Source organism: Gopherus flavomarginatus, chromosome 3 (genome assembly GCF_025201925.1).
Source record: "Gopherus flavomarginatus isolate rGopFla2 chromosome 3, rGopFla2.mat.asm, whole genome shotgun sequence".
Lineage (NCBI taxonomy): Eukaryota > Metazoa > Chordata > Testudines > Testudinidae > Gopherus > Gopherus flavomarginatus.
In genome coordinates this window covers 197992630-198280987 of record NC_066619.1, presented here as the reverse complement: position 1 = coordinate 198280987, position 288358 = coordinate 197992630, and the positions used below count along the sequence as shown (strand labels likewise).

The 288358-nt window shown below is 40.6% G+C and overlaps 2 protein-coding genes across 11 annotated transcripts; one reads left to right on the top strand and one right to left on the bottom strand.

The window, feature by feature from the left end:
- The first annotated feature begins 46874 nt into the window (after nucleotides 1-46874).
- On the top strand, nucleotides 46875-251975 carry SLC10A7 (solute carrier family 10 member 7). Of its 8 annotated transcripts, XM_050946543.1 has the most exons (13): nucleotides 46995-47183; nucleotides 51778-51860; nucleotides 59197-59333; nucleotides 65493-65568; nucleotides 113505-113543; nucleotides 186542-186577; nucleotides 195964-196047; nucleotides 212631-212796; nucleotides 216705-216756; nucleotides 217873-217946; nucleotides 244055-244200; nucleotides 248243-248281; nucleotides 251711-251975. In XM_050946543.1, exons 1-13 carry the CDS (start codon nucleotides 47084-47086, stop codon nucleotides 251837-251839), a joined length of 1161 nt encoding a protein of 386 aa, XP_050802500.1. In that variant the 5' UTR covers nucleotides 46995-47083; the 3' UTR covers nucleotides 251840-251975. The 8 variants fall into 8 exon arrangements, with proteins under 8 accessions (XP_050802508.1, XP_050802501.1, XP_050802502.1 ...); XM_050946548.1 differs by lacking the exon at nucleotides 244055-244200 and having other exon boundaries at nucleotides 46888-47183; nucleotides 251711-251810; XM_050946544.1 differs by lacking the exons at nucleotides 244055-244200; nucleotides 251711-251975 and having other exon boundaries at nucleotides 46885-47183; nucleotides 248243-251165.
- Nucleotides 251976-267764: 15789 nt separating this feature from the next.
- REELD1 (reeler domain containing 1) lies at nucleotides 267765-283226 on the bottom strand. 3 transcript variants are annotated; one of them, XM_050946481.1, is made up of 7 exons: nucleotides 280089-283226; nucleotides 279487-279694; nucleotides 278157-278379; nucleotides 276797-276969; nucleotides 275144-275483; nucleotides 274248-274311; nucleotides 267765-268797 (listed from the first exon to the last, which is right to left on the bottom strand). In XM_050946481.1, the coding sequence occupies exons 1-7, from the start codon at nucleotides 280128-280130 to the stop codon at nucleotides 268162-268164; spliced, it is 1686 nt and encodes a 561-aa protein (XP_050802438.1). In that variant the 5' UTR covers nucleotides 280131-283226; the 3' UTR covers nucleotides 267765-268161. The 3 variants fall into 3 exon arrangements, with proteins under 3 accessions (XP_050802438.1, XP_050802440.1, XP_050802439.1); XM_050946483.1 differs by having other exon boundaries at nucleotides 267765-268749; XM_050946482.1 differs by having other exon boundaries at nucleotides 281221-283226.
- Between the last annotated feature and the right edge of the window lie 5132 nt (nucleotides 283227-288358).

Here is a 288358-nt window from a genome sequence, read left to right as displayed (position 1 = left end):
TTTAAAATAGATGTTTGTATGCGTGCACCAGTAAAGTGTTTTCCCCCTCACCAATATATGGTGATAGACACCTGCATATTTTGAAATTTAAAGCTAATCATAAAAATACTCATATTTTCTTTGTTGAAAAACCAGTGAGAGATACATTCTACCTTTTGGATACAAAAGCCAAATCAAAGCAAATCACTGCATGCAATGAGTGTGTGCAGATCTCCTCATACGTTCTACTCATTCTTTTTATGAATGAAATATTATTAAGGTTTGAAGAATGGTAAAGTAATGAAATCAAAGCAGGAAATAACTGTCATGCAAACATTCCATAACAGAAAAAGCTGAAGGTTATTGTTAGTATACAGACCTCTTGTTAGCCTGAGACAGAATGTTGGGGTTGGGTTTGACTTTTGATACTCTTACATCCTTACTAATATGTGTGAAGAAAGACGCAATGCATTGCGTTTCCCACAACCAAATGGGGCTTTTATACAATAAGAAAAGATAAGGAATAGAGCTTAAGTCTTGCTGGGTATAGTGGGAGTATAATATATGAGTGTACACTTGAAGACTGCCTGACTCTATATCAAGGCAAGGTCAAACCACCAGTCGGGAGGGGGGAAAGTGATGAAGGGGGAGGTATAAGAAATAATAAAAACCAAAGAAAAGCCTGGCCTTGGCCAGTACATTACCCATCCCATGGGATACAAAAGATGTGGTACCAAGCCCACAAACTCAAGACCCTTCAAAATAGAACATCACCATAAATTGTAAGGGTTAGGAGCAGGGGTGTGCACTGCAGATATATTTGGGCCTGCTAAAAAGGAGGTGGTGGGAACAGGGAACTGAGAAAAAAGCTCTGTGCCATCAGAGCTATGGATATGCTTGCTTGAAACTAACTCCAATAAACATCTCATTGCCTGCACTTCGGACTTCTGGCCTTCTGCTTTCTATCTATGTGATGAGACCCAGGAGAGGGGTGAAGGGAAAGCCCTTAACAGTCATTATACCTTATTACAATTATATTATGTGTTTATAACATTGTTTTGGAAAGCAAACGCCTGATGAAGAAAAATCTGTATCTTGAAGTCAGTCATGTAGAAGAGTGAATGGGAGTTTTACCTATAGGCTCAGGTATGATGAAATGATTCAGTGATTAAAACAGAAAACAAAAAAATCCATTCCAGATAACAAATCAGAAAACCAGAAACGCAAAAGAAATAATAAAAGGGAGACCAAAGATGAACTGATGGTTCTGTTTGTTAGCCAGCTGACACACATAGCAAACTCATTCTGAAAAAAAAGATTTGCCTGGAGGCCCTGATTCAGAAAAGCACTTAAGCACATTTAACAGATGCTGTGTTGAATAAAGATGGATGCAAGCATATGCTTGTTGAATCAGGACCAAAGAGATTTGTCACTGAAGGTATGTCTAGACTATGTTATGCTTTTAATTTGAGTTAGTTTGAGATATCTCATTTCAAACATCACTTAGCTCCAAAATCTTTTTTAAAGGTTAACACTTTAAATTCATGTTATCTGGTAGGGGTTGATCCTATAGACTGCCTTGATATAGCTAACTTGAATAAATAAAATCCTTTTCCCCCTAGTCTAGGCTAGGAAGAGCTACCAAATGTGCAATCTGGTGATAGTGAGGTAAAATTTTCAAATGTACCTAACTGCCATTGACTTTCAAAAGGACTTAGTTTCTAAGATGCCTAAGTGACTTAGAAAACTATTACCTATGTGTCTATATGGCCTTCTCCAGGACAAGATGCTTTAAAAATTGTTAGCTAACAGCTTTGAATTCAGGATCTGACCTTGACCAGCTAACATGTTTTAAAGACATTAAAACTTGTCTATATTAAGTGCTAACATTTTTAACAGGTCTTAATTAAAACATTGGCTAACACATTTTTAAAAAAAACACAATGTTTTTCCTAGTCTAGACAAGCTCCATCTGGGTTAATCCCACTCATGGTACTAGAAACTGCTAGTTGCCTTAGCAGTGTTGTGAGGGGAAGTGAGATTTTGCCTCTTCCTGGAAATAGCAGGAGGTTTGGTCAATGGAACTTATACATCCCCAAAGATCTACCTGGATCCCATAGATTTCCCTGCTAATAGCTGCTCATGCAATCTTCTTTCAGGTAGTTTTCAGAGTGAGGAAGGAGAATATGCCTAAATTAATGTCGACCCAGCACTGTTAATTTGGGCAGGAATCCTGTTTCTAACACAGATACATATTATTAAGGGATTGGACTATAATCAAGACTGAAAGCATGACAAATTATATTTTCTAGAAGAAGTACATTTTTGAATTATAGGTGTGACAAAACATTTGAAACCACTGGTGAGTATGCTCTGTATCTGGGTCTTGGAGGACACTGAGCCTAGGGCCAGCTGCAAATGGTCATACTGAAAAACCTTCCTTTCACTCACACTTGTTTCCAAGACTCAAAGACCAGGCACATAAGGGTTAAACATCTGGGAGGTCAAGGCAGCTGGAGCTCATCAGCCAACCAGGCCCAGCTGCTTTATGTACTAAAGGGCAAGAGAAAATACAAGGGGGAGGGGAAGGAAGGTTATTCTGTGCACAAGTGAAGCAGGCTGTGGTCTAATATTATAAGGTTTCTGTTTATTTCAGGATTGTGTTAGTATATTGAAAAGAGAGAATTTTATTTTGTATAATACTGGAGAGGAAAGGGAAGGAGGTATGGATGCCCTGTATCTTTGGATCTGTAACAAAATAGGGATAAGATATTTTTTCTATAGAACTTGGTGCTTAGTATTCATGTGGTCAATTTCTAGCAGAGATGGGCTATCTACACATGGTTTTCCTATTTGCTGCGTTGAAAGTAAGGCTGTGTTAGCACATCCATTATAAACCCATCTTTTCAAAGGTTTATGACATAACCATAAAAATTCACTCTGGGCTGATGTGTGCCATACAGAGTCTTAGTTAGGGATCACATTTTCAAAAGCAGCTTTGATTTTTAAAACTGAGCCACATGACAAGGAATTAATCCATAATGTGGCCTAATAAAAATGGATGATATTTTGAAGATTGCAGATTAACTCACACATCTATACAATATCTTTTTAGTTAACACTAGATAGAGATTTTTACTGTGCCTGGGCAATGTGAATGACATGATAGATGGTAATAGTATTTCAGGAAACACTAGGGTCTATTATGTCAACATTAATCTAATCAAAATTACTTCATATGTATAAAAAAAATCTGAGCTAGGTAAAGGGTGTGGAGATGTTAATACAAACAAACATGCGTGGCCACTTTCTGCTTTTAAGCCATATTAAAGCTAGAGCAACTCATTTAAAGTGCACTGGCTCAATAGTAGAATCTGCCCCAGACATTTAAATGTTCCAGTTAAACTAAAAAGACAATGGGGACTGGGTTGGTGTCCTTCTTCCCTTTGAAAATGTAGATACATGGTTTTCTAACCCTAGGGTGGTATCCATTAAAAGGATTTTTGAATATTATATCTGATTTGAAAACGCAGCACAAAAACGCATCCAATATTTGATATTGGCAGGGCAATATCACAGGTTCTCAATCAAGTTTAATTCAGTGTATCAGTAACATTCTCTTTTGAACAATTTGAAGTCACTCCAGGGGGGAAATAACCTTCCAAATATATAAGAACAATTTAATTTTTATTTAAAAAATGAGGAAAATCCACAGACCCAAAACTACACGTAATATTAAGTGTATGTCAAAAATGAAGCAGAAGTTAGTAAATTGAAAACTGAGGGCCTGACACAGAACTGTAAGAACAGTCACACACTCAGGCAAAACTCTCATTAACGAAGGCAGAGCTGGTTTTGAAGGGTGGCAGTCAGGGGTGTAAATTAATAATAATAATTGTGTTTTGTAGCATAGATCATAACAAAAAGTAAACCCCACATTATGAAAAAATAGAGAGATATATATACACACACAAGTATGCACTTTAAAAAAGTCATCCTGCCTTCTTTTCTCCCTTGTACAGGACTATACATTCACATACATCAGTTCTTCTGTAATATGTTAACTCACATACATATGTATCAATACTTGAATAATATGTTAGCATGTGTTCAGGTATCAATATTCAATAGTCAAAAATAAAACCATATAGCCAATGTGGAGTTCAACATTAGTTCAAACCCAAGTACACCTTATAGTAAAAATTTAATAAAAGGGAGCTACAAATGAATGGAAAATTTGATTTTAAATATTGTGTTCTCATTACCAGCTCTTCTGAAATCAAGCAGAATTTGTCCTTGCTGGACCCGATCAGCAGATGAGTCTTGTAAGGAAAGGCAAGCAAGGGGGACAATATTTTATTTTGGATAAAACTCCACAAAACTTCTAAATCTTTCATTTTTTCTCTTTCTTTTATTCAGTCTTTGCCAACATTTGGATCTTTCTGTGTTTATACCTTCAAAGACACACTAACACAAGTTATAAAGTTAGATGAGCTAGCTCAGTCAGTAGAGCATCAGACCCTTAATCTCAGGGCTGTGAGACCCATGCTGGGCAAGTTGCATGTCATTTTTGCTGCAGCTGATTGACTGCCTCCCGTACCCCACGTGGAGGGGAAGGTTCTCAGCTAGGGTAATACTTTGTCTCAGGAGGCAAGACAGAGTAGCAGGCATCAGAGCTGTGCAGCAGCTATGTATACAGTATAAGGAGAAGAGGGACATTTATGTGACAGCACATGAGCACTCGGAAGAGGGCTGCTCAACTACCTCAGGTCTGCCACCTTCTTATTGGCTGGAGGTGGGGGAATGGACTAGCCATGTTCTCATGGCCGCAGCCTTACAGCATATTTAAACTGCCCCCAGGAATTTCAAAAACCTCTTGCACCTGCTAGCTACCTCATATTCCCTCCCCATAGTAGTAGGGTTGGTATTGTGTATGGGGAGGGAGGGCGGTGGGATTGGATTCTATGGAGCTGAACAATTGTCTCTTTCAGGATCAGGAAGGAATATTTCCTGTTGGACCAAACTGACAAGAAATCTGGTGGGCTTTTTCACCTTCCTTGCAGCATCGTGGCAGGCACAGTTTGATTATAAGCAGTAAGACTTTAAAAATGTAATATTAGGAAAGATCTGACTATTCAGCTTGTGGTCAATGTCCAGTGTGGATAAGGCTGAAAGCCAGGAACCAGCTCCCAGGTAGGGTTGCCAGGTGTCTGTTGTTTGACTGGAATATCTGGTTGAAAAGGTCAGTACCTCTGACCAGGCCATTCAAAGTCTGGTTGGCATGGGGTTGTCAGGCTTCCTATCCAGCTCTGCACAGCTCTCCGGACCAGTGACATGTACATCTGGCTCCTAGGTGTAGGGGTGGCCACAGGGGCTTTGCATGCTGCCACCCCACCCTGAGCGCTGGCTCTGCAGCTCCCATTGGCCAGGAACCTTTTGCCTATGATAAAAAAGAGGATGGATCACTTGATGATTACCTGTTCTGTTCATTCCCTCTGAAGCACCTGGCATTGGCCACTGTCGGAAGACAGGATACTGGGCTAGATAGACCATTGGTTTGACCCAGTATGGCCGTTCTTATGTTCTTCACAGACTGAGGTCCCTCTTTGGGAACCTCTTTTACACACACAAACTCTGCCTCACCCTCCACTCCCAATTTTTTTTTAAATAAAGTCACTTTCATTCCATAATAGAATACATAGGGGAGTTATGCTAGCATAGCTATAGCAGACAAATTATTCCTCTTAGCTCTGCTGGTTAATTTCCCTGGGTAGACCAGGCCTCACTGTTACACCTCGTCTCAGTTTAGGCCTTGATCCTGCACACACTTATGCATGTGGGTAACAATATAGGACTACTCATGTGTATATAGTTAAAGGGTTTGCAGCTGGTTTGGTGCAGTGGACTTTTGTGCCTGTGTTGAGCCCTACAACTTCAGTGAAGCTGTATGTGAGAAAAGGTGGTTTCACAAATTACCGAAATAGGTGCCTTTAGGGGAGGAGCTGTCTCTTCCTATGTGTTTGTACATTGCTGAGCACAACTGGGTCCTGATTCAGACTAGGGCCTCAAGGTACAGCTGTAATACAAATAACACTTGAGTACAATTTTTTTTTTAAAAAGGAAACTTTCTCTTTTAAGAATCTTATTTTACACACACCTGATTAGTCAATGCTACTAGTCACTGCAGGTTAGTTTAGTGTACAAACCTGCCATTTTCAGGGGTCTATAGTTCAGTGACTGTAAAACTGCTTTAGGGAGTGGGGAGGTAAGAGTGGTAAGACATACAAGTAGAAGTGCTGAGCCTTGGAAGAGAAGTATACATAATTAGCAACATGTTTCGTATGGTTTCTTTCATCAAACTATCCCAGCAGGCTTGGAAGTTTGTCAAAACATGAAAATGCACCAAGAGTTCTAGTTTTATGTTTACTCTAACTCTGTCTAATGTAACTATGTTTAAACCTAAAAATGTGCAGTACAGGAACTCCTCATTTAACGTTGTAGTTATGTTCCTGAAAAATGCGACTTTAGCAAAATGATGTTAAGCGACTTCAGTTTCCCCATAAGAATTAATGTAAATGAGGGGGTTAGGTTCCAGGGAAATTTTTTTCACCAGACAAAAGACTATATAACACACACTCAGTATAAGTTTTAAACAAACAATTTAATATTAGTACACATTGTTGATGATAGTGAAGCTTGGTTGAGGTGGAGGAGTGAGAAGGTGAGATATTCCCAGGGAATGCCTTGCTGCTAAATGAACTAGCAATTGGCTGAGCCCTCAAGGGTTAACTCTCACAACACTCTACAAGGCAGCAGGAAAGGAGGGAGGGCAGACAGAGACACACACCCTGTGTGTGAGAGAAAAATGCGCATTTTCCCTTTAAATAGCTGACCCCAGGCTTGAGTACACTGCCTTGTTAATTAAATCAGCTTGCTGAGACCTGAGATGACACCTACTGCCTAGAAGCTCCCTCTCTCCATCGAGTGTCCCCTCTGCTCTATGGAAGATAGGTTAAGCGGGGTGCAGGGGGAGGGGAAGACACCCTGATATTATCCCCATTCTTCCCCCCTCCCCCCATACAGCAAGCAAGAGTCTCCAGGAACAGCTCCAAGGCAGAGGGCAGGAGCAGCACATGGCAGTGAGGGGAGGGACAGCTGCTGCACAGGGAACGTAAGGGAGCAGGGAGCTCATAGGGGGGCTGCCGGTCCACCCTGGTTCCAAGCCCCCACCAGCTAGCTGCAACGAGCTGCTCTTCCTGCAAGCAGCGAACAAAACAGGTGACTGCCAAGATGTTAGAAGGGAGCATTTCACAACTTTAAACGAGCATGTTCCCTAATTGATCAGCGACTTAACATCAAAACAATGTTAACTGGGACGACTTTAAGTGAGGACTGCCTGTATTTTAGAAGCTATTTTAGATAAAGTTATACACTACCAAGCTCTCTTTGCTTCTGGCATGGTTTCTTTAGAACCTAACATTTCTTCAAGATTCTTTAGACCCTTGTAGTATTAGAACCTTGTGTATTTTGCAAGCCTGCAAGATGACTCTAACCCAGATGAAAACATGAAACAGCTCTTACTAAAATAAGTCACAGTTTGCAGTGAGTGAATTCTAGGCTATTTAACTTTAGAAGAAAGAGAGAAATTAGCTGAGAAAATAAGAAACATGTTGAATGTTAGACCTTCTGAAATGTGAGTGCTATGCACACAAATAGAAAAGTACTTTCATGCCACTGTAAATGGAGATGGGTCTTTCTGCAATATCTCTAGCCGAGAGGCCCACATAAAGCATTTCTTCTGTAACTGCAGATGTACATGAGAGAGAGTTCATTTTTATCTGTAAATGAACTGCTCTAGTCCTCAAAGGAAATGTAATATACCTTAATGTGATCAAAACAACTTCAGCATCTTCTATACCAAGCAGAGAGTTGATGAAATGCATATATTTAGCCCAAGCCACTTTCCTATTAATAATCCATATGATTTTGTAGGGTAAACATGTTAATATGTTCAAATTTACATATTGCAACTTACAGACTTTACCATATGTCTCCAGTTTTTTGTGTTACTTATATAAAAATGTGGTGTAAAAATGGTGGTTTGTTTCTGACATAAAGTGATGTTCTCCCACCTCTAAATATTCACAGTCATCTCTGGGGTAATGTCTAACTTTAATTCTTACTCTGCACTCCTTTATTCATTCCTTATTAGGGTAAAATTTCTGTGGATGTCAATGAGAGTTTTTCCTGAGTAAGAATCTGTTCCTGGTCCCACTTAAAACAGTGGCAGTCAGTTGACTTGGGGCAGAATTGGGTCCCAAGCAGTGAGTACAGAATGCTGAATAAAGCATACTGAATGAAGGGCATATCCAGTGACTATGGTCAGAGCCACATAATCTCACTTGGTCTCTTCTTCCTTGTCTGTAAATTTGTTAATAATGATGCTGATTCTCCTTTGTATGGTGCTTTGAGATCTTCTGATGAGAAGTGCTAGGTATTACAGATTTTTACAAAGTGGCATGGCTGCTGAACTCAGGCAAACTTTTCAAGATCTCACCTTTAAAAACAAAGCTAAACAAACAACGCATATGCAGGCCATGATTGTATCAGCTCACTGCATTTTCAAACCAAACAGTACAGCCAGTCAAATTGTAACCATGTTCAATAATATGAAATACAAGTTCAAAGTTTTAGAATTGCTTAAAGTGCAAACTTAATAACGAAGAGAGAGGTTCTTTTATTGCAATTTATAAAAACATATAAAATGCAGCATCAGTTATTTTTCCTCCCCTGTATTTTTTGTTTGTTCTTCTCTTATTACTTATAGATGTACAATTTTTCATGTTAGCTTTTGTTACCCTCTAAGGATATGTCTACACTGCAAAAAAAAAAAGGATGTGTTCTTAATAGGGCTGTCAAGCAATTAAAAAAAATTAAAACATGATCAATCATGCAATTAATCGCTCTCTTAAACAATAAGAGAATACCATTTATTTAAATAATTTTGGATGTTTTCTACATTTTCAAATATATTGCTTTCAATTACAACACAGAATACAAAGTGTACAGTGCTCACTTTATATTTTTAATTGCAAATACTTGCACTGTAAAAAACAAAATAAATACTATTTTTCAATTCACCTTATACAAGTACTGTAATGCAATTGATTTATCATGAAAGTTGAATTTACAAATGTAGAATCATATACAAAAAAACTGCATTCAAAAATAAAACAATGTAAAACTTTAGAGCCTACAAGTCCACTTAGTCCTACTTCTTGTTCAGCCAATCGCTTAGACAAACAAGTTTGGTTACAATTTGCTGGAGATAATGCTGCCCACTTCTTGTTGACGAATGTCACCTGAAAGTGAAAACAGGCATTCACATGGCACTATTTTAGCCAGTGTCACAAGATATTTATGTGCCAGATGTGCTAAAGATTCATATGTCCCTTCATGCTTCAATCGCTGCTCAAGAGGACATGCATCCATGCTGATGATGGGTTCTGCTCGATAACGATCCAAAGCAGAGTGGACCGATGTGTGTTCATTTTCATCATCTGAGTCAGATGCCACCAGCAGAAGGTTGATTTTCTTTCTTGGTGGTTTGGGTTCTGTAGTTTCCACACTGAGGTGTTGCTCTTTTAAGACTTCTGAAATCATGTTCCACACCTCGTCCCTCTCAGATTTTGGATGGTATGATGTTATCTGATTAAACTATGACTATGTAGATCACTGTTATATAATTGCAACAAATATTGAATAAAGGTTGTCAAGTAACGTGTCCATGGAAAGGTTATGATTTGCTGAATATGATTGTACTATTTGTATGCATGTATCATTTTTGTACTTGAAGTTATGGCTCTATACCTCTATTTCAAATATGGTTGCTCCTGTGGTAACCCACAAGGTATTCAGTCTGCACATCTTGAAGGGACTATTCAAGTTAAGTGGCCCATCAAAAGAACTCTTAGCTCACAATGGAAGACACTCATTTACAATGAATGGACTTTCCTGTGAACCTTCTGTCAGGGGATAGGGAATTGTTTCTGAGTAAGCAAAATCATGCATGGACATGTGACTTGCCCATCTGATTCCAAACACCATCTTGTTACTTCAGTTTTCCACAGTGAGAACAATGGACTTCTCCCATTTGGAGGGAAGCTATAAAAGGTGCTGGAAACATCTCCATTTTGCCTGTTTCCTGCTCAAGCCTCTGGACTATGAATTTATACTAATGGGAACATTCAGATCAAAGGACTGAGGACCTTCCAATGATTTAGAAGCAACCAGAAACTTGACTTAAGCCAGCAGTTTATTCCACCACTGCTGCAAGCCTGAACCAAGAACTTTGCAATTATTGTATGTATTTGATTCCTTTAACCAATTTTAACTTTTGCCTTTCTTTCTTTTTATAATTAAACTTTTAGATTTTAGATGCTAAAGGATTGGCAACAGCATGATTATTGGGCAAGATTTGAGTTATATATTCACCTGAGTGTGTGGCTGATCATTTGGGATCAGAAGAACCTTTCATTTCATGAAATTGGTTGTAAAGAATCACTCATCTTAAAGTCTAGTGTTTTTGGTGGTGATACAAGGACTGGAATGCCTAAGGAAACTACTGTTCTGACTTCTTGTTAGCCAGTGTGGTGAAATAGAAGTTTACTATTGTTGTTGGGTTGGTATATCTTAAGGGAGAAACACCCCAAAACTGGTAGTTAATCTGCCTTATTTGTCAGAAGTTTGTACTGAATTTGGTATTCTCAGTTGTGACCCACAGAGGCACAGTGACAGATAGCACTTCAGGCTCTTAAACCTTGAGTTGAGTGCTGTAGCTATTTTTAGAAATCTCACATTGGTATTTTCTTTGTGTTTTGTCAAATCTGCAGTGAAAGTATTCTTAAAATGAACAACATGTGCTGGGTCATCATCCGAGACTGCCGTAACATGAAATATACGGTAGAATGCCGGTAAAACAGAACAGGAGACGTACAATTCTCCGCCAAGGAGTTCAGTCACATATTTAATTAATGAATTATTTTTTTAATAAGCATCATCAGGATGGAAGTGTGTCCTCTGGAGTGGTGGTGGAAGCATGAAGGGGTATATGAATGTTTAGCACATCTGGCACGAAAATACCTTGCAATGCTGGCTACAAAAGTGCCATGCAAAAGTCTATTCTCACTTCCAGGTGACATTGTAAATAAGAAGCAGGCAGCAGTATCTCCCGTAAATGTTTTATTTCCTCCCCTTTCCCCCTATATCTAAAAGGATAGGGGCAGATTCTTTTCTTACACGGGTGTAAATCAGGAGAAGATCCATAGAAATCAATGGAGTTACACCAGGGTATGTGAGAACAAAATCCGGCCCAGACTGTATTTTCTTACTGCACTGCTCTTACAGTATCTGTTTAGAATGAATGACAAACTGGCTGTGTGATGTTCCAACGTTTTAGGCCCTCTTGCTTGACATCCATCCAATTGTCTTATTTTTCCTTTGGTGTATAGCTGGTAATGCATGTTTTCCATCTGACAACTTAACAGCAAGGGAAAAAGTGTGGCACTATGCTATTACTGTATCTATTTTTTAATAATCCAGGATGTGAAGTGCGTTTTTTAAGTGCCTGACTTGTGGGTGGTCATCATTATTCTGTCAAGATATTTCCTTATTGCTATTTTTTCATAAACATATTTAATACAGCAACCTCAACTCATGTTGTTTTCCTAAGCAGTACATCTTGTCTCTTGGAAACAGACCTCTTGAAAACAAGCTGTTTTTGCAATGTTTAAACATGAGCAGTTTCTTCAGCAGGAACTTTCTGTAACAAGCGTGAACAACAAAAAATTAGCTCCCTCGCCTATATATAAACAAAGATTCCGTCTAAAAAAAGAGCACATTAGACTCCATTTGAGATAGGCACACAACAGCACACCAAGGGGACATTATATTTTTCAAGATACCGGGAAAACAGAAATATATTATTGAAGATAATGAAAACAAATTTACTGCTCTGCTCTGTGTGTGAATTAAAAGTTCCTATTGCACATAATGTATCGTTGCAACAAAATATAACAAAAAATAATAACAGATCATTAACATAGTTCTAGATATAGCTAGTCCTTTCAAACCAAACAAATCTTGCTGTATGCTTTACCGCAACAATGATCTGCCCAATCTAATTGGTTCACATTTCATTCTCTCATATTAAGATTGAAATAGAAATCCCCCAAAACTCACTGGTATTTCAAAACTGATTTGAAGTTTTTATGTTTCTCCTTAAAGAAAAACTAGTGTCCATCAACAGACTTGGGCCTCCAAATTATAAGCTGATTTGGGAAACTTAAAATAATTTACTGCCATGAATGAAAAAGTAAATGGCTGTCTTAAGCCACCAATGCAATTCAAAATCCTTAAATATATATATATACACACACTAATTTGGTGTTTTAATTGCTTTGTAATAAGGCTTAACCGTTTTGTCATGTATACAGTTCTTAAGAATCTTGGGTACCTTCATAGGAAATGGGTATTTTGTTTAAACTTTCTTAGGTAGTGGAAACTTTATATTAAAATACATATTTTAAGTGTGGGTTGTACTTTCCTGAACAATATCAGCTGAACTACAACATTCAGGGTGAAATCCTGGCCCTAGTGCAGGCAATGGCCAGGATTTTACCCTTGCTCTGATGAACATTATGAAAATATTTTCAAAATAGGTAGATTTGAGATTCCATTTTAATATGCATGTGGCCATCAGCTCTGAATTTTCTTCCTGTTGTGTATTTTTCATATTTAGCCCTCTTACTGGGACTAAAGATATTGAAGATAGTTCCTGCAAACTTCTATTTACATGAGTAACTCTTTAAGGTCCAAGTCCTGCAAATACTCATTCATGTGCCTAGTTCCATTGCCCTCAGGTGATTTCAATGTAAGTACTCATGTGAATAAGGACTACTGATTGCATGAAAAGAAATGTACAGAGTTGAGCCATAAATTAATAGGACTGTATGCAGGGCTAAGGAATTGGATTATGCTATAAAGAGCCTGACTCGGCAGACCTTTTTGTGAAGTATTTATTACTCAACTGAATATGCTCATGTGTCTTTAATAGCAGCAAGGGCTACTCACTTGAATAAGGTCTACAGGCTCAGGGTCAACATGTATGATCTCTGGGTGCATTAAAAGAATACTTTATCTCTGCAATATTAAATTGCTATGTATGATTTTACTCAAATTGTTGCTTTTGACAAACTGATATGTTAAGAAAAATACAATACGTTGTATGTTTATTTTTTTTAAAGTTGTCTATAGGCAATGAATGATATTCTTTCTACCAAAATAAATTATATCAGCCTATTTATATGTTAATAACAAATCAGTCTGCAATTTTTCCATCAAAAGATTTGGGGGTGAAAGAGAGGGGGATTTTTTTTTTAAATCTCTTTTTCAAAAGTAGAAAAAATGATTTAAAAATACTTTTTTGAAATTTTCCACAAAATATTTTTCCCATTTTTACTGAAATATTATAGTTTTTTCATTTACCAAAAAAAAATGTGTTTTGGGGAAACACAAGAATTTAAATAGCTGTTAACATTTCCATACAAGTTTTTTATTTATTTTGGTAAAATGAATTGGTTCCTGCTACTATAAGGAAAAAGAGAAATGTAAATTACAAACATCACATTTAATTTGACAGCATGTTCTCAGTTTGTCCTCTTAATCTTGGGTGAAGGCCTCCTGGGGCACCCTTGTCCTCAAGAGGGGCAGAGTCCACTTACTCCTTTGTCCTAAATTACTCAGTATCCCATTTTAGGACCAATAGGCTTGGATTCATTCAGTAACTTGTGATTACTGGTTTTCTTAATTTCTCCACCTATTCGTTGTATGAATAGACAAACAGCCTCTAGGACATTAACATTTTGTAAGGACCAACTAATTGTAAGAGGAAATAAATACTCTATTCTGGGAAAGGATAGGGTTGAATTTGAAAAAGGAGTAAGGGCAGGAGTCAGAGACAAAAGGAAAAGTTAGGGGAAACAAAAATAACAATAAAACAAAACCTAACAAACCCCACAGCAATAATTAAATATTCCTTTCTTCAAATAATGATGAAAAGCTCACAAACTGAGTACAAAAGTAGAATGGTCACCCTTCAGGATGGAGTAAGGATGTCTCAAACTCTGGCCATCCCCTGGCTTCTGACATAGCGGAAGTGAGTAGTGAGTCCTCTTTCATGTTGTGGGTCTGGGATCTCCTTTCCTCTAAGAGTAACTGAGGGGCCTCATTTTATTGCGTTGCTGGAAATGGACGCCTTGCCTCAAACAAATGCACCTGTCTGGGCACTCCCAGATGTGGGCAGACTATTATGACTGCATATTTGATTGTCCAGAAATGTCAATCAGTCTACTGGTGCAGGCCAATGCCTACTTTTATTTGGCTTGGCCCCCCACAGGTTGCGTAGGCCTTAGGCATCTGGGTTAGGCAAATCCTTCCCCATATCCTTTCTGATAGGCTTCAACTGAGATTGCCAGGCAAATATTTTAATTTTTAATTTCCCAACCACCACCAGCTATTACTGCTTCTGGGCTGATGCTCATTGGAACTTCTTCTCATAAGCCCCCAAATTGCAGGGGGTTACATGTGCATATGTTGATTTCAATTATAAATTTAAAAAGAAAAAAATGATGAGGTTACCCATCTTTTCACACCTCCTTTAACTTGACATTTGTCTGGCATAATAGTTCTTATTTATGTGACTTCTTTCCTGCTTGGAAACATCAGTGAGCTGTTGTCTATTAATATTTCATTGATATCCTGCATACAGTGCTATGAACAGTGCTTCTGTGGGCATAACAGGGATGTTGGCTGATTTTTATTTGCACCTGTGAATTTATTGAGAGACATAGAAATAATTGTCTGCCTGAATGAGAAGGCCTGATTCTCCTCTCACTTATATACTAGCTTTATATCATTGTAGCTTCATTGATTTCAGTGGATTTACAACAGTATAAGTGAGAGGAGAATCAGGCTCAGGAAGTCTATAACTTGTGATAAGGACATTAATAATTGTTCTTGAGCTTCTTTGTGAATGTTGGCTCCTCTTATATTTCTTACAGAAATTCCTATTTTCTTTCAAAGAGAGTTTGAGAGAAATAAAAATTGCATTAACATCAGAGGAGATTATTGCATTATATGTTTTATTTACAGTCATAGATCCAGATTCTGGTCAGTTATATCAGTGTAAAACAGAACTAACTTGACTGAAATCAGTGAAGTTAGTCCTGATTTACACCAATTAAAATTAGATTAGAATCTGCTCCATTGCAAAGTAGCAGATGTGATTTATAGGGGTCAGAGGGTTATAATTCCACCATTAGGGGACTTTGGGGGTATCAGAAAAGGAGATAAGCCTGAATAGATTGTGTAAATATCCAAACTATGAAAAACTCTACAGCCTTATAATTCAAAATCTACTTTGCATATAATACAAAGATCCAGTAATAAAAATCTGTTAGAGGAAAATAAACCAAAAGAGAGAAAAGTGACTGAAATCAAGTGCTGTTGCTATTAAAAAAATATTGTAATTCATATCTGTGATGTTGCTCTGAAAATATAACAATTGTTTTTCCCAACTATGTTGGTTTGAAATCTGATTAAGACAAGTATCCATGTGTTCCTTTCAATGGAATTGCAAACCATTTATTTGTTGCAGCAGCTATTTAACAAGTTACCATCACAATCAATTAAATTAATCCCATGAAATAAAACTTGAAATAAAGATGATATCTGAAATCATTTTTATTCATGGTTAGAGACCATGCAGATTCTTTTGACAAGCCTAAAAATCTTATGGGTGATGTTGAAAACTTCAATGTACAAGTGCTAATTCAATTTGAGGGGAAAAAAATTGACTTGATAGAATGGTTTCTGTAGAGATATTACTAGAATAGCAAACCCCCAAGTAATACAAAGGCAACCAGAGTATTGTATGCTCATTACCTGAATTTTCAAATTCTTAACAACTGTGAGCAGTATGAATATGCAAAGCTTGCAGACTCTCTGACCAACATCTCTCAGTCTCTCCTACTTCTGGAATGCAAAAGGCAGTGGCCCAAATTTTGCCTTCCAGGTTGTGCAGGCGACTCTCACTGCGTTAATGGAAGTTAAGTGCATGTGTAAGGGCAAAGGCCCCAATTCAGCAAAGCACTTAAAGATTTAATAAGTCCTCCAATGTCTTCAATGGAACATAAAGTTGAACATGTGCTTAAGTGTGTTGTTGAATTAGGTCCAGAATTTGGCTGACTGTGTATGCAGCTCAATTCAAAGGTGCCCCTGAAGGGAAGACAAGATGAGGGGAACAAATTGCATAGATAGTATGATCTTCAGAAATGAGTTTTATAGACTACAAAAATGTTTCCCTTTTAGTTAACAGGGACAGAGGTAGAATAACCCCCACTATAGAAAAACTAAGGGAGGGACCATGGGGTGAAAAATCTTTAGAGATTCTTCTCATGCTATGATCTAAAGAAGAGGAATGCTCACTCCACATCCAGAAGTTCGCTTGACAGCCACACAAATTTCAGTGATGCACTTCAGCATCAGATCCTAAGGCTACAATTTTAATGTTAACTTGACTGCTTTGTAAGTCCTGGGCCACATCCTTCAAACTCTTGCTTGCATAAATACTCCTAGTATACCTGAATGTTTTGTGTATTACATTTTATGATGAACAGTAATATACTAAGCTATATACATACAAGATACTATATATGTGTACCATGACTGAATTAGCATTGCTGCAGGAATCTTAACTTTTTGCATTTCCAGACCTGAGACTCCAACTGAGCCAAAAATTTGTGATAAAAGATATTTGTGAAAGATTTAAACCCCCTGTCCTTTGATGTGAGGGCTCAAAGTTTTGAGTCCACTTCTCTAATCTTGATGGAGGAAATAACAGAAATTACAAGATTTTCTGTTCTAATATATCTAAAACAAAAACATGTCATGGCTAACTTACTATTATTTGTTTGTATTAGGGAATTTTTTTAATGAAAACTTGAAATGTGGTTGGTATTTTAGAATGCAGCCTAAATGGTGGAGACACCCTAACTTTTTTATTATTTATGATTTTCTTCTGCCCTAGACTTATTTTGGGAGATTTTCCTGAGGGATGTTTCGTCTTTCTCTTGCAAATTGTCCCAGCTGGAGATGGAGAGCAGCAGCCGCCGTATGTGCTTGAGTCCCCTGACAGAGTGTGTAGTAATGTGACAAACTTAGCAGGGCTTCTAGCAGACATCCAGTGAGCACTGAGTTATAATAGAAACATTTTTGTAATCTTAGGGTGTGGTTGTATTTGGAAAAGAGACTGTAAAAATAGGGTTCCCTATTTGATTGTCAGTTACTCCAGATCAAATTTTTTCCATTTACAAGTTACTTAACCCAAGATGTGAACATCTATCTGAGTTCTTCTTATGCATCATCGCCAGTAAACTTGCCCAAACTAAGGTGTATAGTTCAGTTGTACCTATATATCACTGCATCTTAGGTCAGGGTATTGGCTGTGATAAAAGACCAAAATCTCTTTCAAATTCCAGAGTGAGCTTGTAGACTGAGCAAATCTGATGTGGAATCACTGAGAGGCTAAACATATGTATCCCAAAATGCCATTTATTTTATGTTTGCAGTTTTGTTGTTGCCATGTTGGTCCTAGGATATGAGTGAGATGTCGTGGATGACGTAATATCTTTTATTGGACCAAGCTCTGTTGGTGGTAGGGAAAAGCTTTTGAGCTTCAGAGAGCTCTACTTCAGATCTGCGGAAAGTAAGACACTCTGGTTACCTTCCCCAGCCCTGACAAAGTTCTGTGAAACTCAAAAGCCAGTCACTTCCACCAACAGAACTTGGTCCAATAAAAGATATCACCTCACCTACTTGTCTCTCTCATTTTTACAATCACTTTTCAGGGTACAACTACACTTTAATTATAATGTAAGGTAGAGTGTATATGTTATGTAGCTTCCTGTCTGAGAATGGACAAGTAACTTTATTCTGGCTAGCATTCATTCAATTTCAGCACTCTGCTGCTTTCTTGAATTATACTTTTCCAATAATCAATCAGAAATGATTCTTTGCTGTCATTGTTAAAGATGATCAGAAATTAAAGGATTTCTAAATATAAATTAAACATATAGCATGGCCTAGAGCAATGAGATGCAACTTGTACAAAACGATATTACTGTTGACTCAACAAACAAGTAGCTTTCATTTTTGCATAAAAAGGCAAAAATGAATGGAATACTGAACAGAAAATAAAAAATGCAGGCTAGTGTTCAGGAACATTTTACTTACTGTTTTAATAAACTTTTGTTTATGCCTGGAGGTGCCATTAAATTACCAGCCAGACATTAATATACGGTACACAAGGGATCTTGTATATAAGCAGTGATTATTGCAGTGTGACTCACATGAAGCTTATTATATACAGATAGTTGCTGGACAGAAGAAAAGTAAATTTGTGTTCATGGTGTGTTATCTGTCTGTGGATAGTTGTGATACATGTGCAATAACACACCATTTGTGGACTGTTTTCCCCCTAAAAAAACAGAGAGAGGGAGGGACGAGGCCAGAGTGGAAACATGAACTAAGGGGTCCTGATCAATCAAATGTTAAGGTCTTCTCTAGTTTCTTTCCTACTCGCTTTCCAGTATTCAGTGAATCTCCTTAAAGGACTGTGAATATTTGGGTGACCAGACAGCAAGTGTGAAAAATCGGGGGTGGGGGGTAATAGGAGCTATATAAGAAAAAGACCCAAAAATCGTGACTGTCCCTATAAAATCAGGACATCTGGTCACCCTAGTGAATATGGAAATACTATACGTTTCCCAATAAAAGTCATTATCCTGGATTCTTTTAAACAAAGCTTTTTTTTACAGCACCATGACACCAGTTGCACCTGCTAACTCTCAGCCAGAGGACTTTTAGTCCAAGGAACCCTAGAGAAGATTATCTTCAAACAGGATATTCTCTGTTTATAGAGTGCTTATATGGTCATCCACGGGGGAGTGATTCAAGCCCACTTTCTTTTGAAATAATTTGTGCCAATAAATTCTGAATCAGGATTTTCCTTTCTCTCTCTTCTACTAGAGGAAAAAAGTCTATTGTATTTCTATGAGAAAAGCTCATAAACAGTGCAAGGGAGGAAGTACCATCTTACCAGAGGAAAGCAGAATTCTCCTTTCTACATTTCATATAAATAATATTTCAAGGGACCAAAGTACTATTTTTTTTTTGGTTCTCAATCGCACCATGCAGATTGAGAGAAGGTACTTTGTGAACAAAGCAATGGCAGCCTCTGCTTTCTACCAAGCAGAGGTCATCACTGTTGATGGGAATCATGTATATTCTAGGATCAGATATCAATAGTTAAATTACTTGCCACCACCCAAGAAACAACTCAAAGCAAGGATTAGGACACAGCAGAATCTAATGAGCACTGAGAGAGGAGTCATTGAGTATGATAGTAACCTTTGCTCATATGTTCCCATTTTTCCTCTTTTAGCTGAGCAAGACCTTGGTCTATGTATTTGATAGCAAAACATTCTTTCACAGAATGTATCCCTGTTCATACTACTGGTGTGAGTGTCTCTAAAAGTTTTATACTGCATCAGTTAAAAGCTAATTGGTGTTGTGAGACTCTAAATATATCATTCCTTTAATTATTTGTTAGATATTTTCTCTCCCCCAAAAGTAGTGAATGCTGACATAATTATTTCAGGTGAGAATTGCAAAAGCACTTATGGGAGTTGGGCTCTTTAATCCAGTAGGCATTTCTGAAAAGCCTGCCTCCTATTCCTTACAAAGGTTTTTGAATTACTAAAAGTGCTGATTAATTTGAATGTTAGAGGGCATATTTTACTATAGAAATTATTCTTTCCTTCTTAGGCTATATTGGCCTTATTTGACCTGCTTATGAAAAGGTAATGGATAAAAACTGTGAATAATGCTAATAACCATGGTCTTTAATGTTGAATATGCATCCAAAAATGCAATAGTTTACTCTATGCACAAGAACTGATGGAGGTTTCTTCATATTACCTTAAATGAGAAGTGGATTTTCAACAAAATCTATGTTTTGAATAAACCTCAAATAGGAATCTATTTAATCTATTTGGACAGTTGGTAGTAGTTGAACTAGGTTGGAAGAAAAAAATGAGCCATAGAAGATCTTAAACAGAAGAATCTTGTTTCCTGGGTATCTGGATAACTACCTCATGGAGGGCTACTCAAACATATTGTTCTCTCTAGCAGTATGTGAAAAGATAAGCAGCAGAGTTTAGATAAATTTTAACTGGCCAATCCTGCAAACTTCTACAAGAACAGTATCACTGACTTCAGTGATACTACTCAAATGAATAAGGGCTACTTCCAAGAGAGAGGATTCAGAGCATCAGGCCCAAGATGCTAATAGGATATGTATGGCATCTATAGAAGAGCAATATTTCTTTTTCTTATTATGTTTTTAAATGTTGACATGGTTCAACTGGAATGAGGATTAAAATGTTTCTTTCATATTGCAATAATGCCTAGGGGACAAGACTCGTTGTAGGTTCTGTACAAATTCATAATAAAAAGATGGTCTTTGCCATGAATAGCTTCCTATCTAAGTATGAGATGAGAGATAACAGCTGTTATAACAGATACAACAAACAGATGTAGAAAATATACTGAGGAGACAACTATGAATGGTGTGATAAGCAGCAGTCCCAGCACACCAACTTGTCTAACCATTATCAAGTTTTTGAAGGCCTCATGACAGAGGTGGGTTTTAAGTAATGATTTGAAGGAGGACAATGTGGTGGCTTAGTGGATTTTTGAAGGATACTCCTTCCATGTTGTTAAGCAAAAAGATTCTTTCCCCCAAGTATCAGGCAAGCAGAGACAATACTGAAGGGTACCAGGAAGACTGATAAACAGCTTCAAAAATATGGTGCCATTGTGGCCAGTTATATACATTCTCTTATTAATTCATTTGCATTTATCTGTACATACAGAGACAGACATTACAAGTCAAGAGAGAACCCTGAACAAAGATAAAAACAGGAACAGTACGTATGTGTAGAGGTCATCCTAATTGCATCAAGCATCTATGGCTACCTTGTGGGGGGGGGGAGAAGAGGCGGGGGGAGGGGAGGAATGAGTGCTTACAGATATCCAGTGGGCTGTGAAGGGAGAGTCTGTTCTGTTCTAAGATGTGAGTTACTGCGCGGGCGTTTGACCACATAAGTCTATCAATTGTTTACACTTGTCAGTGTCCTTGAGCTACTGAAGCATTCCTGCTTGATCTGCAGTTTCTGTCTTAGCTGTTAGCTAAATTTTAACTCTTGCCTGACAATGCATAAGAGGTGGTATGGGAGAGGCACAAAGGTACTTGTAAAATTTAGCAAATGGACTATCAAGGCTGACATTGGTGGAGTGAAGGCAAGCGTTGATAGCATATAAGGAATGATTGGTAGGGTGCGGATAGATTATAAAAGGCCTTAAAAGTTAACTTGAGTAGTTTGTGTTTGATGCACTGGAAAAGTCGAATCGAGGGATGCAAAGAAGGGTTGACATGCTTGAAGCATAAACCAGGAAAATTATCTTTGCAGCAGTGCTTTGGGATGGAGGAGGTTGAGCAGTCAGTATGTGAGATGATGAAGGATTTAGTTATGTGACTGGAGAGGAATGGCCAGGTATTAGAGATATGTAAGAAGAAGTGACAAGATTTAGACCTGAGCTGGGTATGTGGGTCTAGAGAGAGGGCCGAGTCAAAGATGATGCCCAGGTTATGGATCTGACTGGCAGAGAGGAGATCTTATTCACAGTGACAGACACAGATTGTTAACTTTAAGGAGGAGGGAATAAGAATTCTCTTGCTGGCCTGTTCAAGTAGACTAACTGGCTGGGGTATCACATTATAGGCAGGGAACTAACATAAAAATGGCCATACTAGGTCAGACCAGTGGTCCATTTAGCTTAGTATCCTGTCTCTGACAGTGGTCAGTGTCAGGTGCTTCAGAGGGAATGAACAGAACAGATAGTCATCAAGTGATCCATCCCCATCATCCAGTCTTAGCTTCTGGCAGTTGGAGGTTTAGTGGCACAGAGAGAGTGTGGTTATATCTCTAACATCTTGGCTTATAGTCATTGATGGACCTATCCTCCATGAACTTAGCCAATTCTCTTTTGAACCCAGTTATACTTTTGGCCTTCAAACATCCCATGGCAATGAGTTCCACAGGTTGAATATGCATTGTATGAAGTATTTCCTTATGGTCGTTTTAAGCCTGCTGTTTATTAATTTCAACAAGTGACCACTAGTTCTTGTATTATGTAAAGCAGGGGTGGGCAAACTTTTTGGTCTGAGGGCCACATCGGGTTTCGTAAATTTGTATGGAGGGCTGCTTAGGGGAGGGGGTTGTGGCCTGGCCCCCACCTCCTATCTGTCCCCCTCCCCCGGAATCCTGCCCCATCCAACCACCCCTTCTCCCTGTCTCCTGACTTCCCCCGGGCCCCTGCCCACACTCAACCCTCTGTTCCCCCCTGACCCCTATCCACACATCATGACCACCACTCCCCTGCCCTCTATCCATCCCCTGCTCCCTGCCCCCTTACCGTGCTGCCTGGAGTACCAGTGGCTGGAGGCACTACAGACACTCCACCCGACTGGAGCTGGGCCACCACCACCACACAGCACAGAGCACCAGGTCAGGCCGGGCTCTGCAGCTGCGCTGCCCCAGGAGCTCACAGCCCCACCACCCAGAGCATTGCGCCGGCGGTGGAGTGAGCGAGCTGAGGCTGCGGGGGAGGGAGGACAGCAGGGGAGGGGCTGTGGGCTAGCCTCCCAGGCCAAGAGCTCAGGGGCCGGGCAGGACAGTCCCGCGGGCCATAGTTTACCCACCTCTGATGTAAAGGGATAATTAATATTTCTCTAGCTACTTTCTCCACACTGTTATGATTTAATTGACCTCTATCAGATCCCCCTCTTAGTCATCACTTTTCTAATCTCCCCTCATATGGAAGCTGTTCCATACCCCAATCATTTTTGTTGCCCTTCTCTGCACAATTGCAATATATCTTTTTAGAGATGGGATGACCAGAACTGCATACAGTATTCAAGGTGTGGATGAACCACTGATTTATATTATGTCATTCTGATATTTTCTGTTTTATTATTTATCCCTTTCCTAATGGTTCCTAACATTCTTTTAGTTTCTTTGACTGCTACTGCACATTGAGCAGATGTTTTCAGAGAACTATCCATGATGACTCTTTCTTGAGTGATAACAGCTAATATAGATCCCATCATATTGTGTGTATAGTTGGGATTATTTTTTCCAATGTGCTTTACTTTGCACTTATCAACACTGAATATCACCTTGCATTTTGTCACCTAGTCACTAAGTTTTGTGAGATCCCATTGTACCTCTTCACAGTCTGCTGTGGACTTAATTATCTTGAGCAATTTTGTAACTGTGAGTCTGGAAAAACTCTAGTCAGGAGGTAGAGAAACACAGGTGTCTGCCAGAAAGAGTGACACTGGGGAGCCAGCAGCCTAAAAGTGGGTGCTGTCGCTGGAACACAGATGGGATATACAGGTGCAGTTGCCCTGAACTGTGACAGCATCTTCAGTCAACGGAGATTGTACCGTGGCAGCAAGTTCTTCGGAATACTTTCCTCTGTGCACCAGAATCACCCCTGTCTTGCTTGGGTTCAGCTTCAGCCAGCTGTTCATCATCCATGAGCTGATCTCATTCAAACACTGGGCTATCTTTGTGGTACTGGTGTGGTAGTACTTGATGAAGGATAGGTAGAGCTGGGTATCATATTGCTGGCACTTGAGTCCATGTCACTTGACCAGTTCACCTAATGTCCACATGCAGATGTTGAAAAGGACAGGAGCTTGTGGAACTCCACAGGAGAAGGTTGAGTGTTAGAGGTGGAGTTTCCTATCACTATTCATTTGAATGTGTCTCTCCAGGAAGACTCAAACTATTTTAGCACATTACTCTGGACTCCTGCCACCTCTCTCAAGCTAGATAGCAGTGTCTCATGGTCAACAGTGTCAAATACCGCAGGAAGGTCCAGGAGGATTGAGAGTGGATGTCTGCTCTTTATCTATTGACAGGAGACCATCCATCAGTGCCACTAAAGTGGTTTTAGTTTAGGATTGTGCCAAGTCTAGAATGTTAGCTTCAGTTAGATGAGCTTATAGCTGGCCTTTGGCTAGCTTTTCTATGAGCTTGCTCCAGAAGGGAAGATTTGACACTGGGCAGTAGTTGACTAGAAAAATATATCCATAGTAGGTCTCTTCAGTATTAGTCAAACTATTGTGTGTTTTGAAGGAAGAAAGGAAAATTCCTTGTCTGAATAATTCACTATTCTCTTTCTCTTTGAAGGATGAGGGAAGTGGGAGAAGGGTGGCACTGTACAACAGAGTAGCTGCAAAACAGGGTATTCTAAGTCTCTGAGAGTCAGGAAATGGAGAGAAAAGATGAACATTTTGTGGAGGGCAATGTCTTTCTTAGAGAGAGAACAGGCCTTCCTGAAGGAGCAGGGAAATAGAGGGTAGAGTAGTAGAGCAGGGACAGGACTAGTGGGGCAGAAAGAATGACAGAGGAGGACATGGGGTGGAGAGAAATTGTGGGATAACAGGAAGTCCATGATTACATCCAAATCTTTCATCAGATAGTGTCAACTGCCTTGTTTTGGATTTGATTAATATAACAAGAAGTTGCCATTATTTATTTCTTTTTTATGATTTATACAGACAGCCTTTTGAGTTGTATTTTTGTTTTTGTTTTGTTTTGTTTTGAACTCACATCATCATTCATTAGCAGTACACAATCAGGTCCTTTGTTTCAGTTCAGTTTTATTCCTATGTCTTCATGTGATATTGCTAGGCACAAAGAGTACTGACATTTTTTTTTATTTTTCTTTATTCTTCATCATTTATTAATGCCACAGATTGTGTGATGAGGAGTTGTCAACATCATCATTTACAGATATAACTGTACAGATGTATACAACATCTGTATTTACAGGCACTGACGTTGATTTGTCATTTAATAGCCTTTTAAATTATCTCTCCCTTTCTGGCTGCATTTCTCCTCATTATTTACTATGCTTCCCAATAGCTTATCATCCATTCCTAACTACTCTTTTCTTGGTCTTTAATTTTCTGAGACTGCTTTCCTCTTAATAGTGATACTCTAGGGGGAAAAGATTCCACAAACATTCAGTCAGGGGACAGGGAGAGGGGGTGTATGTGGATGGGGCAGGGGTCCGAGAGGGACTGTCAGGAAATGGGGGGGTTGGATGGGGTAGAAGTCCATGGGGGGGGGCAGATAGGAGGTGGGGACTGGTCCCCCTCCTTTAATCGGCCGTCCATACAATTTATGAAACCCAATGCAGCCAAAAAGTTTGCCTGCCCCTGGCATACTGTATGTGAGTAGACCAGGTTTTCTTATGTTCATAACTGTTAAAATATTAGTGTGTGTGTGACTTTAATACACTGTATATATTAAAAAAAAATCTCTGTAAGCTGGAGAGGGAGAGTATATATATAAGTAGCATTATATTTCCTCTGAAAAGTTGTTTAGCAGTTTGAACCCAGCTTGTGGTTTATTGTGGAAATCATCCAACAAGCTATTTTACATGTTCACATTTCTTTGCTTGATAAAAAGTCATTTATTTGTTCTCTTTAGTATTCAAACAGCAGTTAAGGAAGCCTGTAACTTATTTAAATCATAAATAATTCTGCTGATTGCTTTTACTTGTTTTTTTAAAAATCCAAACTTCAGAATACATTGATAGTTCTGGAGTCTGAGGTCCTAGAAATGTAAACAACAATTACAGCACAGGCACTGGTAATGTAACCTTCCCTATATTGTTCCTTTAGTGTGCATCTTGGAGGGGGCAACTGGTTGGGGCCAAAGAGTCTTATGCTAATGGGTCAAAACTGCATTTTATTCACAGTACGAAAGAATGAACCCTGCTAACTGGATCAGCAAAACAACATTGTGTTTTGTTGCTTTTAAATTCTCTCTCTAAAACACTAGATTACTGCATGAGAGTTTTCATTGGCTAAACGTTTTGAGGTCAAAGTCAGTAATATCATCCCCAGCTGTGACCTTTTCATTAGCTAAATAGGAGTTGTTCAGGGGTCAGAGAACTACTAAGGAAAACTCAGGTCTATAAGAAATGGTGACAGCTATAAAGTGGTACTTTTCTCACTAAATCAGTACTGAATACCTTCCGTAGGATCTACTGTGTTGCTGGATAGAGTTTCCGAAGGCAGGCAAACCAGGAGTCCTGACCACTTTTACTCTTTAAGGGACAGCTTGTCCCTGGCTCTAACACAGGTGTGGAAAGGGCACACAAGGAGCCTTTCCTTGCTTGTATTCTCCAAGCAAAGGAAAGGTGCCTCAGCTGTTTTTTACTCTGTTGTTTTTGCATCCCTAGAGAGCAAAATACCTCAAAGAGGAAAGCTTGGCATGGGGTTATGGCCCTGCCACTCCATACAAGCCTGTAGAGTGGCTAGTTGCACATAAAGAAACATGCTGTGCTATCCAGAGGGCATAAGATACCCGCGTGATGAATGGCACATAAATACCTAGAAAGAATGGGTGTTTATTCTCTATGCTCCAGGGAGCTAGAGAACTATTTGCTTCCTGAGGCACCATCCCTCTGGAACACTCGCTAGGGCATGGTGGCTCCATACATTGTCACAATCTGGCTGTGAAGATCAGCTGACCCGTTTTGCAGAAGCAGAGCTATTAGCCCCAACATTCAGCTCGAATACCAGTTTGAGCAATCACATTTTGTCTGATTAAATTCTATCTGTAGGTTCAATTGCTCTGCTATTCTTAATCTCCTGGTCAAAATTGTAGTAATGTTGCTGTTTGCTGTTAAATGGCTGCTGCACTTCAGAGTTGGCTACATTTCCACCCAGTGAGTGAAGTGGTTTCTGTGTATATACAATTGTGTGTATTTGTGGATCATAATTTCTAAAGCATTTTAGGGTAAAAAAGACTGAGGAATTCTCAATAACATCTGCATGGCAAAAAGGGTAGCATAAATGACTGGGTGCTGAATGCTGTCCTGAGTTTGTAATCTTCCCATTCACCAAGCAGGGTGTGTTAATCGTTTTATCTCTATCCAGATATGGTTATTTATTAACTTTAACCAGGAAATTTTGCCATTAATAAATCATAGCTTTTATTTATGGGAATTATATAGATGTATTGGGGTGCCCTCATCTATTGTAAGCACCCCTTTCTGGTCAGGTGTGGGCCTGCTGTTTCTTAGTTATTGGAGCAGGCTTCCATCTCTCGCAAGCCCCCTACTCTCTTGGCTGATGGTTTCTTCAGCGGATCTTGAGTCAGTCAGCCCTCCAGTTGAGTCTCACACGTTGCCTGCACGTGGAACAGAACAAACCCCTTCTGGGGTATACTGACTTTACTTTCTGCCCAGACTTCCTCCCTGAAGACACTGCCAACAGGGCCCATTATGGTACTCTCCATTGGTGTATTCTTTCTGGCAGTCGCCCCCCCTCCCCCCGGTTCAGTCTTTAATCAGACCTACAGGGCCCATCACGGTACCCTTGCTTGGTCTTGCTAGGTTCTGGGCTCATTCCTTGCTTGGTCCCTTCAGTCAGCTACGAGCTCTTTCTTAGGGCTTGTCTACACTGGCACGTTTTGTTGATTAAACTAATGTCAACATGAAAAAATCAACAAAAGCAGTGTCCCCAAAGTGAGTCTCATTTGCTCCCTCTGCCGCCAGATCATGTCCACGTTTGGGGCACCATTGTTGACAGTGTGAGCAATGCACCGTGTGTGTGTATCCCACAGTGCCTGGCAACACCAGCTGTCGCTAGGTGTTGTGGGAAGGCAGAAATGGAGAGCGGCACATCCTGTGACGTGCAAAATGTCCCGTCATGCACCGCTTTGTGTCCCAGCCCTTCAATGGTTTCTGGCTTCCTTTCACGCCGTTCTTGCTTTCCTTTTGCGCCATTTTTCCAACAGTCAGTCTGCACTGCATCTGCAGTGAGAAAGGATGGATCCTGCACTTCTCTCCTATGCGCTGTTAACTGTCATGAGGACTCATAGACTCATAGGTCAGAAGGGACCAATCTGATCATCTAGTCTGACCTCCTGCACAAGGCAGGCCACAGAACCCCACCCATCCAATTTTATACACCCCTATCCCAGGACCGAGTTATTGAAGTCCTCAAAAATGGTTTGAAGACCTCAAGCTGCAGAGACACCACCAGCAAGCGACCCGTGCCCCACGCTGCAGGGGAAGGCGAAAAACCTCCAGGGCACCTGCCAATCCACCCTGGAGGAAAATTCCTTCCCGACCCCAAATATGGCGATCAGCTAAACCCTGAGCATGTGGGCAAGAGTCACCAGCCAGCACCCAAGAAGGAGTTCTCCGCAGCAACTCAGTACCCATCGCATGCAACATCTCCCCGCAGACCATTGAGCAGACCTGTCTGGTGGTAATTCAAGATCAATTGCCCAAATTAATGATCCTATCATAACATCCCCTCCATATACTTATCAAGCTTTGTCTTAAAGCCAGGAAAGTCTTTTGCCCCTACTACTTCCCTCGGAAGGCTATTCCAGAACTTCACTCCCCTAATGGTCAGAAACCTTGGTCTAATTTCAAGTCTAAACTTCCTAATATCCAGTTTATACCCATTCGTCCTCGTGGCTACATTAGTACTAAACTTAAATAATTCCTCTCCCTCCCTAACGTTAACCCCCTTGATATATTTATATAGGGCGAGCATATCCCCCCTCAGCCTTCTTTTGGCCAGGCTAAACAAGCCAAGCTCTTTGAGTCTCCTTTCATAAGGCAGTTTTTCCATTCCTCGGATCATCCTCGTAGCCCGTCTCTGAACCTGTTCCAGTTTGAATTCATCCTTCTTGAACATGGGACACCAGAACTGCACACAGTATTCCAGATGAGGTCTCACCAACGCCGTATACAACGGTACTAACACCTCCTTATCCTTGCAGGAAATACCCCGCCTGATGCATCCCAAAATCGCATTTGCTTTTTTAACAGCCGTATCACATTGGCGACTCATAGTCATCCTGCTATCAACCAGTACCCCAAGGTCCTTCTCTTCCTCCGTCGCTTCCAACTGATGCGCCCCCAACGTATATCCAAAATTCTTATTATTAATTCCTAAATGCATGACCTTGCACTTTTCACTATTGTATTTCATCCTATTTCTATTACTCCAGTTTACAAGGTGGTTCAGATCTTCTTGAATAGTATCCCTGTCCTTCTCCGTGTTAGCAATACCCCCCAGCTTCGTGTCATCCGCGAACTTTATTAGCACATTCCCGCTCTTTGTGCCAAGGTCAGTAATAAAAAGGTTAAATAAGATCGGTCCCAAAACCGATCCTTGAGGGACTCCACTGGTGACCTCCTTCCAGTCCGACAGTTCACCTTTCAATACGACCCTCTGGAGTCTCCCCTTTAACCAGTTCCTTATCCACCTTACAACTTTCATATTCACTCCCAGCTTTTCCAATTTAACTAACAGCTCCCCGTGCGGGACCGTGTCGAACGCCTTACTGAAATCCAGGTAAATTATATCTACCGCATTTCCTTTATCTAAGTAATCCGTCACCTTCTCAAAGAAGGAGATCAGATTGGTTTGGCACGATCTACCTTTAGTAAATCCGTGTTGCAATTCGTCCCAATTACCATTGACCTCTATGTCCTTAACTACTTTCTCTCTTAAAATTTTTTCCAAGACCTTACATACTACAGGTATTGGGGATTGGTCCTGCTTGGAGCAGGGGGTTGGACTAGATGACCTCCTGAGGTCCCTTCCAACCCTAATAGTCTATGATTCTATGATTCTACAGACGTCAAGCTAACAGGCCTATAATTACCCGGATCACTCTTTTTCCCTTTCTTAAAAATAGGAACTACATTAGCAATCCTCCAGTCATACGGCACAACACCCGAGATTATCGATTGCTTAAAAATTCTCGCTAACGGGCTCGCAATTTCACGCGCCAGTTCCTTTAATATCCTCGGGTGAAGATTGTCCGGGCCCTCCGACTTCGACCCATCGAGCTGTTCAAGTACGGCCTCTACCTCAGTTGCAGTAATATCCACTTCCATATCCACATTCCCGTTTATCATCCCTCCATCAAACATCATGCATGGCAGCAGAGTTACTCGCAAAGTTACTGACAGAGGATGAATTCCAGGCCTCAAGTGTGATATGGACAGCAGCAACTTATCAGTGCTTTTGGCAGTCACAGAGCAGCTGCATATGGTAGATGGTCACGTTGAGCTAGGGAAACAAGCACTGATTGGTGGAATTGCATTGTCATGCAGGTGTGGGATGATGACCAGAACTTTAGGATGCGTAAAGTAACCTTCATGGAGCTATGTGCTGAGCTGGTCCCCAACCTGTAGTGCAAAGACACCAGAATGAGAGGTGCCCTTTTGGTAGAGAAGCGTGTTGCAATCCCTGTGTGGAAGCTGGCGAATCCAGACTGCTACCAGTCAGATGCAAATCAATTTGGAGTGAGGAAGTCCACTGTTGGGGCTGTATTACTCCAAGTGTGCTGGGCAATAAATCGCACCCTGTTGCAGAGGACCATGACTCTGGGAAATGTGTATGATATAGTGGATAGCTTTACAGAGATGGGTTTGCCTAACAGTGGTGGAGTGATTGATGGCACACACATTCCAAGTTTAGCGCTAGACCACCTTGCCTCAGAATACATCAGTAGGAAAGGATACTTCTCCATAGTGTTGCAGGCACTTGTGGATCACCGGGGGCATTCCACAGACATCAATGCAGGCTGGTCTGGAAACGTGCATGACGCACACATCTTCAGGATCAGTAGCCTGTAGAGAAAGCTGCAGCTGGGGACTTTCTTTCCAGACCAGAAGATCACAGTGGGGGATGTGGAAATGCCCATAGTAATCCTGGGAGACCCGGCTTAGCCCTTGCAGCCCTGGCTCATGAAACCTTACACAGGGCACCTGGACAGCAGCAAGAAGAGTTTTAACAACAGGCTGAGCAGGTGCCACATGGTAGTCAATTGTGCCTTAGGCCGTTTGAAAGCTTGCTGGAGGTGTCTCAGTGGCAGGTCAGACCTTACCAAGGATAATATTCCCGTGGTCATAGCCACATGCTGCACTTTGCATAATCGGTGTGAATCTAAGGGTGAAATGTTTGCTCGGGTGTAGAGCACTGAGGCAGAGTGCTTGGCTGCACAGTTTGAACAGCCAGATGCTAGGGCTGTCAGAGGAGCCCAGAGAGCTGCTATTAACATCAGAGAGGCTTTGAGGAACCACTTTGACAATGAGGGGCACTAACACGTCTGCTTTGGAGTTGCTTCTCTGGTGCATCCATGTACAATTTTGGGGCCCAAGATCCATGCAACAAAATCCTTTAGAAGCCTGTTCCTGAGAGTGAATTGATTGATATACACTTTTGTAGAACACGGAATAAAAATGCTTGACCATTAAATACCTTAGCCTTTATTTATTGTTAAAAAGGGTAAAACCTCACAACTGTGTGTAGCTCCAGTTATCATTGTTTGAGATGTGAGAGAGGATGGAGTGATGGGACAACTCAGGAGTGCTGAGAACTGAAAATGAATGTGTGGGCATAGAGGGGAGTGGGATTGGCAAAGAATTGTACACGTGCATGTGCTGCAGTGGAGGTCGACCACAGATCTTCTCATTCTGCAGCTGTCTCAAAAGACTTGAGCATCTTTGTCTGATCCTCCAAAACTTTTATCATCTGCTCTGTTGCTTGCCTAGCAAATGCTGCATTGGCTTCCCAGCACTCTTTGCATTCCCTGGTCTGTCTCTCATCGTGCTGCAGAATATGCCTTCTTTGCTGCGTCTTGGCTTCTTCCTTATCTGCCGAAGCCGGTCAGCAAGGGTGAGTGGTGTGTTCCCAGGGCCGTCCTTACTCATACACAAACTACGCAGCTGGGTAGGGCACCAGGAAATTTGGGGCACTAAATTGCCCCAAATTTCCTGGTGCCCTACCCAGCTGCGTGCTGCTCCAGCTGCCAGCCTGATCCCCCACCTGGCGGAGGCAGCCAGGAAAGCTGCCACCACCCCCACTCCACCCCTTCCTCTGAGCTACATCCTGAGGGACTGCAGCAGGGGTTAGGCGTGCTCCGCACTCGGGGAGTGGTGGGAAGTGGAGTGACCCGGCCTCAGTCCGCTCCGCCAGCTCCCAGCTGCACTGCCAGTGAGTGCTAGGGGGTGGTTCCTCTTTGCCCCCCAAGTCCCAAAGCCGGGAGCCAGGGGAGCAGAGTGGAGCGGGCTGGGGCTGGGTCATTGCCCTTCCCACCACCCCATGAGTGCAGGGTCGGACCCACCCTGCAATCACCGGGTGACAGGAAGTGGAGCGACCAGGCCCCAGCCCGCTCTGCTTCACCAGCTCATGCTGGGGGACACTTTTCCCCCTGCCCCCCTAAGACTGCTCCTACCCCCCGCAGAGACCTGGGGCACAAAAATGCACCTGGTGTGTAGGGCACCAAAATGTCTAGGGATGGCCCTGTGTGTTCCTCAAAGTTTCATCTGCTATGGACAATGCACAGAAGAGGGATTGTTACATTCCAGCAAACGATTGAAACATTCCAGTAACAAGGGCTTTTTGCAAGTAGTAGCAATCACTTTCTCACTGACTCTAGACAGGCATACAGTTCCGCGAGCACCCCAATCATGGTGAGTGTCAGGAGTGGGGGGACGGCAGTTGTGCATATGGACAAAACGGTCACAGCTTTCTGGGAAGCTTTGCAGGGAACCCATTCTAAAATTGTCTTACACTTTTTCACAGGTAGCCAACCTGCTTGCTGACATCTCATTGCTGCGAGTGAGCAGGGAAACCAGGGCACAATACTGCATGCTTGCGGCATTCACCCCGGTCTATATGCAGCTCAGCTATGTGCAGCTTTGGTCCCAGCTCCAGTGATTGCTAAAAGGCATGGTACAGTTTTCTACAATGGGGGAACTATCAAGGCTACAATCCCTTGGAATCTGCAACAGAGGATTAACAAGTACCTCTTGGAAACTTTCCAGAGCCTCTCTCTGGAGGATTCTCCAGGGCTGCCCAGAGGATTCCGGGGGCCTGGGGCCGTCGGCGGCACGCGGCTCCGGTGGACCTCCCGCAGGCGTGCCTGCAGAGGGTCCGCTGGTCCTGCAGCTCTGGTGGAGCATCCGCAGGCATGCCTGCGGGAAGTCCACTGGAGCTGCAGGACCAGCAAGCGGCAGGGTGCCCCCCGCGCGGTGAAATGTCTAGAACCGGCCCTGTTGGGCGGCGGGGGGCCCTTCCATTCCGGGACCCACCGCCGAAGTGCCCCGAAGACCTGTGGTGGGGGCCCTCCGCCGGCGAATTACCGCCGAAGCAGGACCCACCGCCGAAGTGCATCCCGCTCTTCGGCAGTAATTCGGTGGCGGGGAACCCCTGCCACGGGACTTCGGGGCACTTCGGCGGCGGGTCCCGGAACAGAAGGGCTCCCCACCGCTGAATTACCGCCGAAGACCGGGTTGCACTTCGGCAGCAGATCCCGCTTCGGCAGTAATTCGCTGGCAGGGGATCCTTCCCCCCGGAGCTGAAGGTCCCCCCTGCCGGCAAAGACCGGGAGCGGAAGAAGCTCTGGGGCCTGGCTCCGCAAGAGTTTTCCGGGCCCCCTGGAGCAAGTGAAGGACCCCGCTCCAGGGCCCCCGAAAAACTCTCGTGGGGGCCCCTGCGGAGCCCGGGGCAAATTGCCCTTCTTGCCCCCCCCCCCGGGCGGCCCTGGGATTCTCTACAGGACTCGATGTCCATTGAGACCCAGGTTGGCCATGCAGATTAGCTATACAGGGCAATGTCCAGCTCACATAAAACACTACCTGCCTCCCACTTTTTGTTTCCCTACACAAGCCACAGCAACTTATCCCGCGTCTCATCTGCTTCCTGCTCCCCACAGAGCACATCTGGAGTGGAGAAAAGTTCCTGACTGCCTGCTTCACTGGGCGACCCTGCTGGGAGCATCCTCTTCCAGCTCTGCTTCATCATCCAGAATTTCAGCACTCTGGGTTACCCCCTCTTTCCAGGGCTGCCCAGATGATTCAGGGGGCACTAGGGCAAAGCAATTTCAGGGGCCCCTTCCATTAAAAAAAGTTGCAATACTATATTCTCATGGGGGCCCCTGCGCGGCCTGGCGCCTGGGGCAAATTGCCCCAATTGCACCCCCCCCCGGGTGGCCCTGCCTCTTTCTGCTGCCTCCGAAGTATCCACGAGGCTATCAGCAATGGAGGTGGGGTCACCAACAAGGATAGCATTCAGCTCCTTCTAGAAGCAGCAGGTCTTAGGTGCACCACTGGAGCAATAGTTTGCCTCCCACGCCCTATGGTATGCCAGCTCTTTTATCTTCGCTGTGCACCACTGTGTGTCCCGATCATAGCCTTTTTTGCACAAGCCTCGAGAAATTTACCCATATGTGGCCCGATCCCTACGGTCAATCGCAGCTGCTACAGAACAGACTCCCCTCCCCATATACTGACCAGATCCAACAGCTCAGCCATGGTCCAAGTGGGAGTGCGTTTGGTGCGATAGCCAGCCTTGCTTACCTGGGAAGCCACTTGGGAAGCTCACATGGGAAGCCAGCAAGCAGGAAATGAGATTAAAATTCCAGGAGCTTGCAAGGGGGAGAGGCGGGTTGGCTGCCGGGCAGCGGTGTTGAAACTGCTGACCAGAGTGGCAGCATGGGAATTGTGGGACACTTTCTAGAGGCCAATAAAATAGAAAAAAAACGAGTGGTGTCTACACTGGCTGTTTGTCAATAATAAAGGGAGGGGAAAAGACAAAAGTCTCTCACAGGGGTAGAAGTTTTTTGTCGCCAAAACTGGGCATTTTTTTCAACAGAAGTCCCATTTCAGTAGGTACGCTATCGCTGTTTTGTCGCCAAAAGACAGTTTTTGCCGACAAAGCTTGCCGGTGTCGACATGGCCTTAGCTTCCCCCAGTCTTCAGCAGCCCTCCCTGGTCTCAGTCTTCTCATACTGAACTATCCATGGTCCTGCTGCTCTTCCAGCCTGCGATGAATCCAGTCCTCTCTCTTCCAACTCCAGGCAGCAACTGACTGTTCTGTCTCTGTTGCTTCTTTTTATAGGGCCCTCCTTGCCCTTGACTGGCCACTCCAGCATCCCCTCTGATTGTCTGCTTCCCCTGCAGCCACTCTAGGCTGCCTGGAGGACTTCTCCTCTGCTCTTTCCTGGGGCTGAGTGAGGCAGGGCTGCGGGGCCTCCAGCAAGGGACTTCCAGGCCTAGTCCATCCCATCACAATGGATCTACAGGATAATAAGATATTGGTTTTTATTCTTCATTCAAGCATTGCTCTTTGTGTTGGCTTTCAAATACCCAATTTCTTTACATGTGCCAGGATCGATCCTATTACAAACTAAATGGAAATATCTGACTATTATTCATCTCGTACTATAGAGTCCCAGTACAATCTGATATAGTTAAATATTTATATATTTAAGGATCATACTTCAGAAATATTGCCTGTGGAGTCAATCAGATTGGATGAGTGGCATACAGTATGTGGATGGGTTTTAATGAATACTGTTGGGTTTAGTTATGACTTAGCTAAGTAACTATTTATGAATATGAACTAAATATGAATACGTTAAAATTTTTCCAGTTACTTCTTAAAAGTAGCCCCATTTCAGTATCTTCATAGGTAGGCCCTAACCCTACAGAGGGATCCATGTGAGTAGTTCCTTACACCCATATGATGAGGACCTTAATTTGTGAATGAGGCTCGTGTCTCAATAAGAACTAGTGTTCTTCTGATATATCACAGCAAGAAATCCTGTTAGATTCTGCAGTTTGCAATCCAGGGAAGGAAGTTTAGTTTGAATGAAAAAGATGGGAAACTTTCAAAATTATAATGTAAGTTATATGGAAAATAAGTTTTTCAGTTGGTTTAACCACAGAAATTAACCATAATTTGTCATTGTACTTCCCTTTAATAGTCAGCCATGTGTAAAAAATACAGCTCTAAAAATGAACTGACTCACCAGACAGCATTTACTTCTGGGAAAAGGCCAACCTACAAATATTTAATCACATTACAGACTATTTTTACATTCTGTAGTGTAAGATGTATCTTGCTTATTTGTTGAATGTCTAATTGTAGGTAGTACAATAGTCATTGCTATTACAGATTTTAAAAACTGGTTGTATACTTGTGAAGAAAATACCAGTACAGAAACAAACATCATAAAATACAAAACCATGAAATCTAGTATCCTCTCTATAGTCCTGATTCAGGAGAACATCCCCTGTTCAGGACAGCACTTGAGCATGTGCTGACATCCTATTGACATCAAGGGGACTTAAGTACACACTTAAGTGCTGTTCTAATTTGGAGCCATTGTGCATAATTCCTACTACCACTGGAGTAATGAACTAGTAACTCTTGCAACTGACCTAAGGACATTTTATAATAACCAATAGTAACCAGCAGGAGATCTCTTACAAATATATAAAGCAGTGAACTCCATTTCCTTAAGTAAAACCAGTTAACTAATGTTAACACTATAGCAATCTCTTTCAGCTGCTGAGAAAATCTGAGATTACGCCATTAAGTGACTGTGAGAAATATAAATGTGTTGTAAACTGTCTCCCATATATTTCCACTTTCTCTCCTCAACTTCTCTGTAATTAACACCTCTCTTTATCTTGTCCTTCTTGACTATCTTTGTTCTTTTCAAGTTAAATAATTTAATACCTTCTCTTCCTCTCGTTTAAGCTCTCTTTATCTTGTGATCCGCTTTCCTTTATACTGAAATCTCTGCTGTCTAAATGCATAATCAGATGACATCCATTACTGTAGAATTTAAAAATCCCAGCACATTCACTAAAAACATCTAACTGTGTAGTTATTAGACATCAGGGTATGTCATGCACGTGACAGGATGAATACACAAAAGAAAGAGAAATTAGGAGGCTGAACGTGCTGCAGAGGGAGCCAACTTCTAGACATGATTTACGAATTACCTGTATTGGATGTTCACATTAAGGGCTTGTCTACACTAGCTAGCTTACAGCGGCACAGCTGTACTGATGCAGCTGTGCCACTGTAAGATCACTTGTGTAGCCACTCTATTCCAAGAGGAGAGAGCTCTTCCATCGATGTAACAAAATCACCTCCATAAGCGGTGGTAGCTATTTCAGCGGGAGAAGCTCTCCCGCCAACATAGCGCTGGTCACACTGGCGCTTCTGTTGGTGTAACTTATGTCACTCGGCGTTTCACACCCCTGAGCGACATAAGTTTTATACCAACAAAAGTGGTAGTGTAGACAAGCCCTAAATTTAGAGTGGTGCATTCTATTACTCTCTGTCTTTTAAAATATGAAAAATGGTTACTGTTGACAAAATCCTGTTCACCGTACACAAGTAGTCCTGCTGTCTTCAGTAGAACTATGTGCATGAGTCAAGCAGGCAGGATTTGGTTCCCCATAACTATACATCACATGATGCTATTGGATCATGCAGAAGGAGGTGCAAGGGACATAAAGAGGCAGAAAAAGCATCTGGAAGTCTCTGAAGTGTATCACACATTCTCTTTTGGAAAAAAACAGAACAAGTTTGAAGGTTAGTAATGTGAAAACTGAGAAACACTATACAGTTTTCAACTTGTGTGCTGTGTCTAAGCCATAACCAGATTTATCCTATAATATTTCCATAGTATAATGGACAATACACAGCAGATGTACCAGTTGATGCTGAGATCTGATCAGATCCCATTAGCTGATTAGGATACTCAAGAGAGCTGCATGGGAAACTCCTGAGGAAAGCCTAGTTATTGCAGGAAGTGGGTGAGGGTGATTCAGTATCTGCCACTCTTCCCTGAGTTAACACTGAACAATTTCCCCAATATGGTGCTATAGGACATGATAATGTTAGAGTGCTGCCTTGCAGAACAGAGAAAATCACAGTCCTATTAGTTGAATGATACCTTCTTAGAGTTTTCCTCCTCCCTAGCCCCATTCTGCGGGTAAAGTTGATCTGTCTGTATAATATCAAAGGTCAGTGACTAAAATGTGCTTTATTTTACTTAGAAGACCCACATACCAAGAAACATAGTAATAACTGGGATACAGATTTGAGATTAGAAAACAAACACTGAAAAATAATTAGGGATAAGTTATGGACTCAATCTATGAAAACATCTCTGCATAAGCCCTCTGAACATGCAGTGTAAAATACTGCATAGATCCTAAGATCCAAAGTCTATATAAAATGAACAGCAGATACAGGTCTATGTCAGCAATGTAATTCAGCAATTGACACGTTCTAACACACGATTAGCGTATCCCAAAAGTTCAGATCTTCTAGAAACAAGTTGTTAAACAAAGCAACGTGCTAGTCTCTTGTAAAAATGAATGTCTATTGTTTTATTTGGCAGACGAAAAGTTGGCCCTTTTGGAGACTGGTACTAGACTTGTTATTGCACCCCACAGACTAGCCTCTTTCTTTCCAATCTCAGCAACTGATACCATAAAGAATGATATTCTGGATGTGGAAACATTTACTTGTATGGAATATGGTAAAAATGATGGCTACCTGGCTATTTATCATCCTTCTCTTAACCATTCTGAATCTGATACCCACTCGGCTGTCGCAGCTAGCTTATTCTTCCCTTTACCTTATTGATCTTGCTGTGTATTTTACTCCTAGCAATTATTCCGTGGGTATTTTCTTATTGCCAATTCTCTGTCAGTGATTTGTTATCCTATTTCTGTTTTCTGCTGTGACTCTCAATTTTTTTTTAAAAAGTAACAAAGCCAGAAGACACGCATGAAACATTAATTTCCTTCATTTTAAAAAAGTCATAAAGTTGCCCATTCTACAATGGATAGGCCAGTCCCAATTTCAAACGGCCTATGCCTTGACCTTTGAGACTAATGTGCAGGGTATTAGTAAATTCAGGATTGAATTCAGGAACAGAAAACCCTTTGGCTATAGAGATTTGTTATTGTTCCATAGGATCAATCAAATACAGGGACATATCATGCAAACTCTCTTAAGAAACAGTTTCAAAATATATTCTACAGAAAGGCATGTGTTAGTATTGTATTCAGGGCCGGTGCAAGGATGTTTCACGCCCTAAGTGAAACTGCCAACTTGCCCCCCAGCCCCGCGCCCCCACTCTGAGGTGCCCCCCCGCAGCAGCTCCCTCCCTCCGCCCTGAGGCGCCCCCCTTGCGGCAGCTCCCCACCCCCCACCGTCCGCCCTGAGGCACACCCCCCAGCTCACTCCTGCTCTGCGCACGAGCACTCCGAGCACGCCGTGGCTGCTTCACTTCTTCTGCCTCCCAGGCTTGCGGCGCCTAAGCTGATTGGCGCCGCAAGCCTGGGAGGTGGGAGAAGTGAAGCAGCTCACCCCTGCCCCTCCTCCTCCCCAAGCACGCCGTCGCTGCTTCACTTCTCCCGCCTCCCAGGCTTGTGGCTAGGGTGACCATACAGCAAATATGAAAAATCGGGACAGAGAGTAGGGGGTAATAGGAGCCTATATAAGAAAATGACCCAAAAATCGAGACTGTCCCTATAAAATCAGGACATCTGGTCACCCTACTTGCGGCACCAATCAGCTTAGGCACCGCAAGCCTGGGAGGCGGGAGAAGTGAAGCAGCCACAGCATACTCAGGGAGGAAGCGGGGCAGGGGTGAGCTGGGGCGGGGAATTCCCTTGTGTGCCGCCCCCACCCATACTTGCTGCAGATGGCCCTCCCTGCACTCCCCTGCCCCAGCTCCTTCCACCTAAATGCAGGCGGCAACGGGGGCAGCTGAAGATCCGACCGCCGCGGTCACTGCCAAAGAAAATGGCACCCCCCAAATCCCAGCGCCCTAGGCGATCGCCTAAGTCGCCTAAATGGTTGCACCGGCCCTGGTTGTATTACTGTGTTCTTTTGGGCTGATGCTGCAAACAGTCCCACAGATTCTAATGGGGGTTTCATTACTGCATATTTGCAAGATCAGGCCCAATGTAACAAAGGTAAACTATAAACTGTAGAAGTCTGAGTAACTTATCATTTGTAGATAAACTGATGTATATTAATCCACACTTCTACACTTTCAATGCAGTCGTGGGGGATTTAGCCATGCAACTCAGAGTCAAAGGCGTTCAAAAAACTGAAACTCTTGCAAGACTTTGGAATTGTAAGGGACAGCATCTAGGCCACGTCTACACTACAGCATAAAATTGAAATTATTAAAACCGGTTTTATAAAACTGGTTTTATAAAATTGATTTTACGCGTCCACACTAGGGCACATTAATTCAGTGGTGTGCGTCCATGGTCCTAGGCTACGATCGATTTCCGAAGCAGTGCACTCTGGGTAGCTCAGTAAAAGAATGGGACCAATAACTTCGATTTCCATCCACACTAACCCTAAATCGATATAGTAATATCGATTTTAGGGTTACTCCTCTCATTGGGGAGGAGTACAGAAATCGATTTTAAGAGCCCTTAAAATCGATTTGAAGTTCCTTGTAGTGTGGATGGGTACAGCGTTAAATCGATTTAAACAGCGTTTAAATCGATTTAATGCTGTAGTGTGGACCAGGCCCTAGTTTCTGTACTTTTACAACAGTCTGCATAGCATGCACAGAAGAGATTTTGGCTAAGCCATAACGATGGGTAAACTGAGTTTTTAGCATACATAGACAAGAAAGTGTGTACAAGCGGCCTGCTTTCATCAATGATGTTAATGAAGCGTAAGACTGGAGTAACATAGTGGCAAATCAGGCCCTCTACGCATGTTATGAAAGTTATCAATGGAACTGAGTGCTAACATTGAATAACTGGCTCTCTTTTTTAGCATGTGCTAACAACCGTACATCTCAATCACAAATATTGTGGATGCATTGGCTGGTTTTTGCATGTGCCACTTACACCACCAAGACATACTTCACTGCACATACAGTTGTAAATGCACAAATGAAGGCTAGGTGGAGGCAGACTACAGACTGTTTTAAAACATTACAAGGAAGCTTAGTAGCTAGACATAAAATGACTAGGATCCTATCTATGTCATCTATTAGGGTTGGAGCTAAGTTGTGTCAGTAGTAATACCCTGTATTATTACCTGTATAGCATCTTATTAAGGTGCTTGGCACTTCTCATTACAAGACCCTGGTTCAGTAGCTTATAGTTCTGCCAAACTTTTAATATTTAGGCTGTAATTTTCCACAATGGGTGCCTCCCTCAGGTTTTTTTTTTTTTTTTTTTTTTTTAATTTCAGCCAAAATGGTGCAGCCATTTCTGAGATGCCCAGGGAGTGTGGAGGAGAAGCCTGCCTGATTCAGATTCAGAAAGGACAAGAGTCAAACGTGGACTGGAAGGAGTAGATTGGGGCAAGGAGTACATGTGGGAAAACAGGGCTGGAGACTGATGAAATGTGGGGAGAGGGAAACTGGGTCTAGGTTTGGAGGGGAGAGTGCGTCAAGGAGCCAGGGAACAAGACCATGAGCCTGGATGAGAAGTCCTTGGAGGGAGATTGGGACTGGATCCAGTGGGGATGGAGAACATAGGTGGGGGCATGCGGAGGTGACTGGATGCCAGAGTTGGGAAGAGAGAGAGAGAGGCTGAGAAATCAGGTTTAGGGGGTGGGACTTGAACTGGTTGAGCAAGAAGACTGGGGACAAGGAGTGGGAGTTTATGTGGGGAACTGGGTATGATTGGGAGGGAGACTGGGACTGGGATTCCAGAGCTGTGAGACTAGGACCTATTGGCTAAAGGGATTGAAAAGACAAGCCTCAGGAGTGGAGACTAGGACTAGTTAGGCTAGCAGGATGGGATGAAGAGAAGAAAAGACTAGGGCAATAGATGGTAAGAAGGGATGGGTACAAGTAGTGATGCCTGGGGGGGGAATGAACAGAAGAGGCTGTGCCCACCACAGAACACTCATCTCCAGAGCTTGGAATAAAAATATCACAGCCTCTCACTATTCCTTTGCTCCCAGGAAATATCAGTGAAACCCACTGCCAAAGTGTGTCTCTCATCCCCTATTAACCCTGGTCCACTAGAGGATGACAACCTACTATGAGGGTCGTTCAGAAAGTGTCTGGCCTGATGATGCCCCTTCATATGCCACAATAAAAAACTGGGCTACTGAAGTTAAGTGAGGGAGAATCAGCACTGAGAATGAACCAATGTCAGGACACACCAAGTGGGCCATCATATCAGAAAAAGTTGAAGCAGTTCACAAGATGGTGATGGATGACAGAAGATCAACAGTTAGGCACATAGCTGAAACAGTGGGCCTCAGCACTGAGTCTGTTCACACCATCCTCAGTTAAGACTTGGGGCATAAGAAAGTGCTGTGAAAAGTTGAGTCGAGGAGTGCTGCTTCTCCAGACCAGTGCATCACTCCACAGCACTGTGACCACAGCAACCAAATGCAGCTTTCAGCTGCTTCCCCAAATTTGGCACTCTCAAACTGCTATCTGTTCCCTAAGTTGAAGGAAGACCTTTGTGAGAAGAGTTCCAATGATGATAATGAAGTGATTCTAACGATCCTAATGAAGTGGACATGCAGGACAATGACTTTTACAAGATAGGCACAGCCAAGCTGCAGCTGTGCTGGACCACGTGCATTGATGTAAGGGGAGGACTATAAAAAATAAACAAACAATTGAATGAAAATTATGGTTTTTTCGTTGTCAGGCTAGAACCTTTCTGAAATACAGCAATCACTTACCTCATTAGCTCGAGTGACAGGTTGAAGCAGTGGATCTAAAGATTACAACCCTTCACATGAACTATGTTGATACCAATATGATACTACATAATGGAAGGTTTTTCAGTTTGCCTTTTTTAAAACCTAGGAAGTTATGCATAAAAAAAAGCTGTTAAAAGAACATTATTAAAGTTGCAAAGTCAAACACTCCAAAGTTAGAAAATGCCAGAATTAAGGTGGCCCAGGCAATCTTAATTTGGTTCCCTTGTGCATATGCATTCTGATAGTCATTAACTACACAATCACATAATTTTTCCAGAGGGCCCTTGTCTACTTCAGTACATAGTATGGATCTCATCTGGAGACGAATCACAGTTAGGTGGTGAAGGATGCTGTTGTCTGTCTAAGATTACTGCCTCATTTGTAGCAGATGTTAGAAGGTGTATAGTGATTGAGGCAAGGGATTGCAGGAAGAACAAGGATGGTCTCATGCCCTAGAGAACTGGATTCTACCTCTGCCACAGAATTCCTTTGTGGTTCTGGACAAATCCTTTTAGCCCAACTTTTCACAGCTAGTCACTAATTGTGTATTCTTTGTTTTGTGAGTGTCTGACTTGAGACTTGGGGTCTGATGTGCAGAAGGGCTGATCACTCACAGTTGAAGTCATTGGGAGCTGTGCTTTGAGCATATAAAGAGCAATAAGTGTGTCAAATAAGGCACCCAAAAGTCAGGGACATTTGACCTTAATCATTCTTTGCCTGAGTACCCCATCTGTAAAATGGGGATAATGCCCTTTGTGTGACAGGGGTGTTCTGAAAATAAATCCATTAATATGTGTGAATCACTCATATATTATAGTGATGAGTGCCCTATGAAAGCCCATCAGGAAATTAATAATCCTGTCTTCAGAGCAGATAGTATAGTATATAGAGAATAGGGCATTGTGTAACACATTGGACACTGAGAATAAAACAAAATATTGAATAGGTATGCATTAAGTGAGCACCATCTATTCTGTGAACGCAAAAATGTATCGATTCTGGAATTCCCTAACTTTTGACTGGTTGGCTTTGCAACCTTCATGATGTGTTTTAGTGTATTTTTGTCTTTGTATAACATTGAAGTAAATAATATAGACGTTTGTCCTTTGCTTAGTAACAATGGTAGCTCATTTGATGAGCCCTGATAAATTTGGACATGTCTTTCAGCCCTACTGGGGCAGAGTAATATCTCAATTACCCCATCTGTAGAATAGGGCTGGTAATGTTTGTAAAATGCTTTGGGATCCATGGATGAACTGTCCATATAAATACTGCTACCTGATGAATACTAGGTAAAAACCCATTCCAAATATATGTCAGTAGGTGCAGTCCCATAACTGTTGTAACTACCCATTGACATTGTGAAAACAGCTGCAGGACCAGTTCAACTATTGCTGGTAGCAGTTTCAAATATTAAGGCATCCACAAGAGAAGTTCTATATATAAAATACAGGGATATTGACCAGAGGATGGTTCTAGTCAAATACATACTGAAATAGGTTAGATCAGAACTGAGCTGTTAGCTATGAACAGTAAACATTTATTTACTGGAAAGCAAAAAAAAGCATATGGTCCAACTGTTCTTTGAAGCCTGAATACACCTGTGGAGAATGTGCAGCATAAACTTACCTAAACACTTAAAAATCAAATATCAGGAACTACTATGTGCTTAAAACACCACTGAACAAGGGCACTACGAAAGTATTGGTGTGAGCAGTTGCAATGATAAAACGTTTCATACTTTATTATTTCCTTGTTAATGTGATTTAGAGGAAGGGGGTCATGGCCAGTTTGAGACTGGACTAATGAATCCATCAGGGAAGCTGATACAAGAGAGGAATAGAAAATTGAAAGTGCAAGTCGAGCACCAGAATCAGATTTTTATGATACTCTGTTTTAATGGAGATTTATTTAGTATTGAAATAAGCCCACTGACTTTCAGCTAAAGACTAGAAGAGAATCATATATATTTTCCTAGGTCTGGAAGCAAGCTAATTTAGTAGGTATTCATACGATAAATCACAAAAGATTAAGTTGGCTTTAGTTTATTGAAAGTGATCCTTTTCCTGGAGGCAGGGCAGATGACTTAGAATCAGTTCAAGTGAGACAGGGAATCTGCTTTTTGTGGTGATGCAATGGTAGCGATAAGGGGATAAACTTGAAGGCAATGATGATGAATCTGCCATGCATCGTTTTATCACATCACTTAAATGATCAGTAGTAATTCTTTTTTCTCTCAGTAATTTGACTACATGCAAATACAGGATTATTAATGAAAGAGAATTAAATTTCACCTTGGAGAACTCCATCATTAAGGGAAAAACATGGTTATTTGGTAAGTATCTGTAGCACTTGGTGCTCTACAGGACACAAAGGAAAACACAGTCCCAAAGAGTTTACAATTGACAGCCTTGCTCCAACAAGAAATGTACAGATTCCTGTGCCTGCAATCCACTTTTTGTGAGCTGGAGTCCCACACCAGATTGCAGGATCAAGGCCAATATAAACAACTTTAAAGCCATTAAGCCTCCATCTATTTAGATCAATTAGAACACTTGAATTCTCAGGAAAGTACTTTGTAGGCTCTGGGGTAATCTGTATACAAAAAAACCTTTTTTATGCTGTGTGTAGGAGCATATCTCAACCCAGGCATACACAGCCTACTCCAAACTACACACTAGTAACACCCATTAATAATCTGAATAGAGAAACTAGTCTCCCTTATACAGTTTCTGACATTTTTCTTTTTATTGTGAACCCTCCTTCCAAACAGTGTATTCTACACGTCTTACACACCTCATGTTTCACAAACTGTCCTAGTGATGAATTAATCTAAACAATATTACAAAAGTCAGAACCATGATCATAGACTTAAAAACAAAATACAATATCTATATTTGTTTAGTAGTGATGTATTTTTCTATGCTGTTCCTATTCTCATATAAACAATAACTACAACTGTCAATGTTATAAATTGAATGGGGTTAGTTCAGTGGCATTCAGAAGCAAACTGGGGCATCCGTTCTACAAGCTAGCCCAGTAAGTAAGCTTATCAGTTGTTGGCCAGAAGAAGCAATCAGTTAAACAACTTCTGGAAGGCCACTAATTGTGGTCTCCTGGTTGAAGAAAAACTTCTTGTGATGGTAGAGCCTGGAGGTGACAAACACTAAACTTTTGCTTTAATTTTGAGTGGTGTAACCCTCTGGGCAACTAGTGGCTACAAACTAAGGGATCGATCCATGCTCTTCTTGCTTGGTAGTTAAAATGTAAGAACCCTGAAAGGCCAGTGGAGCGAGGTCTACTTTTGATGGTAATTCACGCTTACATTTTATCAATTTGCAGAACCTGAAACTTCCTTCTTTGCCAGAAATTGTTTCCTGCCAGACTGTGCAGCACACGCACCAGTTGCTGATTGCACCCTCGTCTCCTCTACTGCATACGGGAGTTTTCCACACCCCCTGCCACGAATAAAGAAGCGAGTCATCCCAGCAACCAGCCTCCCATTGCAAATGCGCGGATTGGTTTGCACAGGTCGCTCGGGAGGAGCGCGAACGTGGTGCGCGGACTGTCCCCACGCACCAGGCGCCCCGCCCGCGCTCACAGCTGCGATGGAGGAGGAGCCCGGCCAGCCCGGCCCCGAAGAAAGCCTCCAACCCCAGGAATGAAAACCCGAGTCACCCCGCCCCCTCGCTCGCACGTCAAACGCGGGGCGTCACGGACATATTGTAATGTATCAAAAAAGCGCGCAGCCCCTAATCGCTGCCTCCTGCACCGGCCCTTGCCCGGCCGCCGGGAGGGGCTCCCTGGGCGGGCAGGCTGCAGCCGAGTCTCGGCGGCGGGAGCGGCTGGTTGGCGCTGCTCTGCGGTCCCGCGCCCCGGCCGGGCTGCAGTCAGCGGTGCCCGCTTGAGCTAGCGGGACTGCCCCGCCGGGGGTAGCCGCGTAACTCCGCGCCTGGGAGGCAGTGGGCACCGCAGCCCGACCCCTCTGGTCTCGCATGGTGCCCGGGCCGCCGGCCGGCGTCGCCTTGCCGCGAGGGGCAGCGGGGGAGCTGGGGGCTGCGGCGGGAGCTGATGCGAGTCTATTAGCAGGCGCGTGGTAGTGATGGCGGCTCGCAGTGAGACTTTCCCTGTCACTGGATACTACTCCCGGCTCCTGCCGCCGCCGCGGCAGCCGCGTTCCGAGCCCGCCCTTTGCAGCAGCAGCGCCGTCGGGCAGCAGGGGCCAGGGGGCGGCAGCGCGGTGAGTGCCGGCCGGCGGCAGCCCGCGCGCCGCGCAGCATGGGGCTGCTGGAGCGGACGAGGAAAGAATGGTTCATTGTGGGGATCGTGCTGGTGATCGCCGTGGCTAAGCTGGAGCCCGCCGTTGGGGCGAAAGGGGGTAAGTCCGGTCCGTGCCGGGGCTCGCAAAGCCCCGAGAGAGGGGCGGGGCGGGGGGCACCGAGCAAGGGCTGGCGGTGCCCTGCGCGGCGCTCCCAGCCTAGCCCCTCTCGCGGCTTGTTCGCTTGCAGGCGAGAACGGGGCTGAGCACGAGGGGTGGGGGCCGCGTCCTTCGCTGCAGATCACCAGTCTCGGGGTGAACCAGACCAACCCCGAGCTGCACTCGGGGGTTACTATCAGGGCACAGCATCCTGCTGCCCCAGAAACGTAGCGTCGCTCGGCCAAGCCGTGCTCTGATCGTGGCCGTTGCTTCCAGTAACGCGGTAAAATTCCCACCCCACTGGGGCGTTTGGATGCGCAGGTTATGGGCCGCGGAGTTCACGCGGCTGCCCCCAGCACAGGGCTCCATTGAGGCTCCAGGGCGCTCACTGACACGTTGCACTGAGATCCGGCACGACTTCCGTGTGCTGGAATTGAACGGCGGTACAGGGCTAACTACCAGCACAACCCCGCTCAGTCGGGAAGGGTGGATTTTTCTGCAGCTGTCAAACTTGAAGAGAAGTTGTTTAAAAACAAAGAGTGAGGTTTGTCAGTGTCTCATTGAAATATACACCATAAAATCCCTGCTCACAATAGAGAGGAGACACTTTAAAATTACCTAAAATGAGTCCAGAATTAAGGAATCTCCTTCCAAACGAGTGACTCTAATAATTGGAGAAATAATGTTTAATCACTCAAGTTTTAAGTGATGGCAAATCATATTATAAGGGATATGTTTCAAATATGGGGAATTCGGTCTTGTTAGTCCTAATTTTTAAAAAAATGAGTTGAGTTTCTTCTTTATGGATTGTATCTTAAACTTCAGTCATAATCTGAAGCCTTAATATAGCCTCTAAGGTGTCAGCTTCAAATAAAAACTAACTTAATGTTGTAACTTTGGAATATGTAACATTTAAGCAATTGCATGCTATTCTTTACCTTCAGTGTGCAAACTTTAGTGCCAAGCTCAATGCTTAAATATCAAACAGGGATCACGCTCTGTCTTGTTCAAATCTCAAAATATAATAGATTTTTAAAAAGCATTTCTTTGAAAACACTGGGTTGAAATCCTTTTTAATGCTCACGTTTGTTTCTGTGGCACCAACACTCTGTGAAGCAATATTCTTGTTTTTCAGTGGCAGCAGAATACTTATTCTGAGAGCTTCCCCTAAATAACTTTAAAATTTGGGTTGGCAAGAAGCCCCTGAGAGGAAACTACTAGACTTATGGGAGCTATAGCACCCAGCCCCACAATTATACCTGCTATACTTTTAGAGTCTTGCTACATTTACTTTTTAATCAAAATTATACATTTCTAGACTATCCCACATAGAATCCCTTGCTGGGTCAGACATTCCCCTTCTCATCTTCCATTTACACTGTACAGAAATTAATAAAGAGTGTCTATATTTGTAAGGTGTTTGAGTATCTTTGCCTCGATTGATAATGGTGTAAATGGGATTAAAACTTATTTTGAATATTTTGACTTGGGGAAAATAACTTCCATTAAGAACTGGCTAAGAAGTAGACAAAATAACTGGAATTTAATATTTGATGTCTTCCATCTCTACCTCACTTGAGAGGGATGCTGAATGACAACTTGAAATTGAGTCAAAAGTAATCTTAGGTACTTCATCTGTCCCAGACTCCTCCTGTTTACAGACTACAATATCTTCCTATTTTTAAATAATCCTTGTCTGTCCCCCGTTTGTCTCCACGTGAACAACAGGGAAAACTGAGTGATTCCGTAAGGGTAACAGTGAAGCTGCCTGTACACCAGTGCTATCAAATGCCTGAAGTAAACTCTGGGGGGAAATCTTGTTAAAGAAATCTTATGCATTTCTTGTAACAATAAGAAGTAAACAACATTCTGTGTGGTGTTGTTTTTTTTTTAGTTGATAGCATCTCTTTAATTATACTAGGTGTTTGATAGCACCTACTGATAATTGGTTTTCATTAGAACTCCCAGCTTCAAATACTCAGAACATTTACTTTTTTGAGAAGATTTTCTGTATGCTTGGTCTCTGCCTGCTTAGAAAGTATTAGCAAAATTTCTTCAGTCATTCTTATGTTATGGGAGGAAAAAACACTTTGTCCATGATAATAAAAATAAATACATTCTAACCTTTTAACCTATGTTTTAATTTTTAACAGAGCTGGATTTTGAAGGCTGGCATGGACAGTTCTCACTGAGGGCCTAGTGCTATTGCTTGGCTTCAGGAGAAAAAATAAAGTTATAAGCGATTTAAAAATCCTTTCTGAGTATTTTCTGGGGTAACTAAGGCCCCAGTCATGCATGGAGCACAGTATGGGAAAACTCTTGCACTTGCTTAAGCCCCATTGAAGTCAATACTCTGTAAAGGTGAATGAGGCCACCCACATGTAGTTCCTTGTAGTATCAGGACCTGCTTTAAGGAGAGCCTAGTAGTGAGATAACTGCTTTATAACGTCATTGGACTTGTCCCTGACTGACTGGACCATGAGGTTCATGACTAGTCATGCCAGTGACTGTTCCTGGGACAACTTGCATAAAAGACATGAAAATAGCTATTGAAACACACTGAAAAAATCCTTACGCCTCCTCTACTTCACTTAAATAACCCTACTTTCACATCTGCTTTAAGATCGGAGAAAACAGAGGTTTTCAAACTTGGGGCTATTACATAGGGGGTGGCGAGCTGTCAGCCCCTGTCCCAAACCATGCTTCACCTCCGGCATTTATAATAGTGTTAAATATTTAAGTGTTTTTAATTCAGAAAGGGGGGGGGTCACACTCAGAGGCTTGCTGTGTGAAAGGGGTCACCAATACAAAAGTTTGAGAACCACTGGGAGAGAAACAGGAGAAAAATGTGTGGAGTTTGGGACACTCCAGCTGACAAAACCATAGTACGACTTATAGCGGCTGTGTCAAGGCTTTTTTGGCAGAATGTGCATGGCTGTGGTGTGGAACAGTGTTCTGTTTGCGACTAGGCTGAGCTCTAGTCTTACCATCTTCAGGGCATGATGCAAAAAACATATTTTTTGTTTGTTTTACTGGCAGATGAGTGGGCTCATTTGATTCCACTTTGAGTATGTTCCTTCTGATAAGAAGAGATAAGGGAGAGCTATGCTTCCATTTGATGTTCCATGAACTATACAAGTATTTGAGTGTGCCAATTCTAAAGTAACATGAGCTAATTCACATAGTAACATTCAGGTTTCCCAGTTCAAAGTCAGGCAAAATAAAAGTTGGATTCCAACAACATCAATATTGTAGCCATGTTGCACCTACTGTACATAGCATTTTTCAATTTCTTTGTTTCTGGCTACATGCTTAACTTACTATTGCCATAAATTATACAAAAAGCACAACACAGCCAAGTTACTGTTGCAGCTGAAACTTTAATGTTTGCATTTCCTGACTTTTTAAAAAGTTGTATGTAGTGCAAGGTGTTTTGTATTTAATACACACACAGTTTTTGTATGGCATGGAGTCAGGCCTATGTAAATGCAGGATTTATCTGTAAATAGCTTGTCTCCAGCAATGCAGAAGTTGGGTGGATTTAGTGTAGAATCAAGCTCTGTATGAACTTTGAGAGCATTGACTTGGATAGAGGATTCAGTTTCTTCGTGACTATCAATGTATCTTTCATACACGAGAGGAGACAGGATCTCCTCTTTTGGAATAGAGTAAAGTTGCTACTGCAGTTTTAGTCATGTCAGGTTAGTACTACTAAAAGTATGAAATAAAAAGGGAAGAGAGAATTTTAAAATAAGATCCACTTGCTGAGTTTAGGTATTAGCTTGGTCAGAACTCCATTGCTAATGTTTAAAAATGGAGGCTGGGTTTTGTTTTCAGCGTTCCCACATGAGGCATGGTTCCTGCCCAAAAGGATATTTGTCATTTTTATAAGAGTGCAAAATGTTAATTCCTCTGAAAGTGTACAAACATAGGCCTTTGATTCAGTGAGGCTCCTTGGAGGTGCAGGGGTCTGCTGATGCAGATCTAACTGCTGGATTGGGACCTTAGTGTTTTTAGAAATCATGTACAGTTTGAGTGGGCCATTATGAAGCAAGTCTGTGTTAAGGATTATGTGGAACTAACTATACTGCTCCAGGGAGCCCTTTGGGGGGGGTGCTCCTTGCTTTTCACTTGCAGCCAGCCAGGCCCGCTGGCTGGTACATGTTGCAATTCTGACTGGCCCATATGTGTGCAGCCCAAAGGTGGGAGAAGGCTCCTTATTTGCCACTCACCACTTAATATTTCCACATTAAGGCAAGGCAGAATCTTCCCCATGGTAACCAACAGGTAATGGTTACAAAGGCATACTCTTCATTGCATCATGCCTAATTGCTGTCTCCGTTAATTAGTCTTGTTTGTTTTTGTTTTAAAATAAGAATGACACTCACTTAAATAGTAAAACGTAGTCTTTTAAAACAGACTTTAAAGTTAATGATCAAAAGTGCTCCAAATATTTTTCTACATTCTGAAATATTTAATTACTTTGGTGTATTGTAACTTTTTCTAGTGTTATTTCCTTAAGTGGTTCACTTTGTTTTTGTGTTTGTTATTTTAGGACCACTGAAGCCAGAAATTACGATAACATACATTGCTGTTTCCGCTATATTCTTTAACAGTGGACTCTCATTAAAAACTGAGGTACTGTAAATAAGTTTTCTCATTTTATTTTAAAAGTTTGGGCTGATCTTAGGCCTGATTGTAGTTAGGAGCATCAAATTATTCACCTTTTTTTGTTGGTAGATGACTAATGGAACCATGTGAAAGTTACATGTGTACATAACTAGTTTGTGTGTTTTTAAAAAAAATTACACAGCGCAGGAAGGGGAGAGGAGTAGGACCTACTGAGTGAACTTCACTCACCTGTGGAGACACTTTGTTGCTTCAGAAATCCCACAGTAGATCCAGTAGATCTCTAGTGAGATTGAGAGGGTGTAAATGGAGCCTCCATACCTGTATGAATTACACAGAGGGCTTAGCATCATCCCCATATGTGGCTGACTGAGCAAGTAGCTACAGGATCCATACTTATGATGATCCAGTGGCTTCAAACTGCTGCAGAGGTGGGCACCCAAGGAGTAGCAGCTGCTGTGGCAGTTTATTGCCTCGAATAGTGGTCCCAGAAGAGTTTCTCTACGGCTCCATGGCCTGCCTATGGCTTGAAAACAGTTTCCTAGAAGATTCTCTTATATTCAGTTGTGGTTGGTGGAATGCTGAACTTCAAAGGCATATTGCTGCGTTTGTGCTTTGACTCTGCTACCACACTCAGCAGTGCTTCAGTGGTGCCTGAGCCTGTTTCAATTCTTATTTCCATTTTATTTAAAAAAAAAAAAAAAAAAAAAAAAGGGAGGTGGGGCGGGGAAGTCTCCTGTAGCTTAAGGAAAAGAAATGTTCCCTAGTTGCCTGCAAAACTTTGGTGACTGGGAGGAGGGATGCAGCAGTTTTCTGTCAAATTTCTCTGCCAGCGCATCTCAGGTGGCCTTACTTAAAAGAGAACCATTGTATTTCACTGTCAGTCCAGCCTCTCTGTTCCTTTTCACCTTGTTGACTGATTTGATCTGTTACTTAAGAGGATAACTTAAATAGCTCCTAATTCACCTGCATTAGTAAGTCATTTAGCTAGCTGCAAAGCAATGATGAAATCAATAATTTGGCTAATGCTTTGCACCAGGGTTTGACAAATCCCACTTTTAAGTGTGAAGTTTCTCTTGGCTATTGAGCCAAACTATATTATTGAATGCTGCAGAATTTAAGCTTTCATATTTTGTTTAAGTTTCTAAGCTTATGGTTGTGAAGATAATCCTCCAAATAGGAGCCAAGTCTGAATTAATGCCATCCTGAGTTTATAGTCATATTGCTCCAGTACCACTGTCGATTCTTACGGTTTTGCCTAGTTATGGCAGCAGTGAAATTAATAACTCTGGTTGGCTTCATTGCTGCTCTTTCAGAAGCCTATGGTTATTAGTGAAACTGTCAAGAATCATGTCAGTTTCATCCTACCGCATGGAAAACCAATTAATACGAACAGAAGCTAGCACTGGAGTTATTCACAGGGTAGAGGACCCAAAAACAGTGGCTGGGAAGTGGTAGTGTAGTCAAGTTCTCTTCTCTCAGCAGGCAGGAATTCCTGGAGTGCAGGGAAGAAATGGAAAGGTCCTTTTTCCTTTCAGTCATTTCAAGTCTTGATGCTTCAAATTAATAAAACAGCTGTTAACTAGAAGCGGATAAGAGAGATGGACCCCCACACCTTTTCCAGGGACAGTACTGTGGTAGGCATGCCAGCAAGTGAGGGTGGCAGAAGGGCTTGGTTTCTGTATCTGGCTGGTGAGGCACCCCCCACCCTCCCATAATTTTTTGTATTTACCTTTGTCTAGTAGGTTTAGTGCTTGGCAGGTGAAGTGCCTTAATACAATTTTTAAGTCCAGCTTTGGGCTTGCGTGGTATCTTTTCATCCAAGGACCTCAAAGCAATTTATACACATGAATAAGGGCATGTGTACTGTACAAAATTATGTTGACCTAAGTTGTTATGACATACAGCTGCCACAGTAATTAAATTTCTGTTGCGGGTCCACACTACACTCCTTGTATCGGCAGTGAGCGTCCTCACCAGGAGCGCTTGTACTGACTGTATAGTCAGCGTGGAGCATTGGGGGAGAGCTTCTGAAAGCTAGTGACAGGTGATGTAAACACTGACACTGTCAACCTAACTACGTCAACCTTAACTTGATGCCACTCGTGGAGGTGGTGTTATTAAGCTGGCATAGCAGGGCAGTTATGTCAGTGGGAGCGAAATTTTAGTGTAAACACTTACTTAAGTCTTAGTCAATTAGGTCAATGCAAGGCAACTTACATCAGTCTATGTTCTTATTTTTATATTACAGTATTTTGAGTTGCAGTGCAAGTTATTTTCTCTTCTGTTTTTATCAATTCTTGAGTGTGCGTGTGTGTGTGTATACGTGTATTGGGATCACTTTGTTTTTACATTTGTTAATTTTCATGGAACAAGCATTCAGTATATTCTGTAAAATCATAAGAAACTATACAGATTTTATGTCTCCAATAAACAAAACGTTCACGCTTCCAGTTTTTTATTTTAATTTATAAACTACAATATCCTGGGGTTTTTTTTTTTTTATAAGAGTATCCTTCATGGTTCAGTGTTATCAGGAAAACAGAGTTCATGCTCAACGATATTACTGTAGATGTGGATTTGGAAGTTCTTTACCTAAGCCTGGACAGCTTAATGATATAGCTCTGCTTATGCCCATACAAAAAGCATCTTGGTTGTATTTTCAGAAACATGAATTACCATAAACAGAGACAATTTTATATTTGTAGTCATAACTCTGTAGTCATAACACATGAGCAGAATATTTGCCCCTATGTCACGATCACGCCCACTTAACGTTCAGTTTATTGGCCGGTTTGGTCTTTGAAAGCACTCCGTTAGCTGAGTCCCCACAGACTTGGAACCTGAAATCATATTCCTGAATATCTGTTTAACAGTTGCAGTTGTACAGTGGGGAATCTGATGAATCATTGAAAGGTTTTACTGTGCTCATTGGCCTGATTGGAGGGAGGAGTGGAACTGCACTGCCCTGTGGGAACTTGAGAGGCACAGAAATGTCCTGATATGTTGAGGAGATGGTGTAGCCTTCTCTGTTGGCTTGTGCAGGGGGGGTCGGGGCTATAGTTTGACAGCTTATCTGTCCCCCTTTGAGGTGTCCTGAGAGATCTCTGCATTTTCGCAAGTGCACAGACTGAAATTCTGACAGGCCTTTTTGTGAGATGCGGAACAGAGTGAAGGTTCTTTATTCACTCCTTTCCTTTGCATCCATGATAGGAACTGTGACAATGTGATCCAAAATGTATTGGCTCCTCTTAAAGGTGACCAGCAAAGACATTGAAAATGCCAGTAATTTGGGGAATATATTTCTTGTAATGCAAATCTCTTCCCCCACCTCCAGCTTTTCAGGTCTGCAAAGGCCTATCACATTAGTGTAGTACTGCTGCATGCACTTCTACAGCAGTGTTGCACCTACCATAAATACTCACTGGAGATCACAGCCAGCCTATACTATAGATACGTTTTTGTTTTCTTTGTTTTTAATATTGCATAGTTTTCATTAAACCCATCTTATGTTCCTTATAGGGCATTTCCCAAAAGATATAAGATGATACACTAGAAAAGAAAACTACTGAAAACTGTAATGTACTAAAATCCAGCAATAGATGGCAATTTCATGCTCACCCAGACTGATTATGGGATGAGTGTGATATTACCCATGCACTGTACTAGGGATAGTGGACTGGTCTAGTGAATGATCTGTGGTGGGACAGAACTTTTCGGACCTGGCAAGAAATAAGACTGAATGTATAAATGTGCCAGATAATTCTCTTCTTCTAATTATTTGGGGTTTTAGCATATGTAATATTTTTTTTAAACTTTTAAAATAGCTATACTTTAGTTGCCTCTTGTATTCTTTCACTGCATCTGGTATTTAAAAAAAATTCTTTCCTTTGCACATGGTAAACCCTCTATTCATCTTTGTTCTCCTTCTTCCAGAAAAGATGACGTAGTACTGTGATGAGACCATTTGTAGTGCAATAGTTGATATGCAATGCTGGTTAAGAAGATGCTATTCTAATGCTTCTTCACAGATTGTACTGCATTTGAGATCAGTTTCACATGGATAAAGAGGACCTCTTTCTCTCATTGGTTGCCTTTAGTCTTATTGAAGATTTTCCATTTTTAAAAAATATCTTCACTTCTTAAAGGTTGTCTATATTTAAACAAAAAATTAATATATTGTTTCTTTTGTGATAATATCGTGTCAGCGCATATTATAAATCCCAGTTTTCAGGGCTTTGACTTCCTGAGGACACCTTGCAAATAGAATAAAGGGGAAGATTTTTAGATCAAATTTGCTAGAGTTTTTTTGTTGTTTTTTTAAGTTAAGTTTGAGGGAAACACTTTTTGTTAAGAGAAGGCAAAAGTACCTGACAAGAAACAATGCTGAATCACTTATATTTCCAAAACTTTTATTTTCTTCAGTGGTGGATAAAGATGCAGTATTTGACCTTAGAGTGGGTCTTAAAGCTTGCTTGTTTGTTTTTTTTATTTACAAATTGCCTCTTTTCTTAAAGTTGGCTAAATTTTAAAATTAAAAACGTCAATAGATGCTTACTCTTTAAACTGTTTGGAAAAGAGTCAGTTGCCAGCTGACATAAATTTACATTTTAAAAAGTGACCACTGTGTATGTGCCATGAACTAGACTTTCTGCATTTTTTAAAAAATGTATCTGACCTATCTAACTTAATTAAAGATAGCTGAAGAAACCTAACAAATTAGCTTTCTCATAAGAATTACATTTTACATCAGTTAAGTAAAGTGACTGGAAAGGACTCTAGTGTTTTTCTGCAGGAGACAGCTAAATAGGTTAGGTTGATCCATTTCCATTCAGATTTATTACGTTCAGAAAGAGTTGATCTGACAAGACTTTTTCTTTTGTTTGAAAGGAAATGTATATACAAAAACTACTAAGAGAATTGTTGTACAATGAGAATACAAATGCGAGGAGACACATGGTTAAGACTGAAATATGTAGTAATCTTTAATCACCCTTGTGAAGTGCTTTGAGGTCCTCTGATGAAAGGTGCTGTGTAACAACAAAGTCTTATTTATTTTTCCTGCATCCAGCTGACATTTGCTCCTCATTTCTCTGAATTTTCTTGCTTTTTGTTAGAACGCTGAGGCTATGACAAACTTTCTGTGTAGTTCTTCTAAACCTTAATATAACTTGGTATGAATTTGCTCTCTGATTCTGGTTTATAATGTCAGTTTTTAAGCTTTTCTGGGATGCTTAACAAATAAAAACTGACACTGAATTAATTTGCTATCTGAGTTTTAACTTTTCACTAAAGAAAGCATACCTGTGATTCTTTCTACAGTGTAAGGTCCTTTCCTATTGGCATGCAAGAGACGTACCCTCTTGTTGACTCTATAGACTAGAGAAACTTTTAAAACTGTTTCCGTATTGATTATACTGCTCTACAGCCAAAATGCTTCTGAAATAAATGTAGTCCAACTTTACTAATTCTGGGTCACTGAGAACAAAAATGATGCTTAAAATTGTTGATTGGCTCCAGTTTTCAAGATATGCTATTGGGTCAGTATATACGACCCTTGACTTGGGAATGGTGGAGGATAAGTGAGTTATAAAGAGAAGGGATCTCAATTTAAACCAGAAATGATTAAAATACATTTTTGACTGGATCTATGAATAAATCTATGACTGGGTTTGGACAGTACTTGCTTTTTAGGCAAAACAATGAATGATGCAATCTGAAGCTGGTATTGCGTCATGACTTCTAGGAATAACATGGATGATGCAGTCATAACGAAGCTTACATCACTCTGCTGAACAAATTGCCGTATGTCAGCTCTAGAAATCATACAGTGTCCTGCTCTCTTCTTTGTCAGTGTTTGATTTTGCAAAAGGACACATTTCTATTTAGCCAAAGTGAGCAGAGATGCCTCGTACTTGTGTGAACAGTGCAGATAACTTCTGCTATGTTTGTGGTGAAGTGACTTTTGCGTCACAAATGCGCAGTGTAACCACTATGGTTAAGAAAGCCTATCACCTTTATTTTGCCTGCAAAATTGGAGATCAGGACAAGAGGTGGACCCCACACATATGCTGCAACACTTGTGCAACAAATCTTCGCCAGTGGTTGAACAGGAAAAGGAAGTCTATGCCTTTTGCAGTGCCAATGATTTGGAGAGAGCCAAGAGATCATGCCAGCAATTGTTACTTCTGCATGGTGCCTCCAGTTGGGAAAGGTGCGTCAAAGAAGAAAAAGTGGACTGTGCATTATCCAAACATTCCATCAGCTATACGCTCAGTACCCCACTGAGAAGGACTGCCGGTTCCTGATGCACCAGAATCATTCTCACTTGAGTCAGACGAGGAAGAGGATGAAACTTCTGGTCCTGAACCATCAATGTCACAGGACCCACATTTTCTCCCATCCTCCTCCTCTGAACCGCACCTCATAACACAAGGTGAACTGAATGACCTTGTCAGGGATTTGGAACTACCCAAGAGTAAGGCAGAGCTGTTGGGCTCCAGACTACAGCAGTGGAATCTCCTGGCATGCTATCAGGGCAAATGGAGCCCATCAATGCTTGCAGACTATTGCTGGACAGTGACAAGAGATGCTCCATTTAATGAATACAAGAGACAAGCCAAGAAACACAGAGCAGACACTGAATAGGACTAAACTATGTACATAATAGTTTTTTGCCTTTTGTTTCATAATAAATTTTATTTATATAACCCTTTTGCTGATTTTTAAAGTGTTACATAAACAGGACAGGTGAAATATTATCATGTAAAGCAACCATAAACACATGAAAAGACAGGTTTACAATTTATGATTAAAACTCTACTATCTACACAATATACATAAACATAAAATGTAAAAACTTAAATATCTTAGAAACAGTAGCCAATCAGTTGTTTTAATTGTCATATTTGACTTCAGCACATCAAAATACATAATAAATATCACATTTTATCTCTGAAGCAGATGACTTTTCAAAAATTGTAGACCAGTGTTACATTAGTTCATCTCCCTTGTGGTATCAACAGTGGGAGCCTTAGTGTTGACAGGCTGTCAGTTGACACAGTTCTTGGAAGAATGACAGAGCCAGAGACCTTTCTGCACTAACCTACCATGATGGGCGCTGAACGGGTATTAGCAACAGTTGGACATTTTTGACAAAAGACCCTATAGTAGACAGGGCCTTAGCGTTCATGAGATTTACTTATTGAAGGGGAGAGCAGACTTCTAAAAGACTTAAAATGCATGCATTTTTGTCTTACTATAAAGGTGACCCTATTTTAAATAGCACAAAAGTGAACTTGCCTTCGCTGTTATGACTGGAGCTTCCTCTCTTCTTGTTTTGCAGGAGCTGACAAGTGCTTTGATGCATGTGAAACTACACCTTTTTGTCCAGATCTTTACACTTCTGTTCTTCCCAACAGCAATATGGCTTTTTCTTCAAGCATTATCAGTCACACCTATAAATGAATGGCTTTTAAAAGGGTATGTTTAAACGTATTAGAGTGAAATATATTTATGGCTACTTATTAAGGGCTGCTGTACCAGGAATATGTGTTTAACAGTTATATAGTGAAGAGATTTCACGTGTAGTTTCATGCTTTGACACTTGCTATTGAAGGAGCAGTACACATAAGATTATTCTTTCAGAATTATGATCTCATATTTAGAAAGACTTGTCAGCTAATTTCATATGTAGGGAGCTTGCAACAGATCAGCTTTCTCTTTGACAAGCAGTCTGTCGAAGCTGCTATGCTTGGTTTCAAGACGTATGGAAAAAAGTGATTGCTGAAGAGAGGCTTAAATCTATGAATACTTTTTTTTAAAAAAGCACAATTTATGGCATGTGTGTTACAAGTATTGTGTGTATTTAGCATCACACTGTACACATCCAAGTGATTTGTTCAATATTAGTTCTGCTAAGTTGTGGAAAAAAAAATAGTTTTTATGTTGGAACAAATCTCTTGTTCTTTGAAATGGTGAATTAAGTAGTGACTGTTTATCATGAGAATAAAAGGCATTGTCTTAAGTGAATTTTTCTAGTCTTCAAACAAATGTTTATAGATACAAAGTAACACCATAAGAGATATGATAATGAACAGTACAAAAAATCCTAAAATAGAGATGCATCAAAATCAAACTTAGATGGCAAGAACCACTATGCTTTGCTGTATAGTTAAAATATAAAAATAATCTATTGTATTAGAAATATCCCAGTTGTAAATAGAGAGCAGAGCTGTTCCATCCACTGGAAGAAACCCTATTGTTCCAATAGTGTGGTGTTGCTTCAGAACAATCCCCCATCTAAATATCTTAGCTGTAAAGCTGTTCATGTGTATGTGTGTTGGCAGGATAAGACATTAAAATAGAGCTGTTGCTGTTTTTTCCAAACGTATTTCTCCAGACAGTTTTTTATTTTTCCTGCACATATTACAAGTGACATTGAATTTGAGACAACAAAAACATCATTCAGGAAGTGTTAGTGCTGTTTCTCATAATGGTGTCAATAGAACAGTTGGAGTAGAAGCATGCCAGTGTATCAGAATTAATTTAGACTTGATGAAGCATAAAAACAGTTACAGTGAATATAATTGCAAAGGGTTTGCACCGGCATGACTAATGACAGGCTTCCCCATCGTCATAGCCTGTCAAAATTCAGTCCTAACACAGAACAGTCTCATTTGCTAGACTGCAAAGTGCAAGGAGTTTTGATTCCTCTCTTCCCACTCTCTGCATTGCCATCCCCATTTCCCTCTTTGTTTTGATGACATTTTTCATGCACTTTAGTCCTTAATATAAGAATGCATCCCTTAATACACAGGGGTATATACATGCAACTCCCTAATCACCTGGTTTGCTCTCAAATATGCATTTACGGTCATTTTTACACAGGAACCTAATGAGCAAATATGCTTCTTGTGACACTTATTAATGCTTCACTGTCATAACATTTCTTCCCAGATCTGGACCTTAGCGTCCAAAATATGGGTGTTAGCATGAAAACCTCCAAGCTTAGTTACCATCTTGAACCTGGTATCGCTGCCACCAGCTAGGAATTATACAGTGCCTAGCTCACTGTGGTCTCCCCAAAACCTTCCCTGGGGGACCCCCAGACTCAGATGCCTTGAGTCTTACAACAAAGGGAAATAACCCCCTCCCCTTGTTTCCTTGTTACTTCCTCCCAGGCTCCCCTCCCTGGATGACCCTAGGAGATTCCCTGCTTCCAGTCCTGGAAACACAAGTGCCGAGAGATCTAATTTCTCTTCCCCCTCACCCAGAGGGTATGCAAAGTCAGGCTTAGTAAATCTAACACAAAGAGATTTTCCCCCGACTTCTTCCTCCCACCAGTTCCCTGGTGAGCTGCAGACTCAATTCCCTGGAGTCCCCACTAAAGGAAAAACTCCAACAGGTCTTAAAAAGAAAGCTTTATATAAAAAGAAAGAAAAAGGACATAAAATATCTCTGTATTAAGGCGACAATATACAGGGTCAATTGCTTAAAGGAAAAAAATGAATAAACAGCCTTATCCAAAAAGAATACAGTTTAAAACATTCCAGCAACTACACACATGTAAATACAAAAGAAAAACAATATAAACCTATTGTCTTACTATCCTTGTACTTACAACTTGGAAACAGAAGATTAGAAAGCCAGGAGATAGAAAGATCACTCTGAGACGAGAAAAGAACAGACCAAGAACAAAGGACTCACACCCAAAACTTCCCTCCACCCAGATTTGAAAAAATCTTGTTTCCTGATTGGTCCTCTGGTCAGGTGTTTCAGGTTACTGTTGTTACCCCTTTACAGGTAAAAGAACATTAACCCTTAGCTGTCTATTTATGACATTCACCAACACCCATAAAATCATTCTGTCGTTTCTGGTTTCACAGTATTTCACCTTTTATTACAATTAGCCTGTCATATGGAGGTTTCACACACAGAATGCTCAGGTTAGTGAACTCATGGAAAATTATTTTAAGAGGGTGCTTTATGAATACAGCTATTCAGAATGCTGGTCAGGCAAGCAGCAGTTGAGGGGAAAGCTGTATGCTGCTGAAGGGGAAAACTCAATGGGAGCTGTAATCCCTTTGCAAAGCATACAGGACAGGGAGAGCAGTGGAAACCACAACCACTGAGTTCTTTTATTACTTAAGTTGTATCCAGTGTATTTGTTTAAGACCATTTTAAATTCTAGTTTAGCGCATTTTGGGCTGATTCTGCCTTGTGCTTATGTGGCCATTTGAGGATGGGTTAGGGGAGGATGCAAAGAGCCTTCCACCCCTTACACAGCCTGCTTAACGGCCAGACTGAATTGCTGCCCCTGTGTGTTGTGGAACACTTGGACGGCTCTCTCTCAACTCTCTAGTGGCACTAGGGTGCCCTGATCAAGATGGGGCAGGGTAGGAAGAGGTGGGGCCAAGACTTCTCTTTTTCACACATCAAATAGCAGCGCTAGGATCAGGGGCTGGCAAGAGCGTAACGGGATTTGCTGCCACTGTGCTCTCATGAACTCCCAGAGCAATTCTGCCTCCCATGGCAGAGTACCTCCTAGTGCTCTCTCTGGGACTGTGTGGCTCAGCACTGCTCTCAACACAAGGCTATGCCTAAAAAGTACAACAATCAAGGCCAAAGTTAGTTTCCTGCAGTGCTTCTGTAGTTAGTTAATGATTAAGTCTCCTGAATATTAGAAGTGCTGTGTTTGTCCAGAGTAGCTGTCTCTTTTTTTTGTTATAAATTAGGGGACAAATTCAAATCTTATCAGCACCTTCATTTTCATTAAGCTTTGTTCTCAAGCTTTTAAATTTTAATTTTCTATTGTTGCATTCCTTCTTTCTTTCCTTCCTTCCTTTTTACATAATGTGATATCTGAAAGTTGTTTGCTGTTAAATTATTTTTAGGATGTTTAGAACAAATAAACCTGAGGGTGGAGGCTGGGGATGAGAGAGGAGAATGAAATACAAGACAAACTGAGAGCACCCAAAATTTTTTAATTCGTTTTTGTCGACTGACTGGATTTCAAGTTGATAGTGTCCCTTTAAAGGTAACCTGAAGAAGCAGCTGAGTGCCCTGCCTATGTTAATCTTTTCCACCATTGGAAGGGATTCTATAAGCATGTCGCCATTTACAACACTAAGGTTTTGAGATGCAAGCTACAGAGATCTAATGTGATGGTGTTCATTGCCTATGTGAAGCAGGGGATTTCAGGGTTTCTTAATAATCAAATAGTTGTAACACACTGGAAAAGTATGTATGGGGTATCATCAGCATTTGAACCCAAGACCTTCATACCCACAGCACGGACTGCTACTGCCTGACCTAATGGAATATCTCCATTATTACTTCTACCAGCTAGGCTGTTGGCCAGGAGAGTGGGACATGGCATACACTCTTAGTGTGTTGCATAAAGCTCTTATTAAATAATATGATAGTTTTCAGGCTATTATTTTAATGTACATATTTTGAAACTCATTTGATATGCAGGCTGTTAGAAATATTTTCTATTTAGCATACAACATGCTTTTCTATAGATTAATATGTTCTTATAAAAGATATTCAGAAGTATGTCTGTAGAGTGATTTTTAAAAAAAGCTTGCAAATGTAATATCTGACTTTTGAAGTGGCTCACACAAATCTTGTTCACTGAAGCTTTCTCTTTCTATGGTGCAGAAATCCCTTTTCCGTCAACTGGAGATGGCCATACATTTCAAATCTCTACTGATAACTTCTATTTTAACCTACTCCTTTTTGCCCTTTATTATTTCAGGTGAGAAGTTCCATGAACTAACCATTTTAAGAGTTTTAAATAAATCAAGATACGATGCAGTGGATAGGGCAGCCATATCTCCATGTGCCTGCCCTTTTTTGTTAGAGAGGCACCATCAATTTGCCAGACTGTGTGTGTGTGTGTGTGTGTGTGTGTGTGTGTGTGTGTGTATGTGTATATATATAATATATATATATATATATATTGCCTCTTTAAAAAATACATACATTAAAGCTGATCCCGCAGAAACACTGAATGATTTTAACTCCAACTGGTATTATTAGGCATTGAAGACACTCACCACCTCAAAGGAGGTACTCCAAACCTAGCATGATTGGATCCATAGAACGCTGCTTTCCATTGTTTGCAGTTTCCTTCTCCAACAATGCTAACTGTGACTGATAAAGTGGCCATGTTGATCATCCTTTATCCATTCCTTCTCATTTAATTTTTTTCTCATGTTTCTAAGCATTCATTAACAGCAAATCTATTCTGTAATATAGTTTCTTGCTATGCTGGCTTATAAAGTTATATTAACACCAAAAGGGTATTGATACTACATCTCTGAGTGTGAGCTAACACTTTAAAATTCAAAGTAGTTAATGTCTAGAGATGGCCTTGAACTAGAAGAGTGGGTCAGAAACATAAACACTGGCAAGTTTAGGTCGGGCCCATTATCAGTTAAGATGCTTAGCTGGTTTTGTTGCCCTTAACAGCCTCAAGTCCTAATGGGCAGAGTCTGAACTCTTGTTGCATATCTTGTAAAACCAGAGGCACTACTTGTGTAAGCTTAGCGACTGTGATTAGAAGATGCCCTGCAAGATTAGGGCATTATGAGTTACTGATGTAATGGCTGCAACATTGGATATGTAATATAAAGCTTATTTAAGCCATAGTGGCTAACATTGTGGTACGTGAACTCAAGACCCCTTCGTTTCAAAGGACACACTGTCAAGTATTTAAGCCTAAAACTTAACCTTCTAAATTTATTGTAATCTGCTGTGGCGTGTTCTCATATTAAATATATATTTTAAAATAACCAATGATTAACTTTTGTACATTCTACTATTTTTGTGGGATGTACTTAAACAAAAGCTCACCTGCTCTTTTTCTCTTGTGCTCACTCTGCAGTAGCATTCGCCATACACGATACACATTACTAAAGCATCATTGATGCACAAACAAGGATGTGCACAACTCAGCTATTTTAGTATCTGCGTTTCTAAAAATTAGGGGGGAAAGCAGTTGATGTTTAACTAATATATGTGGGGAAAAAACAGTAAGGAAGAAAATTTTTTATCTTTGGTCTTCTGAGAGTTTTACAAGAGAGAATGAAAATACAAATAAAGATGAAACACTTGACAACTTCTCTTAACATACAATAAATAAAAATTTTAGTGGCGTTTTTAAAATGTTTTAATTAAAAGTAGAAAAGGACAATGTGAACCTAAAATAATGAACCTGCATCTTCTCCCTCCGCCCCCTTCTTAGTGGTCCACATTTTTAGAACATGGTATCTTCTGTGGAAGAATAAATGCATATGTTTTCTGTTGCATATTTTCCATAATAGATGTGGTGTTTCAAAGAACTTTACACACAAATAAATCAGGACTCACTTTTGTGAATTGTAAGTGTTATAATCTCCATGGTACAGATGGGGAAACAGAGTCACTAAGGTTAACTGATTTATTCAGGTTCACGGGGCAGCGATGATCACAGTGGCGTGGATGATAACAGAACACATAAGTCTTGCATCCTGGTGCTGTGCTCTAACCACTAGACAGTTGAGCTTGTGATGAATGCTCATTTCTGTTCAGCTTTGATGGTTGTTTAATGCTAGTGTCTTGCAGTGAATATTGCATTTCCATTTTTGTGTTTAGTTTGCAGACTGTAGGCTGTATGCCACCTCCTGTATCCTCTGCGGTGATTTTAACCAAAGCTGTTGGTGGAAATGAGGTGAGTTTGTATTTTATTCACAATTTGATTTTATTTGTTGTTTGATTTATATAAAGATCTTTTGTGTTACCAAAATCATGCGCTAAAACATGTAGCCTGGTGACATAGAGCTTTTCATATGATTACAGTTCATGAAGACTCAAGGTTAAAGTATGGATACAAAAAAAGGCAATTTTAAATTTATCATGTAAACTGGGGTTCTTAAACTGAGGATTGGAATCCCTCAGGGGGTTCACAAAGTTATTACATGGATGGTCGTGAACTGTCAGCCTCCTCCCCAAACTCCACTTTGCATCCAGCATTTATAATGGTGTTAAATATATATAAAAAAGTGTTTTTAATTTATAAGAGGGGGTCACACTCAGAGGGTTGCTATTTGAAAGGGGTCGCCAATACAAAAATTTGAGAACCACTGGTGTAACATCCTGACAAACTTCTGTGACTACTGAGACCACTGTTGCTATAAAGTGATATAATCACATCCATCTCTATTATGGTGTATTTCTCCTTCTCTTACCAGTTTGTGTATATTGTCTGAATCTTAGATAGTGAGCTCCCTGGGGCAGGGACACAGTCTCTGTGGTGGTTGTTTGTACAGTGCTTAGTATTATGGGGTGCTAAGCCCTCTTTTATATTGCCTCAGGATCCTAATAATTACACACAAAGCTACGTTAAAAGACCATTGGAGGGTTGTAAAGTGAAGTGCTCAGAAAGTTAGGAAATGCCAGAAAAGGGTACAGACAACTTGAATTCAGTCCCCTTGTGCGTATGCAGTATGATGCAGTCTTTAATTACATGTTGACATACTATTTTTTTGCCTAGGATCCCTACCTTATTCAGTGCACATGATGGACAAAGCTCACTGAATGGGTCGCTGTTCATTACTTTTTTCTGTCCTCATTTACTGCACCTTATTCAAACCCTGCTCTGAAGTCAGAATTATTAATTTTCTCTTTGGCTTTTCTGTAGTACTTATTGCTATAGTATGAGTACTGCAAAAATATTGATGATTATTTTCATTGCACACCAGTGAAATGGGGGAGGGGGTATTATTCCCATTTCACAGATGAGGGAATTGAGGCCCAGATGTTTACAGAAGCCTGTCTCATTTTCCAAAGGGATTTAGGCACTTAAGAGTCTAAATACTATAGACAGTGTGTGGGGTTTAGACTCAAGTGCCTATGTCCTTTCTGAAGATGGGACATAGGCTCCTAAATCAGTTAGGCATTGTGCTGCGAGTGAAGCAATGCCTAAATAGCTTTAAAAATCAGGACAAGAGAGATTAAGATCAAAAGTATCAATTGAGAAGCTCTAGAATTAATTTTTAGGTGTCCAGGACCTGGATTTTCTTAGCAAACTTAATTCTGGCATTTTCTAACTTTAATGGTGTTTTAATATAGGGGTTTTTAAAATGTCATTCCTAGGTTTTTTGTTTTTGTTTTAAAGCAAGCTGGTAAAACCAGAAATTCAATCATGAATCATATTGACACTCTCATGGGTCATCAGCAGGGTTGGAACTTTTAAATCCTCTGCCACTTGCGCTCACGGAGCAACTGATAGCAGTAGTAGGCTGTCCTCCTTTGTGTGGACCAGGCTGGGGGGCGGGGGAGGTGAGACACATGCTTTGCCAGTGGGTTGCGCGCACATTTTCTGATGTCAGGATTGGTGAAGCTTGGGTGTCTTGGTTCCACACTAGGTTCTGGAGGGGAGTGGTCACATATTTCTGCCTCTTCCCCTGAGCCGGACCCTTTCTGCCTTGTCCCCTCCCGACTGTCCCCGTCTCAGTCATCTCTGCCTGCCTCCTTTACCCCTTAGGTCCTTGTCTCTTAGACTAGGACTGGCTAGGCGATCTCCTCCTCACATATGTCCGGCTCTTGTCCCTTCTGCATTCAAGTCAGGGTGCATCCTCTTCCAAACTCCCTGGGCACCAGAAGTGGGAACGTTGAAAGCACAGAAGAGACAGTCTCCTTGTTGTCAGTTCTGGTGCCTTGTGCTACAGCAGCCACTGGCTGCTGGAAATAGCAGTTGCAGGGAAATGTCTCTCAAGCTTCTCCAGCTCTGGGCTGAAGCGTGCTGAATACATATGGAATTTATAGAGAATTTATTTGACAAATTCTGACAAATCTCTAGTGAGAATGTGTAATATTTATTTGTGGCTTACAGCATGGCCACATTCAGGCTCTTTTCCCGCATGGGAACAGCAAAAGGCACATGACTGACACCAGGGCAGTGCTCCTGCCAAATTTCAATACCTTGCTTCAAAGCAAGGAGGTTCTAGAGCTTCTCAGCTGAATGGTTCTGAGAATTTTTTAGTGTAGGAAAAACAATGTATTTTTCTCTGTCTCTGAAATCACCTCTGATTTGTGAAGTTGTATTTAATACTTGAAGTGAAATTCAGCATGGTGGTAGTGATTGTTGACTAGTATCCCTTCTAGTCTACTGTTGTCTCATCAAGCACTGATTCTCCTTCTTACATGATTCTTTTTAAAGAGTTAAAGATTTGGAGGACTTCAGTGGATTTTATAAGAATGGAGGAGGTGGTGGATAGTTGCAGTATGTTAGTAAGAAACATGAAATGGTGAGTCGAGATGCCTAGTTTGAAATAGCAGGCATTATTGAGTCTGTCTAGATTCAAGTTCTCAAGGCTGCCCAAGGAAGAGTTATAGTACTTGGGAGGGAGATATTCGGGGTGGGGGAGGTAGACAGTTTCCCAAATGACTCATAAATTTGGTTGATGGCAGCAAAACCAGATCTAAGCTGGTAGTTAAGCTTAGAGGTTCGCATGCAGGTCCCCACATCTGTACCCTAACATTCAGAGTGGGGGTAAAACCTAAGCTTAACTACCAGCTTAGATCTGGTTTTGCTGCCACCACCCAAATTATTTGAGTCATTTGGGAAACTCTGTCTCCCTCCCCACCAGAATATCTCCCTCCCAAGTCCTATAACTCTTTCCTGGGTAGCCTTGAGAGACTCCTCCACCAATTCCCTGGTGAACACCGATCCAAACCCTTGGATCTTAAAACAAGGAGGAATTAATCATTCCCCCTGCCCTTCACCTCACCAATCCCTTTTATGCACAAGACAAGTTGCAAAAGAAAATAAACATAGCTAATTCCTTCACTAATACTCACTATCCTGATAAGAGGCTGATTCCTTGATCCTTTCCACTCCGGCCAAAACTGAAACTAAAACTGAGACAAAGCGAACTTCCCTCCTTTCATTTGAAACATCCTGTCCCCCCATTGGTTCCTCTGGTCAAGTGTTGGCTAGGTTAGGTAAACTTCTTAACTCTTTACAGGTAAAAGAGGCATTAATCCGTAACTATCTGTTTATGACACAAGTACTGACAAGAAAAAGGACTGTGAGCCTTTAAAGGAACCATTAGACAGTGTGGCCTAGTGGACGGAGCACTTGACTGGGACACAGGAGATCTGGGTTCTATTCCCATCTCTTCCACAGGCCTGCTGGGTCTCTTTGGGCAATTCATGTTCATTGCCTCCATTTCCCCATCTTTAAAAACAGGGATAATAATTTTCTTTTGTGCTTTGAGCTCTTCTGATGGAAGAGCACTATATAAGAAATGCATTAGATAAATACTATATTTTTATTATTATTAGGTCTAGATAAGAGCAAGCAAGTATTTGTTAAAATGTTTGGGGTGATTGCTAACACCATTAGGCTAGAAGCCACTGGGGTAACGGGAGATTTTGCATCATAATAATTGGAAAACTTGGTCATGAAATTATGAAGATAAAGGGAGGATTTTAAAATTTTTTTTTATATGGATCTATTTTTAAATCAGCATATGTACTAGAGGGGACATACTTTTGTTGAATAGGGAGGGCATAGTAAGTGAATTTAATCTTAAGGGTAGTTTGAGTAAGTAATTAAGCTTTGTTCACTGATTCTAAATTTCAGCTGTACTGTGATTTTTGGTACAAAACCAGGTAAATTTAAAAATCCAGCATCAGTAAAATGAGGAGTTTAATTAGCAGCATAAACTGGCATTTATAAAGCTATAAGACCTAACAATATTTATGTATGTATTTCTGTTTTGGTCTGAAGAAACTCTGCACCAAAGAATGACCACCAAAGTGCTAGGTGCCCTTGATGCACATTTAAGAACACAATGACTCAGAAGTTACAGAACATAAAACCATCAAAAGCAGTAACACTTCTCCCTCTTCCCTCACTGCACACATCATTTGGTCACTAAACACATGACCTTTACAGCACGAAACCTCTAGTGCACTCCACTGCCTCTGCCATCCACAATGCCTGCTGAAACAGACTGGTTTTGCAAAGAGCTTGGAAAACCAACAAATTGGGGCTATTTCAGAGTTTGAGAGAGCAGTTCAGAGGAAACTAGCTTTTATGGGGAGCCTGCTGCCAGTACTCCCCGGCCTTTTATAGTGAAGGAGGAATCAAGCTTGAGGACATCTTCTAGTGGCAGCTGTGGCATTATGATATGGGGGAGGCATTCTCTCAAGTAGATGGCCTCAAACTCTTTAGGGTTTTGTAGGTCAAAACCAACATCTTAGACTCCACTCCGATATGTGGATGAATAGCAGCTTGTTTAAGGTATTTGAGAGAAAAGTAGAGCTCATAAAAATTCTAGAGAGCAATAAACTTTGAAGCTTTTTAAGAGCGAAACAAAGGAAATGCAAAGGGGAATGCAAAGAGCAAAAGAGAAGAATGGAGTTCAAGTGTCTGGGATGCTAAGACCAATAATAAAAGATATATTTAAAATACTGTATTGGAGTTCAGAGGGTGGCAGAAGGGGGAATCCAGTGAGGCCATTAATAGGATGGCAGAGCAAAATGGTCCTTGAGGGGTTCAAGAAAAGAGCAGCTGTTCTTCTCTGCAGATATTAGAGTAAGGGTAGTCACTAATGGCAGTTTTTTTTTTCTCTTCCTGCTGTGGGAGATAGTCAGCAATAGGTGCACAAGGAAGAATAGCCTCCTCTGTAGATCCCCCCCCAATTCATATCTATTGGGGCAGTTGGGAGGGTCGACAGTGTCAGCTCATCCTCATATGTACCTCTGCTCATCTCCCTTTGACAGAGGTCACACAAACCTTGATGAGTGGGCCATCCTCTCAACTCTCTCTCTGCTCTTGTTTCTTCCTTCCATTTAGCCTTCACACTAATTTCCCTTTCTTCTTCTATCATTTCCCTGTACATATTGATACCTTCATTAACCCTGCAAGCAAAATTGTAAAACAGCTGCTGCTTATCTCAGAAATCAATTTAGTTTATTTGGAAAACCAATTTCAGGTAAATGTGTTCTGTGTAAAAAAACTCTGCGCCCATGAATGCAGGCAAAAAAGTAAATACAAAAGGGACTATTATGAAAATGACACATCAAGATCTAATTTTTAATTTGAGATGTTTTCCACACTATTTGTCTGGCTGTACTGTTAATTATTTTTAGGCTATCTCTTGGTACTGGGGAAATACTAGAGAAGGATGGCCATGGAGTGAAAACACAGAACTGAAAGACAGATCTGTTTTCAGATTCCAACTCTGCCAGCATGCCAGACTCTCATCATGGCCTTGGGAATACCACTAGGGGTCAGATTATTAAAGGTATTTAGGTGCCTAAAAATGTAGAATAGGTGCCTGATGGGATTTTCAAAAGCACGTAGGGGCTTCTCTCCCATTGATTTTTTTTTTGTTTGTTTAAAGAGCAAGGCACTTTTGTAAATCATACAAGATGATTAGCTGCACATAAATACCTTTAAAACTCTACCTTTAAGTCTCTCTGTGTGTCTGTAAAATGGGGATGATAATTTTAGCAACATTACGGAGTGTTTTGAACTCATACAAGAGTTTTGAGATCTTCAGATGGAAGATTCTGTGGAAGTGCAAAATACTATTAAAAGGTGTTTGGCAGAGAGCAAGTATAGTCCTTTTTTTGAAAAAAGAGGCTGAAAATTAGATTTGTACGTATCACTTTTTTTTTGGAAAAAACAATGAGATGACTTTTATGGGCAGCTTAATGACACATTTTGAAAAGTTTAATTTACTACACAAGAGTCAGGATAGTATTGTGCAGATAAATCACATCAGACAATTTGTGTTATGGAAGACTGACCCTTTACTACTTCACAAGAGGAAATTGTAGAAGTGATTTTGTTTTTAACAGTTAATTAAAAAACTAGTCTAAAGAACTCCTTAATTTTAGTCAAATTAACTTCTATTTTTGTATGTTCCTCCTAGCTCTGTATATACTGGACTTGGTGCTTCCAAAATAAGATGCTGCTATATATTCAAGGCAGAGAACTTGTAAATACAAAAGAATGAAATACAATGAAAAAGATAATAAATGTATTCCAGGCCAAGATAATTGGGGAAAGTACTAAAATTTATTTTTAAATTTTGTTTAAGGATGTGTAAAAGATTAAAAACCAAATTGTAAAATGAAAGGTATACAAATAGTTAGTTATTCTCCCTTCGATTCCTTTCCTGAAGGGCTATGTACAAATAAATACATTAATGGTTTTAACTGGTATTTTAAAATGAATTGCATGGGAGCTGTCACACTGACAAATACTGGAAAATTCCAGTGCTTTTTATTAAAAACAAAAGGTGAACCCTAACAATATGGTAAAGGAGAAAGATATTGATTTTTCTAAAAATATCAGAAAGCTTCTTTGAACTGTGTGTATATGTACATTTACCTTTTAAAAACAAAATACTATGAATGTAAGAGTGCAAACCTTAATGTTTTGTGTTTTTTACTTTGTACCACTGTGTGGGATATTATTTAACACTGGATGGTAATGCACAAATATTATGAAAGATCACTTAAGAACTTTACTGGAAATATGCATAGTATGATGTTTGGCTTCCTTCTCTAATATAAGCCTTTTGTGCCTTTTGGCTTCCTTCTCTAATATAAGCCTTTTGTAATCTTCTCAAGTGACCTTGCCTAAGATGTTATGAAAATATAACTATAACCTGGAAGTTATAGCATGTATTAATGGATATTGTTCAGGTTTTGGCATGTGTGTAGGGGGTGAGGTCAGCATGAGGGCAGGACTGGTCCTGAAGGGCTGCATTTGTGAAAATCTTTAGTTAAGCTGCACTATACACATACATGTGCAGAGAAGTAACTGTGAGCACACACTATATGTATACACAGGGAACTGCTTTATCATTACAGAGAAGTGTTTTCTGGTATTTTCTACATCCTAATGTGTGTGGATTTTTTGGACCACTGTTTTGCTTTGAGCAAATAGCTTTTATTTTACGGTCAGACTGAGACTCAGTTATTTTTCTATTGAATTGTTTTTGTACCCACCAGTACATATGAGTAGTCTAAGTTGTTACTTACAATCTGGACTTAATCCGGCGCAGTGTCTGTTAGGAACCTCTTAAATTCCTCACAGTCTTCTCAAGTCATGACTAACCTAAAACATATTGATAGCTGCAATTTTTTCTCCCACACTGTTTGTTCATATTTAACATCAGTAGTTCTAGTACAGATCCAAAGGGTGCCTCCTGTTAACCTTGTGAAAAGTTGAAAATTGACTATTTAGTTCTACTCTTTGTTTCTGGTCTCTTAGCCAGTTTCTGATTAATGACAGAACCTTAACTCTGACCCTGTTTCCTTAACAGCCCTTATTTACCAGCTACTGATGTAATATGCAGACTGGGGAATTGTGCATGCAGATAGCTATGAATTCCAGTTAACATATGCAGCTACCCATTTTGCATTTGTATATTTGTGTGTTTAGCTTAAACTCTGATTATTGAACTTTTATTGATTGATTTTGTGGGAGCAAAAAATGAGGACATAATTTAGAGGCCTAGTCCTGCAAAGGTATAATACTGAGTTCAGTTTAGCATTGCCCTTAAGCCAGTGGGAGCAGAGTTGAGCCAACAAAGAGTACTTTTAATAATCCCCACCTTTATTGCCTTACGCCAAAATTTTGTGCACCCCAAACCCTATTGAATTCAGTGGGAACTGAAGGTGACCATCACCTCTGAAAATCAGACCATTTTGATTTATTAACTGTAGGCATCAGTGCTGGGGAAAGCTTTTGCCTTAGAACTTTTATCTAAGCTTTCATCCTATTTACTCTTTGTCCATATGCCCTGGTTGTCTGCTGAAAGCAGCCCCTCTCCTCACCTTGTAAAGTCTGCAGGAGAGAGCTTGTCTCACAAAAGATAGGGCGAAGAAGTTGTTTTATCCCTTTCCCAGTTGCAGATCTAAGGTGTATTAGAGCAAGGATTTTCCCTGTACCTTTTGTAACGTACGCAGGAGCCCTCCCTCTATTCTAGTGCATCTTGAGAAATATCTTGCAAAGTGCATTTGGGCTGAGGAAGGACATAGTTGAGCTCCCTTACTGTGCTTCTCTCTGGGAACTGTTTTTCAGCTCACTTATTTATTTCATTTCTCATGTGGTAGAGCACTGAGGCCGAAGCTCCATTGCTAGGCACTGTACAAATGTAGAACAGAGTCCTTGCCCCAAAGAACTTACAGTATAAATATTAGATTGCAGACAGCAGGTTGATGCAGCAAATAGATGATTGGAGCAGAAGGAGACAATGAGATAATATTAGTCACTTAGGCCTGGGCTACACTAGTGTGGGGGCAGGGGGAGTCAAACTAAGATACGCAACTTCAGCTACGCGAATCGTGTAGCTTAAGTCGAAGTATCTTAGTTGGACTTACCTGGCCATCATCATGGTGGCGAGTCAACCCCCGTGGCTTCCCCATCGACTCCACTTACTCCTCCTGCTGAGGTGGAGCACAGGTGTCGATTCAGGGATTGATTTATCGCGTCTCGTCTAGACGCAATAAAATCAATTCCCCAATACATCAAACACTACCCGCCGATCTGGTGGGTAGTACAGATGTACCCTTAGAGTGAGATGACACTGTTGCCAGAGGCAGGGGGGCAAAGGATAGGTTAAAGTGTGTTAAAGACACCTTTATGCCCTCCATATTCTGTGCCGCTTCAGGAGCTGGAAAGGTCCTTAACATAATTTAGACAGCCCAGTGTTACACCCACTTCCCTGGCCTGCTCTTTGGGCTGAAATGCTGCCTGGAATCTTCACAGTGCTTTGTGCATTTGCTCTGTCCTGACATGATCCCTACACCAGGACTTGCGAGCAGGTCTTCAGAAGGCAGCCTCACAGTTGTCTGCAGTACCTGCACTAGTGGAATCCAGCCCCATCTGACCAGGGGCTTTCAGGGGCCCTTTTATGCTGCTCTGGCCATTTTACCTAGTGAAAAGAGGTTAGAATGGGTAAGGATCTCATCTCCACACTTGACGAAACATGCCCTGATTGAATCAAAGGCATTTGCAAAACCTTTGCTTCGGCCCATGTGCAATTTATCTACATTTATGAGTACACAGCAGTTAGCCCCACATTTATATGTGGTGTGAGCTTCCTCAGCAGTATGGTTTGTTGGCATAGTAAGGAAGGGTCTGCAAAATCTATTGCCCATGCACAGCAAGAGATTTTTAAAAGGTTCATTACTTGGTCAGAATCACTTTTCATTAGACGCTGAAAGATGTTTTCCATTGAGGGCTATTACTTTGCTAAATTTCAAGTTCATAACCCCAGCAGTTGAAAAGAGAGGTTGCAAAAATGTTGTTAAAGGGAAAGTGTTTTCTTCACTTTCCTTTACTCAAAAATGACAAACATTTTTGTACAAGCTTTCAATCACAATTGGAGATTTTCATTCTAAAGGTGAAAGTTTCATGAAGTCCAGATTTTGAAAGGTAATTAGGCAGTGCTGTACTCAGTGTTCCAATGCCCAACTGATTTAGGTGCCTAAATCAGTTAGGTATTGCAATGCTCAGTTGCAGCAATGCCTAATTATGTGTATTAAAAATGTGGGCCTAAGTGACTGAAAACAGGGGTTCACAATAGAAATGGCTCATGTCACAGTTATTGGGCTGCCTCCTTCTCCCTTTTTTGAGGTCTGAGTGCTCCCCTACAGCAGTCAGGCTTTGGCCTCTTACCTCTCCTGCAGTGAGATTCTGTGGTTCGCCCACTCTCAGGTCAGGGCCTGGGCTACAGTCCTCTGGGTACCAAGCGTGACTAATTCAGCAGGTCCAACTGGGTTTGGAGCCTGCAATCATTTTACTTTGGAAGCCTGTGATAGCTTACATTAGCAATGGTACAGACACAGCTTTTTCAAAACAGAGCCCTAGAGAATTAGATTTAAAATAAAGAGGCCTGTATTTCCTTAGATAATCTTAGCCTCTCTAACCATAGCTCAGGCAGGTCTGTCCTGTTCCTCATCTCTAAGTTGGAAAAACACCCTACAGGGTTTGCAAATTGGTTCCTCCAGCTGGAGGAGATGCACATGTGCTAGCTATGATGAAGCTTGTTCATTAAAAATAGAGTAGCCATGACAGTGTGAGCAGTGGGAGGGGATTAGCTGCTTCAAGTATGTTCCTAGCATCTCAGATAGGATTGTGTTTGGGTTGGCTAGGCCCTCCCACTGCTTATGCTGCTATGGCTACCTTCTATTTTGAGCACACCAGTTTGATCAGAACTAGCCTGGGCATGCCACCTTGAGCTGGGACGTATGCCCCCGGTTCAAAGTGCAGATATACTGTTAGTCTATCAGCCTTTTCACAGACCCCTTCTGGCCAGCCTCTCTGACCACCTCTTCGCTCCCTTTCTGTTTAGCGGACCAGTGTCTTTGGAACTCCCTTTGTTGCCAGTGTTGGGGCTGAGGAGTTCCTCATATTGCTATAAACCTGGCTATTGTTTGAGGGAATGTTCCTTGTCTGGGCCATTGTTTTACCTTTTCTGCATTCCGTAATCCCCCTATGATTTAACTCTGCTTTCAGGCAGGTGTTCAACAATAAACTAAATCCCTGGCGTTACTGTCAAGCAGCCTTCAGCTCCAGATTATAACCAGATCAGTTTTAACCTGCCTGCATGGGACACTGAGCTGGTGGCAACTGTCAAATACTTGGGCAGCGTCTTGCAGTGCCAGAGGATGCTCAAAAGATGTGGACGCACCTGTAACAGCAGCTGCTACCGTGCTTCCGGCCCTTCTCTGTGGGCATGTCAGACATTAAGCGTGTCACGAAGCTGCAGATCTCTAGACCCTTGGTTATTCCAGCTCTGTTTTATGAAATTGAAATGTGCACTGAAGAAGGCTAAAGACCACTGGACTGACATTTTGATTCTTCTAATCATTGTCAGTTGCTCCATTTTAAGTGGCAGGACAAGATCAGAAATGGGGCTGTCCTAAGCTGCACTCAGCAACCGCTTCCATCAGCACTGGTTGGCTTTCTTGGAATGGACATATTAGGACGGAAGACCAATGAATTATGATGTATGTTTACCAAGGAATGTCTCTACATGGCCATTGATGACATGGTCATCGAAAGCTTTGGTAACGTAAAAAGATAAACTTAATATCAAGCTAGACCTTGTTATCTGGATGGAGCTTGATCTACAAGGAGGCTATGGCCCTTTGGGATTTGCCATGATGATTGATTCAGATAACAATACCACACTGAACAGGGAAACTGAGTCACACATAAATACATTTCCCCAGTTATTCACACCTCATGCAATTTTAATTCTAGCTGTTGCTTATATTCTAACAAAATTCTATAGAATAGGTGGTATTTTTGAGCAGTGTTCATTTGGTTGGGAAGTACCATTATTTTTTCACATTGACATATTGAATCTTACTGCCACACAGCTGTAGTTTCCACTGTGCCTTATACTGACTTAAAAATCAGAAGTTACTTTAATATTGACTATTAAACCATAATATTTAATCTTTATACATGGAAATTTTCATGTTTAAACTTCTATTAAAGCAGAATAGAAACTGCACAACCTTACATCATTCCTTGAACATTATCCAGTTTGTGCAATTAACAAAAAAGGGGGCCTCTTGACCCCTGCCAACCCCCGCTTCATTACCCATCCATAGATGTCAATGGGCCTACTTCAGAACAAGGACCTACTGAATATGATTGAGCTGACTGATTGTAACTGTTGGATTTTGATTGTAAAGTTACAGTTTATTTACAAGTCTAACAAAATTTAACTGTTGTTTTCTCTTGCGTAACCAAAAACAGTAATTAATCCAGAGCCAAATAGATATTCATCTTTCTTCTCTTGAAAAGAGTTGATTATATCTGAATAAGGGTATGTAGAACATTGTGAGCATCTGAACAATCATGATTATTTTCTCCACTTGACTTGTAAATCATTAAAGTTAGTGGGATTGGATACACCTAGTGAGAAGAAGATAATATGCCCTGTAATTAGTAGATGTTTATTTCTGTGGGTTTGGTTACTTCTGTTAATTGTTAGTTTTATTTTGTTTTTAAATCAAAAGTGTAAATGCAGTGTGTCTGTATTAGGAAAGTGGTTTTTTTAATCACTTCACATAATGTTTGTAGCTGACCTAATGGACGTATGTACATAATTGCTAACTGACTAGTAAAGGATAGAAAATGTGAGAGTCAGGTTTGGGAATTAAATGATCCTGTAATTCATTTTCCTTAAATCTTATTTTTTGTTTTGAAATTGCAGGATTACTTTCTGATTTAATCAAATTAATACTTGTTTGATCTTTATTAAAGTTGATTTTTGGTTTATTTGACCATTACCTTTAAAGGTTACTGGAAAAAGAAATAAAAATGATTTGTTTCCTTTTTTGTTTTGTTTTTGCTTCTTTATCACATATGAAAGAAGGCCTACAATACTTTAGCTTTCCTTTCCCCTGTTTGTCAGGTGTTTGAGTTAAATATTAGGTTTTTTTTTTTAAAAAAAGACAAAACAGAGTCCCAAACAATGAGATTAAGGTCTTGTCTACATACAAAAGTTGTACTGTTTTAACTATTTCAATATACTTAAAGTAGTGTAAACCTCTCCTCTCCTCCTCCCAACAGTCGCTGTTATAATAAGCACCTTTACACCAATTTAAGCTATTCCTGTATAAGTACCTTTATATCAGTAGAACTCCATCTGTACAAGAGGTTGTGTTGATTTAACTATTTGGGTTTAAAAAAAAAATCATCATAGCCCTAACCAAAATAGTTCATTTCCCTGATATTGGTGATGTCACAACCCTACCATCTCAGTTCTTCGGTCATCTATAAAGACAAGAAAAACAAAGTAAATGAATCCTGAATTTTTAAAATAAAAAGGTAGAAAAAACATTCTAGGCCTCCTTTAATTATAAGAAGAAGAAAAAAGAAAAGGACACACACCATATTTTTTTCTTTACAGATTACTTGTAAGAATTTAGAGTTTTTCAAAAGATTCTAAACATGAAAATTTAGCCTCTGAAATTGGTGGGTTGATTTTTTCAGAAGTGCTCAGCAGTTACCAGCAATGATTGACTAGAGTTGGTGCCTCAATGGTTTTTAAATTAGCCCTCTGACTTAGGTGCCTAACTTTTTGAAAAACAGGAGCCTAAAATCTTGACCTCAACATTAGAACTGCTGGTAAACTCTGTATGGGTTTGCTGAAGTAAAGCCCTGTAGCCTTTGGCAATTCATTATGCTTCAGACTGCCATAGCAGAATACTCAGCTAGGCGGGGAGATTTTTTTCGGGTGTTTGCTGCTGCATAGCACGTTTTCTGCAATGCAGAACCAAACACTGAACCTCCCTACCTCCATTTACTACCATAATTGACATAGGTTAACATGGATGGATGGGAAATATGTATGCGTGGCAATAGCAGAGGGTTATATGGTGTGCTCAACTACATGCATGCAGCTCCAATAGAATCTGTTGGTATTTGGAAATGCATATCTGAGGGAAGAATTTAGTTCAGAATGTTTTGTACAAAAATTGAATATTTGAATAAGAACTGCAATGAGCAAACAAGCAAACAGATGGCAGGTGATTACATCAGCAAGAGAGAAAGAGGCAGCCACAAGAGCCTCAATTTCTAGTAATTATGTAGCCTACAAACTAAAAAAATACCCCAACCCTTGAAATATGTTTGAGCTAATGATCCAGAACAATGATACGTTTTCAGAGTTTAATTTGGCAGTTTACATATGTTACTTATATAAACATTTTGAATCCTGCAAAAATGTGTGGACTTGAGTTTTTTAAAATCTTTTATATCTGCAGTAGAATTCTTTATCATTAAGTTTTTAATGTATAAAAGTGGTGTGGTGTCTACACATCTTGTTCATGATATTGTTATATTTTATAAATGTTTAATTTAGTTTGCTTGTTATTCAAAGCATAATGAAAAATCAACATTGTAGAAATGTTATGTTCTCAGTTCTAGCTATCTATCCAAATCCTTTTCAAAGGATATCTCAGAGTCCCATAGGCCAAAGTAAATTATTACATGTGGTGAACTCTAAGTTATAGAGTAAGGTCATGGCAGTGAGAATATTTCAGAAAGGTTTTGTCTCTGCTTGGAAAGCAAATTAACCCTCTCATCATTAACGTTAGAATTATAGTTGTAAGAGTTTTCACTAGGGGTGAAAGATCAAGTTCATGGAAGACATAATTCAGTCTAAAAAGTTCTTCAAACATAGCCCTGGGACATAAAACATTCAGAGAAGTTTTCATGTTACGGGTGGTGTATTTGCATTCACTAATATTGAAGATCAGAATCATTGTAACTTTTCACAATCTATTCTGGTTTTAGTCCAAGTTTTCCTAAGTGAGGAAGACATTCATTCTGTGATGATTTAAGAACTTTATTTTTTTAATATTATTTTACAGCTATCATTTTTATAGTGTGCACCTTTTAAAGAGTGTTTAATCAGTAAACCTTTTCTGTTACTAATTTGTTAAATAGTAGCACTTACAGAGCCTAGATGATTACAGCTCTATTGTGCTAATGAACAGACACATGCACAGTGAGACCATCTCTGCACTGAAGTGCTTATTATCTGAATTGATGTGAGACACAAAAGGTTGGAAAGGAATCGGGTACAGAGAGGCAAAGGGAATTGTTCTGGGTCACATAGCAGGTTAGCGGCAGAGCTCGGAATAAAACCCAATTCTCCTGATTCCCATTCTAAAATTCTGTCCACTATACCACTATTTATTTGCCCATTTATCCAATAGACTTGCATATGATTCTAATCCATTTATGATGCACCTGTCACAGATCATGGCAACCTGCACCTGTATTACCACTCTGTGGTCCAGCAAGGGCACCTGCTCCAGGCTCCTCTGCCATCATCTCTTTTGGGTGGAGACCTGAATCTTTCTCCCTCCTAATTGGGGTATTTCGGCTGCACAATTCTCTGATTATGCTGTGATATCCCCAGCAAGAAACAGATTGCCTAAGCAGGCCTGTTTTGCTTCTCTCCTCAGAGGCAATTAGCAGTGTAGTTGTCCATAGTTATACTACCACACAGCTCTTCCTAAGCAAGCACGTTTATTCTGAAGGTAAAAGCATTACAGAGAAACATGAAAGAATCTACGCACATGCAAATAAGCTTACCGGAGATCATCTCCTAACTCCAACAAAGGCTCTGTTTGGTGAACAGTCTTCAACCCCCATCCAGGGTTTGTCTGTTGTCACATGTTCATAACAGCTTTCATTTAAAACAAGGATGCAGACTGAGTCAAGTCCTTCCAACTCTTCCCAGGAAGGATTGGGGACCAATCCTGGACCAAAGGTCCTGTCAGAAAGCTGGATCAGAAAGAAGGCCCTGAGTCAACTAAGGCTGTTTATCCTATAATCCTTTCTTTGTCTGTTGGTCCCTGGGGACTTCAGTTTGAACAATATAGGTGAGCTTGTTTCTAAGTGGTGGTAGCTCTCTGCAGGTGCTACAATCTGAGTGAATTTGCATAGCCACCTCCCACTATTCTTAGTTCCTGGAGGACTGTGGTCTTCCCCCCACCCACCCCCGAGTTACATATAGTCCCTGGCTTGGAATGATGCATAAGATTATTTCAGTAAGGTTTGTCCAGAATGTTGCAGGAAATTGCCATGCCTGTTACAGCACCCACCCCAGTGATGTCTGAGTGCAGTAGAAATATGCTCAGTAGTTTGTGCCCTGTTCAACAACCATTTCCCGGGAGTGGTGTTTTGGTACCTGCTGGCCTATGACTGCTATCCTTTGTTAGGAGGGCTGCTAGTGTCCAATCCCCTTCCTTTTAATAAGTGCTGAGATTGGGTAATAATGTGCTGTTTGTAATAGCATAACAGTAGGCAGGTATGAACAGAAGGGGAGCCCTTCCTGTTCTGTCTGCTTCTCCTGCAGAGGGCATTGGATTTGCAAGAAGGCATTAGCTCCTGTGGTTTTATTTATAAGCACTTGTTTACACACTTCTCAAATTCTAAGCCAAATTGACTCCACTTTTAAATCCTTCCCATGATATTAAAATAAGAATATTTGCTTTAGGGTGTGCTTCTTTTATGTACTACAGATACAAATAGTAAGTACTTGTATTTTTAACCTAGATATTTACATTTCTTTTAAAATATAGGCTAATTTAAAAGGAAGCATGTTGATAATGGGAATTGTGGAAAGTTCTATCTGTCTTGGAAAGTAAGTGTGTGCTGTCAGGGTCTTCTTACTTTGAGAAAAATATTTTTGTTTCAAAACAAGCATTTACAAGGAAACAACTTGCATGAGAGTTTTTTTGTAATAAAATTATATAATTTATCTTCAGAGGAAGTTACAGTTGGATTGTTAAACATCCATAACTGAATAAATGATAAAATTAAGGTCTCACAGAACTATAGCTCTGTTTTTATGGATACATTTTGATACTGTTTTAAATTACACAATCATATGTTGTTTGCAAAATATTACATAATTTTTTTCTTCGTGCCATATCTGCAGTCTCTTAAAAAAAAAAATCCTGTTCTCATACTTATAGTTTCATTGCCCTAATGGTGTAATATATATTTATTGAGCTAGACTTTTTATATATATTCTTTAAGGTATCTATTTTCATAATTAAGTCAACAGCCATATATTATACAATTTATTTTCAGCCAGCAACACAGATTGCTTAAGGTGCAAGTCTGGGGGGAATTGCCCTATTTACAAACTTTTGTGGCCTACAAATGCTATCATGTTCCTATGTGTACGTCTTATGTAGATTATTTTCATGCAACCTGATTCTCCTTTCATGATGTTTTTCTGTAAATGTAACTCTTCTTGAATGTAAAAAGTTTTATGTCTGATTATCACAAGTGCAATAAGATCAGGGTAGTGGGCTCTGCTTGTCTGGAATACACGCAGAATAGCATGCAATGCTACAGTATGCTTAAGGCCCCTTGTTTTCGAATTTTAATGATGTTTAACAAAATATTTTCAGGTTTTACAGAAGCTGTTGTTGCATTTTTTTTTTCCACCCAAATTTTGGACTACTCAAGTACATGGAAATACTGTTTATGTTAAGAAAATCCAATACATTATATTACATAGATGTATTTGTTAGAAAATTACTTTAAACGTAAATGCCAGGCTGACTGTTAAATTAAGACCATCTTGTGGAAGATACACACATGCATATGTGTTCATATGTGTACTTAATGGTAATGTACAGTTCATGAAATAAATGACAGCATTAATCTGCCTTTGCTTTTAGTATTCTTACTTTTTTGCTATTTGTTGCTTTTTGGGGGGGGATGTCTTCTTTTCCTCCAATATTAACCTTGATATTTACCCAAAAAACTGTGAAGTTAATATTTGCACAGATTTTTCACCCATATAATTTTTCTAAAAAATGCTGTTAAATTGCTGGGAAATTTAAAACAAAATGCAAACCAAAAATGAAGGGCCTTGAGTATGCTATACATGAATCTGGAATGAAAAGAAAGTCATTCACCACTGCTATTGCTTCATAAACTCTCCTATTGTGACCCTGTAACTGACAAGTACATAACCCACTACTCCCGGCTTTTCAGACCTTCCTGACAGTCCCAGATGACAAGTCTCCAGACCCTTCCCAGATGCAGAAATTCTCTTTACTTACAAATAACGACAAAGTGCCTGATGAGCACTTGCATTTCTCTTCTTTAATTTGTTTCCTTTCCATTTTTTTTAATCTAGGCATTACTTTCAAAACCCTACATTAATGAAATGTTATAGTTAATATTTTACATGCACAAAAGAATGAGAAATTTGGAGTAATGGTTTCCACAATACCTATGATTCAACCACATTGCATGAAAGTCCAAATATTAATGATATATATATACATGATCAAAATACTACACGTGTCTGGGGAAGCTGAGTTACAGCTGAGTGAATGGTAATCAAACTTGGTTTTTTGGCTGCAGTTTGTGACAATTCTATTGCATTAACAGGATAGAGGGCTTTACATTTTTTTCTTCTTTTGTGCTTTTTGTCCATATAATTCACTGCACTCATTAAATAAGCATGTTACCTTGTTTGTAAAGACTATCCTGAATTTAATTGACTTCCACCTTTGTACTAATTATGCTCGTCCACATTTGTCAGCCAGTTTTAGCATATTACCTTGTAATCCTTCTTCCAGGTAACAATATGCAACACGATTAAAATTTGTAGTGAATGATCCTGTTTCCCTGCATCCCAAACTGCTTACTCGCAGCATCATCTGCCTCCATTACATAAAACAAAGCTTTATCTATTCAAGCAGCTCACTGCATGTACTAACCTAACATACAGTATCTCTGAGGAAGGCAGCTTCCTTATCAGATTGTGTTGCTGGATGATTTTTATTTATTTATTTATTTATTTATTTAGAATCTTTCATGTTTTTAATCCATGTTTTTGGAAATTAATGCTGATATACATTAATTATTGCCAAATTAAGCAACTTGTAAGAGTTCCCCTATATTTCAAACTGCGATTTCAAACGCACTTTCCAGTTAGAAATTGTTCAAGTTATTTTAAATTTTTATTTTTGCTTTGTTTTATAAAATATATTTGAGCATGAATAATGCAATTTTTTATTTGTAAACCAAACAACAACAAAATAATATTAAAAGTATTCTGGAATAGGCTAAAAAGTGTTCTGTGGCCAAAAAAAGTTTGGGAAACACTGCTGTAGTGCAATTTACAAATGTAGATTTTTTTTTTTTTTACATAACTGCACTCAAAAACAAAACAATGTAAAACTTTAGAGCCTACAAGTCTGCTCAGTCCTACTTCTTCTTCAGCCAATCACTAAGACAAACAAGTTTGTTTACATTTACAAGAGATAATGCTTTCCGCTTGTTCACAATGTCACCTGAAAGCGAGAACAGGCATTTGCATGGCACTGTTGTAGCCGGCATCACAAGATATTTACATGCCAGATGCACTAAAGATTCATATGTCCCTTCATTCTTGAACCATGATTCCGGGCACATGCGTCCATGCTGATGACGGGTTCTGCTCTCTAGAAATAATCAAATGAGGTATTGCAGGTTGATGACATGGAAAATCTTTCAATAGAAGAACATTTTATTGAACAAATGTGTGTAAAGGGCATGAAAACAATGCTGATGTTTGTGAGGTTACTTAGCTGTGTGGGCTAATCCATGCTCACCAACTAACATACACATTTGGATATAAAGCAGGCAGAACTTATTTTAATCATATTAATTAAAAATATACATAAGTTTTTTGTACTCCATCAGATGTTCACTGTTTCTGTTGCCGGGGGCCCTACGCTTCTCAGAAATAGTGGATAATGAGTAATCTGTAGTGTAAATTACTTCTCTGTAATCTGATTTGCTGACTCTCTACAGCTTCCATTACACTCTAAACATGGCTTAAAAAAACCTTCTTGTGCATAAACAACACCTATATCGAGCAGTCTTGCTGTTGAGTTCCATGCCTTCTGTATCATTCTAGAAGCTTTCAAGAGGGTATAAGCAGCAACATCCTCCATTCTGATTCACTGAGATGCTGATGCACAAATAACTTTTTTACAAAATTCTTAGCTGTTAAATCAGAATGCATAACATTTAAAGCCATCTTTTGGAGCCTTTTACAAACTAGTCAATAAAAGCGATGTCTTAGAAAAGTGTGGAATAACACTTGATGACAACAGAGAAACAGAAGGCATTAGCATCTTCAGAACAAAGATTAAAGACCCGCTGGTGATTCATGAAATAATTATTTCATTTTATTTCTCCTTTCTCCAGTGGAGGTATTTGTATGCGAAGAAAATTTTTTTGTTCCTTTTTAGGAGTACCTGTACTCATTGTGTTCATTCTCCACTAGAAGTCAAGCTAGTAGTGATGTCGTAGTTATTTGCAGTGGGGATGATTGTGATGTCACAAACAGAAAAGTGACTTTAAGTGGGGAGTAACCAATATGAGCAAATCTGTTCCTAAGGAGTAAACACCCTGTTTTTATACAAATAACAATAACATTTAAAAAAGGAGGAGATACCCAACAAGATCTATTCAGTCTTCAAAAACGATTTAGCCCCCTGATGGGTTGCAGAGCACTTGTTGGTGATCCTCACAGGGTTAGTGAGGCACATGTTGCTTTGCATTCTCCTTGTTTTCAGATGGTAAATTGCATTAAAAGACATCTGAAAATGCATTAAAATTATTTCCTAATATTATTTTTATATTTAATTACTGTGATTGGCACAGAGAATTTGTGATGATTCTGGAAGAGAAAGCAGTCTATGTGATTAGCAATAAAAGGGGAAATATCAGAGATGATTTCTCTCGGAAGATATGGTCCACACCTCCATAACTCAGAATTATTAAACTTTCTGTCTATATTGATTCTAAGGCACCTATCTTAATCTTTTTGTAGCTAAGAGTCAGTTCTGTTATAGATATATGGTTTAAGGAGTTTGTTCAAAGATTTCCAGAGAGCAGCTGCATCCTTAAACAAATAAATAAAAAGAAACAAAGTTAAATAATACTGCTGGAACTTGGAAACATTATAGATACAATTAGAGATAATGTTTTAGCTAGTAAACATTCTTTAGTGTACTCCTTTTTTATGTATTTATTTTATTTTTTTTGCTGGAGGGAGGAAAAAAATCAAGGTGAACATTTTGAGACAGGATAAAAGGCAAAAAGAGATCTCCTTTAAGCTAGTGTTGGTATGTGGTGGTTTTGTTTTTGGTTCCCCTTCCCCATTACCCAACTCCTTTGAACATTGTGGGCCTTACAGACTGTGTAACTGAGATAACGATCATAGTATTGTATGACAAACGGATATTTATTGCCTTCAGATTTTATTTAGTTATTTATTTTTGAAATTTTTCTCTCTCAAGTCTGGGCCCCTTGGTTGGTTCTTTTTCCAAATCTGGGCTTTGAGAATCTTCTCTCTGAGTCTGTCATTCTCAGTGCAGGATCAGGGCTCAGGGAAGGGTAATGGGGGGTGGGGGAAAGGAGCCCCATGCATTTTGCTGATGCATCAGACAGTTAGCTACTCTAGTGAAAAATCTTCTAGTAGTGGGGTGCAAGCTGGCTGCAACAGCTCTTGGCCTGAAGAGCCACATCCAACAATGCCCACCAGTTGGGCAAGGTAGGTCCAGGAGGGATGGGATTATGGAGGCTGGAATACCTGCAGATTCAGCATTTCTCCCAGGTAGCCTCTACTTGTGGGATGCCTGTGTAGCCCCGGCCCTAAAATAAAACTGCCTTGTAGTCATGGAAAATTTTGGGGCATGTGCCTGTGCCAGTCCATCTGCCCCTGTGGACACAATGCATTGTAAATTGCCCATCATCTGATATTACGGTGATGAATCTGGCACTATCATAGCAATAAGACAGAGGGGTAATTTAATGATAACATTGCTGATTTGACTGGCAGCTAAAACTCCTGAAAGCCAACCAATCAAAAGGAAGAAGCGTTAGGAAGTTGGACTTCTATAACTTGAAATTATTCAATCATGCTGTGTGTTTCAGTTTATCATTCAATAAAACCTTGATTAAATTATTTATCCCTTCTATTTTTTTCTTGTACTCTTTTCACTGTTATCATTCCCTGGATTCTTAAAGGTGATTGATGGTCCTTAAAGATCTAATATGCATTCTCTTTTGTTATTGTAAAGCGAAACTGCACAACAGATCAGCCCACAAGTCCCTTATAAAAATCTGAAGACAATTTTGATACTCTAGTCCACTCAAAGAATCTGCTGATACTGTAATGATTTTTCCCTTGCCAGGACCCTCCTTGCCTGGTGTCATTTCTTGAGCTCTCGTGGGATAGGATTAGTCTAAAACAACAAAGTAGCCAGATGTCTGGTTCTGAGAGAGTCCCAGAGGCCAGGGTATGGTAGGCAACAGTAATTGCTTAGGGCTGAAGATCAAAGATACCTGAGAATTACTTATGGGTACATACTGTGTGTCTTTCCCATTATTAACAGTATGAGAAAATTTGTATCGCTAATCAACACTTTTGTTGGTTATATTTAAGTGTGAATGTAGTTCTGTCTGATATTAATATTTTGTGTGTGTTTTTTAGTAGAATTAACAAGAAGTTTACGTTACATGTGTTGGTAAAATTATGCAGCCTAACATTTTTTACTACAACCACTTCTCTGTATATAAAATGATTGTATTTTAGTTTTAAAACATTGCAAGTTAATGTTTAAAAAACTACTATGCCATACATGGGCCAGTGATTTTTTTCCTCTTTATCCAGAATTGTCAGTGAGAATGGTTAACTTGTCTCTGTACAGATTTTAGATCATTGCTTCATAGTCTAAAATGAATTCAGATCAAATCCCAGAGGTCGAATATCAGCACATCACTGCTTTTTCCTCACATAGATATTCCTAATGAAATGCTAATTAACATTTTTAGTGATCAACACCTGTCTGTTATATAAAATCTGAGCCTGTGTTATTGTAGGGTAAGTGCTAGCTTTGGATTCTTGTAATGCTTTTAGAATGGGATAGCTCCTGGGAGAGACAGAAATCTGACTGTAACCCTCTGTTTGTTAGCATTCATATGAAAATATCAAGATGAAGGACAGAACATTCATTTGCTTATTTTATTCAGTGAAAATGTTACCAGTCATGCAGAATTTTAAAGCCTCAACGCCATTTCTTAGCTTTCAAGTAATAAGTGATTGTTATTAAGGACAGGATTACATGCCTTCTTTTTTGTGGTTTAGCTGCTACAATTTCACTTTCTTATGGACAAAGTAATGTTAATGTGCTGTAAACAGTGGGACTGGGGGTGGGGGAGTTTCTGATCACACTGAAAATGTGTTTGTAATTCATTGCTTTAATTATATGTTTAACAATTCTAAGGGACATTTTTGAGTGAGCAGGAATTTTTAACTCTGAAGAAAAGATCCCTGGTTTAATTTAAAGGACAGAATTGATTTATCTGTTTCTCTCTTTCTCTCATTATGGTGTTCAAGAAAGAAGCCAAATAGTCTGAGCCACTAGAAGAGTATCTTGTGTTTACAATTCACTCTGCACATGTGTGCCGGAGGATTACATCCAACAGCATAAACACAAGCTGCTGTTTTGGCGTTGATTGCACCAGTTTGACCACTTTGCCTCTTTTTCCTCTCCCTTTCCACCACTCAAATCAAGACACAGAGAGGAAAACAGGCAAAAATGGAAGTTTGAACAAGAAGCTTGGTGACGTTGCTGGGCCACATAACAGCTTGCTTTGCCTTTTGGTTCTTTGGGCTTTTTACTTTCAGCTGAAGAAATCCTTTTCATTGAGTATTTTGACTGCTGCTCCTTTATGATATGGTATGATGAAATTATTGCTCAGTAATTTTCACTTTTTGTTTAAACTTTTGTCATTTGGTTTTGAGTCTTCATCCTCTCTTCCACCCCCACCCCCACCACCTACTTGGGCGGTGATATAGTGTTTGTAGCAATCTGTAGCTGTTTATGGTCCCAGGCAAGATCGGTACAGACAAATCTGGGGGGCCCTGTAAGTCATTGGATTGAGGCTTATGTCTGCAAGGGCAAAAATTCAGAATGACCTTTCCACTTGCTCCAAACTCCTTTGTCATGCACTCAGATTGAATCTCACAGGCACTGAAAATAGCAAAGAAAAACAATACATCTATAACTAGTGTGTGTGGGGAGCATTATTAGATGGAGATTTCCTTTTACAAGAAGGAGGACCTGCAACATGTCAGCTTGAATCGTAAGAGGGGGAGATATTTATTTGCTTGGGCTATTCATTTTGTTTTGTCCATAGAGGTTTCACATGGCATGAAGCAGTTAGTAATCAAAAAGTAGCAGGGGAGTATGGGCAGTAAACATCATGCTAATATTTTGGTGCTCCTTTGTCCATCCATGGTTGTAGTTTGACAGACTTGACTGAACCAATCCCATGTTTGATTGTTGTACCTACCTACTCTGGGTGAAGAGGTGACAGGGACTATGTGGATGTGGGACACTAAGGTGAAGAACAGTGAGGGAAGAGCGTTGCAGACTAGAAAATCTGCCAATGTCTGACATTTGTCATTGTGCTCTGGAGTGGAATTTAGGAATGGGCTGCTTCTTAAACCGATACTGGATCCTTCTTGAGCTCTGAAACCAATGGAGTTGGTGACATCAGCTGTGACTGGAGAAGATAAAGATAGGAGTCTCGGAGCTCTGTTCATGTAGGGTTGCCTTGCCGAGTAACAAAAAGAACAGAAGTTAGTAAACCAAGAACCTAGTGGAGAATTTTTATTTATTTATTTATTTTTAACTGATGGGAAGGTAGGGTCTTGAGGTTTGGTCATTTTATTAGTCTAGTGAATACTGTGATAAAACTCCTCCTCTACCTTGGTGGGTCCTGTGCTTATTGGCGGATTTGCTCACCTCAGTGATCTTCCCGTCTTGTGGAACCCACAGTATGGGTCAGCTCCTCCTGTGTCTGATCAGGAGTTGCGAGGTTTGGGGGGAACCCGGGCCCGCCCTCTACTCCGGGTTCCAGCCCAGGGCCCTGTGGATCGCAGCTGTCTATAGTGCCTCCTGTAACAGCTGCGTGACAGCTACAGCTCCCTGGGCTACTTTCCCATGGCCTCCTCCAAACACCTTCTTTATCCTCACCACAGGACCTTCCTCCTGGTGTCTGATAATGCTTGTCCTCCTCAATCCTCCAGCAGTACACTTTCACTCTCAGCTCCTTGCCCTCTTGCTCCCAGCTCCTCACACATGCTCCTTCTTCTCTGGCTCCTCCCTGCCTGACTGGAGTGAGCTCCTTTTTAAACCCAGGTGCCCTGATTAGCCTGCCTTGATTGGCTGCAGGTGTTCTAATTAAAGTAGCTATCTCCACTGCCTTCTAGAAAGATCTTAATTGGCCCCAGGTGCCTTGATTAACCTGGAGCAACTGCCATTTGGTTACCAGGGTACTAGGGATTTATTTAGCCTGGGGCTAACATACCTGTTTCTCAGTACTTTACTGTAGCCGTCTGGCCTTGCCCCCTCACAATACATATAAAAGTTCTTGATAAAGACTAAGGAAAATTTGAGCTGTGTTTTCTGAGGCATCACATTGCATGATAGTCCAATGAGAGTGCATGTAGGATATTATGTTCAATTGTAGGAACTCAATTAACAGGAGAGAATTGAAATATCTTGGAAAACTTGCAAAAGAGTAACAGAAATTAGAGGGCTAAAGAGACTGATTTTCTGAGGGAAGATTAAACACATATAAAAGATTCAGCTATTCAGATCTTGGTTAAGGGATGCTTTAAGGGTAGAAGAGAGATATAATATTTGAAAGTTATAAAAATGAAAGAGGCAATTTAGTTACCATGAAAAGAGGTTTTAACAAGGAGTAATGGGATGAAAATATGAAAGGGAAAATTTGGTCTGAATATGAAGACAGCATTCCTGATGATCTTCGGGAACCTGTGGAAGAATCTCCCAAGGGAAGTAATGGAAAATCCACCACTTGACACACACTGGACAAAACATTAATAAATACATAACGGAATAACTTGCACTGATACAGTGAGGGACCAAGTGATGTAATCTCAACATTATATGATAAAATACATAAGGATAATATAATGAACATGGGGACTAAGTGAAGATTTGAGAAAAAGTACTCTTGCTAGTGAGATTCCAGTAGGTTTTGGCAGGGGGAAGATATGGGCCCATTCAATTTGAGTTAAAAATGTAAGTTGTGATCTAAATTAAAATGGCCAAAGTAGGCCAACTGACTGCATACTCCTAATACTTTAAGTGATTTTGAGATCTCAAGAAATTAAAATTTTGACAGCGTAAGTGACATCTATCATTTGTATTCATTTTTGCCACAGTACAGCCTTGGCTCTTTCAGTAATATAGGGAATGTACACTGGTTAAAAATCATCTTGACTACCTTCATATGCCTCTAAAACCCCAGCTTCCCTTCTCTGTTGGGTGAAAGACATTTCTGTTCTAATCTTGGCTTGGGGGATGTTTATGGAATATCTCCTGTTGACTTCATTGGAGATGGGATTTGACCGCAAAACCAACAGAAAATGCATAATACTGCTCAGAAACCAAGGAAATAGTTTAAACACATATTAAAGGAGTAAATATGTATAATATCGAGCATGTCCCTGGTATGGGCCCCTACAGATCTGTCTGTAGGGGACTACTCTCTCTAGAATGTAAGGGTATGTCTACACTACGGGATTATTCCGATTTTACATAAACTGGTTTTGTAAAACAGATTGTATAAAGTCGAGTGCATGCAGCCACACTAAGCGCATTAATTCGGTGGTGTGCGTCCATGTACCGAGGCTAGCGTCAATTTCTGGAGCGTTGCACTGTGGGTAGCTATCCCGTAGCTATCCCATAGTTCCCACAGTCTCCCCCGCCCATTGGAATTCTGGGTTGAGATCCCAATGCATGATGGTGCAAAAACAGTGTCACGGGTGATTCTGGGTAAATGTCGTCGCTCATTCCATCCTCCGTGAAAGCAGGGCCAGACAATCATGTCGTGCCCTTTTTCCCTGGATTGCCCTGGCAGACGCCATAGCATGGCAACCATAGAGCCCATTTTGCCTTTTGTCACTGTCACCGTGTGTGTACTGGATGCCGCTGACAGAGGTGGTACCGCAGCGCTACACAGCAGCATTCATTTGCCTTTGCAAGATAGCAGAGACGATTATCAGTCGTTCTGTACCGTCTGCCATGCCATTGTAAACTGGCGATGAGATGACGGTTATCTGTCGTTCTGTACCATCTGCTGCTGTCATGGGTGCTCCTGGCTGACCTTTGCTGAGGTTGGCCGGGGGCGCAAAGACAAAAATGGGAATGACTCCCCGGGTCGTTCCCTCCTTTATGTTGTATCTAAAAATAGAGTCAGTCCTGCCTAGAATATGGGGCAAGTGTACTAGAGAACCAGTGTACCAGAGAGCACAGCTGCTCTGTGTCAGATCCTGCAGACATGATGAGCTGCATGCCATTCTAGGGGGTGCCCCTGCAACAACCCCACCCGTTGCCTCCCTCCTCCCCCAACCCTCCTGGGCTACCGTTGCAGTTCCCCCCATTTGTGTGATGAAGTAATAAAGAATACAGGAATAAGAAACACTGACTTTTTAGTGAGATAAAATGAGAGGGAGGCAACCTCCAGCTGCTATAATAGTCCAGGCAGGACATTAAATGGTGGTGGGGAGAGGAGCCCAGCATCCCGCTGATCTTGTAGTCCAGGCAGTACAGAATCTTTTCTTTATACATGAAAGTGGGGGGGCTGATGGAGCTCAGCCCCCAGTTGCTATGATGAAAACAGTTACCAGCCGTTCTGTACCATCTGCCGGGAATGACCGGGAGTCATTCCTATTTTTACCCAGGCGCCCCCGGCCGACCTCACCTGAGGCCAGCCAGAAGCACTCACGGGATGATGACGACGAGGACGGCTACCAGTCTTTCTGCACTGTATCGTCTGCCACCGGGGAAGGGAGGGGAGAAGATGCCGCTATTCAGTGCGGCAGCACCGCGTCTACCAGCAGCATACAGTAGACATACGGTGACATTGAAAAAAGTCAAGAAACGATTTTTTTTCCCTTTTCTTTCACGGGAGGAGGGGGGGGTAAATTGACGAGATATACCCTGAACCACCCCGGACAATGTGTTTGACCCTACAGGCATTGGGAGCTCAGCCAAGAATGCAAATGCTTTTCGGAGTCTGCAGGGACTGGGGGATAGCTGGAGTCCTCGGTACCCTCTCCCTCCCTCCATGAGCGTCCATTTGATTCTTTGGCTTTCCGTTACGCTTATCACACAGCACTGTGATGTGGACTCTATATCATAGCCTGGAGATTTTTTCCAAATGCTTTGTCATTTCATCTTCTGTAACGGAGCTCTGATAGAACAGATTTGTCTCCCCATACAGTGATCAGATCCAGTATCTCCCGTACGGTCCATGCTGGAGCTCTTTTTGGATTTGGGACTGCATCGCCACCCATGCTGATCAGAGCTCCACGCTGGCCAAACAGGAAATGAAATTCAGAAGTTCGTGGGGCTTTTCCTGTCTACCTGGCCAATGCATCTGAGTTCAGATCGCTTTCCAGAGCGGTCACAGTGGTGCACTGTGGGATACCGCCCGGAGGCCAATACCGTCGATTTGTGGCCACACTAACCCTAAGCCGACATGGCAGTACCGATTTCAGCGCTACTCCTCTCGTCGGGGAGGAGTACAGAAACCGGTTTAAAGAGCCCTTTATATCGATATAAAGGGCCTCGTTGTGTGGACGGGTGCAGAGTTAAATCGGTTTAACACTGCTAAATTTGGTTTAAACGCATAGTGTAGACCAGTCCTAAGTTATCAAAAATACAGTTCTGCTGCAAGAATAAGGAATAGAAGATGTAGCATTTTGACTGAAGTAATAAGATTCGAAGGGTGATACTAATTTAATGTAAATTCTGCTAAACCTACGCATATAGAATATCAGAGTTGGAAGGGACTGCAGAAGGTCATCTAGTCCAACCTGCTGCTCAATGCAGGACAAATCCCCAGACAGATTTTTGCCCAAGATCCCTAAATGGCCCCCTGAAGGACTGAGCTCACAACCCTTGGTTTAGCAGGCCAATGCTCAAACCACTGAGCTATCCCTTCTCCCTCAATAATGTGGATTTTTACTCAACTGTGCCTCTTGCCAGATAGCATTTGTTTTTTGTTGCAATGTGTTTCTTGTGTAACTTATGATGATTTTTATTTGTGGACTTTTTTTTGCCTTTTTTAGTAGAGAACTACCCCCTTGGAAAGTGATGGTCATTCCAGGGAGGTTTTTTCCAAATCTATCAGACTTCAGCACATATCCATTCCTTTTCCTCATTTTTTTTCTATATTTGCTGCTAATCAGTGTTATTTGTATCTACAGATAACGAAGACGTAAACCTCTATTTATCTTTCCAACTAATTCTGCAGCAGAGTCATAATGCTGTCATTCCCCTTACCACTAGGATAGAGATGTGTAAGGATCCCTACACATGGATGAAATACACCCTTCAGAGCATCTCTGTAGCCTGGGGAGGATTCCTGAGCACCCTTCACTTTGTTTCTCCAACACATGGCCTGGCTTTGTGGGGTTGGTGCCGGACTCTGGTTTTGTACCTTCATGCATCTGGTCAAATGAGATTATAGAGCCCTCTGTAGGAGCATAAAGCATGTTGTTTTGTTAGACCCACATATGCAATGCACATAGAGGTCTCCCTATGGGTTGGGGAGCAAGCAGATACTGGACACAGTGTTGGTATATAATAGTCTAAATGCTCTTTATTGATTACAAAACAAACCTTACTCACTCCGCTTTCATACCCCAAACATACTATACCCCAAACATAATCCAAAGGTCAGAATGGTCCCTATAGCCAGTTGAAATTCCTTCCGATCATAAAATCCTAAGATGCGGGGAGCCAGTGAAAACCATATCTCAGTCCACATGTGGCTCTGATCAATAAACAACTCCAATTTGCAGAAATCATAGGCAACCATTTATAGTCCATTCTGTCGCATCATTGGTTCTTTGCCTTTGTTTACTAGGCCTTTTACCCACACAGTTCCAAAGAGATAATCCTGGGTTGGCTGCCATGATCCAAGGCGTTCCATTTCCTCCAATTCTTATACAATTTTATATCAGTCCAGCTGGTGGTATTTCCTTTTCTGCTGATTCTCTGTATTTTTCCTGGAACATAACAAGATTGCTTTTGGACAAATAGTTCTAATAGTTCTTGACCTTAAGTTCTTGCTTCAGTTGCCAACTTGCAATGCACATATTCATGTCAAGCACGCATCATTCATACCAGGCCTCAATGACCTATAACTTATTACATGGATATATGAATCACAATGTGCGTGTGTGTGTGTGTGTGTTTCATGTGAGATGACTATTTTTGTATGTGCTTTTACATCAGTGTATAATACAGAAGTGGGGAGGATTTAGGGAGCGGGGGTTGTTTTTAGGATTTTCTGAGGTTTATAAGAACAACAAACTAACTCAGATTTTTATTTGGAGGAAGTTTTTTTTTCCATATCATTTGTATTAAAGATCCTCAGAATGCATTATAATACTAGAGTTGCCAACCATCCAGGATTGTCCTGAAACCTCTAGGAATACATTCAGCCGAAATTGGCAACCCTAGCTAATACTAGTGTGAGTTTGAGGCTATTGAAAAGAGGATTATTACCTGTGTTAATTCCAGATTATATTTATTTTTGCAGTCCCATACGACTTCATGGTGCTTTACAAACACATGGGGCAAGGACCTGCGTTTCTAAGAAACTTTCAATCTAAAATTATATACATTCAGTTCAAGGAGCTATGGCCGACTAAAGCTCAGCTTCCCAATTTTGATGGCTAAATTTTATTTTAATTTTTTTTTTAGTGGATTGTTATGGTTTAATTGGTGGAAGTGTGAAAATGAATTACTGTTGTATTGATGTCATCATTTTTATGGGAGTTAGTTTTAGTTACTATTATTTAGTGTAATAGAAGATTATTGGTAACTATAGGTTATATAAGGGTTTGTTAAAATGTTGTAATGGCAGTCTTTAATATGTTTATGAAGACACCTTTCTAAAAATTTTCCTTTCTATTAAGGATGAAAAGCAATGAAATGTAAAAAATTAAAAGTAAAATCCAAAAATTACTTCAGAAAGCTTCTCTTGAAAATACTTGACTGGTGAGTCTTTGATAGAACTGGTACTTGGCATTTATTTAAATAGCATGGTTTTGCAAAGTCCCCAAAATGTTATTTTATTAGAATAAAATTAAGTGTCTGTCAGATACCTTTGGCACTGCCCCTTTGTTAAGGGGAAATAAGGGAAATACATTAAGAAGGAAGACTATAATGTTTAATTGATTGAATTGAATTAGAATCCAAAATGTCTTTCTAGTTCTTTATAAGACCACATTGTTTAATATGTAATAAATAATACCTTTAAATGGCATTCACACTTGTCCTGTCCCTATTTAATATGTGCTGTGGCTTGTAAAGAGGAGTGTGCACGCAGTAAATCAAAGGTATTTGTAATAGAACAGTGTTTAAATACATTGCATAATGCATTTGAAGACCTGCTTAACTTATGGAGCTCAGAAAGGGGGGGGCATTTTAATTTGGTGTGTTTGATGTTTGTTTAAAGACACATTCTGGTAATTACTTTGTAGATATAGGAAGAGCAAATTTGTAGATTAAGATAAAGAGGATTAATAGAGTTTAAGAAAGACCTTCAGTAAATCATATGGTCTTTTTGTTAATCTTTTGTCTGAAATAGGTGTTTCTGTGAACAGCTAACATGTATATGTGCGCACATGCACATGAAACATGAGATAGGGCCATATCTGTCCAGCAGTAGCCATGCCCTATAGGATGACCAGATAGCAAGTGTGAAAAATCAGGACAGATGTAGGGGGTAATAGGTGCCTATATAAGAAAAAAACCCCAAAATCGGGGCTGTCCCTATAAAATCAGGACATCTGGTCACCCTAATGCTATATATCTGAGGGCAGAATTTGGACTATGGAAAATAAAAGAGCTGTGCTGCCGAATGCCATCAGCTGTAGCAAATGTAAAAACTATTGAGCCAGTTTTATTTGCTGAAAAGAAATAATGATGGTGTGTGTGTATATAGTTTCTGCACCACCCTCATCCCCACTGGACCCCATATCCTTTTGTTCATTGGGAAATCCACAGGAAATATGGGGCTGAAAGTGACTTTGCAAAGCTGTGTTTTGTATTTGAAATTTTATTTCAAGGTCTTATTCCTGCTGGCTGCAGTAATATGTTCTTTAGACACTTACACTTTCAAAAGTTAAAAGGAAATAAGTCAGTACCCTGGAAACGATGCAGAAATGTATATTCAAATCATAAATAAGAAAATGTATAGGGTACATTAAATAGACATAGAAAAATGGATTTATGCCTTTTGTAGTAAGGTAATTGGGCACCACAGCTTGGCAGGAGTTGGTGCTATTGAATTGGCTGCAACTGCCACAGGTTGATAGGCAGGTGATAAGGCAGCTTCCACTAGGGTCTGCACAGGAGGCCTACCTAATATGCTGTCTGCCCTAAGGGCCTATGGGAACACAGTTGGATTATTATGTTAATGCATGAGCTTGCTGCCCTCTTCCTATCCCAGCTGGGTTCCCTGTTGTTAGGAACTGCTTTTCACTGACAGTGGAGTAATATGCTTCATGATTGAAAGGGCAAAGGGGCTTGGAAGAAAAAAGAACAGGCCCGCACAGATATGTAAATGAAGGAAGCAAGTCTGTAGGAGGGTTTTCATATAGGTGCAGATAGAAAGTTTATTAGAAAAAAGTGTAATATAAATCTACTAATGAAATTGTTGTTTGTAAACCCTTTTTTTCAGATTCATTTCCTCTAGCATCACCCCTTCTAATGCGATGTACACTGGATTTGAAGTGCTTACCAAAGCAGGCACTTATGTTGATTTATTTTCAACCAAGGTGCTATAATACACTGGTACCAGTGCACAATTCTGACAGTAGTGTATTGTTCGGGAGTTTGATTACTGTTTCATACTCTGCCACTGTATTGCTACACTGTAGTGTACAGCAATGATATGATTTTTTTATATATATTGTAGGAAAGTACATCAGTTTGATTTTGTTGATACTTCAATAAGAGTAAGAAACAAATACATTTATTATGTCATAGGAAGCAGATTGAATTTTGTTTTGACTCTGTGGTGACTAATCAATGATATTTTCTTTGAATCTTTCTTGCATTTGGAATTTCCTAAATGGTGATCCAGTCCTGGAACAAGTGTGTGATTGGCTGGTATGGCGGAAAACTGCCTGGTTTTGGTTTCATTGGATATATTGTGCAAACTCTTGTTAGGAAGAATGTGCCCTCTTTCCCTTACTGATAAATGGCAAACCTCCATTCAAAATTCCAGGCACATGTAATTTCATAAATAGTTCTCGCTCTTCTAATACAGCCTAAACATAAACATAAAGTAGCAGAGTACTCAAAAAAGGATTAATTTGAAAAAGCTTCACTTTTTACCACGTTATCACTTTTTATGAAATACAGCTAAAATATCTGATATACATTTGTCTGATACATGACTGGCATATTCTGTATCTTTATCTTGCATTTCTGTATTACAGTGCATGTTTGTATTCATATTTTAATTGAAATAGTTTAAAACAGTCATTAGAGTGTGTTTCGCTAACTTTTTGAAATAATATTCTGCAAGCAGCATACTATGGGAATTTTGTTGCTCTTGAGTATTCATTTGCCAAAATGTAACCTGCTCTCCAGTTATATTTCCTTATGCCAGGGTGACATACATGGCAATTCCACATTATTAAAAGGAAGGTACTTCCTTCTTGAAATCAAGACCTATAGGTGCACAGAAAGGCCGTTGGCTTTGGAGTGCTTGACTTTGCAACTTTAACTGTTCTTTTAATGTAAGTTTTTATGGGTCTGTATATTTTTATATGTAATTTATGCATGTGTGTACATACAAAAATCCTACATTTTAAAGAAGGTTAAGGTTGCAGAGTCAAGCACTCTAGAGTTAGGAAATTCCAAATTTAAGGTTGCATGGGCAATTATTGTTTTTGCCCCATTTATAGGGTTGCTAAGTGTCCAGTTTTCAACCGGAACACCTTGTTGAAAAGGGAGCCTGGAAGCTCCGGTCAGCACTGCTGACTAGGCTGTTAAAGTCCAGTTGGTGACACAGTGGGGCTGGCAGGCTCCCTGCCCGGCTCCTGGGAAGTGTCTGGCATGTCCAGCTCCGAGGCAAAGGAGCGGCAAAGGGGGCTTTGCGCTCTGCCTCTGCCTGCAGTTGCCTCCCCAAGCGCTGGCTCCGCAGTTCCCAATGACCAGGAAATGCGGCCAATGGGAGTTGTGAGTGCAGTGCCTCTGGGTGGGAGTAGCGTGCAGAGCCACCTTGCCACCCCTTCGCCTAGGAGCTGGAAGGACATGTCACCACTTACTGGGAGCTGCCTGAGGTCAGTGCCGACACCCCTAACCCACTCCCGCACCCCAACCCCCTGCCCCAGCCCTGAGCCCCCTCCCACACACAAAATCCCTCCCAGAGCCAACAAACCACACTCGTCCCACCCTCTGAACCCCTCAGACCCAGACTGGAGCCCCTTCCTGCACCCCAAATCATCCCTGGCCCCACTCCCTACCCCAGTCCTCAGCACCCTCCTGCACTCTGAACCCCTCGGCCCTAGCCCGGAGCCTACTCCTGCACCCCAAACCCATCATCCTCGGCCCCAAACCAGTGCCCGCACCCTCAGTCGGAACCCTCACCCCCTCCTACACCCCGACCCCCTGCCCCAGCCTGGTGAAAATGAGCAAATGAATGAGGGTGGAGGAGCAGGGGCAGGATCTCATGGAAGGGGTGAGGCAAGAGTATTCGGTTTTCTGCAGTTAGAAAGTTGGCAACCCTGTGTGCCTATATACTATGATAATTACATTTTTTTATTTTTTGTTTTTGTTTTTTTTACAATGCCTTTGTCTCATTCACAGGGTGGCCAGTGCTTGCTAAATGGGTAGTTACTGAATACATCTTTTTAATCCTCCTCATTCAGTGTGTAGCCCCTGCCCTATTTACTGCATAATATTTAAACACTGCACTGAATACGGAATTATAAATGTTCTTAAAATTTTGTAATGGAACTGTATACTGAAGTATCTGATCCTCACAAACATTAATGAATTTAACTCTCCAGTGAGATAGAAAGGTATAGTATGCCTATTTTATAAATGGTGAAACTGAAGTACAGAGATTATGGCCAAAGTTTGCTGAAGTGCTTGCTAATCTTGGGAGTGTCTTCAGTGGTTGGGTGTTTGATTTAAGACATTTAAGCTCTTGGTCTATGTAAATTAGAACTGGTTGGGGATTTTTCCATTTTAATTTTTTTGCAAAACATCCAGAGGAAAATTTGGATTTTGCAGACATTTTTCACTTTTTTGTCAAGAAGATCTGAAAAACATGTTTCATTTCAAATGATGTTGACCCAACTCAAAACTTTCCAGTTTGTTGAAGGAAACTGAAATGTTTTATTTCAGGTCAGCTTGACATTACAGTGGCTGCTGAGGTAGATGCAGGTTAGTCTGAGTGCCTCATTATTGTCTATGTTCTGGCTGCCTGCACATGGACTATGCCCTGCAGTTTGCTTTCTGGTTGAACTGCCCAAGTAAGTCATGGTAGTTCCATGACTATGGTGCATCATGGAACATGTAGACCGGCAGGGGAGCCTGGCCAATAGACAAGAATGAGGGAATGAGGCACTCAAACTACAACTCCCATCAGGCACCATAGCAGCTTAAGTGAGTGCAGTTCAGTATCAAAACAAAATTAAACTTATCAATTTGGTTCAACAGACTGAAATAAAGTGTTTTGATGTTTCCAAAACCATATAATTAATTTGTAAATTTCTGTTCCATGACAAATTTCAATATTTTGTCATTTTGCCCTCAAATTGGGGCTAAAACAAATGTTGAAATAATGAAAATCTCCATGGGATGAAAACACCTATTTTCAGCTAGCTCTACTGTAGATGGAATCTAAAGAAGCTGAATGAGCTGGGAGCATGTTCTGTGCAGATGGAGTGTTTGTGGTTTTTAGTGGCAAGCCTCTTGCAAGTTTTACTGAGCAAAATCCATGCTGAGGCTTCCAGGTTCCTTGGGACAGATTCTATGCCAACTCTTCAGAAAGTAGCAAGTTCTCACTCCCCACAAAAGGATGTGAATGAAATTCTGTATGCTAGAAGTTTATGCTCTTCTCCACACTTTTTTTTATTGGCGTAGTTGCTTTTAGAATATTGCCTGCTATTAGAGATCTAAATGCTCTGGATTTAAGAGAGAGAGATTTTTAAGCTTTGCTGGGTAAACTTTTTTCTTATTTAATAAGGTGTTTTAATTAAAAAGGAAAATCTTATAGTTCATGATAGTACTGTTACTGCTGACCAAGAAGGCTGAGAGTTCAAGTCCACAACCAAGATTTGGCTGATATTGAATGGTGACACTTGCAGCTCAGCATAGATTAGCCACTGCTTTTTAGATTAGTGGATAAAATTGAGAACTCTGTTGTTTATTTGGGATAGCTGTATAACCAGAAGTTAAAGATCTTTTGGCATTTATTAAGAGAGTGAAGGTAATGGCAGTGTTTTAGCCCAGCCTCTTTTTCTTTATAAAACAGGTTCCAGTGCCCAAGATTGTGAGAGGGCTATTATTGAGAGCAAATGGCTATTCCATTTGCCTACAGTCATTGTGCTCCTACAGCTTAACTCATTACTTTGTAAAATGCTTTGAGATTCTTTGAGTAGCAAAGGTGCTATATAAAAACATAATCTAACACTTCATGAATAGCTTTTTTTTCTGTCAAATGTAATCTAAATATAATACTATGCTTAACACAGTGATATCAGAGCATCTTTTAAACTGTAAAATTATATACATACAGATTTCTCCCCTCACCCCCCCCAGTGGAGGTATTGGTGCTTTTTACATGTAATTTTTTTTCATGATACTACAGAGGGTAGCGCTTTGGCTGGACTCATAAACTGAGGGGGCCACCAGTACAACTCAGTACTGTTTTAGAGCTTTCCCAGAAGCCACTTGAAAAAGGGCAGTTGTGCCAAATTAGAGTTAGTTCTGTGATATGAACAGACATCTACTATACCTGGGACTAGATAGAAGCCTCCTAATATATTTCAGTTGTGACCTCTGACAAATTCTTACATTCCCTAAAGGTCAGGGCTCATGAATCTGTTCAGTGGGTCATTTAACCTTCGTTTTATTTTATAAAACAGGTAATTAAGCAAAAACTACATACTTTGGCCTTCTGTACGCTAGTGATTTTCTTCAAATCTCCCACCATTGCACAGCCAGCAGTGCAACTCTGCTTGTAATAGCAATGTTGGGAGTGCTGCTGTAAATCAGACTCTCAGCAAAATAGCCACAATACCATCTAGTTCTGTTCTGAGCAAGCTTTGGTGAGTTAGTGATTAAAATGCCTGGCATGCTCTACACTAGCACTCCCAGGTAGAGTGACCAGATGTCCCAGTTTTATAGGGACAGTCCCTATATTTGGGGCTTTTTCTTATATAAGGTCCTATTAACCCCCACCCCCGTCCCGATTTTTCACACTTGCTGTCTGGTCAGCCTCCTCCCAGTGGTGGAGCTGCTCTGTAGTATGACAGTGGGATATTTGTAGATAAATACTGGTATAGACACAACTTTTGAATTAATGCAAAAGGACATCTTTTAGAAAATGGCCTTGTTCTTTCATTTCACTTCAGCAGAAAAATAATACTCTTTGGAGTTGTTCAACTAGACCTCTAATGTTATGGATGATGTCTTCAGGAGGATCTGGGGACAAGACCTTTAAGTGTTTTTATCACAGCTTAAGATCTCAGAAAATTTGAACTTAACTAAAAGTATGGTTGGGAGATTGTTATTGCTCTGTATCCTTCTGAGGATACCTTCTGAGGTAATTTTTAAAAAAGAGACAGTCACAAATATAAAATGTTTGACCAGAATAAAGCCTCCGGTTGTCAGAGTAACTTATACACCATTGTTCAGCTGGGCCCTTTTATTAAATCATCATTTAGCAGTCCATTTGTTTTGGTGCCACAGTTATTGCCTGGCCTACTCAGCTAATAAGTCTTCAGTCACTAACAGAAACGAATCACATAAGATTTTCAGATAGTTCTCATGCCTGGGTGTTCGGTGAAGGTTTTGTTCTTTCCGTAATGACCATTTAATGATGATACACATGATTGGTTCGCTCTGCTGCCAATTTTGCAGATTCTGGGGCCCCAACCAGATATTGAAATGCTCAGGGAAGGGGAGGGGACGAGGGGTTCATCTGTTTCCTGATGACTGGGAATATTATGGAAATAATTTTCAGTCCTTTAGTGAAAAATACATAAACCAGTTCTGGAAACATTACTTCTTGGCTGCCGGTATAGGAAACCTTTCCAAATCTGGCATGGCAGTGCTGTTTGAAATAGGCTACAGAGGAGAAGGCCATATGCTGAATCTTGGATCTTGGGCAGATAGGGGCCCAGTCAAACAGCTTTGCAGGAGGAGGCAGGTTTTACTGAACAAGGCCTGCTATTCCAGGCATTCTGTACATATACAAGATAAGTCTGTAAATGCAATGTTAAGGTTAAAGTTAATGCTCCTGGTAATTTAAATGTGCGGAAACAAGGAAATGGAAGAAGTTATAACTTTCATAACATTTCTGATTGCTAGTTAAATACATACAATGTGCTCAATACAAGAGAAGCAACACAGCTATGAGGTTGTCCACCTTTCATCATTTCTTGTGGGTTTTTTTTTGTGTGTGTGTGTGTGTTAACAGTGCACAATGTTTTTAATTTTTGCATTTAATTTGTGTGACATTATTAAAGAAGGGAGGAAGAAAGAGAAACTGATTGTGCTGAGTAATGTTAGTATTTAAACGGTCAGTTAAGATTTTTGAGGCTCTGCCTTGCTGTGTGAGTGGGGTGGGAATGGTACATACAGGCACTGATAATTTTATAAACAAATCCATACGTATATACTACTGGTTCTTATGCTAGCGCCCCTTGAAGGACAGAGCAGGAGGCAGTGAGTTAGAGCCTTTTCAGCTTCAGAAGAACTCTGGACTTCAGGAACTTGAGTCTTCCTGCATCTCTCACTTGAGTATCAAAGACATGACTGGGCTGTTCTTCTAAAGGTTGTGTGGAGGGAAATCTCAGCTGATAGTCCAGCTGATTTGCTGGGGAGGAGGCCAGGTGGGGGGAAAGAGGCATGCTACAGTTGTTGGCAGGTGAGAACCTCTGCTGATCTTGGCGAGGCCACATAAAAGGATAGGCATCACGTAGCTGCAGATTGATTAAGTTCCTGCACTTAATAGCTTCACAAATGCTGCTGTCCCTTGTCCACTAGCCTCTCTTCTGCTTCCACAGCCAGCTCCACAGCTCTGTACAATATCTCTTCTCTGTGCAGGACTTGTGAGCACCACATGGCCTACTGTGTATTTTTAAGCTCTTTGGGCACTCATACATGAATTAGTAGCTCCGCAAAGGCATCTGCTGTGGGCAGAGCTACATTCCTGTGTTGTGTAGGGCCACGGGAGAAGCTGCATGACAATGAGAAGGATTTGTGCAAGAGGGAATGTGGATTAGTAGGGCAACATCTTTTGTGAAGTTCTTAAACTTAAGAAGACAAATCCCCTATCATGTTCACTAAGGGAGTAGGCATTCCAAGGTGTAGCAGAGGGCTTTCTCCACCCCACATCCCTAGTCAGTTACAGTGACCTATGTGGCAATGTTCAGGGAGATTTTTACTTTTACCAAGCAGAATAAAGGCAGGACATCTTTAGTATCTGTAGGAAAATGTACTACTGTAAAAGGCCACAGTGCTACTAGACCCCTATTCATGGAGTTCCTACATCCAGGCACCTGTCTAACATTGAGACCACATTAAATATAAATGATCCTTCACTGAAAAATGAGTGGAAATCAGGAGAGCACCGTATACATCATCACAAGATCGTAAGGTGCACTTAATTGAATGTTTATTATTCACTTATTTTCTGGTTTCACTATCTGGGGAAAAACCTTACCAGTCTGCACACCTTTCTGGACTGATTTCATTCTCCATTTCCAGTCACCACTAAAATCATAGCCCCACAGAGACACTGCAGATCCATCTAGAAACACTCAAGCAGCTCCAAATAGAAAACTTAAGCTGACTAAAGAGGAGGAAGGTACCTCTTTCACTATTGCCAAAGATGTTGGTGAAGTTGAAGGACACTTTCAAAGAAGCAGCAGGAAAACTAAACAGATGTCTTCGTGCTAGTTTATAACAGAATATTTTGTTGTTACGAATATCATTGTTACCAAAGGGCAGTGATTATTACATGGAACTATCAGTGTGGGAATCTGTATTAGTGGAAAAGCATGGTTTCTACACAAATACCTTGGACACAACTATGTGGTTAGCAACAATACATAATTTGGTAAAACCTTCCATTTTAGCACAAAACCCGTGGCTGGAATAGCACAGACATGTATGTAATTGATGACAATGTCTTCCAATGCAGAACAAATCTTCAGCATACAGAACTTCATGTTCTGCGATTAATGTCAAGATGTTTCGGAGGACAGCATACGCTGGGTGGCATTCCCATCTTGCAGTGCAAATAAGCAATATACACTTGTTACATTTGTATTTTATACTGCACTTTTTTGTATAAACTGATAGTTATTGAACATTTTTGTAATCAAGAAATGCTGTCACAGAATTCAGTGCATATCTGCTACTGAAATCAATGGGTTGCATGGTCCTGGATCTAAATATGTAAAGTTATAACTCCTGTGACATTTTTAGTTGGTGAGAGGGGGAGGCTAGAGAGAATGCATGTTTAGGGGAAAACCTTGTAATACCATTCTTTTATCAAAAGTGGGCAGTAATACAATATTTTTTGTCAGTTTTCAAACAATAAGTCTCTTTCTCTAATTTTTTGTGGCTTCATATAAAATTAGTCTTCAACAAAGCTTGCCTTATTGTGACTAAGTACTTTTGCAAGAATTACTAGTAAGAAATTATACACCTGGGGCCAAATACTGCTTTAAGGTCCACATCCCATTGAATTGAATGTGAATTGTATCTGCATCTCCAAGGCAGAATCTGGCGTCTGTTCATTTTTTAAAAAAATGATGTTGAAATGTTAAAAAGCATTTGCTTTGCCTTTGAGGAGTACTTGTTCATCTGGAGGATTTGTTGAGCAGTTAGCACCACCTTTTCTTTATTTTTGCCATTTTGTAACAGGATTTTTATATGCATTTTAACAATAATTTAAGAGTCCCTGTATGCATAGAAAGGAATCTGAATATATGTGCCTTTTTTAAAGCAGTATCAAAACTGGGTTATTCCATCAGCACAATAGAATGACAGGGAGCTGTAGTTGGAACAATATGTAAAAATACAGCTTGTAAAAGATTTCCTTTATTAACTGTCATCATCCACAGAATATATGTTCAAATAAACGTTGTGTAATAACTAAATTTTAGATTAATAGGCCCCTTAAGAAACAGCAAAGTCATTCAGGATAGTCAGTGAAAAATAGGCTGTAAGACTGTAACATGCACATATTGTCCTGCGTACATGCTCTCTCTGGTGTCATTCCCATTTATCAATGTCGGCAGGCTCTGTTCTCATTAAAACACTCTTGCACAAAAGCAACTTAATTTTCTTAAGAGGAGAGGACACCTGATTCAATTTAGCACCTACAACCTGGAACTCGAACATATCTTTTTTTCTGTCTAAATTCAGATGAATAGTTATGAACAGCAACAAATAGATTAAACATATCAAGTATATTTATATTCTTTTTGCAGTAAGAGACCTGTGGCTAACAGCCTTCTACAACATTGTATCATTTTATTAGTGGAAACAGTGGTTAAGAGTTAAGCTATGGTAACCGTAAAGATCATAGATTCAAGATGTTTTTATTTTTAAACAAGGAGTACGTTAAAGAGATATTGCCTGCCCATTCAGACCAGTCTTGATGCCCTGTTTATCTTCTTCTTCCACTGCCATGTCCTTGTCTTTTTTGCATGTTGATCACTCTGTCTAGATAAAATTCCCTTCCTGACCGGGGCTACCAACCCCCTACGCTCACCTCATTCAGGTCTCTCCTTAAGATTCTTTTCTACAGCAAAGCCTGTAAGATATGGGTCAACAACATCCACTGTATTAATACAGAAGTAAAGGTTGCACCACCATACAATGTGCTCCAGCCTCTGCTGAGTAACCACATAATATTACTGCTGGAACCCTTCCCCCGTACCGCAACCTCTACCAACTATTATGTTACCTCTTTCATTGTGTCATATCTTAAATTAGGGAGCTGGGACCATATTTTGCTCTTTGCACCGTGAGGCCGATAATGCCCACATGTAATTGTTAGGGCTGAATCCCAGTTGGTTATGGGCCACTTGGACCTTTGAATTCATTATTCTGCATCTGCAGAATTTGCTGTAGAATCTACCTCTTGCTGCAGAATTATGCTCTAAAAATCAAAGTTCTTACCTAAAAAAAAATCCTTTTAGCACTTTTAATGGCAAAGCAGCTTTTTAAAAACCCAACAGAGTATAACTCTATGCAGTATTGTTTTCTATTAATCTATAAGGATAAAGCAATAGCACTAATAAAGCTGTGAATACCCATCTCCTTTGGGATATGAATTCTGAAACCTAAGGATAGCAATTTAATGTCAACACTTTAAACTATTTCATTCCTGATCTTTGCAATCACAACTAAGAAGCATTTGAAGCAGACAGTGAATATATTGTACCTGTGTCATGTGTCTAATAAACTAACCTTTATTTGCATCATCCATCTAAGGATTTTAAAATGCTTTTCAAACAATGAATTAATTTTGACAAGACACTTGTGAGGGTATTTCTCCCTTACAGAAGGAGAAATTGAGGCACAAAATGGTTAATTTCACAGGGTCATGCAGAAAGTGTTTGGCAGAGCCAAGAATAGACGTAGGCCATGGCTACACTGGCGCTTTACAGCGCTGCAACTTTCTCACTCAGGGGTGTGAAAAAAACACCCCCCTGAGCGCTGCAAGCTGAACCCCATGAGGAGGGGCTTGGCTACACTGGAGAATTGCAGCGCTGGTGGTGGGTTTACAGCACTGCAACTTAGTAACTGTCCACACCTGCAAGGCACATCCAGCGCTGCAACTCCCTGGCTGCAGCGCTGGCTGTACACCTGGTCTGCTTGGGCTATAACGATTGCAGCGCTGGTGATGCAGCGCTGCTCGTCAAGTGTGGCCACCAAAACCGCTGTAATTGGCCTCCAGGGTATTAGGAGGTATCCCAGAATGCCTGTTCACAACAAACCGGAAGAGTGGCTCAACTCCGGGCTCCCCGGAGCTGCTTATCTAAAAAACAAACACAGCTCCTGTTTGCTCGAGCGAGCAGAGGCAGGCAGGGGAATTGCTTTGGAATGTTCACAGCTGTTTGCTTGAGGAGAGAAGCCACACTGTGGAGGGGGGAGTTCGTGTTGAGCAGCTGCTTATGTGGTCTGAAAGCTATTTAGGAGTGCATAATTTGCATTTAGTGAATAAGAGAGGGGTGGGAGAAGGGGTCGAAACTTTTAAAATGATTGAAGGTAGGTGCTGTGTATCTTCCAGTCCTTAGAACTTGCAAGGCAGGGAGCTGACACAGTGTCAGCTCCAAAAATCCACTCTCTCTGTCTCCCCCACGCTCCCTGTCACACTCCACCCCACCCCCCTCTTTTGAAAAGCACGTTGCAGCCACTTGAACGCTGGGATAGCTGCCCACAATGCACCACTCCCAACAGCGCTGCAAATGCTGCAGATGTGGCCACACTGCAGCGCTGGTAGCTGTCAGTGTGGCCACACTGCAGCACTGTCCCTACACAGTTGTACGAAGACAGCTTTAACTCCCAGCACTGCACAGCTGTAAATGTAGCCATGGCCGAGGTGAAGTACATGCAGCGCTGGGAGAACTCTCTCCCAGTGCTGGCGCTGCGACTACACTCACACTTCAAAGCGCTGCCGCGGCAGCGCTTTGAAGTTTCGAGTGTAGCCATGCCCATAGATCTCCAGACTGCTGTTAGGTCATGCTGCTTTATTCCCAGAATACTTCCATTCATTAGAACTAGTTGTTTCAGACAAATTTTATTTGAATTTGCAGTCAGTTGATATTCCATAAATACCTCATTATTTTAAACAAACACAGATGCTTTATTCAGGGCCGGCTCCAGGTTTTTTGCCACCCCAAGCAGTGGAACAAAAAAAAAGCTGCAATTGGCGACAGTTCCACCGCATCACTTTCTTCTTCAGCGATATTTCGGCGGCAGGTCCTTCCCTCCGAGAGGGACTGAGGGACCCACCACTGAATTGCCTCTGAAGAGCTCGACATGCCGCCCCTTCCCCTTGGCCACTGCAAGCACCTGCTTGCTGAGCTGGTGCCTGGAGCTGACCCTAGCTTTATTTAGTATATAGTTTGAGCATTTTTTTGTGATGCTATGTCACTGAGTGTTCAGTAGATGGTATGTAAACTATTAAACTACTGGGTTTTAGTATATCACTACTTTTAATTACACCTTAAAACAATTGATTGAATTATACTTGTTTGCTTAATTTTTGTATCACACTGAGCTAAGGCATTTTCATTCTGTATCTAATCCTGCAAACTCTCATTCACATGGGTAGTCCTTGCTCAGGTATGTAGTTGCAGAGTTTGTAGGGTTGAGCCCATTAATTTTTGCTTTACTTTTTTTCACCAGAACTGTAATATATCGTTTAAACACCATATTGAAAATAGGAAATCTTTGTGCTTTTTAAAAACAGTATTTGCAGGGGTTGCTGCAGAATTGATCTTAATAGAATGAGTCCCTGTTGAAATACTCTGTTGCACACCCACTCTATTATCCTTGAATAGGAAATACATGTCATCACCTTTTTGATCACTGAAGAAATGATCATGTCAGTTTGTAAATACTTCGCATCAGTCAGGACCTTGTAGGTGCAGAGTCTATTACATGTTTTTGTAATAAATTCCTCGTCAAAGTGGTTACCATAGAAAAGTATATATTAACTTACATCCAGGAATGCTGCACTTGCCCAGCACCCATTGCAAGTCAATGGGAGTAGAATGCCTATGTCCCTTACGTGAATTTGAAAAGATCACCCTTAATCAAGACAGCATCAAAACATTTCCAGTGTAAGGAAGTGCTGCCAATATTTTAACAAGGGACTTCCTCAAAAATTTTCCTTCCATTGGTGATACAGCCTTTAAAACAAAACAGAACATGGATTTCGTACTCTTCTCCCCTGAACCCAAATCCTTCAATCCTTCCACTCCACCTCTCCCTACAGTATTTTCTCCTCCCTATCTCTTCATGGAGGCTCCTCTGAGGGCTTTCCAGCCTGGCAGGTGTTCCACTTGCCATTGCAGCTGCTGTTATGAGGGTGTACTGCTGGAAAAAGTGGTTGCAGGCCCGTCATGCTGTGGCCATTGTCTGTGTGGTGGCTGGTTGGATGCGGAGCAAATCTCCTTTGGTGATTTGTTGGGAGGTCTGTTGTGGAGTAGTCCCTTTTTGGTTCTTGGGTTGGGTGTCTTTTTCCCTGCTGGTATGAGTAGTCAGTTCAGGGGGCTTGGTCAGGACGGGAAGCAGGTTTTCCTTGTGTGGTGATGGAGGTTTTGGGATGGAAATAGTGCTCTAAGATTCCCTCCTATAACCATTTCTTCAGGCTCTGGAACAGGCAGGGCAGGTGCTTGTGGACATAAAAGTGGGCAGCAGGACTCCTGTTCAATACAAGGATAAGTTGTCCCCAGCTCCTGTCATCCTCATGCATTATGGGAGTGCCGAACAGGAGGGTACAGGGATTCCTAGCAGGTGATGCTGGAGGGGTGTTTCTTTTGCATTAGCTACTGTGGCATAGCAGACTCACCTGCAAGGTAGCAGTTGCCCAGGTGAGTAGAGACTGGTTCAGTGCTAGCTGCAGAGCATCCTGCAATGGAGTGGGCCTTAACATTTTGGGCTGAGCAGTTTTTTGGTCCATGATCCCACCATTGAGGGCTGGGCCAGCCTATGGGTTCTGGGGAGAGTTAATAAAATTATTTTTTGAAATATAGACATTTTATGTAAAGTGAGATGGTTACATTTCAGTGTATATGGTGGGAAGTAGGGAGAGGGAGACCTTTATTTTTCCTCTCAGTCTTCTGGTGCAGAAGCACAGGCCAGCTGTTTCTTCCTTTCATATCTGGTAATCAGTTTATGTTTTGAAGGCTATTTTTGCAAGAAAAAGGGCTAGAAGTTTGCTTTTTCGTTTACCAAAAAAAAAGGAAACTAGTAAAAGCTGAGATTCTCCTTCATAGGTTCAGAGGCTGACTGTATTAAAAGGGGGCTCCATGGTCAAATACATACAGTCAGAGAGTGGCATGTTTCCAAGAAATACTGAAAGGATTTGTATTCTTAATATAGTGATAGGAATTAGAGGGGTTATAAGCAAAAGATATCTACAGTAATGTAGTCAGTGGTTATGATGTGCATTGTACATATGTCATCTATATCTCTTTTCATATGAAAATATCAATCTTAAAGTTTCAAAACGTAGGTTACAAAGCATGATTTAATTCACACTTGTTGAAGAATTAGTAGCAAGCATTCTTGCTTTCACTGTGATGTTTGGCAGGAAAAGCCATTTGGACTTATGCCTCCTTTTTATGTTCAAAAGAGGAATGCTGATGAGGAAGAGGTGTTAAAATATGGTGCCATAGTTTACAACTGTCAACTCTAATGTTTCATTTAGCTGTATCTATTCAGATGCTCCCTCCACAACATGCAGTGCCATATGCCATTGTCCCTATTAGTAAGCAAGTAAGCAAAGGTTTCCCAGTTTGCACTTGCTTTTGTGTTTGGGCCACCAAGGAGCTATGGTCAAGTGCCATCTTTTATTGATAGGGCCAGCAGAGGAGGAATCTAATGAAATTATCAAAGCTTTGAATTAATTATGAACTTGAATAAGAAAGCTGAGCTCTCTAGAGCCAAAGATCTCATTACTCATTCATTCTCATTGCATCCTCTTATGGAGCAGAAGGCAGGTTCAGCTACAGCCTTTAGCCTGGATTTGGACTTTATTCAGACTTGCTAAAGTCGCTAGCGTCCACTTGTTGTTATGACTGAAAAAGTCAGCGTTGATTAATTTAGCTCTGCTCTAGAATCATCATGGAATGGTAGGTTCTCCCCCCCTCCGTCCCTTATAACTTGCCTCATGGCTTTTCATCATGGAACTGGATGTTCCATTCCTGGTAATTGTGGAAGCTATTCATAATTTAAGTTTTAACTTCATAGAATTTAGTGATTTAAGGTTAAGAGCTAATACTGCCATCTTATGCTTCCTGGATATTTAGTAAGCAAAAAGACTTCTACAGTCATTACCAGTTGTTTACAAAGACTGTTAAATTGTAGATAATGCTTGGACATTTTGGAGTTAACTGTATTATTCTGTTTTTACTACATTATTTCTATTTGCAATTTATTGCTCATTTTTTAGAAACTTCTGAGCCTGTTAATAAGTGATTGATCATAATTTCTTAGGTTAGTTGCCCAGTTAAGATACTGTACTGAAAAATGAGAAAGGGGGCTATTAAAATGAACTATGTCTGTTTTAGTTTAACACAGATTAGAACTTTCTTTCTCTCCTGGGCCCCTTAAAAGTTTTGGGTTTTGTTTTTTAAATGACTATGTCAATAATGTAAAATTTTTGTCAGTGAATTAGAGTAAAATTAGTGAAACCGAGATTCTGTCTTGTACTGTTGGGGATTCCTTTGGTACCCGTTATAAGTTTGTAAGATATAAAATACAGCGGCAGTTTTGCTTTATACAACCCATTATTTATGAGTTGATAAACTGGAACTCATTTGTCCTCATAAGCTACAACACACCGGAAATTTTTGTAAGCAATGGCTAACTTTTTGTTTAATCAGGTATGTGTGTATTTGGAGGGTATGAAGACGTGCTGGGAGGGGAAATAGCATTCTGTTCTTCACTAAGGATATTTTTATTGTGAGTGATATTTTCTTTTCTCTCTCTCTCTCTCTCTCTCTCTCTTTCTAGGCAGCTGCTATATTTAACTCAGCCTTTGGAAGTTTTTTGGTAAGTAATGCAATGGTTACACTATAACATTGTATTTTTATATTATGGTTGGTGCTGGCTAGTCATTAGTTAAGCTGGTAAATAATTGAATAATTTTAGTATTTCTTTCACCCCTTCTTTAATTAACCAGAAATATTGCTGTTTCTTTTCATTGAATCAGAGTCACAAGAAAATGAGTGAATGAATAATCTTTGATCAATGTAAATAAATATTTAAGTACATCTTAATTTTCTCCTTAAATGGGTTAACATAATCTGTTATTGGGCAGATGTTTCAGAGATGAGTGTCAGTACATTGATTTTTTTCTAAGAAAGTTTATTAGATAATCATTATTTTCTATCAAGGGGCCATGGACTTTGAAAAGAAAACATGACCTGGCTGATCGAAAGGAGATGCTAATTTACTCAGTGACATGTCATTTGTTTAGTATATTTTACTGTCAGCGAAGCCACTCTTCTCTGTGTCCCTGAGGATCAGACTGAAGTAGCTAGAAACAAGGAAACAAGCAAGCTGTTCCTTTTAAAAAGCCAAAGTGATATTTGTGGGCATATTAGTTTGTAAAATTTCAGCAAACTAACTGAAAAGAAGGCCGAACAGTTTAATTTTTTAAATAAATACGTGTATTTATGAAGAAAGGAAAAAGATTTTGTATAGATGTATTGTTTAACAAGACATATTGGATTATTTTCTTACAATATGATATAAACTGATGAGACTGATTACTTGAGTTGTATAGTTAATCATGGATTTTACCTTACTTTTTTTCTAAAATATGTAAATACTTAAAACTGGATGTTTTCAATTCCACTCTTGCTTACCCAAATAGAGACTTAATCCGATGTGTGAATTGAATGAAAGGCAAAACTATTAATATAAAATATGTAGGTGAAATTGGAACTACAGACATGGAATTGTTTATTAAGCATGTAAAAAGATTTTTGAATAGTGTATGTATATAAATATATAACATGTATATAAAAACATACTGCAAAGAGTGTGATAGTAATACTGAGATTTGCAGTTGTGTACCATGTTTCTATAGTTGGATATGTTTTAGAGTTAGCTAAAGATGTAGGTATTGTGTATGTTTATATATAGTGTATACATGTACACACAGGCAAAATCTAAAAATATCAACATCGAAAGATTTCTCCCGTTTTATGGGTTAATGGGGCTTTAGTAATGTTGCTCTTAAAAAAAAATCTCTGCACCATGTTCTGGAATCTTTTTGTCAAATTACCTTTTTGTCAAATTACCTTCACTTTCTTTGGTCTAGTAAGAGAAAATGGTGAGCGAGACCTAAATTCCCTGCAGTATCCATCTCCGCTGCAGTGAGAACTTTGAGTTCACAGAGAGCCCAATTCAGGGCTCATTTAAGCCATTTGTAGTCTATTGACATCATTGGGAGTGTGATTGAACCGTAAGTCACACATAATATAATGTATTATCAGACTAATTTAACATTTTAAAAGAATATTATTTAGAATTTCTAGACTCACATTCCAAGTATGTTTTAAACAAATCTTGGTTAAAGAAGCTAGACCAAATTCTGACCTCATATACATTTATATTACCTCATCGACACAAATGTATTAGTTCTGAATTTAGTTCTAGGAATTTCTAATAATGTTTTTGAATTTTCCCTAAATCTGTGATTACCTAATTTCATACTTGTATGCAATACTGGCAAGATGTGGTGAACATTCTTCTTTTATAATTCCATAGAAGAGGAAATCAGATTATTAAAAAAATTATTGTAAATTAACTAAAGGCAAACTATGGTACCAAATTTTTTTTAAAATACAATTTTATTGTAAAAATACCCTCTCAAAAGTAAATGAAATCAGAGATTATTAGTGAGGCATGTATACATACAAAGATTTGAAATTTTATTTTATTGTACTGTGACTGTTTGAAAATGTGATTCTGTGGGGGAGTGTGTGTGTGCATGATATATAATAAGTCATGTATAAGCCGTATATATAATATAACTGCATTGGTTGTGGTCTTGTAAACATATATGCACATATTTAATTTTAAGCAGGTGAGTAGTCCCATTAAAGTGAGGATTTTTGCAGAAGTGGGACCATATGTAGCTGGATTCCAATCTCACACCATTTTATACTGGTGTATATCTATTCCCTTCAAGGGAGTTGTTCCTCATTTATTCCAGTGTGAGATCAAAATCTGGTCCATAATATGTATGCTGTCTACTTATTTACATGTCTAATTATGGATTTTTGAAAATCTCATCCTAAATGTTAGTAATCTAATTATGAAAAGTCAATGAAAGGTACTGAATGATCAGCACCTTTGACAATCAGATGACTTGGTGCCTAAATATGGACTTTGGGCACCTAGAATTATGCTCCTGTTTTGAAAATCTTGACCTCAGAATGTCTCTAAAATGCAAACATGAAATTGAGGTATAAACGGATATCTAAAGCTATGTATCAGACAGTGTGTTTTCTATATACAATGATGTATTTACAGACCTACAATACTGTAAAGCATATTGGTATAATGTTTGTTAAAGGTGAAGCTGAGAGATCTGGAAGAGCTGAATAAAGGGCAGAATTTGGCTCACTGTAGCTCCAATCCTGCGGTGTGCCCATATGCTCTGCACATTGTGGAGTCAGGGCCTATGCACGTTAGCCTAAATATAGGCTGCTTATAAGGGTCTAGAAGAATTCGAATTTTGAAAGATTAATTGTAATATTCTTGGGTATGCTACTTGGACTTCTAACTCCTCTAAGAGGATTGTGCATGGACTTTGGGAAGTTATTCTCCAAAATAAACTGTTTGTGGTGAAAAGTATTGATTTGTAGGAAAGTTCTCAACTTAATGTTAGAATGATATTTTAAATGTGATCTGACTGTGTGTGTGTGGGGGGGGGGAGAGAGAGAGAGAGCGAGAGCATGGAGTGAGTAGGTGAGCCTGCACCCTGATCACTTAGAGGCCGATTCATGCCCCAGGAGAAGCTGACTGGGGGTAATGAACTCAATTGGCCCATCCACACAGGGCTGATAGGAGGCACAGGAAGGAAGTGCAAGAGAGGGGAGAAGAAAGGAACAGGGCTAGCTGGGGGTTGTCACAGAGAAGGCTCAGAGTAGGGAGACCTCTGTTCCCCTCAGATCCTGCTGAGGGGACCTAAACCTTGGCAAGGACTTTAAATAGAGGGAAGCATGAGGGACTATGGTGATATTGGTGAAATAAATCTTCACTGAGAGTACATCTGGAGGACTCTGTGCAGTTTCTGTGGGGAAGAAGTGGAGGGCCCCTGTTGCAGGGGGAACTAACAAGTTTCTGGTATTCATATAATAGAATTTGAAAGGCTATTTTGATGGGTCATCATGTTCTTAGGTCATGTAGCCTGTGATACTTTTGTTGGGGAGGAAAGTTTAAAAAACAGTGTCCAAACCAACTTCCTTCCTCCTTCCCATCTCCCCACATAAAAAATTCCTGTAGATTTACATGTAGCAGGATGTGCAAAATGATACTGTACATATTCATAGCTAGTTTAATAATGTCCCAGGTCTAATTAAAACAGTGTTTTAAAGAAGTAATTGTTACAGAAAACTGTTTTTTTTTATGTTGCTAGACTGGTAATAACTAATGATAGATGAATTCAATTTACATAAATTTCAGACCATGAGAATATTTTAGAATCAGGCCACAGAGGATTGCTTTAACTTAGGAAGTTAATATTGTTATGTCCTCCTCTCATTTTAACAGTTTGGTTTGCAGTAATTGTGGAGCATAATAAGTGATTCACGTTTTCCCCTTGATGGGGTTTTAATAAAATAAAATCTGATAACCAACCACCCTGTATTACTAAAATGCTATCAGAGTGGTTGCTACTATAAAGCATGCAAACATACTGCAGTACCAGTGCCATTGAGTTCAACAGCATTGCTTGCTGCTGCTCCAACATCTGAAAGGAAAGGACACGTTTTTAACTAAAGAAGTTGGTGATTACAGTAGAAATAGTCTAGAAGTTCAAACATCTATATATCTAGGTTATTATACTGAGCTCATTCGCACAGTATCTAAGCACCTCTGTTTCATTTCTGAAGGTTGTCATGTTAGAAAAGAGTTAATAATTTTTAAATGCTAAAACCAGACCACAATATGTGATAATCTGCTCTTCTAATATTTTAGAACTTAACTGAATTATTCTAGGTTTACCTAAAGTATTCAGTTTAAATCTGGATGAAATAAACAATATGTGTAGATTTGGCTGACTGGATTTGTTGCACCTAATCAGTAATTTGCAGTTGTGCCTACTGGAATATTCCAATAAATGGCAAGGCTGTGTGGCCCATCTGATAACTCTGGCTGAGATTTGTTAGAGTGACTGAACAAATTTGTGTGAACATAATTAATCTCTCTGGGTTAGCATTTGCACCCAGTACATAAAGAAGCTTGGTAGATTTGGAACTTGTAATGTGACTGCTAATAACTGATTTGGGAGTTAATACCATGGGGAATTGTATTCTATTTTATGTTTCTGCGGTATTCTATCCTCCTGCCATACAGATGATTATTCAGATTTGTTTATCTGGAAGCATCAGCAGAGGACAGTCACCTTCTTTCTTGGCTTTAAAATTGTTTCCAGAAACTGGGCCAGTTTCCTTGTGCACATGCAATTTCCTTGACTTCATTGAAGATGCACTTGTTTTGTTTTGTTTTTCCAGTCAGTGTAATGCCATATGCATAGGGAAGGGAGAGATTGGCTTCATACAATTCTCTGCACTGCTAGGCTAGAAACCAGGTTGGTTAGTCACTTCCTTCTTCCTCTTCCTCTTCCTTCCTCTTGAGCCAATGGGCTGGAAATCTGTAGATGGTAATATTGTTCAGCATGTGAAATGAGGGACTGCCTTGCATCACTCAATGGTGATCCCTTCCAGCCAGTTTGGGATCAATTATGATAGGCTTCCAAGGACCAGTCATCTATTCTCCTGGACCAAAGAATTATGGCTGAATCCTGAGGTCTGTGGCAGTAGGAGACATAAAATTAGGAATATAAGGGAACCTGGAACATTCAGATCCCTGAGTAAATGTGCAAAATGGCAGCCTAAAAATGAAAGCCTTAGTTGAAGCTCCTATGACTCTGTCTTGGACTACTCTATACTGGACTATTTCTGTATTGCAGTTTATGGGAAAATGAGGGCATGTGTCCTGGATGAAGTGTATCAGGGTGGGGAATAGCTCCTACTCTGATGCTCCATCAATGCTCACATAGATCAAGCATATATTATGCCTGTCTTTGTAGCACCTTTATGGGTACAAGGCCCAGGACTTAACCATTTTTGTTTAAGGGGACAGAATTTGTTCTTATTGCTTTAAAACTGCATAATACCAGTGCCGTTTTATTTTTAGGGCACCAACTTAGCTGGTCAAATCAGGGCCCCTATTTTTTATAATTATATTTTAAATTTAGATTTTAATTAGAAGTGTATGTAAAAATGTAGCTTCCCACAAACACAAGAAGCTTTGTTAGTTAATGAAAATGTATGGAATTCTTTTCTACTCAGTTTTAGCAGGCATAATGCTTTACACAGGCTGACAGGACTTGTGCAGCAAGTAAATGCATTAGTCATAGTGTCCATTTTTCTTGCAAATTTGTGACATAGATTTAATTACGGGAATGACCAGCAACTTACAAATCAAATTTTGGTAGGCTGAACCAAATTTTTTATTTTAATAATGATGGATTTTTTTAGCAATGATTTCATTACTATTTAAAGAAATCCAGCAGTGTGGAACTAATCAATTGACTGAATTAATCTACTTTATTATGTTTTAGCAGATGGTGTATGTATTTTCTTTTCTATTTATTTATATATTTTACATTTTAAAATATTGTCCAGAAAACTGAAAAATACTTGTATGTATATTTTTTCCCCTTATTGTAACTTCATGCAGTGTAAAAAGGGGAACAAAAGTCTTCTGGGACTTGCTTCTTTGCTAGCTGCTTGCAAGAAGAACTTGCCAGGAAGCCTGTTCACTACAGGTGCTGAATTCCAGATTCATACTTGCTAATTTCAGAGTGTTGCTGCTTTATGGTGTGCCACTGCATTCTCAGAAGTCGGCTCTTTTTTCTATGTGAAACAGTACAACGGTGCCGCTGGACTGTGTTCTGAATTTGATTCCTGCAGCTCACAGAACCCTCAGGAAGCTCTTCCTGTTAATCAGCCACTTGGGAAGCCTTCTCAACCTCAGAAGGTGGGATTTTTTTTTCCATTAGGGAGCGGAGGCCAGGTCCCTGCAGTAGAGAATCCTTGGAACACATTATATACAAGGCACACAAAGCTTAGATTCCATGGAAGTTAAATCTGCTTGTGAGCCATTTACAGTTGTCTCACTGTAACTTTTCTATATCCTGGGCATAGTGTTCAATTCTCCTTTATGATGATTGCTCTTGTTTGATCTTTGCTGGCTTGCGCTAGAAGCGCAATGGAATGTGGACATCATCCAGTGCTTTGAAATCCTCATATTAAAGGTACTGTATATGTGAAGAGTATTAGTACTATTTTTATGTATTTTTATGTATAATTAACCCTACCCTTGCATTAGTGAAATAAGCAAAAATGGGCATCAGTTATAAAAAAGACACAAAAATGAAAACCGGATGCTCACATTGCTGCGATAGGCTGTGAATGGTGCTAATTCAGGTACCCCATTGTACCTAGTGGACATGGGAGAAGGAGGAGGAGCAGCCATTGCAGGCTGAGGAAAAGTGGGTGGACATCTCTGATTCCAGTTCTAGTTGCATGTTGGGGTGTTGTGCCTAACCCTCTCACTGAATAATAATGACTTATTTAGGGCTGTGCAACTGTACTGCTGATCTTCCAAAAGAAAAAGAAATTGAGAAAAGAATGGTTCTGGCAACTGCTGTTTTATAAGTCCAACTTCTATTCACTGTATATATTTTTTTAAGTATAAAAATCATAGAACTGGAAGGGACCTCGAGATGTCATCTAGTCCAGTCCCTTGAACTCAAGGCAGGACTAAGTATTATTGAGACCATCCCTGACAACTGTTCGTCCAGCCGGCTCTTAAAAATCCCCAATGATGGAGATTCATAAATAACCTTAGTTTATTAAAAAACAAATCAACTAACCACATCCGTGACTGATTTTTTTTTAAATAGCTTAACAGAATTAGTGGATCAAGAGAATTTTGATGATGTCTATTTGGGTTTTAATCAAGCATTGGTAAGGTATCTTATTAAAGCTTACAGTCAAAATTACTTCCAGTTGGCTCGGATAGGAACACTGTCACATATGGTAAAAACTGAAGGGGCATAATTGAGTTTTGGGGAAGTTTTTGGCAACCTATGTCAGGGAGTAATATTAGGTCTAGTTGTATTCGATGTCTCTCATGAGCCAGAAGAGGGAGTAAAACTGCACATTAATGAAATTTGCAGATGATACTAAATTGGGAGGAGTTGCAAACAGCAGCGAGGCCTGAGAATTAAAATAAAGAGACCAACAAGGGATTAGATACGAGGACCAAAAACAGCCAAGTGAGATTTAATCTGAAAAAATACAGTCTAATATATGTTTGGAGAAAAAATAAACTAAAACATATTGTGAGAGAGAAACCTGCAAAGCCAGTAATGCTGGAAGAGATTTAGCAGGAATAATGGCAGACAGCAAATTAGATGTGGATTTACAATGTGACACAACTAAAACACGAACAATCATTTTTTTGCTGGATATGTAGAAGCATCATATTCCATATCAGAATGGAAATAGTCCTGTCTGTAGAAATCTGGCGCAATAACAGCTGAAATACTGTGTTAATTTCTTAGCACCTCATTACTGGAAAGATATTGACAAATAGTTCAAAGAAGAGCAATGAAAATGGTTAGGAGGGGCTGAAAGGATCAGTTTATGAGGACAGATGAAAGGTGCTTTTTTATGTAGTTGGCTTAATGATGAGTATGTAGGAGACAAAATGGCCTGCAAATATTTGAGAGGAACGATGATGGGGAGGATTCATATAGGCTGTTTCATAGGGTTCACTTTTAATTAGAAGTAAGGAGATGGAATTAAGGAAGGAGGTATTTAGACTGAACATCAGGAAAAGCTTCTGGGCATTAAGTTGCATTAGACTGTGCCGTAGAGTAGTTTCCCATGGGAAACTGTGGGAGACTCCGCATATGGGACTTTTAAGACAAGATTGGACAAAATACTAGAGAAGGACAGCAGAGACAAGCCTGTATTGTCATGGAGATGGACTAGATGTCCAAAAAAGTCTTTTCTGTCTCTGACTCTGATCATCTCTGTCAGTGCAATCAAGGACAGAGTGAATTCCAGGGGCACTTTGTGAATCAAGCACTTTGTGGCCAAGAAGAGGATTGCGCTCTCTGCAACAGTGGCTGATACAAGATGGTTTTCCCAAGGAATAAAAACCCTCTCCACACCTCTTAATTTTCTGTCACTTGTAATAATGCCATCATTCTGCCTGTCATTCAAGGCCCTTGACCTTTAGATCATCGGCCTCTTTTTCCTCTCTTGCTGCCCACATCCAGCTTGCACTCAGATGCTGCCATTCCAAAACATTGCCAGGATCTGTCTATTTCTTCCTATTTTTACAGCTAAAATTACTATTCAGTCCCTCATGTTTTCCTACCTTGACTATTGTAACTTCTTCTTCTCTGGCTTCTTTGACACCCATGTTTCCCCCTCCAGTCTATGCAAAAACTTACTTTTAGAATATTTTAGATATTCCTGCCTATTCATTTGACCACATCACAAACTTTGTCACTCCCCAACTGAATCAAGTTCAGGTTCCTTGTCTCTTCCGTCAAGGCCGTGCAGGACTCCGCCCCTTCCTGTTTTACCTTTTTTTTGCCTCTTGCATGTCACCCTTCCTCCACTGTCACCACTCCACCAGCCTAGACTGCCTGGCATCTATATCATTCTACAAGTGTCTCTGTGTTTTTTCCCCACTTATACCCTTCTTGAGCTGGTTCACAAGGTCACCTCTCTCTCTGCATTTGATTTTCTTGAAGACCCACTTTTCCCATACTACCTACAAAAAACTAACTGGATGATTGTGGGTACAAAGAGAGTTTATATTTCATTTTCATATATTTCTGAATCTTTGTCTGTTTTATAATAAGGTTATTTAAAAGCTTGTCTTTTAAATTTCACTTTTATGGATTTTGCCTATTTTGAATCTACTTGGAAGATTGTTGCAGAATTCTCCACAGTCAAATATTTATAAATAAAGTAGATCCTAGACTAGTTGTATTGTATTTTTAGTTCTCCTCTTACCTTCTGATGACTTCATTCATCTCTGTTCATTTTGTATGGCTTGAGTGTTAATGGTGGTGGGGACAAGCCTATGGAATGACCCTCTTCATGTTGTCTCTGCAGTGGAAAGCTTTTTTTAAGCCTTTCAAGATCTTTCCACTTCTGTTGCCCCGTTTCTCCCATACAGTAACTAAGGGTGCTAATGGTAGTCAGGTTTCTGTCCGTATATCTATTGGTCAGTTACCCCTTCTAGTGCTTGTTCTTGGTGTGATACGATGACAGGGTGTACCAGGCATTCTCTGCCCCTTCTTGGAGATCCCGGTGCCCTGGCCACCCCACGCAAGGAAGTACCTTTTTAGAAAAGAAGAGCAGCGACTTTTGGACCTCTGCAGTTGCCGATTAAGACTTCCCAGGACAGCTACTGATGGAACCAGTGACTTGCTACTCTCATGGCTAGAACATGTGGCAGCCCAGTCAGGGCCCAGCAGACCAAATCAAAAGGACTGGCAGCTTCTACGAAATGGCACTTCCTGCATGAAGTCAGAGTGGCAAGAAGGATCTTCCCTCTATCATAACCCAAGAAGCTTTATGTTTAGATCATTGGGAGACTTTTTCATTTACCCTGTGTAAGTGTGAGGTCCAGGTGGGCCCACCTGAATTAGACACTTGTTGGACTATTGAAAATTAGCGAGAAACCCTCTAGGTCAGTCAAGCTGGTTACAGGTACTTTGGGACAATTGCCCCAGCATTTGTTTCTTGACATAGGGAATTTGATTTTTTTCCTCTCCTGTTTGCTAAGCTTGTGGATATCCAGTTCTCAGCAAAACCAGTAGCAGAGAATATCTGCAATACTATTGCTTGAGTTAACAAAACTAGCAGAAAAGTAGATGTTACAGGAGAAATTCCAGAGGCACACCTCTGTTATCAATTAGAGAAATATCCGGACAGATCATCCTGGTTTACTCTTCCAATCCAGTGGCCATCCATAAATTGCAAAATAAAAACAAGTGATAGTTCAGCAAATAGAATTGAACATTTGCAGTATCTTAAAATTAAAAAGTTGTTGTATTCCCTCTGATCACATTCCAAATGGTATAAGGAAAAGTGAGACGTAATGGTGGGAAAATAACTAAACCTCATCTAGAAGATAGAATATTCTAGGATAGGGGTAGGCAACCTATGGCATGGGTGCCGAAGGCGGCACGCGAGCTGATTTTCCGTGGCACTCACACTGCCCGGGTCCTGGACACCAATCTGGGGGGCTCTGCATTTTAATTTAATTTTAAATGAAGCTTCGTAAACATTTTAAAAATCTTATTTACTTTACATACAACAATATTTTAGTTATGTGTTATAGACTTATAGAAGGAGACTTTCTAAAAATGTTAAGATGTATTACTGGCACGCAATACCTTAAATCAGAGTGAATAAATGAAGATTCAGCACACCACTGCTGAAAGGTTGCTGACCCCTGTTCTAGGATTAGAACTCAGTGGTTTTGACCAAAATGAAGATCTACTATGAAAAGAAAGTGTTAAAGAGAGATGCTATGGAAAACTTGATTCCAGACTTTAATGAACAATGAAGGTATGAGGTTATGTACTGGTAGCTATTGTCTTGAGAACATCTGGAGGGGGAGACATGTATGTTTAATATTATTATATTGCCAAGCAATTTACTGGATTAGCATGTAAATCACATCAGTACGTACATACAGATTTTGTTTAAAATCAATTTCTAATATAAAGATTATTTTGGTCATGACTTGTAAAACGCATCAGCTTGAACCTATTTGCATTTGTCAAAAATTCTCCAGGCAACATACTGCCCCTTTTACTATGAAAGTACAACATTTTTGTCAAAGGAACAATTTTTATTTAATTTCTTCAGATTTAATTTCAGAGTATTTTTGGTTTGTTGAAAGCTTGTTATAGGCCAGGTTTTGGGGAAACAATTTCACTAAGAAGGAATTTGCATATAGTTCACAACAATTTGATACATCAGGTACTCACTAAAGATCAGCTGTGGGTATTTCTAATAATTATTCAGGAAAATATATGGACACTTTGTTACAAACAGGATGATAATTTAATATCACAAATTTTGACCGGGGTCATTATTAAATAAGAAAATAAGTTATTTGGCAGAATTTAAAATTCATATGTAGGAATCAGAAAGAGAAGAGGATTTTACTAAGGCTTCAGTATGTAAATGTCTATCACCAAGAGAAGTCCAATGGTAATTCTGCCTTTAGGAGTATCTTGGTTATGGATCTAATTATAAAGATGTTGTTTTACTTTACTTCCTAAAGCTCCTCAAATGAAGGTGTGAATGTATCTCTGTTGTGCTGTACAGAAGCAGGGCTGCTGGAGGATGGGGCAAGAGGTAGAGGATTGGGAACTATATGTGTTCTTAGAGCTGACCATCGCTTTGGGCTAGTCTACACTGGCATTGCTTAAGCGCAGCCACGGCAGCACTTTAACATGGCTTGTGTGGTTGTGGCACAGCTCTCCCAGCTCTAGAACACTCTAGAAAAACCACCTCCACGAAGGGCGTAGCTCCTAGTGCTGGTGCACTGTCTACACTGGCACATTACAGTGCTGAAACTTGCTGCCCTCACGAGTGTGTTTTTTCACACTCCTGAGCAAGGAAGTTGCAGCGCTGTATATTGCCAGTGTAGACAAGCCCTTTGTTGCATGCATGCAGATGCGTGTAGGAAGAAAGATTCTTTAATTTTATTGGGTATTTACACCATGTGGCTGTTTAGATGGAAGGACAAGAAAAGAGACAGAAAGGTCTGTGGGATAATTTGTTCTTTGTTCTGTCCTTTCTGGAATTTTCTTTAGTGCCGTAACTAGAGGTGCATTCTATAAGGGGTGTGTGTATGTGTAAATGTTTTATTGCAGCTACGGCTGGTCAGAAAAGGATGAGTGTTTTCTGCAAAAAAAAAAAAAAAAGAAAAGAAAAAAGGAAAAAAAAGAAACAATTTTTTAACATTAATTAATTATGAATATTTTTGTTTGTTTTCATCCAAAAAATGTACCTTTTCATTTAGATTCTGTATTAAAAAAAGTTTAGATTCAAACCAAAATGAAAAAAAAAATCTGTATTCTAGTTTTCTCCTCTTTCTTCTTCTTTCCCTCCCCCTCTGGAAAGGGCAGGGAGAGGAAATAGAGAAACCCCCAACCTCACACATTTCTATTGGAATAGAAAATATTTAAATATTTGTAGTTTTGGTTTTTGAACTACTAGGTTTAACATTAGTGTTATAAGGAACTGTTTCACCTCAGGTTTTTTTTTTTTGTTTTTTTTTGTGTGCTGAAAGACAGACTTGTATTTTGAGGAGTTGACTGTGCACTAATCCATAATGGAGGTTGTTGATTTGCTTACCCATATTCTACATCTGCCATAGATGTTGGGTTCAACAGATAGTGGTGGATAAATTCAGAAATTAGAAGTTTATATAAAATGTATACATGTATCATGACCTGGCAGGCCTTTACAAACAATATTGCTGATGTAAGTGATACAGTATTGGGAGCTATGCTTAAATTTCCATTATTTTAAGTTGAATCTTTCAGTGGGTGGGAAACCAGGTATGCGTTAAGCCTTTTTGATGTTGTTCCAGAACTGTTGAAAGCCATACCTGTGTTGTCTAAATCCAGATCACTTTGTTATTTCTTTGGTTCATCCTTATCTGATCTGCTAATGCCTGTTCAAAAATCAGAGATCCCTAAGGATAGAGAGAAAAAGGACACCACTGTTCTATAAACAGGCTAGCTCCAAACCTTTCAGCTTGCTGTCAAGGTGACAAATGTTTGCCTTTATGGAAACACTGAAGGTTAAATCATAAGCTTCCCCAAAGTCTTTAACCAAACTGGCAGTCAAGAGAGTTGTCAGAGAACTGGCCCTTCTTTTGGAGATATATATTAGCTATCATTGCTGACCTTTTAAAAAGTCAATCTTAGGAAAGCATGATAAACCTCACAAGGAAAAGATGATGATAGCTTTAGTGTACAAACATTAACTAATTTTTTTGAAAGGCATGTACGTGTATTCTTGCTGAGATGCTCCATTCATTATTTTTTCCCCTAAAGTTTTTTCACTGTGCCAAAACCACCTATAACTAACAACCGCCATGACACATGTTTGGTAGAATGTTGTTGTGAAGGAGAGGAGTGAATGTCTCGATTAATGATTCTGAGACTATTTGGGCTCTTTCAACACTGTTGTGGTGAGGGTCTGGAGCAGATATTTAAGTTGAAATTTATAAATTCATAAAAATATACTATTAGGGTATGTCTGCACAGCAACTAAACGCTTGTGGCTGGCCTGGGTCAAGCTGACTTGGGCTTGCAGGGCATGGGCTGTTGGGCTGTAAAATTGCTGTGTAGATGTTTAGGCACAGGCTGGAGCTCTGGGACTGTCCTCCAGCCTGTGCTTAAACATCTACACAGCAATTTTTAGCCCCGGAGCCCAAACCCAGTTCAGCTGACCCCAGCAAGCTATCGCCATTCTGAGGGTCAGTGTAGATATGCCATTAGAGAGCTGTGTATTCAGCAGTTTAGAAGCTTCCCCCAAAAGTTTTCACATTTTATATGATGAAATAACAGCACCATTTCAACTCCTTTACTCTACCTCCTACACCCTTTCCTCTTCCCTCCCCTCCAAAATCCCCTCTCCTAATGTATTTCTTTGGGGAATGGCTCATTTGTCTCCTCCACATATGTAACATATGTTCACTGTTCTGAAAACCTTTCTAAAAATATGCTGTACCTCCACCACAAGATAAGGGTTTGATTCAGGAACTAATGAGTGAAGTTCTATGCCCTGTGTTATGCAGAAAGTTAGACTGGAGGATCACAATTGTCCCTTCTGGCCTTAATCTCCGAATCTAAGAAAAACTGTATATTTCATGCAAAACTGGGCCATACGGAAATTACAATCCCTGAGCTCTGATAGGGTCAATAAATTCATGACGAATATTTTATTATATTCTCCCATCCTTCCAATAAAGATCATAAATGTTTCTATGATTGAAAAGAAAGATGAAAGAAAATATATCAAAACCTAAGGAAAGCATTTCTATGCTCAGGTTAGGATAATGTATTTAGAAATTGTGCTTGATAGAATTTTCTCTTTCCTCACAAAGTATCTTCTCTTTCAGGAGACTGGGGGAGCTTCACAGTAAATGCTTTTATGAAGCCACTAACTAGGCCTCAACCTACAAAATCAGTGGGCGCTAGTTTAGGCCCTGAGCCCTAACCATGTGAGTAGTCTCATTGAAGTCAGTGGGACTGTTTATATACTTAGAGTTAAGCATGTGCTTACATATTTTGCTGGATGGAGTCTTAGGCTGTTGTGTATAGATCTTGAATATAAAATGCCTCTGAAAAGGTTCCATATAATCAGAGTCGTGTTCTTGCTTTCTTTAATCTGCATAATCCCAACAATAAGTGTATTCTGTCATTCAAAGCAAGTCTATATTCAAACCTTTTGTTATAGTTAAGAGAGTCAACACACCTTTGCAAAGATGCAGTTTCTTCCTGTTTTGTATATCACTGAATGTTTGCTCTGTCTCTTCTTTCTCGATTTTTCTACAGTTTGAGTTTCACTGAGAGTGTCCTACAACCCATCTACTTAGGAGAACAGCATGCTCTAGGAGCCTGTGATTTCATTTAGAATTGCCAGTACACTTGTGTTTTCCCTTTCATTGTCTTTTTTCTAGCACCAAAAAAATGCTAAACTCAAAGTCAAGCACGAACACAGTCCCTGCTCTGAAGAATGTACAATCTAGACTCAACATGGCTGTCATGCTGTCTGGAGTGGCTCACACCTGTGAGTGCCTACCTCAGGGCAGACTGTCTGGGCAGGTATATTCTATAATTAGATTTTACCAAGCCAGTAACAAATGTGAACTCCTGGATCACCCTACCAGTCTTCCCATGGTGTCACAGACAGTTCCCTTAGACTCTCCAGTCTGTCCAGACATGCTGGACTTTGTGATAAAAGGTCACTTAAACCAAAAATCGCACCACATCAGGATGCGCCCAGTCCCAAGAGACCAGCCACTTAGCCCAGATTAACTTATACCCTAGATCTTACATCAAAGACAATGCTGGTAGCCAATTCTATAGTAAAGTAACTAAAGGTTTATTCACTAAGAAACGGAAGTGTGAGTTACTGCGAGTTTAAAGCAAATAAAATAAATGTACAGGTGAGTCATAGTTTGTTATTCCAAATGGTGGCAGTGATGTAATAAACTACCAGTTTCCCAAAAGTCTTCTCAGGGTACCCAGATTGTCTCTGTAAGAGTCCAAACAGTCCACAGATGGAGGATCTTTCCTTGAATCCATCCGCAGAAAACAAGCTGACAGTGTCACTACTTATATGGGCTTTTCCTTTGATAACGGAGACCAGGGAATGCATTTTGATTCTTTGACCTCTGATCATCACACAGTGACCTCTTGCTTTGAAATTAGCACTTTTCTGTTAAAGTTCTTCATCTGCATTCCACAAGGCTTCTTTCTCCTTTGATGGGTTAGTTGTACAGAGGTATATACAATATAAATGTTTGCTATTACATTATAATAGGATACAGATAAGTAAAAATAATGAAAGTAACATCCCATTAGTTTCCATTAAGTGTAAACACCAAATACATTCTGATACATTTAATACTCGCTTCGATCTATACTAATACACAAGTGGATTGTGGGGCTCCAGCATGAGCTGGCACCTGGTCTGCCAGCGTCACAATGGGCATAAACCAGCAAGCAGAGAAAGAGAGAGGAAGTACAAAGGTGTAACAATAACTGTTTCTTTGTAAAGCTTTTGAAGATCTTGATGGATTAACTTTTCTTCCCTGTTTCTTTTTTTTCCCCATACCACTCTCATTCTCCACACAAGCATTCTAGTAGAATCATAGAATATCAGGGTTGGAAGGGACCTCAGGAGGTCATGGAGTCCATCCCCTTGCTCAAAGCAGGACCAATCCCCAACTAAATCATCCCAGCCCGGGCTTTCTCCAGCCTGACCTTAAAAACCTTTAAGGAAGGAGATTTCACCACCTCCCTAGGTAGCCCATTCCAGTGCTTCCCCACCCTTCTAGTGAAAAAGTTTTTCCTAATAGCCAACCTAAACCTCCCCCACTGCAACTCGAGAACTTTACTCCTTGTTCTGTCATCTGGTACCACTGAGAACAGTCTACATCCATCCTCTTTGGAACCCCCTTTCAGGTACTTGAAAGCAGCTATCAAATCCTCCCTCATTCTTCTCTTCTGCAGACTAAACAATCCCATTTCCCTCAGCATCTCCTCATAAGTCATGTGTTCCAGCTCCCTAGTCGTTTTTGTTGCCCTCTGCTGATTAGATGACAGAAGTGGGTTTGCAGAGAGATTTGAATGAGGTGAGGGTAGGAGGCTTGGTGAAAAAGGCTTGGAAAGGGTGTTCCATCCATAGTGGCAGCATGAAATAAGGCTCAGAGGCAGGAATGAGAGAAAGGAGCAAAGGGGGCATGTCATCTTCTTAGTCTCTAAATTAGCTATAGCAGACACCATGTTTCCACTAAAGTGTGTTTGGAATTTTTTACACCCATGCAAAACCCAGTTGATGAAAGCTTGTTTATGATATTACCCACCTCATAACCTTAAAAAATATAGGCTATTTAGGTTATCTGTTCCCTATTGCAATAGTAATAAGTAATTCCAGGGCATTTACTAATGAGCTATTGGTGGACTTATTGGTTAGTTAAAGTCATTCTGTCTATGGCCTCCTGCATCTCAGTGCACCTGAGGCATGCACTAATGGCCCATTAATGCACACCCTGTCGTGCTGTATTGCTTAATTGCATTGTCATTTATTTGCAACATTTTTGCTACTGTATGTAAAATTAATGTTAACTTTTTGAAGGAAAAATATATTACATAGAATTAGATAACATTAATAAAGAGAGATCCAGAGTTAAAAAACAACACAAAAACTTTTATTAAAATGGAATTTCAAGCATATGAAAATGTCTTTCAAGAAATGATCAAAAATAGTTTCATATCCTTTTATAAGCAAAATAATTAACTGCCATCATATAATTTTTTGTTAGCTGGACAGTATAAAGATGAAAGAAGATTTTACAGATAACATTGCACTTCACAGCTGACTGAAGCAGGTGTTAGAAATGCAGATTAACTGTATTGACTAAAGACTATACAAATTTGAAGTGAAAATGCCACTGGTCTGCTTGCAGAGTTCTTCATATGTGAAGTTTCAGATAGTTAAATTATTAATTTTATTGTGAGATAGTTCAGCAGTTAGGGAAAAGGTACCTTTTGCATTTAAACTGTTTCCCCCATTCCTTTATCAGCATTTGACAACAAGCAAGCAGAATTTCCTTCATTTTGTTAGTTTAATTCCACCAAATGAATAGATGTTACAGCTATGTATATGTATATTTACAAATATATACACTATGAATATGCTTATGCAATATTGGCATGTTATATAAATGTACAGGATGACTGTACATTGTGTGTATAAAATCTATATAGACAAAGGTCTCTAAATATTAGTTGACTTGCCGTACAAATCAACAAAATCTGAGAAATGTAGTTAATGAGGATATTTGATCCTTCATTAAAATTTTTGTGAAAGAGAGACATGTTGGTGAGCTAGATTTAGTGTCCTGGATTGTGTCATTTTTCATCAACTATTATGGTATTTCCTAGCTATGTTTATTTTCCCCTGTTTTTTAAAGGAAAGCCATCTTTGTTTGAAATAGAGCTTAGCGGATAGTTACCTGATGTAGTACTTAATAAAGTTGCAGCCTAGTTTAAACCCCATTCCTGATGGCTTGCCTTCCTTCCTGCAGTGTGCAAGATGATTATCATGGCAGGAATTGAACTCTGACTGAGAAGTGGTCTTTCAGGTAGTTCAGAAACAGCCCAGTTAGGGTTTATGAAAATCAGGATCAGGACTTTGAATTTGGTGAGAAGCCGTTGCAGTGGCAGTGTGAATGCAGGAATTAGTGCTGCTGAGCTGATGTGCTGCTGAACTCTGTACCAGATGGGGGGTTTTGTGCATTAATCAAACCTTTCCTTTGTGTCATAATCTTTCTGGATCTTTCATTTCTTGGGACAGCCAGAGGTGGAGAAAGGCATTTTTGTTGGCAGCAGCTATCTGAGTATCCAGTAAACAACGAAGAGGCCCTCAAGTTCCATGCTCTTTAGAAGCCCTGTGTCACAAGCCCTCAATGAGATGTTATGGTGTGCCTTGAAATATTTTCTTTTCCCCATAAAAAATACTTTCGGACATGGATGAAGTTTTAATGAGCTTTATTTTATTCAGACAATGATTTTACTTAGACCCATGGGCAGCTTTAGGATGGTGCCATCTGTATTGGAAGTAAAGGAGATATAGAGCTAGTGTCTACTGCATACTGTTGGCATTAGTTTCTGCTGTCTGACTTTTTCTCTCCCAGTGGCTATATGCAGCTACTATATAACCAAGTTCGAGGATGAAGCCTTGCAGATCTTGCTAGGTGAGTGCCCTAGATGCAGAGACACAGCTGCCTATAGTGACCCTTGGAGATCAGTCAAAAAGGAAGGATCTCAGCCTGCTCAGTGCACTTCTGTGGACCCGATCTAGCTCACTGTGACATATCAGCTGCATTTCATGATTAAGTGTTTTGAAAAAGCTGAGAGAGTGAGGAGGACAAGTATGGATACTTTCCTGTTCTGTGGCAAAGAGGAGCTTGTCTGCTAGTACAAAAGACACAGTCTCTGTGCCATAACCAGGTCTAAAACTGTGTTGGAAAGGGTGAAAGATGTTGCCAGAGGTCAGCTGAATTTGGAAACTGTTTCTTGTTAGCTTTTCAGTTACATTACTCAGGAGTGGGAGATACTATGTCACATGATAGTTGAAGTCAACTGCATGGAACAATGTATTCTTTGTGCACTGGCCACGCTATTACGTGGTTTTTTAAATTCATGGAGAATAGATCCATCAGTGGCTATTAGCCAGGATGGGCAGGGACAGTGACCTTAGCCTCTGTTTGCCAGAAGCTGGGAATGAGTGACAGGGAATGGATCACTTGATTACCTGTTCATTCCCTCTGGGGCACCTGGCATTGGCCACTGTTGTCAGACAGGATAGTGGGCTAGATGGACCTTTGATCTGACCCAGAATGGCTATTCTTATGCTTTTATGTTCTGTTTTTAGTGCACTACATTCTTCAAAGGATACACAGATTTTAACTAGCAGAAGGTCCAGAGGACTATGGCTACCATTTTTTTAGCTGTGGAGGCCAAGGGTTAAAGCCTAGGCCATTCCCTTGAAAATTCTGTGCATCCATGTATCCTACGTGCACTCCTGGATGCATGTGTATATGGAGACCGGGGCCCACTTGCACAGTTCTGGCTTATCATTTTACCCATCATGCAAAAATAAAACCTAAATCATATAACACAGCCTTTCAAATAGATTTTGCTTTTGATTTAACTAAATTTGATTTTAAGTCTCTGCTGCCATATGTGCTAATTCTTTCAAAAACACATTAGTATGTAACTTATTACAAGTGATACAGCAACAGTACTAAATTATATTCAGAATGTTTCATATAAAATGCATTTATCTTTTATTTTACCACTTTATGCAGGAAACACGCTGTGTAGTGAGTTTTAGCCCATGAAAGCTTATGCTCAAATAAATTAGTTAGTCTCTAAGGTGCCAGAAGGACTCCTCATTCTTTTTGCTGATACAAACTAATGCGGCTACCACTCTGATACTTAAATACGATATCATATGCTCTTCTGTTACTGCACTGAAGGAGGGCTGGCATTATATAGTGTATATGTTAGGTCTGAAACTGGTCACTTCTTTATCAGTTTTTTTCCTTGACATGTTAAGATATTGAGAATCCCTCATTTTTCACACTTAAAAGGAGCAAATTAGTATTTTGGGGGGAAATTGTGTTAGTCTAACTAAAGAATCCAAAGTAACACCAAGAATAAGTGCTGGGATTCACTTTTGTTGGTTATTGTCACAGTTCAAGGTCTGACTGACATTTGCCTAAGCTGTAACAAGCAAAGGAGAAGGTCATCTGTTTGTGTCACAAGGAAGTAAAAGTGCAGGTGCAGAAAATTATTAACCCAGGCAAGTTGTTTTATGACTAGAATCCATTGCAGGTGTCTTTGCTAAAGAAAGACACTGTGTATAAAAACACAACTCCTCTTTGCAAAACAGAAATCTGATGGCAAGGTTAGATGTGCATAGGGTTGCCAACTTTCTAATCACACAAAACTGAACACCCTTGTCTTGGCCCGCCCCTGACCTGCCTCTTCTCCAAAGCCCTGTCCATTCCATCCCCCCTCCCTCGGTCGCTCACTCTCCCTCACCCTCACTCGCTTTCACCAGGCTGGGGCAGGGGGTTAGAGTGCGGGAGAGGATGAGGGGTGTGGGCTCTGAGGTGGGGCCAGAAATGAGGGGTTCAGGGTGCGGGGCAGGGAGGCTCCGAGCTGGGACAGGGGGTAGGGTTGTGGGGAGGGGGAGAGGGCTCTGGCTCGGGGTGGGGCCAGGGATAAGGGTCTTGGGATATAGGAAGGGGCTCTGGGCTCAGGCCGAGGGGTTCGGAGTACGGGAGGGGGCTGGCGCAGGAGGTTGGGATGCAGGAGAGGGTGCAAGCCCCAGGAGGGAGTTTGGGTGCAGGAGAGGGCTCAGGGCTGGTGCAGGAGGTGGGGTAAGGGAGGGGTGCAGGCTCCAGCTGGGGATGCAGGCTCTGGTGTGAAGATGAGGATGAGGGGTTTGAGGTGGCGGGGAGGGGTTCTGACTTGAGGCAGGAGTTCGAGGTGTAGGTTCGGCCAGGGGACGCGTACCTGAGGCGGCTCCTGGAAGTGGCTACATATCTGGTTCCTAGGCAGAGGGGCTAGAGGGTTCTGTGTGCTGCCTGCAGGCGCTGCCCCTACAGCTTCCTTTGGCTGCAGTTCCCAGCCAACAGGAGCTGTGGAGCCGGTGCTTGGGATGGAGACAGCGCGTGGAGCCCCTTGGCCCTCTGTCTAGGAACCAGACATGTAGCCACTTCCAGGAGCCACAGGGACGTGCCGGCCTCTTCCAGGAGCCATGAGGAGCCAGGCAGGCAGGGAGTCTGCCTTAGCTGTGTTACACCACTGTCCGGACTTTTAGCAGCCTGGTCAGCAGTGCTGACCAAGCCGCCAGGGTCCCTTTTTGGCCAGGTTTTCTGGTCAAAACTGGACGCCTGGCAACCCTCTCATGCACACAGTACAAAGTATTTATTAATAAGAATAATAACTAAGTTCACTTAGGTGGAATTTTCAAAATGTCATAACTACATAGGAGATTACCAGAGTATACTATATGAGTCAAAGTGAACAAGCACAGTGCTGTTGCGTGATACTGCTAATCCATCATACAAAAATGAATTTAGAGAATAATAATATACGGATTCTTGACATTATATCTGGATGTGAAAGTTATGAAGCACCTTACACAAAACAGCACATTGTATTGTTGTATTTTGTGCCATTTTGTTGTCAGAGGGCCTTAAATATTTATTATTGTTAGTCCCATAAGGGTTACCAATTTGCCCAGAATGCCTTCTCTCCTCCCTTTGATCCCCTCTGAATTCTCCAAGTTCTCTTTCACCAGTCTGCTCTTCTTTTCTCAGCCTGATCTTTAGCTTTTGATGGAAGACACCACTCTTCTGCAATGCCCACTTTGCTTCGCCAGCTACTACAGAGTGGTGGTTAGAGACAGGCACGACAGAGCTTTTGGGATTCAAAACGGGACCCTCAATATCATAGTTTCTCTCCATAATAAAAGACAGTAGTGTCCTTAGCCAGCAGGGTGCTATGACCCAGTCAGGTCCCCATAGGGGCTCAAGGGGAAGAAGGCAAGACAGCTGGACAGAATTATCAGAAGAACCATATATAAATGAGGTTGTTTCCTCTTCTTGAAGGAATGTTCAGTGTCATGTGCATTTTGTTGTGAATTGTTGTTTTTAATGAGCAGACTACAGAGGTGAAGTTCTTCTGGATAAACTGTATTTTGTGGTAGTGCTCCTAAAATTAAATATGCAAGCTTCATTCCCAAGGGAAGGTGTATTCTCTCATGCATTGTTACCTGTAATTTATCAGAAGAACTGGGCTTTGCCACAGTGTGCCTAGGGCAGCAGCCTGGTTTCTGTGGTAATGCATGCAGCAGTAAAAGAGGGAGGCATGATTAGCAACCCCCTGCTGTTTCGATCTCTTTCCTCTTTTTCTTCTGGTCTCATTACACAAGTGTCTCTTCTCTGGGAGGCAATGGTGAACTGACTAGATCAATCTGACCTGCATCCCTACACTCTGCAGCTGGTACACCACAAGGAGCAGGTTTCCAAAGATCTGTCCCATTATTTTGCTAGACAACAGTGAACATGCAGCTGGCAAAACAAAGATTTTACATTTTATAACATTAAAAATGTCCAGTTTCATGGGTGTCAACTTCTTCTTTTTCTGTAGGAAGAGTAAATAAATCCAAACACCCATTCACTCTCGCTGTTGTCCTTTCATTTCCATTCACAGGTTAATAGTATTTCTTCCATAGTTTTATTAACAGGTGCTTAGAAACCTGCATGTTTGTTCCTGTAGAGTAACAGTCACTAAATCTTTCTCAGTACTACTGAATTGAGTTCCTTCCAGTAACTGGCAAGTCATATAAAGCCATATATAATTTCTGGCCAGGTTTCTTGATAGATTCATAAGGTGCTTAATATGTTTGATTCAATGGTCAACAAGATAATGGTGCAAATTTCACTCTGCTCTTAAGATGTATTTTAGAGTGTTGTATCTAGGTTGGTCTCAGGATATGAGAGATATTGGATTCATATCTGTTGGTGAACAAGATAAGCTTTTGAGCTCCACAGAGCTTTTCTTCAGGGCTGAGAAAGATAATCAGTGTTATAGCTAAATACAAGGTGGAACAGATTGTTAAGCATAAAGAGCTAACACATGTTGCAAGAAACAATTCAGACTGAAGTGGTCAATTAATACCTCTCCAGTCATAGGACAAAGGAGAGTTAGTGGGTTACAGGTTGCTGTAATGCAACATAAAACCAGTGCCTCTACTGAGTCCATGATTTTTGGTGTCTAGCAGAGTTATGAATTTAAACTCCCAGGCTCGTCTTTTGAAGGTGTTATGCAGGTTTCCTTTAAGCACAAGGAATGAGAACTCAGATATGGAGTGATGATTTCATGATAAGTGTTTGCCCATGAGTGAGAGGATTTTTTTTCTTTTATTGTTTTTTTGCGTGAGTTCATTTGAGAATGTAGTGTTTATCTGATTTCACCCACATTGTTGTTTTGGGGGCATTTGATGCACTGGATGAGGTACACCACATGTTGTGATAGCATGATATATAAATTTCCACCACAACTTCAACAACCACCGCCCACGCATCAAATTCACTTTAGAACACTCCCACACTTTCATCAACTTCCTCAACACCATGATCCATTTCAACAATTGGAACCCTACAGACAATTATATATAAGAAACCCATGGATCACCACATCTATAGATCCAGTTTATCCCCCCCCCCCGCCAACACACCAAGAAATCTACCTAATATGCTCTGAGGAGAAAGTCCAAGATACACATCTTAGCACTCTTAAAATCACCTTCACCAAACAAGGACAGTCCACCAGAGAAGTAGATCACATCACGGAACAGGCCATCCTACTTTCCCAAGAGAAACTGCTTCAATACATGGCTGGGGAAAACACTGACCTCACACCCTAGCTGTCACCTACCACCCCACACTAGAACCCATATAGTGTGTCATCAAAGAATTACAACCCATACTTGATGGGGGCCATGTCCTGAAAGAAATGTTTCCTGTCCCCTCTCTTCTGGCCTTCAAATATCCCTCCCACCTGCCTCAACCTTACCAAACTCATAATCAGAAGCAGGCTCCCAACAGACCAGGACACACCAGCACAAAGCACCAGACCCTGCCATAAGAACAGGTGCAAAACCTGCATCCATATTTCCACTACTAGTGATCAGTCCTCCGAAAACACACCTTTCAAGATCCATGGATTCTACACATGCCTGTCAAAACATGTAGTCTACCTCATCCAGTGCATCAAATACCCACAAAATAGCTAGCTGGTTGCAACTAGATAATCATTAAGCTCTTGAATGAACTTGCACAGAAAAAGGATACAGGACAAAAACACCACGTCACCCATATGTGAGCACTTTTCACCAAGTGATAACTCCATATGTGAGCTCCCAGTCTTTGTCTTCAAAGGAAACTAGCTCAACACCTTCAAAATGCAAGCCTGAGAACTTGAATTCATAACTGTTAGGCACCAGAAATCATGGACTCAATAGAGACACTGGTTTTATGTCTCATTACAGCAATCTGTAACCCACTAACTCTCCTTTGTCCTATGACTTCAGAGGTATTAATTGCCCACTTCATTCTGAATTGTCTTGCAACATATGTTAGCTCTTTAGGCTTGACAATCTGTTCCACTTTGCATTTAGCTATGATTACCTTTCCCAGACCTAAGAAGAGCTCTGTGGAGCTTGGAAGCTTGTCACTTTCACCAACAGACATGGTTCCAGTAAAAGATACTACCTCACTCACCTTGTCTCTTTAGTACGTGTGTATCATTTCTGATACATTTTAAATGTGGTAATTGATTCCAAGAAACAAATTGCATCCATTTTTAATTCTTGTTTGCAGAGCAAAACTACACTAGTCACAGCAAAAGAGCATAAATAACTCATTTTAGAGTTTTATAATTTGTAAATTATACCTAGCAAGGAATTGTCATCTGTTTTAAATTATAAACTGCATGTGTTTGGCCAATATCATTGTCCGTCTTCTGGTAGATAGATGTATATACAAGACAAAGTATGAACTGGACTGAATAACAGTACTCAGGGAGCTGACAAAATAATAAAACCTCAATGCGTTTCATAAATCCTCTAATTGATTAGTTTAATTACACAATGAATAGAAGCACAATTGTGGGTTTTATTGTGCTTTTATTTTCTTTTTGGCTGATCTGGAGTTTGGGCTCACCAGGCAGAACCTGCTGCTAGTCTTTGGCCCTTGTGTTTCACTTCCTTAGTTTCCAGAAGTATGGTCAGCTGGCTTAATGTCCCTGACCTTCGTATATAAGAAATCATAATGTATAAGCAAGCCCACACTGTGCCTACTCTCAAAAGCCTGCTAATGACTCTATCCCTCCTCCTTGCTTATAAAGATCTGGCAGAATGGGAGCAACCAGTCTGAAGACGCAGGCGAAAACCAACCCTCAGAACACCTGTATATAGAGGTCTTGTTTGTTTATTGCATCACAAATGCTTGCAGTGCATAACACTAGTTATTTAATGGCAAGATAATCTTTGCTTTTTGTCTGCTCTGTTCTAGATCTCTAAATTAAAATTATTATGGTAAACTGAAGCATCAACAGCACAATTATGTTGCTAACTCCACTTGACTTAAGATACATTTAGCACAAGATTCTCACATAATGTGTGTAAAATTGATGTAGTTTATGTTGTTGTTCGCTGCTGAAATTATTTTCAGGTCCCTTGAAACCTTCCATAACCACTCCCTACTGACTATTATATCTACTTGTGAGAGCAGAACAGGTCCCTGTTTAGCATAACCAGGAAACTGCTTTGACTTTGGCATTTAAATCTTGAGACCTGTTTAAAATTGTTCTTCAAGCACTCTGAGTTAATGTAGTTTGAGTATGCTTTTGTGAGATTCAGTAATACAGTATGTTTAATATTAAATATGAACATAACATTTCTGGTTATTAACCAAAGAAGTTGATACTGCTTCAAAGATGAACTTCCTGTGTTCATTCTGTTGTAAATATCCATCTTGAGAAAAAATAATTGTGCTTTTTAATGACATTATATGATAAATCTCTTGAACTGAACTCAAAGGCACTCTGTTTCTTGGTTATTCATACAGTAATCTTGTCAGACATATGGAGATTATCCTCATGTTTTGATATGGATTGTTTTAAATCATAGGTAAAAAAAGCTATTTAGCGTTAAAAGCTATTCAGTGTTAAAGATAAGATGCTGAACCTATATTGTGAAGTCAGACTAAAATTCTCTTTCTGATCACTTATTATTTATCCAATTACTGAATTATTTCTAAAACTGAGATTTAGTTTTAGAGAATTAAAAATTGTTAAGGAACTTTAGTGGAGTAGTAAAGAGCTACAGTGCACTGTGTGGTGCCTTAGCTTTGTGGGGAAATTCTTTTCCCTCCCAGAAACTATGATTTATACCCATCCATGCATACCTGGAATATTGATATTGGAGTATGATTATGTTATAAATAGTATGACGAGAGCTGTTTTTGGAACAGTTGTAAAATTTGCATTGTGAGTGTTAGGCCTGGTCCACACTACAGCGTTAAATCGATTTAAACAACGTTAAATCGATTTAACACTGTACCCGTCCACACTACAAGGCATTTAAAATCGATTTTAAGGGGTCTTAAAATCGATTTCTGTACTCCTCCCCAACGAGAGGAGTAACCCTAAAATTGATATTACTATATTGATTTAGAGTTAGTGTGGACGGAAATCGAAGTTATTGGTCCCATTCTTTTACTGAGCTACCCAGAGTGCACCGCTCCGGAAATTGATGGTAGCCTGGGACCATGGACGCACACCACCGAAGTAATGTGCCCTAGTGTGGACGTGTAAAATCGATTTTATAAAACTTGTTTTATAAAATCGATTTTATTAATTTCGATTTTACTCTGTAGTGTGGACGTGGCCTTAGACAAACTTCTCTAAAGAGGGCACAAGCGTTGTGCCCACCAAAGACCATGTTATGTGCAAAAAGGCATTTATGCCCAGTGATCCCTTAATTGCACACCTGTTTTATATGCAGAATTGCCTGTTTTATATGCAGAATTATTAGCTTTGCCCTTGCAAGAAAGTACTGTACCACATTGTATAGCCAAGACAACCGTCAGCCAACTCATTTGCGCACATTCCAATTGCACTTTATGATTTGAAGATAAAAATCAAAATCATGTACATGAGAGTGATTTAGAGAGGAGAACGTGGAGAGAAAGAGAAACCTATTTAGTAAGATTTAAATGACAATATATTTAGGACTTGGGATTTTTATTGTATGTTGAGAGGTTTTATTGTGTAAACTTAAAAAAAAGGAAAGAGAAAGAAAAGAAAACTGAAATCCTTGAACAGTCATGTTTTTCCAGCATCATGGTGAATGTAGCAATTGTGTGTGTATACTGGAATAGATCATATTGAACATCCCCTGAGCTCCATTTGCAGACAAGTCTCCACCATGACAAAAATCCCACAAGATTTTGAATTATTAATGCCTTGGAATCTGCAGGGTTCAGCAGATATGTTCAATGTTATTGATGGCAAACTTTATCCCTTTTATTTGTAAGACATAATGAAATAGGGAGTCACTCAAATAACTGCAGTTAGTGTTTAGGCTAATTTTGTAGAGGCCAGTGGGCTTTTGACTTGATGTGTGTAAATACAGTTTTTTTCTCTCTGACAGCAGATTGCACGGTAGATAGAGGGAGACTGATTTGGCACTAATTTATGAACCCCTCCAGCATTCTCTGTGTGCTGCACCCTGTGAGGGCAAGATGCTCTAATTACACTTACTCTGTATAATGAGAGCTTTTAATGACAATTACTGATTGTAGTTAGGGATGTTGAGGGACCTTTTTCTCAGCTTAAGATGATATATTGACATTCACAAGAGAAGACTTCATTTGCACTTTATACAATGTCTCCCTTCCCCCTACATTCTTGATAAGTGACCACCTATTTGATGAAACTGCTAAGCTATTGTATATGTGGAATGCTTGTCTCTAACCTAAGTTGACTGGACACAATTTTGCAATCATTTTTATTTCTGAAATCCAAGTCTGCTGACAGAGCTTGTTTTCTTTCATTGCAATTTAATTTTTGTATTTAGTGATGTAACTTAGACCGTGTTTGTCTTATGTAACAAGACCAAAACTACTCTTCAAATTGTGTTTGCCTCTGCCTCTGCAAAGTACAATCAAGTACAGAAACCTAACACTATTTTCCTCCTATGTGTTGGTGTCAATGGTAGCACTTCTCTCCTGAAAATTTCATAAAGAATAGCACATTTCAAATATCTGTAGATTTGCTGACTTGAACTGATCATTAGAATTAAGATCGTTAGTGAAAAACTGTTGTTTTTCCTCCCAGTCCCCACTCTAGTCTCCCCAGTAAGGACTGTAACCACTCCTGTTTGACTATTAATCTAAGGCCTTGGCTACACTACAGAGTTGCAGCGCTGGTGAGGGGGTTACAGTGCTGCAACTTAGGATGTGTACACACTTGCACAGCACGGCCGGCGCTGCAACTCCCTGGTTGCAGCGCTGGCTGTACACCCGGTTGAGCCTCGGGTGTAGAGGATCCAGCGCTGGTGATCCAGCGCTGGTCAGCAAGTGTAGAAACCCACCAGTGTTTTTATTGACCTCCGTGGCATAAGCAGGTATCCCAGCATACCTTAGAAGCCTCTCTGGTAATCATGGAAACTCCACTGCCCTGGGCTCACCTGACCCCTCCTTTAAATGCCCCGGGAATTTTAAAAATCCCCTTCCTGTTTGCTCAGCCAGGTGTGGAGTGCAATTAATCAGTCAATCACTCAGCGACCATGCCTCCACGCACCAAACGAGCCCCAGCCTGGACCAATGCAGAGCTGCAGGACCTCATAAGTGTTTGGGGAGAGGAGGCTGTGCAAGCACAGCTGCGCTCCAGAAGGAGAAATTATGATACCTATGGGCAGATATCGCAGTCCTTGATGAGAAGGGGCCATGAACGGGACGCGTTGCAGTGCAGGGTCAAAATTAAAGAGCTGAGGAGTGCTTACTGCAAAGCTCGTGAGGGAAATCGCCGCTCAGGAGCTGCCCCCACGACCTGCCGTTTTTACCAGGAGCTGGATGCCATACTTGGGTGTGACCCCACTGCCAATCCTAGGAGCACGATGGAGAGTTCAGAGCAGGGAGAAGTGGGGGAGGTTGTAGAGGACGGCGACAGTGAGGCTACTGGCGTGGAGGGAGACACCCCGGAGTCCCAGTACACATGCAGCCAGGAGCTCTTCTCAAGCCAGGAGGAGGCTAGCCAGTCGCAGCAGCAGGAAGTTGATGGTGAGGAAGAAACTGAGGATCGTGCTCGGGGTAAGTAGATTTTCATGTTTTGGGAGAGGAGGGTTTTGGTTATGGCTGCCTGCATGCATGCCTAAACGTGGAATAGCCCATTGATTTGCTCTATCACGTCTCTGTAATCTGCCTCGGTAATCTCTTGAAAAGTTGCAGCAAGAGCGTTTGCAATTTGCTTTCTCAAGTTGATCGGGAGAGCCACCGTGGTCCCTGTCCCGGTCAGGCTAACTTGTCCGATCCACTGTGCAGCGAGGGGTGGGGGGACCATGGCTGCACACAGGCAAGCTGCATAGGGGCCAGGGCGCTATCCACATTCCTGTAGAAGACCCTCCCTCTCTTCCCAGGTAACACGCAGCAGTGATATGTCTGGCAGTAGGAAACCCTGTTGAGAATTTAGGGATACTTGAGTGCAGGGCGCCAGGTTCACGTTTCCCCAGCCCATGGCGCTCTGTTGTTAACCCCCCTCTCCCAGCACGTAGGCATCCACGCGGTGTGCTCCGGTGTTATGCACCCCCCTCCAAGCAGGCATCCAGCACCGCGGTGCGCTCCGGTGTTCCCCACCCCCCCTCCAAGCACGTAGGCATCCACGCGGTGTGCTCCGGTGTTATGCACCCCCCTCCAAGCAGGCATCCAGCACCGCGGTGCGCTCCGATGTTCCCCACCCCCCCTCCAAGCACGTAGGCATCCACGCGGTGTGCTCCGGTGTTATGCACCCCCCTCCAAGCAGGCATCCAGCACCGCCGTGTGCTCCGGTGTTATGCACCCCCCTCCCAGCACGTATCCAGCCACACGGTGTGCTCCGGTGTTATGCACCCCCCTCCCAGCACGTATCCAGCCACGCGGTGTGCTCCGGTGTTATGCACCCCCCTCCAAGCAGGCATCCAGCACCGCGGTGCGCTCCGGTGTTCCCCACCCCCCCTCCAAGCAGGCATCCAGCACCGCGGTGCGCTCCGGTGTTCACCACCCCCCCCCCCCAAGCAGGCATGCAGCACTGCGGTGCTTCCCCCCCCCACCAGCAGGACGGCGTGAACGCGGACCAAAGCTCAACCGCGCCCCCCCCCCCAGCAGCTCACCACCTTCCTGTTCACTACTGTCCCCTCTTCAGGACACCAGCTACCTCCTGTACCCATTGCAGATAAACCCCAGTGACCCATTGGTCAATTCCCACTCCCAAAGGGAAATCGGGGGAAAACCACTCACCCTATTGCTCGCCATGACTTAGCTTCCCTGCCCTCTCTGTGTTATGTGAGGTATGTGAGAAGGATGCTACCAAAAGTCTAAAAAGTCCTTCACTGTGTGATAATAAACAATGTATCCTCTGTGCATTACATGGTTCTATCTCTCTTTTTTCTAGTGACCTTGACTACTGCAGCCGGATCACCGGCCTCACGTAGGTTGCAGAACTTGAGACGGAATCCCAGAAAATCAAAAGAGGAATTGATCAAATCTGTTATGAGTCACTACAACAGAGAAAGTAGGAAGACACAGGAATGGAGAGAGAAAATGTATGAATGGAGACAGAGTGTACATGAATGGAGGCAAACAGAAAGCAGGAGAAAGGAATTTTCTGCCAAAAAAACCACAAAGCAGATGATAAGCCTCCTGGCTCGCCAAACTGAGTCTTTCGAGTCTCTCGTAGCCATGCAGACAAATATGTACCGTTGTCACCCACAGCCCTCCCAAAGCCCTCTTCCTTGTTCCCCAGTATTTCCACAAAACAACTTTCTCCAGCAGCCAGTTCCTTATTATCCCCAGCTGCCCCCAACACCTGTACGATCACCTACCAGCCCTGATAACTATAATTCTTACCCTGTTCACTCCACCCCCATTATCCTGCAGCATAGTAATCCTGAAGTGAAGCAGACATTGAATAGTGATCAAAATAGGACATATTCAAACCTGTGAATGTACAGTCCACCACCCCAACCCCCTTGCCTTTTATGTACTGTACGTTGAATAAAGGATTTTTTTTTCTTTTTCACTACATTATATTATTGCTGGAAGTGGTAAATATTGTACACCAAGGTAAAGCAAAGCACATCAAATGCATCAAACATTACTGTTGGCTCTCAGCATCAAATTGCTCCCTTAAAGCATCCCTAATCCTTGAAGCCCTTTCCTGGGCCTCCCTATTAGCCCTGCTCTCTGGCTGAGCAAACTCATCTTCTAGGCGTCAAACCTCGGAGGTTCATTCCTCACTGAATCTTTCACCCTTCCCTTCACAAATATTATGGAGGGTACAGCACGCGGATATAACAGCGGTGATGCTGCTTTCCCCCAAATCTAGCTTCCCATAAAGACAGCGCCAGCGGGCTTTCAAACGGCCAAAAGCACACTCCACAGTCATTCTGCAGCGGCTCAGCCTGTAGTTGAACCAGTCCTTGCTCCTGTCAAGCTTCCGTGTATATGGTTTCATGAGCCAGGGCATTAAGGGGTAAGCGGGGTCTCCAAGGATCACAGTGGGCATTTCGACGTCCCCTACTGTGATCTTGCGGTCTGGGAAAAAAGTCCCGGCCCTCAGCCTCCTGAACAGGGAACTGTTCCGAAAGATGCGTGCATCGTGCACCTTTCCAGGCCATCCTGAGTAAATGTCAGTGAAACGCCCACGGTGATCCACAAGCGCTTGCAGAACCACGGAGAAATACCCCTTGCGATTAATGTACTCTGATGCCAGGTGAGGTGGTGACAGAATAGGAATATGTGTCCCATCTATTGCCCCTCCACAGTTAGGGAAACCCATTTCTGCAAAGCCATCCACAATGTCCTGCACGTTCCCAAGAGTCACGGTTCTTCTTAGCAGGGTGCGATTAATGGCTGTGCAAACTTGCATCAGCACCATTCCAACGGTGGACTTTCCCGCTCCAAACTGGTTTGCCACCGATCTGAAGCAGTCTGGAGTTGCCAGCTTCCAGACTGCAATAGCCACCCGCTTCTCCACTGGCAGGGCAGCTCTCAATCTCGTGTCCCTGCGCCGCAGGGTAGGGGCGAGCTCAGCACACAGTCCCATGAAAGTGGCTTTTCTCATCCGAAAGTTCTGCAGCCACTGCTCGTCATCCCAGGATAGCAGGACGATGTGATCCCCACTGAGTGCTGGTTTCCCAAGCCCAAACACGCCGTTCCACGGAGCTGAGCACGTCTGTTACTGCCACCAGCAATTTAGTGTCTTCACCGTGAGGCGATTCAATATCATTGTCTGACTCCTCACTGTCACTCTCACTTTGCAGCTGAAGGAATAGCTCCACTGCCATGCGTGATGTGCTGGCAACATTCATCAATAAGGTCGTCAGCAGCTCAGGCTCCATTTATAACAAAAATCGCAGAAAAAGCGCTGTAGAATCACAATGCCGCCAAACTGCTCAGAATGTGTAGCAAAGCACCACGGGGCGTTGGAACAGGAAGCGGAAAGACCCTCACACTTCCTTCCCCTTCCCACAAGCCACAGCGCCGAAATGGGACGAGGTGATCTGTGGGATAGCTGCCCACAATGCACCACTCCCAACAGCGCTGCAAGTGCTGTAAATGTGGCCACACTGCAGCGCTGGTTGCTGTAAGTGTGGCCACTCTGCAGCGCTGGCCTTATACAGCTGTACTAACACAGCTGTAACTACCAGCGCTGCAAAACTGTAAGTGTAGACATGGCCTAAGAGTTTCAGCAGACTTTGAAATTGATTTAAGCAGCAAACACTAGTATAAATAAAATTTAAATACCAGATTTTATTAAATGATATGTAATTCTTCATTTAAGTGACAAGAAGAATCTCATGTGGAGACTTTGGTCTAGTGGTGTTAGTAGTTGGTGCTTGAATCAGTCAGGAGTTGCTAGGAAGGCCCTTCAGTAAGTTTATTCCTCTCTCTGTGTGAACCCGGATGGTGGTAATGAGTGCTTACTTTTCATCTGATGCACAGTTGCTGGGTAGCGCTGGTGGCCTATGATATACAGGAGGTCAGATTAGATGAACTAGTGGTCCCTTCAGGCCTTAAACTTTATGACTCTTGCATGTAAGGATTCATCTTCTCTTCAAGCCATGCATGTCGCAATTTGAGAGAAAGTGAAAGGTTATGGGCCACAGTGCCACCAGTAGGAGGAGGATATTTGTGTCTACCTCTTCTTGTCAAAACTCGATAATATTACTCAGTGACTTGATAGTCCAAGCATGAGGAGGTAACATGGGAGAAAGTATAAAGGTGCTTGTTTGAAAATTTAACAAGTAGGCAGTGGATGCTAGCACTTTGGCCTGATCAGAGATGATAAGAACATGGATGAGAGATTTAACTGTGTGTGGATGGATAGAAAAGGCCATACCTTAGAGATGATGTGCACAAAGAATCTGCAAATCTTAAACATAGCCTAGATGTGAGATCCTAGAGAGAGGACTGCGTCAAAGATGACACCCAGGTTACAGGCCTGAGTGACAGACAGAATGATAGTGTTGTCCACAGTGATTAAGAAAGGAGATAGTGAAATGAGCTTGAGAGGGAAGATTAAAAGCTCTATTTTAGCAATTTTCAACTTGAGCTGATGGCTAGACATCCATGAGAAGGTGTCAGAGAGACAGGCTGAGATTTTAATTTGAACAAGAGACAGGTCTGGAGTAGACAAGCGGTTCTGTGAATTGTCTGCCTAGAGATGGTGTCATAAACAGATAGCTAAGGGTAAATGTCTCTTTCACCTATAAAAGGGTTAACAAACAGTGACCTGAAACACCTGACCAGAGGACCAATCAGGAGACAAAATACTTTCAAAACTGGGTGGAGGGAAGTTTGGGTGTGAGTTCTTTGTTCTTTGTTCTTCTCTCGGAGGGTCTGAGAGAGACCAGACATTACTACAAGCTCTCTAAATTTCTTTTCATATAGTAAGTAAAACGGGCGGTTTAGGCTTTTTAATTGTTTTAACTCTATTTACAATTGTGGACCTGGCTGGTTAACTTTTATATGTGTAGTTGCTGGGAATATTTTGATTTGTATTGGTACTGGTGGGAAAGTCTCTTTCTGGTGTCTGTAAGCTATAAGACCCTGTAATATTTACATCTTGAAGTTACAGAGAAAATTCTTTACTTTTCCTTTCTTTTATTAAAAGATTTCCTTTTAGAGAACCTGATTGATTGGCTTTTCTCTGTTTCCCTTGTTTTATCCCAGGGGATTGGGATAACTCACCAGGACGGGTGGGGGAGATAGGGAGTGATAAAATCTCTCTGTTTTCCTTGAATCTGTTTGCCTCTTTGAGGAAGGGAAGGGAGATGCTTCTCTGTATGGTGATTAAAGAGGTTAGATCAGTATCTCAGAATAGCCCAGGAAGGGAAATTCTGGGAGGGGGAGAGGTAGGGGAATGGTTTATTTCTCCTTGTTTTAAGACATGTCCTAGCAATCTTTCCCAAATCTGAACCTTAGAGTCCAGAAAATGAGATACTAGCATGAATTTCCCTAAGCTTAATTACCAGTTTAGATTTGATAGGTAATCTATCAATCCCCCTCCCAGAATTTCCCTCCCTGGGCTATTCTGAGATACTGATCTAACCTCTTAAATCACCATACAGAGAAGCATCTCCCTTCCCTTCTTCAAAGAGGCAAACAGATTCAAGGAAAACAGAGAGAGATTTTATCACTCCCTATCTCCCCCACCCGTCCTGATGAGTTATCCCAATCCCCTGGGATAAAACAAGGGAAACAGAGAAAAACCAATCAATCAGGCCATGGCTACACTCACACTTTACAGCGCTGCAACTTTCGCGCTCAGGGGTGTGAAAAAACACCCCCCTGAGCGCTGCAAGATACAGCGCTGTAAAGCGTCAGTGTAATCAGGGCGGCAGCGCTGGGAGCACGGCTCCCAGCGCTGCACGCTACACCCGTAAAGGATGTGGTTTACATGCAGCGCTGGGAGAGCTCTCTCCCAGCGCTGCCGCTCCGACTACACTCACACTTCAAAGCGCTGCCGCGGCAGCGCTTTGAAATTCCAAATGTAGCCATACCCTCAGGTTCTCTAAAAAGAAATCTTTTAATAAAAGAAAGGAAAAAGTAAAGAATTATCTCTGTAACTTCAAGATGTAACTATTACAGGGTCTTATAGCTTACAGACACCAGAAAGAGACTTTCCCACCAGTACCAATACAAATCAAAATATTTCCAGCAACTACACATATAAAAGTTAACCAGCCAGGTCCACAATTGCAAATAGAGTTAAAACAATTAAAAAGCCTAAACCGCCTGTTTTACTTACTATATGAAAAGAAACTTAGAGATCCTGTAGTAATGTCTGGTCTCTCTCAGACCTTCCGAGAGAAGAACAAAGAACAAAGAACTCACACCCAAACCTCCCTCCACCCAGTTTTGAAAGTATTTTGTCTCCTGATTGGTCCTCTGGTCAGGTGTTTCAGGTCACTGTTTGTTAACCCTTTTGTAGGTGAAAGAGACATTAACCCTTAGCTATCTGTTTATGACAGATGGTAGTTTAATTTGTGTTTGTGGATGAGATTACTCACAGGTAAGGTATGGAGGAAGAAGAAAAGAAAACCAGGAACAGAGTGTTGAGGAGCCCCCACTGGAAGCTGAAGAAGGAGATGAGAAGGATCCTCTAAAGGACAAAGTGAAGGAGTAATTAGAAAAGAAGGAAGAGACCAAGAGAGGTCAGTTACAGAAGGCAATGAAGGACAAAAATTCAAGAAGAGCATGGTCAGCATGGTGTCGAAGCCTGCTGACAGGTCAAGGAAGATGAGGATGGACAATCGGTTCAGAGATTTGGCTAAAAAAGAGCTCATCATTAGAGACTTCGGCAAGAGTGATTTCAGTTGAATGCAAGTGGAAGCCAGATTTGAGAGGATCCTGGATGGAACTGGAGGAGAGGAACTTCAGACAGTAATTGGAGATATGTTCACTGAGTTTAGAGATGAAAGTTTTAGAAGGAAAATGGAGCAGTAGTTGGAAAGTGAAGTGGGATTATGGTGTTTTTTAAAGAGGGGAGAGATTAGAGCATGTGTGTATTGAATGGAGAGCCAGAGGAGAGGGAGAGGTTAAGGAGAAGAATAAGGTAGGGAATGAGAGTGGGTGCATGAGAAATCAGGAAATGGGATGGACAAGTGGAGGAGTTAGAGGAGGAAAGCAGACAGAAATGTTCTGAATCTGTGATCATGAAGAAGAAAAAGAGAACTGCGGGGGAGAAAGGGTGACGAGTAGAGTAGGGAAGGTAAAGCCAAAGGCAAGGGAAAGTCATGTTGTATTTTGTGAGTTTTCTCTTAGGCTTATCTGATAGCTCTTATTGTTAGAGCTCATTCATTTTGCACTTAAAATTTTATTTTACAAAAAGTTCTGAGACCATAGTCTTCCATCATGAGAACAATAAGAGAAAATAGTTGAGAGAAAGTGATGAACAGACCTGGTCAAAAATATAAATTAATTGCAATGAAAAATTTCAAATGAAATAAATTTAAATTTTAAATCAAATTTTCTTTTTGTTTTGGTTTTCAGAAACTGAAAATATTTCAATTTTTGGTTTTTGCTCACCTTTTTCTCCTTCTTTTCCTGCCCTTACTGGAAAAGAACGTAAAAATAAAGAGACGGAGAAAGGGTCGGAGGGACTAAAAAAGTAAAAAATATTTTTTTCAGTTTAAAAAACTAAAATTTTTTAAATTTTTTTTTCTCAATTTTTCCATCAAAATTTTTGAATGAAGTGGAATCTTTCTTTATACGAAAAGACTTGTTAATGTAAAAAAAAAAATTTAATTGAAAAAAACTTCAGTGAAAAAAATTTGGCCAGCCCTAGTTATGTTTCCTCTACTGTTCTCTCTCTCTGGATTAATTGGACTTTTACCTCTCCTTTTTGTGTCACAGACACCCGCTGCCATTTCAGCAGCCAGTTTGTATAATAGCCACTTTTAACTCTCTTTTTTAAAATAAAAAAAAATATGGTCTATTGAACAAACTCATTGTAGCTCTTACCCAAGAGTGCAGATTAACAGCAGCTGAAGGGACAGCCTAACATTTTGTGGGAGGGGACAATTTAAACTCTTCCCCTCCCCGATTAGTCTTTCACTCACCATCTCTCTCTGCCTCCCATCCCAGGTTTTAATAAGGCCATGTCCACTTACCATAGGCGCCAACTCAGTGGGTGCTCCAGCCCTGGAGCACCGACAGAGGAAAAATGGTTGGTGCTGAGCACCCACCGGCAGCCTCCCTATCAGCATCTCCCCCACTGGGGCCCACTCACACCGGCGGGCCCTCGCTCCCCACATCTCCCACTTGCTGCAATCAGCTATTTTGTGGCATGCTGGAGGGGAGGAGCAAGGATGCGGCACGCTCAGTGTGGGGGCAGAGGCAGGGTGGAGGCGGTGTGGGGGTGGGAAGAGGTGGGTCGGGGGTGTGACCTTGAGGGAAGAGATGGAGTGGAGGTGGGGCCTGGGGCAGAGCTGGGGATTTGAGCGCCCCCTGGCACAATGTATATGCTAATATATTTTGGAGTAAACCTTTTTCAGGTACTGAGCAGATTGGTGGTATCTCTGAAAAAACACAAGACATTTCATATTGTAGCTCTTTTAGTGAATGAATGCCTATAAAAGTAGTTTTTTCTTTCTGATAAAGACATTCTGTATGCATGCATGGTAGCTTTGCTGTGAACTATGGTACCTGACAAAGCAATAAATATATCCAGGAATACACCATTCTTCAAGATACTACTGTCATAAACAGATAGTTAAGGGTTAATATCTCTTTTACCTGTAAGGGGCTAACAAACAGTGAACCTGGAACACCTGACAAGAGGACCAATTGGGAGACAAGATACTTGCAAATCTCAGTGAAGGGAAGCCTTTGTTTTGGGCTGTTTCGTGGGGTTTTTGTTCTCTCTTGGGATTAAGAGAAGCCAGACATGTAACTGATTCCTCCCATCTTCTGAAACAGCCTATTTCTGTTCAATTTAGTAAGTACCAGTTAGAAAGGCAGTTTAGTCTTTTGGATTGTTTTCTTTATTTGCAAATGTGCATTTGCTGGAAGGATTGTATCTCTGTTGCTGAAACTTGTTTTTGTGCTGGGGGGAGAATTCTCTCTAGTCTCTATAAGCTGAAAGACCCTGTAACATTTGCCATCTTGATTTTACAGAGACAACTTTAACTTTTTTCTTTCTTTTATTAAAAGCTTTTCTTTTTAAGAACTTGATTGATTTTTTGGCTATCTTGTGTAGGACCCAAGGGGAGGGAGTCTGCACTCACCAGGGAATTGGTGGGAGGAAGTAGAGAAGAGGAGAGGAAAAGCCTGATTTCTCTCTGTGTTAAGATTACTCTCTCTCTCTCAGGGAGAGTCTGGGAGCGGGAGAGAAGGAGGGGGAAGGTGAATTTCCTCTCTGTTTTAAGATTCCAAGGAGTTGAATCGCAGGGATCTCCCAGTGTTACCCAGGGAGGGGAGAATCTGGGAGGAAGAAAGGAGGGGGGAATGGTTTATTTCCCTTTGTTGTGAGACCCAAGGGGTTTTGGGTCTTGGAGTCCCCAGGGAAGGGTTGGGGGGCTAGAAAGTGCCCCCAAAACTATATTTTTGGGTGGTGGCAGCTCTATCACTTCTAAGCAAGTAATTAAGCTTAGGGGGGTTCATGCTGGTACCCCGTCTTTTGGACACTAAGGTTCAGAGTGGGGGGTCATACCATGACAACTACAAACAGGTTTGGTCTGACTAAGGAAAGATTAAAGAAATTAGCTATAATGATACACAATGGTAAGATAAGTAGACGTGTTTTGCCAATCTATATTACTATTCCATTGATAATTCTTAAGTGCCATGCATCTATAATCTTAGCAAGTTTGTAAAAGCTAAACTGCTTAGACTCATTTTAAAAATGAGAGCATAAAGTTTCTAATAAAGCTCTTTCTAGGGCAATAATTTCCCATGCTCCCCTGAGCTTGGTGATAGATCACGTACCTGATATCTCTTCTTAAATGGAATGAACCTCTTTCCTACAAACACATTGGAAAATGAGGTAGAGTTTAACCATTTGCTTTGCATACTCTTAACCCTAGAGCAAGGTTACACTGAAGAGCAGCAAGGGTATATAAACTGTAGTGCTGGTAATACAATTCTCTGCCTTCAAAGCTGCTTTTGGTAAAAGTGTCCCAATTGCAGTTTAAAAATATCCGTGAAATGGAGATAATACCTCTCTCTTTCACAGTGCTGTTGTGAGGATAAACTTGTTAATATTTGTGAGGTGCTGGAATACCATGGAACTAGGGACCATGGAAGTGTCTAGATAGACAGAAAAAAGTGTCCAAAGTTAATATGGTCTGTACGCCTTTGGTTCCTGCAAAGGAAAAGAGGAGAGAAGTCCCCTTCACTCAGCAGTGCCCACCTCTAGTTCCACTGAGGAGCAGCACTGACTACCTCTAGACCAGGGGTCGGCAACTTTTCAGAAGTGATGTGCCGAGTCTTCATTCATTCGCTCTAATTTAAAATTTCACGTGCCAGTAATACATTTTAACGTTTTTAGAAGGTCTCTTTCTATAAGTCTGTAATATATAACTAAACTATTATTGTATATAAAGTAAATAAAGTTTTTAAAATGTTTAAGAAGCTTAATTTAAAATTAAATTAAAATGCAGAGCCCCCCGGACTGGTGGCCAGGACCCAGGCAGTGTGAGTGCCACTGAAAATCAGCTTGCATGCTTCCTTTGGCATGCGTGCCATAGGTTGCCTACCCCTGCTCTAGAGGGACCCCTGACCAATCTTTGTCCGGAATCAATGGAGGCTCAGGACATCACTGGGGATATAGTCTCATCACTCCCCACAAAAAGGGGAAATTCAAACAGCTACTTAAAGCTTCTTATAACACAAATTGAAAAATAGATTTAAGTGGAAATGAATGAATGGGGTTAAAATAATATCCTGCAAACTTTACTGCGTATATTAATATTAATTATATGTAATACCATGGCAAAGTATATGTTGTTTCACCCTCTAGTATCTGGTCCAGTAGTAAGAGAACAACCTACTATTATTGTCAATTCCTTTAGCTCAACCAGTCTGTACTGTGGATATGAAGGCTCAACCCCCACTGATGATTTCACTGCCAGTGTGCTATGCATATTGGGTTAGTAATAAGCCCTAAATAGACACATGCTTTAGTTATGCAACTGACAAAGCCACATCTAGTGCTGGATCACTGTACCTTTTGCCTTAAACCTACTATGTAAAGGTTTGCTTACCTACTGAATTTATTCTGGTGATGGAATAGATGAACATATACGGGCATGCAGAGAGGTTAGCCAGGGCTCATCTCTCTCTCTCTCTGGGGCAGTGGGGAACCACACTGCCTCACTACAGAACACTCATTATTAGCTTCTTCAGTCTACTTTTAAAGAGAGACTGTGAGCTTGAAATCTGGTATATTTACAAAAAAGAGTTCATTAATTTCAGGTTGTTTTACCCTTGTCTTGTATTCCACTTCTTGCCTTCTCTTTTCACACACACACACCCCGCCCCAAGATTGTTTTGTCTACCCAGTATCTGGTTGTAACCCAGATGATACATCTTTTGGGGGAAGGGACTATCTGTTTAATAAAAGTGTGTACAGTGCCTCACGCATCCTTTAGTCTTACGGAATCCCTGCAATATTACCATAATACAAATAATAAAAATAAGTTTCTATGCCTGCCCATGTCCCCTGCCAATTTATACCTGTACAATCGTATTCTCTGATTTTTTAAAAAACATTTTTTTATCCATTCACTGTTGCTGTGTGAAAGGCCCATACAAACAAAATAGGAAACTGACTAAATGACGATACATCAGTGGGCTGTCAAATACACAGAATAAACAAACCAAAAAAAGGAGCAAAATTTCTTCAGTCTCTTTCAATCACAGTAATCAAAAGAGTTGCTTGTAACAGTAAATTTAAAAAAAGTCACATTTTTATATTATTTGTTTAAGTTGGCTATATCTCGTTTAAAGCAAGTTTACTGGTAGTTTGACGCAGATAGTAGTAACTGTTTTCCAGTATAATGTTAATTAATATGTGGGTGTGCCATTATTTATTTTAACTTATTTTGACAATATTCCTACACTAACTTTTAATTGTACAGGTCGGATTTGAGATGAGAGCGCTAGCTAAGATGATGGACAAGAAAAGCATTTTTTAAAAACTGAAAATATTCAATCTTCTTTTATTCTTTTAATTACTTGTTGGTGGTCCCTCGCCTTCCATATGCAATTCAGGCAACAGTTAAAATAAAAAAGTCTCTCCTTTATTATGCCATTTCACAGAGGAAAGACTCAGATTTTGCTAGGGCAAAGGGCATGATCATTAGTTTGTATTCACTGGATGTGAGATACTGCATAAAAATATTTGATCAAACAGTTCTAACGTACTTTGTTTAAGAGGTTGAAAGAAGTACTGTTATAATTGTACTTTATAGGCCTAACACCAGTCGTTAGATACTGGAAAAATCTTCTGACATTTTCCCAAGAAAGTGTTTATAGTATATGATCATGTAAATTCTGCTTTTGGATGTGATCGGTGACTTCCATTGATTTTAGTGAGAGATACACATGTATATCTGACAGCAGAATTTGGTCATTATTATGACAGGTATCAGATTATAGATTTTTAAGAAAACTGATTAATCAATCTCTTTCTGAGGCTGAAACATCTTGCTGTGGAAACACAAATAATACTTTCCAATACATGCACTGTACGTATATCGGTGACACAGTTTAGTTATGTTGTTAAAACAAAGAGAGATACAGCTGCAGTAGCAGTATCTGCTGCAGCAGTTTGGTGTGTGGCGCTGTCTATTTTGCTGATAAATTTAGGACTAAATCTTCTGCTTGGAAAGTGACCAGTATTGAGGAAAGTATGCTGTGGCCCCCTCAGCCCAAATCACCCAAGATAATGACATCTCTGTTGGAAAAATGAAACTGTGACATACCTCATCTGCATATTTGGGAAGTTCACTGTGGTGGGCTTACCTTATCTTGGGGGAAGGGGGATTTCGTCCAGGTGTTGCATCTGATCAGATGATATTTTGTGAAAGTGTTGATATAACTTCACCTGGCTAAGGTGATGAACTCAAACATCTCTGAGAGAAACTTTGAATTAGAGGCTTGAAAGAGAGCAGGTTTGAGAACTGCACATATCTTCCTTGGAGATAGAAAGGAGAGAAATGGAATTTCAGGCTGGTCTGACCAAAGAATCTGCAAGTAAATGTTAATTTCTAGATATGGAAGATACTGAAATTGTCTCTAATCCCCATAAAATTCATTCTGTTAGCAGCCTGACCCATCTAACTCTGGAAGAGTCCCCTACCTTCCTGGCTCCAAATTTGACATTTCAAAGGTCATTTTGATTTTCTCTGTCTTAGCCAGCCTCAGAAGTCAAGGTGATTGAATTCTGATTTGCATGTCCATTATTCTTGGCTATTAGTGTTGAATCATGTGTTCTCTCTATATACATTTTATATGGTGGCCCTTCAAAGAGGCAGAATAGATTTTCTTCAGTAAACTCCCTCTTACCACTTTTCTCTTGGAGTGAAATAAAACTTACTGATGTATATCGAAATCTGTCACTTTGTTTCATATTTCTTTTCCTTTTATTATTTTTCACCAGTTCAGAGACTGTCCCATTCTTCCTTTATTACTGTTTTATCGCTCCTTAGAAATTAGCAATGTCTTATGAGTTATAATCACAATTACCTCATTTGTGTAAGATAATTAGTTTAAAAATTGATAATAAGCAACCTCCCCTCAACTCCATAATTACAAAGTAGCTGATTTAAAGGTAGATTTTCAAAGGCATAGGTGTTCAACTCTCATTCAGTGAAAGCTGGGTGCCTAACTGCCCTTTGTGCCTTCTGAAAATTTCCTGCTTTTCGGCAATATCTCTTGATTTGCAAATGGTTTTTGTGTGCACCACACAATTTCCATCAGCCAAAGAATGGCTCCATGTTAAAATAAATGTACAAGATACATTCACATGCTTACGAAAATTTGTGTGTGCCATTTGACAGTTTATCCCATAAGGTTAAAACCTGTTGGTTTGTTTTTGTTTTTTTAATGTAACAGTCAATATAAGAGAGAAACACAGATGTAACAAAGAATAACTAAACAGCCTCTTTGAATCATACTTCACAACAAATATCAAAGGGGAACTCTATGCCACCTGTTAACATTGTATGAAAGGTGGTGTGCATCATTGTTTATTATGTTGCTCTATGAAAACAGAATGTTAAGCAGTTAAGATATGAAATTGTTACAGTAATTGGATCTTAATTTAATGATGATAGTCCATGATGTGTCTTAGAGTTGGTACAAAAGAGCTGCCCAGATGCTCTATGCTGATGAAACATCATTAGAAGCTTTCCTTGTGCAATGCAAACACATTTGCTTTTATCACAGAGCCATCAGCCATTATAGGTTTCTTTCACCCAACAATAGCAAGAAAATAAGAAATAATTGAGGGCAATGATGTTAAAAATCATTGTCAATATTTTCCCTATGCTGTCAATATTTCTTTATGTAGCTAGGTTTTGAAGAACTTTTTTTTTTCTTTCAAAGCTTGAAGATTTTTTACAGGGGAGAGGGAAAAAATAAGTTTTGTGTAAATGGAGGGAGAATTTGCAGTGTTTCTATGAATATTTTTTGGTTCACATGAAAACAATTTCATAAACAAATACAGATTCCCCTTCTATGTTGTTTTGTTTGTCAACCCAAATTTTTGTATTATTATGTTAGTGTGTGATAACTTAAAGGTGAAATTGATTTAGAAATGGATTATAAACATAAGTGAAAGTGACTGGTCTGTTTTCCTCTTGCAAACTGAGGGAAATGCAGCAAATAAACCAAAATTACAAGTGGTTAAACTAAAGTAGACTCAAAACATTCTGGATTTTAATGATCTAAAATGTTTAGTGGTAGCACAAGTAAAGAGATGTGGTTTTTGAAAGTGACTTTTTTTCAACAGGTTACCTTTTCACATACAGAACTTTAGAGACTACAAGAGACCTTTTCTTGCCTTCATAATGTACTATCAGGCACAATACATCTTTTTTTTTTCTGTAAGTTCTTCTGTCTTTTATAAGTTATTCAAGTGTTGCATTGCTTATGATCTAATACATGTAGGAAGGATGTATCATAATTATTAAGCTGGCTCTATATTAAGTATTAACAAATTTGTATGTAGTTCTTAGATTGTTGGGGCCAAATCTTCATGGATGTACAGAAAAGCCACGTCATTGCAAACAGAGGGAACCTTGCATTGCACTACTATGTCAACACCATAATGTGGCTGCAGTTTGATCCAGTTGGGCAGATTCCTGGCATGTACAAGCCCAGTAATGGAGAACCAGAAAGACCTCTGGGCTTCCACACACACGTGCCATTGGCTGGAGCTTTGGGGAATGTCTGGAGCTTTGGGGGCAGACGACTCAGCCTGAGAGGGTGTGCATTTCTTGAAGTCCTTGCAGAGCTAGAAAACTTTACTGTTCCTTGCTGAGTCCCTTTCAGATGTCCCACCAAATGCCAGCTAGTACAAGCAGAGGTGCTCATCTTTATTCAACTCCTCTCTCCACCAGCAGCAGGCAGAGACCGAGTTCTGGTATTCACTATTCATTCCGACTACAAACTGAAATAAGTTTTGGATACTGTGCAGGTCACCGTACATGAAAGTGACCTCTGGATATAACAGGTCCCCCATCTTCTTTCCTATTCACTCCTCTGCACGAGTGAAGGACAGATTGATGTGCCCATCTGCAGTTTTCACCACCAGTATGAAATGGAGTGTGCAAACAAAACCCACAGTTGTAAAGATATGCCTCTTTTAGTCTTAACTTCATCCCTTTGTGTGAAGTCCATGTGGACAAACCTAGAGTGAGAATTTAGGCCTAGAAGTGTAACAGCTTCAGAAGTAAAAGGACCAGATGAGATGTTGATAACCTGTGTAAGCTTTGGCTTATAAATAGGCAGCCAAATGACTCAAAAGGTGCTTCTGGTGCCACTGTTTCTGTGTAGAACCTTACTCTATGATTATTTTGTGGCAGGGGAAGCAGAGAGCAAAGAGTGAATCAAGAAGTAATTAAGAGAACGCAGCCCCCCCCATCAAAATTAAGTAAATTAATTTAAAATGTGAAGAAGGTACAGAAAGAAGAATTTTCCTGCAAGTGTTTACTATTCAAACCCTAGACAGAGGGTGAAAAGCAAGAAGTTGAAGTGCTGCTGTTTATTTTGTGTGCTTGCAAAGGCTACCATTTTTTCCCTTTTGTTCAATACAATTTTAACATAGCAAAACAGCAAGATGAATCCTGATTTGACCTTAAGTGCCTTGCCATTCAGCTCAGTGGTTTCCCTGTAGGAATAAAAGATGACACTGCCTTGCCTGAATTTCCTTCAATCAATATCAGTGTGGCACCATACAAATTATACAGATAGGCAGACAGATATGAAATAAAAACATATCTATTGATACAGGTAGATAAATAGACAGGTTTCTATCTAAGAGCTTTAAAGTTAGTTTCCAGGAGTAGAACGTGACTGGATGAGATTTCAGAATAAACCCATTACCAAGATAATTTCAGACCTACAGACTTTCAACATTTTTAGGAGGTTTGAATTATTTGTGGTGTGTAAACCTGGTAAGTAAATATCTGTTTTTGTGCACTAAAAGTATATTGCTTTGACTTTTAGAACAAATCCCTGGAGATTGTGCATTGTGTGACTGCAAATATACAGTGGCAAAATTGTGTTAATTTGTCTGACTAGAAATATTAACCATATTATATCAAATAACTGCCAGAAACAATTTTCCGCCATTCCCTGTGACTTCATTTTAATTGATTTTTTTTAAAACTTTCTTCAAGCTTCTGAGATTTTGTATACTCTGACACAACATTTATTAAATGTGTAAAAAAGGAAATTGTTTTGTAAATTGTTTTCGAGAGTGGGTTTTTTCTTCTTTGGTTGGGAGTTTAACATTTTTCCATCTCCCTTTTTGTGATGCATCCCCTGCTCCACCTCATATGTTTTCTTCTAGATATGGTAATCAGCTATTGATACTGCTTGTTTTTAGCATTTTCAGATGCACCTGAGGACACAGTTGCATACACAATTAAACAGAGCGTATGTGTGCTTAGCAGTATCGCTTAATCTCTTTTACAGGTGTTGTTGAATTTGAAAATGAAAACTTAAGAGTTTCTATGTGCAACAGTAAAAATAAACCATACATGGTAGTTCAGTAGAAGAACCCTCACATATCCTATAGTGTTTTCAATTACAAAGCTCCAACTTGTGTTCAGGCCTTACGCTAAATAAAAAAACACACAGACTTCATTGGAAGTTTTGTCCAATCAAATTTTTCTCTTCTCTGAGATACAAAATACACAAATTAAGTATAGTGGAGCCTTACAGAAATAGTACTATGAAGGTTCGTGAAGGAATGGTGTATTTTCATTTAAAAACTACATGGATATTGTCCATTACAAAGCTGACACCTGTTCCTGCATACTACCAAGTCTACTGCTTACTGCTATAAAGAAGTCAGATTGATTTCAGTGGAAATCTAGGTAGATGGTGTTTGCAGGATAAAGACCATACTGAATAGGTGTTTGCAGCATTGTTTATAGCCATGATGGTCCCGGGAATATTAGAAGACAAGGTGGGTGAGGTAATATCTTTTATTGAAGATGGTGAAAGAGACAAGCTTTTGAGGTTACACAGAGCACTGGGTCAGAGCTTTGGGTCTGGGAAAGGTACTTAAAGTGTTGCAGCTAAATACAAGGAACAGATTGTTTAGCATAAGAAGTTAAAGTTGTAAAAGACCATTAAAGGTCAGGTGGCAGGTAACATCTCTGCAGTTGTAGGACAAAGGAGAGTTAGTGGGTTACAGATTGTTGTAATAAGCCATAAATCCAGTGTTTTTATTGAGTCCAGGATTCTTAATGTCTAACATTATGAATTTAAGCTCCCAGGCTTGTCTTTTGAAGGTGTTGTGCAAGTTTCCATTGAGGACAAGGTCTGAGAACTCAGATATGGAGTGATCATTCTGTGAAAAATGTGTGCCTTCAGGTGATAGGATGTTTTTGTTGTTTATTATTTTTCTGTCTCAGTTCATTCAAAACAGTAGAGATTGTCTCGATTCACCTACAAAGTTGTTACTGAGGCATTTGGTGCACTGTTGAGGTACACCGCATGTTTTGATACGCATGTAGGACCCATGGATCTTGAAAGGTGTGTTGTGGGGGATTTTGGATCAGCGTAGCTGTGGAGTTATGTCTGCAGACTTTGCATCTGTTGTTAAGGGAGGACTGGTGCTGCTTTGAGTTGGTAGGTGCTGGTCTGTGAATTACCATAGCTTTGGGTAACGTGGGGCAGCCTTCTTCTGATAATGAGGTTGCCAAGCTTGGGGGATTGTTTGAAAACCAAAAGAAGAAATTTGGGAAAGATTTTGCCACAACTTCAACAACCACCACCCATCCATCAGTGGCATCACATTAGCTGTCCTCAGTCATTTAGTTACCAACCCACACTGGAACATATATGGGGAAAATTATCAAACAACTGCAACCAATACCCAATAGGGACCCCATTCTGAAAGAAATCTTCCCTAAGCCCCTTCTTCGAGTAGAGCAGAGAGTTGAATATTGGTCTCTGTGATGATGCATACTCAGGGCTAACTCTAGGGTTTTTTTCCGCCCCAAGCAAAAAACAAACAAACAAACAAAAACCTCAGCGAGTGCTCAGAATGCCGCCCCTGAAATTGTGCCGCTCCAAGCACATGCTTGGTTTGCTGGTGCCTAGAGCTGGTCCTCTGCATACAAATCCCACATAACAGCAAGGGGTAAGGAGCTGCTCTGGGCTCAGCCAGCCCTGCTCCACCATACCAACAAGACATGGACAGGCTAGAGGAGGTGTTCAAAGGGAAGCAGAACAGCTCACTTGTGGGCAGAGCAGGGAAGGGAACAGATTTTCAACTCTCAGCTCCTGAGGAAAAGGCCAAGGGAAGGCAGGAGCTTCCCCAACAATTGCCTGAAGATCCCTCCTGAATGGCCTGCTTCTGCTCTTGCTGCACCTGAGAAGGAGGCATCCTGCTTTCCCTCAGACTACCCCAGAAGGGGAGGTACTTTGACATGAATTGGCCAGCAGACTACGTCACAGGAAGAGGCAGGCCACCACTGAGGTGGAGCAACCAGTGACAGCAGACCCCAGTGTGCAGAGAGAGCTGCCATGCCACACCCTCTTCACAACTGGTGGAGAATGCAGGTATCCTTCCCAAGAGAGGAGAGGAGCGGGGAGGACTGACTGACCCAGATGGTCAAACACCCTAGACCTAGAGATGTGGATTTGTAGGTCAAACAACATGGACTTGGAGCATCTTCTTAAATTGATGACTGATAACCAGTAGCAGCAACAATTCTTGCAGCACATTGCTGCCCAGCAGCAATAGCTGGTCTGGGATTTCAGGGGCCAACAACAGGAACAGCAACAAAGACTGGCCCAAAAGGTCATGGCTTAGGTGCAGCCCCTGCCTCTCCCACAGGCTTCCTCTGGCCCTCAGGATGTCCCAAATAGCTTCCTCAGAACATTTGAATGAGTGGCGATGGCAGCTTAGTGCCACCTGACCAGTGGGCCATCCTACTGGTACCTTACCAGATGGGATAATCGCAGGCTGCAGATCAGGGATGGATGCTGCCCAAGACTATGTGCAGGTGAAAGCAGCCGTACCTGGCTACCTCAACACCATGGAGGAGACCTTCCAACAGAAGTTCCATGGGGAGTAATACCCTGGGAAACTCAGCCCTGAGGGGTAATCCAGAAAGTAAGAGACCTACGCTGGAGGCAGCTATAGCCAGAGACTCGGACTAGAGGAAAGGTGGCCAGGCTCATTGTGGTGGAGCACTTTGCTCACATACTTCTGGCTGGGGGTAGAGACTGGATGCTCAAACACTGGACGGAGTCCTTATCCAACATGGTCTGGCTGATGGAGAATTATTTAGTGGCAAAGATGGCTCTGGTTGCCTAACTCAAGCAACTGCCTGAGGCCAAGGGGACCCCTCGATTCAAGGGAGAGTCCAACCAGGGGAGTTGGTGATCGGGGAGAGTGGTCTCAGAAGCTCCAGCTCTAAGGGACCCAGCAGGCCATTGAGCCCTGGACTGTGCCCCAATGGAAGACCCTAGCATCTCAGGCTCCAGCCTGGACAAAGATGCTTGGGACCCCTGTGGGCTCCTCTGCTGAAAAGCCAGGAAGTGGGAGCAGACAGATCACATAGAGAAGGGCTACCTTGGATATCATTCTCAGAGTCAACAGCCACTCAACCAGCAGTGGGGGGCTTACTTTTCATGTGGGCACCCAGTCACTGGTACCACAGGTGCCCCTACATTGAGTGTGGCCATAGAAAGGTATGGATGGCAGAAAGCCATACGCATAAGCGAACTCCAGCTAAAGTAACGGTCCCTGTGCAGAAAAATGGAGCTGAGGTAGCAGGCCTGGTGAATTCTGGGTGTGAGCAGACCCTAGTCCGGGACAACTTGGTCCCAAACCCTGAGGCCCCCAGGGAGACTATTTTCCTGCAGTGTATCCATGGAGGCGCTTAACCCTATTCTAGTGCACGTGTGCAATTGACTGTAAGGGAAACCACGAAGTCCCATGTAGTGGGGCTGGCCTTGACACTGGCCTACCCCATTATCTTGGATTGGGATTGAGTATTTCTCTGTTGTTTGAACCAACTCCTGAGACCCCAGAGGAAGTAGCAGAGGGACCCTGGGACACAGGAGCCCCAAACCTGCAACATTGGCAGATGTAGGTGAGGAGCTGGATCCTGGAGCTGAGGGGAGCTGATCAAAGGGAAACTCCTCCAGAAGCAGTTTCTAACAGTGAAGCAATATTGGCCCTACCATGGGCGAAGGACATCCTAACCAGAGAGACAGATTTCACAGTGGACCATATGGAGGTTGAAACCTTGAGCCAGGTTTAGGACCAACTGCCAGTGGTTAACTGTGAAGTGATAGTTCCACAGAGAGGAGAGCAGTACCCCTGGTTTGAGCTCCAGGAAGAACTACCACCAGCTGGAGACAGACCGTCTGATGGGGGAAAGTTCGGTCGCAACGCCTCATTCCAAGGCCTCGTGAGTGCGAAGTCATGCAACTGGCTTATGCTATCCCCTCTGTGACTCACCTCAGTCATTAAAAGATCCAGGCCAGGATTTTATAACGCTTCTTTTTGCCCAGAATTCACCAAGAAGTTAGACTTTTGCCCCAAATGTCAACTTGTAGGACCTAAAAGGAGGACAAATCCCCTCTGGTCCCACTTCCTGTAGCCAACATCCTATTTTAAAAGATTGGGATGGACCTCATCAGACGCTTGGAAAAATGTGCAGCTGGATATAGATACATATTAGCGATAGTTTAATTACACCACCCACTATCCTGAGGCAATCCCACTACACAACACCTATGCAAAGACTATTACTGCAGAACTGCTAAAAGTCTTTGCCAGAATAGGGGTACCTAAGGAGATCCTCGTGTATCAAGGCACCAACATTACATCTCGGCTGCTGAAACAAGTATGTAATCTTCAAAAATAAAAATTTTACATACATCTGTCTGTCATTCACAAATGGATGGTTGAACAATTCAACCAGACCTTGAAAAAAATGTTCATTGCTGAGGACCTTCATCACTGGGATTGGCTTATTCATCCCCTGTTGTTTGCTATTCGAGAAGTCCACCAATCATCTACAGGTTCTCCCCATTTGAACTCCTATATAGGAATTAACTCTGGGGGATTCTTAATATGGTCTGTGAGAGGGACAGGCTCCTAGGATGCAGAATCTTATACAACATGTATTGAAGCTCCAGGAGAGGCTTGAAACCCTAGGGGCCTTTGCCAAAGAAAACCACCTCAGTTCTCAATGGACCCAGGGGCATGCCTGTAACAAAGAGGTGCGTATGTGCATATGTAAGCCAGGTGATCGGGTTCTACTTTTGCTCCCAAGTACAGAGTCCAAGTTACTTGTTAATTGGCATGGACCTTATGAAGTAGTATGCCAAGTTTGGCCAGTTAATTATGAAATCAGACAGCCCAACAAGAAGAAACTCACACAGGTTTACCATGTTAATCTGAAGCCATGGAAGAAATGAGAGAGTTTATTTTATTGCTCCTTATCCCCCTGAGCCAGAACTGGGCCCCAAGTGCCCGCGTCGCTGGAGCCACACCCTATACAGATGGGCGAACACCTCTGCCCAGAACAGAGGGCCCAGGAGAAAAGCCTAGTAAAAGCTTTCTTGACAGAGTTGGTCTCTTGACCAGGGCAGACTCATCTTGTGCATCACCATATCCAAATGGAAGCTGGGCAACTTGTCCAGGAGAATCCATGGTCATGTCCCCCCACAACGTGTGGGGGGCTGTGAGGCAAGAGGTCCAGGCAATGTTGGAGCTAGGAGTTATTGAAGAATCCTGCAGCTAATGGCAAAGCCTGGTCATATTGGTCCCAAAGCTGGACAGCACTATCTGGTTTTGCATAGATTTCAGAAGGGTCAGTGCTGTTTCCAAATTTGATGGTACCCCATGCTCTGAGTACACAAGCTATTAGACCAGCTGGATGAGGCCTGATATATAACCACGTTAGACCTAATGAAGGGCTCCTGGCAGATTCCATTCACACCAGAATCACAGGAAAAAACTGCCTTTGGCCTGTGTGAATTTAGAACTATGCCCTTTGGCTTCCAAGGTGCCCCAGCAATGTTCCAGTGGCTCATCGATCAGGTTCTTCAGCCAGATGTCTCATAGGCAGCAGCCTCTTTACATGATGGTGGTCACCTACAGCTGAGATTGGGAGGAACATCTAGCACAAGTAACCACGGGACTTCAGTCCCTGTGAGGGACTAGACGCACTTCACTGGGTTTGCAGTTAAAGATTGGGAAAGACGAGACCACCTACATGGGATATACTTTGGGGAAAGGCCAAATGGACCAAGTCCAGGCCCTCAAAGCATGCCAACATCAGCCATGAAGAAGCAAGTTGGAAGGTTTTTGAGGCTCTTAGGCTACTAATTTGTGCCAGGGTTTTCAATGATAGCAGCCGCCTCCCTTCCAGAAAAAAAATATAATTAAGAACAGTAGCTCCACTTGTGTAAAGAGCATGTCCAGTTCAGTTCCAACTTCTCAAGAGTTCATTTTACAAACCAATGCCTCAGAATTGGGACTGGGTGCAGTATTGTCCCAGGAAACAAATAGAGAAGAACACTTGGTACTCTTTGAGCTGAAAATGTTCCCTTGGGAGCAGTAGAAATGAAAGGACTCACCATGGAATTTCTCCAGTAATACCTCTTGGGAAATCCGTTCAAGCTCGTTGCAGATCATGATCCCTTAAGGTGTTTAAAGGACATGGAGGACACAGACCTCCAGCTTATGTACTGGTACTTGTCCCTTTAGCTGTACGCCTTCCCAATTCAGTATAGAGCAGGAAAAAATGCAGATTTTTTTTCCCAGGAAGAGAGAGTCTACTGCCGAAGCAGAGCAACCAGCGGGAACAGACTCCAGTGGAGAGAAAGAACTGCCATACCACACCCAGCCAGGAGCAGGCACCAGTGGTGAGCTGAACCCTTCACAATCTCCCACTGCCCAGGTAAGTGTTCTGATCACAGAGTTGCTTAGAGGTGGGGTTTCCATCTGCTCCCTTTGCCCCAGGTTTGATCAAGAATTCTCTCTCGCACCCGCGAATCCTTTCCTAATGAAAATGTTGTTGAAACTGATACATTCCCCTGAAGAGTTTCAGTTTTGACAAATAGGCATTTTGTGACAAAAAAAATTTGTAAAGAAGTTTTAAATATTAACTAATTCTAAATAATAACTGGCGATTAAAGCTTCTATGTAGATCTGCAAATTGTTGATTCGTCTTGGAAACTCATTGGCCTGCAGACAGTCCTTTAACCTCTATAGCTCCAGTGTTGTGCTTGATTTGAGGATGAAACTTTTATCCTTCATTTAAAATGTACAAAATAATGAGTCTTAGGCTATGTCTACACTACCGCTTATGTTGGTATAACTTATGTCACTCAGGGGTGTGAATAAGCTGACATAGCAACTTGTTCTTCGGGGGTGGATTTATTATGTCGATGAGAGAGGTCTCTCCTGTTGGCTTAGAGTGGCTACAGTAATAACCATAGCTTGAGTTCATGAATGTGATTGTAATGTTTAAATGTGCATTATGCATGGGAGGAGCACTCTGTAAACATTCACAGAGCCCCTATGGGTAAAATTTTCAAAGGTATTTAAGTACATAATAGGAGTTAGGCACCGAACCTGCTTAGGCACCTAATACCTTTGAAAAATTGGCCCTAAGTGAGTTAGGTGCCTTTGACTTTCCATAGGACTTAGGCACCTTTTGAAAATTTTACCGAACATTATCTTCCTACAAATCTCTCCTTAGTACGCACCTGTGTCAATATATGAACCAAAAACTTGATAATGACTAAGCAGCGAGGTCCTCGTCCGACTTATGCATGTGCTTAGCTTTATGCAATGTGAGTAGTCCTTAGTGAAGTTTAGTGAAGAACGTGCATAAGCGTTTGTAGGATCGAGGCTTTAATGTGTGGAGACTGCTTATTAAACCAATCATAATAGTCTCACTGTTTCCTGCCATTATCCTCATCTGTTTATTGTCTCAGTTCCTGCCCCAATGTGACCAATCTTTTCATTATGTATATACAGTGCTTAGTACATTGGAGCTGTAGGTACTACCACAATTCAAATTAATAACTTGCCTCATAAATATATTGTATTAATTGTTATGCAGGAAAAAGCACCAATTGGTTGGTATCATTTTTTTAATTTGGGCATTATTCCAGACTTCCTGCATCCTTAAATTTCTACCACAGTTTTGCTTCTAGCTTTCCATTCAAAATGATTTCCTCCTTTTTTCATTGTGACTAGGATAAATGTTAGCTATGGTAACCGTAATAAATGCATTTTGATAATTAATGATAAAACCCTCTCAGATAGAACTTGTCACTGATTGTCGGAACTGTTGAGAAGAGTAACAAATCCAATAAATAAAGTAAAGTGTAACATTATCATTGACGGAACATTTCTTACCATTAAGCCTTCAAACTCTTATTCAGCTGTCAACACATGGGCACTTTCTGGAGCCAAATTCTCTCATGCTGTGCACTGCCTGCAGCTCGCCTGAAGCTCAACTTTGACTAAAAGTGTTGATTTCACTTCTTTTAGCCTTGTTCTCATTTAGCGTTAAAACCTGCTTAGAGTCTGCCTTTTATTCTGTAAAGTACACATGCATGTGTCATCCTTCGCACACTTCTGATGTGAAGTTAAGGCGCTCAAAAGATATGCTAGTAATCTTAATAAATAATTGATTAGAAAGGAGTCTGACAGTGTTAATTGTGAGGTGCAGCTGAGTGAATGCCAAAACAAAAGGTCTTCTGAATGTTTCCAAATACCTTGTAAAGTCTTTAGCACTGAGCAACAGGGTCAGTGCACTGAAGTGGAATTTAAAGGAGGTTCTTGAATGTAATGGGTTTTGACTTGCTTTTGTCATGTGCCTCAATGCATCATTGATTGAGCCCTCATTTATTAAATCAGCTGTATTTTTTGCTGTTTGTCAGACCATAGACGTTTATTGGAGCAGGGTTTTTTTAAGCACAGGTTACTTGTCTTAACTCACAAGTATAATTAGTTGGATTTAAAAAAAAAAAAGATTTTCATGTATAAAGACAAGACGTGAAGAAGCTCATAAACATTTGGGAAGTATTTTATTGTATCATATACTGGCGTGGGGGAAAACACTGTTACTGGTAATTCAAGTGTTTAAAAGGTACCTTTTAAATTCAGCTCTGAACGAATGCTCAAAAATCATTTCATTTGGAAGAGTCTAAATGTGTTCATTGAAGGAATAGCTCATGGTATCAGTGAGTTCCTTAGAAATGAGCATATAGGAAATCTGAGAGCTAAAGAAACAAGTGTGGTACACTGTAGGTTTCTCAGCTGCTGTTCTCTGCTTAGTGGAAAGGGTAATCACCTGCAGTATGCTGAAATTGCATTGCTGCTATGCATATTGGATTAGAGCATTGACAGCAGGGAAGAAGAAAGAAGACCTTGACAATGTGCCAAAATATCCCTTTATGTAAGCAGATGTTATTACCCTTGGAAGGAAAAGTCACTTCTCCAGAATGGTTATTGCTGATTGTGATAAGTACTCTACAGATGGGCTATCAACTTCTGAGAAATGTATATATGCAGTATTTAATATGGCAATTACTTGTCAAATGTGGAAATGTTCATCTTGATGCTCCATACTTGTTGGATAAATGGCCAAGTCAAATGTTTGCAAATCATCATCGCAGCTCTCTATCTGAGGAAACAGATTGAAGACAAGCTCAGTTTTGATTTTTCAGTATTGCTATTGGTAATGAGAACTGGGGGAGTTTCCTGATTTGAACAATAAACAAGAGTGCCTTACAGCATAGAGAGGGGGAAAAAATGACAAAAAAAGAGAGGTGTTTTGACGTCTTGCTGGATAAGGCAACATAACATCCATGTAGGGGACCATTGGAATTTGGACAAGTGGAGCATTCTTTCTTTTATCAGTAAAATCTTGGATAATGGCCTTTTAGAGGAGACTGATTCTGAGGAGTGAGGAAAGAAGAGGAATACTGAAAGAAATAAGCTTGGGGAGGAAAGGGAAGAAACAAACATGTAGAGACAGGAATTTAAAAAATGCCAGTGGTAGTGTTTTGTTTGCACCATAAGTCACTAGATCTGAATAGGCAACATTCAAAAAATGTGAGTGGAGAGCCTAATCTTTAGTTCAGATCCTTATTACTAAAGCCGCGCATCATTAAGGACATTTCTGCAAGGTGCTGAGTGCTTTCAATTCCCCTTTGTCTGTAGGAGTTGAAGATGCTCAGTGCCTGCAGGATTGGGCCCATTAAGGACAAGATTTCTTAAATTATTGTAGACATGAAACTGAATTAAATAGTAGGCCATTCTCTTCCATTGCAATTAATTATAATACTGAAGTTAAATTCTAACTATGATTGTGAAGATGTGTGTGTGTGTATATATGCATTTACTAATGCCTTTTTGATAAATATATTCTGTTTTATCACCCATAAACTGCAGTGACACCTACTGTAGTTGTGAAATCCAGACTGGACACCTTGCTCTTAAACACACTTGACAAGTAGCTCATGATTGAAGCAGCTGTTTCTGCTTTTCAGGCTGTCAGGCACATGGGTACAGTTTTCTTTCTTCTCCTTCTGGCTCCTCGGGCTCTTCCAAAAGATAGCAGTCTGAATTTGAAACCAAATAGACTAAAGCTTCAGTCCACATCTTTACTAAGATCTTCCATGTGCTTTTTCTTGTTTTGAGTTCTTCTTTTAAATTACAGTTATGAGAGAGAATAAAATAGTGCTTTACCTAGTAAAGAACAAAAATGTTTACTCAGTTTTTTTCTCCGTGAAGTCAGACAACCGAAGCTTTTTATTACCGATTGCCTGAATTGTCTGTCTGATTTTTAGGTAAAACAGTAAAGCAGATTTAATATTAAAATTAAAACAGATTTAAATAGAATATTTCAAAAACACCCCAAGTTAAAAATTTATGTAGAGTTAAATTTTGTGGAATGATCAATTAGGCTTCTAAAGATTATAAAATTCTCTGGGAGCTCATTCCAGAGCATGCAACTTTGAAGAGGGACAGTTTTTTAATACTTCTTGTAAAACAGTTAAATAAATTATGGTTGTCTTAAAATATACACAAATTCACATCAGGGAAAAAAACACTGTCATGCAGCCATCTCTAGGGGAAATCATGTGCAGCAAAGTTTCAGAACAATTTAGGACACAAAGGTCTGGTCTACACTAGGGGGCGGATTGATCTAAGATGCGCAACTTCAGCTACGAGAATAGCATAGCTGAAGTCGACGTATCTTAGATTGACTTACTTCATGTCCTCGTGGTGCGGGATCTACGGCCGCCACTCCCCCGTCAACTCCACTTACACCTCTCACCCTGGTGAAGTTCCAGAGTCGATGGGGAGCATGTTCAGGGATCGATGTATCATGTCTAGATGAGACGCAATACATCGATCCTCAATAGATAGATCACTACCCGCTGATCCGGCCGGTAGTGTCGACATACCCGAAGTGAAGAATAATACTGTGTCCTACTGAAATTACACCTTGAATAGTAAGAGGCAGGATATAGTTACCTACAGGAAACTAGAATTTGACCATATTGCTGGGGCAGAAACCTCTATCCCAGTAAAAAGTCCGATGGCACTTTTCACATGCAAGTAGCCAAGTCCTGTGTTTTACATCTGATCTGAAGGAGAGCAACACCAGAAGCACAGTGGCCCCTAACACTGTGTTAGGACAATTAGTGCCACATGTGGGGGGATTAAACCTGCCAGCTGCTGCATAAATATTAGTCATTAACAGCTAGTACTGAGTAAGGCTATTACATAATGTTGATAATTTTCAAAGTGGAAACAACCAGTAGGTAAAAGATGATACTTGATTGAATTAGGACACACACCCTGATTTCTTTAATGTCAAATGCAGTCAAATTAGTGCATTTGAAAGCTAGCCTACAAATAATTGTATATTATTTTGGAGTGTGCACAACCTTGTTACCATATTTGAAAAATGTAGCCTCTAGGTAGATAAAAGGATGTGATTCATTCAGTGGATCCTGCAGCGTTTACAGTCTGCTGTGGACCAGATCGAGTGGTTTATGAATAGTGATGAACGCAAAGATAGATGCAAGTAAATGCTCCTTTTGGTTAGAAAATCCTGGGAATCCTCACTAAAATTCAGCCTTGCCTTGAATCCCTTAGGATATGCATCATACATCCGGCTAAGGGGAATTCATATGGTGCTAAGAATGTGTGTGTTGCATGTCATTTGCTTCATTAATTATATTCACTCTCAAAAGAAGTGTACCCAAGCTTGCAGGCAGAACTTAATTGATTTGTATAATTGATTTGTATGCAAAGGGCTGTGGCTTTTGAAATATAAACGTACAGATGATAACTCCAGGTAAGAGTCTCCAGAGCAGTATTGTCAGCAATTCAGCCTTACAGGGGTTCCCCAAGTATGGGGCTGGGGGCTGGAGGAGGGACTAAGACAGGGGTTCTCAAACTGGGGGTCGGGATCCTTCAGGAAGTCATGTGGTTATTAACTGGGGGTTCACGACCTGTCAGCCTCCACCCCAAACTCCACTTTGCCTCCAGCATTTGTAATGATGTTAAATATATAGTGTTTTTAATTTATTACGCGAGGGAGGGGGAATCACACTCAGAGGCTTGTTGTGTGAAAGGAATCACCAGGACAAAAGTCTGAGAACCACTGTCTTCTTAGTCAGCTAGGCTAGAGCATGTATCACCACAAGGAACAGGACAGAAGACTGTCGCCCTGAAAAAGGGAAGATAGAGTTCCCAGAGCAGAGGTCATTCCACTGCGTCCTTATTTTTGTTTTTTAAAGAAAGGAAGCACCTCCTACAGCTCAAGACACCATCTCGACATTGGGAAGTTCTCATTAAAAAGCTTTCTTGTGGGAGCTGCGGGGAAGTATTTTCTCTTTATATGCTTTCACCAAGACATGCAGTCTCTCTGCTGTGCCTAAGCAGTCTCTCCTAGATCTAGGACTTCTTTTTGTTTTCAGTAACAAGTTTCCCCTCTGGAAATGTTCTTTTATGTTATTGAATCAAAGATCCAGGTTTCAGGGCAAACCATTTAAGCACAAGAACAGCGTTTCGGATCAGGTAGAGGAAATGTCAGCTCCTCCTAATGGCACATTTGAGCAGCACAGTCAGGAAAGAAAATTGAAATTCAAAGCCAGGCTCCTCATAAGAGTTATTCAGAGCTCAGTTCCCAGAGAGGGGAACATGTGGTGCATTTCTGGCTAAATCTCTGTGCTTTGAGTGACTTGAACGAACTACAACTGACTGTGTAATTATAGACCCTAATAGAATAGCCTAAATAGTGCAGGACATGGCTGAGGGACCACTTTTCTCCTTTGATACCTCCATGTACCCTTCCATTGGAAGTATTCAAGCTAACAGCCGCCAGGTTAGAAGAAAAGGAGCTGGTGGAGGGCACTGTACTTGTGAGATTCATTTCTGGAGCGCACTCCTTTGGTATGACAGAGCACCTGTTTGTTGGCTTTCAGTGTGTGCTGCAAGGGTCATCTGTTTTCTTGGTGAGATGAAGTGAGGGATATCAGATACTGCAGTGAGGGACAGGCTATTGTATATAATAGATTGATTGAATGGATAATCTATGTTTTGACAACATATACTTGAACAGATAAGCAAGTGAAATATGTAGATTCATATTATAAATGAGAGATTTGCATTGATATTTGGTCGGAAATAGACACGCACATACCCATAAATGCTCATCTTTGAGGTAGACATCCAGCATCTTGTTCTTTTTTACCTGCTTTAATAAATATATGACATTATTGGCAAAGAAATGGGATTTTTTTAGTGCTCCTCACCAGATGTGAATGAAAATCTGTCCTTTGTGGTAATATAAATTACTTGTGCATATTGAGCAGGCAATATAGCCTTTTTCATCTCTGTGTTTCAAATTGCTGAGAGCACATTGCTGTTACAGAAAGGTGCTGTCTGTGACATGGATGTTTAAAATTTGCTGGGCCTGTATTTGGACAGGATATTAGATGGGTGGGTTAATTAGTCAAGAAAACACTTAGCAGAGAGGAAAGAAGCAGTTTTTATGTTTGTAGGATTAGTGAAATAAATAGCATTCAGTCTGTTTGAGACTAATCCCTGTTTGCTAAAATACATTTGGAGTTAGACTTGAGAAATGGCTTATTTGTCCGCTATAAAATAGTTTGGAAACTTTAGACAGGATGAGGATATTTGTTCACTAATAAAATGATCCTGACCTACAACTTGAGAAAAGACCTAATTAATCTAAATCAAATCATATTTGGGTGAGGAGGGTGTTTGCTTTAATATGCCATAGTCTCTAATTCATGCTTTTTATGCTAGTTGTTTTAATGTCTGATCTAAGGAAACGAAGCTTTCTTCCCTTCCTCTTAGCCCAAATCATTAGCAACACTTGTCGGCTTGATTCGAAACAAATGTTCATCAATTTATGCAGAATTTAGCTGAATAATATATCTTAAATTAACCAGGAATACAAAAGGAAATGCAAGATGGCATTAGGCCAGTACACTGATTAGGCTACTGAAAACGTACTTAGCTGCTTCATGAGAATTTTACTCAGTTGTTCCTAAACCAAATGTTTTCATTTCATGTTTTCACCTAGAAAGCACGGCAGCATAATTTGGAGTGAAATATATTGCATTTCATGCACAGTTACATGACTTAAAAGTAGGTGTTTCTATACTTTCATTCCATTCAAAAATAGACTACTTTCAAGCTATTTGAAACCAGAGCTCTTATGTAGCTTCTTAAACCTTGTTTAGCACCTCGCAGGAAATGGAGGATGTTTACCCACCTAGTACAGTAGCTCAGGGACTTCTAAGGTTAACATTATGAAAACATAGTGTGAGACATCTTCTGGAATTTACTCAGATGCAGAAAGCAACAAAGGTTTGGCTTTGCATTGGGATTTCAATAAATGTAGTTTGTATGCCTGCTGTAGAGATTTTGTTATCCCCCACCCACCCTCTCGGGGGGATAGACTGGTAGTGTACCAGCTGGTGTGTTCGGTTTGTAAAATATGAGATAATCACTCTCATAATGTTACAGTCACAGCATCTATGGAAATGTGTTTAGGAAAATTGGAACGAAATACAAGAGATAAAATGACCAAATCTGTTTTAAAACAGTGGCTAGCTACTCCAATTTATTAGAGCTTGTAGATCCATTAATAACACTGTTGCTTTTCATTGCTTTGTGTATTTTCACACACATTAAGGTTCTGCTTTAGAAAAGATTTTATTTTAAATACTGAATTTGTTGGATTTTCTGGGAAAAGAAATGTGTATTTACTTCCTCCGTGTAATATATTGCATATAAACCATGATGCATTTGTGTACCCCTCTTGATATTTTCATTGTCTTAAACCCACACTGATCTTTCCCCCTCAAAATGAACACTATTATTTTTAGATTCCCAGGCCTATTCTACAGTTACTAGAGTATTGGTTGCAATACCCGCAAAAAAGTTTTGTTTGTTTTGTGAGGAAATTTCTTAATTCTTAAAGGGTTAATCATATTTTCCCTTTCCAAATTTCCCCTTTGATTTTTTTTTTTTTTTGGTGTCTTGTGTTTGCTAAAGAAGATACAGTCAAATGGCAAACCTGTGTTTTTGTTCCTTTTCAGAAATCCCTGACAAGCCCATGACACAGGCTACTGCTGTAGCTGTACATTTCTATTCATTATTGATGACTTGGGGTCTGGCAGGCAGCACAGAGCACAAGCAATATGGATTACCATACTGAAGGTTTTTGTTGTTTTGTTTGTTTGTTTTGGGGGGGTGAGGGGGAAGGTTTCCAAATCTGTGAATTGCCAGTTATGAAAGGAAATCATAACTTCCTCCTCATAGGAGATTCTGGAAAACAAACAAGTGAGCTTTGACATACATTTTGTTAAGCAGTTTAGAGCACTTAGTGGAGCAGAAGAAGAATATGTGGGTGAGCTCAAAAAGGGCTGAGCACTCACAAACTAATTAGCATTGGCTTAACTTTCTAGCAAACTTTTGGGCATGATCCTGAAAGTTCTGAGTGCTATCAACTCCAATGGGTTTTGAGGGCGCTCATCACCTTGCAGTGAGCCTCTCCTTAATGATATTCTAGTTTGAGCCATTCATTGGCAATATTCTGGTTTCAGAGAGCTTTTCCTGAGAAAACTGACACAAACTGCCCAGTCTGCTTTTGTAACCATGCAGTTATAAATTCCATTATTCTCTGTTTCCGTGATTTGTCCAATGGCATGTATACATGTGAATGTGAGAGTAATTATATCTGTGCTCTTATGCTTTACCTTAGATGATATTTCTGGATAATAAATAATTGAGTGACATTTGCAATGCTAAAATAGTATCCTGTCTCAGGACTGGTGAATGAAGGTTTTCAGTTCTTCTAATAACATGATACCTTTCTATCTATAATCTGGATAAAGTTTATTTTCTGCCACGCATACAGGGTTGTAAAGTATTTCATTCTTAGTATAATTAAGATTTTTGACTTTAGGAAAACAGGATTTTTTTTGTGTCTGAATATAATAATCTTGATAATAGGATAAGCAGAATGAAATGTGCTTTGGTTAATATATCGATGACATTTTCTGACTGGATTAGTACTGGAACTGTTTTTCATTCATAAAGAGCAGGTTTCACAAAGAAATAAACAGATTCAGTTTTGGGATTATGCTTATTTCTTCCTTTGTAGTTGAATGACTTTTTCACAAACCTTTTCTCTGAGATGTGTATGTAAAAGGGGTGGTTGGTTTGAGGTTTTTTGTTTTTTATTTTACACACATGCACACACTAATTATCACACCAGTGAAAGTTAAATGACTGTACAACTTTCATTTGCTAATATCTTTTTCATTGGTACCCCGTTGATAACCTTCATTTTAGTTAAGCACAGCTAATAAGCAAAGGTTTCATATGTGTGCATTACAGTTTAAATTATTATGGAGATTGAATTATAGTGATGATTAGATTAAGAGTGCTGTTTACTGTAATTTGGGAGGGAGAGATGAGAAATCATTCTGGAAGAGGGTTAAATTTCATTTAGCAGAAAAGGACTATCTTCCAACACTTTTTTTCCCCTGGAGTATCTTTTTCATTCCTGTGTTGCTTTTGTTGCCTCTTGGATGTGACTTAACACTGTTTTATATAAATTTCAAAATGTGGAATCAACAATCAAACTAATTTAACAGCATAAAACTTCTCTTAGGAGGAACTGGTTCTTCTAGAAGGTCCCACAGCACCACCTAGTGTACCATCATTTCATGTTAACATAATTATTTTGTCATTAAGGTGCTAAGAATCGCATTTTGGTTTTAATATATTGCTAATATTAATTAAAAATAGGGTTTATTGGGTGTTACAGGACATTTCCAAGTAAAACAGAATTTTAGATACACCTCTACTCTGATATAACACGAATTCAGATACAACACGGTAAAGCAGTGCTCCGGGGGGGCGGCTGCGTGCTCCAGTGGGTCAAAGCAAGTTTGATATAACACGGTTTCACCTATAGCACGTTAAGATTTTTTTGGCTCCCAAGGACAGCATTCTGTTGAGACAGAGGTATAGTTCATAATTTTCTTCTGCATTAAGAGGACTTTTTAAAAAAAGTGGAGTAAAAGCTTTTCTTCTAAAATATATAAAAATTTAACTATTCATCTCAGTTTTCTACACTCTAAAGCAATGGTGAAAACAGATCTAAAGCTTTCTAGGTAATACTGTACGTGTAGTTTATGGCAATATCTTTTGAAATGTGTTTTGTTATATGTTATTTAAATACTTATACACAGTACACAGAAATAGACAGCACTTGTATTTACAGTCAAAGACCTCTAATCCTGCAAGCTGCTTTTCATAGGTGGACCCCACTGGAATAATTGAGAAGTTTCTTTCTTTCTCATCCATAATGAATATCTATATACTGTACTTCAGAGATTGGTACATAAATACAGTTTCTAGCCATATATAATTATAATGAACTCATTCTGTATGGGCACTGCACAAGAAAATGTGTTTGAATAAGAACAGGGTTTGTTGAGAGCTGGCACTGAGGACTGACAGGGTGCAGGGGGGAACAGGGAAAAAAATTCACAAAGAAGGAAGCGAGAGGAGGAAACGAAAGTGGTGTTGAGGCAGAGGGTGAAGGGTGTGATGGGAGAGAATCAGAGAGATAGGCCAGGCAGAGTTGTATAGTGCATTTAAGGTGAAGACAAGAAATGTAAACTTTAATGTGGTGTTCAAGGGAGAACCAGTGAAGGGATGCATGCAGGTTTGTATATACAGTCCTGGTCCAGCTGTGTTTGTTAAGGATGCTCTAATTTATGCAGATTGCCAGTGGAACCAAGGTGCCACTATGGCAACAGGAGATAGCCAAAGTGCAGGGAAAACATAACCAGGCCCTCTTTCCTGTGGCAATATCCCATAGACTGGCTGTAGGAGCTGTTATGCTGGCTGTACTCTTCTGGAAGACCCACCTATATTGGATATGCTGACTTTAAGCAGCTTTGCACTAGCAGAACTGTGTAAAATGGCTCCATCACAGCATAGGATTGGTGCCTCTATCAATCACTCTCTTGATACTCATGCTGTCTGAAGCATAACGTTTTATCCTCTTCTTTTTTTAAACTGGAATTCTTGAACTGAGTGTTATGCTTCAATCTGGTATTATTAGATCTTGAATTTCAGACCTACGTTGGTTTATTATAATAATCTAATTCTGAAATTCAATCTTGAATATTAACTGATGATGTCCATTTCATGCTTAGAAACTGTCCCTTTTTACTCAGATTTGGGGCATTTTATTTTGTGTGTCTCATTCTGACTGTGGGAGAACACTAATGAAATATAAGCTTCAGAAATATACAGAAATTGATACTCCATCTTTATTTTTAAACTTCAGGCTTCTTACTGGTGTGTGTTTTAAACTATTACTGTACAAGTAAGAAAAAGGATTTTGAGAGTGTAGATTATGCCCTCTGCTGGGAAACTGGGCACATTGTTTTAAATTTGTGTGATACTTTGTTTATATTCTCACATTGTCAGGTGTACCATACTAAAACCATTCTCTTCACATTCATTTTAGGAAAACTGTATCTCTTTTCTGGCGGAAACCAAACCCTTGATCAATGTACCAGTGTAAACCTGGAGTACTGACAGTATTTTTTCGTTGTCCTATTATGCTTTCAAGTGCATCTTGTTGATGCTGGCAGCACTTCTGGGCCAAATATTTCTCTCACACAACCCTGGTGGCAGCAGTTGGGCTCCATGTGTGTAATTGGTGGGAGAAATAATTCCTAGTGTCTAAAACTAGTTACCGTCATTAAATGATAGAAGCTCTATCAGTGTCTGCCATCTAATGCTGGTAGTGCTTTTAGCATCCAATGTGAATAGTAATGTTAATGATCCTCTCCCCTCTCCAGAGGAGAGCACAATGTGCTGTCCCGGAGGATGAAAATTGTGCAACATCTGATTGGGATTGCTTGCCCAGGGCATAATCCCACAGCCTGAAATTAAACCTGGCAGATTACGTCCCCTCTAATAAAGTGATGGCTGTCTCAGGATTGCACCTTTAATTTTACAATTCAGTCATTAAAATCCAAACATCAGTCTCTTTGGAAAGTTGCTGTTACCTTTGTCATACTTGCTACTTATTAAAGAATTATAATTGATTTAGGAAAATGTATAGTTACATTATATATAGATTTGTTTTTAATTTGTTGTCCTGATAATGTGTAGTATGTGTTTATCACTGTAGTCTTTGCAGAATACTATGTGCATATTAATTTTTTAAAAGAGCATAAAATTCAATTCACACATGTATTCACATTCTTATATATTAATTGTGAAGGAGTTGGATCAACTTAGTACCGTAAAAGTTGCCAGTTCATAAAGCTTTTATTTTTCCCTTTGTTCATCATAATCTTTTTGGAATAAAACAGTATGATATGCAAATAAGTTAAATGTTTTACCCTTAACTCCAAAAAAAAAACCAACTGATTGTTTATAAAATCAACAAACACATTCCTTTTAAATAACTGATGAAAAAATGTGTGAAAGGGGAATGTTAAAAGCTTTTAGTGTGTAACTCGGGAAAATATTGGAAATAATCAACTTGGAAAACAAAGAGGAAAGAAAAGGTAATTATGCATCAAATACAGAGATGTACAGGGAGAAAAAAGCATGGGCCCTTTGAAGTTACAAAGGGGGAGCAATGACTGATGCAATGGAGACATCAGAAAGAACTATTCTGATTTTAATCTGTGAAATAATACAGCAGAAAAAATTAGCATGTCAATTGAAAGCGGGAAATATTTAAATGTTAATGTAGAAGTTGGTGACCTGGTTCAGTATACCAAAATCCCGTCCCCGTTTTTATATTTAAATTATGGTTTGGAACAATGGACGGCATATTTGTATCTATACTGCACATATTTTAAACAGTGTTAAAGAGTTGTACAAGAAGGGTAGTCTCAAACATACTTCTAACACTACCATTCCACACACAAACTGTTTTTACTAATGATTTTACTAACATCTTTGAAACCATTTTCAAAAATGGTTTAACACTCAAAAATTAGAAAATGCCAGATGTAGAGTTGCCTACGCAATCTTAACTCAGTCTCCTTGTGCCTTTGCATTGTGATACAGTCAGTAATTACACAATGATATACAATTTTTTCCATGGGACCGCTGCCTTTTTCAGGACGGACATACAAGAGGTCAGAATTAAAGTCTCAAAAGCAACCATGATCTGGCATTACTTAATTTTCAAGAGCTTAACTGCAACCTAAATAAGGGTCTCATTACATAGTTTTTTGTATGTAATATATACTTTACTAATTACTCCACTCAAAATCCTCCTCTTCAGTTTTCCTCTGTGCCCCAAGCCCGCTTAGGAACTTGGCAATTTAGAGTTTACAACCCCAAGCATTTTGTAGACATGAGTTAATAAATAAGTAAATTAGAATAATCAAAATTTTTTACCCCTGATTTCAGTGGCAAATTAGGACACTTCTGAAAATCCCACACTGTCTCTGTCTCACCTGACTCAAACAATGTTGCTGAAACTCTGGCACACTGCCTAGTGGAGATTAATGCATGGATGAGGGTTAGCTGGCTGAAGCTTGATCCAGATAAGACTCATGTGATATAGATAAATTAGAGGAAGAACCAGAAGATATGGTAGGGTTGACATCTCCACATTTAACTGAAGGTATGTGCCCGCCATGTGTAACTCATGATTGCAATCGGGGGTCTGTGTTGGATGATCATATAACTGCAGTATCTAGGAACAATGTTTACTATTTGCTTCTAGCTAAGAGATTGTGCACTAATTTCTTTTGGGTGCAGACCTTGCTACAGTTTCATGCCTTTGTCACTTCAAGACTGGCTTATGCCATGCAGTCCGACATGGGTTATGCTTAAAGCCAAATCGGAAATTTAAGCTGGTGCAGTTCATGGCAGCATACCTAGTATGTGGTGCTTTACAGTGGCAATGCATATTGCTGGTACTTCATATTCTGCACTAGCTGTGTATTGGTTTCCATATTGAATTTAAAGGGTAAGGAATGGTGTCCCTAGCCTCTATTTGTCAGAGGGTAGAGATGGATGGCAGGAAAGAGATCAATTGATCATTACCTGTTAGGTTCACTCCCTCTGGGGCGCCTGGCATTGGCCACTGTCGGTAGACAGGATACTGGGCAGGATGGACCTTTGGTCTGACCCAGTATGGCCATTCTTATGTTCTTAAAGGTGAGGATGGAGTAATTCAGTTTCCAAGCTCTTTCAGTCATTGGTCTCTGCCAACAAAGTTGGCTCCCACACAGAGCTGTTTTCATTAACCTACTCCATACTAATAGAAATACTGACCATTCAGCAGTACTATACATTGAATAGAATGATGCTGTGGTCAGAGACAAGGCATTTACATTTTTAATCCTATTATACCTCATCCCAGCAAAGCACTTAAGCAGGTGCTTAACTTTAAGTATGAGTAGACCCATTGAAGTTAGTGGGGCTATACCCATACTTAAGTGCTTTCCTGGATCAGAGGTTTGATTACCAATAATTGTTTGTTCTTTCCAGTGCTGTTTCTGAAGACAAATTAAAGACTATGTACAAAGAAAAGTATGTTGTTTGATAGTCCCCGCATACAGGTGTCACTGGCTGCCTGTAATGATGGCAAAAAAGGACATGGCAAATAGGTGGGCTAAGGTTTCTAAAGAAAGTCTGCCTGACTCATTGTCTCACTACAATAATGCACTACACCTCTTCCACCAAGTGCCTCTCTACAGCCTGGCCTGCCTTATACACCTCTACCTCGATTTAATGCTGTCCTTGGGAGCCAAAATATCTTGCCGCGTTATAGGTGAAAACTGTGTTATATTTAAATTGCTTTGATCCACCGGAGTGCGCAGCCCCACCCTCCCGGAGCACTGCTTTACCATGTTATATCCAAATTCGTGTTATATCAGGTAGCGTTATATCGAGGTAGCAGTGTATATCCATTAACATCACCTATTTCCTAGTGATTAGCCATCATTGCTGTAAAATCTGTTATGCTACTTCCTCTTGCTATCTGGGTTTGCAGCTGATTACATGTATTGAGGATACATGTTCCATCAGAGAAGAAAACCTCTTCCAGTAACCAAGATGGGGTAATGCTATACTGGAGGAAGCAGATACAGAAAACCAATGTGATCTCTTTTTGAACATTTTCTTTGCAGTGGAAATGTGGTAAAATGCATCTCTCTGTACCTGTTCTCTGTTTAAAAAAAATTAGAATATAAATAGCTCTCTTAACTGTGACATATTTTGTGATCCTTACTGTAAAGAGAAGTGCATTTACAAATTTATAATGTGACTGATTCTATGCAGAATGGTACTTTGTATCAGTGTTTCAGGTTAGGCTGTGATTTCCTCCCCCCATCCTTCCCACTAAAATCATTGAAATATATTCAGTCAGTCTTTCACATCAGAGGTGTAAATGGATTTCTTGAAAGTTTTTCTGCAGACAGCAAACGGCAGTCACTTTACAACTTAGATTCCATTATGGGCTGCACAGAGAGAGCTTAACATTCCATCCTAACTTTGAGGATGCTAAAACTGTGTAATGACCTTGCATCCACAAGGGCAGAAGCTCAGCTTTTGCTGGAAGTGCTAATCTACAACCTGTTTATCTCCATGCACTATGTGCTTGACAGCACTTGCTCAGAAACTGAGGTAGGGAAAAGAGTAGTCAAATTTAGTTTTTTCTTCCTGGTGGTGTTTGTGTGCAATGGACTAAAAATGAGATATTTCCCTTTTTAGTTTCCTTTGTGGCATTCAGTAACTGTTGCTTCAGCAACTTAACATTATAGTTCACCTCCCGTACTTAGAGTACTTCTATCTCTGATTCAGCGTATTAGCATTTCAGTAGAGTAACACATAAATTGGACAGTACTGAATACCTTATCATTTTCCTATTGTTCTTTGAATTGCTTATTCTAGAATGAACCAATGTTTTGGTGTTATCTCCTAAACTTAAACCTTTGTCTATAATCTTTACTAGTTGCATTTAGATTGATACACATTAATTTCACATTCTGTGATATCTGTGGGTTCAGAGATATACTGTTGGGTTATGAATACTTTTAAGGACAGCTGCTTAATGAAAAGATATATGGCTTGAAATGTCCATAGTTTTAATTTGAATCTTTGCATGTGCTGGAACTGATACTATTTATCTAAGTAAAATGTTAACATCAGATAACTATTTTCTTCTTAAATATGGGCCAGATAATTGTGGGTGGCTCCTCTGAACTTCCTTGGGTACTGATTGTTTAAAACTGAGGGCAGAATTTGAGCCTATAAATATTGATTGTGTAGAGACCACATGTACCTCATTTCTGAGTTTATTAAGGTCAACAGCACTGGTCATAAAGTTTATCCTAAGAATTGCTAGAATTATGTTTAGGAACCAGTTTGTTAAAAAACGAGTCAGTCAGGAATCTGACATGTGGACGTGGAGTTGAAATATCCCTCTACCTTTACATTATTATAAAAGAGGTCATTTTTCTTTGTTATGCCTGTTTAGAATTAGCAGCAGCAGCAATGGTATTGTGGTAGCACCCAAAGGAACTAATCACTATCAGGATCCTATTACACTAGATGTTGTGCAAACCCATAGGAAGACACAGGCCCTGTCCTGAAGAACATAGTTGAGTAAGTGAAAAAGAAGGGACCACCCCTACCCAGACTCACTAGAAGGACAGTAATTTAACCTCTACTTACATTCTTCCTAAATGAGACTTCTCTTGGCAAAAGGGAATCCCCATGTGGTATAAAGCCAGCAGAGCTGGCTCTGTAATACCCATTTCTGGACCCAACACAGGGGGCTTCTCTGGGGTGGGAGGTGATGTGCCCAAAGCTGATTCATGGTCCTGAACCTGCACCTCTACACATGGCGAGGAGTTAGTCAAATTTGCAGGCTGCTACAGGAGTGGGGATGTGGCCCTACCACCTCCCTGCTGCCTTTGGGATGATGTACAACCCCAGGCACATGGACGAAGCAGTCACTGCACTGCTCCATCGCAAGCCTTCTGTCTGTCTCACACAGGCTGCCCAGGATGAGGGATGTCATGGACACCCCTCACCATGCAGTCATACAAGCCACCTTTCTGCTCCCCAAATTTTAGGGCTGGCCGGACCCTAATTCAGCACCTTAGAGTAACCTTGTTACACCAATGGACTGTTCCACCGGAGGAATCATTAGAGTGCAAGTGTTTTGGGTACATCACCTCCACCCCAGACAATCCCCCTGTGCTTGGGTCCAGAAGTGGGCATCATAGAGCTGGCTATGCTAGCTTTATACCATCTGGGGATTCCTTTATACCAGGGAAGTTTCAGGTACTTGGCAGTGCGAAGTATTTGTTAATACACAGAAGGGAAGAGGGGGATCTAGCCCATAAGCTCAACGGTATCTAATACAGGGGTTGTCAAACTGGGGTCAGGACCACTCAGGGGATCACAAGGTTATTACATGCGGGGTCATGAGCTGTCAGCCTCCACCCCAAACCCCGCTTTGCCTCCAGCATTTATAATGGTGTTTAAATATATTAAAAAATATTTCTAATTTATATGCGGGGATTGCTCTCAGAGGCTTGCTATGTGAAAGGGGTCACCAGTACAAAAGTTTGAGAACCACTGGTCTGATAAAACCCTACGAGTGTGTTATGTGGCACATTATACTGGAATGACCGCTTTACATTCCCTCTATAAAGTTGTTCTTGATAGGTCATCATTTCAGGTGTTGTAACAACTACTTTGCAGAATATCTGCTCAGCTCTTATTACATCCCACGCTCCCCGCCTGCTGCTTCCTGCACCACCATCCTTGAACACCCGTTTGTCTACTTCTCCCACAAACATTGCTGCATTTTCTTTCACGCTGCTCCTCGCACAGGGAATGCCATCTCTGAAGTAATCCTTAAAGCCATCCTTCCAGGATCCGCCTCTGCTTGGACACTCAAAACAAGTCAGCTGACAAATGATGGCCAGATTAAGAAGCCATCAAAAACTAGATATATCATTTATTTATTCCAAGAAATACTTTAAAATAATGTGTAACATTCAAGTTGATGCAGCTAGCCTGTTGCCTTCTGTTCTTATTCCTCTTTTCCTTATCCTTTGTCCCCCTCCTGTTGTTTCTCACTTGTTTCATCTTGTTTTAAACAAGGCACTTCGGAGCAAGAACTGTGTCTTCCTATTTGTTCATAAGTGTCTAGTTCAATAGTGTCTCCTGTTTGGGGCCTGTTGACATTGCTGTAATGCAAATACATCATATAAAGAGAGAGTTTTATACTGGATTTTAACAGCTTTGAAGAGCCAGAGTAAAGCTGAATTATGACCAAAAAAAATTACCAAAAAGGGAGCACTGCTTTTAACTTACATTTTTCACTTGATTGAAACCAAGAATAGGCAGGAAAACTATCATTCTAGATTTGTATAGGTGGGTTGGCATTTTGCCCTCGGAGTTTGTGAGTGGGTCTCATTAATAGAATCTGATAAATATTGGGAAGAAAAATCATCTTTGTTTACAAAAGAAGTTCTAAGTGGGACTTGTGAATGAATATGCATTAAATGACAAACTGCTTTTATTAAATCATGAGAAAATATTGAAGTATGACAGAGGGTGAGGGAGAAGTACCACTTGCAACTATGAAAGTGAAGCATGTCATGTTAACTCCCAACCCAAACAATTCATTTTAAGATTTGCTTTCATGAAACTTAAAATCTTGTGTTTTGTCCAATCATGAGCCTTAAACCTGTTCCCTGTCAGTGAAGAAAACAAATATTTTGCCTGTCTCTGCCTGGGGGATGTGGAGAGCTGAGGTGGTCCTGTGTGACTAAATTAGATGAAAGACTTGCCCTCCTCCACTGAGACATGGAGTCTAATCAAGTGAAATGAGTTTTGAGATCTCAGCTCATTTCCTGGGGGATATTAGTTTACATTACAAAATCAGGACACCTAATTCATCACGGCTGATGGAGCTTTTGCTCAAGAGAGGACCATGAATTAGGCAGCGTGGGACTGAACCACCTGTCTCCCCGACAGGAGGGGCAGCTTAACCAAGTGAGAGTACAACATATTGCTGGGGAAATCGTCACAAGATATTGGTTTGAACTTCTATACTGTATTGTGTATATTTTGAGAAAGGAAGTCTTCAAGCTAAAAAGGAGACAGCTTTCCTTTCTTTACAACTTAGCCTCGCTTTAATTTAACAAAATTTCTGTATTTCCATGCATTAGGGTTTAAGATGACAAAGAAAAGATTCTGCTTTCCTGGCTAATAAAACATTATCTTTTATTTCTTCCAGGGTATTGTTATAACTCCACTGCTACTGCTGCTTTTTGTGAGTATTTTGATATTAAGACTCTAATCCCTTTTTAAAAATTAACTTACCACTTATTAAAAAATATACTTTAAGCCAGAAATTTCACTGATTTTACATTGTTTTGATACTCAAAAGGGGTTGTGGTCAGTATTTGGGATAAACTTCTTCCTAACTGGTAATAAATAAAAACGTGTCACAGAAAACACAGTGCCAACTGCTTCCTTTTATAAGGGGGTATGAGCCTTCTCATCTGACAGTATCACAAAAGCATATGCTATCAGACATGCTGAGCCAAACACACATGTCTGCAATGACAAAATGCTTACCCCAGTAGGAGAGGTATCTTATAGCATGTGCTGGGGTAGCATGGGATCATAATGAGCCAAAATGGGCCTGAAGCCTGTTGGCTGTTTGGCCAGGTAAATGCAGCCTTACATTTGGGCAACTAAATCCTATGGGTATTTTTGTGTTAGAGGTGTGTGAGAGATTGGAAAGGGGATGACAAACTACTGAAGCCATTCGGCGCCACTAACAAGAATCTTGTTGATTCTTGTTTGTTCAAGTCTTACTCAGTAGTTGGTCATCAGTCAGGGCCTTGGTTACTTATAGTTCATGGAAGCAGACAGAGATCTGGTTCAAGTGATGTTTATTAGTCACTACACAGTGAATGACCCTGTAACAGGCTGACAGTGTTTCCCTGAAATACCTAATATCAGTTAGTAGGTGTTGATCCTGCTGGCAACAGGATACATGGGTTTCACTGAAGAGGAGATATAGGGCATGGGCTGAGCAGTCCTGAGGCGCGGCCACGCCTGTCACAAAGGTTCAAGTTGAACTTTGTTGTCTTGCTGTTAATTTCTGTATTATGACAGTCAACCCCCCAGAAGGGGTTGTAAGTATGGACTCATGGTGTGGGTACTGTGTTTTAGTGTAGGTTATGAAAGACACCTGTTCACAGAAAGAGGTGATCTGATTTCTTGATACAGAAGAAGGAAGGAACTGCTTCCAGATGGTCTGCTACTGCTCTCCTCATTGTCTGCCCCTCTTCTGCTCTCCCTGATAGATGGTGATTCTTCCAGAGGGGTGGAGTTACAAGACCAAAATCTCATTTTAAAAAGACAAAACGTTTGGTTTTATTACCTTGAACATGAGCATGTTTTTCACTTTTTAAGTGATGTCTTGAACCCTTGTACTCTGACTGAAATAGGATGTTTTTGAAACAGAGCCTGGGGGGAAGGTGCATTTTTCATAAACTTGAAATTTATTTAATTTTTCAATGGTACAACTTTTGAAACAAGATAAAGATTTGATTTATGTCAGTGATATCTCTTTATGGGCAAATAAAAGATTAGGTAACAAAATATTCCAGCCAGCTGTAACGGTTTTCATCTTGTATCTCATCTTCCATTTCATCTTGTAGCAAGCGGTAAAAGTCTCTAATGTTCAAGAAGAAATAGGAGCCATAGAGTAGGCATATGTGCTTCCAATCAGTGCTGAAGATACTAGTGTAATACAGTGCCGCTTAACTGTGTATTATTTACAGTACTATTTGTAGCACTCTGAGCTGTTTGCTTCCCTGAAGAAAAAGAACACTACTTCACTTCTTAACAAAGCTGTAAACAAAATGTGTGGCTGCACTAAAATCTGCAAAAGCTGCAGATGCTTTAATTATCACAGCGTCCAAAACACAAGCCATGATTCTGTGGGATTTATTGATGTGTAAAAGTCTTGTGTGTGACAAGGGATGATTTGTCCTTTGATACTTTATTCATATTGGATGGGATTTTCAAAAACTCAGCACCAAAGTAAAACTCTCATTGACTTCAGTGGGAGCAGTGTTAAGCCAGCACTGGTTATCTTTATGTTGACTTCAATGGGCACTGAATGGTTTTCAAAAGCACTTCAATGGGCTTTGGATCAGGCCTATGATGCACGCTAGTATTAATAAAACAATGGCCATGCTCCAACAGAGTAATAATACTATCATTAGAATACTATATTATAGTAATAATATTTACAAGACTACCATAAGCTCTTTAAGCCAAGACCTGTATGCGTAAACAGTGCCTAACGCTTTCTGAGTGCTACCAGAATACACATACATTATTATTTATTAACTTGTTCTTTTGTTTTCTTGAGATAGCTTGGCCCTAGATGGTCATGGTTTAAATTCCGCCCCCCCCCAATGTGCCCCATGTTAATTTCTGACAGTCTATAATGTTTTGAACTGCTTGACAGACATTTACAAACAAAGTAATGTAATCATGAGTCATTTTAACAAAGTTGTTAAAGACATATTGAAGTACACAAATGGAAGAAGAGTGAAAGCTTGTTATAAATTATACATTTCCTGCAAATAATTTATTTCCCTAAATGAATGGTGTTAAATATAAGATTGTCAGTCACATTTCTGAAGAGACTACTTCTGCTACCAAACTTGTTATAAGTTTATTTAGCAAAATGGTCAGAGTTTTGAAGATTGATTTTATGAAATCTCATGTATTGTACCCTCAGTTAGCAGACTTTATCTTTGTAGGTACCCTTTGTTAGATTTTAAAGGATAGCAACCCTCATAAGTATCACTGATTACCACTGTAATAGGAAGCTATAGAACCTTGACTTCCAGGTGTATTAAACACCAGTATTGTTGTCCTCATTATAACTGTTATTTTTAACACTTACGATGTTGGATTTCCAGAGATGCTGTTATAAATGGGCAGTGTACCATAAACAATACATAATTAATATTCACATTTGCATTCATATATGTGATGAGCAGAAAAGGGTTAAAACATAAAGCATTCTAAGATCCATTGGTTGTAAGTTAACATGGGAATATGCCATTCTCCTTTCTTTGCAACATTTTGCAAGGTTTTATTAAAGGGATATGGGACCCTATATACTAGAGCACACATGACAAGTTCCTATTCTCCTTGTGTCAAGTTAGATATTTAAATGAAACCAGTAGTTGCAGTACAAAGTAATCAAGATTTTTAAACTGAAGAGCCAAGTTTTTAAGCTGTTTTTAAAAAAAAACAATTCAGGAAAAAAAGTAAGCTAGGAATTTTCATAGACAAGAAGAAATCTCCTTTTGGGGGAATTTCTCTGCTAATGATGAATAATTGTAGAATTTAGAGAGTTTGTAGTTTAATTCCCCAGGCTTTGTCCCATTATGTGGGTATGGAACAGTACCTTATGTTTACAATTATCTTATTACTTTGTTCTCTGTTTTCAACTAATGTATGTACTTTTCCCAGTAGCAGTAATGATACTACATTTATAATCATCATCATTCATCTAAATGGATTGCATAGTGCCTTACAAACTTTGCTGTTTGGTTATAGAAGCTGTATCCTTTGCTGTGAATATTGAAATAACTGCCACCTCCTCTCAGGTGAAACAGAGCACATGTTAATAGCACACAATAATGATGAACAGTTTATATTAGGAAATGATGAACAATGTGTAGTGAAACAGAGAGAATTTAGTTAAACAGAATGTAATTACTTGAATCCCAAATCTGGCACCCCTACTCAAGTTGATTAGCATTGTATTTCTTGAATAGGTGTTTTTTTTTTGTTTTTTTTTTAACTTGCGGAGTGCAATTCTACTTAGCATGAGTAAGGGTGCAAGAGTCAAGCCCTCAACTTACAGTTTGGCTGGAATACTAAGGCTAACACCTATACTCTTGTGAATGTTCATTATTTGAATTCTAAAAAATGTGCTGCCATTGCGAAAGGATCTGAGCACATTTATGTTAATAAAAGACAGTTAAACAGATTGTAACATCATGCTGTGAAGGTAATAGTGCTGTGATCTCTTTAATAACCTCAAGTTGTCAGCACCATTGTTGTTAGTCTCATCTGAAAGACAGAAGCACAGCGCCCTGGAACAATTTTAACTACATCATCACTCCCATGTCTCCTTAAAATATAACATCATTAATACAGTGTGTGTGTGCTGTATGTTTATATTTGTGTCTATATCTTTAAGGGCTAGACTGTGTCTTGTAAGCACTGTCCCAGGTTGGGAAAGAGCTGGATGCCTCAGGGAACCAGTCTTTTGGAACTCCCCTGGGAGCAGGGAGAGCATAGCTTTGTGCCACAAGTGCGATGTTCTATATGAAAATGGTTCTGCCTCTCCTCTCAGGGCCCCCTTGGGATGGATAGCACCACTATCCTCTCTGGTCCTGTCCTTGAATGAGTACGTGGACTTGCAGTTATGCTCTGCTGAGGAGGTTGGAAGCTCCTTATATTTCCCCTGCTCTTAAGCCCCTATTTAGGGGTAGAACAATATAGCTCTGAGATTTTACTTTGCTACAATAGTGCAGGGGTACTGACATAATAAAACATAGCTGATTAATCACAATGTATTTGGTACCACAATATAATAAGTCATGTAAATGTTTATGAAAACAAAATATTACTTTGTTTACTTTTTGCACTTTTTTATGGTATTGCATTACAACTCTGCCATGGTCTTGAAATTTTTACCACTATTGTGCATGAACGGATGCTAGGTACTCTCTTTAATTTATGGAAGTATAATTGGTTGGATAACAAAGTAACAAATACAAAGATGTATGAATCTATATATCTTTACTGACGTCCCCAAAGAAATGTTGGGCCAAGTGTGTATTTTACATTCTTGTGTACGTCAGTCTTCAAAGCTTGCCTGCAAAACCACTTAAACACGAAATGTTAAAAAGCCCTTGCAACACTCATGTACATTTGTGAAAATATACTTAGCAAAACTCCATGTCACTGTCATGTACTGCTTCTGTATTTGCCATACTACCAAAGGTGATTACCATGATGCAGATGTTGAAATAGAAGCTTTTCTACTTCCTAATCAGCTTGCTCATTCTACTTGATTTATTCAGTGACTTTTTTCAAAAGTTCTGTATTTTATATCAGTCATTTTGATGATGTGCTTGTGAATAGTGATGCTACAAATATTAGAATATAGCATAACTAAAAGAATCAAGGCTTAGTCAAGGGGAGAAAACTTCAGTTTAAACAACATGGAGGAAAGGATTACTGAAAAGGAACATGAGTAAAACTACATATTGCCATAAATATTAAAGTTTTATTATCTTTTAACATTTGCCTTATATTAACAGTCTTTAAATGAAACTGCTATTCCCCAAAATGCTGGATTTCTCAGATTTTCAGGGAACAAAACTTCCTGATTTCTTTGCACTGTACTTTGTTTCCTTGTTTCCCTGGTAAAATATCATCTCTTTTTCGATATCATAGAACATACACACATTCATTTTTTCAGTTCTTGACAAGTGAAGGCTGATTGCCAGTGAACTGAAGAACGAATTGTTAAATAATATATTAATAGCCGAGAGGACACAGAAGTTGTTAAGGAAGTTGTGGCTAATGTATGTCACTGGTGTGTAACAACAGGTTGGTTGTGAGAGTGGGGAAGACCATGCAATACATTAACTGTTTACAGGTCAATTCTTTCATCTGAATGATTTAAAGTGCACCATCTTCTTTCTACCTTATTTATAGTATATATTATGTATACAGATTAATTTCCTCCTTAATCTCAGTGGGTACTATGGGCTTGAGCCAGAGCTCATGGAAATAATCAGTGGAAGTCTTTCTATTGACTTCAGTGAGCTTTGCATCAAACTCTGTGTACCTTTGTGTCAGACTAACTTTTGACTGCCTACTTCTTTTTTAGTGGCCAAAGAACAACAGAGATCCTCCCATCCCCTTACACATATATAGATAATTGCACATCTGCAAGGGTAGAAGAATCTAAAATCTGTAAAATTTCTGTGGAGGACTTTCTACTCCATTTAGCTCTACTTTTGTAATGGTATACCAGAGATCACTTTAAAACACTTGGAGAGTCTTTTAAAGATGTCTTCTGCCTAATAAACTAAAATTGCCTTTATGGCTGACAGAATACATTGAGCTCTAAATACAAAACTCACAAAATATTGCAGGAGTCTGCAATTTGCACCACAAACTCAAAAAGCCAATGACCCTTCCAGTCGGTCATCTCTTCTTTGTACCACCTTCCCCACCCTTGTTATCGCTGGTGAGGCTTGCACAGATTCTCGGGGTACATAGCAAGGGAGAAGGCTCAAGCTGGCTAACAGTGTACTTAGTAGACAGTAGGACACAGCCTGGAAAAACATGTTAAGTACAAGAAAATGCTGTAGAGCAGAGCCCAGAGTTTCTCTGAAGTGGACTCAATATGGGCAGCAAATGTGGTGCTGGATTGTAATTTGGTATGACTGGTAGGAGGTGTTTCTTCTGAGTCTGTGGCAGTTCTGGGTGCAGCCTCTTCCTTGGGGAGGGCACCCCAGCTGTGATATCTTCCCTGGCAGCCAGAAAAAAAAAAAGATTTGACCAGCTGACATGTTGCGGTAGGATAGGATTGGAAATGCAGAATGTTCCCATTTTCATGCAAGGAAGATTTCTTTGTACAACCAAAGTTAAATGTATCCTATCACTTCAGGCTCACTCAGTGTCTCTGCTGTGAACTCTGCTATAAACAAACCCACTAAATAATTTGGCAGGTGTTGTTAAAATTGGCAGTCTCTGAAGCAGAGAGGTCTAGGGCTGGAGTAGCAGGAGCATTGCAGGTCAATTTAAGTACTGCACAGTGACAGGATTGTGTGGAGAAACTCACCTGGAACTTGCTCCCAATATGGCCTTACCTGGCAAACCCTTATTCATGTGTTCATTCCTTACTCATATGAGTTATCCCGTTGAAGTCAATGGGACTACTTAAGTGAATAGGGACTTCTCAAATTGATCCCCTTGTCTGATTCAAGTTAGTGCTTCATAAGCTTGTGCTGTTAATGAGCACCGTATTCAGACATAGATATCCAGAAGAGCACAAGCTATACAGTATATGTAAACAAGCTGTCCATGAAATAAAAATCATGTACTGGTGCAAAGAATTAATGTTTTAAGATGAAATACACTGACATCAATTTTTCAGTATTTTGAAAGACACTTGTGATGAGATGTGATTAAATGCTAAACTTTATCTCCACAATTTATTTTCTTTTTAACTTATTACATAAGTGATAAGAAAATCCAGTCACATTTTTACAGCTGAAAATATGTGATTGGTATTCTTTTATTCCCAAAGTTGTTTAAGAAATGTTCCTTCTATTTGGCTTTCTTAAAAAAAAAAAAAAAAAAAAAAAAAAAAAAAAGTGGGGGAGCATCTCATTCTTAGGTGCTGGGATTATTACGAGAGTATACAGGCAGTCGCTCTACCATTAATGTAAGAGTTTTAAGATTTGGAAAAGTTTGAATGGCTCCTTATTTTACCCCCTCCCCCATTTTATCTCATTTTAGCTCTCTGTTAATAGATGAGACTATAAGTGCCAAAGTACAGTAAAGTCTGGAAACAGCGAGTGTGGGTGATCAAGAAGGAACGTGTTCTTGTGAGATTTCCAGTCTAATTTTGCATAATTTTGTATGTCCACATAGTTTTGATAAGGCTTAGCTAAGCATCATCTCAGAATCAGAATCATCTGAGATTCACTTCTCAGTGTCCATATTGTGTCAGTGACCAGCGGCTGAAAAGTGTACTTGTCCTAGATGAATGAGAATTCCTCCTTCCTTCTGTCTTCTGTATCCTCTGGGCATAGATTCAGGGCCAGCTCTTCAATGGAGCTGAGGATCTGGCCAGTTGTCTTTAAGCTTATAGGCTTCTGGGACTTGACAATGATAAAATATAGCCCACCGGTGACATCATTGTAGAGTGGGGAAAGGAAACAAGAAACCAGGAATCTATCTTTGAGGAAAGAATAACAGCAGTACCCCGAGTAGGGGAGAGAAGGCTGGCACTGTAACTATGTATGAGTAAAAGGCATTAGACTACAAGACAAGGCCAGGTGCATGCACTTATTAAAAACAGAGAGTGTCAAAGTGGTTATTCACATTTGTGATGAAACAGTTGCACTTTTAAAACTCTGTTTTGGAAGATCATTGCTTTGTATAAAATCATTTGTTTCTCATAGATGATATGTGATATGTCTCCCTTTACGTCTCACAACCTTTTCTTGAAAAACTTGACTCTGTGCTGATGAGTCCATAACTGTTTTTAATCTGAAGCTTTAAAATGCAGATTCTGTGCTTGGAAATGCTACATTTGAAATAATAGTTTGAAGAGATGGCAAGAATATTGGTGTCTAAATGGCTGTCTTTTTAAGCTATATTTTCTATTGTCAGACATCTTTTGATTCTTGACTTGGAATGTGATTATACACTACGTGTAATTGACCTAAAATTTTCAAACATTCAGATGAGTCAGTGGATCCTTCGCACAAATACAGTGTTGTCACTGTAAGAGTATTGTATCCTCAGAAAGCAAAGTGAAGGGTCCTGGAATCCTGACCACCCATTTTGATTTACTCCTCTGTGGGGCAAATCCCTGAAGCTGCTGTTAAAGTTTTAAAATCTTCATTTTCACTTGAAAAAGCTTCTTTAAACATACAGTCGTTAATGCTTCTAACTCCCCAACCCAAAAGTGGTGTCGAAATAGAGTTTGAAACCTATGAACCTTTTAATGCTTCAAAAGTTGTTACAGGGACCGTTAGAAGAGCAAATCCAGCCTGGAGGCTGTGACTTGTGTGATGAGATTTTGGTTAATCTGCAATGGAATTTCTGCAAGGAACCAGGTCTCTACCTCTGTGTTCGCATTTGCTTAAAATTGAAGGTTGAGAGATTCATGTGCAAAAAGGATGAAATTTCCCCTTTTGGAAAATGCCCAGGCAAGATTCTCCCTGATACTGCAGTCCCATGTAGGGTCACAGATGCAGCAGCAGCACACGAGCACATGCATACCCAGTATGTCCCCTGGCGGGGGCTTCTGTGCCACATCCAAATAGGCTGGTGTAGAAGGAACTACTGAGGAGTTACACAGAGAGTTATTCCGGAATAGCTATTCCTGGTTAATGCCACGTGTGGATATTTTCATTCCGAAATAAGAATGCCGTATTCAAAATTGGCTAATCCGCTATGGAAGTGGATTAAACTAATACAGAATAAGGCACTCGTATTCAGGAATAAGAGCATCCACACATGGAGTTATTCAGGCATAATTAATCCACTTTAAATTCATACCCTACCTTATTCTAGATTAATTTTTGTATGTAGAAATATTGCCAGAATTGAGGCTTCAGATTATAAACTCTTCTGGCAGAAACAGTCCTTAATTTTGTAACTCGTAGAACACTACATATATTAATGGGGCTTAACAGTTACATATGTGTGTGTAAATATGTGTGTACAAATAAGTAAAAATATACATCAGGACATCAGTCAATATAAGTAAATATTGCAGATCTTTGCCGAGTTCAAAACAGATGTGAAGGAAAGGTTCAATATTAACAGTGTATTTTTATTTTTATTTTGTAGCTTGGATCATCCTCTTCTGTGCCTTTTACATCGATATTCTCACAGCTGTTTATGACTGTTGTAGTTCCTCTTATTATTGGACAGGTATGTCTTTTAAATATACTTTTTTTTTTAAGAATAAGATAAAGATGGCTGTCTTAAAGATAAACTGTCAACTCAGTATGCTGCCGCACAGGACACAGCCTCAGGGTGGTGGAGTCTAATATCATAGAGAAGATACTACAGTGCTCTGTGGAGCCACGTTGATCTTTGTAGAGACTGAGCATCTGACCCTCACTGCTGCAGACATATGCTATTGCATATGGAGAAGAGAGTTTGTAAATATAAAATGGGGGAAAATAGCAGTCCAGACTGAGAAACTTGCAGCCCAATGCAAAATGAGCATTGAGAATACTATATAGTTCTTTTGTCATGTGCCCTTTACCTGGATGATGGAAAAAGTTCTGCCTGTGTAATGGCTACAGCTAATTATGTTAATTAAAGAATCCTGTGTTAAAAGAACTTGAAGGTTGTAAAGTCAGGCCATCAAAAGTTAGAAAATGCCAGAATTAAGGCTGCCCACACCCTTCTGTATGCACATTATAATACAATCTCTAATTATGTGACCACATTTTTCTTTTCACAGAACCTCTGCCTCATTCTCTAAAAGCAGCAAAGAATCCTGTGGCACCTTATAGACTAACAGACGTTTTGGAGCATGAGCTTTCGTGGGTGAATACCCACTTCTTCAGATGCATGTGGTGGAAATTTCCAGGGGCAGGTATATATATGCTAGCAAGCAAGCTAGAGATAACGAGGTCAGTTCAGTCAGGGAGGATGAGGCCCTGTTCTAGCAGTTGAGGTGTGAAAACCAAGAGAGGAGAAACTGGTTCTGTAGTTGGCAAGCCATTCACAGTCTTTGTTCAATCCTGAGCTGATGGTGTCAAATTTGCAGATGAACTGAAGCTCAGCAGTTTCTCTTTGAAGTCTGGTCCTGAAGTTTTTTTGCTGCAGGATGGCCACCTTAAGGTCTGCTATAGGGTGGCCAGGGAGGTTGAAGTGCTCTCCTACAGGTTTTTGTATATTGCCATTCCTAATGTCTGATTTGTGTCCATTTATCCTTTTCCGTAGAGACTGTCCAGTTTGGCCGATGTACACAGCAGAGGGGCATTGCTGGCATATGATGGCGTATATTACATTGGTGGATGTGCAGGTGAATGAACCAGCGATGGTGTGGCTGATCTGGTTAGGTCCTGTGATGGTGTCGCTGGTGTAGATATGTGGGCAGAGTTGGCATCGAGGTTTGTTGCATGGATTGGTTCCTGAGCTAGAGTTATTATGGTGCGGTGTGCAGTTACTGGTGAGAATATGTTTCAGGTTGGCAGGTTGTCTGTGGGCAAGGACTGGCCTGCCACCCAAGGCCTGTGAAAGTGTGGGATCATTGTCCAGGATGGGTTGTAGATCCTTGATGATGCGTTCGAGAGGTTTTAGCTGGGGGCTGTATGTGATGGCCAGTGGAGTCCTGTTGGTTTCTTTCTTGGGTTTGTCTTGCAGTAGGAGGCTTCTGGGTACACGTCTGGCTCTGTTGATCTGTTTCCTTATTTCCTCGTGCGGGTATTGTAGTTTTGAGAATGCTTGGTGGAGATTTTGTAGGTGTTGGTCTCTGTCTGAGGGGTTAGAGCAGATGCGGTTGTATCTCAGTGCTTGGCTGTAGACAATGGATCGTGTGATGTGTCCGGGATGGAAGCTGGAGGCATGAAGGTAGGCATAGCGGTCGGTAGGTTTTCGATATAGGGTGGTGTTAATGTGACCATCACTATTTGCACCGTGGTGTCAAGAAAGTGGACCTCCCGTGTAGATTGGTCCAGGCTGAGGTTGATGGTGGGGTGGAAGCTGTTGAAATCATGGTGGAATTTTTCCAGAGTCTCCTTCCCATGGGTCCAGATGATGAAGATGTCATCAATGTAGCGTAGGTAGAGAAGGGGCGTGAGTGAACGAGAGCTGAGGAAGCGTTGTTCCAGGTCGGCCATAAAGATATTGGCATATTGTGGGGCCATGCGGATGCCCATAGCAGTGCCACTGATCTGGAGATATATATTGTCATCAATTTTGAAATAGTTGTGTGTAAGTATAAAGGCACAGAGCTCAGCAGCCAGTTGTGCTGTGGCATCATCAGGGATAGTGTTCCTGACAGCTTGTATTCCATCTGTGTGTGGGATGTTTGTGTAGAGAGCCTCTACATCCATGGTGGCTAGGAGGAAACTACAATGCATTGGTCACCTCCCAGAAAACACCATCCTAGCCACCATGGATGTAGAGGCTACAGGCCTTGGGTGGCAGGCCAGTCCTTGCCCACAGACAACCTGCCAACCTGAAACATATTCTCACCAGTAACTGCACACCGCACCATAATAACTCTAGCTCAGGAACCAATCCATGCAACAAACCTCGATGCCAACTCTGCCCACATATCTACACCAGCGACACCATCACAGGACCTAACCAGATCAGCCACACCATCGCTGGTTCATTCACCTGCACATCCACCAATGTAATATACGCCATCATATGCCAGCAATGCCCCTCTGCTGTGTACATCGGCCAAACTGGACAGTCTCTACGGAAAAGGATAAATGGACACAAATCAGACATTAGGAATGGCAATATACAAAAACCTGTAGGAGAGCACTTCAACCTCCCTGGCCACCCTATAGCAGACCTTAAGGTGGCCATCCTGCAGCAAAAAAACTTCAGGACCAGACTTCAAAGAGAAACTGCTGAGCTTCAGTTCATCTGCAAATTTGACACCATCAGCTCAGGATTGAACAAAGACTGTGAATGGCTTGCCAACTACAGAACCAGTTTCTCCTCTCTTGGTTTTCACACCTCAACTGCTAGAACAGGGCCTCATCCTCCCTGATTGAACTGACCTCGTTATCTCTAGCTTGCTTGCTAGCATATATATACCTGCCCCTGGAAATTTCCACCACATGCATCTGAAGAAGTGGGTATTCACCCACGAAAGCTCATGCTCCAAAACGTCTGTTAGTCTATAAGGTGCCACAGGATTCTTTGCTGCTTTTATAGATCCAGACTAACACGGCTACCCCTCTGATACTTGCCTCATTCTGAGCACAGGATGGATGGCTCGGTGAATGAGCAGTTGTTCAATATTTCATTTTAGTCACATCTTTTAGTGGGTGGCCCCTGCCTTATTTATAGCATGCAATTTAACCTTGCACTGAACACAGAATTAATTTCCTTCTGGGCTTTTATATTACACTTGTCACTGTAGTATCTGAGTGCTTCACAAACATTAATGAATCTTTAAAACAGTCCTGTGAGACAGGGAGGTTTTATCTCCATTTTACAGATTGTGAACTGAGGCACACAGATTTTTGAGTACCCAAATTGAGACACCTACAGGCTGATTTTTCAGAATACTTACCATTTTATAGCACTTTATGCATTCAAAGCACAACTCCCATTGATTTCAGTTACAGTTCTGAGCACTCAGTCCTTTTGCAAATCTGGCCAATGGTGCCTCATGCTGGATACCCAGAAAACACAGAACATGCAACAACTGCCCACCTGTGAAAAGTTCGATACAAGTAACTTACCCAGCATCACATGGAAATCTGTGGCAGAAGCAGAGAGAATCCAGTTCTCCAGGGTGGTATTCAGCTGCCTTAAACATGAGACTATCTTTTCTTTTCCTGCAATCCCCTGTCTCTTTCACTATACACTTTCCAACTTCAGCAATACACATGGACAGGGGTCCTGCAGAAAACTGCCTTATATGCTACGCGATTCTGATTTATTTCCTGAACACTGTGCATCCGGTGCACTGGCATCTTCTAACTTTTGAGTGCTTGTCTTTGCAACCTTAACTTTCTTTTAATGTTCATTTAATGTAATTTCCTATCTTCAAAAAGGCAAACTGGAAGAAAAAAAAAAAAAGAGAGAGAGAAAATTCCATCATGTGGAACCATATTGCTGACTACCACATGGGTCATCATCAGGGTTCAGACCCTTAGATCCTCAACACAGAGTTCTACCACTTCAGCTAACTAATTACCTAGTGGAAAGAGTAGGCAGTTATCTTCTACGTCAAGGGGTCTCAACCTTTTGCTTTCTGAGGTCCACCAACATGCTATAAAAACTCTACGGCCCACCTGTGCCACAACAACTGTTTTTCTTCATATAAAAGCCGGGGCCGGCATTATGGGGTAACAGGCCAGTTGCCCGGGGCCCCACACAACAGTGGGCACCGCAAAGCTAAGTTGCTCAGGCTTCAGCTTTAGCTCCAGGTGTTGGGGCTCAGGACCCCGGTCTGCAGTCCTGTGGAGCATGGCTTCGGCTTTCTACCCTAGGCCCTAGTAAATTTTAATACCGACCACTCTGGGCTTCCCCTCTGAAACCTGCTTGCAGCCCCCCAGGGGCCCCAGACTCCTGGTTACAAACCACTGCTCTATGTGAACGAGGATGAGGGGATGAGAGAGACACTTGGCCACTGGAATGCCAGCTATTTTCTAGAGATCAGAAGGATGTTGAGACTGAGGAACCCTAGGGTCAGTTCCATGTTTGGGAGGGGAACGTGCTGTAGTGATTGTAGACCCTTCTGTCCCTAAGCTGCTCAGCTCCAGTCCCTGTCTTTATTTTGGCTCCTTTTCCATCACCACCACCTTCTACACCACACCTCTTTGCATTTGAATAAGATTGTTTCCTCTTTTTTGTTTGTTGTTCTAGATGGGAGAAGGGAGGTCATTGAGAGCACGAGAGGCAGTCTCCCTGCCTCTCACTTCTGGTGCACGGCGCCACAGCAATTCTAGTAGCTGGGGGGAGCAATTGTGTGGAAAATGCTCTTCAGCTTTTACAGCCCAGGGATGGAGCATGCTCAGTTGCTGTGTGGGTGGTGCATGAGTAATCCAGGCGGCATGCAGGAGCTGTGTGTGAAAGGCGCGTGCAGATGGAATCTTTAAAGAATAACATTTACAGCCTCTAACAAACCTCTGCTGAGCAGGTGCAAAGTGTGATTTTTTTCATAGACTTATAACTTGGTCATATTTGAGCAGACTTTCATTGAGACAGCACCAGGCACACCCCCAGACACCAGGACATCCCTCCTGCCAACTTTCAAGGCCCTGCTCTAAAGTATGGAGGCACGACTAGAACTTCTCTATAAAACAGTGGTATATATATATGTATGTATAAATAAATAAACACGGCCAAAATAACACAGTTTTCCCAAATTTCAGTCTCAGAAATGGCTTGACCATTTTGGTTAAAGTTTTCCAAAAAATTCAGCATGAAGCAGGCATGTGGCCTATATCAACCCAAATAGTTAGAGTTTGGCAGTAATAAAAGCAAATGAAAACAGGGCCTTATAATGGAAAGTGTTGTGCAACCTTAACTATAAGGGCTTGTCTACATGGCCAGTTACTGCCCAAGAAGCAGTAACACAGTAACATCCCATGTGGACATTGCTACAGCACCGCAAAAGTCCCAGAGTGCGGTTTCGTGTGTTACTTCTTGAAAGGTAGTATGCCAAGCCGCACTCTGGGATTCAAGTGTACTGTAGCGGTATCCACGTGGGTCATTGCTGCATGGCAAGCTGGTGTACTATAGATTCACATCCAAGCTTACTGCATAGTAACTTGCCATGTAGACACCTATAATAGTAAATTTTACTGAGTTTTAAGACTAGTGTATAGTACACCTTAAAAGGTTCTAGGAAAATATTCTTGTTTGATAGAAGAAGTTAAGACCCTGTAGGACTTGTATGGTAGCAATAGCCACTGGACTTGATAAATACTGATCCCCTGCCATGTGACACAGATATAACTGTTTGTAACTCTGACCATATCACATGACAGAGGAAAGGAAGTAGGTCCCAATTCAGGGAAATATATAAGCACATACTTAACTTTAAGAATGAGAATCAAACCATTGAAGTCTATTAAACTGCTTGATTGCTTTAGAGTCAAGTAGATGCATAAATGCTTTTATAAATTGGGGCCATAAAGAGAAACTGCTTACCAGCATTCCTGTGTCACACCTTTATTACATGTTAGAATTAAACTAAATCTTTGGTAAAAATGAGCAAGCAAAATTTCATGTATCCTTCAGTCCTGCAGGGACTGAGGCAGAAAATTGAAAGAGGGGATTGCAATATTCCAATGTGCTTGGAAGCAAGTGGTATTTCAGCAAAATTAAATAGGGTGAAATCCTCCACAGCACTACATGTGGGAGGCCCAGAGAGGACTGCAAAGTGCTAGACAATGTCATTAAAATTTTCAAAAATACTTTGATCCATGCACAAATATTACCCAGGAAAGATGAATTATATTATGAGAAACCAGCTGCTAAGTGAGATGACATACCTCAAAATCAATTAATCAAGGATTTGTCAGACCAAAGAGGGGAGCAAGTTCCATAGACGAAGGCTCTCCATTGGGAATCCCCAGACTTTAGCCCTAAAATGTTCAGACTGAGGACTGTTAGCAGCTTTAGTAACTGATGTTAACTGAAAGAGTGCGTAGAGAGAGATGCAGTCTTAGGTAGCCACGACCAAAAAACATATTTAGTAAGATTTTATAGCTCCATACCAACACCTTGAATTGCACACACAAATCAATACGAAATCAGTGCTAAGTAGAGTGCGTCAGAAATTTTCTGATGGAGCGTTTTTCCATTGGAAATGCTGATTCATCAACATTGAAGTGTTGTGTGGGAGTGTGACTATATCAGCAGGTTCGTTTGCAATAGAACTGCCTGCCAGGCAGACTTATGCTGGAAACCAGCCTGGTTTCCTGCCAGCTCTCCTGCCGGGCTTTGAAACACCTTCCCCCTCAGCATCCCAGAGTATGTCTACACAGCTCGTGGAAGAAAGTTACCAGACTGAGTTGGGAGACTCAGGTTAGCAGGGCTCATGCCAGCACTCTAAAAATAGCAGTGTAGGCAGCGCCTTGAAGTTGCAGCTTAGGCTGGAGCTCAGGCTCTGAAGCCCAACCTCCTCCTTAGGCTTCAGAGCCCAAGTCTAACCTGAGCTGCAATTTTAGTAAAGCTTTTGATACTGTCTTGCATGATCTTCTCATAAACAAACTAGGGGAATGCAACCTGGATGGAGCTACTATAAGGTGGATGCAGAACTGGTTCGAAAACAGTTTCCAAAGAGTAGTTATCAGTGGTTCACAGTCATGCTGGAAGGGCATAACAAATGGGGTCCCACTGGGATCAGTTCTGGGTCTATTTCTGTTCAATAACTTCATAAATGATTTAGATAAATGGCATAGAGAGTACACTTACAAAGTTTGCGGATGATACCAAGCTGGGAGGGATTGCAATTGCATTGGAGGATAGGATTAAAATTCAAAATGATCTGGACAAACTGGAGAAGTGGTCTGAAGTAAATAGGATGAAATTCAATAAGGACAAATGCAAAGTACTCCACTTAGGAAGAAACAATCAGTTGCACACATACAAAATGAGAAATGACTGCCTCAGAAGGAGTACTGCGGAAAGGGATCTGGGGGTCATAGTGAACCATAAAGTAAATATAAGTCAACAGTGTGACACTTGCAAAAAAAACCAAACATCATTCTGAGATGTATTAGCAGGAGTGTTGTAAGTAAGACACGAAAAGTAATTCTTCTGCTCTATTCTGCGCTGATTAGGCCTCAACTGGTGTATTGTATCCAGTTCTGGGTGCCACATTTCAGGAAAGATGTGGACAAATTGGAGAAAGTCCAGAGAAGGGTGACAAAAATGATTAAAGGTCTAGAAAACATGACCTCTGAGGGAAGATTGAAAAAATTGGGTTTGTTTAGTCTGGAAAAGAGAAGACTGAGAGGGGACATAACAGTTTTCTAGTACATAAAATGTTGTTACAAGGAGGAGGTAGAAAAATTGTTCTTCTTAACCTCTGAGGATAGGACAAGAAACAATGATCTTAAATTGCATCAAGAGAGGTTTAGGTTCAACATTAGTAAAAACTTCCTAACTGTCAGGGTATTTAAGCACTGGAATAAATTGCCTAAGGAGGTAGTGGAATCTCTGTCATTGGAGACCTTTAAGAGCAGGTTAGACAAACACCTGTCAAGGATGGTCTATATCAGTGCTTCTCAAACTATCTGATGTGGGGGACCGGCATTTTTTTTTCCAATGTGCCAGGGACCAGTGCCATATTATTATCCTATTCGACGCTCTTATGAGGAAACTCGCCATGGACCGGCAGCCGATGACTTGTGAACCGGCACCAGTCCGTGGACCACCACTTTGAGAAGCACTGGTCTAGATAATCTAGTGCTGCCATGAGTGCAGGGAACTGGGCTAGATGACCTTTTGAGTTCCCTTCCAGTCCTGTGATTCAAGGCACACCTCCACACAGCTATATTAAAGCGCTCGCATGAGCCCCACTAAGCCAAATCTGTCAACCTAGGCTGGGAGGCTTGCTGCCGCGGACTGTGTAGACATGCTCCCAGGGCTTCAGGTGTCTGCCCCTGAATTGGTGCTTCCAGGATCCCTGAGTTGCCTGACTCCTTGCCTGGCAGGGAAGCATTGGAAATATTTTGAAAAGGTCAAAATGAAATGTCATGTTGACTTTTTGTAAATAACATTTTGGAATTCTTGTGGGGTGGGAGATTTTGACATTTCATTTTTCGTTCTGTTTAGAATGAAATTTTTTTTATTTTGTAATTTCCTGTGGAACATGAATTCTAGTTTCTGACCAGCTCTAACGCTAACTAATCAAGCACCCTTGTAATGCACTAACTGTACTATAACTTTCAAGTGTATTTTCAAATGAAAAATTACTGTAATCCAGTCTGGAGGTCAAAGGAATGTATAACTGGGCAGTGAAGGCAGTGAAAAGTAGTCACAGATAATCATTTGGTGCACTGTGCAGTCTTAAGTGCACAAATTGGAAGCCTTTTGAAAGTTTGGGCCATCGTGTACGTGGGTTAACAAACAAGAGGCTCACTAAATAGCTACTTATTTTAAATAATAGTAATTGAGGCTGGATTTTCAAAATCTATTAGTTATATCTTGTTCCTGGTGTTAAGCAAATAACAGTGAGCATACAGTGTTTGGCAATCCTCATATTAAGGTGTGAAGTAGTGATAACTGGAAAACTGGGCCATGCTAATCATCTTTTGGCAATATTTTAATGAAATCACCCAGGAGAGACTGGATCTTCCCATGGAGTTCACATTGGTCTCGTCCTGGGGAGCTGTAACAAATATGGTCAGTAGTTCACAGCTCTGTACTATATGTGTGTGTGTGTGTCATAATTAATAGGTAATATTAGTCTAACATTGTTGATTTTATTGGTCTTGAAGATCAATAATTTATAACAACCTGAGATTTGTGCCTCCTATTGCATGCACATATAGGGGGTTAGAGAACACCTGCTGTATAAGATATGTTATATTGTTAGAGATAATATTTATATATATGTTATAGTGTCTTGAAGTTCTTATATATTCTGGTCAATATAGCATAGTGTTATACTGCATTTGATCTAATTATTGAAGGTTGCTATTCATGAACTACATTGACATGTCAGGGTAATTTTTGCCTTCATTACAGTAGGTGGTAAATACTTTTACACAGCCAAGTAGAGTTTAGATCAATCCCTAAGCAGTTTCATCTTGTCTTTCAGATTGGGGAGTTTGGCCAAAGATCATTGTTTCTTTGTTAGTTCCTTTTTTATTCTTTCAAAAGTGACAGATAACAGAAACAACTGGTGCTGCAATATTTCCTTTCCCCATTCCGCAGATCTTCTCCTTTCTTTACACCTAAGTGTTATGACAGACTTTTATTTTATGTTTTTATATTAAAAAGTGATTTATGATTAAATGTTAATGAAATAGAATTTTCACTGTGCTTTCATTATATTCTACGAGTTTGAACATTTTTCAAAGCAGCACACCAAAACCCACTGTTTTCTATGAATAAATAATAAAAAGCATGTCTGTACATTATCATTCATGCATTCTCCAGTTGCCCCATCAGTGATTTCTCTGCCAGCATAAAGTGGACACTTCATATTAAACAGACCTTAACTAAAGCTAAAATTCATGTTATCATTCCAGCAGTTCTTTTCCCCAAATCTATAGAATGAGGTTAGTTGTGGAAGTGCAATAATGTTTCATGGAATCTAGTCAGCGAAAAAGATCTGTGATATTCTACAAGTGGAAGATTTTGGATCTGTCTTCTGCATCCTTGTTCAGATTATTCAACAGGAGCTTTGTCAACATTTAGAAAGTGTATTTGTAAACAAAATTTTAAAAGGATGCTGCATTGATACATGAGCTGCCAAGGAGCTGAAAATAGAAATCTTAGCAGTAAAATTTTGACTACAAATACTTTTAAGGAACAACCTATAATGGTAAGGAAGGGTATACTGTAGTTAGTGAAGAGAGGTACAAAACATATGGGATGAAAAATGTTACTTAAATTAAATGTAATCTAATTTTAAAATGGTCTAAAATTAAAAATAAACCAAAGGTTAGAAAAACTTTCGTCTAAAGGAACACTTTATCAAGTAGATTTGTAACTTACATCCATATGAAAGTGGCCTTACTTTTTATAACCAAACTTCAAGTGAGTTGCAGGAATGAGAAGTGATGTTCTGGGAGATCAACACTACTGAAAAGCAGTTGCAGAAAATTTAAATGACAGATTAACAAGATTCAGACCATTATTCACTTTTTTATGACACTTAACTTTAACAAGTAACAGAACAAATTCTCTACAGAAATGCAAACAAAGTAGGAACAAATATTTACTTACCCATAAAATGTCATAGGCGTATTTGTGTATGTTGCTGTTGAATGCTGTTGTTTTTTAATTTTATGAAAATAGCAGTTTTAAATTACTTAAAATGTTAGTAGGTAATTTTTAAAGTGTGTTCCATATGGCCCAAACTACCTGGAAAATAGAATCCTGGCTTACTTTGAGAGAGTTTCTGAGCGAGAGCTAATGCGTGAAAGTAAATTGATTCACACACTTTAAATCATTTTTATATTATCCAGTTAGATCGAGATTAAAAAAAAAAAAAAGCCAGAGCCTGGTAAACATTTTCTCCTCAGATTAAAAGAAGGAAGCAGTTAGTATTTCTCTTCATCCATTTTTAGGACACAACATTAAATCAGAATTTGAACTCTCTACTAAAGGACAAGTGACTCAACTGACATTTTTTTAAATTCTACAGGCTGCAGGAATATGAGTGAATTGGTATACAGTCCTGAGGGTGGGCAAGGCTGTGACGCTCATAGTAATATACACAAAAACCTGCTATAAAGACAAAGATTTTGACCCTGTAAAGAGATCTGCTCAGGGTCCCATTGAAATGAATGGAACTCTCCACCGAAGTAAGGGCCCATCTATGTGGATTAAAGTTGAAAACCAAAATACTAAAATAATGGGGAAAGGGTCTAGATCCCATTTTGTGTGTGTATGTGTGTGCTGCACTGCATATGTACTCTCAATTCCATCTGCTCCCCTTCTTGGTCCCTACACTCCTTACAAATCCAGTTTATTATCTGCTTCCTCTCTGAACTTGGTGCTTTCATTGATGTAGTCCCCAGTATGTGTTTCTCTTCCCAACCTTGTTGCCATTAGCTTGTAAGGCAGGGGTGGCCAACCTGTGGCTCCAGAGTCACATGCAGCTCTTCTGAAGTTAATATGCGGCTCCTTGTGTAGGCACCGACTCCGGGGCTGGAGCTACAGGCACCAACTTTCCAATGTGCCGGGGGGTGCTCACTGCTCAACCTCTGGCTCTGCCACAGGCCCTGCCCCCACTCCACCCCTTCTCGCCCCCTTCCCTGAGCCTCCTGTGCCTTCGCTCCCCTCCCACCCACTCACCCCGAGCCTCCTGCATGCCATGAAACAGCTGATCAGAAGTGGCGGGGCGGGGCGGGAGGGGGAGGCAGGGGCTGCTGGTGGGCAGGAGGTGCTGAGAGCTGGGGAGGGGAGCTGATGGGGGCTGCTGACATATCACCGTGTCTCTTTGGCAATGTACATTGGTAAATTCTGGCTCCTTCTCAGGCTCAGGTTGGCCACCACTATTGTAAGGGAAGGTGTGGTGAGATTATTGGACTGTTATGCAATTTTTTTTTTTATGCTTTGGACTTCAGTAACTCAGACATAGGTTACGGGTTTGTTACAGGAGTGGGTGGGTGAGTTTCTGTGGCCTGCGTTGTGCAGGAGGTGAGACTAGATGATCATAATGGTCCCTTCTGACCTTAAAGTCTATGAGTCTATGAAGAGAGCTTTTGAAGGCAAAAAACACATAAAGTGTAATACAAAGTTATGGTGCTGTTTGTTTTTTATGATTATTAATTATATTGAATAATGGTTCTACTGAGACAAAATGGAGAATTAGGAATCCTAAATTTAAAAGAGAGAGAAAGTGAGTGAGAGGAAAAATCAGTTACTGGATTTGGGGCTAACAATGATCCAATATTGTTTGGTAAGGCACAAGGGAATAATGACTCATACTGTCAGTTGAGGAGTTAAAGTTGATGCATTTTAGAAGGTTTAAAGGAAGATAGTTTTAACAATATATCTTCTTTAAAAGATTAAATCATTCCCAGAACACTGGATATAAATAGAAGATACATTCTGCTTTGTGTGGTGTTGTAATTGCTGAAACATTTGTTATATGATTATACAACCGTTTTCCCAGTTTTTTCTTTTATTTTATTAGGGTTTAAACACCTGAAACTTATAGAAATGTGTACTTTTTAATGATGCCTATTGTACAAATTTTCCTATGGTATTACAAATATCAAGGAAGGCTCCATTTCTATATAGTGTGAAAAAATACTATATCTAATTAACTTCAATTAATAACAAACAGTAATGGGCCACATAAATCATTCCTGAATAAGACAATTATTCATATATTAATTTGTATGTACTCCATGAGGTGAAGGAGTCTAGTTGCATTTCACTAACAGATCTCACTAAATGTATGGTATAACTATAAAGAGCTGCTAATCAGAATAAAAAATGTAAACTTCACATATGTGATGGATTTCTTCTGCCATTTCAAAGTATTAACTTGTAATAGGCATGCAGTGCTTACATGAGGCATTGCACTGAGTGCTGTTCCTGCTGGTGAATATTAAGGAGCAGCACCTGAACATATGTCCAGACTCACAGAAGTAGGTTACCTCTAACCCATTAGGGCATAAGGGATATGGGATAGCTGTCTAAAGAGAGGATCTAGGGTGTGGGCTGAACAGTCTAGAAGGAGAAATCCTAGGAGTTGTCTAGCCTAAGGAAAGATTTCTGTTGAAATGTATTGTATTGTTGTTAATTTCTGTGTTAACAAAACTGAACCCTAGAAAGTTCTAGTATGTGGAACTGTGTTTTGGAGTAAGTTGGGAAAGACACCAGCTCACATAACTTTTAGTGGCTTTAAGCCACTAACTAGAGGTAGTATGAGGGCTGAAGCCATACAGTTTGTTTTGTTATCTTCTAATTTTTCAGTAGATTCTTCAGCAACATTCACATTGTGCTTTTTAATATTTTTAAGTGGGCAGTTTGCATATTTAATATCCCCAAAGCCACAAGTTTTGCTCTGTGTGTATGTGAGAGAGAGAGAGGGGGAGAGAGAGTGAGTCCTGGTCTTTGGGTTTGGAGTTAAATCTTCACAGCCCCTCACATTTGATATGGTACTGGCACGCGATCCAATCCTGTTCACATAAGTAGTTCCACAGTGTTACTGGCAGGAGTAGGGGTTGCAGGATCAAGACCAGCGTCTCCTCTGAGACTGCCCCGGCCATCTCTTGTAGGGAGCCTATGATTCTCTGCAGTGTGGGGTGTGTTTTCTTTACGGTTTGGAAAGTAACTTGGCCAATCATTTTCTTGTGTAAAGGAAGGGAAGTGAGAACTCTCTGCCTGCCAGAAAGCCGAGTGATTTTATGTTCCACAATGGGATTTGGTTTTCAAACATCTCTGCCCTTTTTTCCTTTAATAAGATGCTGCCTTTAAGATTTTTAGTTGTGGGGAATTTTCCTTTAATATGGAGAAGTAGGATTCACCTCTACAAAGCTCTGTCCTTTCTTCTTCTTTCCATTAACATAGTTGTCTAGGCCATTTATTTTTGGATGTCATTGCTTCACATTTCCATTCCAGGCTGTAAGCTCATCTGTTCATGAGTATCTGCTCAGACACTTCTTGACTTTATTGTCCTGCCTCTGAAACCATTAGTGAGGTGCATGTGGCCAGTGATGTCAATATCTGAATCTGCTCATCTTAGTGCAGGCCAAGGCTTGAAGAAATCTCTGTTGTCTTTGCTATTATTAGACATTTTCTTTCTCAATATTTTAACCTAGGTTCCAGTTTACTTTCAGAGTTCTTGATTTAATCAATTCAACACACATTGGTTGAAAAAAATACTGTGATCAATCTTAGTGCCTGTAAAGCACTATCACCATCAATCTGCCAGGTTCGCTGGCTGGCTCCGCTGCTCTTGTTCATTTTGGGGGCAGTTATTATTTCAATAAAAATCTTTAAAATATTTTTTTAATCCTGCAGAGTTTTAGGCTTTAAGTGAGGCTTCAAAAATTGTGTTTACTAGTTCAGTTCCCTTAAAAATACACTCTTGTACTGAAAATAGACACTTTGGAGAACATGAATAAATAGTAAATACTGTATATGAGTTTTTGGTCTAGTGGAAGTCACTGAAGTGAGCGCTCCTGTGGAAAATCTAGCAGAGTTTTTGCTGACCCCTTTATTGGCTAAGTGTATAACTTACCTTTTTTAGTATTTCCTCTTATCGCAGTCAGGTACAGGTCAGAGTTTTCCAATTCAAATAGCCAAATAGCATGTATGTGGTCTTCAGTAGCTTTTCTTCTTCCCCCAAAAATGAAAACTTATCTTAGGGAAAAGGAAGGGAAACTTGTGTATTTCTTTTGCAAGGACTCATGTTAGAGGTCAAAGACCTTGCCTCTGTATATTGGGTTCCAGGACTGGAAAGATTAGGATATTTTTGACTTGATCTGTTTCACAATGTACACACAATACAGTTTCATTAAAATTTTCTATTTCATGTCCATCAGCTTCAGAAGAATGGTCATCACTATACCGTGGCTTTAAAAGGATTTGATAACAGGAATTCTGTATGTCCTAGCATTAAGATTCTCTTCAGCACCTCCAAAACATAGCCATGTATTGGGCTGTGTTCCCTCTTTTACATCTGACAGAAATAAAATTCAAAGTTTGTGTGTTGTGAATAGGTCTTAAGAGCATTTTATCGTATGGTTTCCGAGAAGTCTTCTCTTTTATGTCAACAGAATTTTAGAAATATCTTGAGGTGTCAGTCTTTAATTAGCTTCAGCATTCCTACTCTCCATTTTCAAAATTCTTAACCTATGTCCTACATGTAATTGATCAAATTTACTTTCCAAAGCCTGTAGATACGGAGTTTTTATAGGACTTTCCTTACTAAGAGATCTTAAGCACTCTATGAAGGCAGTGATAGAGACTGACAGGACTAAGAATGATCCACCAGCCTTGGCAGCTAGCTTGTGAAAAGGACCTGTGCTGCTGCATTGATTTTGATCTTGAATACCTCTAAAATGTTCTGTATTATTAAATCAATAATGGTGATGTTTATTAATAGTATTGCAATAGGGAAGCAACGTGATACTTTTAGCACCTTATCATTGCAATGCCCCATGAGCTTGCATTATTATTTCTAAAAGAATGTGGTAACACAGACTGTAGGAAGATCTCATGAGAAATCAGGTAATACAGTGTGATTGCTGAAAAATAAACACAAGTCATGGCTGTACGATTCTTTAAAGTTTTTCAAGCCATATAAAATAAAGTAAAAAATAAAAGGAGTTCACCAGGCAGACTTCAGATAGATATGTTGTCTCTACTGATGCTCAGTCCAATTTGACATAACTTTAAAGTTTAAGTTACTTTCGCTTTTAAACTTGTCTCTAAAACAAAATCTTGCAAAACAATTTCAGATTCAGTTTCCTGAAAGTAGAAAAGTTACACTAAGCACTGTAGGTTTCTTCATTTTCATGTGTTAATTCTGGTATTCTAAAAGTATGCAAATAGCATTTGTCTTTAGATTTACAAAAACTAGATATTCAGAGTCTGAATTATTTAAACTCCCACAACACATGCACTTTTGCTTTTCAAGCATGAGTTATAATTTAATTAAAAACTTCTGGTGCATAGCTAACTATTTAAATATTAAAATGTTCCATGGATCACTTTCGATTATCTACCGTCATGAAATTCCTGAAGATGTCAGATTTTTAAGATTCCCGAAGTTGCACTTGGAATTGTCTGTTGATGCAAAGGGGACTGTGATAATTACATACATCCATTAGTATCAGCAGAGGAGATAAACTTTGGGGAGGCTTAATGGGCATGTCTCCGTGACAGCTAGCAAAGAACATTTGGCGTGATTAAGGATGGATTTGAATGTACTTGAAAATATACTCTCATTATGGATGCCCAGTGGAAGTTGCACTACAAATGTTAAATTCCCCAGAAGAAGAGTTGTGTGGCAGAGAAGCTTTGAAATCCACTGTGGCCGTCATCCGAATTATTCTCTTCTCTTTATGTCTTTCTGCTGTCAGATTCATTTTGTGATGCCCAACTTGCTCTCTGCATCTTTCAAAAGAAGCAACTTGTTGATTTCTGTGTTACAGATTGTCCGAAGACGCATCAAGGATTGGCTTGAGAGGAAGAAACCTCCATTTGGTGCTATCAGCAGCTGTGTGCTCCTGATGATCATCTATACAACTTTCTGTGACACTTTCTCCAATCCAAATATTGACCTTGATAAATTTAGCTTGATTATAATAGTGTTCATAAGTAAGTTCTGTCTTAAAGTATCCCTTTTATCACTTGTTAGTCTCTCGTGTGCAATGAACAGCGTGTACTGGAAAGAAAAAAGAAGGAAATATATTTAAGTGCCATTGGGCTAGATTTTGTATTTTTAATGCATCTTGCAAGCAAGATAGACTAGAAAAATTCCTAGACGCTGCATACTTTTAGGATGTTAAGTAATAAAAGTATGAACCCTGTTGTTATATACACTTGAGATTGCTCAGAGTAGCACTTCCTTTCCAAAGTAATAAGTTTTCAGATATCAATGTCCATCCTGTTGAAGTTGTATCTATTAAAGGGCAGTTCATGTTTTGATTTGGCACTCCTTACTGAGAGTGTAGATTCTAGTTGGAGCTATTATTGACACAAAATTATGTTGATAGCTTATAAAAAGTTGATTTTTACTTTCCTTACTGTGTTATAAATCTTGAAAATATTTGGGATTTTTTACATGATGATACATTTTCTGTAGTTGAAGTAATTTGTTAGAAAGTACATTTTAGATGCCCTTTAATTTATTCATCAGATTTAAATAATATATTTATGAGAACAGTGTCCTGGTATCCATCAGTTAAAAATACATTACACGATCATTAAGAACCAAAACAGCACAATCCCCTATCACTTCCCCACGTTATTTAATTATTAATTTTTAATAGTTCATGCAGACTAAGGTTTGTATTGTCTTTCTTTAGCAGAGGCTCCCTGGGAGTGGAAATTTGCCCTGAGCACAAAGTACTCATTGTCACATTCTACCAGCGGAGCTGTAGGCAGCTAGTGTAACCCTAAAAATGGGCAGCACTGCTTAGGAAAGGCATGTGGCCCAGACTGCAAAGGGGTTCACTGACTCAGGATTCCTATGCTGACAGGACTCCTCTGGAGTCCTGAATGCAGCTTAAAAGCTGCCCTCCCTGTCAGAACTCCCAGTATCACCTGCCTTCCCAATAGGCATAATCTGCTCCTTCCACCCCCACCTCACTCCGCACAGATACAGCAGCCCGTATTAGTGTAGGGGGGTGTAACTTGGATCTCTCAATACCAGCACGGTAGTTCAAATCCTGTTTAGTATAAAACCATTGAATTTCAGGAAACCACTGAGTCGCGTTTTAGTATATCGGTGTCCTTGATACCATGAGTGAAATCCTGGCCCCACTGAAGTCAGTAGAAGTTTTGCCACTTACTACATTCCATCTTGCATCCTTGGTTGCAAAATTGTATGTGCTCTTCAGATAGTCTATCACCTAACATACAAAAAGGAAATATTTGTCACTTGTTCTAAGTAAATAGAAAAAAATCACTCTTAGTAACAAATTAATAATTACATATCTTGTGTTTGTGTTTTAAAACACTCAGTTCATAAAAAGTTCATCACTTAATTGAATGTTTGAATTTAGTAAAAACAGCTGTGTTTGCTGTGGGATTTTTAGATAAATCCTTGTCTAATCTGCGTAGATTTTATAGCTCTCATGGCACTACTTTTGTAAGGCTGGGTTTTGCACCCCCACCCATGGTGTTCACCCAGCTTTGGCTGTTTTCCAGTGGTGGATAATCTGTGGAGCACTTTCAGATGAAAAGCACTATAAACATGTAAAATATTACTTGCAGTATTTGTTGCCAATGCAACACAATAAAATGCTTGTGTAATTGATAGTAAACTGCACCCTTGACATTGTAAAGTGAGGACAAATAAAAAATATATACTTCTAGTTAGCTTTTCAAAATTGCTGAGAAGGAAATATAAAACCAAAAAGAATTCAGATGTAGGGTATGCATGCCAAGAGGAATATTGTCCCCTGATGATGTGCTTGTAATTTCCATGCACAAATCTGTGCAAATAGAGGGGGAAAACATAAATTCTCAGTTAAAATGTAAAGAAAGTAAAAGAGAAACTTTGAATAAAAGACACTCATGTTACTCTGACAGTATAACAACTGGCGTGAGAAACAGGCAAAGCTGCTTTGCAAACTATATGCTTTTTGGGACTGTTCATACAGTCCAGTGGCTTCCATTGCTTTTCTTGTTATTTACAGTAGTGTTCTGAAAGATTGATCTGTTTGTGCCACATTCAGGATAAAGAACAACTTCCAGAATAACATTGTGTTTCTTGAAATTGTGAAAACCATCCAACTTCATATATTTTTTTGCCTTTTTTTTTGCCTTTTTTTATATTTAGTCAGTTCCAATGTGTGTAACTAAAATTCCTTAGCAAAGACATTAATGTATGCCTTCACACTTATAGATCTATAATTTGCTAAAGATAAGTCATATCTTTATTTCTAAAATATTTAGAAAGTTGAAAAATAAGGAAAGTCTGTACTACTTCATTGGAGTCATTGGCTATGTGCCATGTTATTTCAGTGGCGAATTTGGCCTCAGTTTTTTAAGAGGAAAGTATATTTATTATTCTCCAGATTACTGTTTTAAGGTAACTTGTATGTTAATATTCTTACTCAGTAAAGTATGCATTGGTAGCAACACAACATTGGTAGCAACATTGGTGTTTATTTCTATATAGCTATTACAGAAAGGATGCATTTTCTGTGCAAGGTAAATTAATGCATTTATGCCAAAGAAAAATGATTTACAATTCAGTAACAATGGATTGATTTATGAAGTGAAATACCAAATGAAATGTGAGGCAAAAATTTTAGTGTGCCCATCACAGGAAATTCTCATATTAAATGGAAAATTTCATTGATAGTTAAGAGATTCTTTCGGTCTTGGTTTAATGTGTCATACCAACAGTATTGCCCAATTATAAATTGGGGCCAAACTGTTGCCTTACCTTACCCTGTACAATGGGACACATTAGCATCATGGTCATCACATACCCAGGCTTTGCAAGGGAGGAGGCTCTGCACCAGATTTCTAGTAAATGTAAAATGCATCCTCCTTCTTCTAAAAGTTCTCTGCAAATCCTAGTCTTATGTCTCAGGGGGTTGCTGCAGTCCCATGCTGAGGTGGATCCACTCAATCAGCCTGTGTGACCACACATGTCATTTAGTTTCTTCAAATGTCACATAGCCAGCCTGATTCCCACACACATGCTGAAATGTCTGAGAAGACCACTTGTCAGTTGCCTTTCCATAATGCCCCATTTCTTACATAGCATTTGGGTGGGATGTGGTCTCAGAGTCCATGCTTGGCACGTAGACATTAAGTAAGGTAGCTGAGAGGATGGTCCTCCTCAAGACTCTCAAAAATGTCCACACCTGTAAAGTTCTGCTATGCTCAACAAATGCTGAGGGTTTCAGGCCGTGTGCGCTGCTAGGAACTGGCTTTTTTCCAATAGGAATGCAAACATATATATAGGAGTCTCATAACTCCTGTTAACAATTATGGAAAATACAAGCATTTCATCAAGAGGGCAATATACACCAGAGCATGTGCATGGTTGTGTCTGAAGTATTCACACTTACACATGATTTTTGCAATCTGTTAAGCAGAGATATATCTGGCACCTAAAGTATGTCCGAAGGTTGCACTATGTCATCACTCCTATAAAGCAGTACTCTGGAAATGGATGCATGGCATTCACCAGTCAACTTCTCTGTCAATGAGACATAATGTCAAGGAGTACCTTATTCAGAGGCAGTGCTTCTGCAAGTGCTGCCATAACCATGGTAATCACATTGCTATAGAAATGCTTCCTCAGACATGGTGATGTCCATTGCTCCTTCCAAAATAATTGTCCTTTCTGCAAGTCTTTACAAGCCCGTGCATTTGGCTGGATCAAATTTCTCTGAGTTGTTTTGGCCCATCCCTAAGCATCAGATGTGTATCTTTTCATCCTTTATGCAGGTGTAAAAGGTATGTACATGGCATACAGTACAGTGGTTATGTGAAATTTATTTTTACCATATAAACTTAAATTTAACTTATTTCTCTTTCAGTATTTTTTGTTCAGCTGAGCTTCATGCTTTTAACTTTCCTCTTTTCTACAAGGTAAGTGGATTAGAGTGTTTTGAGCAGACGTACAGTATAGAGTGTGTGTATTTATTTATGCATACGTTTAGGGGCATGCTTCCAAAACAGGGATGACTTCATTCTAATACTTTATGCTTTTGCAGTATCTCCCTCATTAGCATTGCAGAAGCCACACAGCTAAGAGAGAAAGCTGGATTCTATTACTTCTTGTACATTTTCTACCAAATGGTTAATCAAGTTCCAATCAGTTACTCCTGTTAAAGGCAATGGATTTGCCCAGGTGTCACAGATGCGAGTTAGAGCACCCACTGTCCCGCTCTAAGTTCTGCTGCCTGAAGCAGTCCCTAAGGCACTATTCTGCTGATTAGGAATTGCTAGAATGCAGCATACTCTGGCTATGCCCCCTGCCTATTCAGGAGGGAGGGTGCACCTGGCATAGAGCCAGCTCTGCTAGTTTTATGCCACTAGGATATTCCCGGGTGACAGGGGAATCCTAAATGATCCTTTAGGGCATCTTTAAGTGCTTTTTGTAATGTTGGCCCTTTCCTGGACCAAGGATCTGGCCCAGTCGTAGAACCCCACAATGCCATTTTTACAGGACCTTGAGTAGGATGCTACTTAAACTGTATAATAAATACTTATCTGGAGTTTCAGGAAAAGCTATTTCCCCTTTGGATTGAACATATGACCTCTGTTGGGCAATCGTATGCCTCTGTTGGTCACTTTTCCAACCTTCCTGCCTTAATTTTATCCTATAAACCTCAAGCCCAGTTTCTCTCTGAATAGATAGAAATGTATCCTATATCTTTACTGTCTGTTGGTCAGCTTTTACAAAGAGAAGTTGACTGCTAATGTGATACAGAATGTATGTAGAAGTAACGTTGGGTGGATTTAGGTTGCGGGAATTTATCCATTAGAGAGTTTGCTACAACTGAGAAAAAAATACGTTTAAATAAAAAACAAACAAACAAACAAAAAACCCACTGCTGTGCATCTTTGGGTAGAATTATTTCTGTCAGTAGAGCTGATCAAAGTGTTATGAACATGCATATGGGTACTTAAAGTGGTACATTTGATCAAAGATGTTTTAAGCAGATTTTTGCTAAAAGAGATTATTAAAACTTTCTTTTCTAGGAATAACTTTGGTTTCACACCAGCAGACACAGTGGCTATCATTTTTTGTTCCACACATAAATCCCTCACCCTGGGTAAGTCATTATAAGCGATCAAGTTTAGCTTTTCAGTGCAATCACAATAATTCGCTTTGTTGGAAAAAGTTGTTAAATCAAAGTAGCAGTTGTTTCAGTGTGACAAGTATGTGAATGGCACAGTACTAATATTGATATATTAATGGTAATGTTTTTGCACAGGGTAAATAAATGTTTATTAAAAAGGAGACAGCACAGTTTTCTCAGCTGGGAGTTCAGTAGTTGTACTGCAGTGCCATTAATCTGCTGTTATTTTAGAGGGAGCTACTTCATTTTCTACTTGTGATGTTTTGATACCCTAATCCAATATTGATAAAGTTTGAGGTTCATTACTCATAATGTTCTGAGTTATTCCTACACCATCACCCCACAAGGATATTATTGCTCAAAACTGCTTAGCATTTGACATTCACAAAGCATTTAACATATTCCAAAATAGATCACTAAGGACAATTCTGTTTTCTGTGTAGTTTTATCAGCTTAACTGTATTTATCTGAAGTCTGCAGCGTCTTTGGACTGTGTGTTTTATTTATTACAATTCATTAGTAAAAAACATTATTGAAGTATTTGTCATTTTAAATTACTTAATGATAACAAGCATGGTCTGATAGAAACTTACAAAATAAAATTAAAATAGTTATGTTTAGAGTGGCATGATAGTTCACCATTCCTATTCCTGCTCTCTTCTGCTGGTCAGTCAGTGGCACTATTGGTAGCTGTATGTTTTCTCATTTCTTTCCAAAACTGGAAAATGTTTGATAAAGTACAGTATATGTAACTGATTTTCAGCCTTTTCAGGCCTGTAACTATGAAAGACAAAACTTTAGTTATTAAATGGAGTTGGATATATTGGAAGGAATGGTAACCACGATCTTTACCATTGAGTAGCATTTCTACTTACAGTTTTATATACAGAAAGTATTTATTTTGATTTCTTTTAGACTGCCTGGATACTTTGAATTAGTTGTTAAGAAAATCAGTTTGCATTGCTCTGAGTACAATTTCAGACAATCTGTAGTACGTATGACTCCTCTTTCATATAAGTATAGCACAGTACAACGTATGTGATTAGACAAAGTTCCCTGCACACCTAGGGTACATCTGTGACCTAACAGAACAAAGGGCATTGATTTCAACTACCTAAGAATGTGCAATTATTTTATAATTTTTATTGAAAATATGATTTTGTGTGTAGACTGCACACACTTATAAAACTTCTGTGCAAATAAAATCACTACAGTGAGTACTTAAACATGAGGATCCTCTAGGGGATTGCTTTCACCCAGAAAAAATGAGGGATCTGTGTTCCTCTGTCACTAGTTGTTCTCATGCTTAAGCCTCCAGCATAGCCCTGCCTGGATCACACACTGCATACGCAGAAGTCAGTGCTCCTTCTCTCCATCTTTTTCCCCACTAGCTTGTGACTCAGTCCCCTCTTATTATATTTCTATTTTCTTCCTGAAGCTACCTGGTTCCTAGCTCCTAGCAGCTACTGAATTAAAAGTAACTGCTGTCCCTGAGACATTTAAGTTAGTCAGGTTTTGCGTGCATTTTGTAGTGCTCTGTGCATGTGCCACAGATGTGGGAAAACAGCAGCCAGCTAAAAGTTCAGGACTCTTTGGAACTTGTTTTCTCCAGCACTCATATAATTCCTCTCTACTAATACATGTAGCTAGTGTAGGCAAAGAGGTGTGCACGTTGATAGGTGGTGGGGGTGGTTGGCCAGAATAGTGCAGCCCCTCCTCTTGGGTGTAAGCTTTGCCACGGTTATGTTAGCCTGTGTCAGCTTTGGGGTAGATTGCTTTGCTGGGGTTACCCTTGAAGAACACTTGGAAGTTCCAGCTGGTGCCTCTTGCTGAAGTTGGCCCCCCCCAGTGGACAGATAACTGGGAGCACTCTCATGCTCTGGGCGTTTGCACTAGCTTACGGTTTAAAGCTCTGAATAGCCTAGCACCCAGCTACCTAAGAGATTGCATTTGACCTCCTGTTACTCTCTGCTATTAAGATCAGTTGCGTTGCTCTTGCTGATGGTTTCTGGAGTTTTGTTGTAAGAGACCAGAACCAAGGCATTCTGAATGGAGCGCCCCCCTTTGTGGAAAGTGGTCCTTTTAGCAGTTCACCAGAGCCCCTGGTTAGCAAGTCTGAGGGCAGCGTCTGTGTGTGTGTGTAAGCATGCCTGTTGTCCATCAGTTGCCAATTACTGCTTATCCATTGCCGCTGACTGAGTTTGCATTTTTGTTTCTGTTAATTATTGCCCGGGTGTCCAGATACCATATCAAAGGGAGCTGCATAAAAAATGCATAGATATGTAAATAAATAAGTGGATGGTGCTTATTAGAAAGATCAGGATTAACAAAGATTTAATGTTATGAAAATTGCCCTCAAAGCTAGTGGCATAAATAGGAATCTTTAACCCATGCAATTAACATTTATTGTAAAGTTATCCCAAGTTCGTCTCCCGGTCTCCGGCAGCATTGCAGGGGTAATGTGTGTGTATAACAATAAACTGTTCTTGAATGACAGTTCAGTGTACCAGATCCTTGTTTACTTATATCAGAAACCCAAGCTTGCTCCCAATGAAATCAATGAGAGTTTTGCTTTTGGCTTTAGTGGGAGCATAATAGGTAGAAAATACCCATGCTATGTTGTTGTTCCATCACATTTTACAAGAAATATTTACTGTAAATCATGCAACAAAAACTGCATTCATGTGAGTACTTCTGTCTCCAACACCACAGTATCTGAGAGCAGCACTGAAATTCAGGATCTTGTTTTAAGCCCATTCTGGGTGGTTGTTTTCATTTACCTTCAAGACATGGCCATTAAGCAACTGGTAACATATAAGTGAACTCCTACAACAGTAGCTTTATTTTGGGGCTTGAAATTTGGTTTTTCTCATCTTGACATGTGAAGCTCTGATAGGTGCTTCTTGTCCATTCCCTGGAGATTTTAGAGTGGAACCAACAGAAGAGGAGGAAGAGAGGACAGCTTTAAAGCTTGAGAAGTGGTAATAGGAGAAACACCAGAAGACTTCTGTAAGGGATTTCTCCTGCACCATATTAAGAAACCAACTAATTCTCATGCGGTACATGCTCAACTGCCACTTACAATGCTGAATTCATGAAAAATTGCTCACTTTACACTGAGACAAGTGTTGTCCTCATAAGCCAGGGTTTATTTTATATACTGAACAGCTGACACACCTATTTTTCCTCAGAGATCAGGGTGCAGGGCATAAGGATGAAGTACATTGACTAGATCCCTTATATTTTTCATTCAGTATCATAAACTGATTAATATTTCTTAATATAAATGGTCCTTTCAGTGGTTTCTAAATAGTATACATCATGTTGGCACACAAAACCATATTTACTTCTATTTCATTTAACTAGTGGATTAGGGATATAAACTTACAAATAGTGAAGATAAATGTGATATCCTCGCATATGCCACGATACTTTGTTCTTTCTCTTCTTTTCCCCATATATACACGGTACATGTAAGTGCACACACATGCAGACATTTGATTCATGGCTTTTATTAGTGCATTTGCCAATGATTGATTAGTACTTAGTATTAGTACTTCTTCTATTGATTGATTGCAGATGAAGTGACTATTTGACCTTTAATTATGAGTCTTGCTATTGAAAATGACATTGAGCTATGGCTTCACATAATCCATCTGGAAAGCCCGACATGATGCCATTCCCTGGAGTTCGTTCAGCAAGAAAGAGGAGGCCTGAAGGAAGTACAGAGCGATCAGTATGGTTCATCTAAAACAATACTGCAGGCTTTGTTGCCTGCACTTGTACATAGTCTCTGGCTAGTGTAGGAAATTATTGTATCTTTTGTAGATAGGGAATTACTAGCTACAGGTCACCACTTAAAAAATTAAAATGCAGACTCGCCAGTAATTCAGTTTTTAATTTAATCTTCATAATAGTTGAATAACTACAAGCGCTATGTATTTTATCCAGCAGAAAATGAAGAGCTGCTACCTACTCTGGCTTTCACAGGTGCAAAACGTCAGCATAGCAGATATGATTGACAAAGGATTGTTAAAAAAAACCCTTATGGAATTAGGATTTTGTTTTCAATGCGGCATACATTTTCTCATTTAGATGGCAATAATGCAATGGCTTTTTAGATCCTTAAATAAACCCAATTAAATTTTTCAGTTTATATAAATATTCTGAGGAAGAAGCAGTATATTTATTTATTTTGGTCAACTTTACTTGAAAATGTTTGTGGCTTAATTTCATTTGAAGTTGTTTTTTGTTTCTTAGTAAAAATGGATACACTGTTTTATTGCTTCACTGAAGAGTGGACAATCTATGTTTAGACCATTTAAAAACAAGGTAGCGTGCTGCTGCATTTGCCTATTTTATGACAATGAGAACTAGCTGCTTTAAATATAAAAAGGCAAAAAAAGATTGGATTCACATTACAGATTACAGGCTGTAATAAAATAAGGCTTCTTTTAATTACTGCATAAGAGAAAAGAAACACAGTGAAACCAGAAATCTTGCCAAATTTCAGCCCAGAGTTAATTTGTATAGTCAACCATTGCAGACCCAGTAAATATGGAGTTGAATCTGCAGGAATAATGAGCATTTCTTGCATGGTGCTGAATGCCCTCTGTTCCCAGTGACTTCAAGTTTGCGCTCTGTGGCCCTGATTCAGCAAGGTAATAAGGCATGTGCCTAATTTTAAGGATATGAGTGATTCCATTGACTTTTCGCATAGAGTTCCCAAAGGGTAATATTGTGCAATTGCTGATGTTCTCTGAAGGCCTTCATGTGTGAGGTTATGGAGGATCCATCATGTAACCCCTTTTGGTCAATATTTATATGAAGACTAAGAGGCAACATTTTTGGCTGCATAATCATCCACTTGCTGCTGATATTTAGTTTTATATCTCCTTTTCATCTAACCTGATTGAGAAAGGGATCTAGGTAAAAGTGACCTACCTGCATAAGCGAGAGATTATTCTTGTTGGTAGGAGATGACATTTGAAGGAACAGATGGCAGGAGGCTGTATCTGGACCAAGGTGTACTCCCAACTTCCACCAAAATTTTTAAAATCATAGGGGTCCCATTGAATCCATTTTTGCTTTTGAATTCCTTGAAAGATATGAAGTCTCACAAGGGCTATTACTATAGCCCTCTCATTCCCCACTCTGTCCTCCTTACTGTGCCTGCATAAGAAATCTCCTGGCCTTCTAATGGGTATTGTGAGAGCAAACTACTATGAAGAGCTGGTACCAAGGATAAAGTGCCTACTGTTAGTGTAAGTTCTTCAAGTTCAAATCTGTGTTCCTGAGGTCAGTGTTAAAGTTTGTTTTTTGAAGTTCTTTTGTGTCTCTCCCCTTGCCACTTGCAGGGTGATTGGGAGGGCTTTCTGCCTTCCCAGTAAGTGGCACTTATTTTAGAAGATTAGGCCTGGAGAGGCTAACGATGCATGAGTTAGAAAGGAGAGCCTGGTACAAGAGGACAGTACTAGGACCCCAGTTCATGTACAGAAGTTCCCACTACCTGTAAACAGTTCTGTTGTTGTCATTTAAAGTCATTGAAATTATTCCCAAGCTACATTGCTGTAGCTGAAAGCAGAACCAAGAAGCCAAAGAAAGTTACTCCCTTTTTGATGCTCCTTTCATAGACTCTTCTCCCTTTCCATGGCTGGCTGACCAACAAGCCCGTTAGTCTTTTCCTAAAAACTTGAAACTATTTCTAAGGAAGGAAAGAGCTATCTAGTCTAACCAGAATCCATGTAGGCCTCCTTACATGGCTGGTCAGTTCTCTAGGACTGGCTGCATACTTGCTTCACCCTCCTACCCTTGCTCGTTTGTGCCACTACCAAACATGTGCTTGAGATACAATATTATTTATCAAGTCATCGTTATGCCCTAACCAGTCACCACCTTCCTTTCTTGCTAAACTCTGAGGGGAGGCTGAACTTGATGATCAGGACTTGCCAATGTTTTAAAGATGTCACTCCACTGGGGACACAGACAAAAACCAAATCCATTTTCAAGACTTCTGGGATGGAGATAGCTTAAATGTTTTCCTCCTACATAAGCCTCTGCGCCCTCTCTCCCCCACTCCCCAAACAGAGCTGGCAGTTTGCAGGTGTGTACAGCATTCCTACTCACCCAGAAGGGGTAATCCCCAAGGGATGGCAGGCAGTTTAGCCACAACACCATGCATTAGGCTTTTTAAGAACATAAGAACAGCCGTACCGGGTCAGACCAAAGGTCCATCTAGCCCAGTATCTGTCTACCGACAGTGGCCAATGCCAGGTGCCCCAGAGGGAGTGAAGCTAACAGGCAATGATCAAGTGAACTCTCTCCTGCCATCCATCTCCATCCTCTGGTGAACAGAGGTGAGGGACACCATTTTTTACCCTTACTGGCTAATAGCCATTTATGGACTTAGCCACCATGAATTTATCCAGTTCCCTTTTAAACATTGTTATAGTCCCAGCCTTAACAACCTCCTCAGGTAAGGAGTTCCACAAGTTGACTGTGCGCTGTGTGAAGAAGAACTTCCTTTTATTTGTTTTAAACCTGCTACCTATTAATTTCATTTGGTGACCCCTAGTTCTTGTATTATGGGAATAAATAAATAACTTTTCCTTATCCACTTTCTCAACATCACTCATGATTTTATATACCTCTATCATATCCCCTTTTAGTCTTCTCTTTTCCAAGCTGAAGAGGCCTAGCCTCTTTAATCTTTCCTCGTAGGGGACCCTCTCCAAAGCCCTAATCATTTTAGTTGCCCTTTTCTGAACCTTCTCTAGTGCTAGAATATCTTTTTTTTTATATGAGGAGACCACATCTGTACACAGTATTTGAGATGTGGGCGTACCATGGATTTATATAAGGGCAATAATATATTCTCAGTCTTATTCTCTATCCCCTTTTTAATGATTCCTAACATCTTGTTTACTTTTTTGACTGCCTCTGAACACTGCGTGGACATCTTCAGAGAACTATCCACGATGACGCCAAGATCTTTTTCCTGACTCGTTGTTGCTAAATTAGCCCCCATCATATTGTATATATAGTTGGGGTTATTTTTTGCAATGTGCATTACTTTACATTTATCCACATTAAATTTCATTTGCCATTTTGTTGCCCAATCACTTAGTTTTGTGAGGTTTATGGCCTCTTTTCACCACCAGAGCAGCACAAAGGGGCTACAGTGAGGGCGTATATTCAGGAAGATAATCTGCTAGTAGATCAACCTCAAAGAAAGAAATTTCAGAGTTTAAATGAGTCTTAGTGGCACTTCAACACAGCACGTGCTTTTCTATTGTGTTTGGCATGAGATTCATGGTATCGTATGCCTCCTGTGTTTCTGTTTACTGAATTTTCATCTCTCTTATGATTCTAAAAGGGTAACTTTATAGGAAATGTGGGGCTCTCCCTTCTTATTAGCCCTGAAACATATGCTTTTTGATTAGCCTTTGAATGTGGGCAAGACATCCAGCACTGGGGCTTTTTTCCCAGTGCTTCCTATTCATCTGTACACTCTGCCAGTAGTAGGTTTTTTATTAATATTTAGAAAGTTTGCCTCCAGCAGTACTAAAATGTGCATCAGAGAACAACAGTTGTTTACTGTGTTTGAACTGAAGAATCTCACCCAGGAGATCTCATTCACTTGAAGTTTACATCTCTCAATCTCGACTTGCAAAAAGAGATCGATGAATAACAATTGTCATTTCAGAGTTGCACCTCTCCAATTATTTATTTGGTTGCGTGTCTTGCCAGATGTACACTTAATTGGATCAGACACTAAAACCAGATTGCAGGTTTTTAATGACAGCAAGCTCATACCGCTTTATAATAATAAAAAAATGCTACAAACACCCAGCTGTAAAATGATTATAACACAAGAGCCTTCCCAACTCTCTCTCTCTCCACCAAAATGGTTAAAGTTTATTTATCTACTTTAAGAAACTACCTTATACTCAGCAGTTAGCTGACAAGTTACCCTTGGGGAGATCCAAGTTTGGACATGACTCAAGAGCCCTTTATCCCAAGCGGGCAGAGGCTACAAATGTCACCTATAGTAAAGAGTGTTGAAGATGTCGTTGAGTCTCTGTGGAAGTATCACATCTACATGTGCTGCTCTCAATGCACTGTCTGGTAGCCAGTCTCAGCTGCTGGCTTCAGACGCTTCTGGAACTGTGGATGCAAGGATTTTAAAAAAAAAACACACTTTGAAAAAGTAGTGGCCCTGTTACAAGGGGAGTTGCTGGGAGCTTGGAAAGGGATAACTTCAGAACTGCAGGTTGCACAACTCCCACCACCATCCTAATTCTCTGCATTTTAGTGTGGAAAATAGACATAGGACATTAATTCTCTCTCCTGTGGATAAGAACATAAGAATGGCTCAGTATCCTGTCTGCCAACAGTTGCCAATGCCAGGTGCCCCGGAGGCAGTGAACCGAACAGGTAATGATCAAGTGATCTCTCTCCTGCCATCCATCTCCACCCTCTGACAAACAGAGGCTAGGGACACCATTCCTTACCCATCCTGGCTAATAGCCATTAATGGACTTAACTCCATGAATTTATCCAGTTCTCTTTTAAACCCTGTTATAGTCCTAGATAGATGAATAGAGGACTGTTGGCTCCAAAGTTCCTGCCCAAGTGATGGGGAAAGTAAATCTTATCCTTTGTTCTCCAAAAAAAGCTGAAAAGTTGTGGCCAGTGTTTTCAGATTCTGATATCTGGCATTTCCATGGCCTAAAAACAGTAAAAGGAAGGAGGGAGAGAAGAAGATGTTTAGTTTAAGCATCCGTGTTTTCGCTTGCCTTGATGCATAAGGAGGGAATCACTGTGGGTTTCATTTCTTGCATGCACTCAAATACAATAGGAATAATGTATAAGTATTTCCATAATGTCTATTTTAATATATTAAATGAAATTCACTTAGCCAAAACTTTGATGCCTTCACAGATCCTGGCATCTGCTGTGCTGAAGAGAATAATTGTGTTCAAGGGAACAGCAAATTAATAAAACTTTCAATCTGTAGGATATTGTCTGTCTCTCTGTGCATCCTTCCATTTATCACCATAATATCTGAGGCACTGACGTGGCTCTGTTCCATAAAAGTATACTAGAAATATAGACAAAAAAGAGTGTTTCTGCAGTCACTGAGTACACAAATCTCAATAGCTTTCATGTTAGTAATGAAGTACAAGACAAACCTCTGAGTGTGCACTGAATGTATTGTCTGTGTGAACTATGACTTGATATACAGGCAGTAAAACGTCTCTGAAGTAGACCAAGAGCAGCTACACCATTGCCATGCATGTACCTAGGTCCCATTGTAGAGATAAGCTAGCGTTTAAAATAAAATTTATGTCGGTTTGATTCATTCTTGAATGACCTGTTAATTAATTACTACTACAGCATTGTCAGATGAGCAAGGTGTTCCTGAGTCTAAAGCAACAGTCTTCAGTTGTTGGTGTTTAATGTTTCATTGTTAGCATTTGGTGAGATTGCTCAAGTCATTCATTAAACATCACTTCCAATCTGAAAACACCCATCGAAAAACCATAAATAGATCAAACAGCACATTCTCTCTTTCCTCTTTTACATTCTTATTTACTTAAATCTTTGATGGTCAAAGATGTACTGATTCTTGGTAGCTACATTTTACATCGCAGAGTCTAATTTCTGTGGTAATGTGAACACGGTGAACCAGTGACCTGAACAACTGAAAACTAAAATTAGTAAAAGCATGCCTAGGGCACTAGCTTTTCTCCATCTTTTCCTTTAGTGTTAGTGACAAAAGAAATATCTGTCTCATTCTTCATTAATCTTCCTTCTCTTCCTTCACCTTTATATGGGTGCGTCTACACTACGGGATTATTCCGATTTTACATAAACCGGTTTTGTAAAACAGATTGTATAAAGTCGAGTGCACGCGGCCACACTAAGCCCATTAATTCGGTGGTGTGCGTCCATGTATCGAGACTAGCGTCGATTTCCGGAGCGTTGCACTGTGGGTAACGATCCCGTAGCTATCCCATAGTTCCCGCAGTCTCCCCCACCCCTTGGTATTCTGGGTTGAGATCCCAGTGCCTGATGGGGCAAAAAACATTGTCGCAGGTGGTTCTGGGTACAACCTCACCCCTCCCTCCATGAAAGCGGCAGACAACCATTTCGCGCCTTTTTTCCTGGGTGAACTGTGCAAACGCCATAGCACAGCAAGCATGGACCCTGCTCAGATCAAGACTGCAATCGTGGATGTTGTAAACACCTCGCGCATTCTCATGCAGTCTCTGCTGAACCAGGACCTGCAAAGCCAGGCGAGGAGGCAACGGCTACGGCAGCACGGCGACGAGAGTGATGAGGACATGGACACAGAATTCTCTCAAACCGCAGGCCCCTGCACTTTGGAGATCATGCTGGTAATGGGGGAGGTTCTAGCCATTGAACACCGATTTTGGGCCCAGGAAACGAGCACAGACTGGTGGGACCGCATAGTTTTGCAGGTTTGGGACGATTCGCAGTGGCTGAGAAACTTTCGCATGCATAAGGGCAGTTTCATGGAACTTTATGACTTGCTTTCCCCTGCCCTGAAACGCCAGAATACCAAGATGAGAGCAGCCCTCACAGTTGAGAAGTGAGTGGCAATAGCCCTCTGGAAGCTTGCAACGCCAGACAGCTACCGGTCAGTCGGGAATCTATTTGGAGTGGGAAAATCTACTGTGGGGGCTGCTGTGATGCAAGTAGCCAAAGCAATCATTAAGCTGCTGCTACGAAAGGTTGTGACTCTGGGAAACGTGCAAGTCATAGTGGATGGCTTTGCTGCAATGGGATTCCCTAACTGTGGGGGGGCGATAGATGGAACCCATATCCCTATCTTGGCACCGGAGCACCAGGGCACCCAGTATGTAAACCACAAGGGGTACTTTTCAATGGTGCTGCAAGCACTGGTGGATCACAAGGGACGTTTCACCAACATCCACGTGGGATGGCCAGGAAGGGTTCATGACGCTCGCGTCTTCAGGAACACTATTCTGTTTAAACGGCTGCAGCAAGGGAATTACTTCCCAGACCAGAAAATAACAGTTGGGGATGTTGAAATGCTTGTAGTTATCCTGGGTGACCCAGCCTACCCCTTGATGCCATGGCTCATGAAGCCATACACAGGCACCCTGGACAGTAGTCAGGAGTTGTTCAACTACAGGCTGAGCAAGTGCAGAATGGTGGTAGAATGTGCATTTGGCCATTTAAAGGGACGCTGGCGCACATTACTGACTCGCTCAGACCTCAGCCAAACCAATGTCCCCATTGTTATTGCTGCTTGCTGTGTGCTCCACAATCTCTGTGAGAATAAGGGGGAGACCTTTATGGCGGGGTGGGAGGCTAAGGCAAATCACCTGGCAGCTGATTTCTCGCAGCCAGACACCAGGGCGATTAGAAGAGCACACCAGGAAGCGGTGCACATCAGAGAAGCTTTGAAAATGAGTTTCATCACAGGCCAGGGTACGGTGTGACTGCTGTGTTTGTTTCCCCTTCATGAACCCCCCCCCCTTGATTGACTCATTCCCTGTAAGCATCCCACCCTCCCCCTTCGATTACAGCTTGCTTAAGCAAATAAATTCACTGTCGTTTAAAAATCATGTATTCTTTATTAAGTCATTATAAAAAGAGGGAGAGAACTGACAGGGTAGCCCGGGTGTGGTTTGGGAGGAGGATAGGAGGGAAGGAAAAGGCCACTAAAAAATTTTCAAAGTAATAACAGCCTTTTGGTTGGGCTGTCCACGGGGGTGGAGTGGGCGGGCGCACGGATCCTCCCCGCACGCATTCTTACATGTCTGGGTGAGGAGGGTATGGAACATGGTGAGGGTGGTTACACAGGGGCTGCAGCAGCACTCTGTGACCCTGTTGCTGTTCCTGAAGCTCCACCAGACTTCGGAGGATATCAGTTTGATCACGCAGCAGCCCCAGCATTGCATCCCGCCACCGCTGATCTTCCTGCCTACGCCTCTGATCTTCCTGCTGCCACCTCTCATCTCGAGTGTCCCTCCTGTCCTCATGGTCACTGGCATCTTTCCTGTAATTTGATACCACGTCCTTCCACTCATTCAGATGAGCTCTTTCATTGTGGGTCACTTCCATGATTTCTGAGAACATTTCGTCTCTCCTCTTTTTTTTTCCGCTGCCTTATCTGAGATAGCCTTCGGGATGGAGTAGAGAGGCTTGAAAAATTTGCAGCTGCATGAGGGAGGGAAAAAAGGGAGAGAAGTATTTAAAAAGATACATTTTACAGAACAATGCTTATACTCTTTCATGGTGAACAACACTATTCACCTTACATAGCACATGTGATTTCACTACAAGGTCGCATTTTGCATCTTAATATTGAGTGCCTGCGGCTCTGGTGTTAGAGATCTCACAGACGCAGGTCCGTCCGGGCAGCAGAATTCAGCTTCCATGCGGCCATGGTAAGCCATTATCTTTCGGCTTCTGCAGCCTTCATATACACAGTGCCCTCCTTTCCCAAATACCAAACAAATCCCATTCAGTGCTGCTTCTTTCCTGTTAACATGCAGCAGCAGAAACCACCACCCCCGCCCTCCAATTCTCTGCGATGATCGCTTTACCCCTCCCCCCACCGCGTGGCAGGTATCATAGAAGATCACTGCTAAACACCCCCCTTCCCCCGCCACCACGTGGCTAGTAGCAGGGAAGATCCCTGCTAGCCAAACGTGAAAAAGCTTAGTGCCATTCCCCCCCCCCACTCCTCTCCCCCTGCTTGGCTACCTGCAAGGAAGGATTTCTTTTAAGCAACAGGCAAACAGCCCACTAGGAATGGCCATCTCTGTCCCCTTAATTAAATTCTGTAATTTCAACCAGGTTACCATGAACGATATCACTCTCCTGAGGATAACACAGCGAGATAAAGAACGGACGTTGCTTGAATGCCAGCAATCACCGGGACCATACGCAGCTAGGTTTTGTCATGCAGTGATACCAGATTACTTGCTACATGCATGGCATGGTCAAGTGTCCTACCATGGAGGACGGAATAAGGCTGCCCTGCCCAGAAACCTTCTGCAAAGGCTTTTGGAGTACCTCTAGGAGAGCTTCATGGAGATGTCCCTGGAGGATTTCCGCTCCATCCCCAGACATGTTAACAGACTTTTCCAATAACTGTACTGGCCGCAAATGCATCCCAAGTCCTCAGGGCAAATTAATCATTAAAAAAGCTTGCTTTTAAACCATGTTTTATATTTACAAAGATACACTCACCAGAGGTCGCTTCCATGGCTTCATTATCTGGGCTACTGGCTTGGGAGGGCTGGGAGGGTAATTCCGTCTGGGTGAGAAAAAGCTCCTGGCTGTTGGGGAGAACGGAGTGCTGTGTGCTCTCTGCAAGCTCGTCCTCCTCTTCCTCCTCCTCATCTTCCCCGTCCGCAGAATCCTCAGGCATGGCTGAGATTACCACCCCCACCTTGGAATCCACGGACAGGGGTGGGGTAGTGGTGGCGGACCCCCCTAGAATTGCATGCAGCTCAGCGTAGAAGTGGCATGTTTTCGGCCCTGCCCCGGACCTTCTGTTTGCTTCTTTGGTTTTCTGGTAGGCTTTTCTGAGCTCCTTAACTTTCACTCTGCACTGCACTGAGTCCCTGGTGTGGCTTCTGCATCATGGCCTTGGAAATTTTTTCAAATGTTTTTTCATTTTGTCTTTTGGAGCGGAGTTCTGTTAGCACGGAATCCTCTCCCCATACAGCGATCAGATCCAGTAACTCCCGTGCGGTCCATGCTGGAGCTCTTTTTCGATTCTCAGGAGACTGCATCGTTACCTGTGCTGATGAGCTCTGAGTGGTCACCTATGCTGAGCTCTCCACGCTGGCCAAATAGGAAATGAAATTCAAAAGTTCGCGGGGCTTTTCCTGTCTACCTGGCCAGTGCATCTGAGTTCAGATTGCTTCCCAGAGCGGTCACAGTGGTGCACTGTGGGATACCGCCCGGAGGCCAATACCGTCGATTTGCAGCCACACTAACCCTAATCCGAGATGGCAATACCGATTTCAGCGCTACTCCTCTCGTCAGGGAGGAGTACAGAAACCGGTTTAAAGAGCCCTTTATATCGATATAAAGGGCCTCGTGTGGACGGGTGCAGGGTTAAATTGGTTTAACGCTACTGAAATCGGTTTAAACGCGTAGTGTAGACCAGGCCAGTGTATCAAAGACCCATTGAATCTCTTGCAGCCAGTATGAATCTCACACAGACAGGACTGAATTTCAAAAAGTGATTCTCCTGCATCCCCAGGTAACTTTGGGGCCAATGTAATATGTTGACAGGGTACTCAGCAATTCATCTGTATCCCAGTAGTGCTGTGCTCCCAAAGGCAGTAACAGGCACCCAATCTCATGCTAGAGCCGTGTGAGCTCTATTTTGAATGCTCTAGTGTCATTGGCCTAGATTCACAAAGGTTCTTAGGCACCAAAGTCCCAGCTTTAGGCTCCACTGCTAGTCACAAAACTTCTGCTGAATCCTGTGGGTGCCTCTGAACGCACTCAGCACCTATGTTTTTGCAGTAAAAAGTTCTCTCTGCTCTTTTGTTTCTGCCTCTGGCCTCAACTTTGGGCACATATCTCCCATCTAAATCCCAGAGCAATTCACAAACCAAGGAGGACAAAAATTCACCTGCATAACTTGTGTGGGGCCTGATCTGGCTCTGCGCACACCTATCAGACCAGGCCCCTCAAGCAGGTTCACACAAGACAGCGAGGGTAATGGGAGAGGAGGGAGAGAGAGAGGACTTCCCTCACAACTTTTAGCCCAGTGGTTAGGGTATTCAACTGGGATATGGAAGACCCCCCGTTCAAATTCCCCCTGCAACTGATGAGGAGAAGGGATTTCAACAGGAAAACCACCTAGTATGTTGGCTTTTGTGACTGTCTCCCCATTTAGGCATTAACTCAGGCTTCGTGGATCAGAGTGTTGTTCCTGTGATTTTCCAGGCACATAAGTTAGGTGCCTCAGTGCTCAGTGTCATGACTCCTGAGTATCTTTGTGAATCTAGGCCATTGTCCTTTCTTCAATGCACAGCATGAAAGTAAAGTGTTTTTGTTCATTTGGATAAATGCAGGCCTGCCAAAACTTCCATCTGAAGGACTGTCCCCTGTTTGTGACTTTCTCATGTTGTCCCATTAAGCTCCTTTAATCTCTCACCTTTTTGTTGTGCAACTTCCTCCTTAGGCATTTTTTTCTTTTGCTGCTGCCTCAGTTTGTCCTTCCTCCCCATGTTGAAACTGAATTGAGATCTGAAAATGTATTCAGTTCCTCACCTCTTAAAATACTTTAAGCAAGGGATTCTTTGAGCATAATTTAGATGCTATCGAGAAGGCAGTGGCAAAATAACCCCAGCTGCACCTGGACTCTTCCTAGTCAGACTTCAGCCGTAGATATGGCATCAAAAAAGTGCTAATTGCGCAGATGAAGGCTCTTCTTATGCCAGTAGGCAGAGGGAAAACATCCACGTTAATACTTTTAGGTTGATCAGGCTACAGACCTGGGCATTGTTGATGGAACATAAGAACAGCCATACTGGATCAGACCAAAGGTCCATCTAGCCCAGTCTTCTGTCTTCTGACACTGGCCAGTGCCAGGTGCCCAGAGGGAATGAACAGAACAGGTAATCAAGTGATCCATCCCCTGTCATCTGTTCCCAGCTTCTAGCAAGCAGAGGCTAGGGACACCATCTTTTCCCATCCTGGCTAATAGCCATTGATGGACCTATCCTCCATTAATTTATCTAGTTCTTTTTTGAACCCTGTTATAGTCTTGGCCTCCACAACATCCTCTGGCAAAGAGTTCCATAGATTGACTGTGCCTTGTGTGAAGAAATACTTCCTTTTGTTTGTTTTAAACCTGCTGCCTATTAATTTCATTTGGTGACCCCTAGTTTTTGTGTTATAAGAAGGAGTAAATAACGCTTTCTTATTTACTTTCTTTCACACCAGTCATGATTTTATAGACCTCTAGCATATCCCCCCCTTAGTCATCTCTTTTGCAAGCTGAAAAGTCCCAATTTTATTAATCTCTCATATGGCAGACGCTCCCTACCCCTAGTCATTTTTGTTGCCCTTTTCTGAACCTTTTCCAATTCCAATATATCCTGTTTGAGTTGGGGCGACTGCATGTGCACACAGTATTCAAGATGTGGGCATACCAGGGATTTATATAGATATTTATATGATATTTTCTGTCCTATTAAGGCTACATTTTAGTCACTGGTATTTTTAGTACAAGTCATGGACAGGTCACAGGCAGTAAACAAAAATTCACAGCCTGTGACCTGTCCGTGACTTTTACTATATACCCCTAAATAAAACTTAGGCAGCAGACCACAGGCACTCTGTTGGGGGCAGTCAGGCATGCAGCAGGTGCTGCAGGAAGTGGCCTGGGACCCCTGCTGGTGCTGAGGGGGGAGGGTTGGCGGGGCTGGAAGGGACTCCCTTCCTGGCTCCACATGTCCCTTCAGCTCCTAGGCAGCGGAGGGGCCAGAGGGCTTCACGCCCTGCTCCTGCCACAAGCACTAGCTGCACAGCTCCTATTGGCCGGGAACCGCAGCAAATGGGAACTACGGGGGCGGGGCCTGTGGGCATGGGCAGCACGCAGTGCGGAGCCTCCTAGTCCCTCCTCTGCCTAGGAGCTGCAGTGGGACCATGCCAGTGGGAGCCAGGGAGCCTCCCACCCTGAAGTAAGTGCCTCCCTGCACACCCCAAGCCCCTGCCCCTAGCCTGAGCCTCCTCCCACTCACCCAAACTGATGCTGCTTCTGGCTCAGGGGATGCCCAGCTCAGGCATCCCCTAAGCCAGCACCAGCCGCTGCAGAAGTCACGGAGGTCACAGAAAGTTATGACTCTGTAACAGACTCACAGCCTTACTTTCTATCCCTTACTATCTACCCCTTTCTTAATGATTCCCAACATTCTGTTTGCTTTTTGACTGCTGCTGCACACTGAGTGGATGTTTTCAGAGAACTATCCACAATGACTCCAGGATCTTTCTTGAGTAGTAACAGCCAGTTTAGACCCCATCATTTTATACGTATAGTTGGGATTATGTTTTCCAATGTGTGTTACTTTGCATTTATGAACATTGAATTTAATCTGCCATTTTGTTGCGCAGTCACCCAGTTTTGAGAGATCCTTTTGTAACTCTTTGCAGTTCTTACAACATGCACAAGTAGGCAGAGAGCTGAATGTAGTTTTCAATGGTCAGCAAATAAAGAATGAGTCACACCTGGTCTAGGCATTATGTTAGATAGGACTCTCGCATATCGCTATCATTTTACAAAGACAATGACTAAGGTCAAAACAGACAACAGCCTGCTTGGAAAACTGGCCAGAACGACATGGGCGCCAACACCCAAACATTATGCACTTCAGCTTTCGTACTCTGTTACTCGGCAGTGAAGTACTGCGCTCCAGTATGGGCTAGCTCATCTCACACAAGGATGATCAATGTACAACTTAATTCCACCCAGTGTATTATTTCAGGCACACTTAAAGCTACTCCACCATGGTTACTAGTTCTCTGCAATATTGCTCCACCCAGTGTTCGCAGAGATGAAAGAGTAGCAAAGCTTATGACAAAATTGCATGATATGCCACATTACCATTAATACCATTAATTAGAGACTTCATTGATCCACCATATGGTTGTCTGCCCTCACGGCATCCATTGTAGCTAAGTTTACTGGGTGAGGGATTTATGGTAGAGGATGCGTGGCGAGCTTCATGGTCTGCAGAGAAAGTGACAAATAATTATCTTGTCTCTGACTCAACGTCAACCCAGGTTTGATTTACCATGAAGGCAGTAGAGCCTTCTCAACCAATTTCATTCATGGAATTTGTGCTGCAGCAGAATTTCAGTGGTTTAAGAGACAGTCCACTATGTCAGTGTGAGCAGGCACAAACCATGACACACATTCTTGAGGAATGCAAAATGACTTAACTTCCTGGAGGTCTTCATGCGCTGAACATTGTTGATAAGAATGGTATGGCTTGGCTTGAATGCATTGCATATGCCACATAATGAATAAATCAAAGTGGTGTGCAGTTTCAAAGTTTTAAAAAACAGTGGCCAGAAACCCCTTCTTCAATCTACAGCTAACCAGAAGTTGTGTTCCTTCCTTGAGGACACAGACCTAGCCATATTAATATGTCCTATGTCACCTCAAAGCTAAACTATTAGTGTGTTCTGTCTAGGATAAACATGAAAGCTCCATCTTGTACAACATGCAACGTCTCCTCTGAACAAGACAGACTGATCTCACTACATCACCAGTACACTGTGCTCAACAGCAGCTCCCCATCCAAGTCCTTGTCTGCTTTAACAGCTTTGTTCTCAACTTCCAAATCCTAAATAGGTTAGAACCTACTCATGTCCATGACTACCTTTCTGCACCCCTTTGAGAATACTGCCATAGCAGGGAAGATGTGGCTGGCAAAACCATTAGGGGAATTCTCAGAGGCTGTTTGGCAGTGTGTTCTTAGTGGCGGGATCTTATGAAACTCCCTGCTACTGGCAATCGAACTGCGCTGGTGTCTTCCCCGTCTCAGACAGATCCAAATACAAGACTCACCTCTCTGAACAGGTATTTCCTTCATAAAGAAGGCTGCTAAATGTCCTGGCATTCCTCCTTTTGTAATCAACTTCCAAAGTGATCCTGCAGAAAGACAGTATACCTTGGAAAGGGGCAGAGAAGCTATTATTCGTAACTCTATAATGTCTTATTTCTTGTATATGACACTTCGATACCGTGGTAATTGACTCACTAGAAATGTATTGACAAGTAGAATAGAATATTACAAATCCACAGACCAAGGACTGTATTCTAATTATTGTCATTGCTTTGGTGATATTTACTTTTTCCTCTGATCTTCTGAATGGCTTGTGTGTCCATACTTTCAGTGATATTCTCTTTCTGTTGTTCCCGATATGTTTTTCCGAGTAAAAATACTGCAATTTCTCATATGTGCAATGCACAAGTGATTTGGAATGTGGTTCAGTAATATAAGTGATAAAATTTTAGGATAAATGGTTTGGTATAGAGACATTTAAGGGGAAAAAACTGAACAATAAAGTAAATAAGTATAGCGGCTAGCAATAATTCGGGTTTGGGGGTGAAGGATAATAGCCTGTATTTTGGTAGCAATAAAATGTTATATTAAGTTCTCTCAAATCACAGCAGTACTTTAGAAAACAGCAAGTGATGAAATGCTGCTATGAGGAAGCTTCCAAATTCAGGGAGCATAAAATAAACACATTAAAATAGAAAAACTGAGCTCCAGTACTTACTGTTTTATCCTCTCCATCATGGGTATAGGATAAAAGAAAACTCTTACTTGCTTGTTAGAAGAAGAAAGCTCTTACTTGAAGTTCTTACTTGGCAGATGTCAGTTGAAAGCTCCGCTATGGAATATGCTGCAATGTCAAACTCTGTTGGGTAATTTTAGACAAATGTGTCATGTGTGACATGGAAATATGGCATGCTGTACATTAGTGATTTCCCAAGTGTTTGGATCAGGTAGTAATGTGCTGAGAAAGTGCTCTTTATCTATCCACACTGTGTACTTGTATAGCAGTGGGGAAATGCTTTTGGTAGAAATTACTTTAGTCAGAAAAAGAATCCATTTACAATATGTGCCTTCTAACATCTTTCAGACAATGCATTGTATTAAAGAGGCACCTTTTGATTAATGTTTTATAAACATTTTTCAGCATGACAGCTTAAAGTCCCTGTAAAATTGTAAATGCGTGCATAATGCTCACTTCCATAAAGTCAAATGCCATCTCATAAAGTCTGGTTGGATCCTGTCAGCCATGGTGACACAGAATCAGTACCTTGGAGCATTAAAATTAATTTGCTTCATTTATATGACTGCAATGATAGCTAGATGAAAAGAGCCCTATATTTAAATTTGCTTAAAAATATCTTCAAATCTTGTAGGACTTTTTTATTATTTTACAGTTAACTAAATGTAATGAAGTGCAGCATGGTATTTTCATAGGACCTTGTATAAAGGGAACTAGAAAATGTGAATGTAACAATGGAGGGAGAGAAAGGAAGTGAATAATGTGTGAGGTTACACTGGGTGCAAGGCTGGGGGAAGGGAAAATGGATTCCAGTTAGTTATTTGGGAACCAGTAGCCTTAGATCAGGGATGTCCAAACTACTATCTTGGGGCCAAATCAGCATAGGTGAGGGGAGCAAAAGAGCTTTTCTGGCACACCCACTCAGTCCCTTTGTGTTGTAGCTACCCCACTGTTGTTGCTGGCCATGTTAATAGTCATGGAGGTTGGGCAAACAGATTTTCTCCTACTCACATATCTACTCCACACATAGGTAACAAGCTGCCTTCTCCACTCTTTGAATCACCACAAACCAGGGTAGACACAAGCCCCACCATATTATTTATTAGATCCCTTCCACCAATTCACCAGTACAGCCTTGTGTAGCCACATACAACTGAAAGCAAACTTCCCACCCTTAACCCACTCTCTGGAGAGTGAGAAGGGAAGATCACCCCATCCTGAAATCCTGTATCCCCTGGTCTCTGCCTGCCACTTTCTTGTGCTTCTTTCTTGTCCTTTTAACTGTTCCCCAGCTGACTGGTTGATTGCTTTCATTAGCTGGTCAGCCTCTTGTCTAACTAAGCCATTGAGCATCCATCCCCCCTATTAATTCCACTCCAGGAGGGAAATAGCTGATACCTTTAGTGACCGGAGCACTGGGTCAGCTCTAGGCCCCTAGCACTGTATCACAACGTGCTTTAATGTTAGTAGTAAAAGAGTGGTGAAAGACATGGGAAAAGAGCAGAAACATCAGGAAAAAATGGGAATCCAGCGCCACAAGCCTGGCACTCCTCTCATAACACCCATTTACATGGGTGTTACACCTTGCCTTCAACAGAATTACACTTGATTCTCACTGCTGTAAGTAAGAGGAGAATTGGGACCCTCATGCAGCAGAAGAACACCGGTTAAAAGGGCAAGAGCTGAGAAAATGAAGAAAAGAGAGTATGCAGGAACAGAAAGGTTAGGTGAGGGAGAACATCAAGGGCCAGAAGAAGAAGAAAAGATAGCCCGTGAGAATACAGGAACCAAAGACTGAGACGGAACACAGGAACAATGAGAGCAGACAGGAGCGGGAAAACAAAGGAACAAGCCCAATGGAGCAAGAAACAGAGAAAATCTGGCTGGAAAGATGGTTAAGTGTTTAGATAATTATTTTTTCACCAGAAGTGATGACATTTTTTTGGACAATCTTTGGTGTTCCTCCTTTCTTCTTTTCATCTCCTGATCCTGTGAGGTGCTGTCTTCTCACCTAACTAGGCTCCATGGCTCCCTCTTTTCTTGGAGGTGAATGTGTTTGTCTCTGACCACATGTCTGTCAGAATATTTGGCCACCTCTGCTTTACGTCATGGAGATCATACAGTGAAGCCATAGCAGAGTCTAAAATCCCAGCAAAAAATAAAGGACAGGCCTGATTTCCTACCCTCTGATAGCAGTGTAAATCAGGACTGACCCCAGTGAAGTCAATCAGATTACACAAGTGTGAGGAAAAATCTGGTCCAGTGACTCTTAAGAAAAAACAAAACAACAAAACCCACCACCCAGAGCATACAGCAATATATGTCTGGGTACATATAACCACATTTAAACCATCCATAGGACTGCACATATATGCTAACAAGATCTAAGAAAAATGAGGTGAGAAACTCTTAAAGTATTTTGAGAAAACTTGAGAGGTGACTAACTGACCTTATTTTATTTTAATGTGTGTGCTCTGATGCTGTGCAAATTTATACTGAACTACTTTAGTCTTACTGTAGCTATCTTATTACATTAGAGTCAGTAGTAGCATGCTATAAGTGATGAGCAAAACAGGAGCGGACAGACCAAAATAAAGATAACCAGACCCTTTTTGCTTAGCACCTTCGTTCCTTGCTATCCATCTGAAAGATTTAAATTCATCCCCTTCACTTTACTGTTTTTGTTATGGCAGCACCTGCTCATGTCACTACTGTTTCAGTCAGTGTTTCTGTTATAACTTCAGTTAACAGCAGTTCACAACCTCGGCATAAAAAATACATTGCAGGCTGGAACTTCGCATACATCTTCGGCCCAGGAATGGAGATGAGGGCTCTCTTTGTTTTCTTGTTTGGTTTATATCATTTTAAAAAGAAACCAGAAGGGCAAAATAACATAACAGGTTTCCAATTTGAGTCTTTCTTCTCTTGTGCCTTAAAAATTATGTATTTTTTTCCCAATTAGGAGTTTGCAAGATTTTCTTACCTGGTATATGGTAACATCTTTGGATACTTCTATTTTATAAATGGCTTAGTTTTACATAGAACTACAGCTACAGTCCTATGGACTCTTACTGGCATCGAAGGCATTTTAAGTATTGTTTGGCACATTACACACAAACATTTGTGTTTATCATTTTTAAAAAAAATTAGGGAATAATTTTTAGCCAGTGAAAAGCCAGACTTCCAACACTTCGTTTTCACCATTACTGACATGAGTTCTGAGCATCCAATCTATGTTACTCCCCGATTCCATATTTAGTACAAACACTTAAAAGCTGGCAAAGGCTGGGTTTGCAGTAAACGGGAGCTGCATAAAAAATTAACAGGATTTTTTCTTAATTAATACACACCTGAAAATTTACTCCACCCCCAGTCAGCTTTTCCTGGTAAATTGTGGAACTTTACTCTAATTGCACATTAATAGCTCACAAAGAGCTACTGTTGTGACATGTATCTAAACAATCCATGATTAAGGATCACTTACTACCCAACAATCTAATTATATTGTCACACTAGTTATAATATTTTGTAGTTATGGATGGCAGCCTTCATTTTACTTCCCAGTTTTTACTAACTCATAACTTTCCCCCAAAAAATCAACTTTTAGGCTAACATTTCTTATGTTTGTTCTCACCCCAGGACTTCAAAGAACATGTCCATCACTTTGGATCTGGGACAGAATTGAGAGTCAGAGTTCTAGTTCTGCTTCTGCTGTTAGTTTCCTGTGTGACCTTAGGCTAGCCATTAAAGCTCTCTGTCTTCATTTCTCCATATGTAAATATGAAATAATGCAGCTTATTCACCTTTGTAGAGTACATTCAGATCTCTGGATAAATCTGGGCTATCTAAATGCTAAGTACAGTATTATTATTATCATCATCATCAAGTTGAATGTAGTATGCTCAGCAATTAAGACATTTTTCAGATTGCTTTCTTGTATTTAGAGGACCATACTTTTTTTTTATGCTTCAGGTTCTAAAGTTTGGGATGGCAAATTGTTATGCAATAAAACTGTTTTCAGTGTGCAAAAACAGCATGGTGGGCATGTGTAGCAAATGATACTTCTTTGCAATGCAAGTATCCAACATAGGAGTCTATCCAAATATAGTGTATTCACTAGCCCCAGAAAGCCCTTGAAAGATCTTTCATCCCTGCACCTTGGTGAGCTCTCATTCTGCTGCAGGTTACCATGAATCCTCCAGGCCTTTCAGAAGTCCAGCAGGACTCGCATTCTTTTGATTGAGATATGGCACAACAAAACCAATTTTAAAATGTCTCTCCCTTTTGGGTTGATGATAGACCCATAATGTTGTTTGAAGGTGTTTGTTTAATAATATTGGACCCAGTCCTGCAGACCCTTATTATGTTACTGGTTTTTTACTGGGAATACTCACATGAGTAAAGACTCCTAGTTATAAGTATGGTCTTGAAGGACTGGAACCAGTATTAGTAGTTTTATGTAAAGAAACTGATAATCTGGATTAAAAGGAGCTCCTGAGCCGAGGCACCATGAATAAGGATGAGTTCAGGCAGCATCTTTAGATCTGAGCATCATGCATGGAGCAGGATTAGCTGGAGCTGTGAATGTGGGACAAGTAGATTTTATGCTGCCTAACTAGGGAGGGAGACAGCTCTCGGTCTGAGAGGACAGTAAGAGGAAGAATTCACGAATGAAGGGGGAAGTTAGTGTTTTTTAGAAGTAGTAATTTTGGTGGATCCAAGCCCTCAGCTGGTGGGAGTGAAGAAGTGTCTCACCAGCTCAATAGTTACTCTCTGGCCAATTAAGGATCCTCATAGATGGACTTAGAAAGAAGATCTGTTCAGCTCACCTTGTCTGGAAGGATGAAGGCCAAGGTATGAGTCCCCTGGAGTGACATTTAAATCAAGGATAAAATGGGATGAATTCTCAAGGCTTCCCTAGGGAATAGCTGGTACTTTCATGTGTGATCCTCTCTATGGTCCAAACAAGGCACCGATAGGTTACGTGTTCTGTCTGCACCCCTGTTTGGTGGAGCGTAGTAATAATTTTCTTTGTCTTAAAAGCAACATTTTGAACAATGCTATGTTTGAAGTAAACACCTGGATAACATTCTATTTCATCTTTACACAAAATAATGTATTCTTTTAAATGGTAAGTAACCATGAAGTGCTTCTGAAAGGTGGTAGGCTGAGGTCTCAATGATATCCTGTATCTTTCTGTATCCACATGGCAGAGCACAGATAGCATCTGCCCAAGTTTCTGCACACTGCCCTGTCAATGAACCGCAACCATGGCCAGACCCACTACAGGGGGAGCATGTGGTTGATCCTCCAGTGACGTGTTCATGCCTTCATCTCTCTTTTTAGGCTACCATCAGTAGTGTTAATTCTGCAGATGATTTGTGTCATGTGGCCACTTGTCCACTGGGGATGGAGCTCATATCAGAAGCTCATTACACATAAATCATTGAATAGCCATCAGATGTTATCTCTTGCATTCTGTGCTAGACTTCTGTGGAGCTTTGCAGGTTTGGCTCATGGCAATTTGTCCAAACTTCTTGGGTTTGGTTCATTTAGACTCCCCCCATCCAGATGGTTCATGTTTCCTCCAAACTCGGCTAAGGTTTGCCAGCCTCTATAAACCCAAGTTTGGGTTTGTGATAAAAATTTCACCTATTCAGGTTTTGTAATGAAAGTTTCCCAGATCTCATCCCTCCCATCCTTTCCCTAGAGTTGAATCAGTGACCTGGAGGTGAAGAGTTTTGTGTTTTATTTCCAGCCCTATATGGAAAAACATTCCATAAAAAGAGATCCTCTCAGATTATATATATATTTTAAAACTTATTTTACAGAACAAGTATTTAAAAAGATACCTTGTTTTAGTATATAATGGCTGAGTCAGACAGAGACATACAAATTGATTATCTGTCAAGATTCTCCTTGGAAAAGTGTAATAGAAATGGCACTGTTGAGCTCAAATTAAGACTCCTAGGAAAAATGTCCTACATTCGGGACCTTACTTCCAGTCCTCCCAATCCCCAGCATCCTCTGTACTCTAACCATTTCCTAGTTCCCTGCTAACTACTTCAGCTGATTTGTTCTGCCCCATTAGTTCATTAGGACGTTTGTCTTCCTCCCTTTCTTGGAAAACTCATGGCCAGAATGAGAAGTGATATCTCACTAACAAATGACTGTTGGCTTTGACTGGCACTTGGCTCTACCTGAGCCATAAGCATCAACCAGAGCAGGGAAGGCTGATGATTGAACACTTCTCTATGGAAAGGGAGTGGGGCAGGAGTTTGTAGGTGCACAGTGCTCCCACACAGCTTGTAGGACTGGAGGAAGATTATGAATGGGAGCAAATGGGTAGGTTCATAGGGAACAAGTGAGAAAAATGGGGCTAGAGCAAAGGAGAGAAAAAAAAAAAGAATCCAAGACTCCCTCCAGCACCTGCACAATCACTCTCCATCAAGGTGCAAATCTGCATCAAACCTCTGGCTGGAGCTTGGCATCACTTCACTTAATTAGGGAACGTATGTTTGAAGCCTTTCTGGTATTTTAAGGCTGCCAGAGGAGGATGGGGTCCTCTTCAGTGGAGTTGGTGTGAATCACCTGGTTTTTTGCCTTTCACAAGATTCTCCTGTGTCTTCATTCTTGCAGAAATGTTCTTTTTGAAATCTTAGTAAAATGTAAAATGCTTTGCTGTGATCTTTGAAGTGAAAAGCAAAGTCAGAATCTTAAGTCTGCTGTCTTTGTGCCCACAGGGATTCCAATGCTGAAGATAGTATTTGCCGGCTATGAGCACCTATCTTTAATTTCCGTCCCCTTACTTATCTATCACCCAGCTCAGATTCTTCTTGGCAGTGTGTTGGTACCAACAATAAAATCTTGGATGGTTTCTAGACAGAAGGTAAGAAATTGCTCCCACATAATATTTATAATGCAGAGTACTATTTTTTTAATGTAAGAAAAAATAACAATAAGTAAATGTAACTCTGAAACCCTTCAGTGTTCTTGTAGATACTGGGCTAGGGTTCCTTTGTTCCTTTCTTGTTTTATGGTGTTGATATTCACAATAAGACTGAATTAAAACCCAGGATTCAGACATCCCAGATTTTTGAGAAGTTCAGATCCAGATCAGACCTCTGCAGCTGGCTTCTTGCTCTTTAGGCACCTGACTCAGAAAACACCCAGTAAGAAGGCCCTTGATAGATCTGAACTTTGCAGCATGAGCCAATCTCTATCAAATAAAGCTAGCTTTGGAATTTCTCTTCTGATGAGATTTCATATATATCATTTTAAGGTCCTGTGTATCTTCTGGGTTTTGTTGTTGTTTTGTTTTTAAATGAGAGCCCTGTATGCAATGAATTAAAATCATTCAGGACTAAAGCTTTCATTGTTTTCTAATATCATGTTGTCCTTTATACTTATGAAAGATATACAGATTACTCGGTGGATGAATGGTATTTCATGTCAAGTTTTAAAAACAAAAATATAGCATTGTCTGGTTCATAGGGCTGTAACATGATACAGAGATGTTTTTCATCTCTAACCCATGGGTCAAATTCAGTTTATTACAACAGTGATCGGTGCTATTACCATTTGACAGCTGTTCAGTGGTCCATGTGAAATAAGTTTAATGGTGTCTGTCCAGTTCCTAACATAGAAATATCAACACCAGGAAACAAATCCTCGTGATGGACACTAATTGGCACCTCTGGTTAGCAGAAATGACAAGGATTGAATGGGTATGGAGACTGGGAAACTCTCACCCATACAGGGAGTCCTTGTAAGTGAAAGTTGAGGTATGATTCAGCACAGTGTGGGAAAGCTTACACTGCCACTGCCTAAGTCTTCTCAATAGGCAGAGAAGAAAGCTGACTGAAATTTTCAGAATTTTAATTTTCAACAAAAATGTTGGGGTTGTTGAGTCAGCAGCCAGAGAGGACATCAGCTTCCAGTGCTATCAGTCCTATGCGTGCATCAAACTTGGAGGCTAAGATTTTCAAACTAGTGATTTGGGGGGCCTCCGGTTTTGGTTCCTAACTTGAGACACCTCAGACGGTCCCAATTTCCAGAGAGTGGATCCTCAACACGGTCTAAAAGTCGGGCCACTTTAATGGGCACCCAAAATCACTAGTCACTTTTAGAAATCACGGCCTAAAACTCAGATTAAAAATTTCATGCCCTGAAAATGCCCTTTCAGGCAGACTTTATCAATAAAAGTACAGTAGTCCTGATCTTCAGCTAAACTTGGATCTAACTTTGTGCTATTCCTGCAAAAAAGCCCAGTTAAACTGGCATAGCTGAGGATGATCACCACACTGCTCGTGTATCACCTCACTCCTTCCTGTGGCCAGGATAGGGAGTATGGCTGGAGCTAATCTGCACATCTGTGATCCCCACTTGTAGTGTAAAGGCCCTTTCAGGCTGTTGGCAGTTGTTGCAAGTTACAGTAGCCATCAGGGATGGTACAAGATTGAGGGAGAGCAAAAGTGATTTAGAACCACCATTGCACCCTCCTTCGGAGCTGCACCAAGCACTAGTTTCTTATTCATTAAGCACCAAACAAGTCATCTACTCAAACTATAATAGTGCAATAAAGATATTTTGAGAAACTGTCATTCTGCTGCACCAATATATTTCATTTGGTCTCCTAGGTTATTCACATGAATATTATTTTAATTATTTTTTTTTTAAATCAATGAAGTTTTTGGTACAGATGCAGTAATTACAATAGAACTGAATGTTGTGACTGGATAATGGTCTCCTGCTTTGAAAATAAACATGTCATCATCACCTTGATGATTATTTTCTATAAACACCTTGGCTTCACTTTGGCATTTCTCTTGCAGTGGGAGACGGTTATCCAGTCACAGTTCTCAGTTCCCCTGACATTCTTCTTAATTATGATAGTACATGTGATCTGCTTGTATGAAATTGAATTTAAATATTTAGAGGTTCATCTACAGTAGGATATTTCTAGCTTGTAAATATGGCAGCAAAATCTGCCAAACTACAAAGTAAAAGAAATTGTTACCCAAACGAAATGTGAAATTGTCTCTCTCCCCTGAACTCCTTGGTATATAATATCCAAGAGTACAGTTTCTAATGGCCACATTTTGGCAGTCTTTAAATGCTGGTGGTTGTTGGGAGACATTACATATGCCCAGTTTATTTTTAAGGATTTTTTACATTGGTTTTAAATAGCATCTTCCAAGGAGCTTTTACAGGCTTGAAAATATATAAAACTAAAGGACAAATATTTGCAATACAAAGACTCACCAAATCACATCTCTCAAAATATAATTCACTTATTTAATCAACCCACCCCAAATAACAGTCTCCATCCTCATACCAACTTACATCTGTTAAAGTACCCCTTCAGGATAAGCCCAGGAAAAAGCATGACTATTCCCTGATAAGGGTCAGCAAATCTAGTCTCTCTAAGACCTATAGGAGTTGTGAGTTAACTTCCAGAATTCAGAACTTCTCTTAGAAAATGTCCTGTCCTTCCTCCCCCGCCCCACCTTTTATAAAACAATGGGCTATTAGGACTAGCACCATCCCGGATAGAAATTGCAGACTTATACCACAGGAAAGAGCTGGCCTCTCAAGTAATCAGGTCATTTAAAGCTTTTTTTGAACACTTTATTTTTCACCTAGAAGCTAATTGGAAGCTTGTATAGATCACAGAGCACTGGTGTAATGTGCCATAGGACGAACTACTTAATAAATAGAAATCCACATTAAGTGCCACGTAGGGTGGTGCATTGCAGCAATTTTATCTCCGCAGGACAGAGGCATGGATAAATAAAATAGGGTCTCGCTCAAAAAAGAAGCCATGCTTCTCTGTTCAGATGCTACTACCTGAGCATCTAGGAGCAGCTATGGTCTAACACTGTAAGTCGGAGGACAAACCGCTACGTGTACTCCCTAAATCAAGAGGCCTCACCCCGCCAACCTACAGGCACTATTTCCCCGTTGTATGAGTTGAGCCTCAGCTAGACATGGAATAATTTGCTCAACTTGGGTCATGCATCATGGCAATGTAGAGTTGGTGATGTCAGCATATTGGCAGCAACTAGTCATGTAAAAGTACTTAATGGGATGGTTGACAAGCTGTAGGAACTGATACAGACATTAAATGTATTTAAAACTACTGTGTGAGACACCTCAGGACTGATAACCTATTTGCTTATTGTTACCATCTGGGACTTCTTGGAAAGGAAGCAATGATATTCGATCACCCATCAATGCAACTGGTACAATTTCTGTACTATAATCAGGCCTGAAACCAGATGATCAGAAGTCAAGGGAATACGAGGACTCCAGATATTTTCTGAGTAGCCTCTCCTTAAGCTTCTCAACAACCTGTCCCAAAAGGAATTTAAAACAGGCCAATAATTAGATTATCTGCCTCACAAGATGGTTCCTTGAGCAGAGCCTACCAGTTGCTATCTTAAGGATAGCTAAGACTCAGCCCATCAGCAGAAATGCTTTGACATTCTTCTCCAACAGCTCCAGTGCTCTCCTGCTGGGCTTTGCCACTCATGAAGGAGACAGGTACTAGTCAAAAGTTGTAATACTAAACTCCCCAGCACCTCAGTGAATGACAGTGACTGAAAAGTAAGTAGAGGGGAGTTTGCATTTGCCCCCTCCAGGTGCTGCTCTGCCTCCACAGGGGCACATAGCTCAGTTTGGAGCCAAGTGATTTTATCATCCAGGTAAGATGAAAATCCTTCACGGCAAGAAAAACTTGACTCTGCAACTGAGTGGAAACGACTTAGAACCTTTCAGTTATAAACTGTAATAAAGCTGGATAATATGGCTTCTCAGAGGCACCTGGAAATACACTGAAACCTTTACACCCACTAAAATAAAAGCTTGCCTTGTATTTGGTTATATTCTTTAGCAACGCAATAAATGACTGTTTTGTTTCATGTTTGAAGGCACTGAAGTTAACAAGACAGCCCAAAGCACCGGTGAAGGTATAACAATGGAAGGAGTCCGTGTTTCAGTGAATGTATATATGTACTATACTGTACACACACAGATAATTGAGAAGACTGGTATTTGTGAATGTTGCTTTAGCGCATATTTTATTTTTATATCTATATTAAAAAAGATATATCTGTTTAAGTGCCTTAAAAATGCATTTTTGGCAAAAGCATTGTTTCCAGAAGCCACTTTGTTAGTTACTGCAAGAGATTGTACAGTATTTTGTAGTCATTTAGTTTTTATTTTTCTAACAGAACAAATTATCATAATTAAAAGCTGTGTTCCCTTCATCACCTCTCATTTGAAGCTAGGATGCACCACCTGTAAGTTAGTGTTTTAAACTAGCTAAAATGACCCAGGGCACATCCCTGTGCTGGCTAACTTTAGAGCAGTGCTTTCTGAAGTTCTGTTCAAGATTAACTTGAATTTCTTATGTGATTCTCTTATCCTCCCTAGTCATATGACTGTGACATGCCTTTTTCTTCTGAGTTTGTGTACACTCAGCATGGGGCCATCCATTGGGTAGGAGCTGAGAAGCATAAATTATTTGCATTTGTTGACACAGTTGTCTAGACATTCCTTCAAAGTTAATGGTTTCTCAAGAAATTTCTTTCAGTTCCGTATTATGATATCGTGGCATTGTAGATCTTAAGTGCATCATAAGTGTCTTCAAAGAAATGGTCTGGTGCTTGAGTTATGAGTGAAATATTTGCGTTTTGCAGCTAAGAGGGTTTTTTATTATTTATCCAAGGTGAACAGAAATTGTTTTTTTTTTCCTATTCTTTCTTCCAAATGCAACACAGAGATTTGCAGTGACAGAATTTAGTTGCTCTGTTTTAAATAGAATCTTTACCATAGTAAAAGCAAAACTAAGTTATATATTGCCATGTTAATAAACCTCTTGAGAACAAGAAAGTTGACAGTTTTTTTCTCTAACTGAGAAGGTTATAAGCAAATTAAGAAGGAAGCTTCTAACAACAAGAACATTATCATGGTTAATTTGACAATCAAATGCAAATATTTTCTTTTAAAATATAGATTTTTTTTTTAATAAACAGAGAAAAGGGACCAGGGATACATGTATGCCCAGAAAGAAAGGAGTACAGGTATATAGTTGAACACACAACAACAAGCACTTTATTCAAAACGTCAAGCAATTAGAATGGGTGCATTAACATGGACTCCAAGATGTACCTATCTGCTAGAATTGTGGTGGTGACTTCCATTAAAAAATAAAAGGGAAAAAAAGTAAACTTCGAACAGTAAAATAGATAAAAGTACAGAGTTCAGAGGTATCCTGCATGTCACTATTCCCCTTGCACTCAATTGCATTGCAAGTACTCACTGCAAACACAAAGGGGAAGATCCTCAGTTTGTCTCTGCCATAGCTCCATTGAGCTATGAACATTTATACCAGCTGATGATCTGTCCTAAGATGCCTGGGATACATGTCCCCATGTGTTGGTCAAATTATTTTTAGCTGTATCTCTCCTGTTATTCTTGGTTTAACATAAGAAGATTCCATTCGGTGCCAAGCAGAGATGCCTTGTGTTAGTAGAGGTCTCTAGTAGGCTGCTCCATTGCCATTGAGATTAAAATATCAGACGTTATTATTACTGGTTGTCAGTGATGTGTTTTGAAATCATCAGTCCCTAATTATAAAACTTGCAAGCAACAAAGATCCTGCAAGGTGTTGACGTCCTCAGTTTCCATTGACTAGAGTTGACCCAATGAAACGAAACACGAATGAGAGTTCAGAGTGCTCAGTGCTTTGCAAGACTGAGCCTGTATTGTCTAAGCTTCTTTTCAGCTGCAAAGAATGCACAGAGCAGTGGCCAGTGAGCTCAAAGATGTTTTTGACAAGTGTGCCTTTAGAAGTGTGCTCAAACCCAGTTACGAAAGTAGATCAAACGTAAGTTTTTAGCTCCAAATAATAAGCGTTTTCAATAAAGTGGCTCCATATGCATCAAAATTCGTTTGCCTAATGCTTAAGAACACTGGGAGCAGCCAAGGGTTGGCTAAAGGGCACAGTTCCATTCTAACTTTTTTGTTTTGTTTCCATGAATCTGTCTGTGAACCCTCAAAGTATAAAAAGGCCTGATCCAGCTCCAATTGAGATCAGTGAATCTTTCCATTGGCTTTAATAAACGTTGAATCAGGCCCAAAGACAGCATGAGTTTGTGGTTGACTGTTATAAATTATTAAAAGAATTCTAGCACACACAGTTGCTTTTTCCCCCTTCATTGGTTGTGTCTTGTCTAAACAGTCAATACACTGCTAATATTCCAACTGATCTACCTCTCTGTACTGAATCTAATGCCTTCAGTACATGCAACAACTAGTTTAGATTCCACTGAAAATGTCTGTCTTTGTTATAATTTTACTGTGTTAAAAATATTCTTAAGACTATTTTCCAGATAATTTTGTTAGATCCTTTAGTGTAATTAGTGATGGTTTAGAGCAGCCTAAATGGTATGTTTATTCCTGTTTTTACATAAATTAATGTTGGATGTATTGTTTTGAACGAGATATAAAGCAAATCTGAAATACATTTTTAAATCCATACTTAGTGGAACTTAATTATTCATATCCAAAATATTCTGTTATGTTTAAAGATGGTTAAGCTGTTCATTTTATGCCTTCAATTACGCTTACATGTCTTTATAAAAGGAACACATGGGACTTAGTTTTGTTAATGTGAAATTAGGGGAAAGACAAACTTCCTTATCTGAGTCTGTGTTTGGGGTGCGGGGTTGTAAGTTGAAGTTTCATTCTTTTATCAGTGAATTTTCTGCATGTTCCTTTTTAAAAAAAAAAAGTGTGAACAATTTTTAAAATATTTTACTAATTAAATTGAAAAAAGTTCTTTGTCTAGAGACAGTCTTTTTCTTGTTGATATAAATAACTTCAAAGACCTGTTTTTATGTAGCAGAAAAGGTGAGAGCCAAGCAGAGGATATGGCAAGTTGTAGTCAGATTTAAAGAAATTAATTTAACATAGTACTGTTTTATAAATAGAGGATTCGAAAATTTTCTGAATGTTTCTGGCCTTGGCTTCAAATTTATTGGGAGAAATACAGCAGTTTATATTCAGACTAAAACTCCTTTTGATATAAATGATATTTTTGGACTATGTTTAGGACTTCAGGATTCTGCTCACTCATTAATGCCTTACATTCTGCATATCTGAGGTTCCATATATTACTGTCAATGCAAACAAAAAAAATCACACATTGTATTGTCAACTCTACGTATCAAAAGTTAACAGAACAGCTAATCATCTCTTATGTGTTGGAATAAACAAAGCTCCAAAGCTAAAAGAGTATAATGGCCTACGTAGTATGTTCAAGTCAAATAATTTTCTAATTCTTTTGAAATCCTGACCCACTACTTTTTTGGTTTTTGTACTTTCTGTGTCAGTTGCTTAGTTTGTGCGGCACACAGGCTAAAAGAGCAGCAGTCCCAGCAGAGACTGATGACTTGTATCCATCCACAGAAGAGAAACAGAGGAATTCAGCAGTTTGGTTTCACAAAAATACAGTTGTATAAATTATTCTGGTGAACAGGGAAAGAGGAAACCTTTGTAGTATGCTCCCTAATCACAATTTTCACCTTCAGTTGTACGTGTGCATGATTTTATGCAGGAGTAGAATAGAAAGCAGGATAAAAAATTGTGTGTATACATACATACATACATACATACATACCTGTGTATGTGTTTATGCATACATCTCTGGAGAGAAATAAGTCCAAAATATGTAAATGTTTGCAAGTGATGTGTGGAAGAATTTTCTTTTTTTGATGTTATTCTGGCATTAAAAAATGAAATACAAAAAACACTGGATTGCATTTCGTATTGAATCATAATCTACAGAATTATATCAGACTATCACAGTATCATACTTTTTTAAACTTGTGTCAAATAATTATAAATATGTGCTGTCAAACATTTTTAGCCTTGGTTTTAAATACTGAAAATTAATCAATGGTGCCATGATTTACCACAAAAAGTAGTCATCTACAAAACTGATGTGCATTGCTGTCATAAACAGATTGTTAAGGGTTAATGTCTCTTGTACCTGTAAAGGGTTACAAGCAGGGAACGGGACACCTGAGCAGAAGACCAATCAGAAGACAAGATACTTTTAAATGGTGTCAGTGGTGGGATCCATGTCATAGCAATCTTTCTCAGATCTGAACCTTAGAGTTCAGAAAATGAGATACTAGCACCTGAATCCTCTAAGCTTAATTACCAGCTTAGATCTGATAGCACTGCCACCACCCAAAAATATAGTGTTTTGGGGCACTCTGACCTCCCCAACCTTCCCTGGGGACCCCAAGAACCCAGATCCCTTGGGTTCTTAAAACAAGGAGAAATAAACCATTCCTCCAACTTTCCCCCTCCCAGAATTTCCCTCCCTGGGCTATCCTGAGAGATACTGATCCAACCTCTTAAATCACTATACAGAGAAGCATCTCCCTTCCATTCTACGAAGAGGCAAACAGATTCAAGGAAAACAAAGAGAGATTCTATCTCTCCCCCTCCCGTCTCCCCCCCACCCATCCTGGTGAGTTATCCCAATCCCCTGGAATAACACAAGGGAAACAAGGAAAAACAATCAATCAGGTTCTCTAAAAAAAGAAATATTTTAATAAAAGAAAGGAAAAAGTAAAGAATTATCTCTGTAACTTCAAGATGTAAATATACAGGGTCCTATAGCTTACAGACACCAGAAAGAGACTTTCCCCCCAGTACCAATACAAATCAAAATATTCCCAGCAACTACACACACAAAAGTTAACCAGCCAGATCCACAATTGCAAATAGAGTAAAACAATTAAAAAGCCTAAACTGCCTGTTTTTACTTACTATATGAAAAGAAACTTAGAGAGCCTGTAGTAATGTCTGGTCTCTCTCAGACCCTCCGAGAGAAGAACACACAACAAACAAAGAACACACACAAAAGCTTCCCTCTGCCCAAATTTAAAAGTATCTTGTCTTCTGATTGGTCTTCTGCTCAGGTGTCCCGTTCCCTGCTTGTAACCCTTTACAGGTACAAGAGACATTAACCCTTAACAATCTGTTTATGACATTGTGTCCTCTAACTCACTCCCTCTAGAGCTAGTAGTAGGCGGCATCACTACATGCAAGCCTACTTCATGCTAGAAGCTGGAGAACAAGCAGTGGTAATAAAACAAGCTTGTTAAATATTTTCTTTGCCTTAGTGGTTGAGAGTGAGCTCTTCAGTAGGAAGTGGAATTTAATTTGTGGCCAATGCAGTGATCAAAGAAATGGGGGAAATGTGTTGGAAACACTTGGTGTTGATGTGCTCTCTTGGCTGCTACCCTGCCCAAATTGCAGGCTCTGTGGAATATCTGTTTCAGAAACCATTAAATTGCAATATTCGAGTCCAGAAATGACCAGGGCATGAGTCACCGCGTAGTTTTCTCAGCCGTGGAGACAAAGTTTTCAAAATATTTTGAGTTGGATTTCTATAGCAGTCTCTGTCAGCCATCCGACCTACAGAGTGACAATGAAATGAGCAAGAGAGCCACTAGATGAGCAGAATCTTTTCTACTACAGATTTGGGCAGAAATGAACCTGGTTGTTTCAGATTTCCATTGTACTGACTGGTTACTGATTCTGACACCCACCTTGCTAAAATCTAAGAGCTGTATTTCACTTATCGCTTATTTAATATGCGGAAACAAGGGACCCAGCTCACTTAAGGAAGTAAATGCACATGAGCTGTTAACAGCAGTGAGTGAAACATCTAATTACACTGGAGCTGTATGGCTACTGAAATAACCATAGTCTAATCTCTTTTAGCTCTTAATGCATAGGGTAAGCGTGCCTTGGCCAGATTTCACTGCCTGGTTTCTATTGGCCAACCCAGGTTGTGGGCCACCTGGAGCAGTGCCCAGGACCAGAAAGTGCTGTAATAGCTGCTCAAACAAAGGGTCATGAGTTGGCTGCTGCAGTGCACAAAGTGAGTTGGCTTGCCTGAGGAGAACTGGGGCCAATGCACCTGGAGAACAGGTTAATTCAGGAATTTCCAGAAGAGCCACTGCCAGTGGGGTTTCTCTGGAACCTCCCCAGAGTTTAAAGCTGCCCTCTTCTAGAGGATGATTGTTACTCCCACCTGCCAGACCCAGCTGTTGTTCATCCAGTAAATAAAAAGAAAAATGCCTCTTTGCTTGATGGGCTTGTCCAGGCACCTCCTCCAGTGAATGGCACCTTTAGAAAAGGATAAAATAATTGTGACAAAAGCCAAAGCTACTCAACATTCAAATGTTTGCCCATTATGACTGTGCCAATTGGATCATTTGCAGGGGTGAAATAACTAATGGAAAAAAATGTGTTTATACCAATGCTTTGGTGTTCAATAGGTCCTTGTGTCAAGAAATGGGCCTCTTTTTAAGCAAAAAATTGGACTGTCCATAAAGAAAGATATTTCATTGATAACATGCAAAAATATGGGGAGATTATATGAAAATTGGCATTTTGCAGGAAGAAACTATAGAAAGTACTAAGAGATTCAAATTCACATGAAAAAAACCTGCCGAAAATCTGAGAGTGAAATTCCATTCATTGACAATTGTATATTTTGTCAGTTTCTAGTCAGCATCACTCTATATAATTCCTCCTGAGCGGTCTGTTTCTATCTACTTCCTCTGTTGCATCCTAGCAGTTGTGGATGAGACAGACTTGTTCAGTTACCCAGTCCATCTCCCAGTTAGAGCAAGATTCAGAGGGGTAACCATGTTAGTCTAGATCTGTAAAAGCACCAAAGAGTCCTGTGTCATCTTATAGACTAACAGATGTATTGGAGCATGAGCTTTCGTGGGTGAATACCCACTTCGTCGGATGCATGAGCAAGGTTGTTTACCATGCACTAATGCTTTGGCCAATCTTGGTTTTAATTGTTCCAAATGGTGGCATTTCCACCACTTCCCTGGGAGACTATTCCACGGATATTAATGTCAGGAAGATTTTTCCTGATGTGAGCCTAATTTTTTTCATCCAATTACTCCTTGTTAAACCAACTTGTGTCCTCATAACTAAAATCTCTGCCATTTTAGGGCTAGATTGTGCCATTTGGCCACAACCCAGAACAGGAGAACCCCAAGAGGAGTTTGGGGAAGGAGGTTGTGCCTCAGGGAGGAACTTAAGGAACTCATTGACCCATCTCAACTCCCCTTTTTCCAGAAGCAACCCAGGATATTTCAGTGTCCTGGCCTTGGGTCTGGAGCCATCATTCTCAGTTCTGGGATTCCATTACATCAACCTGCAGGAGAATTCACTGGGGAAGTGCCCCATAGGAACCAAAGTAGGGATAGCTGGATTCCAAGCTCATCTCAGTGCTGGTGGTTGCTGGCCAGGAAACCTCAAGTCAAGTGGTTATATTGAAATTGGGAATCAAAAAAAAAAAAAAAAAAGTCATCCTCCAACTCTCATCTTAAAACTCACCGTTGGCTGAGACGCCTACAAAGCACTTACCAGTAGCTAGGCAGTTAGTGTATTGTGTCTGCTGCTTATGACATTAATCAGTTATTTTTGTTCTCCCTATTTGTTTGTTATATCCACCTGTGTTCTTTCATCATGTACTTACACTGTGAGCTCTTCTGGAGGCAAAAGCTGTCTTTTCATTGATTGCGCTGGACACTGTACATACAAACAGTGAGGCCTTGATTCCTGATTGGGGCTTGTAGACACTACTGCAATACAAACAATACATAATTACATCCCCAAAATGTCCCTCTTTAACCTGGGTATTCCTGGGAAATCAGGACACCTGGCCATCTCAGTATAGAATCCAAATGTTCTCTAGTGAAGAATTCCAATTGTCAGTACACTATGAATTGAAGGCCGGCTTCTGCCATTCTTCCAGACGTTTAGCAGTCATTATGCTGCAAAGAATCATACTGACTTCTTTCTCAGCACAAGTAAGGGGGACAGCATCTGGCCCAGAAGAAGCAGGGGCCAGATCCCCTTTGATATCTCCTGCATCAAAGCCTTCATTTGATGTTTCTGGGGCTGACATGGGGTCATGTAAAGAGCTTGATGAGTCACTACACAGTGTCTGTTCACTAAGGTTTTCAGCAAACTGCATCTTGTTCCATTTCATGGTATTGCATTGCTGGGGAAAGTCCAAAGGGGCTTTAATTTTTTTAATAATTAAGAAAACTCTTTTTCAGTGAAATCTTTTAAACACTATTTATCTGAAATATTTAACGTAACTACTGAACGCTGCCTTGTAGTGGAGAGAGAGACATAATACATGACAAGTACAGTATGTGGGTCCTCAGCCCCACTTCCCTCCCCTTCAAAGCACACACACGCTATGTCCTTCAAGTCCCTGGCTGAGAGTTGCCTGAGCCTCCTGTAGAGAATTGGATATATCATCTCTATTTAGATATAGTGCCTCAATAAATAAAATATCTCCCAGAAGCACTATACTGTACTAAAATGTAAGTATGACACATTTTCAAGCAGATAATATGATAAGTGTGCTGGATGCTGTTCATTTAGTGTTAATATGGGAAGGCAGTTTCTGTTCTGCTCAGCTGTAACTGCCTACGAACATGAAACACCGTGATCTTTCCAAGTGGGAGTCAAAACCACCGCACATTCACATTAACACCCCTGCTGGCAACAAGGGGACCAGTACTTCTACTGTGTGCCTGTATTTTTGCCACTACTCTAGCAATCTCCCCTCTTCTTTGCCCCTCGGAGTACAAGAGCATAGCTGAGTTGTGATGCATGAGATTTTGTGAAGCAGTTGAAAACAATAAAAATACTGTGGCCTGTCGGAGCCGTGTGTGTGTGGTGTTATAATATCATATGTTGGCTCTTCAGTCTGGAAAGGCACAGGCAAATCTATACAGTATATATCTGTACAGTATTACCACATATGATGTTCCGCAAATCACCTCATTTAACAGATATCAAATCAATTTTTAAAAACAATTTCAAGTGCGGTGTTTACTCTGACAGATCCTAAGGTAGGAATTAAACACAGGAAAATACCTGGTACTGGGTACTACATGGGAAAAACAGTTTTCCATAAAAGGTATAGTAAATCATTAACCTTTTGGTATGTAATTTGATTTTTAAATAATATTTAAGACTTGTTAAACAATTGTTAAGTTGTTGTAAAAACAAACTCTGCTAATTTATCCAATCCCAACTGGTTACTTAGCTCTGGTTTACATATAAAATGATGTTCCAGTATAATGTATGTGGAAGATTGCAGAAACGAAGCTTTATACTTTTAAAAAATTAAGTGCCATTTTAACATAGGAAATTTCTGGATATATTTGTTAATATTAACCAAATATTTGAGAAACAAACCTTGAAATAGTAAGGAATTGTCATTAGTTCATTCAGGTTGTTGCGATTCAGAATCCAATCGCATTTCTTAACTCCTGGCTTCAGGGGTTTGCTAGCTACCAACTGTGTGGTATGGGTGAAATTTGGGAATGACCATCTTACACCATGATGGAAAAAATTGTAGTGGGTAATAAAAGATTTTAAACATTATGAGCCTAAGTAAAGAAAAATGGTTTTCTTTATAAAAAAAGCAAAACAAACAAAAAAACTGAAGAGCCAGTTTCTGATTTCAGTGGCACTACTTGAGTAATGTAATCCTCATTAGAAAAACAGAATCTGGCCCTTAGTTATATATAAAGGTGCTTTATTTCCATGTTTTAAAAATCTATTTAAAAAATTCCTGATAATCTTTTTGTATCGTGCACTTAGTCTCAAATGAATTAGACCTCTTTTCCTCATAAATATGCTCTCCATGAGTGAAAGTCTTTTTTTCCCCAGAGAGAATTTCCTAAGGCTTTTTCGTGAATGTAGAACTCATGCTGATCCAATGGACATAATTGCTATGGTCTCAATGATCCACACACGAAAAATCCCTAAAAGGCTTTGTCAAGATAAGCAGAACTGTTTCAGGTTATCAACTATACCTAATATCTGTTTTTTAAAAAGTCCATATTAATTCACGTGATAGCTATTGCATTCAAATCACCCAAAGGAAAATATAATAACCTCAAACAGCGACTTTTTTACTTTGAAGTGATGTCAAGAGTCAAATCTAGGCTGATGCTTCTTGTATCTTTTCTTTTTTTTTTTTTTATGTGAATTAAGAATCATCTGTCAGGTTAGATTTTTAGCACTAACTCCTTGATTCTTCAACTTCTTTTGTTTTCTGTTTTGTTTTGGTTTATGAAAGATTCTGGAGCCCTTGACCACACATGATGTCCATAAGGGCTAGTAAATCATGTTTGAGGATATTAATAAACAGTTCTGTAATTATATTTCTGACAAGCCCTGACCGTGGACCTGATTATCACCAAACTGGGTCCTCTGAGAGCTTGCCTAGGAGATTGAAATTCAGCCCTGTTCAGCCAGCCAGCACGAGATCTATGCACCACCTCTTCTTCCCTCCAAAGAGGGCTCAGATGGGACTCAAATGGTCCATAGACCTTGGGTGAAATCCACACTTGAACAAACTCAATGGAACACATTTCTTAACTGTGGTGCAGCCAGGATTTCACCCCTGACACTGACCATCTGCATAGGGTTGAATTTCACCCTCTGATGACCACAATGGGCCTGACTGAGAGCCCATCAAAGTCAATGGGACCCTTTCCATTACTTTTAATTGGCTTTGGATCAAGCTCTATATGTATTTAAAATAAATTTATGCCCTTAATCCATTGCTAATTGAAGAAACTATTCTATCACTTTCCAGTTTTCTTTTAAACGTATATCTTATTGTCTCTTAGGATGATTTCTCTTCAGAGAGAAAATAACAAAGATAATTTCAGATGACTTTTGCACTTTGTATACCAAGGACTTCTGTGTATTCATAAATCCAATGTTTTGCATTATATCAAATGTATTGCAAGATTCAGTAATTTAAACTGAAAAATCAAAGAAATATATTGCAAACAGACTGTATTTAAAATCACCAGAGTAGTTGATTAAAAATCTCAGTGCTTTCCTCTTCCACTATTAATACCAGAGTGAGATAAATACACTGGTTCAGGTCCTGAAATCGTGTTTTTTAATTGCACAGCCCTTGGGCTATAGCTTTGAGCTGCTTTGGCACTTTTCAAAAGAGTGAATCAATACCAGCCCATTATGTAAGTGCATACAATCCTCAACAAAGAAGAATAGCTAGAGGTGAGAAGGTGCTAATAGTGGCTTTTGCAGTTTTATCAAATGATATCTTTTTTCTTCCCCTGTCCCTCCACTCCAGAATGATAATGGCATATCATTTACAGAAAGAAATGAAAATAAGTCTGGGCTGAAGTTTGGATTTTATATAGCAGCTCTCATACTGGTATGTTTGTATTGCCATAAGAAAGCTGTCAGAAGGTAAGGAGAATTCTTTACTTCTATATGTCCTTACACTGTAGCATTCTTTAACAATAATAAAAATTTAAAATTGAGATTTTGTGCTGAAACTGAAGTGGTTTGGAAAAAAACCCAGAAAGATGCCACAATGATGATAAATTTACCAATGCTACCCTCTAGTGGAAAACCAAAGCTAATGTTTTGGGGAGCTAGAAGCTGTAAGTTGGACAAACTAAGCTACAAGCTATATCTTATATAAACAAACTTAAGCTATGTGGTCAAAGTAATTTTATGTTAATAATTGATATAGCTGTAAGAGCTCCTACTAAATCCTGATTTGTGTCTTATTATTTTGAGGGTTCAGGTAAAAAATAGTATAATATAGTATTACAGTAATATGTTATGTGGTGCTTTATATTTCATTTCATTTACACCAGTGAAGATCTATACTAACTCCCTATTCTAAGTTGATACTTCTGTAACTGAGTGCAGATTCTGACCCAGTGACTTTCATCTCTGGAGACCTGGTACAAAGACTAGCTGAAGTTCAGCCAGGGACTGAATGCTCTTGGCAGGTGCTAACTGCCTTCAACTCCCACTCCTTTCAATTGGAGATGCTCAGTGCCTTGAAAAGCTGTGTCCTTATGTTGCAAGTGAGAATTAGTTTGAGGCTCTCTGATCGTACTCCATAATGGACACTTGGACAGCATCATAAAATCACAGCATAATTTTATGATTGACAGACACTTCCGGGACTGAAATAGCCAAGTGGTTACAGGCTAGCATTGAGATGCAGAAGCCACTCAAGGCAATCTATCGCCCTAGGCAACACTTTAGTGTGCTGCCCCCACCACTACTTAAATTTGGCCCATGACAGAGGAGCAGCTGCCTAGCTTGCCTACAGCTAAAGCAGCCTCTGCTGAGGTTCATCACCAGCCTTGTGAGCAAACTTACATGACTTTCTCAGTGCCATTAGTCTCTCACCTCCAGGTTGGGCATTACATTCACACCCAGATTAAATACATACAATGGAATTCTGTCAGAAGCTGGTTAGTTTGTCTTTGGTTTTAAGAATGCTGTATGTGTTTTGTAAATACAACATAGCATATTTTGGCACTTCGCACATCATCAGATCTGTCTCAGAGCACTTTCTGCCACAGGATAGTCTTTCTTTGCCTCAGTTGCCCTGTTTGTCAAGTGGGGATTTAATTCTTATTTACTTTGGTAAAGCACTTTAAGAGCTAACAGTGAAAAATGCCATGCAAACTCTAATTATTATTTATTAGGACAATTTTATTAAAGCCTCCTATCTTTGCTAAGATTACCATGGAGTATTTATGATAAACTACACAAATGAGGCCAAATGATTACAGTAGCTAACAAACTAGCAGTTCACCTCTGGAGACAAGAGGTCAAATATTGCCTGGTTAACATGGTCTTAGTAGTGTTTTCCCTGTACACTTTAAATTATGTGTATCCTCCACATCACAAACCAGCTGCACAAGGGACAGTCTCAGTTCACAAAAGGAAGAAGACTGGACCAGCCCAGTGTGTTGCCGGTAAGAATTGAAGTGCAGTACAGTGCCAAGCATCTTTCAAAGGACGATCCCTGGTGTTAGCCCCTCACTTTCAGCTGTATTAAATTTTATCCCACACCAACCCCGAGCATCTGATTACTCTTCCTTCACTAGTGAGGGGATATTTCACAAAACGGTTGTGCTCTACTTTATCTCATAGTTGTAGGACATCCCCAAACCAAACAATCTCTCTAACTTTTTTGTTCTTCGTAATATACTTTTAAAAAATGTAATCTATATATGTAGAGCTAGAACCTACATATCATCAACCGTTCTTTAGGGGAAATGTTATCCACATATGCAGTTCAATGAGGTTCATCTAGAATTCCAACATATGTAACCTGTGGCAGGCTTGTTTCAAATGACAGAAGGGCTAAGAAACCACCTTTTGGCACTTATTATAGCAAATCTCCTAGGGAGATGACTGTCAAGCAGGCATTTATTATTATTTATTATGTGTATTATGATAGTGCCTAGAAGCTTTAACTGAGAGCATGGCCTCGCTGTGCTAGGGGCTGTAGCTGGAGATAGGCGAATGTACATTATCATCAATTATTTCAGTTTGTCGCAGCAAATTGCACTACTATGTGTACAAAAATCTACCTAGGTTATTTCTACCTCTTTCTTAGGATTAAATAACAGATAATTATATAGCACTGCAACTCCCATATTTGTATATTTCAATTTGGAAAGAGGTACACAAAAATGTCATTTGTTAAACACCTTAGTAAAGATTTAGGAGCTGATTCTTAGGTAGCTTTAGGTCTCTTTACACTACTGTGGACAGGTAAAGTGAGTGTAAATTACATTTACATCCACTTTTAGGCTGGGAAGCTTGGAGGAGGATGCTCACTCCGTATGGAGCAAAACCTCAGATCTCGTTGAGAGTTTCTTTGGGATCTCTGGCCTACACACCTTTGACCATACCTTACCTTCAATGCACAGCTGCGCTGATCACAAGAGATGAATATGCTGCATTTTTCCCATAGGAGAGCTTTTCATATTTTTGTTGTTGTACATTTATCCCTTCTACACATTTCTACAGAAAGGGTTGGGCTGTGGCTAAAGGAGAAGATCACAGTTAACTTGTCTGACAAATATCATTTGCATGCCATTAAGTGTTGGGAACTACTTGTGACATTTCACTTGACTGGGTTAATTATTTTTCCACTTTAGGCCATGTGTTTGCATAATAAAGATCAGCAAGCTACATTTTTTACATATCCCTCTATATCAACAGCTTACCATCCTTGGTACCTGGACACCACTTCCTAACGTACATGAGCGTACATTGATATCCAGTGATTCTGATCTTTGACTTGCCTTTGAAATAGCAACACATTTCAGAACAACAAATTATGCTGACATTAGAAGATGCAATCTGTAATAGATATTACAAGCTGAAGATTAAGAGAGACCATCTGTGATATTTGGTCTTAGCTTGATAAACTGGAGTCTTTCCTTCCTCCTACACATTATTTGATTGTAGAACACAACCTTGGAACATACTAATAATTACTCAGAGTTGATACATCCTTTATGTACCCACTCTGGTTAAGAAAGGGAGATGTTCACTAGCGCAACTGTAAATCAGCAAAGCATACACTGAAATATACAATAAAGTGTACTTTGAGAGAGAGTCCTTCAGATACTGTATAACAGCATGCTTTACAAAGTCAAACATAAGCTAATGAGAAAAGAGCATTCTGGAAATGAGATCTGAAGAGGGGAAGTGATTCAGTGACTGAAAGGGAGGCGGGGGCAGCGGGGAGAAGTCCAGATAAGCAGGGAGTATTGTGATACCCCAGCTGAATAGAGGGAACTAGCAAAATTAGAAGGTGCTTCTCTGCTGCTGTGTGACAAGACTTCACAGCATGGCACATCAGGGAGGGGGTTAAGGAATTGAAATGGGGCTGTACATAGATCTTTACTCATTAACAGCCCAAACTAATAACCTTCTGAACATGATGCAAAAGCCATTTATCTGACAGGGCTTTGGGGAAAGGTTGAGGGTCTGTTTTGGGGATTTTTTGGGAGGGGGTGTTAAAGGGCTGTTTTTGCTGCTTCAATTTATTGGCTGGTTGGGTTGCTTTAGCTGTATACAAGTAGGTTTTGCTGTTGGGTAATCAGCTGTGATTGTAGATCTAAAGAATTGTTAGGGTCCCTAGAGCTCTTTGCATGGGCATTTTTAAATGTCTCTGTGTAAATAAAGGCACCTTCTCAGCACAACATCCAGACCCCAAGTAGCTGGATTGGGCATTAGGCAGATTGGCAGGGAAATAGGAGGAAAGGAAATGTCACCCCCAGGTTACTCAGCCCATATTTTCTTCTGCCCCTGGACTTGCATGGCATGAACACATTGAATGCTTTAGTCTGCAGTGTGTGTCCTCTTTTGCATCTGAGGTCCCATAAGAATAACATGGCTGCTTCACCTCAGTTGGCCTGTGTTGTATTGAGTAGCCTGGAGAACTGAGCCAGTCCCGGGCTGGCAGAGTCTTCCAGCCAGATCTCAGTGGATATTTCTACACAGAAAAAAAAGAACCCCAACAACACAGCAGTGAGTCTCAGATCCTGGGCTCAGGCTCACAGGGTTCATGCTGCAGTGCTAAAAATAGCAATGCCAACATTTGGGCTTGGGCTGGAACCCTGGCTCAGCAACCCTCTCCCTTCCTGGAGATTCAGAGCCCAGGCTCCAGCCCAATCCTACTCTGCTAGTTTGAACAGCGCAGTACAAGCCCCATAAGGCTTCGTTAGTTGATCTGGGCTCTGAGACTCACTGCTGCAAGTCTGGGTTTTTTTGCCATGTAGATATACCCAGTGACACTGGCAAAATTGGGGGGGGCCTCATTTGAACTCAGTTGGTGAATAACACTGCTCTTGTTGATGACTGCATTCATCAGCAAGAGCTTATGCAGCCTTGTTGTACCAGCCACCAGAATTATGATTGTAGCTGGGGTCAAGGGGACTGGCAGTACATTTGACCATAGGGGTAATCCTGGCTCCACTCAAGTCAATGGCAAAAATCCCCCTGATGTCAGTGGGTCCAGGATTTCACCCTGGATTCTTTCCTATAGGGTTGGTCTCTCAGACAGTCTCCCCAGGTGTGTTTTCATTGGAAATGGTGAGGCTACTTGGGCCCTGGACCTCAGATGTTTTCTCCAACTCAACAAATTCCCAAAAAACAACATGACTGCACTATGTTCTTGGAGCCAGATACTTTATCCTGCACTACGTTAGTAAAGCTGAGCCAACAGGGTAGCCAAGAGTTCTGTGAATGCTGGAGAGCCCCGAGGTGGAGCAGAGGTGGCATAGCGTGAAGACCCAATGTCAAAGAGTAAGGGGCAGAATTATTCAGAGTCTGGAAGTTGAGCTGCAGTTGGTTAGACCATGACACTGGAAAAGAGTGAGCCAATGAAGAAATTCAAAAATAGACAGATCACCATGCCAGGAAGATGATCTGAGCAGCAGTGGTTTGTACGGGCAGGAGAGAGATGGCGTGGGGTTGTCAGGGAAGAGACATTTACAGTAAGCAGGCAAGGAGAAGAATGGGTGTATCTGTACAGAGGTTAGCTTGAAAGAATTTTTTTATTGCTAAAGCTTTTTTTGTTTTAAATGTAGAGCAGATAAGGTCAGAGGATTGTTGCAAAGGCTTTGGACAACCAATACAGGTGGCACAGGAATCGTGTTTGATGTCCTTTAGTTGTGTAGCCCGGCGCTACAACTTGGAATGAATACTTATTAGAACTGACCTTCTGTTCTTTGTTGCACTTCCACCAATGATCCTCATGCAAACACCATCACTTTGCTGCACAGTGCCGGCCTAAAACAACTTACAGACCACCTTCTGCCAACTTGTGGTGTAAGCATTGGGATCCTGTTGTAGAAATAACGTCAAAGGCATACATTCAAGTTTTTTGCCACCCCCATGTTAATATCAGCAGTTTGTTGATAAAGGAGAAAATAAATTTTCACTTGTTACTCAAAATGTGATTTGAATTTTAATAAGCTAATGTACTGATATTTGTAAATGACAGAAGAAAAGCACTATATGTAGGTATTAAATATTAGTATGATTATTAATCATTGAATCTCTAACACCCTTTTTCACACAATTATAATAAAAGAAACATCATTCAGAAGCACAAAAACAATGGGCTCTTCAGCGGGCCAGCAAAATGCGCATATTCACTTAGTCATTCCCAGCATCAACTTAGATGAACTCTTGGTGTGCAGATCTCACCACCAACCACTGCATTGGACAACCGGTGGGGAGGGTAACAATTACTTAGATTGCAAGCTCTGTGTGACAGAGACCATCTTTTTGTCCTGTGTTTGTAAAGTGCCTAACACAGTGGGATCGTGGGCACTACCACAATGCAAATATTACTCCAGTACTAATAATAAATGGGTTTGCGTGAATGTAACAAAGTAGGATTTGACCCGTGTCTCCACCAAATCCCATCATGCTAACCAAATCTTTCCCAACTCTGGTGTCCCTCGCTTTCACCAATTAACCTGCTAAAAGGTGGGGGTGGGAGGGTTAAGTTTCCTAAGCTATAACTATCTGATAATGTGAAACATGGACAGGCAGAGAAATAGTGAGAGAGGAAATAAGCATTTGTAATTTATTCATCAACTGCTAAGCCATCATAGGAAACTTTTTAAATAAAATGTGAAAGTTGTTTAAATATTTACTAGCTTGTTGACCTATTTTCTCAGTTAATTAGGACTTTTTTGGATGCATTAACAATGACTTGACTGCAGTGTGCTTTAGAAACTACAGTTCACCTATATTGGGTTATATAAAGTTGTAATTTTTTTTAAAGGGTGACACAGGACAGAACCTCAGTTGGAAATACCAGAAAAAGTGTTCTGCGTGTGGGTTGAATGATCTTTTTCCCCCTTCCTACCTTGTAAGTCTATAGACTTCCTAATAGATAATGCATAAGCATCCTGCTCATCTAACATAATGAATGTAAGAATATTCACTTAACAATAATTGCTATTTAATAACAGCTTTTTACTGAGTTTTGCAACAAAAATATTTCACAAAAAGCATTTTATGCCTAAGATTTGCTTATTCCGCAGTGAAAGGATGCAGATGTTGTCATTGGAATAATTTCCTTGTAATAAGAAACTTGATAGACTGAATCATTCACCTTTATAAGTCTTTATGCATTTGGATAGTTCCACATAGCTAGACCTTTCTCCACCGATTGTGTTTCTAGTTTACTGTGCGTGTGAAGTTAGTTTCAGAAGAATTTGGCCACATATGGACTGCAACATTTAACACCACTGATCATAGTACTGAAAAGATCAAACTCCTTCTGTATAAGGAAGTAAGATACATTGGCACTGGCAAAATGCATTGGCAAATGAACTAAATCCATTATGCTCATCAAATTTCAAGAATAGGCATAGTAGGGAATTTCTGGGCTGACTTAGCCCCCAGGCATCACTGTTGAAGACATGGTGTCAAGTATCAGAGGGTAGCCGTGTTAGTCTGTATCCACAAAAACAACAAGGAGTCCGGTGGCACCTTAAAGACTAACAGTTAGTCTTCAAGGTGCCACAAGACTCCTTGTTGTTACTGTTGAAGCCCGTGTGCAAAACAAAGTGAAGCTGTACAAAGTGTAAGTCAGAGTAAAATCAGTCTCATGGTCACTATCAAAGATAAGATGGTACAGTTAGTCTTGGGATGACCACTGAGTTCTAGGTGACACCCTGTATGTGTCCTTATCTTTAAGTAAAGAGGTATAGCCCATATAGGTCCTGGCAGAGTCTCCTTAGGTTAAGATGGAGCATTACATGCTGTGACATGACCTTTTCACAGGCTGTTCCTTCATGGAAATGGGCTTCATTTAATGCAAATTAAATATGTCTCTGATAAGCTCCCAAAGTGGCCCTGAGTAAGTGCCCATTCTGTTAGCTGCCTGCAGCTAAGGCTGCACAATCTGAATCAGAGAAAAGTTTTGCTAAAATTCAGAGTACAAAGATGCTGTTAATTTGTAATCTGGCCTTTGCTGGGGTTCCCTGAAAAGACCTGAGGAGGATACACAATATGTGTCTATGCCAATAGCAGCACTGAACTGAATTTAAAAAAAAAAAAAAGGGGGAGAAAGGAAATGCTGGCTGTTATCCTTAAACATGTCTCCTCATCAGGTGTAAATGGATAGGAAAGGTTTTCTTTCCATTTACACCTGCAAGGAGGCATGTTTCTCGCCAAAGCTAGTGTTTACCGCTGTGTGTTTCATTCCTTTAGATCTCTTCAATAATGCCAGCCAGTCGCTGCCTTCTTCAGATCAATTTTCTCAACTGACGTGTCATCTCTTTGTGTTTTTGAGCAGAAACTTGAATTCAAGTGTCAAATATTTTACCGATTTGAGAAATCACTCTCTCATAGTCAAAATGTATGAAGTTTTAAGTGAGAACTGAGGTTAAGATCACCTTTGTCTGTTTTCTAGAAGAAGAAAATAAGACACCAGAAACTTTTGCTGAGAATAAATAAGAGACAACACCAAAGTGCAAAGGAAGAATTTCTATTTTTGATTATACCTTAAGGCAACAAAGGAAATGTAATGGCTACAATAGCACAATTAATGAGTAGCTATACAATATTTATTGTGTTAAGTGTAACATTTTAAACAATGTCTACTTATATTTTCATAGCATCTGTAATTTAGAACGTCTGATTTTCATAACATCTGTAACTGAGTTGCATGCATTTGTACTGTGATCAGAACATGCAACTACTTCCATCATTTTTCAGTTGGAGTATATTTATTGAGATGGTTATATATAGGAGCTACACTACAGCAGCTTCCTGTATTCACGTTAGACATTCCGATTAATTTTTACCATCTGCCCTACATATGACGCTACCTAATCTATAAAGCACTATGTGGGATTTGCAGGTATTTTTAGATGACTGTCTTTTTTCCACTGCCTGATGGGCTGATCCAGTTGTATTCGGCCTGCACCAGCACAAAGCTGTTTTCCCGTATCTTCCTGAATTGCATCATCTCCCCACCTTCTCTCATTGTGATGACATCATTGTCTGGTTCACTAAAGGACACTTCTGTTCGCTTGTGACAATACTGGGCATGGATGCAGCGCAGCCCAGCAGCCAGGGCCATGCCGAGGGCAGCTGTACAGCCAAGGAGAATGCCAAGTTGGGCTGCTATGAATTGTCCCCCTTTTCTGGGGTGTTCTGCTTCTTTCCCAGGAACAGCAGCATCAGGCATGGGTCTGGTCACCCATGGAAGTGTATTCCCAGCAACCTCCTCTTGGTTCTCCTCCTCCTCTCCAGAAACTGCATGTTCTGACTGCAGCAAGAAGTTTGCTGAAGCCTTCTGTGTCACTGACCGCGTCTCTGCCATCTGCCTTGAAGCTGATGATAAACTGCTGGAGACATCCAAGTCAGCTTCCCCATCTCTATGCTGTGACGTTGTGCCTGGAACTGCAAGCAGGTAAGTGTACCAAAGCTGGGTGGAAAGTGAAGCTGTAGCCTGCAATACAGGTTTTGTTGTCATTTGGTTGGAGTTCACAGCAACCTCCTTAAAAGCAAAAATATGACATAATATCTGATGAGAGTCTAAACAGCTTGTGGGTTTAACTGGCTCTTTCGGCTCCTAGTCACTGGTTCAAATCCACCTAGTTTGGGAGTAACCAAGAACAATAGCCAATGGTTGTTACTGGCCTTTGTCAAATGAGTTGGTGCATTCAACAGGGACATAACTGAAACCCTTGCTTGAGATCTCATCACAGGATGCCATAGATGGAATAGACACTTGAAGTTGGTCCCATTGCTCAGAGTGGAAGCAAGTTGGTATTGCAGAGTAGGAAGCTTATCCCATCAAGGTGCCAGTCTCTGTAAAAAGGACTTCAATTTCTGGGGCAGGTACCTGGCACCTTTCACCAGCCCTGCAGCCACTTAACATATCTTGCTCAAAAATATAAAATCGACATCTGAGCGCACCGAATGATTACGCTTCGCTAATGCCAGGATCATGCTACCACATCAATAGAAAGATCCCCATTAACTTTTCTGGCCTTTGGATCAGGCCTTTGGGGCAGGGGAATCACAGAAGAATTTAGTTTTACCTCCCTCTTTGCTACTATTTAAATAAAAGGAAAAGGTCCCATAGGATTTTAAAGTTCAATAACTCAGCCCTGGCCAAAAGTTGCCTGCTTTCCCATGCTACACTGTCAGTTGGAAAACTGCCCCCTGTAACTAATGCTGAACCATACAATGTGACTTAGTATTTTGTTAACTCACTCATTTCTCAGTTTCTTCTTGTTGCACAGCACCTTGTTTTAGCAGTCACAAAATGAAGACCCCAAGCTAGACTTTAGCCTAGACTTCACTACAGATCTTAGTCAAGACTGGCTGCAGAGGCAATCTGAGGATTTTAGAGATGCCCCTGAAAGAAATGAATCTGAGACCTGCACTGAACTCTTACCTTCACATTGCACAGCTGCTGCCTGATCTAGAACCAGTGAAGTCCATGGGTTATCAGCTTCTCTGGGTTTGGATCGGGCCCTTAGTAGCTGGTTTCTATGCAACTTGAGCAGTCCAGCAGGCAATTTTGCACATCCATCAATTACACCAGAAAAGCTCTTGGCCTCATTAGTGAGTGTTTAAAAAGCTTGCTGGGAAGGGCCAGTGCAACCATTTAGGTGACTTAGGCGGTCGCCAAGGGCACTAGGATTTGAGGGGCGCCATTTTCTTCGGCAGCGACCGCAGTGGCCAGATCTTCCGCCGCCCCGGTCGCCGCCAGTATTTAGGCAGAAGGAGCTGGGGCAGGGGAGCGCGGGGAGGGCCACCTGCAGCAAGTAAGGGGGGGCGGCACACAGGGGAACTCCCCGCCCCAGCTCACCCCTGCCCCGCCTCCTCCCCGAGCACGCTGTGGCTGCTTCACTTCTCCCACCTCCCAGGCTTGCGGCGCCTAAGCTGATTGGCGCCGCAAGCCTGGGAGGTGGGAGAAGTGAAGCAGCGACAGCGGGCTCGGGGTGGAGGCAGAGCAGGGGTGAGCTGGGGTGGAGGGGGTGCCTCAGGGAGGAGGGTGGGGGATGGGTAGCTGCCGCAGGGGGGGGGCGCCTCAGGGCGGAAAGGGGGAGACGGGGGGGCGCAAGGTGGAAGTTTCACCTAGGGTGCGAAACATCTTTGCACCGGCTCTGTTGCTGGGTAGCCAGTCTGGCAAGAGTCCTGGTGAGCTGTGAGGCCAGGTAGGGGATTGACAGCAATAGCTCAGATTGTGGGAGCGGTTACCACTGAAGAAGGTGACAATAAAATGTAGGCAGTGAACAAGAGAATTTCAGTGATTAAACTGCAGAATCTAGAGTAGCTAGCTAGCAGTGCCAATACAGCACAGATACTTGGAACAGCCATCCCAGTTCCTTCCCCAACATGGAAAAAGGGCTGTCTACCTGGAAAATACTATGGGATTTCACCCTTTGTTTCTCTCCTTCCATTCTGGATTCATTCTGTCCTTTCTTTCCTGATTTGTAAAATTCTCTTCTCTTATGTTCCCAGTGTGTCTCTTGTTTCTTTCTTTCTCTCTCCTTTCCCTTCTTTCATTTTTTCTTGCCCGTCCCCTTTGCCCAAGTGATCCACATGACCTCTCCTTTGACTCCACCGCACCTGTTCTCTGGTCCATTTGCTCACTGATCTCGCCTCTATCTCCCTCTATTCTTTTTCTCTCCTGGATTCCCTAATTATTTCTCATTTGTTCTCTCCCTTGATTCTCTGGGTTCCCAAGTTTCTCTCTCCTTATGGCATCTCCCAAACCTGGGACTTTATTGTCTCTTGTTGCTCCCCTTCTCTGTATTCTGTGTAGTGTTCTCTCTTTTACCACATTTCCTCTCCATTCCCCTTGTCCCCCACTCTAATCCACTCTCCCGCTCCAGCTCCTGTCCTCCTTCCCATCCAGGTCCCCAGTTCATCTCTCCCCCTCAGACTCCACTCGTTTATCTCCCTACGGCTCTTCTTTCCCCAGCATCTCCCAACTGCCTCTTTCCTTCCTAGTTAATCTCCAGTTTGTCCCCTTCCAGGTTATTGCTCCAGCCATCCATCCCCAGTTGACTTCTCCAGGCCTTCCTTTTCCCAGTTCAGACCTCTCCAGGTCTCTGTCAGTTCATCCCTTCAGCCCCTACTGCCAGCGCCTCAGTTCAGGCCTTGCCCTCACCCTGCCCCCCATTCAGGCAGGACCCCTCAGTTCATCCACCACCCATAACTTTCCTAGTTTATCCAAATCCCCAATTCAGACACTGTCTGCAATTACACACACACACACACACACACACACACACACACACACACACACACACACACACACACACACACACACACACACACACACACACACACACACACACACACACACTCCTGTTCTCAATGTTTCTTCCCTAAATCCCACCATCTCTGAAACTCGGGAGAGGAGGAAACATGCTGCTACTTGTATGGGATGGGACAAGTGCTGTACCTAAAATCGGCTCTTCGCCCTGCTGCTTGCTTGCTGCCTCCCCTAAAGCACAGAGGCACCAGGAATGGCATTAGGAACAGCAGGTGTAAAACAAAGCAAAGGCTGCATCAGGTGGCACCACTGCAACCTCTGGCTGCTGACGGAGGATGCTGCACCTGAGCTGCACCTGGGGGCCTCCCGCAGCCGTACGTTTCACAAATTGGCTACGGTGACCCCAGCTGTCTGGTAGAAGCAGGTTCAGGCCAGAGACCCATAAATACAATGGGTTTGAATCCAGTCTCACCTACAATGCTTTTACATTAGTGTAAATGCTTTGACTTCAATGGAATTGATCCTGTTTTACACCAAAGTAAGTGACAACAGAATTGGCCCCACTGCCTGGATCTGTACACATCATGCAGGCTAAAGAGGATTTCAGGATGTTGACTGCCCTCTAAGAGGTACAGCCCAGAACAGCAGCTAATACAATCCCATCATTCTGTCTGAACATACACTGAAAGGAGAGATAGGAAATAGCCTGAAATGTTTCTAGCTGGTGTACTTTGCTTTAAAGCAAGATGTGGGCCATTTAGCTGCCTAAACAAAGCCAAGTTGTGCTTGTACATTCAGAAGTGCTACGTTCCCATGCCGAAGTGCCTGTTTAAGCTTACTGTACAAATCCTGATAAATTTGTGATCACTTTATATATTAGGATTTATTTTTTTTATTTCAGAGTTCAAAGGAATAGTAAATTTCTATACATGTGCTATATGTAGTGTGGTTCAATGAGCTGGACCATGTATATGTTTTGAAGTCAGTATTTACAGTGGGGATAATTAGAAAGATTTTGAAGAGTTTTAGGTTTAGCAAAATGTTTAAAGCTAAGCAGGAAAACAAATCAGTAAACCCATCCATTTCTGCAAGAAAAGATCACTGAGACAAGTGGTGTATAATGAAGACACAGGTAGTGCTCAGTGGCAAAACAGATGAACATAGATCCATCTCTGGGCCATGCTTGGATATGGGGCTTTGGGTCAGGCTTGTTTCATTAATTCATTCATATATATAGAGAGAGAGATATAAAGTGATACATGAGGGCCAGGGAGCAGTGGGAGAGGGGAAATATATAAGCCCTAGGCTAATTAAGGCATGGTTCCCTGTAGACTAGGGAGGGTTGAGACAGGTTAATTGGAGCACCTGCAGTCAATTAAGACCCTGTCAGGAACCTAATAAAAAACCCCTGCTTCAGGCAGTCAGGTTGTGTGAGGAAGGAGAGAGGACTGGAGTTTGGAGGTGTGTTGCTGAGACTTGAAAGACCAGAGAACCGAAGTAAAGGAGACTCCGTCTCCCAGCGCCTAAGGACTGAGGGTAACCCTACTCAAGGGGGAAGAGGGTAAGAAACCTGTTGGGGTGGAGAGGGGCTGGGGCTCAGAATAGGGAGTGAACCCAGACCCCTCCCCCACTTCCCTTCTCTACCACCTTTCCAAGCCAGTAAAGGGGCCCCCAGCACCCCAAGAGCGGGGGCAAGGGTTGGTGTCTTAGCCCCCGCCAAGAAAAGCATAGGACCCACCATACCAACAACGGCCATTTTGTCACAATAGATACAGATAGATATAGCGGAATCTCCCCCAAAAGAATACAACTGCCTGAGGCTCAGATCAGAGTCCTAGACACTGACAGCTTTAATATCTATCAGCCTTTCAGGGCTAGAAACAGGATCACTAGAAGAAGGAGATTTCCAGCCTCCCCATGGCAACCAATGCAGGGTTCTAAACCAAAAACATCTCAAAATGTTGCAATTTAAAATCATGTCATTGCTATACATTGAAAAGATTTTTTACATCATTTTACAGTTGAACTTGTAGTAATCAAGGCACATGGCTCTACTAGTAGTGAAAATATTCAAAACTCTAACAGTGTTAAAATATCTTTAGTAATATATGTGGCACATACAGAACACATGTTGCTGTTAAGATGCAAAAGGTTTTATTGTCATCCTCTTCTAAAACTTCCACCTGCTTCTAATAATTTTCCATTTTGGCAGATGCAGGCCTGACTTGGCGTGAGTAATTGGACATGGGTGAGGCCTCATTTCTTGGGACATGGGGTTAGGGAGGTAAATGATTCAGCAGGCTGGAAACAGAATGTCTGTACTAGCTAAGGTAAGGCGAAACACCCAGGGAATCACTTAATGGCCAAGATAACAATGGCTCAGATAAGCCTGGAACGTAAGATGAGGTAAAGAGTAAGTTGTGCATGAACAGTGTGTGAGTAGAGCATGCTGTACAGCGATTGGTTCCTACAAAGAGGCAACACCAATCCCAAAACATGTGATGCACTGTAAGTGTATATAAAGAAACTAGGTTGGACGTGTGGCATACCCTATACCCAACTCCTTCACTTAAGCCCAGTCAACTCAAATGTAATTTGATTATATACTGAATGATGAGACTGGAGCAAAACTGAGTTCTTAGAGAACTGAAGAGGTCATAGGGGAACCCCAACAATAGAAAACAAAACAAAACACCCCACTCAGTTCTTACCTGTATATTTTCCTTACATGTCAAACACAGTTGTGATGTAGAAGCACCTGAGATGCTTGGTGATCTAAAATATTGGAAAAGGAAGGATAAGTTTAATATATTGTTTATCTGTACAAATTACAATGAAAAAACCCAGAGTCTGTACTTTATTAAAAATGTTGCTCACTAGAATAGCCTCAGGAGGTACACATTTATTGTGATGAGAGGGGCCAACAGAGACAGCAGTCATGCAGTCCAACCCAAGTACAGTACAGATAAGATAATATAGAACATTCAGTGCCAAATTTCTCTTCCTCCCAGGGCTGCCCAGAGGGAGGGGGCAAGTGGGGCAATTTGCCCCAGGGCCCTCATGAGAATATAGTATTCTATAATATTGCATTTTTTTTCTTATGGAAGGGGCCCCTGAAATTGCTTTGCCCCAGGCCGCCTGAATCCTCTGGGGAGCCCTGCTTACTCCTCACCCCAATTATATAGATGCCTATTGGACCAATCCTGCCAAAGTCCCATTGAATCCAAACTTTTGCAATCAGCTAGTTTAGTTTTCCTTTTCCTTCTCCCAAGGGATGGAAGGATAGTCCTGCTAGATTCATCACTTCTTTGATTATTTTTAGAAAAATACAAAAAATGTAAATATAAGTTGCCTGAGTACCTTCTCCTCAGTTATATTTAAAGTGTCCCATTGTAGTATTAGCTTCATTTAACATCACACCCAGCCCCAAAAGGGGCTAAGTAATTTTCAAAATCTCACCATGCAAATACCTAGTAGGAATGCACAGCTTGCCACATGGGCAGCACGTGGCCCATGGAGAAACAGGTGCTAATTTACTCCTTCCATAACTTTTGGAGAAGTAGTTGTATGCATATTCAGTACGTTACATTCATTGTTCACACAGTACCCATCAGATGTGCTGGGGCTGGAGGTATAATCTTGTAAAATGAAACTTCGCAAGATGTTTGCCATATCCAGCCCTTGAAACTCAAGTGATGGCTCCAGACTTTGATCACTGTAGATGCTGCTTCTGTTGGCTTGCCCTCCTCCATGTCTGCTGCTGACCCTCAAAGCTACTGAATCCACAGAGGTCTTAGGCTGTTGCTTTCCCTTATCAAGTTGTTCTGTGTCTTGTCTGCTTCCAAAAGCAGGCTCCAGTACTTTTGTCACTGCAATTCTAGTCAGTCTGGCAGGCATAAATTTTGCAGACTGAGTAAAGACAGTAATACTGTTGGGTGTAGCAGAACCTTAAACGCAAAAAAGAGAACAAGTGTATTTTCTTTGTATAATTTGTTTGTTTCAAATCTTCATTTGTAATGACATTGATTAATATATTATCTGCATTCATATACCAAAAATAATAACTTTGATTTCTATAGCACAAAGCTAAAATAGAAACCTAGGCATCCCATGGAAACTAGAGAGTAAACCAATAAAGCCATCCCCAAATTAAGTTCAGATAAAATAATTAAATTAAAGCCAAGGTGCCATGCTGAATACTTTAAGAAACAAGGCTCATTTTTTAAAAGTCTAGATTCATGGCTTGTTCCATCTTGGGAAGAGTGTATTTCACTCACCCAAGACTGCTGAAGCAATGATAAAATACTTATCTGCTTTTCCTAGATGTGCATTCAGTTTGGAGTGAGCAGGGCTTTTTCAAAGTGAGAGAAATGACATATGACCTGCCTTTTGTCCAATACACATAGCTGAGGTCATGCAAACAGTCACACTGATGATAAAGATAGGACTTTCTCTTATTTAAACAATAATGCCAAACCCAAGCATCCAAAAAACATGAGTCAGGCCTCCAAAATCACAAAACTGGCTTAAATTTTTGAGATTAAAAAGAGTACATTTTGGATTCTTTTTCTTTTGAGTCTATGGAGTGCACTCAGGTCATGTTTTCATGCTGTTCTTTGCAACCATGAGGGCTGATAACTTTTTTGTTTTAAATGAAAACTGAAATTCTCATGAAATCATGTGTCTCCCAGAGCTGGGGCTTTAAGTAAAACTCACGATAAAATCATGGAAGTTGGCAACATTGTTTAAACTGTATATCGCCGCCCTCATTCTGATTAAAGCCAGGACCCTGAACGGTGATGAGTGCTGTCATTTCAAGACTTTCCTTAGGGGATCAGGCCCCAGTAACTATGGCTACGTCCAGACTACCCGCCGTATCGGCGGGTTAAAATCGATTGCTTGGGGATCGATATATCGCGTCTCACCTAGACGTGATATATCGATCCCCGAGCGCGCTTATATCGATTCCGGAACTCCATCAACCCCAACGGAGTTCCGGAATCGACAGGGAGAGCCGCGAACATCGATCCCGCGTGGTGTGGACGGGTGAGTAATCCGATCTTAGATATTCGACTTCAGCTACGTTATTCACATAGCTGAAGTTGCGTATCTAAGATCGATTTCCCCCCCGTAGTGTGGACCAGCCCTATATGTTAAGTGAACTCCTGAGGTTAACTTATGTCACTTGTGTTAGCTGGAAGAAAGAATATTTTTATGGTATATTCCATTGGAACTAAGTTGTCAGTAAAATAACACATACCTTTACTTGCTGTAACTGTTACTTTTGAATCAGTAGGTTTCTGCAGTGGTGTTGGCATTATAGTGCTGGACTTCTTGCTACTATCAGCAGGTGTTCTGTTTTGTATTTGGTGGGACACAATAGCAGATTCAATCCTTACCCAGTAAACAAAATATGACTGGACTACCGATAAACTGTCAAAAATAACATATGTTAGGCAACAATTTAGTCACTCTGTATTATTAATAGAATATCAGAAATTTCCCTAATCAGAAGGAATTATTTAAAAAAACTAAAACAGTGCAATAAAAATTAATAGATTAGTCCATCACAGTTTTTATATTAAAAATAAAACACATTAGAAACCATAGGGAAAATGCAGTGTAATGGTTCACTTATAATTAGGGCTGATGAAAAACTGAACGGGAAAATAAGACGATTTCAAATTTTAACAAATACATTTGGAAAACTTTTACTAGTTTTGTTTCCATGGGCAAGGAGGCAAGTGGGAGTTACTGATTAAAAAAACTCATCAATTTTACTTTTATAACAGTATTATAGCAGGGCTGGTAGCACCCTGTATAACTGAGACTGTTGGACACTTTCTATTATAAGTCCCTCCATTCAGTTGCTTATAACTTTGCCAAGCTTTAATCATTCAAGCTGATATTTTCCATGCCGCTTTCCTGCCAGAGGAGGACAGAGACAAGAAAAGTCTATAACTACTAAAAAACGCTTTCCTACAGAACCTGAAATTGAACCTAAGAGTCCTGAATCTCTTGGGGTATGGCTACACAGCAATTAAATACCTGTGGCAGCCCTGGGTTAGCTGCCATTTCCCAATTTTGGAGTGTTTCACTTTGCAACTTTAAGGTTCTTTTAATGACTGTATTTTGGGGTGCAATATGTATTAGTGTAACTCATAAGTTATATTGCCTAAACTGAGCTATATTATCAGATCTTGGATATCTAGCATCCTCTCTGTGAATATCTGATGCAAGCCAATCACTTATTCTGTGAACAATTCTATTTATATTCAACTTTTTAAAGGAAGTAAATAAAAATCAGTGAAGTCATATACAGGGCTACTGATTTCCAAAGTATTTAGGCTGTTGTATTTCATCTGCAGAATTGTTTAATAGTAGGAGAAAGCTGACTATGTAAATATAAAGGAGCAGATCCTCAGCTGCTGTAAATTGCCACTGAAGACAATGACTCTATGACAATCTACAGCAGCTGAGAAATTTACTTCAATATTTGGTTAATGTCAAGCAATATCTAAACACTGTTCCCTGCCCCTCCCCCACTGAACATGGCAAACTGTAAGGGTATCAGGACTTTCCGTAGATATGAAGTAGGGTTAGAACCCATGTATTCTTACAAGAACTTGATGTCTCCAATGGGCTGGGCAGGTGCCTTCCACACAAATGACAGGTTTCTCTTCAGTGACTTGTCAGAATGGGTTACAGAATCTCCATCTTCAAAACAAGTCAGCAGTTTGGAACCCGGAGGAATAAAAACAAAAGTGCCAGCAACTTGATCATTAGATACCCTGCGAGCTTGAAGCAAAAAGCCCATGAAATCACGAGTGCTCCTCACTGTCACTGCAAAACAAATCATGGTACAAAAAGCAATTTGTCCAAGGCATCCACTTGCATTTCTGACACAAATCATTTCCAATGGAATTTTCTTTGGAACTGGTGAACTTAGGAGGAATCCATATGGAACTAAGCCTGCCATTTTGCCTCTACATTTCTCTCTTAAGCATTCTGAAAATATCAGAACATTCTTTAATGCTGACTCTTTTCCCATGAAAGCTACATGGAAATTTTGCCTGAGTCATTTTTTAATTATGAACTACTAATCAGCTGATATGTGGAAAAATACAGCTATCTATACACTATTAATATATGCATATACACCATATTGATTAATTTTGAAAAGAACTCCTGTATAAGAATTAAACTGTCCTGTTGCACAAAAGAGTGCATGCTCCATTTTTGTTTAAGACTTATTCTTTTAAATAGGAATGAGTATGTAGGTAGGTAGGTAGGATGAACAATATGCTTACAGGTCAGCTTCCTCTTCATTGCCATTTAAAATACTTAGGGCCCAGTCCTACAAAGTTCTTTGTGTGAGACTCTCCCATTGGATCTATGGGCCTGATTGACTTCAGTGGGGGTTGCCTCAGGCCCAGCATCTATCACATAGGGAAAATCTGAAGATCCCATTGAAATGTACAATTTCATCTCTGAATTTACCTAAGTGTAACTGATTGCAGAATGTTCATTAAGACTTAAAAGATTATAATGAGAAAAAAGAATGCATATTTTACATACATATCATAAATGAAGGCTATCTGTAATTACATTTATTCCTTGTGAGGAGAGATGCTACAACTCATTCATGGCATTTCCATGTGTAGATTATCCCACTTCTCATCACTCAAGATTAATGTCTTAACTGAGATTAGCTATCATGTGTTTTATTTATACGTATATACATACATAAACAAGTTTCCTATCAAATAATTACTCCTTATGAGTCAATAGGGCAGTCTAGAAAACTTCCCTGCTAGGTACACAGTAATCAGATTCCGTGCTACTGTGATTTGCATTTCTCTGCTTCACCCAGAACAGGAGAAAACTACTAGTAGCATTGTGACATTTTCATGACTGTTCTATGTTGTAAAGTTAGTTAATACTCCTTACCTGGTACCTTATCACCTGGAAAGTAGAAGGACATATTGGTGTGGAGAGTGATATAGTTGTTCCGGGGGTTCTGAAGCTGAGCTCTTATATGTTTGGGTGTCATGTCACCACAGGCAGAAAGACTCGCACCATGGGAGAAGGCAGCAGTGTACGAAACCAAGCACAAGATTGTGCATACCCATCCAATGACTTTCATTCCATCCTCCACCTTATGTTATTCAAAATAACAGACATTACACTCCAGGTTAAGTTCAAAGTAATAATTTCTAGGAAGATACAATCAGTAAGTATGGAACATGTCATCTTTGAATTCATTGAGACATGGAATAATACTTCCCAAAACCTTTCAATTAAAAAAAAAAAGTTCCCCATGACTCATGGAGCCCTTCCTGGTAATGCACAATCAAGGAACATTTTAAGAAGTGGTTTGGGAGGCGGGGGATGATCCATAAGAGGATCCTTTTTCTTGAAGTTATCCACAGAGCAAAAAAGCTGGACAACCATCACTCTAAAGATTCTTGTTTCCATTACTGTCAGCAGAAAGGATTCTGCAAGTTCTCATTTATCTACACAGAGTACAAAATTCTTTGCTCAGCACTCACCGCCCTGCCCAAGTGACTGTGCAGTACACGAGATGGAAACATCTATCCCGCAAGTCTGTGGAGCTGCTCCATGGAAACTACTTCATGCCCATCCCAGTGAAGGATTCCATGTAGCAGCAGATCTTCTGTCCCTGCTCCACCTGCACACTGATACATGGAGACAACACCAAGCGGGGTTCTGAATCACATGGCAGTGGGTGGGGAAGAGCACATACCCAGACTCCACTGTGCACAACAGAACCACAGCGGTTCTGCTGAGAGCAAACCCTTCAAGGCTTTGGAAGTATGGGTTGTATTGACCCCAGAATATCTTTGCTAATTATATCCATCAATGTTTAATAATTAACTATTTTTCTAAATTTTCTTCTTCTGTTGACATTGGTGATGGTGAAACATCCAAGATGCTAAATTTGAAATCTACCTTTGAAGCCAAAGATAAATCCCTATTTATTTTTTGTTAATATCAAGATTTCATCTTTAAACTCTAATATAAATATGAGGAAGCACTATTCACAAAGTTAACGCCTGCTATCTATCCAGGAACTTAAAGCTCTTTTTTCCCAGAGCCTATGGTAACTGGCATTAAATAAATGCCTAAGCCAGACAGAATATACTTATTCCTGTTTCTTATCATCGGTGCTGCCTACATGTAGCAGTGTGCAGGTTTGAAAAGTAATAGAGAATGTGTACACAAATATTTATCACACGTGAATGAATGTGTACATGAAAGCAGGCCAGCCCTATTTTAATGTACATCTTCAAATAACTCCTTTTCAACATGTAAATTAAACTGGCTTCTCTTTCCTTGGCTCATGCATCAGTAAGTGGATATATAAAAGAGGGAGTCTGAGACTAAAAAAGTCTCGGTTACATCACCTTTTACGTCCTCTCTGAATTCGCCACTAATTCTGAAAAACTGCCACTGAACATGAAACAGTTTGTTCCCAGCCTCAAGCTGAGAGCAGCTAGGCAGTTTAGCCTTCTCTAGAGCTCCATCACTCCAATCATTTAAGTGCTATGTGTTTGTTCCCCACATATTTCACCCCTTTACAAGAGCCTGTCACTATCAGACAGGGAGGCCTTAGCCCCAGTACCATTTCAACTCTGTTCCCTGCCATTGACATTCACTTACCTTGGGACACATTCCTTCAGGCTCACTGTAACAGTTCCCCCTCAGCCTAACAGAGACACATCCTTTAAGGCAAGTTCTTCACTTTCTCCTCTAATGGGAAGTGCACCAGCTGTTACCCTAATACCGACAGGAACTCTCTGCCAGTGCCCAAATCAGCTTTAATCGTATTAGTTTTCCTCATCTCCCACCCACTCACACATTTTATTTATTAATTCATTTTACCACCAAGTTTCTGGGATGAAAATAAAAACAAAGCAAGGGGAAAAAGTAGTATGTTCTGTACGGGATCACCCTAGGACTCCATTACTGATGCTTGGCAGGATGGGGCCCTTGTTCTTTTTTAATTAGCATAGTAAAGATTTGCAAAACAAAGACGTCAGCTTCCTTTAGTCGTAAGGCCCCGGGTGCTGAATTTTTTCTCACGCGCATTTACATGGCAGCAAAAGCAATACTTTGCTAGAAATAAGCAGAACAATTCTCATATGCATTAGAGCAGGGGTTGGCAACCTTTCAGAACTGGTGTGCCGAGTCTTCATTTATTCACTCTAATTTAAGGTTTCAGGTGCCGGTAATACATTTTAATGTTTTAAGACAGTCTCTTTCTTCAGGTCTGTAATATATAACTAAACTATTGTTGTATGTAAAGTAAATAAGGTTTTTTAAATATTTAAGAAGCTTCATTTAAAATTCAATTAAAATACAGAGCCCTCCAGACCAGTGGCCAGGACCTGGGCGGTGTGAGTGCCATTGGAAATCACCTTATGTGCCGCAGGTTGCCTACCCCTGCATTAGAGTAACCATAGGCAGCTGACTTAAATATACCAGAGCCAAAACATTCAAAGTTAAAAGGCTCCTACTCCATCCGTAAGTCTTACTTCATTGTCTTTCGTTCCTAGGTACTAATAATTAATATAGGTGACACGCAATTCACAGCATGAAACCAGACTAAGTAGTATGTATGGTGCAGCTGGGTGCTGTGTAAAATTTGTTCCATAATCTTAGAACCTCCCCCTTCCGACACACACAGGTGCACAAACCCACCACCAAAACAAACTTCATTAGAGTTAATGTTGACACTATATTGTCCTTTAACACAATGCTAATAAAATATATTTTAAAGTCTAAGATTTCAGGAAATGGGCTTTTACCCCTTTCTTCTCAGTGAGCTGGAGAGGTGTTAGGCAAATCAGAGGTAGGCAGCTATTCTATGAATTTTAGGTCTGGAGATTATCAAGACCTCCCTAAGAGCACCCCTTAAAGAGGATATGATCAATTCTTTGCTCAAGAAACACTCACTTGATTCTATCACCAATTTTCACTCAGTCTAATCTCCCTCTTTTATGAAACATTATGCAGAAGGTGATGGCAATACCTGGAGTTCTCAGATTTCCTCGATTAGTCACTCCAGCTTTAAGCCTGTGTTTGGGATAGAGACTACACTGTTTCCATCAGTCAGTGACTTCTTCCTAGCAATAGCTGAAAATTAGCAGCCAAATTCTCTTCTCTGATACAGCACTTTTGCACCATTAGTTTACAGATATATGCAGAGCCTTTGATATCATTGATATGCTGCAGACTCTGGCAGGAATAGCCAGAATGATTTGGTCAGTCCATTTTTGTCTGTTTGTGAGACCCCAAAAGAATAGTTTTGGATGATTTCTCATCAGTGCCTACAGCTGTCTCATCACAGAGTTCTGTTCTGTCATGTCTCTTTACTCAATGTGTATGGGAGGGCATTAAGCTACATAATGAGGCACTGCAGATTGAGTTGACTTCTAGATGTGGATGACACTCAGTTGTACATCTGTTTCACAAGCCCCAGATAGTATATTTGTTTGATTTTTCCCAGCACTTAGAGGCTTGAATGAAAGCTAGTTAGCCGAGACTCAACATGCATTGAAAGGAGGTAATGCTGGTAGGCAGGGGGGACTAACCAGAGGAAATGGGCGAGGTCATATTGGCTTCCTCAGTTGAAGGGTTTGTGTTCCACCTTCAAAAGCTGATGACAACACCACCATCTAAAATGGTGCAGGGAAGGAACATTCAATTTAGGTGTCAGCACTGTAGTAGGAGAAAAAACTCGAGGAGAAATTTTTCAGATATTTTACTTTAAAATGCATTGGTAAATGTGTGCAAGTTTATCTGGCCCAACTGGGGCCCTGCGCTATGGGCACGTTAGCAATGGCAGCGTCCTTAAATAATTAAGATCCAAGCAGAACTTTGAATTTTTTTAAAAGCACTTCAGTTCATCTTTAAAACAGATAGCAATGGCCTATGCCTAAAGGAGGCTGTGGATGAAGAACAGAACACTTAAAAAACCCTTTATTTGGTGAATAGTCACAGCCTGCAACGACCATGGGAGAAGTTCTGCTTCCACTTACGCTTATAAATTTCCACTGACTTCAACAAGGTTGTACAGGTATCATGGAGTAGAATTTAGCACTGAAATAACAAAATATCAAACAATTTGCTGAGCAATTGCTTGTTTTCAAAAATGACAATAGGTCAAAGCTGGCAACAAGCAAAGGGATACAAATTAAAGATGTAAGCACTATTTCTTCCATTGTTCCACTACTATCAGGGCCGGCGCTACCATTTAGGCGACCTAGGCAATGGCCTAGGGCGCCAGAATTTTGGGGGGGGCGCTATTTTGCTGGGGGGGCAGCACGCGGGTCCGGTGGACCTACTGCAGTCATGCTGGTGGACGGTCCGCTGCTGGAAAGGCTCCGGTGGAGCTGACGCAGTCATTTCGGCGGACAGTGCGCTGGTCTAAAGGCTCCAGCGGACCTACCGCAGTCATGCCTGCGGCAGCTCCACCGGAGCCTTTCCAGCAGCGGACCGTCCGCCGACATGACTGCAGTAGGTCCAGCGGGGCCACGGGGGGCAGCGAAATGACCGTCCGCCTAGGGTGTCAGAAACCCTGGCGCAGCTCCTGACTACTATTAGGCCCAAATCTTGCAGACACTTACACGTTTAATTTTAATTAGGGCTGCCAAGCGATTAAAAAAATTAATCACATTTGATCGTGCGATTAATCGCACTGTTACACAATAATAGAATACCATTTATTTAAATATTTCTACATTTTCAAATATATTGATTTCAATTACAATGCAGACTACAAAGAGTACAGTGCTCACTTTATATTTGTTTTTATTACAAATATTTTCACTGTAAAAAACAAAAGAAATAGTATTTTTCAATTTACCTAATACAAATATTGTAGTACAATCTCTTTATCATGAAAGTTGAACTTATGAATATAGAATTATGTACAAAAATAACTGCATTCAAAAATAAAACAATGTAAAACTTTAGAGCCTACAAGTCCACTCATTTTTCTTTCTTGTTCAGCCAGTCGCTCAGACAAAGAAGTTTGTTTACATTTGCAGGCGATAATCCTGCCCGTTTCTTGTTCACAATAAGTTCACTGAAAGTGAGAACAGGTTTTCATATGGCACTGTTGCTGCCAATGTCGCAAGATATTTACATGTGAGATGCGCTAAAGATTCATATGTCCCTTCATACTTCATCCCCCATTCCAGAGGATATGCTGATGACAGGTTCTGCTCATTAACAATCTAAAGCAGTGCAGACCGACAGATGTTCATTTTCCTTATCTGAGTCAAATGCCACCAGCAGAAGGTTGATTTTCTTTTTTGGTGGTTTGGTTTCTGTAGTTTCTGCATTGGAATATTGCTCTTTTAAGACTTCTGAAAGCATGCTCCACACACCTCATCCCTCTCAGATTTTGGAAGGTACTTCGGATTCTTAAATCTTGGGTCGAGTCCCATAGCTATCTTTAGATATCTCACATTGGTACCTTCTTTGTGTTTTGTCAAATCTGCAGCGAAAGTGTTCTTAAAAATGAATGTGCTGAGTCATCATCCAAGACTACTATAACATGAACTATATGGCAGAATGCGGGTAAAACAGAGCCAGAGACATACAATTCTCCCCTTAACGAGTTCAGTCACAAATTTAAAGCATTATTTTTTAATGAGGGTCATCAGCATGGAAGCATGTCCTCTGGAATGGTGCAAAGCATGAAAGGGCATACTAATGTTGAGCATATCTGGCACATAAATACCTTGCAATGCCAGCTACCAAAGTCCTATGCAAACGCCTGTTCTCATTTTCTGGTGACATTGTAACTAAGAAGCCAGCAGCATTATCTCCCATAAATGTAAACAAATGTGTTTGTCTTAGCGATTGGCGTGGCCTTGCAGGCTCTAAAGTTCTGCATTGTTTTGGTTTTGAGTGCAGTTATGTAACCAAAAAAAAAAATCTGTATTTATAAGTTGCATTTTCACAATAAAGAGATTGCACTACAGTTGCACTATGAGGTGTTTTATCATTTTTACAGTGCAAATATTTGTAATAAAAAATAACATTAAGTGAGCAGTGTAGACTTTATATTTTGTATTGTAATTGAAATCAACACAGGGAGTCCTCACACGTATGAGCCCCAACTTGCAAGCCATTTACAATGCTTTTCAATTGACTGCCCCCCTACGATGCCTGTTTCACTCTTACGATGATCGATTTGCATTACAGTTGCTTGAAATCACTTCCCGGTTGTGTTATACTGGTATGGAGCTGGAAGGGGTCGCTTCTGATTGGTTTTGAAGCAGCAGGGTAGTTTGTTGCTGGGTAGGCTTGCTGCTTATTTTTGATTGGCTCACAGCCAATCAGAAAGTTTGAACAGTGATTATCTGACATTCAGCAAGTCTGCCAGTCTCCCTGGCTTTCTGAGCCTGTCTTGCCAGCATTCTGAGCAGCATATGTGAGTGCATATGTTCACTTGAATGCTGTTTACAAAATACAGTGTACAGTAAATACATTGATGTTGCACCATTAGTCATATATAATTCATTTAGTACAAAAATCTGGCTTATTGTGCTGAAATCAGTGTATCAAGCCTTGGTTGAGGAATCAATCACCCCTTAATACCACTGATTCCTATGGGAAAAGCGGTTTTGACTTACGTTTTTACTTACAATGTAATTCTGAGGAACAAATTGTGTCATAAGTCTGAGGACTCCCTGTATAGTTGAAAATGTAGAAAAAACATCCAAAAATATTTAATACATTTCAATTGGTATTCTATTGTTTAACTGCATTTTTAATCCCTGTTAATCGCAATTAATTTATCTGGGTTAATTGTGTGAGTTAACTGTGATTGACACCCCTAATTTTAATCCCATTGAAGTCAATGAGTCATGGCAATAAAGTGGGTTTATTTGCAAACTTGGGCTGTAGAATGATGACAAATCTCAAGTAAAGTCAGCAACTAAAAAGGGATCTAGACATTTGTTTGTCAATGTAATATCATAGCAGAGGAAAGATGGACAGAACTAATCCAAATACAAAACATAATAGGCCTTTGAAATGCTGTGCTGGTTTTCATGAGTCCCTCAGAAATGGGATGTCTGTTCCTTGCCCTTTTCCTAAGAACTGACTGCATGGCCATTGATTTAGGTTTACTTTTTAAAGGGATTCTTTAAAGGGATCCCAGCATGCTCTTGTAGTAATTAGCCCTTTATATCTGGGGGATATAACCAGCTGCAGGCCCAGGAAGATCACTTTGCTTTTGACTACTATAGGCTGCAACTCCATCTCTTCCAACTAATAAGTATTTTAGTTCCCTTTAAGATTTTTTTTTTCCTCTTTCTTTTCTCATTCTTGATGGTGCAGCAAATCTGCATGTGTACTCACCCTAACCAGGCTATTAGTTGAGATGCTATAACTATTTGGTTTTCCCAAATTTCACATGCTTGTGGGAAACAGTGTTTATGGCCAGATTTAGCAATCAAGCATATCCCAGGTCACTACTCTTTCTTGAGTCTATTTTTAGACCTACATGTGGCTGGGAGATGAAGCGCCATATTCTCTCCTTCCACAGCTAGGACCTTGGGCTTCAGAACCATCGGGACTGATTTCTTAATAGGAGGAGAGAGTCTTCCCACCCATCAAATACAATGCTTCAGTCAAGTGGCACCCTCTTGGGAGCTCTAGAGCCAACAGTTCTTGACAGTGACACAGAACAGTCTCTTTAAAACAAGACATGATTGATTAGTCAGCTGGAACACAGTGTTTAGGAACATTAGATTAGAACGTGTGCATCTAGGCTTTACTTTACCAACCTCCCTGGGTTGAATCTCTGCACTGAGTCAGAAATCTGACTGTAGTCTGCTCATACTTCCGTTCTTTGTCTCTAGTATCAATCATGCCCCTTGGCCAGCAGTTGTTAAAAGTCAATGGTCCAATCATTAGTCTCCATTCACATACTGACAGTTCTTGATAGACTACTCATATGGACCCTGACATGCCTACTGACTCATGGCCAGTCACTTCCCTGTTTATACACTGTGCCTGAGAAGAAATTAACCTCTTCACACCCAGTGGGTAGCAATACAAAAGTGAATAGAGAAGCCAAATCACAAACGTTGCATAAAAATAGGAATGTCCTACATTCTCCACGGTAACTACATAGTGAAATGGCCCATTTTGGTATCTGGTATATGTCTGTACACTTGAATGGCATGCTATTTTGCTTTTACGTGCTGATGGATTTTACATGAAAATCTTCTAAACATATGTTTGGATAACAGGGAACCATCCCTGCCTGATTCATTTGCAGTTGGTTTATTGTGATACAAACCACAGTGAAGTAATAGCCCTTGATTTCTCTCTTGAACTAAATCCAAGGTGGAAGACATCAGACACCCAAAGTGAGCTACATCTAAACGCAGGAACAAAGACCAGAGTGATGTTCATTAATATCTTCTTGGGACTTATGGGTGACATTTCCTAAAAGTGGCTAAAGGAGCTAGGCACCTAACTCCCTTTGAAAGTCACACATCTTTAGTCACTTTTGGGAGTCTCACTCCAAAAGAACATTTAAATTAAAAAAAAATGAAAATCACTGATTGAAAATCACAACTTTACATCAGCAACATGGAAATGCTTATCTATGTCACAAGGGGATTAGCCAATATTTTTTCCAGAACTCTGAAGGTAATTAAGTATTCTACTCATTTTTATTCTTAAAGTAAATAATAAAATCTTAGTACTTGGCAGAAACTCTGCAAGTTCTAATTCTCAATATTAAACATCTTGCATGATTAAAAATCAT

Bases quoted from the DNA above. Each gene is read 5' to 3' on its own strand.
- SLC10A7 (XM_050946544.1), top strand. From the start codon at position 47,084: ATGGGGCTGCTGGAGCGGACGAGGAAAGAATGGTTCATTGTGGGGATC. The intron at 196,048-212,630 runs GTATGTCTTTTA...TCTGTGTTACAG, and splicing joins TTCCTCTTATTATTGGACAG to ATTGTCCGAAGACGCATCAA. The intron at 212,797-216,704 runs GTAAGTTCTGTC...TTTCTCTTTCAG, and splicing joins GATTATAATAGTGTTCATAA to TATTTTTTGTTCAGCTGAGC.
- REELD1 (XM_050946481.1), bottom strand. From the start codon at position 280,130: ATGTTTCCATCTCGTGTACTGCACAGTCACTTGGGCAGGGCG. The intron at 278,380-279,486 runs GTAAGGAGTATT...TTTGTTTTGCAG, and splicing joins TCCAGGTGATAAGGTACCAG to TGACAGTGAGGAGCACTCGT. The intron at 274,312-275,143 runs GTACTGTGTGAA...CCAATATTTTAG, and splicing joins AGCCCCAGCACATCTGATGG to ATCACCAAGCATCTCAGGTG.